At 49.1% G+C, this 288,358-nt stretch overlaps 1 protein-coding gene across 1 annotated transcript; it reads left to right on the forward strand.

Annotated features, from left to right (window-relative positions):
• The first annotated feature begins 95,949 nt into the window (after positions 1 to 95,949).
• Positions 95,950 to 193,937, forward strand: LOC141264830 (uncharacterized). The gene is made up of 2 exons (XM_073677184.1): positions 95,950 to 96,050; positions 191,684 to 193,937. Exons 1-2 carry the CDS (start codon positions 95,987 to 95,989, stop codon positions 193,273 to 193,275), a joined length of 1,656 nt encoding a protein of 551 aa, XP_073533285.1. The 5' UTR covers positions 95,950 to 95,986; the 3' UTR covers positions 193,276 to 193,937.
• Positions 193,938 to 288,358: the final 94,421 nt, after the last annotated feature.

Genomic DNA, 288,358 nt, shown 5'->3' on the forward strand with positions numbered 1-288,358 from the left:
TAGGTGGTGTCTGCAGTATTATATATATATGTGGTGTCTGCAGTATTATATATAGGTGGTGTCTGCAGTATTATATATAGGTGATGTCTGCAGTATTATATATATGTGTTGTCTGCAGTATTATATATATGTGGTGTCTGCAGTATTATATATATGTGGTGTCTGCAGTATTATATATATATGGTGTCTGCAGTATTATATATATATTTGATGTCTGCAGTATTATTTATATGTGGTGTCTGCAGTATTATATATATGTGATGTCTGCAGTATTATATATATGTGGTGTCTGCAGTATTATATATATGTGTTGTCTGCAGTATTATATATATGTGGTGTCTGCAGTATTATATATATGTGGTGTCTGCAGTATTATATATATGGTGTCTGCAGTATTATATATATATATGTGATGTCTGCAGTATTATATATATGTGGTGTCTGCAGTATTATATATATGTGATGTCTGCAGTATTATATATATGTGGTGTCTGCATTATTATATATATGTGGTGTCTGCAGTATTATATATATGTGATGTCTGCAGTATTATATATATGTGGTGTCTGCAGTATTATATATATATGTGTTGTCTGCAGTATTATATATATGTGGTTTCTGCAGTATTATATATATGTGGTGTCTGCAGTATTATATATATATGGTGTCTGCAGTATTATATATATATATGTGATGTCTGCAGTATTATATATATGTGGTGTCTGCATTATTATATATATGTGGTGTCTGCAGTATTATATAAATGTGGTGTCTGCAGTATTATATATATATGATGTCTGCAGTATTATATATATTTGGTTTCTGCAGTATTATATATTGGTGGTGTCTGCACTATTATATATATATGTGGTGCCTGCAGTATTATATATAGGTGGTGTCTGCAGTATTATATATAGGTGATGTCTGCAGTATTATATATATGTGGTGTCTGCAGTATTATATATATGTGTTGTCTGCAGTATTATATATATGTGGTGTCTGCAGTATTATATATATGTGGTGTCTGGAGTATTATATATATGTGATGTCTGCAGTATTATATATATGTGGTGTCTGCAGTATTATATATATGTGATGTCTGCAGTATTATATATATGTGATGTCTGCAGTATTATATATATGTGGTATCTGCAGTATTATATATATGTGGTGTCTTCAGTATTATATATGTGGTGTCTGCAGTATTATATATATGTGGTGTCTGCAGTATTATATATATATATATATGTGATGTCTGCAGTATTATATATGTGGTGTCTGCAGTATTATATATATGTTGTGTGTGCAGTATTATATATATGTGGTGTCTGCAGTATTATATGTATGTGGTGTCTGCAGTATTATATATATGTGATGTCTGCATTATTATATATATGTGGTGTCTGCAGTATTATATATATGTGGTGTCTGCAGTATTATATATATGTGGTGCCTGCAGTATTATATATATATATGTGGTGTCTGCATTATTATATATATGTGGTGTCTGCAGTATTATATGTATGTGGTGTCTGCAGTATTATATATATGTGATGTCTGCAGTATTATATATATGTAGTGTCTGCAGTATTATATATATGTGTTGTCTGCAGTATTATATATATATGTGGTGTCTGCAGTATTATATATATGTGGTGTCTGCAGTATTATATATATGTGGTGTCTGCAATATTATATATATATATGTGGTGTCTGCATTATTATATATATGTGGTGTCTGCAGTATTATATATATGTGATGTCTGCAGTATTATATGTATGTGGTGTCTGCAGTATTATATATATGTGATGTCTGCAGTATTATATATATGTGATGTCTGCAGTATTATATATATTTGGTTTCTGCAGTATTATATATAGGTGGTGTCTGCACTATTATATATATATGTGGTGTCTGCAGTATTATATATAGGTGGTGTCTGCAGTATTATATATAGGTGATGTCTGCAGTATTATATATATGTGGTGTCTGCAGTATTATATATATGTGTTGTCTGCAGTATTATATATATGTGGTGCCTGCAGTATTATATATATGTGGTGTCTGCAGTATTATATATATGTGATGGCTGCAGTATTATATATATGTGGTGTCTGCAGTATTATATATATATGTGATGTCTGCAGTATTATATATATGTGATGTCTGCAGTGTTATATATATGTGATATCTGCAGTATCATATATATGCGATGTCTGCAGTATTATATATATGTGGTGTCTGCAGTATTATATATATGTGATGTCTGCAGTATTATATATATGTGATGTCTGCAGTGTTATATATATGTGATGTCTGCAGTATTATATATATGTGATGTCTGCAGTATTATATATATGTGATATCTGCAGTATTATATATATGCGATGTCTGCAGTATTATATATATGTGTTGTCTGCAGTGTTATATATATGTGATGTCTGCAGTATTATATATATGTGATGTCTGCAGTGTTATATATATGTGATATCTGCAGTATTATATATATGCGATGTCTGCAGTATTATATATATGTGGTGTCTGCAGTGTTCTATATATGTGATGTCTGCAGTATTATATATATATGTGGTATCTGCAGTATTATATATATGTGATGTCTGCAGTATTATACATATATGTGATGTCTGCAGTAATATATATATGTGGTGTCTGCAGTATTATATATATGTGATGTCTGCAGTATTATATATATGTGATGTCTGCAGTATTATATATATGTGATATCTGCAGTATTATATATATGTGTTGTCTGCAGTGTTATATATATGTGATGTCTGCAGTATTATATATATGTGATGTCTGCAGTGTTATATATATGTGATATCTGCAGTATTATATATATGCGATGTCTGCAGTATTATATATATGTGGTGTCTGCAGTATTATATATATGTGATGTCTGCAGTGTTCTATATATGTGATGTCTGCAGTATTATATATATATGTGGTATCTGCATTATTATATATATGTGGTGTCTGCAGTATTATATATACGTGATGTCTGCAGTATTATATATATGTGGTGTCTGCAGTATTATATATATGTGATGTCTGCAGTATTATATATATGTGATGTCTGCAGTATTATATATATGTGATATCTGCAGTATTATATATATGCGATGTCTGCAGTATTATATATATGTGGTGTCTGCAGTGTTATATATATGTGATGTCTGTAGTATTATATATATGTGATGTCTGCAGTATTATATATATGCGATGTCTGCAGTATTATATATATATGTGATATCTGCAGTATTATATATATGCGATGTCTGCAGTATTATATATATGTGATGTCTGCAGTATTATATATATGTGATGTCTGCATTATTATATATATGTGATATCTGCAGTATTATATATATGCGATGTCTGCAGTATTATATATATGTGGTGTCTGCAGTATTATATATATGTGATGTCTGCAGTGTTCTATATATGTGATGTCTGCAGTATTATATATATATGTGATATCTGCAGTATTATATATATGTGATGTCTGCAGTATTATATATATATGTGATGTCTGCAGTATTATATATATGTGGTGTCTGCATTATTATATATATGTGGTGTCTGCAGTATTATATATATGTGATGTCTGCAGTATTATATATATGTGGTGTCTGCAGTATTATATATATGTGATGTCTGCAGTATTATATATATGTGATGTCTGCAGTATTATATATATGTGATGTCTGCAGTATTATATATATGTGATATCTGCAGTATTATATATATGCGATGTCTGCAGTATTATATATATGCGGTGTCTGCAGTGTTATATATATGTGATGTCTGCAGTATTATATATATGTGATGTCTGCAGTATTATATATATGCGATGTCTGCAGTATTATATATATATGTGATATCTGCAGTATTATATATATGCGATGTCTGCAGTATTATATATATGTGATGTCTGCAGTATTATATATATGTGATGTCTGCAGTATTATATATATGTGATGTCTGCATTATTATATATATGTGATATCTGCAGTATTATATATATGCGATGTCTGCAGTATTATATATATGTGGTGTCTGCAGTGTTATATATATGTGATGTCTGCAGTATTATATATGTGATGTCTGCAGTATTATATATATGTGGTGTCTGCAGTATTATATATATGTGGTGTCTGCAGTATTATATATATGTGATGTCTGCAGTATTATATATATGTGGTGTCTGCAGTATTATATATATGTGGTGTCTGCAGTATTATATATATGTGGTGTCTGCAGTATTATATATATGTGATATCTGCAGTATTATATATATGCGATGTCTGCAGTATTTTATATATGTGGTGTCTGCAGTGTTATATATATGTGATATCTGCAGTATTATATATATGCGATGTCTGCAGTATTATATATATGTGGTGTCTGCAGTATTATATATATGTGATGTCTGCAGTGTTCTATATATGTGATGTCTGCAGTATTATATATATATGTGGTAACTGCAGTATTATATATATGTGATGTCTGCAGTATTATATATATGTGGTGTCTGCATTATTGTATATATGTGGTGTCTGCAGTATTATATATATGTGATGTCTGCAATATTATATATATGTTGTGTCTGCAGTATTATATATATGTGGTATCTGCATTATTATTATATATATGTGGTGTCTGCAGTATTATATATATGTGGTGTCTGCAGTATTATATATATGTGATGTCTGCAGTATTATATATATGTGGTGTCTGCAGTATTATATATATGTGGTGTCTGCAGTATTATATGTATGTGATGTCTGCAGTATTATATATATGTGATGTCTGCAGTATTATATATATGTGATGTCTGCAGTATTATATATATTTGGTGTCTGCAGTATTATATATAGGTGGTGTCTGCAGTATTATATATATATGTGGTGTCTGCAGTATTATATATAGGTGGTGTCTGCAGTATTATATATAGGTGATGTCTGCAGTATTATATATATGTGTTGTCTGCAGTATTATATATATGTGGTGTCTGCAGTATTATATATATATGGTGTCTGCAGTATTATATATATATTTGATGTCTGCAGTATTATATATATGTGGTGTCTGCAGTATTATATATATGTGGTGTCTGCAGTATTATATATATGTGATGTCTGCAGTATTATATATATGTGGTGTCTGCAGTATTATATATATGTGTTGTCTGCAGTATTATATATATGTGGTGTCTGCAGTATTATATATATGTGGTGTCTGCAGTATTATATATATATGGTGTCTGCAGTATTATATATATATATGTGATGTCTGCAGTATTATATATATGTGGTGTCTGCAGTATTATATATATATGTGATGTCTGCAGTATTATATATATGTGGTGTCTGCATTATTATATATATGTGGTGTCTGCAGTATTATATATATGTGATGTCTGCAGTATTATATATATGTGGTGTCTGCAGTATTATATATATATGTGTTGTCTGCATTATTATATATATGTGGTTTCTGCAGTATTATATATATGTGGTGTCTGCAGTATTATATATATGTGGTGTCTGCAGTATTATATATATATGGTGTCTGCAGTATTATATATATATATGTGATGTCTGCAGTATTATATATATGTGATGTCTGCAGTATTATATATATGTGCTGTCTGCAGTATTATATATATGTGGTGTCTGCATTATTATATATATGTGGTGTCTGCAGTATTATATATGTGGTATCTGCAGTATTATATATATGTGGTGTCTGCAGTATTATATATATGTGATGTCTGCAGTGTTATATATATGTGATATCTGCAGTATTATATATATGCGATGTCTGCAGTATTATATATATGTGATGTCTGCAGTATTATATATATATGTGGTATCTGCAGTATTATATATATGTGATGTCTGCAGTATTATATATATATGTGATGTCTGCAGTATTATATATATGTGGTGTCTGCATTATTATATATATGTGGTGTCTGCAGTATTATATATATGTGGTGTCTGCAGTATTATATATATGTGATGTCTGCAGTATTATATATATGTGGTATCTGCAGTATTATATATATGTGGTGTCTGCAGTATTATATATGTGGTGTCTGCAGTATTATATATATGTGGTGTCTGCAGTATTATATATATATATATATGTGATGTCTGCAGTATTATATATGTGGTGTCTGCAGTATTATATATATGTTGTGTGTGCAGTATTATATATATGTGGTGTCTGCAGTATTATATGTATGTGGTGTCTGCAGTATTATATATATGTGATGTCTGCATTATTATATATATGTGGTGTCTGCAGTATTATATATATGTGGTGTCTGCAGTATTATATATATGTGGTGCCTGCAGTATTATATATATATATGTGGTGTCTGCATTATTATATATATGTGGTGTCTGCAGTATTATATGTATGTGGTGTCTGCAGTATTATATATATGTGATGTCTGCAGTATTATATATATGTAGTGTCTGCAGTATTATATATATGTGTTGTCTGCAGTATTATATATATATGTGGTGTCTGCAGTATTATATATATGTGGTGTCTGCAGTATTATATATATGTGGTGTCTGCAATATTATATATATATATGTGGTGTCTGCATTATTATATATATGTGGTGTCTGCAGTATTATATATATGTGATGTCTGCAGTATTATATGTATGTGGTGTCTGCAGTATTATATATATGTGATGTCTGCAGTATTATATATATGTGATGTCTGCAGTATTATATATATTTGGTTTCTGCAGTATTATATATAGGTGGTGTCTGCACTATTATATATATATGTGGTGTCTGCAGTATTATATATAGGTGGTGTCTGCAGTATTATATATAGGTGATGTCTGCAGTATTATATATATGTGGTGTCTGCAGTATTATATATATGTGTTGTCTGCAGTATTATATATATGTGGTGCCTGCAGTATTATATATATGTGGTGTCTGCAGTATTATATATATGTGATGGCTGCAGTATTATATATATGTGGTGTCTGCAGTATTATATATATATGTGATGTCTGCAGTATTATATATATGTGATGTCTGCAGTGTTATATATATGTGATATCTGCAGTATTATATATATGCGATGTCTGCAGTATTATATATATGTGGTGTCTGCAGTATTATATATATGTGATGTCTGCAGTATTATATATATGTGATGTCTGCAGTGTTATATATATGTGATGTCTGCAGTATTATATATATGTGATGTCTGCAGTATTATATATATGTGATATCTGCAGTATTATATATATGCGATGTCTGCAGTATTATATATATGTGTTGTCTGCAGTGTTATATATATGTGATGTCTGCAGTATTATATATATGTGATGTCTGCAGTGTTATATATATGTGATATCTGCAGTATTATATATATGCGATGTCTGCAGTATTATATATATGTGGTGTCTGCAGTGTTCTATATATGTGATGTCTGCAGTATTATATATATATGTGGTATCTGCAGTATTATATATATGTGATGTCTGCAGTATTATACATATATGTGATGTCTGCAGTAATATATATATGTGGTGTCTGCAGTATTATATATATGTGATGTCTGCAGTATTATATATATGTGATGTCTGCAGTATTATATATATGTGATATCTGCAGTATTATATATATGTGTTGTCTGCAGTGTTATATATATGTGATGTCTGCAGTATTATATATATGTGATGTCTGCAGTGTTATATATATGTGATATCTGCAGTATTATATATATGCGATGTCTGCAGTATTATATATATGTGGTGTCTGCAGTATTATATATATGTGATGTCTGCAGTGTTCTATATATGTGATGTCTGCAGTATTATATATATATGTGGTATCTGCATTATTATATATATGTGGTGTCTGCAGTATTATATATACGTGATGTCTGCAGTATTATATATATGTGGTGTCTGCAGTATTATATATATGTGATGTCTGCAGTATTATATATATGTGATGTCTGCAGTATTATATATATGTGATATCTGCAGTATTATATATATGCGATGTCTGCAGTATTATATATATGTGGTGTCTGCAGTGTTATATATATGTGATGTCTGTAGTATTATATATATGTGATGTCTGCAGTATTATATATATGCGATGTCTGCAGTATTATATATATATGTGATATCTGCAGTATTATATATATGCGATGTCTGCAGTATTATATATATGTGATGTCTGCAGTATTATATATATGTGATGTCTGCATTATTATATATATGTGATATCTGCAGTATTATATATATGCGATGTCTGCAGTATTATATATATGTGGTGTCTGCAGTATTATATATATGTGATGTCTGCAGTGTTCTATATATGTGATGTCTGCAGTATTATATATATATGTGATATCTGCAGTATTATATATATGTGATGTCTGCAGTATTATATATATATGTGATGTCTGCAGTATTATATATATGTGGTGTCTGCATTATTATATATATGTGGTGTCTGCAGTATTATATATATGTGATGTCTGCAGTATTATATATATGTGGTGTCTGCAGTATTATATATATGTGATGTCTGCAGTATTATATATATGTGATGTCTGCAGTATTATATATATGTGATGTCTGCAGTATTATATATATGTGATATCTGCAGTATTATATATATGCGATGTCTGCAGTATTATATATATGCGGTGTCTGCAGTGTTATATATATGTGATGTCTGCAGTATTATATATATGTGATGTCTGCAGTATTATATATATGCGATGTCTGCAGTATTATATATATATGTGATATCTGCAGTATTATATATATGCGATGTCTGCAGTATTATATATATGTGATGTCTGCAGTATTATATATATGTGATGTCTGCAGTATTATATATATGTGATGTCTGCATTATTATATATATGTGATATCTGCAGTATTATATATATGCGATGTCTGCAGTATTATATATATGTGGTGTCTGCAGTGTTATATATATGTGATGTCTGCAGTATTATATATGTGATGTCTGCAGTATTATATATATGTGGTGTCTGCAGTATTATATATATGTGGTGTCTGCAGTATTATATATATGTGATGTCTGCAGTATTATATATATGTGGTGTCTGCAGTATTATATATATGTGGTGTCTGCAGTATTATATATATGTGGTGTCTGCAGTATTATATATATGTGATATCTGCAGTATTATATATATGCGATGTCTGCAGTATTTTATATATGTGGTGTCTGCAGTGTTATATATATGTGATATCTGCAGTATTATATATATGCGATGTCTGCAGTATTATATATATGTGGTGTCTGCAGTATTATATATATGTGATGTCTGCAGTGTTCTATATATGTGATGTCTGCAGTATTATATATATATGTGGTAACTGCAGTATTATATATATGTGATGTCTGCAGTATTATATATATGTGGTGTCTGCATTATTGTATATATGTGGTGTCTGCAGTATTATATATATGTGATGTCTGCAATATTATATATATGTTGTGTCTGCAGTATTATATATATGTGGTATCTGCATTATTATTATATATATGTGGTGTCTGCAGTATTATATATATGTGGTGTCTGCAGTATTATATATATGTGATGTCTGCAGTATTATATATATGTGGTGTCTGCAGTATTATATATATGTGGTGTCTGCAGTATTATATGTATGTGATGTCTGCAGTATTATATATATGTGATGTCTGCAGTATTATATATATGTGATGTCTGCAGTATTATATATATTTGGTGTCTGCAGTATTATATATAGGTGGTGTCTGCAGTATTATATATATATGTGGTGTCTGCAGTATTATATATAGGTGGTGTCTGCAGTATTATATATAGGTGATGTCTGCAGTATTATATATATGTGTTGTCTGCAGTATTATATATATGTGGTGTCTGCAGTATTATATATATATGGTGTCTGCAGTATTATATATATATTTGATGTCTGCAGTATTATATATATGTGGTGTCTGCAGTATTATATATATGTGGTGTCTGCAGTATTATATATATGTGATGTCTGCAGTATTATATATATGTGGTGTCTGCAGTATTATATATATGTGTTGTCTGCAGTATTATATATATGTGGTGTCTGCAGTATTATATATATGTGGTGTCTGCAGTATTATATATATATGGTGTCTGCAGTATTATATATATATATGTGATGTCTGCAGTATTATATATATGTGGTGTCTGCAGTATTATATATATATGTGATGTCTGCAGTATTATATATATGTGGTGTCTGCATTATTATATATATGTGGTGTCTGCAGTATTATATATATGTGATGTCTGCAGTATTATATATATGTGGTGTCTGCAGTATTATATATATATGTGTTGTCTGCATTATTATATATATGTGGTTTCTGCAGTATTATATATATGTGGTGTCTGCAGTATTATATATATGTGGTGTCTGCAGTATTATATATATATGGTGTCTGCAGTATTATATATATATATGTGATGTCTGCAGTATTATATATATGTGATGTCTGCAGTATTATATATATGTGCTGTCTGCAGTATTATATATATGTGGTGTCTGCATTATTATATATATGTGGTGTCTGCAGTATTATATATGTGGTATCTGCAGTATTATATATATGTGGTGTCTGCAGTATTATATATATGTGATGTCTGCAGTGTTATATATATGTGATATCTGCAGTATTATATATATGCGATGTCTGCAGTATTATATATATGTGATGTCTGCAGTATTATATATATATGTGGTATCTGCAGTATTATATATATGTGATGTCTGCAGTATTATATATATATGTGATGTCTGCAGTATTATATATATGTGGTGTCTGCATTATTATATATATGTGGTGTCTGCAGTATTATATATATGTGGTGTCTGCAGTATTATATATATGTGATGTCTGCAGTATTATATATATGTGGTATCTGCAGTATTATATATATGTGGTGTCTGCAGTATTATATATGTGGTGTCTGCAGTATTATATATATGTGGTGTCTGCAGTATTATATATATATATATGTGATGTCTGCAGTATTATATATGTGGTGTCTGCAGTATTATATATATGTGGTGTGTGCAGTATTATATATATGTGGTGTCTGCAGTATTATATGTATGTGGTGTCTGCAGTATTATATATATGTGATGTCTGCATTATTATATATATGTGGTGTCTGCAGTATTATATATATGTGGTGTCTGCAGTATTATATATATGTGGTGCCTGCAGTATTATATATATATATGTGGTGTCTGCATTATTATATATATGTGGTGTCTGCAGTATTATATGTATGTGGTGTCTGCAGTATTATATATATGTGATGTCTGCAGTATTATATATATGTAGTGTCTGCAGTATTATATATATGTGTTGTCTGCAGTATTATATATATATGTGGTGTCTGCAGTATTATATATATGTGGTGTCTGCAGTATTATATATATGTGGTGTCTGCAATATTATATATATATATATATGTGGTGTCTGCATTATTATATATATGTGGTGTCTGCAGTATTATATATATGTGGTGTCTGCAGTATTATATATATGTGATGGCTGCAGTATTATATATATGTGGTGTCTGCAGTATTATATATATATGTGATGTCTGCAGTATTATATATATGTGATGTCTGCAGTGTTATATATATATGATATCTGCAGTATTATATATATGCGATGTCTGCAGTATTATATATATGTGGTGTCTGCAGTATTATATATATGTGATGTCTGCAGTATTATATATATGTGATGTCTGCAGTGTTATATATATGTGATGTCTGCAGTATTATATATATGTGATGTCTGCAGTATTATATATATGTGATATCTGCAGTATTATATATATGCGATGTCTGCAGTATTATATATATGTGTTGTCTGCAGTGTTATATATATGTGATGTCTGCAGTATTATATATATGTGATGTCTGCAGTGTTATATATATGTGATATCTGCAGTATTATATATATGCGATGTCTGCAGTATTATATATATGTGATGTCTGCAGTATTATATATATGTGATGTCTGCATTATTATATATATGTGATATCTGCAGTATTATATATATGCGATGTCTGCAGTATTATATATATGTGGTGTCTGCAGTATTATATATATGTGATGTCTGCAGTGTTCTATATATGTGATGTCTGCAGTATTATATATATATGTGGTATCTGCAGTATTATATATATGTGATGTCTGCAGTATTATATATATATGTGATGTCTGCAGTATTATATATATGTGGTGTCTGCATTATTATATATATGTGGTGTCTGCAGTATTATATATATGTGATGTCTGCAGTATTATATATATGTGGTGTCTGCAGTATTATATATATGTGATGTCTGCAGTATTATATATATGTGATGTCTGCAGTATTATATATATGTGATATCTGCAGTATTATATATATGCGATGTCTGCAGTATTATATATATGTGGTGTCTGCAGTGTTATATATATGTGATGTCTGCAGTATTATATATATGTGATGTCTGCAGTATTATATATATGCGATGTCTGCAGTATTATATATATATGTGATATCTGCAGTATTATATATATGCGATGTCTGCAGTATTATATATATGTGATGTCTGCAGTATTATATATATGTGATGTCTGCAGTATTATATATATGTGATGTCTGCATTATTATATATATGTGATATCTGCAGTATTATATATATGCGATGTCTGCAGTATTATATATATGTGGTGTCTGCAGTGTTATATATATGTGATGTCTGCAGTATTATATATATGTGGTGTCTGCAGTATTATATATATGTGGTGTCTGCAGTATTATATATATGTGATGTCTGCAGTATTATATATATGTGGTGTCTGCAGTATTATATATATGTGGTGTCTGCAGTATTATATATATGTGGTGTCTGCAGTATTATATATATGTGATATCTGCAGTATTATATATATGCGATGTCTGCAGTATTTTATATATGTGGTGTCTGCAGTGTTATATATATGTGATATCTGCAGTATTATATATATGCGATGTCTGCAGTATTATATATATGTGGTGTCTGCAGTATTATATATATGTGATGTCTGCAGTGTTCTATATATGTGATGTCTGCAGTATTATATATATATGTGGTAACTGCAGTATTATATATATGTGATGTCTGCAGTATTATATATATGTGGTGTCTGCATTATTGTATATATGTGGTGTCTGCAGTATTATATATATGTGATGTCTGCAATATTATATATATGTTGTGTCTGCAGTATTATATATATATGTGATGTCTGCAGTATTATATATATGTGGTATCTGCATTATTATTATATATATGTGGTGTCTGCAGTATTATATATATGTGATGTCTGCAGTATTATATGTATGTGGTGTCTGCAGTATTATATGTATGTGATGTCTGCAGTATTATATATATGTGATGTCTGCAGTATTATATATATGTGATGTCTGCAGTATTATATATATTTGGTGTCTGCAGTATTATATATAGGTGGTGTCTGCAGTATTATATATATATGTGGTGTCTGCAGTATTATATATAGGTGGTGTCTGCAGTATTATATATAGGTGATGTCTGCAGTATTATATATATGTGTTGTCTGCAGTATTATATATATGTGGTGTCTGCAGTATTATATATATATATGGTGTCTGCAGTATTATATATATATTTGATGTCTGCAGTATTATATATATGTGGTGTCTGCAGTATTATATATATGTGATGTCTGCAGTGTTCTATATATGTGATGTCTGCAGTATTATATATATATGTGGTATCTGCATTATTATATATATGTGGTGTCTGCAGTATTATATATACGTGATGTCTGCAGTATTATATATATGTGGTGTCTGCAGTATTATATATATGTGATGTCTGCAGTATTATATATATGTGATGTCTGCAGTATTATATATATGTGATATCTGCAGTATTATATATATGCGATGTCTGCAGTATTATATATATGTGGTGTCTGCAGTGTTATATATATGTGATGTCTGTAGTATTATATATATGTGATGTCTGCAGTATTATATATATGCGATGTCTGCAGTATTATATATATATGTGATATCTGCAGTATTATATATATGCGATGTCTGCAGTATTATATATATGTGATGTCTGCAGTATTATATATATGTGATGTCTGCATTATTATATATATGTGATATCTGCAGTATTATATATATGCGATGTCTGCAGTATTATATATATGTGGTGTCTGCAGTATTATATATATGTGATGTCTGCAGTGTTCTATATATGTGATGTCTGCAGTATTATATATATATGTGATATCTGCAGTATTATATATATGTGATGTCTGCAGTATTATATATATATGTGATGTCTGCAGTATTATATATATGTGGTGTCTGCATTATTATATATATGTGGTGTCTGCAGTATTATATATATGTGATGTCTGCAGTATTATATATATGTGGTGTCTGCAGTATTATATATATGTGATGTCTGCAGTATTATATATATGTGATGTCTGCAGTATTATATATATGTGATGTCTGCAGTATTATATATATGTGATATCTGCAGTATTATATATATGCGATGTCTGCAGTATTATATATATGCGGTGTCTGCAGTGTTATATATATGTGATGTCTGCAGTATTATATATATGTGATGTCTGCAGTATTATATATATGCGATGTCTGCAGTATTATATATATATGTGATATCTGCAGTATTATATATATGCGATGTCTGCAGTATTATATATATGTGATGTCTGCAGTATTATATATATGTGATGTCTGCAGTATTATATATATGTGATGTCTGCATTATTATATATATGTGATATCTGCAGTATTATATATATGCGATGTCTGCAGTATTATATATATGTGGTGTCTGCAGTGTTATATATATGTGATGTCTGCAGTATTATATATGTGATGTCTGCAGTATTATATATATGTGGTGTCTGCAGTATTATATATATGTGGTGTCTGCAGTATTATATATATGTGATGTCTGCAGTATTATATATATGTGGTGTCTGCAGTATTATATATATGTGGTGTCTGCAGTATTATATATATGTGGTGTCTGCAGTATTATATATATGTGATATCTGCAGTATTATATATATGCGATGTCTGCAGTATTTTATATATGTGGTGTCTGCAGTGTTATATATATGTGATATCTGCAGTATTATATATATGCGATGTCTGCAGTATTATATATATGTGGTGTCTGCAGTATTATATATATGTGATGTCTGCAGTGTTCTATATATGTGATGTCTGCAGTATTATATATATATGTGGTAACTGCAGTATTATATATATGTGATGTCTGCAGTATTATATATATGTGGTGTCTGCATTATTGTATATATGTGGTGTCTGCAGTATTATATATATGTGATGTCTGCAATATTATATATATGTTGTGTCTGCAGTATTATATATATGTGGTATCTGCATTATTATTATATATATGTGGTGTCTGCAGTATTATATATATGTGGTGTCTGCAGTATTATATATATGTGATGTCTGCAGTATTATATATATGTGGTGTCTGCAGTATTATATATATGTGGTGTCTGCAGTATTATATGTATGTGATGTCTGCAGTATTATATATATGTGATGTCTGCAGTATTATATATATGTGATGTCTGCAGTATTATATATATTTGGTGTCTGCAGTATTATATATAGGTGGTGTCTGCAGTATTATATATATATGTGGTGTCTGCAGTATTATATATAGGTGGTGTCTGCAGTATTATATATAGGTGATGTCTGCAGTATTATATATATGTGTTGTCTGCAGTATTATATATATGTGGTGTCTGCAGTATTATATATATATGGTGTCTGCAGTATTATATATATATTTGATGTCTGCAGTATTATATATATGTGGTGTCTGCAGTATTATATATATGTGGTGTCTGCAGTATTATATATATGTGATGTCTGCAGTATTATATATATGTGGTGTCTGCAGTATTATATATATGTGTTGTCTGCAGTATTATATATATGTGGTGTCTGCAGTATTATATATATGTGGTGTCTGCAGTATTATATATATATGGTGTCTGCAGTATTATATATATATATGTGATGTCTGCAGTATTATATATATGTGGTGTCTGCAGTATTATATATATATGTGATGTCTGCAGTATTATATATATGTGGTGTCTGCATTATTATATATATGTGGTGTCTGCAGTATTATATATATGTGATGTCTGCAGTATTATATATATGTGGTGTCTGCAGTATTATATATATATGTGTTGTCTGCATTATTATATATATGTGGTTTCTGCAGTATTATATATATGTGGTGTCTGCAGTATTATATATATGTGGTGTCTGCAGTATTATATATATATGGTGTCTGCAGTATTATATATATATATGTGATGTCTGCAGTATTATATATATGTGATGTCTGCAGTATTATATATATGTGCTGTCTGCAGTATTATATATATGTGGTGTCTGCATTATTATATATATGTGGTGTCTGCAGTATTATATATGTGGTATCTGCAGTATTATATATATGTGGTGTCTGCAGTATTATATATATGTGATGTCTGCAGTGTTATATATATGTGATATCTGCAGTATTATATATATGCGATGTCTGCAGTATTATATATATGTGATGTCTGCAGTATTATATATATATGTGGTATCTGCAGTATTATATATATGTGATGTCTGCAGTATTATATATATATGTGATGTCTGCAGTATTATATATATGTGGTGTCTGCATTATTATATATATGTGGTGTCTGCAGTATTATATATATGTGGTGTCTGCAGTATTATATATATGTGATGTCTGCAGTATTATATATATGTGGTATCTGCAGTATTATATATATGTGGTGTCTGCAGTATTATATATGTGGTGTCTGCAGTATTATATATATGTGGTGTCTGCAGTATTATATATATATATATGTGATGTCTGCAGTATTATATATGTGGTGTCTGCAGTATTATATATATGTGGTGTGTGCAGTATTATATATATGTGGTGTCTGCAGTATTATATGTATGTGGTGTCTGCAGTATTATATATATGTGATGTCTGCATTATTATATATATGTGGTGTCTGCAGTATTATATATATGTGGTGTCTGCAGTATTATATATATGTGGTGCCTGCAGTATTATATATATATATGTGGTGTCTGCATTATTATATATATGTGGTGTCTGCAGTATTATATGTATGTGGTGTCTGCAGTATTATATATATGTGATGTCTGCAGTATTATATATATGTAGTGTCTGCAGTATTATATATATGTGTTGTCTGCAGTATTATATATATATGTGGTGTCTGCAGTATTATATATATGTGGTGTCTGCAGTATTATATATATGTGGTGTCTGCAATATTATATATATATATATATGTGGTGTCTGCATTATTATATATATGTGGTGTCTGCAGTATTATATATATGTGGTGTCTGCAGTATTATATATATGTGATGGCTGCAGTATTATATATATGTGGTGTCTGCAGTATTATATATATATGTGATGTCTGCAGTATTATATATATGTGATGTCTGCAGTGTTATATATATATGATATCTGCAGTATTATATATATGCGATGTCTGCAGTATTATATATATGTGGTGTCTGCAGTATTATATATATGTGATGTCTGCAGTATTATATATATGTGATGTCTGCAGTGTTATATATATGTGATGTCTGCAGTATTATATATATGTGATGTCTGCAGTATTATATATATGTGATATCTGCAGTATTATATATATGCGATGTCTGCAGTATTATATATATGTGTTGTCTGCAGTGTTATATATATGTGATGTCTGCAGTATTATATATATGTGATGTCTGCAGTGTTATATATATGTGATATCTGCAGTATTATATATATGCGATGTCTGCAGTATTATATATATGTGATGTCTGCAGTATTATATATATGTGATGTCTGCATTATTATATATATGTGATATCTGCAGTATTATATATATGCGATGTCTGCAGTATTATATATATGTGGTGTCTGCAGTATTATATATATGTGATGTCTGCAGTGTTCTATATATGTGATGTCTGCAGTATTATATATATATGTGGTATCTGCAGTATTATATATATGTGATGTCTGCAGTATTATATATATATGTGATGTCTGCAGTATTATATATATGTGGTGTCTGCATTATTATATATATGTGGTGTCTGCAGTATTATATATATGTGATGTCTGCAGTATTATATATATGTGGTGTCTGCAGTATTATATATATGTGATGTCTGCAGTATTATATATATGTGATGTCTGCAGTATTATATATATGTGATATCTGCAGTATTATATATATGCGATGTCTGCAGTATTATATATATGTGGTGTCTGCAGTGTTATATATATGTGATGTCTGCAGTATTATATATATGTGATGTCTGCAGTATTATATATATGCGATGTCTGCAGTATTATATATATATGTGATATCTGCAGTATTATATATATGCGATGTCTGCAGTATTATATATATGTGATGTCTGCAGTATTATATATATGTGATGTCTGCAGTATTATATATATGTGATGTCTGCATTATTATATATATGTGATATCTGCAGTATTATATATATGCGATGTCTGCAGTATTATATATATGTGGTGTCTGCAGTGTTATATATATGTGATGTCTGCAGTATTATATATATGTGGTGTCTGCAGTATTATATATATGTGGTGTCTGCAGTATTATATATATGTGATGTCTGCAGTATTATATATATGTGGTGTCTGCAGTATTATATATATGTGGTGTCTGCAGTATTATATATATGTGGTGTCTGCAGTATTATATATATGTGATATCTGCAGTATTATATATATGCGATGTCTGCAGTATTTTATATATGTGGTGTCTGCAGTGTTATATATATGTGATATCTGCAGTATTATATATATGCGATGTCTGCAGTATTATATATATGTGGTGTCTGCAGTATTATATATATGTGATGTCTGCAGTGTTCTATATATGTGATGTCTGCAGTATTATATATATATGTGGTAACTGCAGTATTATATATATGTGATGTCTGCAGTATTATATATATGTGGTGTCTGCATTATTGTATATATGTGGTGTCTGCAGTATTATATATATGTGATGTCTGCAATATTATATATATGTTGTGTCTGCAGTATTATATATATATGTGATGTCTGCAGTATTATATATATGTGGTATCTGCATTATTATTATATATATGTGGTGTCTGCAGTATTATATATATGTGATGTCTGCAGTATTATATGTATGTGGTGTCTGCAGTATTATATGTATGTGATGTCTGCAGTATTATATATATGTGATGTCTGCAGTATTATATATATGTGATGTCTGCAGTATTATATATATTTGGTGTCTGCAGTATTATATATAGGTGGTGTCTGCAGTATTATATATATATGTGGTGTCTGCAGTATTATATATAGGTGGTGTCTGCAGTATTATATATAGGTGATGTCTGCAGTATTATATATATGTGTTGTCTGCAGTATTATATATATGTGGTGTCTGCAGTATTATATATATATATGGTGTCTGCAGTATTATATATATATTTGATGTCTGCAGTATTATATATATGTGGTGTCTGCAGTATTATATATATGTGGTGTCTGCAGTATTATATATATGTGATGTCTGCAGTATTATATATATGTGGTGTCTGCAGTATTATATATATGTGTTGTCTGCAGTATTATATATATGTGGTGTCTGCAGTATTATATATATGTGGTGTCTGCAGTATTATATATATATGGTGTCTGCAGTATTATATATATATATATGTGATGTCTGCAGTATTATATATATGTGGTGTCTGCAGTATTATATATATATGTGATGTCTGCAGTATTATATATATGTGGTGTCTGCATTATTATATATATGTGGTGTCTGCAGTGTTATATATATGTGATGTCTGCAGTATTATATATATGTGGTGTCTGCAGTATTATATATATATGTGTTGTCTGCATTATTATATATATGTGGTTTCTGCAGTATTATATATATGTGGTGTCTGCAGTATTATATATATGTGGTGTCTGCAGTATTATATATATATGGTGTCTGCAGTATTATATATATATATGTGATGTCTGCAGTATTATATATATGTGATGTCTGCAGTATTATATATATGTGCTGTCTGCAGTATTATATATATGTGGTGTCTGCATTATTATATATATGTGGTGTCTGCAGTATTATATATGTGGTATCTGCAGTATTATATATATGTGGTGTCTGCAGTATTATATATATGTGATGTCTGCAGTGTTATATATATGTGATATCTGCAGTATTATATATATGCGATGTCTGCAGTATTATATATATGTGATGTCTGCAGTATTATATATATATGTGGTATCTGCAGTATTATATATATGTGATGTCTGCAGTATTATATATATATGTGATGTCTGCAGTATTATATATATGTGGTGTCTGCATTATTATATATATGTGGTGTCTGCAGTATTATATATATGTGGTGTCTGCAGTATTATATATATGTGATGTCTGCAGTATTATATATATGTGGTATCTGCAGTATTATATATATGTGGTGTCTGCAGTATTATATATGTGGTGTCTGCAGTATTATATATATGTGGTGTCTGCAGTATTATATATATATATATGTGATGTCTGCAGTATTATATATGTGGTGTCTGCAGTATTATATATATGTGGTGTGTGCAGTATTATATATATGTGGTGTCTGCAGTATTATATGTATGTGGTGTCTGCAGTATTATATATATGTGATGTCTGCATTATTATATATATGTGGTGTCTGCAGTATTATATATATGTGGTGTCTGCAGTATTATATATATGTGGTGCCTGCAGTATTATATATATATATGTGGTGTCTGCATTATTATATATATGTGGTGTCTGCAGTATTATATGTATGTGGTGTCTGCAGTATTATATATATGTGATGTCTGCAGTATTAGATATATGTAGTGTCTGCAGTATTATATATATGTGTTGTCTGCAGTATTATATATATATGTGGTGTCTGCAGTATTATATATATGTGGTGTCTGCAGTATTATATATATGTGGTGTCTGCAATATTATATATATATATATGTGGTGTCTGCATTATTATATATATGTGGTGTCTGCAGTATTATATATATGTGGTGTCTGCAGTATTGTATATATGTGATGGCTGCAGTATTATATATATGTGGTGTCTGCAGTATTATATATATATGTGATGTCTGCAGTATTATATATATGTGATGTCTGCAGTGTTATATATATATGATATCTGCAGTATTATATATATGCGATGTCTGCAGTATTATATATATGTGGTGTCTGCAGTATTATATATATGTGATGTCTGCAGTATTATATATATGTGATGTCTGCAGTGTTATATATATGTGATGTCTGCAGTATTATATATATGTGATGTCTGCAGTATTATATATATGTGATATCTGCAGTATTATATATATGCGATGTCTGCAGTATTATATATATGTGTTGTCTGCAGTGTTATATATATGTGATGTCTGCAGTATTATATATATGTGATGTCTGCAGTGTTATATATATGTGATATCTGCAGTATTATATATATGCGATGTCTGCAGTACTATATATATGTGGTGTCTGCAGTATTATATATATGTGATGTCTGCAGTGTTCTATATATGTGATGTCTGCAGTATTATATATATATGTGGGATCTGCAGTATTATATATATGTGATGTCTGCAGTATTATATATATATGTGATGTCTGCAGTATTATATATATGTGGTGTCTGCATTATTATATATATGTGGTGTCTGCAGTATTATATATATGTGATGTCTGCAGTATTATATATATGTGGTGTCTGCAGTATTATATATATGTGATGTCTGCAGTATTATATATATGTGATGTCTGCAGTATTATATATATGTGATGTCTGCAGTATTATATATATGTGATATCTGCAGTATTATATATATGCGATGTCTGCAGTATTATATATATGTGGTGTCTGCAGTGTTATATATATGTGATGTCTGCAGTATTATATATATGTGATGTCTGCAGTATTATATATATGCGATGTCTGCAGTATTATATATATATGTGATATCTGCAGTATTATATATATGCGATGTCTGCAGTATTATATATATGTGATGTCTGCAGTATTATATATATGTGATGTCTGCAGTATTATATATATGTGATGTCTGCAGTATTATATATATGTGATATCTGCAGTATTATATATATGCGATGTCTGCAGTATTATATATATGTGATGTCTGCAGTATTATATATATGTGATGTCTGCAGTATTATATATATGTGATATCTGCAGTATTATATATATGCGATGTCTGCAGTATTATATATACGTGGTGTCTGCAGTGTTATATATATGTGATGTCTGCAGTATTATATATGTGATGTCTGCAGTATTATATATATGTGGTGTCTGCAGTATTATATATATGTGGTGTCTGCAGTATTATATATATGTGATGTCTGCAGTATTATATATATGTGGTGTCTGCAGTATTATATATATGTGGTGTCTGCAGTATTATATATATGTGATATCTGCAGTATTATATATATGCGATGTCTGCAGTATTATATATATGTGGTGTCTGCAGTGTTATATATATGTGATATCTGCAGTATTATATATATGCGATGTCTGCAGTATTATATATATGTGGTGTCTGCAGTATTATATATATGTGATGTCTGCAGTGTTCTATATATGTGATGTCTGCAGTATTATATATATATGTGGTATCTGCAGTATTATATATATGTGATGTCTGCAGTATTATATATATATGTGATGTCTGCAGTATTATATATATGTGGTGTCTGCATTATTGTATATATGTGGTGTCTGCAGTATTATATATATGTGATGTCTGCAATATTATATATATGTGGTGTCTGCAGTATTATATATATGTGATGTCTGCAGTATTATATATATGTGGTGTCTGCAGTATTATATATATATGTGATGTCTGCAGTATTATATATATGTGATGTCTGCAGTATTATATATATGTGATGTCTGCAGTATTATATATATGTGATGTCTGCAGTATTATATATATGTGGTATCTGCATTATTATTATATATATGTGGTGTCTGCAGTATTATATATATGTGATGTCTGCAGTATTATATGTATGTGGTGTCTGCAGTATTATATGTATGTGATGTCTGCAGTATTATATATATGTGATGTCTTTAGTATTATATATATGTGATGTCTGCAGTATTATATATATTTGGTGTCTGCAGTATTATATATAGGTGGTGTCTGCAGTATTATATATATATGTGGTGTCTGCAGTATTATATATAGGTGGTGTCTGCAGTATTATATATAGGTGATGTCTGCAGTATTATATATATGTGTTGTCTGCAGTATTATATATATGTGGTGTCTGCAGTATTATATATATGTGTTGTCTGCAGTATTATATATATGTGGTGTCTGCTGTATTATATACATGTGGTGTCTGCAGTATTATATATATATGGTGTCTGCAGTATTATATATATATTTGATGTCTGCAGTATTATATATATGTGGTGTCTGCAGTATTATATATATGTGGTGTCTGCAGTATTATATATATGTGATGTCTGCAGTATTATATATATGTGGTGTCTGCAGTATTATATATATGTGTTGTCTGCAGTATTATATATATGTGGTGTCTGCAGTATTATATATATGTGGTGTCTGCAGTATTATATATATATGGTGTCTGCAGTATTATATATATATGTGATGTCTGCAGTATTATATATATGTGGTGTCTGCAGTATTATATATATATGTGATGTCTGCAGTATTATATATATGTGGTGTCTGCATTATTATATATATGTGGTGTCTGCAGTATTATATATATGTGATGTCTGCAGTATTATATATATGTGGTGTCTGCAGTATTATATATATATGTGTTGTCTGCATTATTATATATATGTGGTTTCTGCATTATTATATATATGTGGTGTCTGCAGTATTATATATATGTGGTGTCTGCAGTATTATATATATATGGTGTCTGCAGTATTATATATATATATATGTGATGTCTGCAGTATTATATATATGTGATGTCTGCAGTATTATATATACGTGATGTCTGCAGTATTATATATATGTGGTGTCTGCATTATTATATATATGTGGTGTCTGCAGTATTATATATATGTGGTATCTGCAGTATTATATATATGTGGTGTCTGCAGTATTATATATATGTGATGTCTGCAGTGTTATATATATGTGATATCTGCAGTATTATATATATGCGATGTCTGCAGTATTATATATATGTGATGTCTGCAGTATTATATATATATGTGGTATCTGCAGTATTATATATATGTGATGTCTGCAGTTTTATATATATGTGATGTCTGCAGTATTATATATATGTGGTGTCTGCAGTATTATATATATGTGATGTCTGCAGTATTATATATATGTGGTGTCTGCAGTATTATATATATATGTGATGTCTGCAGTATTATATATATGTGGTATCTGCATTATTATTATATATATGTGGTGTCTGCAGTATTATATATATATGTGGTGTCTGCAGTATTATATATAGGTGGTGTCTGCAGTATTATATATAGGTGATGTCTGCAGTATTATATATATGTGTTGTCTGCAGTATTATATATATGTGGTGTCTGCAGTATTATATATATGTGGTGTCTGCAGTATTATATATATATGGTGTCTGCAGTATTATATATATATTTGATGTCTGCAGTATTATATATGTGTGGTGTCTGCAGTATTATATATATGTGGTGTCTGCAGTATTATATATATGTGATGTCTGCAGTATTATATATATGTGGTGTCTGCAGTATTATATATATATATGTGATGTCTGCAGTATTATATATATGTGTTGTCTGCAGTATTATATATATGTGGTGTCTGCAGTATTATATATATGTGGTGTCTGCAGTATTATATATATATGGTGTCTGCAGTATTATATATATATATGTGATGTCTGCAGTATTATATATATGTGGTGTCTGCAGTATTATATATATGTGATGTCTGCAGTATTATATATATGTGGTGTCTGCATTATTATATATATGTGGTGTCTGCAGTATTATATATATGTGATGTCTGCAGTATTATATATATGTGGTGTCTGCAGTATTATATATATATGTGTTGTCTGCAGTATTATATATATGTGGTTTCTGCAGTATTATATATATGTGGTGTCTGCAGTATTATATATATGTGGTGTCTGCAGTATTATATATATATTGTGTCTGCAGTATTATATATATATATATGTGATGTCTGCAGTATTATATATATGTGGTGTCTGCAGTATTATATATATGTGATGTCTGCAGTATTATATATATGTGGTGTCTGCATTATTATATATATGTGGTGTCTGTAGTATTATATATATGTGGTATCTGCAGTATTATATATATGTGGTGTCTGCAGTATTATATATGTGGTGTCTGCAGTATTATATATATGTAGTGTCTGCAGTATTATATATATATATGTGATGTCTGCAGTATTATATATGTGGTGTCTGCAGTATTATATATATGTGGTGTGTGCAGTATTATATATATGTGGTGTCTGCAGTATTATATATATGTGGTGTCTGCAGTATTATATATATGTGATGTCTGCATTATTATATATATGTGGTGTCTGCAGTATTATATATATGTGATGTCTGCAGTATTATATGTATGTGGTGTCTGCAGTATTATATATATGTGGTGTCTGCAGTATTATATATATGTGTTGTCTGCAGTATTATATATATATGTGGTGTCTGCAGTATTATATATATGTGGTGTCTGCAGTATTATATATATATATATGTGGTGTCTGCATTATTATATATATGTGTTGTCTGCAGTATTATATATATGTGATGTCTGCAGTATTATATGTATGTGGCGTCTGCAGTATTATATATATGTGATGTCTGCAGTATTATATATATGTGATGTCTGCAGTATTATATATATTTGGTTTCTGCAGTATTATATATAGGTGGTGTCTGCACTATTATATATATATGTGGTGTCTACAGTATTATATATAGGTGGTGTCTGCAGTATTATATATAGGTGATGTCTTCAGTATTATATATATGTGGTGTCTGCAGTATTATATATATGTGTTGTCTGCAGTATTATATATATGTGGTGTCTGCAGTATTATATATATGTGGTGTCTGCAGTATTATATATATATGTGATGCCTGCAGTATTATATATATGTGGTATCTGCATTATTATTATATATATGTGGTGTCTGCAGTATTATATATATGTGATGTCTGCAGTATTATATGTATGTGGTGTCTGCAGTATTATATGTATGTGATGTCTGCAGTATTATATATATGTGATGTCTTTAGTATTATATATATGTGATGTCTGCAGTATTATATATATTTGGTGTCTGCAGTATTATATATAGGTGGTGTCTGCAGTATTATATATATATGTGGTGTCTGCAGTATTATATATAGGTGGTGTCTGCAGTATTATATATAGGTGATGTCTGCAGTATTATATATATGTGTTGTCTGCAGTATTATATATATGTGGTGTCTGCAGTATTATTGTCACGGGTGTGTCGCCACGAAGATCGTCACGATTACACAGCCTGACTTCTCGCAGCTGACTTTTTGGTGCTTTGTGTTTTCGGCAGTGAGGGAGTTAATTCTCTCTCTCTCTGTGCTAGAGAGGTCCAGCCTCGCCCAGCTGCAATCAATGCTGCTGTAGTGAGTCTCCTTCAAATGCCTGCTGGTCTGTTTGGGAAGTGTCGGTGAAAGCATTTCATACAGACTTACAGAGCGGATCGTGGTATTTGGAGTTTCTGAGATAAGTGTTTTTGGAGTGTTTTTTCCCTTCCTCGCTTTATTATTTATCTCCTTTCCCGTTGGTGTTCCCTCTGTTGTAGTTGTGTAGTTTTTGTATGCAAGATGGTTTTGGTTTTTCCCTTGTACTGTCTCGTTCGTCTAAGTACTGTGTGTGGGCATATTATTACTTGTCCTCTTTTGTTGTGATCGGGGTCCTTCTCAGGACTAGATTACTTAGGTGCAGGGATCCTCAGGAGGTAGGGGTTACGCTGGCGGCCTGGACCTCTGTACCTTTAACAGTACCTCCAGGTTGAGGGATTAGTCAGGGCCCCAGCTTAGGGTCAGCTTAGGCCCCCTACCTCCAGTATACTGAGACAGCGTGACATTTTCACCGACCCACTTAGTTTTTCTCCAGCTACCATGGATCCAATAGCCGGTCTAGCTCGGCAGTTGCAGAGTTTGTCCATGGAGCTGGCGGACGTTAGGTCCAAGGTTTTGCATCCTCAGGAGCAAGCCGGACCAGAACCTAAAGTAGCTCTCCCTGACAGGTTCACTGGGGGGCGGGACAAGTTTTTTGTTTTCCGGGAGGCATGCAAATTGTACTTTCGGCTGCGGCCTCGGTCATCGGGGAGTGAAGAACAAAGGGTGGGAATTGTCATCTCGCTCCTACAAGGGGACCCACAATCTTGGGCGTTCTCTCTTTCCCCGGCTCTCCAGTCAGTGGATAGGTTTTTCGCTGCTCTGGGACTCGTATATGATGACCCAGATCGGATCTCCCTTGCTGAGTCTAAGTTACGTAGGATCCAGCAGGGAGATCGTCCGGCGGAGGAATTCTGTTCGGAGTTCCGTAGGTGGGCCACGGACACCCAGTGGAATGACCCGGCTCTTAGGAGCCAGTTTTGTCAAGGTTTATCCGACAAATTACAGGATGTGTTGGCACAGTATGACTCTCCCGCGTCACTGGAAGCCGCTATGGCCCTGGCTATTCGCGTTGACAGACGGCTTCGGGAGAGGTGCGGGATAACTCGACCCCCTGTGATGACTCCACCTCCTACAAGGTCCCCTCATATGGTGGTTCCCCTGGTCAGTCCAGAGGAGCCTATGCAATTAGGAGGGACATCATTTCGGGGGAGGGGACCGGTGGTGCGCCATAAGACAGGAAGGTGTTTCTTCTGCGGGAGAAAGGGACATTTTATTGGGGGGTGTCCATCCCGTCCCTTGCAGAGTGAAGAGTCGTCGGAAAACTGTTGATCCCAGGTTGTGTGGTGGACGGCAATCTGGGAGTAGGTATTTCGTCCCTAGGTTCGTCTCAGTTTCTCGTACCGGCGGAGGTGGTGGTGGGTACGAGAACTGAGAGGATATCTGTTCTTCTGGATAGTGGGGCCGGGGCTAATCTGGTTGATGCTCGGTTTGCCCGGGTTCAAGGTATGCGATTGAGTGAGTTGGCTAAACCCATCCCCATATTCTCGATCGATGCCAGGCCTCTCGGTCAGGGAAGTTTTTTGCAAGCTGTGCATGACGTAAAACTTCAAGTGGGGGCGATACATAAAGAACTGTTGTCTTGCTACGTGTTGGAGGGTCTTCCCACTCCTATAGTGTTGGGCCTTCCTTGGTTAACTAAGCATAACCCGGTTATTAATTGGCAAACCAGAGAGATAAGCCAATGGAGTAAATTCTGTAATAAAAACTGCATGAACACGGTCATCGGTGCGGTTACTCCTTGGGTCTTACCTCCATTTCTGGCGGACTTTGAGGATGTATTCTCGGAGAAAGGGTGTCAGGAACTACCTCCTCATCGCGAGTATGATTGTTCTGTAAAACTGCTCCCTGAGGCCAAGTTACCTAAAGCTAGGTTGTATAACCTTTCTGGTCCTGAGAGGCAGGCCATGAAGGATTATATTTCAGAAAGTCTGGCTAAGGGGCATATTAGACCTTCATCTTCACCGGTGGCTGCGGGGTTCTTCTTTGTTAAGAAGAAAGATGGAGGCCTACGCCCTTGCCTGGATTTCCGTGAACTTAATCGGATTACGGTCCGAGATCCGTATCCACTCCCACTTATTCCCGATCTCTTTAATCAGATCGTGGGCGCCAAATGGTTCTCTAAGTTGGATCTCAGGGGGGCGTACAATCTGGTTAGGATGAAGGAGGGGGATGAGTGGAAGACGGCGTTTAACACTCCGGAGGGGCATTATGAGAACCTTGTCATGCCATTCGGTCTGACTAATGCCCCGGCGGTGTTCCAACACTTTGTTAATGACATTTTTCGCCGCCTGGTGGGACAGTTTGTTGTCATATATCTGGATGATATCTTAATTTACTCGCCGGATCTGGTGTCTCATCAGGAGCACGTTAGGCAGGTGTTACAGATCTTGCGGGATAATAAACTGTATGCCAAATGGGAAAAGTGTGTGTTCGCCACACAGGAACTCCAGTTTTTAGGCTTCCTGGTTTCAGCGTCCGGTTTTCGTATGGACCCTGGGAAAGTGCGGGCAGTTCTTGAGTGGGATCGGCCAGAGAATCTTAAGGCACTACAACGTTTCCTGGGGTTTGCTAATTATTACCGGAAGTTCATTCGTAATTTCTCGTCCATGGTTAAGCCTCTCACAGACATGACTAAAAAGGGGACGGATTTTTCTAGGTGGTCTGACAAGGCTTGTCAAGCATTCTCCTGCTTGAAAAAATGTTTTGCCTCGGCACCCATACTCATTCAACCTGATGCGTCACAGCCATTCATTGTAGAGGTAGACGCTTCCGAGGTAGGGGTGGGAGCAGTATTGTCACAAGGTTCGTCCCCTGGTAAGTGGCATCCGTGCGCCTTTTTCTCTAAAAAATTGTCGTCCGCTGAGAGGAATTACGATGTCGGCAATAGGGAACTCTTGGCCATTAAGTTAGCTTTTGAGGAGTGGCGCCATTTTTTGGAGGGGACAGTCCATCCGGTCACCGTCATCACCGATTACAAGAACCTGCTATATCTGGAGTCCGCGAAACGTCTGAATCCCAGACAAGCTAGGTGGTCATTGTTTTTTACCAGGTTTAATTTTGTCGTTACATATTGTCCTGGGTCAAAAAATGTAAAGGCGGATGCCTTATCTCGCAGTTTCCCTGGGGCCGGGAATACGGACGACCCGATTCCTATCCTTCAGGAGGGGGTGGTGGTTTCGGCAGTATGCTCTGAGCTGGAGGAGGAGGTATTGGAGGCTCAGGGGGACGCCCCTGTTGGACCTCCGGGGAGACTGTTTGTTCCAGATCAGTTGCGACAAAAGGTGATCGAGGCACACCATAACTCAGTTTTGGCAGGACACCCGGGGAGTAAAGCAACTGTGGATCTCCTCTCGCGTCGGTTTTGGTGGCCTAACTTACATAAGGAGGTGGTAACTTTTGTCGCGTCCTGTGGGGTTTGTGCGCGCTCTAAGACCTCACATACCCGTCCGTCTGGGGCCCTCTTACCTTTGAAGATCCCGGAGCGTCCTTGGACTCATCTGTCTATGGACTTTATTACGGACCTCCCTCCGTCTTCGGGTAAAACGGTCATACTCGTTGTAGTGGACAGGTTCAGCAAGATGGCACATTTTATCGCTCTTCCGGCTCTCCCTAATGCTAAAACTCTTGCGCAGGTGTTCATTGGGGAGATTGTGAGGCTTCACGGGGTACCCTCCGATGTAGTGTCTGATCGGGGGTCTCAGTTTGTGTCCAAGTTCTGGAAGGCATTTTGTGCACGGCGGGGGATGCATTTGTCATTCTCATCGGCTTTTCACCCTCAGACCAATGGTGAGACGGAACGTATGAACCAGAGCTTGGAGACATATCTCCGGTGTTTTGTGTCAGAGAACCAGGAGGACTGGGCTTCTTTCTTACCTCTGGCAGAGTTTGCTCTTAATAATAGGCGGAGCGAGTCCACTGGTAAGTCCCCGTTTTTTGGGGCATATGGTTTTCACCCCCAGTTTTGTACTTTCAGTAGGGGGGGCTCTTCGGGGGTTCCTGAGGAGGAACGATTTTCCTCATCACTCGCTTCAGTATGGAGAGGGGTGCTGAAGAATCTGAATACTATGGGGAACCGATACAAACGTATGGCTGATAGGAGGAGAGTGTCTGGTCCGGACCTAAGTGTGAACGATCGGGTATGGTTGTCTACCAGGAATATTAAACTTAAGGTTCCCTCCTGGAAACTGGGTCCCAGGTTCATCGGGCCGTACAGAATCAGTTCTATTATTAATCCGGTGGCATTCCGTCTTGACCTCCCCCCTACGTTTAAAATTCACAACGTGTTCCACAGATCGTTGCTTAAGAGGTATGTGGCGCCGGTGGTACCGTCACCTTTACCTCCCCCTCCAGTGGTGGTCAATGGTAACTTGGAGTTCCAGGTATCAAGGGTCATCGATTCACGTTTTAATCGCCGGTCCCTTCAGTACCTGGTTCATTGGAAAGGGTATGGTCCTGAGGAGAGGATGTGGGTTCCTGCGTCGGATATTAACGCAGACCGATTAGTTCGGGCCTTCCACACGACTCACCCGGATAAACCTGGCCCTGAGGGTCCGGAGGCCCCTCGTAGAAGGGGGGGGTACTGTCACGGGTGTGTCGCCACGAAGATCGTCACGATTACACAGCCTGACTTCTCGCAGCTGACTTTTTGGTGCTTTGTGTTTTCGGCAGTGAGGGAGTTAATTCTCTCACTCTCTGTGCTAGACGAGGTCCAGCCTCGCCCAGCTGCAATCAATGCTGCTGTAGTGAGTCTCCTTCAAATGCCTGCTGGTCTGTTTGGGAAGTGTCGGTGAAAGCATTTCATACAGACTTACAGAGCGGATCGTGGTATTTGGAGTTTCTGAGATAAGTGTTTTTGGAGTGTTTTTTCCCTTCCTCGCTTTATTATTTATCTCCTTTCCCGTTGGTGTTCCCTCTGTTGTAGTTGTGTAGTTTTTGTATGCAAGGTGGTTTTGGTTTTTCCCTTGTACTGTCTCGTTCGTCTAAGTACTGTGTGTGGGCATATTATTACTTGTCCTCTTTTGTTGTGATCGGGGTCCTTCTCAGGACTAGATTACTTAGGTGCAGGGATCCTCAGGAGGTAGGGGTTACGCTGGCGGCCTGGACCTCTGTACCTTTAACAGTACCTCCAGGTTGAGGGATTAGTCAGGGACCCAGCTTAGGGTCAGCTTAGGCCCCCTACCTCCAGTATACTGAGACAGCGTGACAATTATATATATGTGGTGTCTGCAGTATTATATATATATATATATGGTGTCTGCAGTATTATATATATATTTGATGTCTGCAGTATTATATATATGTGGTGTCTGCATTATTATATATATGTGGTGTCTGCAGTATTATATATATGTGGTGTCTGCAGTATTATATATATGTGGTGTCTGCAGTATTATATATACGTGGCGTCTGCAGTATTATATATATGTGGTGTCTGCAGTATTATATATATGTGGTGTCTGCAGTATTATATATATATGTGATGTCTGCAGTATTATATATATGTGGTGTCTGCAGTATTATGTATATGTGATGTCTGCAGTATTATATATATGTGGTGTCTGCAGTATTATATATATGTGGTGTCTGCAGTATTATATATAGGTGGTGTCTGCAGTATTATATATATATATGTGGTGTCTGCAGTATTATATATAGGTGGTGTCTGCAGTATTATATACAGGTGATGTCTGCAGTATTATATATAGGTGGTGTCTGCAGTATTATATATATGTGTTGTCTGCAGTATTATATATATGTGGTGTCTGCAGTATTATATATATGTGGTGTCTGCAGTATTATATATATGTGGTGTGTGCAGTATTATATATATATGGTGTCTGCAGTATTATATATATATATATATATGTGATGTCTGCAGTATTATATATATGTGATGTCTGCAGTATTATATATATGTGGTGTCTGCAGTATTATATATATATATGTGATGTCTGCAGTATTATATATATGTGGTGTCTGCAGTATTATGTATATGTGATGTCTGCAGTATTATATATATGTGGTGTCTGCAGTATTATATATATATATATGTGATGTCTGCAGTATTATATATATGTGGTGTCTGCGGTATTATATATATGTGGTGTCTGCAGTATTATATATATGTTATGTCTGCAGTATTATATATATGTGGTGTCTGCAGTATTATATATATGTGGTGTCTGCAGTATTATATATATGTGGTGTCTGCAGTATTATATATATGTGGTGTCTGCAGTATTATATATATGTGATGTCTGCAGTATTATATATATATGTGGTGTCTGCAGTATTATATATATGTGGTGTCTGCAGTATTTTATATATATGTGATGTCTGCAGTATTATATATATGTGATGTCTGCATTATTATATATATGTGGTGTCTGCAGTATTATATATATGTGATGTCTGCAGTATTATATATATGTGATGTCTGCAGTATTATATATATGTGGTGTCTGCAATATTATATATATATGTGGTGTCTGCAGTATTATATAAAGGTGGTGTCTGCAGTATTATATATATGTGGTGTCTGCAGTATTATATATATATATATGTGATGTCTGCAGTATTATATATATGTGGTGTCTGCAGTATTTTATATATATGTGATGTCTGCAGTATTATATATATGTGATGTCTGCATTATTATATATATGTGGTGTCTGCAGTATTATATATATGTGATGTCTGCAGTATTATATATATGTGATGTCTGCAGTATTATATATATGTGATGTCTGCAGTATTATATATATGTGGTGTCTGCAATATTATATATATATGTGGTGTCTGCAGTATTATATATAGGTGGTGTCTGCAGTATTATATATATGTGGTGTCTGCAGTATTATATATATATATATGTGATGTCTGCAATATTATATATATGTGGTGTCTGCAGTATTATATATATGTGGTGTCTGCAGTATTATGTATATGTGATGTCTGCAGTATTATATATATGTGGTGTCTGCAGTATTATATATATGTGGTGTCTGCAGTATTATATATGTGGTGTCTGCAGTATTATATATATGTGGTGTCTGCAGTATTATATATATATATATGTCATGTCTGCAGTATTATATATGTGGTGTCTGCAGTATTATATATATGTGGTGTGTGCAGTATTATATATATATGGTGTCTGCAATATTATATATATATATATATGTGATGTCTGCAGTATTATATATATGTGATGTCTGCAGTATTATATATATGTGGTGTCTGCAGTATTATATATATATATATGTGATGTCTGCCGTATTATATATATGTGATGTCTGCAGTATTATATTTATGTGATGTCTGCAGTATTATATATATATGGTGTCTGCAGTATTATATATATATGTGATGTCTGCAGTATTATATATATGTGGTGTCTGCAGTATTATATATATGTGATGTCTGCAGTATTATATATATGTGATGTCCGCAGTATTATATGTTTGCGGTGTCTGCAGTATTATATGTATGTGATGTCTGCAGTATTATATATATGTGATGTCTGCAGTATTATATATATGTGATGTCTGCGGTATTATATATATGTGATGTCTGCAGTATTATATATATTTGGTGTCTGCAGTATTATAAATAGGTGGTGTCTGCAGTATTATATATATATGTGGTGTCTGCAGTATTATATATAGGTGGTGTCTGCAGTATTATATATATTTGGTGTCTGCAGTATTATATATAGGTGGTGTCTGCAGTATTATATATAGGTGGTGTCTGCAGTATTATATATATATGTGGTGTCTGCAGTATTATATATAGGTGGTGTCTGCAGTATTATATATATGTGATGTCTGCAGTATTATATATATGTGGTGTCTGCAGTATTATATATATGTGTTGTCTGCAGTATTATATATATGTGGTGTCTGCAGTATTATATATATGTGATGTCTGCAGTATTATATATATATATATGTGGTGTCTGCAGTATTATATATATGTGATGTCTGCAGTATTATATGTATGTGGTGTCTGCATTATTATATATATGTGATGTCTGCAGTATTATATATATTTGGTGTCTGCAGTATTATATATAGGTGTGTCTGCAGTATTATATATAGGTGTGTCTGCAGTATTATATATATATGTGGTGTCTGCAGTATTATATATAGGTGGTGTCTGCAGTATTATATATAGGTGGTGTCTGCAGTATTATATATATGTGGTGTCTGCAGTATTATATATATATGTGGTGTCTGCAGTATTATATATATGTGGTGTCTGCAGTATTATATATATGTGGTGTCTGCAGTATTATATATATGTGGTGTCTGCAGTATTATATATATATGGTGTCTGCAGTATTATATATATATGTGATGTCTGCAGTATTATATATATGTGGTGTCTGCATTATTATATATATGTGGTGTCTGCAATATTATATATATGTGATGTCTGCAGTATTATATGTATGTGGTGTCTGCAGTATTATATGTAAGTGATGTCTGCAGTATTATATATATATGTGGTGTCTGCAGTATTATATATATGTGTTGTCTGCAGTATTATATATATGTGGTGTCTGCAGTATTATATATATGTGGTGTCTGCAGTATTATATATATATATGGTGTCTGCAGTATTATATATATATGTGATGTCTGCAGTATTATATATATGTGGTGTCTGCATTATTATATATATGTGGTGTCTGCAGTATTATATATATGTGGTGTCTGCAGTATTATATGTATGTGGTGTCTGCAGTATTATATTTATGTGATGTCTGCAGTATTATATATATGTGATGACTTTAGTATTATATATATGTGATGTCTGCAGTATTATATATATTTGGTGTCTGCAGTATTATATATAGGTGATGTCTGCAGTATTATATATATTTGGTGTCTGCAGTATTATATATAGGTGGTGTCTGCAGTATTATATATATGTGATGTCTGCAGTATTATATATATGTGGTGTCTGCAGTATTATATATATGTGTTGTCTGCAGTATTATATATATGTGGTGTCTGCAGTATTATATATATATATGGTGTCTGCAGTATTATATATATATTTGATGTCTGCAGTATTATATATATGTGTTGTCTGCAGTATTATATATATGTGGTGTCTGCAGTATTATATATATATATGGTGTCTGCAGTATTATATATATATTTGATGTCTGCAGTATTATATATATGTGGTGTCTGCAGTATTATATATATGTGGTGTCTGCAGTATTATATATATGTGGTGTCTGCAGTATTATTTATGTGGTGTCTGCAGAATTATATATATATATGTGATGTCTGCAGTGTTATATATATATGTGATGTCTTCAGTGTTATATATATGTGATGTCTGCAGTATTATATATATGTGGTGCCTGCAGTATTATATACATGTGGTGTCTGCAGTATTATATATATGTGTTGTCTGCAGTATTATATATATATGTGATGTCTGCAGTATTATATATATGTGGTGTCTGCAGTATTATATATATGTGGTTTCTGCAGTATTATATATATATATGTGATGTCTGCAGTATTATATATGTGGTGTCTGCAGTATTATATATATGTGGTGTGTGCAGTATTATATATATATATGGTGTCTGCAGTATTATATATATATATGTGATGTCTGCAGTATTATATATATGTGATGTCTGCAGTATTATATATATGTGGTGTCTGCAGTATTATATATATGTGGTGTCTGCAGTATTATATATATGTGATGTCTGCAGTATTATATATATGTGGTGTCTGCAGTATTATATATATGTGATGTCTGCAGTATTATATATATGTGGTGTCTGCAGTATTATATATATGTGATGTCTGCAGTATTATATATATGTGATGTCTGCAGTATTATATATATGTGGTGTCTGCAGTATTATATATATGTGATGTCTGCAGTATTATATATATGTGGTGTCTGCAGTATTATATATATGTGATGTCTGCAGTATTATATATATGTGGTGTCTGCAGTATTATATATATGTGATGTCTGCAGTATTATATATATGTGATGTCTGCAGTATTATATATATGTGGTGTCTGCAGTGTTATATATATGTGATGTCTGCAGTATTATATATTTGTGGTGTCTGCAGTATTATATATATGTGATGTCTGCAGTATTATATATATGTGATGTCTGTAGTATTATATATATGTGGTGTCTGCAGTATTATATATATATATGGTGTCTGCAGTATTATATATATATGTGATGTCTGCAGTATTAAATATATGTGGTGTCTGCAGTATTATATATATGTGATGTCTGCAGTATTATATATATGTGATGTCTGCAGTATTATATATATGTGGTGTCTGCAGTATTATATATATATGGTGTCTGCAGTATTATATATATATGTGATGTCTGCAGTATTAAATATATGTGGTGTCTGCAGTATTATATATATGTGGTGTCTGCAGTATTATATATATGTGATGTCTGCAGTATTATATATATGTGGTGTCTGCAGTATTATATATATGTGATGTCTGCAGTATTATATATATGTGATGTCTGTAGTATTATATATATGTGGTGTGTGCAGTATTATATATATGGTGTCTGCAGTATTATATATATATATGTGATGTCTGCAGTATTATATATATGTGATGTCTGCAGTATTATATATATGTGGTGTCTGCAGTATTATATATATGTGATGTCTGCAGTATTATATATATGTGGTGTGTGCAGTATTATATATATATGGTGTCTGCAGTATTATATATATATATGTGATGTCTGCAGTATTATATATATGTGATGTCTGCAGTATTATATATATGTGGTGTCTGCAGTATTATATATATGTGATGTCTGCAGTATTATATATATGTGGTGTCTGCAGTATTATATATATGTGATGTCTGCAGTATTATATATATGTGATGTCTGCAGTATTATATATATGTGGTGTCTGCAGTATTATATATATGTGGTGTCTGCAGTATTATATATATGTGGTGTCTGCAGTATTATATATATGTGATGTCTGCAGTATTATATATATGTGGTGTCTGCAGTATTATATATATGTGATGTCTGCAGTATTATATATATGTGATGTCTGCAGTATTATATATATGTGATGTCTGCAGTATTATATATATGTGATGTCTGCAGTATTATATATATGTGATGTCTGTAGTATTATATATATGTGGTGTCTGCAGTATTATATATATATGTGATGTCTGCAGTATTAAATATATGTGGTGTCTGCAGTATTATATATCTGTGATGTCTGCGGTATTATATATATGTGATGTCTGCAGTATTATATATATGTGGTGTCTGCAGTATTATATATATGTGATGTCTGCAGTATTATATATATGTGGTGTCTGCAGTATTATATATATGTGGTGTCTGCAGTATTATATATATGTGATGTCTGCAGTATTATATATATGTGGTGTCTGCAGTATTATGTATATTTGATGTCTGCAGTATTATATATATGTGATGTCTGCAGTATTATATATATGTTGTGTCTGCAGTATTATATATATGTGATGTCTGCAGTATTATGTATATTTGATGTCTGCAGTATTATATATATGTGGTGTCTCCAGTATTATATATATGTGATGTCTGCAGTATTATATATGTGGTGTCTGCGGTATTATATATATGTGGTGTCTCCAGTATTATATATATGTGATGTCTGCAGTATTATATATATGTGGTGTCTGCAGTATTATATATATATTTGATGTCTGCAGTATTATATACATGTGATGTCTGCAGTATTATATATATGTGGTGTCTGCAGTATTATATATATGTGATGTCTGCAGTATTATATATATGTGGTGTCTGCAGTATTATATATATGTGATGTCTGCAGTATTATATATGTGGTGTCTGCAGTATTATATATATGTGATGTCTGCAGTATTATATATATGTGGTGTCTGCAGTATTATGTATATGTGATGTCTGCAGTATTATATATATGTGATGTCTGCAGTATTATACAGTACAGACCAAAAGTTTGGACACACCTTCTCATTTAAACATTTTTCTGTATTTTCATGACTATGAAAATTGTACATTCACACTGAAGGCATCAAAACTATGAATTACCACATGTGGAATTATATACTTAACAAAAAAGTGTGAAACAAGTGAAAATATGTCTTATATTCTAGGGTCTTCACAGTAGCCACCTTTTTCTTTGATGACTGCTTCGCACACTCTTGGCATTCTCTTGATGAGCTTCAAGAGGTAGTCACCGGAAATGGTCTTCCAACAATCTTGAAGGAGTTCCCAGAGATGCTTAGCACTTGTTGGCCCTTTTGCCTTCACTCTGCGGTCCAGTTCACCCCAAACCATCTCGATTGGGTTCAGGTCTGGTGACTGTGGAGGCCAGGTTATCTGGCGTAGCCCCCCATCACTCTCCTTCTTGGTCAAATAGCCCTTACACAGCCTGGAGGTGTTTGGGGTCATTGTCCTGTTGAAAAATAAATGATGGTCCAACTAAACGCAAACCGGATGGAATAGCATGCCGCTGCAAGATGCTGTGGTAGTCACGCTGGTTCAGTATGCCTTCAATTCTGAATAAATCCCCAACAGTGTCACCAGCAAAGCCCCCCCACACCATCACACCTCCTCCTCCATGCTTCACGGTGGGAACCAGGCATGTCGAGTCCATCCGTTCACCTTTTCTGCGTCACACAAAGACACGGTGGTTGGAACCAAAGATCTCAAATTTGGACTCATCAGACCAAAGCACAGATTTCCACTGGTCTAATGTCCATTCCTTGTGTTCTTTAGCCCAAACAAGTCTCTTCTGCTTGTTGCCTGTCCTTAGCAGTGGTTTCCTAGCAGCTATTTTACCATGAAGGCCTGCTGCACAAAGTCTCCTCTTAACAGTTGTTGTAGAGATGTGTCTGCTGCTAGAACTCTGTGTGCCATTGACCTGGTCTCTAATCTGAGCTGCTGTTAACCTGCGATTTCTGAGGCTGGTGACTCGGATAAACTTATCCTCAGAAGCAGAGGTGACTCTTGGTCTTCCTTTCCTGGGGCGGTCCTCATGTGAGCCAGTTTCTTTGTAACGCTTGATGGTTTTTGCAACTGCACTTGGGGACACTCTCAAAGTTTTCACAATTTTTCCGACTGACTGACCTTCATTTCTTAAAGTAATGATGGCCACTCGTTTTTCTTTACTTAGCTGCTTTTTTCTTGCCATAATACAAATTCTAACAGTCTATTCAGTAGGACTATCAGCTGTGTATCCACCTGACTTCTGCACAACACAACTGATGGTCCCAACCCCATTTATAAGGCAAGAAATCCCACTTATTAAACCTGACAGGGCACACCTGTGAAGTGAAGACCATTTCCGGTGACTACCTCTTGAAGCTCATCAAGAGAATGCCAAGAGTGTGCAAAGCAGTCATCAAAGCAAAAGGTGGCTACTGTGAAGAACCTAGAATATAAGACATATTTTCACTTGTTTCACACTTTTTTGTTAAGTATATAATTCCACATGTGGTAATTCATAGTTTTGATGCTTTCAGTGTGAATGTACAATTTTCATAGTCATGAAAATACAGAAAAATCTTCAAATGAGAAGGTGTGTCCAAACTTTTGATCTGTACTGTATATATGTGATGTGATGTCTGCATTATTATATATATGTGGTGTCTGCAGTATTATATATATGTGGTGTCTGCAGTATTATATATATGTGGTGTCTGCAGTATTATATATATGTGATGTCTGCAGTATTATATGTATGTGATGTCTGCAGTATTATATATATGTTATGTCTGCAGTATTATATATATGTGATGTCTGCAGTATTATATATATGTGATGTCTGCAGTGTTATATATATATATGTGGTGTCTGCAGTATTATATATATGTGATGTCTGCAGTATTATATATATGTGATGTCTGCAGTGTTATATATATATATGTGGTGTCTGCAGTATTATATATACATGTGATGTCTGCAGTATTATATATATGTGGTGTCTGCAGTATTATATATATGTGATGTCTGCAGTATTATATATATATGTGATGTCTGCAGTATTATATACATGTGATGTCTGCAGTATTATATATATGTGATGTCTGCAGTATTATATATATGTGGTGTCTCCAGTATTATATATATGTGGTGTCTGCAGTATTATATATATGTGGTGTCTGCGGTATTATATATATATGTGATGTCTGCAGTGTTATATATATGTGGTGTCTGCAGTATTATATATATGTGGTGTCTGTAGTATTATATATATGTGATGGCTGCAGTATTATATATATGTGGTGTCTCCAGTATTATATATATGTGATGTCTGCAGTATTATATATATGTGGTGTCTGCAGTATTATATATATGTGATGTCTGCAGTGTTATATATATGTGGTGTCTGCAGTATTATATATATGTGGTGTCTGTAGTATTATATATATGTGATGGCTGCAGTAGTATATATATATGGTGTCTCCAGTATTATATATATGTGATGTCTGCAGTATTATATATGTGGTGTCTGCGGTATTATATATATGTGGTGTCTGCAGTATTATATATATGTGATGTCTGCAGTATTATATATGTGGTGTCTGCAGTATTATATATATGTGGTGTCTGCAGTATTATATATATGTGGTGTCTGCAGTATTATATATATGTGGTGTCTCCAGTATTATATATATGTGGTGTCTGTAGTATTATATATATGTGATGTCTGCAGTATTATATATATATGTGATGTCTGCAGTATTATATATATGTGGTGTCTGCAGTATTATATATATGTGGTGTCTGCAGTATTATATATATGTGGTGTCTGCAGTATTATATATATGTGGTATCTGCAGTATTATATATGTGGTGTCTGCAGTATTATATATATATATGTGATGTCTGCAGTGTTATATATATATATATGTGATGTCTTCAGTGTTATATATATGTGATGTCTTCAGTGTTATATATATGTGATGTCTGCAGTATTATATATATGTGGTGCCTGCAGTATTATATACATGTGGTGTCTGCAGTATTATATATATGTGTTGTCTGCAGTATTATATATATATGTGATGTCTGCAGTATTATATATATGTGGTGTCTGCAGTATTATATATATATATATATGTGATGTCTGCAGTATTATATATGTGGTGTCTGCAGTATTATATATATGTGGTGTGTGCAGTATTATATATATATATATGTGATGTCTGCAGTATTATATATATGTGATGTCTGCAGTATTATATATATGTGGTGTCTGCAGTATTATATATATATATGTGATGTCTGCAGTATTATATATATGTGATGTCTGTAGTATTATATATATGTGGTGTCTGCAGTATTATATATATATGGTGTCTGCAGTATTATATATATATGTGATGTCTGCAGTATTATATATATGTGGTGTCTGCAGTATTATATATATGTGGTGTCTGCAGTATTATATATATGTGATGTCTGCAGTATTATATGTATGTGGTGTCTGCAGTATTATATGTATGTGATGTCTGCAGTATTATATATATGTGATGTCTGCAGTATTATATATACAGTCATATGAAAAAGTTTGGGCACCCCTATTAATCTTAAGCTTAATGTTTTATAAAAATTGGTGTTTTTGCAGCAGCTATTTCAGTTTGATCTATGTAATAACTGTTGGACACAGTAATGTTTCTGCCTTGAAATGAGGTTTATTGTACTATCAGAAAATGTGCAATCTGCATTCAAACAAAATTTGACAGGTGCATAAGTATGGGCACCTCACCAGAAAAGTGACATTAATATTTAGTAGATCCTCCTTTTGCCTCTAGTCGCTTCCTGTAGCTTTTAATGAGTTCCTGGATCCTGGATGAAGGTATTTTTGACCATTCCTCTTTACAAAACAATTCCAGTTCAGTTAAGTTTGATGGTCGTCCCCGAGCATGGACAGCCCTCTTCAAATGATCCCACAGATGTTCAATGATATTCAGGTCTGGGGACTGGGATGGCCATTCCAGAACATTGTAATTGTTCCTCTGCATGAATGCCTGAGTAGATTTGGAGCGGTGTTTTGGATCATTGTCTTGCTGAAAGATCCATCCCCTGCGTAACTTCAACTTTATCACTGATTCTTGAACATTATTGTCAAGAATCTGCTGATACTGAGTGGAATCCATGCGTCCCTCAACTTTAACAAGATTCCCAGTGCCGGCATTGGCCACACTGCCCCAAAGCATGATGGAACCTCCACCAAATTTTGCTGTGGGTAGCAAGTGTTTTTCTTTGAATGCTGTGTTTTTTTGCCGCCATGCGTAATGCCTTTTTGTATGACCAAACAACTCAATCTTGGTTTCATCAGTCCACAGGACCTTCTTCCAAAAAGAAATTGGCTTCTCCAAATGTGCTTTTGCATACCTCAGTCGACTCTGTTTGTGGCGTGCTTGCAGAAACGGCTTCTTTCGCATCACTCTGCCATACAGCTTCTCCTTGTGCAAAGTGCGTTGTATAGTTGACCGATGCACAGTGACACCATCTGCAGCAAGTTGATGCTGCAGCTCTCTGGAGGTGGTCTGAGGATTGTCCTTGACTGGTCTCACCATTCTTCTTCTCTGCCTTTCTGATGTTTTTCTTGGCCTGCCACTTCTAGACTTAACAAGAACTGTCCATGTGTTCTTCCATTTCCTTACTATGTTCCTCACAGTGGAAACTGACAGGTTAAATCTCTGAGACAGCTTTTTGTATCCTTCCCCTGAACAACTATGTTGAATAATCTTTGTTTTCAGATCATTTGACAGTTGTTTTGAGGAGCCCATGATGCCACTCTTCAGAGGAGATTAAAACAGGAGAACAACTTGCAAGTGGCCACTTTAAGTAGCTTTTCTCATGATTGCATACACCTGGCTATGAAGTTCAAAGCTCAATGAGGATACAAAACCAAAAAAAGTGCTTTAGTAAGTCAATAAAAAGTAGATAGGAGTATTTAAAACAAGAAAATGATAAGGGTGCCCATACTTATGCACCTGTCAAATTTTGTTTGAATGCAGATTGCACATTTTCTGTTAGTACAATAAACCTCATTTCAAGGCAGAAACATTACTGTGTCCAACAGTTATTACATAGATCAAACTGAAATAGCTGATGCAAAAACACCAATTTTTATAAAACATTAAGCTTAAGATTAATAGGGGTGCCCAAACTTTTTCATATGACTGTATGTGATGTCTGTAGTATTATATATATGTGATGTCTGCGGTATTATATATATGTGATGTCTGCAGTATTATATATATTTGGTGTCTGCAGTATTATATATATATGTGGTGTCTGCAGTATTATATATAGGTGGTGTCTGCAGTATTATATATATTTGGTGTCTGCAGTATTATATATATGTGGTGTCTGCAGTGTTATATATATGTGGTGTCTGCAGTATTATATATAGGTGGTGTCTGCAGTATTATATATATTTGGTGTCTGCAGTATTATATATAGGTGGTGTCTGCAGTATTATATATATATGTGGTGTCTGCAGTATTATATATAGGTGGTGTCTGCAGTATTATATATATGTGATGTCTGCAGTATTATATATATGTGGTGTCTGCAGTATTATATATATGTGGTGTCTGCAGTATTATATATATGTGGTGTCTGCAGTATTATATATATATATATATGTGATGTCTGCATTATTATATATATGTGGTGTCTGCAGTATTATATATATGTGGTGTCTGCAGTATTATATATATGTGATGTCTGCAGTATTATATGTATGTGGTGTCTGCATTATTATATATATGTGATGTCTGCAGTATTATATATATTTGCTGTCTGCAGTATTATATATAGGTGGTGTCTGCAGTATTATATATATATGTGGTGTCTGCAGTATTAAATATAGGTGGTGTCTGCAGTATTATATATATGTGATGTCTGCAGTGTTATATATATATGTGGTGTCTGCAGTATTATATATATGTGTTGTCTGCAGTATTATATATATGTGGTGTCTGCAGTATTATATATATGTGGTGTCTGCAGTATTATATATATGTGGTGTCTGCAGTATTATATATATATGGTGTCTGCAGTATTATATATATATGTGATGTCTGCAGTATTATATATATGTGGTGTCTGCATTATTATATATATGTGGTGTCTGCAGTATTATATGTATGTGATGTCTGCAGTATTATATGTATGTGGTGTCTGCAGTATTATATGTATGTGATGTCTGCAGTATTATATATATTTGGTGTCTGCAGTATTATATATAGGTGATGCCTGCAGTATTATATATATGTAGTGTCTGCAGTATTATATATAGGTGGTGTCTGCAGTATTATATATATGTGATGTCTGCAGTATTATATATATGTGATGTCTGCAGTATTATATATATGTGTTGTCTGCAGTATTATATATATGTGGTGTCTGCAGTATTATATATATATATGGTGTCTGCAGTATTATATATATATATGTGATGTCTGCAGTATTATATATATGTGGTGTCTGCAGTATTATATATATGTGATGTCTGCAGTATTATATATATGTGGTGTCTGCAGTATTATATATATGTGGTGTCTGCAGTATTATATATATGTGATGTCTGCAGTATTATATATATGTGGTGTCTGCAGTATTATATATATATGTGGTGTCTGCAGTATTATATATATGTGGTGTCTGCAGTATTATATATATGTGATGTCTGCAGTGTTATATATATGTGATGTCTGCAGTATTATATATATGTGATGTCTGCAGTGTTATATATATGTGATGTCTGCAGTATTATATATATGTGGTGTCTGCAGTATTATATATATATATATGTGATGTCTGCAGTATTATATATATGTGGTGTCTGCAGTATTATATATATATTTGATGTCTGCAGTATTATATACATGTGATGTCTGCAGTATTATATATATGTGGTGTCTGCAGTATTATATATATGTGATGTCTGCAGTATTATATATATGTGGTGTCTGCAGTATTATACAGTACAGACCAAAAGTTTGGACACACCTTCTCATTTAAAGATTTTTCTGTATTTTCATGACTATGAAAATTGTACATTCACACTGAAGGCATCAAAACTATGAATTACCACATGTGGAATTATATACTTAACAAAAAAGTGTGAAACAAGTGAAAATATGTCTTATATTCTAGGGTCTTCACAGTAGCCACCTTTTGCTTTGATGACTGTTTTGCACACTCTTGGCATTCTCTTGATGAGCTTCAAGAGGTCGTCACCAGAAATGGTCTTCCAACAATCTTGAAGGAGTTCCCAGAGATGCTTAGCACTTGTTGGCCCTTTTGCCTTCACTCTGCGGTCCAGCTCACCCCAAACCATCTCGATTGGGTTCAGGTCTGGTGACTGTGGAGGCCAGGTCATCTGGCGTAGCCCCCCATCACTCTCCTTCTTGGTCAAATAGCCCTTACACAGCCTGGAGGTGTTTGGGGTCATTGTCCTGTTGAAAAATAAATGATGGTCCAACTAAACGCAAACCGGATGGAATAGCATGCCGCTGCAAGATGCTGTGGTAGTCACGCTGGTTCAGTATGCCTTCAATTCTGAATAAATCCCCAACAGTGTCACCAGCAAAGCCCCCCCACACCATCACACCTCCTCCTCCATGCTTCACGGTGGGAACCAGGCATGTAGAGTCCATCCGTTCACCTTTTCTGCGTCACACAAAGACACGGTGGTTGGAACCAAAGATCTCAAATTTGGACTCATCAGACCAAAGCACAGATTTCCACTGGTCTAATGTCCATTCCTTGTGTTCTTTAGCCCAAACAAGTCTCTTCTGCTTGTTGCCTGTCCTTAGCAGTGGTTTCCTAGCAGCTATTTTACCATGAAGGCCTGCTGCACAAAGTCTCCTCTTAACAGTTGTTGAAGAGATGTGTCTGCTGCTAGAACTCTGCGTGGCATTGACCTGGTCTCTAATCTGAGCTGCTGTTAACCTGCGATTTCTGAGGCTGGTGACTCGGATAAACTTATCCTCAGAAGCAGAGGTGACTCTTGGTCTTCCTTTCCTGGGGCGGTCCTCATGTGAGCCAGTTTCTTTGTAGCGCTTGATGGTTTTTGCAACTGCACTTGGGGACACTCTCAAAGTTTTCACAATTTTTCCGACTGACTGACCTTCATTTCTTAAAGTAATGATGGCCACTCGTTTTTCTTTACTTAGCTGCTTTTTTCTTGCCATAATACAAATTCTAACAGTCTATTCAGTAGGACTATCAGCTGTGTATCCACCTGACTTCTGCACAACACAACTGATGGTCCCAACCCCATTTGTAAGGCAAGAAATCCCACTTATTAAACCTGACAGGGCACACCTGTGAAGTGAAGACCATTTCCGGTGACTACCTCTTGAAGCTCATCAAGAGAATGCCAAGAGTGTGCAAAGCAGTCATCAATGCAAAAGGTGGCTACTGTGAAGACCCTAGAATATAAGACATATTTTCACTTGTTTCACACTTTTTTGTTAAGTATATAATTCCACATGTGGTAATTCATAGTTTTGATGCTTTCAGTGTGAATGTACAATTTTCATAGTCATGAAAATACAGAAAAATCTTCAAATGAGAAGGTGTGTCCAAACTTTTGATCTGTACTGTATATATGTGATGTGATGTCTGCATTATTATATATATGTGGTGTCTGCAGTATTATATATATGTGGTGTCTGCAGTATTATATATATGTGGTGTCTGCAGTATTATATATATGTGATGTCTGCAGTATTATATGTATGTGATGTCTGCAGTATTATATATATGTGATGTCTGCAGTATTATATATATGTGATGTCTGCAGTATTATATATATGTGATGTCTGCAGTGTTATATATATATATATGTGGTGTCTTCAGTATTATATATATGTGATGTCTGCAGTATTATATATATGTGATGTCTGCAGTGTTATATATATATATGTGGTGTCTGCAGTATTATATATACATGTGATGTCTGCAGTATTATATATATGTGGTGTCTGCAGTATTATATATATGTGATGTCTGCAGTATTATATATATGTGATGTCTGCAGTGTTATATATATGTGATGTCTGCAGTATTATATATATGTGATATCTGCAGTATTATATACATGTGATGTCTGCAGTATTATATATATGTGATGTCTCCAGTATTATATATATGTGGTGTCTCCAGTATTATATATATGTGGTGTCTGCAGTATTATATATATGTGGTGTCTGCAGTATTATTTATATGTGATGTCTGCAGCATTATATACATGTGGTGTCTGTAGTATTATATATATGTGATGTCTGCAGTATTATATATATGTGGTGTCTGCAGTATTATATATATGTGATGTCTGCAGTATTATATATATGTGGTGTCTGCAGTGTTATATATATGTGGTGTCTGCAGTATTATATATATGTGGTGTCTGTAGTATTATATATATGTGGTGTCTGCAGTATTATATATATGTTTATATGTATTTTTGTGTTTCAAATGTGTTTATGCGTGTATGTATGTACAGTACAAACCAAAAGTTTGGACACACCTTCTCATTTAAAGATTTTTCTGTATTTTCATGACTATGAAAATTGTACATTCACACTGAAGGCATCAAAACTATGAATTACCACATGTGGAATTATATACTTAACAAAAAAGTGTGAAACATCTGAAAATATGTCTTATATTCTAGGTTCTTCACAGTAGCCTCCTTTTGCTTTGATGACTGTTTTGCACACTCTTGGCATTCTCTTGATGAGCTTCAAGAGGTCGTCACCGGAAATGGTCTTCCAACAATCTTGAAGGAGTTCCCAGAGATGCTTAGCACTTGTTGGCCCTTTTGCCTTCACTCTGCGGTCCAGCTCACCCCAAACCATCTCGATTGGGTTCAGGTCTGGTGACTGTGGAGGCCAGGTCATCTGGCGTAGCCCCCCATCACTCTCCCTCTTGGTCAAATAGCCCTTACACAGCCTGGAGGTGTTTGGGGTCATTGTCCTGTTGAAAAATAAATGATGGTCCAACTAAACGCAAACCGGATGGAATAGCATGCCGCTGCAAGATGCTGTGGTAGCCATGCTGGTTCAGTATGCCTTCAATTTTGAATAAATCCCCAATAGTGTCACCAGCAAAGCCCCCCCACACCATCACACCTCCTCCTCCATGCTTCACGGTGGGAACCAGGCATGTAGAGTCCATCCGTTCACCTTTTCTGCGTTGCACAAAGACACGGTGGTTGGAACCAAAGATCTCAAATTTGGACTCATCAGACCAAAGCACAGATTTCCACTGGTCTAATGTCCATTCCTTGTGTTCTTTAGCCCAAACAAGTCTCTTCTGCTTGTTGCCTGTCCTTAGCAGTGGTTTCCTAGCAGCTATTTTACCATGAAGGCCTGCTGCACAAAGTCTCCTCTTAACAGTTGTTGTAGAGATGTGTCTGCTGCTAGAACTCTGTGTGGCATTGACCTGGTCTCTAATCTGAGCTGCTGTCAACCTGCGATTTCTGAGGCTGGTGACTCTGATAAACTTATCCTCAGAAGCAGAGGTGACTCTTGGTCTTCTTTTCCTGGGGCGGTCCTCATGTGAGCCAGTTTCTTTGTAGCGCTTGATGGTTTTTGCAACTGCACTTGGGGACACTTTCAAAGTTTTCTCAATTTTTCGGACTGACTGACCTTCATTTCTTAAAGTAATGATGGCCACTTGTTTTTCTTTACTTAGCTGCTTTTTTCTTGCCATAATACAAATTCTAACAGTCTATTCAGTAGGACTATCAGCTGTGTATCCACTAGACTTCTGCACAACACAACTGATGGTCCCAACCCCATTTATAAGGCAAGAAATCCCACTTATTAAACCTGACAGGGCACACCTGTGAAGTGAAGACCATTTCCGGTGACTACCTCTTGAAGCTCATCAAGAGAATGCCAAGAGTGTGCAAAGCAGTCATCAAAGAAAAAGGTGGCTACTGTGAAGAACCTAGAATATAAGACATATTTTCAGTTGTTTCACACTTTTTTGTTAAGTATATAATTCCACATGTGGTAATTCATAGTTTTGATGCCTTCAGTGTGAATGTACAATTTTCATAGTCAGAAAAATACAGAAAAATCTTTAAATGAGAAGTTGTGTCCAAACTTTTGGTCTGTACTGTATATGTGATGTCTGCAGTGTTATATATATGTGGTGTCTGCAGTATTATATATATGTGATGTCTGCGGTATTATATATATGTGATGTCTGCAGTATTATATATGTGATGTCTGCAGTGTTATATACATGTGGTGTCTGCAGTATTATATATATATGTGGTGTCTGCAGTATTATATCTATATGTGATGCCCGCAGTATTATATATATATGTGATGTCTGCAGTATTTTATATATGTGATGTCTGCGGTATTATATATATGTGATGCCCGCAGTATTATATATATGTGATGTCTGCAGTATTTTATATATGTGGTGTCTGCAGTATTACCTCCTGCGTCTTTCAGAGACAAGATGCTTGCTTCCTAACTAAGTTATAACCCTCCTTGCCTGGCATCGTTTGCATAATCTATTTCCCAGGCGTGTGCTAATTGGGGCTTTTGTGCTGAGGAAAATGGGACAGCTCGGTGCTGACAAGTGGTGATAATTTGCAATAAGACACTGTATCATTGTCATCTCTGGACAAACACTACAGCAGAGGGCATGGGAGAAGGGGCTAATATTCTGTTAATATGTCCCTGACATTAATATGTTCCTGACATCTCCCCCTCTTGGAGGTGGCGTAAGGGATGTTTTACAGATTGCCCCTTTAAGCCCACCTCTTGGCCCACCCTTCCTGCTGATCCGACAAGCCGCAGATTCACTTGCCCACCAATCTGAGGGTCCAGCTTTCCGATCACCCTGATCGGTTTGGGATACATTTTCTCCACACGTCTGATAGGCTATGGGTACCTTCCTCCTATACTCCTGACAGACAGGGGGGCACACCTTCCTCCTACCCTGCCTGGTTATGCGGCCTACCTTTTTACCTGTCATCACTTTTACCTTGGGAGCTATGACCGGCCATGTCACAGTCCGTCGTGATACTGTTTGTCGGCACTAGACCACTTTTCCTATGATCCCCGTTTTTCTCCTCATCCTTCCACATCACCTCTGGAGCTGTGCTAGTCATGGGACAGCTACCACCGACCATGTTACCATCTGGCGTGACACTGATCACCTGCACGGGATGACCCTGCTTCCTGGTGTCCGTGCCTGCTCCCATTTCCCCTAGCACTTATGCTGGCTCACTTTAGGGGATCCTCAGCAGCATCACCCCAAGGGGTGAAGTGGCTGAGTTCCCCTTTACCACAACACACACTTTTATTAGACATCACCTTGACATTTTTGACAGCGGCATTACATTACATATCAGATCTGGGAGGGTTGTCAGGAATGTATCGGGCAACCAACCATCCCAGATCAGTTCCCAATAGCACATTAGTGGGGATTTTCTCAGACACCTCCACTTCACTTAACCCCCTCCCACACCCCAGTCCAGGAAAACTCGGGCCATCGGTATGGGATTCTGAACACCCCCAAACCCGGTGACAGTCAGGGTCTTCCTCTGGTAACACAAACTCAGGGCAGATCAGGGTGCGTTCTGCGCCAGTGTCCTTAAGGCCGACAGTGACTCTGTTTCCCACGTTAACGGGTTGTAAGTTCTCCCGGGCCTGGCCAAACGCCCCACCCACAAAAAGAATGGCTGCAGTAGTTCATCTTCTGCCTCTCCAGGCAGACAAGGCTGATGTGACCCGTTTGGTCACAAGTATAGCACTTACGGGAGTCAAATGCAGTTCAAGTGCTGGAAGATGGGGCAGAACCCGCTGAGGGCCGGCTGGCTGGGACACTGGGGGTGGTTGTAGGCTTTCCAGCTGGCGGCAGCTGACTTCCGCACCTCTGGTGTGCGGTTGGCCTCATAGGCATCTGCGATCTGGGCTGCTTTGGCAGCTTCCTTTGGCACAAACTCTCTCACTTCCACTGGGCAAAAACACTGGTCCTTCACCATCAAATCCTTCAGGTCGTCGAAGGTGGTGACTGACAGTCCTCGGATCCACTGCTCAAAGTTGGTTCTGAGCCCATCCACCAAATCATTGTAGGTGTCATGTGGTCCACGTTAGAGGGCTCTGAACTTTTCCGGTAAACCTCCAGAGTCAGCTGGTACTTTTTTATCAGGGCCTGCTTGACGGCCTTGTAGTCTCCATCTTGTTCTCGAGGGAGAGAAGCAAACACCTCCAAGGCTTTTCCTCGGAGCCCTGGAGTTAAGTACCTGGCCCACTGGTCCGTGGGCAGCTGATACTGCCTGCAGGCCTTTTCAAAGCCTCGCAGAAATGTGTCCAAGTCCCCATCCTTTTCCATCACAGGGAAGTGCTCAGGACGGGGTTTAAAGCAGTTGGCACTGTTGGACTCACGGGTCTGTATGGAGGATGACTCCTTCTGAATCCAGGCTAGCTCCAGCTGGTGATGTCGGTCAGCTTGGGCCTGGCACTCCTCTCGGTCAGCTTGGGCCTGGCGTGCAGCTCTCTCAGCCTCTCGCTCCTGGAATTCCAGGATCAGCTGCAGTCGTCCGTTACGATCGTCTGCACCAAGCTGCTACAAGGCTATCTGCAGGTGGGGTTCCACACTACCCTGGCTGCGGGCATGGCTGTCAATCACAGGTGGGACCCCTGCAGCAGCGCCATCCGGGCCTTGGCTGGCTGCCCCATTATCAGGACTCTGCTGTCGGACAGGCTCTGCATCACCTTGCAACGGTTCAATCATTTGGGCCTCGGTTTTGCCCGTTGGGTCAATCTGCCTCAGCTCGCAGAGGGCAGTGATAGTGGTCTTCGCCTGCTGGTGATACCAGGGCTCTCCACGTGTAGCCATTATTGCCAAATAAAAGATAGGACAGAAAAACAAGAGAAGGGAGGGGATGCAACTGCTACACATACAGTAATGTCCCAGATAAAAAAATATTACAACACTGAGTCTTATTTCTTAAAACTCTGCACAGAATTCTCACAAGAACCGTGCAAGTTTTCAGTGACAGGAATGATTGCTCAATCCAGCCACTGGTGTTCTGTAATATCCCACCGCTTGCCACCAATTTGTCAGGGATCCCAACACACATGACGAGACGACACAGGGGAGATCACGCAATATCTCGCTGTTGCCGTCACGCCGTCCATCTTTCATCCGGAGTCACAAGCACACGATCCAGACTGCTCGCTACACGGATAACGGCAAGCGACCAGTGAGCGTATGGTGCCACACCTCGGGAATTCCAAAGCCCGGAATCCGTCCGTGTTTAACGCCCTCCATACGGTCACTGTCAGCTTCATGATAGCCCAATTATTATTAATATTCGCTGCCACCACCGGCCGAGTTTGAAATATAATACAGGCCTGGCCGGACGCCTGCGTTTTGGTAGCGTATATGGCTTCTGGGGAGGGAACGATTACAGAACAAAAGAAACAGAACTATTAAATTTTATATTTAATCCAAAAGGGAGGCAGTGTTTAGGAAAAATATATACAAGGATGTTACAAAGGAGACATTAAAATACATACGCTGTTACATAAAATAAACAGGATGAAAGAAGATAACTTACACTATACGATCGTGGATTCAATATAGGTGGAGCAGGGGCTACCCAGATGGATTATGCTGTTATTGAACAGGACCCGTTGCTTACAATTCTTATTCCCCTGGCAATGAGTGCTTCTCTACTGTCCATGAGTTCTCTTATACCTAAGGAGAGATCTGGCCCCTGGTGGTGACATCATGTGGGCCGGTTTCCAGTCTGTACATTTTTATTAAAGACGCTAACTTCTGTAATAACTCATCGCTCGTTGATCGCAGAAGCTTTCAAACTACGCCATTTTTTCCCTTATGATTTTAGCGTTGTTTAGAGACCACACATCACATAGCTGCAGTTTGCTATTCTGGTGTTCTTGTGCTACAGCTCCCTGATTTTGCCTACACCCTTGGAAAACTACCTATACATTCCTAGGCTGATTTGGTCACTAAACATATGAGTCCCGTTACTGTCGGACATATGGAACTCATAATATATCATAGTTCATATTGGAGTCAGCGTGTCTGCAAATTTCCCTTTGAGGCTTTGAGGTAGTGAGCGTGGAAGATACTGTCCTCCATTTAAAATGGGCAAGGCACGTGGCAAGGGACGGGGAACTGGACGTGATGGTAATGGTGCATGCCGAGGCCGAGGACAAGGCCGTGGGCAAGCCGAAATTGTGCCACAACAAACACCCACATATTCTCACCTGACCTTCCTGTCCCAATTTCTAGGGGACCGCAGCACACTACTATTGAACCCGGAGCAGTGTCAAAAGGTTGTTGGCTGAATAGCGGATAATGCTTCCAGTCACTTAGCCACCACCACCACCACCACCACCCTGTCATCCACACGGTCAAGTCTCAGGAGCCGTGAGTCTGGACCGCATATTCCTCACCCTGATCCTCCTTCCTCCCACCATGCCGAGTACCCATAGACAACTGATCCCACACTTGGACACTCTGAAGAGCTGTTCACTTTTCCATTTATAGATCCGGGCTTCTCGCCTGGTCCACTTGGAGCGGGGTAAGAAGAGATGACGCGTGTAGCGATGCCCAAATGTTTGAGCAGCCACGGTCACACGAAGGCGATGGTGGGAAAGTGTCACAAGAGGTGGACGATGATGAGACACAATTGCCAGAAAGTCAGGAGGAGGACCAGGGTGCGGAAGTGAAAGACGAGGTGGTGGATTATATAGTAACTGACCCAACCTGGCAGGACATGCAGAGCGAAGACAGCAGCACAAAGGGGGAGGGAGGCAAAGCACCCCAACAGGCAGGAAGAAGCAGTGTGGTGGCTGCAGACAGAAGGCAGGCAACCGTTCCCCGTAACACCAACACAAAGGAAGTTGCCAGTACAACTGTTAGGTCTTCCCGAGTCTGGTTGTTTTTTAAAGACTCTGCCGATAACCCCAAAAAGGCCATTTGCACCATCTGCCAGGCCAGCATCAGCAGGGGTGGCAAAACGACCAGCCTGACCTCCACCAGCATGATCAGTCACATGGCAGCAAAGCACCCGACTTTGTGGGCTCGAACCCCAGGGTCCAGAAACAGTGTCTGCGGGTGGCACCATTGCTTCTTCCGCTGTTGTGCATGCAATCCAATCCCCTGTCCATGGTGCATGCGAAGACGCCTCCTGCCCTGCACCTGTCGTTGTACACTCTCAAGTAGCAGCATCAGCAAGCACGTCAATGTTTTTGTCCCAGCTCAGCATACAGTTGTCCATACCCCAGGCCTTGGAACGCAAGCGCAAATATGCAGCCAACGCCCCACAGGCCACACTGCTAAATTCTCACATTTCACGACTGCTTGCGCTCGAAATGTTGCCTTTTAGGCTCGTGGAGACGGAAGCATTCCGCAACCTGATGGCGGTGGCCATCCCTCGTTACTCGGTCCCCAGCCGCCACTATTTCTCATGGTGTGTCGTCCCCGCATTACTCAAGCACGTGTCCCAAAACATTAGCCATGCTCTCAACAACGCAGCTACCGGTAAAGTTCACCTAGCCACGAACACGTAGACAAGTGCTTGTGGGCAGGGACGGTACATCTCGCTGACGGCACTCTGGGTTAACATAGTGGAAGCCGGGACCCAGTCGGACCTTGGGATGGAACACGTCCTCCCGACGTCAAGGATTGCGGGCCCTAGTTTAATCAGGGTTGCCCCCACAGTCTACAGCTCCTGCACCTCATCCTCCTCAGCTTCCTCCTCCTCTTCAGCCTCCATCTCCGAAATGACCACATCAGTCACAACCTGGAAGCACTGCAGCGCTGCCTCGGCCAAGCGGCAACAAGCTGTGCTGAAGCTAATATGCTTAGGTGAAAAAACGCAAAATGCTAATGAGTTGTGGACAGCTCTGAAAGAGCCGGTAGATCTGTGGCTCACACCGCTGAACCTACGGCCAGGCAAGGTCGTGTGTGACAATGGCAAAAACCTGGTGGCGGCTCTGAGGTGAGGCGAGCTCACACACGTACCATGCCTGGCCCATGTGCTTAACCTCATGGTTCAGCGGTTTCTTAAATCCTACCCGGAGCTGCCGGATCAGCTTGTTAAAGTACGCCGCTTGTGTGCCCATTTTACAAAGTCAGCTACAGCTTCTGCCGCCCTTGCCATGCTTCAGCAGCGTTTGCAACTTCCGGCTCACAGACTGGTGTGTGATGTCCCCATGCATTGGAACTCTACACTGCAGATGTTAGGAAGGATTTGTGAGCAGAAGAGGGGAGTTGTTGAGTACCAGCATCAACAAGCCGTCGGTATTCAGTTCAGACTCCACACATAAGACCTCAGGAGTGGACATGGATGTCAGACATATGTACCATCCTCCAAAACTTTGAGGACTCCACCAAGATGGTGAGCGGCGATGACACCATAATTAGCGTCACCATCCCTCTTCTCTGTCTTCTGAAACTCTCTCTGCTCACAATCAAAGAGGATGCATTCCAGGTGGAGCACGATGAGATGGAGCAAGGAACCATACAGGGTGATTACACACAGCCAAGCCTCATCTCATCCCAACGTGGATTGGGTGACAATGAGGAAGAGAAGGAGGAGGAAGGACAGGAGCTAGTTTCATGCACTATAGACGGTACTACCTGCACAGCTGTCATACCGTCTGTTCAGCGTGGATGGACAGAGGACAGAGAGGAGGAGGAGAGCATGGTCAGTCATCCTCTTGGTGAGGGCACGGAAGTCGTGCCTGTTAGCAGTCTGGCACACATGGCTGAGTTTATGTTACGCTGCCTTTCCCGTGACCCTCGCATTCTCAAAATTTTGGGTGACAGTCATTACTGGTTGGTGACACTTGTAGACCCACGCTACAAGAAGAACTTTATATCTCTTATTCCTGAGGCGGACAGGTCTACAAAAATGGGGCAATACCCGAAGGCCCTTGTTGCAGAACTATTAAAAAAATTCCCATCTAAAAACGCTGGCGGCAGAGGGCATACTTCGTTGGAGAACCAAGGAGTACAGGCGAGAGAGACACAACTTCAATCCATCAGAGGCAGGGGAACACTGTCAAAGTTCTGGGAGAGTTTTCTCAGACCTTCACATCGGACAGGCCCTGAGGCGCGGGGTACTCTCACAAGGAGTGCAAAGTTTGGGAAGATGCTGAGGGAGTACCTTGCCGACCGTACCAACGTCCTCCGTGATTCCGCTGTGCCTTATAATTATTGGGTATCCAAGCTGGATACGTGGAATGAACTGGCTCTCTATGCCTTGGAGGTCCTGGCCTGCCCTGCCGCCAGCGTTTTATCAGAGCGGGTTTTTAGTGCCGCTGGTGGAATTATAACTGATAAGCGCATCCGCCTGTCAACTGAAAATGCTGACAGGCTGACTCTTATAAAAATGAACAAGGTGCTGGATTGGGCCAGACTTCTCAACACCACCGAATGATAGCAGCGTAACATAAACTCCAATCCAGTGTCTTTTCTTGGGAGGTGTATTCCCATGCACCTCTTCACACCCACACATGGGTATACGCTTCCTGATTTTGGCTATTTGCTCTTGTCCTCCTCCTTCTCCTCATCCTCCACCACCATATCACCAGGGTGACCATGGTCCGTGATGCAACACCCACATAATTTTTTTAAAGGGTGTTTATGATGCCTGTGAAAAAATTTTTTATACAGTATATTCGTGTATAGCCCCCCAGGGGTAAATGTTTGTCAGCCCATATACTTAGTGCATGGGCATTACAAGTATAGGAGACCCGCTCCTTTTTAATGGGAACATTTTTTTTTGAGGCCCTCCTCCATGTCTCTTCCAAGGGGCATTGAAGTGCCTCCAAATTTTTGGCAGTCCTTGCATTCACTGCATAGGCCAACACTATGGGAGACTCTCTCCTTTCTAAAGGGAATTTGTCATTACTGTGGCCCTCCTTTATGTGTCTTTAAATTGTTAGTGGGGTTTTTCCTAAAATTGGTCAGCCGTTGTACTCACTGCATACCCTATAACTGTATAGCAGACCCTCTCCTCTCTAATGGGAACATGTCGTACTTGTTACTGTGGCCCTGCTTTGTGTGTCTTTAAATTCTCAGTGGGGTTTTTCCTAAAATTGGTCAGCGGTTGGACTCACTGCATACCCTATAACTGTATAGCAGACTCTCTCCTTTCTAATGGGAACATGTCGTTACTGTGGCCCTGCTTTGTGTGTCTGTAAATTCTTAGTGGGGTTTTTCCTAAAATTGGTCAGCGGTTGGACTCACTGCATACCCTATAACTATGTAGCAGACTCTCTCCTTTCTAATGGGAATTTGTCGTTACTGTGGCCCTGCTCTAAGTGTCTTTAAATTCTTAGTGGGTTTTTCCCAAATTTTGGCAGCCCTTGCAGTCACAGCATGGGCATTACCACTATAGGAGACCCGCTCCTTTATAATGGGAACATTTTTTTTATTGAGACCCTCCTCTATGTCTCTTCAAAGGGGAGTTGCGTCCAAATTTTTGGCAGCCCTTGCAGTCACTGAATACGCAATAACAGTATAGGAGACCCACTTGTTAATAATGGGAACAACAAAGCATAGCCGGCTGATGTCTCTCTAACAATAGCCAGGGCCGACTGCTGGCCTTTTAAGAATAGTAAGGGCCGTCTGATGTCCCTGTAAAAATAGGCTTTATGCCTTTCAGAGTCCCTCCATCATAAATAAAACAGGATGTGTCTGATGATGTCACACACCACATTGTCAGATAAGGTTGTAAAATGTTAAAATGACATTTCCCGGTGAATGCATTTGTCTTAAAAAAAATAACGTAAGAAAAACAAAACAATAGGATCTTTCTTTAGTATAAAAAACAGCGTCATGAATTTAACCTCAATGTAATCACATTGTTCAGCTCCTGCACCTCCTCCTCCATCTCCGAAATGACCACATCAGTCACAAGTAGTGTTGAGCATTCCGATACTGAAATATCGGGTATCGGCCGATATTCGCGGTATCGGAATTCCGATACTTAATTCCGATACTTTTGCAATATCGTATACCGGAATCGGAAGTTCCCATAATGCAATGAGCCAGTTTCATTTTATTCAGCCAATGAGGATCCTAAGAAGTGTGGGCACATCCTGTTAGGCATGTAGGCATCTTAACTAATGGCATGGCTGTGATTGGCTGCTGAAATGATGTCATGATGCACTATAAAAGCCGTCGCCGCCATTTTGAGCTCACTCTGCTGTGAATTCAGTTAGGGATAGGACGCTGTTGTTCTGAGGGACAGTTTTAGCTACCTATTTGCTCTATTCTGCTTTACCCAAGCTACTTTATAAATCGCTGTGCCTTGCAGTGCTAGTGCACAGTTCTCTGTGCTGTTCACCGCTTTCTGCAAGGTCTCTGTGTGTGAGTGCTGCTCACCCTGTAGTGTGTGCTTCAGCCACGTCTGGTTGTAGTGCACTCAGTGTGTGTCACTGCCTCATACATTGTCCTTTTTTGCCAATTCATAATTTTTCCTGATATCTCCTATTAGTGTGGTGGTTCCATCCGTATTCAGCTAAATTGGTTCCAAACACACTATATAGGAGTAGTTAGAGGAGCCTTTCTGCAGCATTGGGCCCTGCAGCCCCAGCCAGATTAGTACTAGCCTATTTTTTGTAGCCTCATCTATTGCATTGTAGGTTACCTTCCTACACCGTAATAGCTACAAAAAGTTTGTGATACTATCGGTATTACATCTTTAGGCACATCGAGTGTCTTTTTGTGACAAAAAAAACCTAAATAAAGTTCACCAAACACTCCATTTTACAGTTATGTAGGCCACATTAGCTCATATTAAAGTCTAGTCCACACTTTATAAAATTAGTGTTTCTTACACCTGTTAGCAGCTGTTCAGGAATAAGCACATTAAGCCCTTAGTACTTTTCTGCCTATCTTTATCAGTCTACCAAGATGAAGAAGGCAGGGAGTAAGGCATGTGGTCGTGGGCATGGAGTTTCTGCAGGGAGAGGACATGAGGATTCTGTGCCTGCAGGGAGAGGACGTGGGGATTCTGTGCCTACTGCGGGCACCAGTGACTCAGCATCCCCCAGTTTTACCAGGGAACAGTCCTTTATGCGCAGCTTTGTAGGAGCTAGCCGTACCCCACTGCTGCGGGAGGACCAAATTGAAGCCATTGTCGGATGGATGGCAGCTAACGCATCGACTTCAATTAGTTCCAGATCCTCTCAGGTCCTGAGCACTGAAGAGCACCCATCTGTCTCTTCACCACCTGCCAAATTGCCCAGGCAGTCAGAGAGCCCTGGACAGGAGCCATCTCTACTTCTGTTCTCTGAATCTCTTGGCTTGGAAAGAGGGGGCCAGCCAAGCAGAATTTGAGAATTTGAAGAAGAGGTAGTATGCAGTGATGCGCAACCGTTTTGTCTCTCTGAATCTGAAGAGGCGGGTGGACCAGTGCCTATGGTCAGCAGCACACCTCAGTACGCATCTGATGATGAGACTCAGGTGCCACTTTCTGGTGCGTACTGTGCTGTCGAGACTACCCAGGAGAAGCAGTTGTTTGAAGAGGGTGGTGTAGATGATGAGATCCTTGACCCATCATGGCGTGAGGGACAGGAAGGTGGCGGGAGCAGCTCTGAGGAAGAGATTCCCCGAACAGCCCAAAAAGGAGGGAGAGGGAGGGGGAAGACTTGGTTGCTTGTAGCCTCCACTTCGGCACCCATTAGGAGCATGGCTCTTCCAAAATCCAAAGCGGGCGCTCCCAAGACTTGCAGTGCCTGGTCCTTTTTTGACACAGTTGCACATGACATTTGCTTTGTCAAATGCAAGCTGTGTAATCAGAAGGTAAAAAGAGGGAAAAGTGTCAGCAACCTCAATACCACAAATATGTGGAAACATGTGCGGACCAAGCACGTGGTGGAGTTACAAAAACACACTGAAGACCTAGGCCAACCTACAGCGCCACCTACCACCTCTTTGTTTTGCATGCCTTCGATTATTCCACGCGGATGGCGAGTGCAGATGATGCACTAGTCAGCATGACTATTCCCCTTATCTGCCTGCTTGAAAAAACACTGCAAGCACTAAGGGATGAGGTTTTGGAAGAGGTGGAGGATGAGGAGTCACAAATGCCATCTGCTTCTCTACAGTCTGCGCAATGTGGTTCCTCACAAAGGCCTAGGCAGGGGACACTTTGTGAGGAGGATGAGGAGGAGTCAATGGATGAGGAAGACATCTGTCCAGAGGAGGGAGGTACACAATGCTCTAGTAGTCAATATCTAGAGCGAGGGTGGGGTGATGCAGAGCAGGCAGAGATCACGCCTCAAGCAGGGGACAGCGTTTCTTGGCCAGTTGGCAGTCTGCAGCACATGGTTGATTTCATGCTGCAGTGCCTGAGAAATGACCGCCGCATCGCCCACATTCTCAACACGGCTGATTATTGGGTGTCCACCCTCATAGATCCTCGCTACCGGGACAACTTACAAAGCCTCATAACACCGTTGAATCGGGAGCGTAAAATGCGGGAGTACCAAGACGCACTGGTGCATTCCATCATGTTCTCCATTCCAACCGAGAGCAGTGCTGCTAGTGCTTTCAAAGCAGCTCAGTGCGTCGAGGCAGTGGAGGAAGCTCTGCACAAAGAGGGAGCAGAAGCAGCGCCTCAGCACAGGGCAAGACCAGTATGGCCGAAATGTGGCAAAGTTTTGTGTCCCCGCCGCCACAAATGTCTACACCATCACAGATGGCTCCAGTCAGCAGGAGGCAACGTTTCCGTCAGATGGTGACAGACTACATGTCTTGCCCTCTTAGTGTACTCCCGGACGGCTCTTCTCCCTTCAAGTTTTGGGTCTGTAAGCTGGATACATGGCCAGAGCTTAGTCAGTATGCATTGGAGGTGCTAGCTTGCCCTGCTGCTAGTGTATTATCGGAACGCGTCTTTAGTACCGCAGGTGGTGTACTAACAGACCGTCGCATGCGACTATCCTCCGATAACGTTGACCGGCTTACTTTTCTCAAAATGAACAAGGCCTGGATCTCTCATGAATTTGCGAGTCCTCTTCCAGAATAAATAATTGGTTGGCAACAGTATCCAGGTCTCCTGTTGTGTTCATGTTTCTACCACCTGAACTGTAATCCCTGAGCTTCAACACCGCCAGTTGGCGCTCGGAAGTGCCGTCTGCACAGTCAACACTTGCTGCCGTGTTATTGGGGTTCAGTAATGTGAGCTGTTCCCCTGCTGTGCGGACGGCAATTTCTCCTGCTCTGTCCACATTCTCACTACTACAGATTTTAAAGTTGCTCCAATTACACCTCTGGCTCCTCTGTTTTCAGTATTATCCCTGAGCTCCAACACCGCCAGTTGGCGCTCGGAAGTGCCGTCTGCACAGTCAACACTTGCTGCCGTGTTATTGGGGTTCAGTAATGTCAGCTGTTCCCCAGCTGTGCGGACGGCAATTTCTCCTGCTTTGTCCACATCCACTGTACTACTGATTTAAAACTTGCTCCAATTACACCTCTGGCTCCTCTGTTTTTAGTATTTACCCTGGGCTCCAATACCGCTAGTTGCTGCTCAGAAGTGCCGTCTGCACAGTCAACGCTTGCTCCAGTGTTATTGGGGTTCAGTAACGTCAGCTGATCCCCAGCTGTGTGTCCGGCAAATTCTCCTGCTTTGTCCACATCCACTGTACTACTGATTTAAAACCTCCTCCAAATACACCTCTGGCTCCTCTGTTTTTAGTATTTATCCTGTGCTCCAATACCGCTAGTTGCTGCTCAGAAGTGCCGTCTGCACAGTCAACGCTTGCTCCAGTGTTATTGGGGTTCAGTAACGTCAGCTGATCCCCAGCTGTGTGTCCGGCAAATTCTCCTGCTTTGTCCACATCCACTGTACTACTGATTTAAAACCTCCTCCAAATACACCTCTGGCTCCTCTGCTTTTAGTATTTACCCTGGGCTCCAATACCGCTAGTTGCTGCTCAGAAGTGCCATCTGCACAGTCAACGCTTGCTCCAGTGTTATTGGGGTTCAGTAACGTCAGCTGTTCCCCTGCTGTGTGTCCGGCAAATTCTCCTGCTTTGTCCACATCCACTGTACTACTGATTTAAAACTAGCTCCAAATACACCTCTGGCTCCTCTGTTTTTAGCATTTACCCTGGGCTCCAATACCGCTAGTTGCTGCTCAGAAGTGCCGTCTGCACAGTCAACGCTTGCTCCAGTGTTATTGGGGTTCAGTAACGTCAGCTGTTCCCCTGCTGTGTGTCCGGCAAATTCTCCTGCTCTGTCCACATTCACACTACTACAGATTTTAAAGTTGCTCCAATTACGCCTCTGGCTCCACTCTGTTTTTAGTATTTACCCTGGGTTCCAGCACCTCCAGCTGTTTCCCCGCAGTGTCTTTGGCACGGGTACTCCCTCCTGCCCAGCCTGGTTCCAGCACGCCAGCTGTTTCCGGGTAGTGTCAACGTCACTTTGCCTCCAATGCGTTGTCCTGTCGTGTTGCGGTCGGGTTAGCCGACTCTATGGTGCCTGCAGTTTAGGTGACTCCTATGTGGGCTGCGGGATCTGGCAATGAAGGCTGGTTCCATAGTGCCAATAGGACAAGCACCCCCTGTAGGACTGTGGGTTTTGGTAACTGCGGCCGGCTCGCGGCCTTGAAACTTTTTTTTTACATGGGTACCTTCTGCTACCCATCCGGGTTCCAGTACCGTCAGCTGGTTCTCGGCAGTGCCTTTGGATTAGGTGCCTCCTTCTCGGTATCCAAGTTCCACCAACGTCTGCTGGTCCTTGGTAGTGCTTTCTGGCACAGGTACCTGATGCTTCGTAACCGAGTTCCAGTACCGTCAGCTGGTCTTCGGCAGTTCCATTGGCTCTTGTACCTTCTGCTACCCATCCGCGTTCCAGTACCGTCAGCTGGTCCTCGGAAGTTCCATTTGCTCTTGTACCTTCTACTACCCATCCGGGTTCCAGTACCGTCAGCTGGTTCTCGGCAGTGCCTTTGGATTAGGTGCCTCCTTCTCGGTATCCAAGTTCCACCAACGTCTGCTGGTCCTTGGTAGTGCTTTCTGGCACAGGTACCTCCTGCTTAGTAACCGAGTTCCAGTACCGTCAGCTGGTCCTCGGTAGTTCCATTGGCTCTTGTACCTTCTGCTACCCATCCGGGTTCCAGTACCGTCAGCTGGTTCTCAGCAGTGCCTTTGGATTAGGTGCCTCCTTCTCGGTATCCAAGTTCCACCAACGTCTGCTGGTCCTTGGTAGTGCTTTCTGGCACAGGTACCTCCTGCTTAGTAACCGAGTTCCAGTACCATCACCTGGTCCTCGGTAGTTCCTCAGCCTTCTTGTACCTTCTGCTACATTTCCAAGTTCAAGCTTTTTGAAATGGTTCTTGGTAATCACTCTGGATCTCCCTGACGAGGACCCTGAAGACCAACCCGAAGAAGATGAGGACCCCGAAGACGACGACCCTGAAGACGAGGACCCTGAAGACCACCCCGAAGAAGACGAGGACCCTGAAGACCACCCCGAAGAAGACGAGGACCCCGAAGACGAGGACCCTGAAGACCAACCCGAAGAAGATGAGGACCCCGAAGACGAGGACCACCGAAGACGACTACCCTGAAGACCACCCCGAAGAAGACCAAGAAGATGACCCTGAAGAAGTTGACCAAGAGGACAAAGAAGAGAAGACAACAACCAAGATACAGAAGAACAAGAGACAGAAAACCAAGAAGCAGAAGTACAAGAAGCTGCAGAACAAAAAGCGGAAGAACATTAAGCATAAGACTAAAAATCAGAGCAAAAGATAATATCTAAATTATAAGCAGAAGATGACTAAGCAGTGTATGGGGGTGAGTCCGTTCCTCCTCGTGGTGCCCCTGGAAAAGACCTGCTGCTGCAGGCCAAACTGAACGCGGACAAATCCTGTTGTAAATCTTTTGTGACGGGCAGAACGAAAGGTGTAATGTCCAAACTTTTATAGATAACAACTACAGGAATGCCTGTCACAAATAAGAATATGATGAAGAAGAAGAATATGAAGAAGATGAAGAAGTAGAATATGAAGAATGTAAAAAAAAAAAGAATAATACGAAGAAGGTGAAGAAGAAGAAGATGAAGAAGAAGTGGATGAAAAAGATGCTGAGGATGATGAAGGAGAAAGTGTGGGAGAAGTAAAAAAGAAGGTGAAGAGCATGGAAGTAGTGAAACATAAATATCTGACAAAATATAAAAATACTTAACATAGTCAATATTTCCGTAACTCAGAACATCTTAAAAAAAATATTAATTCCTGCTATTCCATTTGATTGGGCTAAACCTCTATGCCTTTATTGTCTCCCCCACCTCCCCCAATACATTCTAAATTATTCTTAGTTGTTTTCCTTCATGTAGAAATAACCTACAAGGAAAGAAAGGGTTTATTTTCATTCCGATATTTCTGTCCCATTGACTTGCATTGGTTTCCGGTATCGGAATCGGCGGTATCCGATACTTTTTCGGTATCGGTCCGATCCAATCCGATCCGATATTTCCCGATATCGGAAGGTATCACTCAACACTAGTCACAAGCTGACAGCACTGCAGCACTGCCTTGGCCAAGCGGCAACAGACTGTGCTGAAGATAACATGCTTAATGCTTAATTGACAAACCGCCCAGCGCTGCAGAGTTGTTGAAAGCTGTAACACAGCAGCCTGATCTGTGGCTCTCACCACTGAACATACAGCCAGGCATGGTCATGTGTGACAATGGGCGGAACTTGGTGACGGAGAAATGACAGCCGGCGTAGATACGGTTTCCCTCTATGCCAGTCCTTTCACCGAGCTAAAGAATATGGCTGTGGTGAAATACAACTCCCACTGAGAAGCTGTTTCAGATTGAAAAACATTGTGCCCACCAGAGGATTTGATTCTGAGGCCTAACCTTTCTCACCCGCTCAAGAGCCCCATAGCAGCTGCAAAGTTAGCGCTATTATGAACTCTCCTGAGGTAGAAGCCAAGGCACACTAGAGGATTCACTGGTGGGATCGTCCAACCCTGCCGAGAAGCAGTCCTGGCTAAGAAAAGTGTGTGGGAAGGTTCCCGGACACTCTATGGCTGCTTTTTTACTGAGGAGGAAACACACGCAAACACGGGGAGAACATACAAAGTCCTTGCAGATGTTGTCCTTGCTGGGATTTGAACCCAGGATCCCAGCGCTGCAAAGCTTCAGTGCTAACCACTGATCCAATGTGCTGCCGTTCACCCTCTAATATCTAACAGGCTGGAGAACCTTGCACCTACTGCCACTCTATCTTCAGCTCCTTTGTGAGAAAATGTATTTGGGCAGCCACTCAGTCTACCAAATAAAATTCCTGAGAAGGAAATTGGGGATGGCTTCGCTACTGGTACTGGGGGCAGTGCTAATAACATGGCGTCGTACATAGTTTGCTGGAAATATTCCAGGCTGGTAGGAGGCAAGCAGATTCCCACAGAAAAGTACCAGCAGTAATGTTCAGGCCACATTTCAAGTGCAAGCAGCTTTAGAGTACTTCCTGGGAGAAATGACACGCAAGGTAGATACTGTTTCCCTCTATGCCAATCCTTTCACCGAGCTAAATACAACTTTCAGCCAAAAAAGTTGTGGACTGGCTCCGTACCGTCCCTGGCCACATTCACCTGTCCACGTGTTTGTGGTTAGGTGGTCCTTCCTAGTAAGTGCACTGGGGAGAAGCCAAGGACCGCCGGAGGAGTCTCTGGTTCACTGGTGAGCCCGTCCAACCCTGCCGAAAAGCATCCCTGGCTAAGAAAAGTGTGGGGGAAGGTTCCCGAACACTCTATGGCTGTTTTTTAATGTGGATCGGCCATGCTTATGCATGTTATTTCTCAAACCACATTGCAGATCAGGCCATTGTCCAACTCTGTATTCATGAAATTAAATGCGCAAAGAAAGATGTTTGTGTGTCAAAGCAACATCGACAAGGGCGAGTTGATGTTGGACGGGCTGCCATGGCTTCTGGAACAAGCTGCATTAGAGCACTTCCTGGGAGAAATGACACGCAGGGTAGATACGGTTTCCCTCTGTGCCAGTCCTTTCACCGAGCTAAATACAACTCTTAGCAAAAAAAGTTGTGGACTGGCTCCTTACCGTCCCTGGCCACATTCACCTGTCCACGTGTTTATGGTTAGGCGGTCCTTCCCAGTAAGTGCACTGGGGAGGGCACGGGTAATGTTGTGGGACCCATGCTTGTGGAAGGCGGAGGCGATACCGGGAAATATAGTGGCGGCTGGGGACCGAGTATGGACACCAGGCCGCCGCCGGCATGAGGTTGTGCAAAAAGCTTCTGCCTCCACGAGCCTAAACGGCCACATTTCAAGTGCAAAGAGCTGCCCAGAAATTTGGCAGTATAGTATTGCAGCCTGTGGGTGTGTGGGTTGGCTGGCTGCATACTTGCGCTTGCATTCCAAGGAATGGGGTAGGGACAACTGAACGCTGCAGTGGTACAAGGATGTGGAGGGTGATTGTTGCAAGTCTACAATGACAGGTGCATGGCGGGAGGCATCTTCGCATGCGCCAAGGATCACTTATGATGGGCTCACTTATAGGCAGTGACCTGGGAGTCAGAGATGCTTCCCCATGCTGTTCCCATGTCTTTTCAGCACTGTATGCATGTGTCTGATGATGTGTCACACACCACATGGCCAGATAAGGTTGTAAAATGTTAATATGACATTCCCCAGTGAATGCATTTGTCTTGGTTGAAAGCAATGCAAAAGTGCAAAAACGCATCAAAAACGCTACGTGTGAACATAGCCCAAGGTGTGGAGGAGTATTTTTGGTTTTGGTTATTTATTTTGCCTTATATACAAGTCATTACCTGGAAAGGATGTTCCTTAACATATTTCCCAGGAAAATCCATTTTGGTTTTGTTTTTGTATGTTTTATTGTGAGTCCGTAAAAGTGGCGTAATACTCTGACAATGTTGTTAACAGCAAATCTCCCATAGATGATGGATATAGACGCCCCTTGTGCTCCCAACGTGTTTCATCATTCACTCATCAGGGGAGATGGGGTAAATATGATAATAGCCACCAAAACTGGGGCTTCAGAATTGCCGCTCCAAATTATTGGGAGCAGACGGCAATAATTGTGGCTAAATATATATGGAGCCTGATAACGCGGCAACACATAAGAACCGCGAAGAAATACATTATAGCCGTAGACGACATCCATCACAACATACGAAATATACATATATACAGTAGATCACACCGTGATAGGATGATTCAGAAAAGGTCACATGATGGAGGAACGAGGACGTCACCACCAGAGGAGGCGAAGAATCACTGATCCCGGGAATATAACAAATGGCGGAATATAAAGTGTGTAACATTACTGAGCACCATGTACAAAGTGCTGAGATAAAAGATGGAAAACAGATCTAAAAAGTGCACGGTGCTTATCACATGACACAAATATCAATATATATTCATAAAGTTATATGTAAATATGAATATATAATAGTAATGATAAGAGCTATCATTACACTGCTTAATCTGAGTGCACTACCTATAAATGTCCACACGAGGGCAGCATACTCCAATATATTGCAAAGTACTCAGGAAAGGAGCTGCCTAAAGCGCATTGCTGAGTCAGGGCTGATCTGGCCACCAAAGTTATCATCAACCAGATATTCACTGACCAATCATATGAACACAACACTGATGTTTTCTCCCATTTTTCATGAGCTGAACTCAAAGATCTCAGACTTTTTCTATGGACACAAAAGGTATGTCTCTCTCCCTATTGATCACACATGTGTCTAGATCTGTGTTAGTGAGCTCTTCTCCTCTGCCGAGATCATCCGTCAACCTCATCGGTGTGACATATCCAGATAATGTGTCTAGATCTGTGTCAGTGAGCTGTTCTCCTCTGCCGAGATCATCCGTCCTCCTCACCGGTGTGACATATCCAGATAATATGTCTATATCTGTATAAGTGAGCTCTTCTCCTCTGCCGAGATCATCCGTCCTCCTCACCGGTGTGACATATCCAGATAATGTGTCTAGATCTGTGTTAGTGAGCTCTTCTCCTCTGCCGAGATCATCCGTCCTCCTCACCGGTGTGACATATCCAGATAATGTGTCTAGATCTGTGTTGGTGAGCACTTCTTCTCTGCCAAGAACATCCATCCTCCTCACCAGTGTGACATATCCAGATAATGTGTCTAATTCTGTGTTAGTGAGCTCTTCTCCACTGCCGAGATCATCCTTCCTCAACACCGGTGTGACATATCCAGATAATGTGTCTAGATCTGTGTTAGTGAGCTCTTCTCCTCTGCCGAGATCATCCGTCCTCCTCACCGGAGTGACATATCCAGATAATGTGTCTAGATCTGTGTTAGTGAGCTCTTCTCCTCTGCCAAGATCGTCCGTCCTCCTCACTGGTGTGACATATCCAGATAATGTGTCTAGATCTGTGTTAGTGAGCTCTTCTCCTCTGCCGAGATCATCCGTCAACCTCATCGGTGTGACATATCCAGATAATGTGTCTAGATCGGTGTTAGTGAGCTCTTCTCCTCTGCCGAGATCATCCGTCCTCCTCACCGGTGTGACATATCCAGATAATATGTCTATATCTGTATAAGTGAGCTCTTCTCCTCTGCCGAGATCATCCATCCTCCTCACCGGTGTGACATATCCAGATAATGTGTCTAGATCTGTGTTAGTGAGCTCTTCTCCTCTGCCGAGATCATCCGTCAACCTCACCAGTGTGACATATCCAGATAATGTGTCTAGATCTGTGTTAGTGAGCTCTTCTCCTCTGCCGAGATCATCCGTCTTCCTCACCGGTGTGACATATCCAGATAATGTGTCTAGATCTGTGTTAGTGAGCTCTTCTCCTCTGCCAAGATCATCCATCCTCCTCACCAGTGTGACATATCCAGATAATGTGTCTAGATGTGTGTTAGTGAGCTCTTCTCCACTGCCGAGATCATCCGTCCTCCTCACCGGTGTGACATATCTACATAATGTGTCTAGATCTGTGTTAGTGAGCTCTTCTCCTCTGCCGAGATCATCCGTCCTCCTCACCGGTGTGACATATCCAGATAATGTGTCTAGATCTGTGTTAGTGAGCTCTTCTCCTCTGCCAAGATCATCCGTCCTCCTCACTGGTGTGACATATCCAGATAATGTGTCTAGATCTGTGTTAGTGAGCTCTTCTCCTCTGCCGAGATCATCCGTCAACCTCATCGGTGTGACATATCCAGATAATGTGTCTAGATCTGTGTTAGTGAGCTCTTCTCCTCTGCCGAGATCATCCATCCTCCTCACCGGTGTGACATATCCAGATAATATGTCTATATCTGTATAAGTGAGCTCTTCTCCTCTGCCGAGATCATCCGTCCTCCTCACCGGTGTGACATATCCAGATAATGTGTCTAGATCTGTGTTAGTGAGCTCTTCTCCTCTGCCGAGATCATCCGTCAACCTCACCAGTGTGACATATCCAGATAATGTGTCTAGATCTGTGTTAGTGAGCTCTTCTCCTCTGCCGAGATCATCCGTCTTCCTCACCGGTGTGACATATCCAGATAATGTGTCTAGATCTGTGTTAGTGAGCTCTTCTCCTCTGCCACGATCATCCATCTTCCTCACCGGTGTGACATATCCAGATAATGTGTCTAGATCTGTGTTAGTGAGCTCTTCTCCTCTGCCAAGATCATCCATCCATCTCACCAGTGTGACATATCCAGATAATGTGTCTAGATCTGTGTTAGTGAGCTCTTCTCCTCTGCCGAGATCATCCGTCAACCTCATCGGTGTGACATATCCAGATAATGTGTCTAGATCTGTGTTAGTGAGCTCTTCTCCTCTGCCGAGATCATCCATCCTCCTCACCGGTGTGACATATCCAGATAATATGTCTATATCTGTATAAGTGAGCTCTTCTCCTCTGCCGAGATCATCCGTCCTCCTCACCGGTGTGACATATCCAGATAATGTGTCTAGATCTGTGTTAGTGAGCTCTTCTCCTCTGCCGAGATCATCCGTCAACCTCACCAGTGTGACATATCCAGATAATGTGTCTAGATCTGTGTTAGTGAGCTCTTCTCCTCTGCCGAGATCATCCGTCTTCCTCACCGGTGTGACATATCCAGATAATGTGTCTAGATCTGTGTTAGTGAGCTCTTCTCCTCTGCCACGATCATCCATCTTCCTCACCGGTGTGACATATCCAGATAATGTGTCTAGATCTGTGTTAGTGAGCTCTTCTCCTCTGCCAAGATCATCCATCCATCTCACCAGTGTGACATATCCAGATAATGTGTCTAGATCTGTGTTAGTGAGCTCTTCTCCACTGCCGAGATCATCCGTCCTCCTCACCGGTGTGACATATCTAGATAATGTGTCTAGATCTGTGTTAGTGAGCTCTTCTCCTCTGCCGAGATCATCCGTCCTCCTCACCGGTGTGACATATCCAGATAATGTGTCTAGATCTGTGTTAGTGAGCTCTTCTCCTCTGCCAAGATCATCCGTCCTCCTCACCGGTGTGACATATCCAGATAATGTGTCTAGATCTGTGTTAGTGAACTCTTCTCCTCTGCCGAGATCATCCGTCCACCTCACTAGTGTGACATATCCAGATAATGTGTCTAGATCTGTGTTAGTGAGCTCTTCTCTTCTGCCGAGATCATCCGTCCTCCTCACCGGTGTGACATATCCAAATAATGTGTCTAGATCTGTGTTAGTGAGCTCTTCTCCTCTGCCGAGATCATCCGTCCACCTCACCGGTGTGACATATCCAGATAATGTGTCTAGATCTGTGTTAGTGAGCTCTTCTCCTCTGCCGAGATCATCCATCAACCTCACCGGTGTGACATATCCAGATAATGTGTTTAGATCTGTGTTAGTGAGCTCTTCTCCTCTGCCGAGATCATCCGTCCTCCTCACCAGTGTGACATATCCAGATAATGTGTCTAGATCTGTGTTAGTGAGCTCTTCTCCTCTGCCGAGATCATCCGTCCTCCTCACCGGTGTGACATATCCAGGTAATGTGTCTAGATCTGTGTTAGTGAGCTTTTCTCCTCTGCCGAGATCATCCATCCTCCTCACCGGTGTGACATACCCAGAAAATGTGTGTAGATCTGTGCTAGTGAGCTCTTCGCCTCTGCCGAGATCATCCGTCCTCCTCACCGGTGTGACATATCCAGATGATGATCAGACACACGATTATTGCACAGGTGCCGTAGACGGCCACAACAGAAGTCCACTCTAAAATGTACAGTTTTACGGTATTCTGAGGCCCGGGGGTCAGAAAACCAGTCTGTATCTGGGGTGACCACCATTTGCCTCACGCAGTGCGACTCATCTCCTTCGCATAGAGTTGATCCGGTTGCTGACTGTGGCCGGCGGATTGTTGCTCTGCTCCTCTTCGATGTGTGAAGTTGCTAGATATTGGCAGGAACTTGAGCACGCTGTCATGTACGCCGATCCAGAGCATCCTGAACATGCTCAATGGGTGACGTGTCCGGTGAGCGTGCTGCCATGCAAGAACTGGGATGTTCCCAGCTTCCAGGAATTGTGTACAGATCCTTACAACATGGGACCGTGAGTTATCCTGGTACAAGATGGGGCCGTGCGTTATCCTGCTGCAACATGGGGCCGTGCGTTATCCTGCTGCAACATGGGGCCGTGTGTTATCCAGCTGCAACATGGGGCCGTGCGTTATCGTGCTGCAACATGGGGCCGTGCGTTATCGTGCTGCAACATGGGGCCGTGCGTTATCCTGTTGCAACATGGGGCCGTGCGTTATCCTGTTGCAACATGGGGCCGTGCGTTATCCTGGTACAACATGGGGCCGTGCGTTTTCATGCTGTAACATGGGGCCGTGCGTTATCCTGCTGCAACATGGGGCCATGCGTTATCATGCTGCAACATGTGGCCGTGCGTTATCATGCTACAACATGGGGCCATGCGTTTTCATGCTGTAACATGGGGCCGTGCGTTATCCTGCTGCAACATGGGGCCGTGCGTTATCATGCTACAACATGGGGCCGTGCGTTATCCTGCTGCAACATGGGGCCGTACGTTATCATGCTGCAACATGGGGCCGTGCATTATCATGCTGCAACATGGGGCCGTGCGTTATCATGCTGCAACATGGGGCCATGCGTTATCATGCTGCAACATGGGGCCGTGCGTTATCATGCTGCAACATGGGGCCGTGCGTTTTCCTGCTGTAACATGGGGCCGTGCGTTATCCTGCTGCAACATGTGGCTGTGCGTTATCATGCTGCAACATGGGGCCGTGTGTTATCATGCTACAACATGGGGCCGTGCGTTTTCATGCTGTAACATGGGGCCGTGCGTTATCATGCTGTAACATGAGGCCGTGCGTTATCATGCTGTAACATGGGGCCGTGCGTTATCATGCTGTAACATGGGGCCTTGCGTTATCATGCTGCAATATGGGGCTGTGCGTTATCATGCTGTAACATGGGGCCGTGCGTTATCTTGCTATAACATGAGTGATGGTGGTGGATGAATAGCACAACCAAGGCCTCAGTATCTCGTCACGGTATCTCTGTGCATTCACAATGGCATCAATAAAATGCACTATGGTCCATAGCATATGCCTGCCCGTACCATAACCCCACCGCCACCATGGGCCACTCGATTCACAACCTTGACATCAGCAACCCGCTCACCCACACAACGCCATACATGCAGTCTGCCATCTGCTCTGTACAGTGAAAAAAGGGACTCATCCGTGAAGAGAACACCTCTCCAGACGCCATCCAATGTCAGCATTTGCCCACTCAAGTCGATTATGACATCAAGCTGCAGTCAGGTGGAGACCCCAATGAGGAAAACGAGCTGCAGTCAAGTGGAGACCCCGATGAGGGCGACAAGCTCCAGTCAGATGGAGACCTCATCGAGGAGGACGATTAGCTTCAGTCAGGTAGAGACCCCGATGAGGACAATTAGCTCCAGTCAGGTGGAGACCCCGATGAGGATGATTAGCTCCAGTCAGGTGGAGACCCCAATGAGGAGGACGGGATGCAGTCAGGTGGAGACCCTGAGGAGGACGAGATCCAGTCAAATAGAGACCCAGATAAGGACGATTAGCTCCAGTCAGGTGGAGACCCCGATGAGGACGATTAGCTCCAGTCAGGTGGAGACCCCGATGAGGACGATTAGCTCCAGTCAGGTGGAGACCCCAATGAGGAGGACGGGATGCAGTCAGGTGGAGACCCCGAGGAGGACGAGATCCAGTCAAATAGAGACCCAGATAAGGACGATTAGCTCCAGTCAGGTGGAGACCCCCAATGAGGAGGATGGGATGCAGTTAGGTGGAGAACCTGATGAGGAGGACAAGGTGCAGTCAGGTGGAGACCCTGATGAGGAGGACAAGGTGCAGTCAGGTGGAGACCCCGATGAGGACGGGATGCAGTCAGGTGGAGACCCTGATGAGGAGGACAAGGTGCAGTCAGGTGGAGAACCCGATAAGAAGGACAAGGTGCAGTCAGGTGGAGACCCCGACAAGGAGGACGAGCTGCAATTAGGTGGAGACCCCAATGAGGAGGACAAGCTGCAATCAGGTGGAGACCCCGATGAGGAGGACGAGCTGCAGTCAGGTGGAGACCCCGATGAGAGCGATGAGCTTCCCTGAAACGCTTTCTGACAGTTTGTGCAGAAATTCTTTGGTTATACAAAGCGATTGTAGCAGCAGCTGTCCGGGCGGCCGGTCTCAGACCATCTTGGAGGTGAAGATGTTGAGGTCCTGAGCTGGGGTGGTTACACATGATCTGCAGTTGAGAGTGACCTCTCTATAGTACTGGGGGGCCGGTGACCTCTCTATAGTACTGGGGGGCCGGTGACCTCTCTATAATACTGGGGGGCCGGTGACCTCTCTATAACACTAGGGAGCCGGTGACCTCTCTATAATACTGGGGGGCCGGTGACCTCTCTATAACACTGGGGGGCCGGTGACCTCTCTATAACACTGGGGAGCCGGTGACCTCTCTATAATACTGGGGGGCCGGTGACCTCTCTATAACACTAGGGAGCCGGTGACCTCTCTATAATACTGGGGGGCTGGTGACCTCTCTATAATACTGGGGGGCTTATGACCTCTCTATAACACTGGGGGGACGGTGACCTCTATAATACTGGGGGGCTGGTGACCTCTCTCTATAACACTGGGGGCTGGTGACCTCTCTATAATACGGGGGGGCTGGTGACCTCTCTATAATACGGGGGGGCCGGTGACCTCTCTATAATACGAGGGGGCCGGTGACCTCTCTATAATATTGGGGGGGTTGGTGACCTCTCTCTATAGCACGGGGGGGCTGGTGACCTCTGTATAATATAGGGGGGGGCTGGTGACCTCTCTATAATACTGGGGGGCTGGTGACTTCTCTCTATAGTACTGGGGGCTGGTGACCTCCCTCTATAGTACTGGGGGGCCGGTAACCTCTCTATAATACTGAGGGGGCTGGTGACCCCTGGTCTGCGATGGTCTCCGTATCACAGAGGCTCCTTCTCTCCTAATTTCGGCACAGAGCTGACAATATCCCCCCGGCCCCCACCTGACGGCTCCAGACAGCTGCACCATCACCCTCATCATCCTCAATGGCCGGCAGGAAACTCCATATGTTCCCAGTCCTGTGCAGCTGCCAGGAGTCAATCAAGAAGAGAAGGAGGAGGAGGAGGAGGAGGAGGGTCCCTGCAATCTTCAGGAGGTTTCTCTGGACTCCGAAGCCGTCAGTGTCTGCACGTCCTCCAGCACTAATCAGCCTCTCCAGGACCCCGCTGTCTGCAGTCCTCCAGCACTAATCAGCCTCTCCAGGACCCCGCTGTCTGCCGTCCTCCAGCACTAATCAGCCTCTCCAGGACCCCGCTGTCTGCCGTCCTCCATCACTAATCAGCCTCTCCAGGACCCCGCTGTCTGCCGTCCTCCAGCACTAAGCAGCCTCTCCAGGACCCCGCTGTCTGCCGTCCTCCATCACTAATCAGCCTCTCCAGGACCCCGCTGTCTGCCGTCCTCCAGCACTAAGCAGCCTCTCCAGGACCCCGCTGTCTGCCGTCCTCCAGCACTAATCAGGCTCTCCAGGACCCCGCTGTCTGCCGTCCTCCATCACTAATCAGCCTCTCCAGGACCCCGCTGTCTGCCGTCCTCCAGCACTAATCAGCCTCTCCAGGACCCCCGCTGTCTGCCGTCCTCCAGCACTAATCAGCCTCTCCAGGACCCCCGCTGTCTGCCGTCCTCCAGCACTAATCAGCCTCTCCAGGACCCCGCTGTCTGCCGTCCTCCAGTACTAATCAGCCTCTCCAGGACCCCGCTGTCTGCCGTCCTCCAGCACTAAGCAGCCTCTCCAGGACCCCGCTGTCTGCCGTCCTCCAGCACTAATCAGCCTCTCCAGGACCCCGCTGTCTGCCGTCCTCCAGCACTAATCAGCCTCTCCAGGACCCCGCTGTCTGCCGTCCTCCAGCACTAAGCAGCCTCTCCAGGACCCCGCTGTCTGCCGTCCTCCAGCACTAAGCAGCCCCTCCAGGACCCCGCTGTCGCCGTCCTCCAGCACTAAGCAGCCTCTCCAGGACCCCCGCTGTCTGCCGTCCTCCAGCACTAAGCAGCCTCTCCAGGACCCCGCTGTCTGCCGTCCTCCAGCACTAAGCAGCCCCTCCAGGACCCCGCTGTCTGCCGTCCTCCAGCACTAATCAGCCTCTCCAGGACCCCGCTGTCGCCGTCCTCCAGCACTAAGCAGCCTCTCCAGGACCCCGCTGTCTGCCGTCCTCCAGCACTAATCAGCCTCTCCAGGACCCCGCTGTCGCCGTCCTCCAGCACTAAGCAGCCTCTCCAGGACCCCGCTGTCTGCCGTCCTCCAGCACTAAGCAGCCCCTCCAGGACCCCGCTGTCTGCCATCCTCCAGCACTAATCAGCCTCTCCAGGACCCCGCTGTCTGCCGTCCTCCAGCACTAATCAGCCTCTCCAGGACCCCGCTGTCTGCCATCCTCCAGCACTAATCAGCCTCTCCAGGACCCCCGCTGTCTGCCGTCCTCCAGCACTAAGCAGCCTCTCCAGGACCCCGCTGTCTGCCGTCCTCCAGCAGTAATCAGCCTCTCCAGGACCCCGCTGTCTGCCGTCCTCCAGCACTAATCAGCCTCTCCAGGACCCCGCTGTCTGCCGTCCTCCAGCACTAATCAGCCTCTCCAGGACCCCCGCTGTCTGCCGTCCTCCAGCACTAAGCAGCCTCTCCGGGACCCCGCTGTCAGCCGTCCTCCAGCACTAATCAGCCTCTCCAGGACCCCCGCTGTCTGCCGTTCTCCAGCACTAAGCAGCCTCTCCAGGACCCCGCTGTCTGCCGTCCTCCAGCACTAAGCAGCCTCTCCAGGACCCCGCTGTCTGCCGTCCTCCAGCACTAATCAGCCTCTCCAGGACCCCCGCTGTCTGCCGTTCTCCAGCACTAAGCAGCCTCTCCAGGACCCCGCTGTCTGCCGTCCTCCAGCACTAATCAGCCTCTCCAGGACCCCCGCTGTCTGCCGTCCTCCAGCACTAAGCAGCCTCTCCAGGACCCCGCTGTCTGCCGTCCTCCAGCACTAATCAGCCTCTCCAGGACTCTGCTGTCTGCCGTCCTCCAGCACTAAGCAGCCTCTCCAGGACCCCGCTGTCTGCCGTCCTCCTGCACTAAGCAGCCTCTCCAGGACCCCGCTGTCTGCCGTCCTCCAGCACTAATCAGCCTCTCCAGGACCCCGCTGTCTGCCATCCTCCAGCACTAATCAGCCTCTCCAGGACCCCCGCTGTCTGCCGTCCTCCAGCACTAATCAGCCTCTCCAGGACCCCGCTGTCTGCCGTCCTCCAGCACTAATCAGCCTCTCCAGGACCCCGCTGTCTGCCGTCCTCCAGCAGTAAGCAGCCTCTCCAGGACCCCGCTGTCTGCCGTCCTCCAGCACTAAGCAGCCTCTCCAGGACCCCGCTGTCTGCCGTCCTCCAGCACTAATCAGCCTCTCCAGGACCCCGCTGTCTGCCGTCCTCCAGCAGTAAGCAGCCTCTCCAGGACCCCGCTGTCTGCCGTCCTCCAGCACTAAGCAGCCTCTCCAGGACCCCGCTGTCTGCCGTCCTCCAGCACTAATCAGCCTCTCCAGGACCCCGCTGTCTGCCATCCTCCAGCACTAAGCAGCCTCTCCAGGACCCCGCTGTCTGCCATCCTCCAGCACTAAGCAGCCTCTCCAGGACCCCGCTGTCTGCCATCCTCCAGCACTAAGCAGCCTCTCCAGGACCCCGCTGTCTGCCATCCTCCAGCACTAATCAGCCTCTCTAGGACCCCCGCTGTCTGCCGTCCTCCAGGTAACTCTCCGTTCTTCGCCTCCAGATTTGTCGGTTCCTGGGATTGTGAGTAATATGTGATTTGGGGGTGAGGACTGATTCATTTTGTAGTCGCGGAGCCCCTCTTTATTATGGGGCGGTGCCCTCCTGTATGTGGGGGGACTCTAGACCTTACATGGCGGGTTGGGAGTTTATGGTGTTTGAGGAGATTTATTGGGTCCTGGTGGAATAACATCACAGGAGGACACAGACCGGCGGGAGGGGGTGAGAAGGATCCAGCAGTTCTAGGGTTAATGTGGTGGGATTTCTCCAGACCCTCATACACATGGGCACATGTTCTGTACGGGAGAGAGGATAAGTGGTGGAAAGACGTCCCTAGTGCCGCTTATCTCAGGGAGAGTGGAGTATTTTCCTCTCCGGTATATGGGGGCGCCACACAGAGGTGTGGTGGGCTTCCTGGCCCCCCAGCACACATGTGATTTGCACACTTAGTCATGGGCCGACGAGCTGCTCTCCCTAATCCTGTCAATGTTCAGTGAAAACTGAGAGAAGCAGAAGAGAAGCTCGATGTCAGGGGGCCGCAAGTATGAAGACCGCATCTGAGTGAGGTGGGCATGTGACGAGGGCTGGAGCGAGGACATTACACTATTAGGATCGGCTGCAGGGCTTCACCTTATAATTACAGGCTCCTCCATGGTTCAGATGAAGTCTGCAGTCTCTCTATGTCTTCAGGCTTCTGAATTCTCACAGCGCCCGCACTGCTCACTTCTAGGATTCTCCCCCGCCGGTGGCAAGAGTGGACGGTCATGTCAGCGCAAGTATGGATCTGTATACTTCTGGCCACATTCCGACTAGACGTGTCCGGCCTTGCTCAATTCATTGTCATTGAGTGAGACCACGCATGTCTAGTCAGCATGTGACCGCATGTATACAAATCGCCAGCACGAGAGAATCCTGACAGCGTGCGGTGCGCACCTTGAGAAGTCAGAAGTCTGCAGTCACAAATAATGACTGCAGACTCATCACAAACATGGACGACATCTTTAATGCTATCAACATAAATGAAAATATGATAATTAGTCAGTATCACAAATAACATTTACATCCCGGTATCTGATAGATGACGTTGTCTCTGGAGTCGTCTCTTTCTTCTCTTCTTCATCTTGTCCAGACGCCATGATGACTTTTCTCATCCACAGCCGTCTCTGCAGACTTCCATCTTCTCCGGTCTTCTGCAGTGTCATTATAATGCTCCTGAATAATAATATCTACTGTACACTGAGCCCCTGAATAAATAATTGCCCCTCACTATATTCCCTGCACAAAATATCACCCCGCACTGTCCTCTTATGTACATGCTCTCCACACTGCCCTATCCTCTCCATACTGGGCCCCCTCTTCACACTGTCCTCTCCATACTGGGCCCCCTCTTAACACTGTCCTCCCCATACTGGGCCCCCTCTTAACACTGTTCTCCCCATACTGGGCCCCCTCTTGACACTGTCCTCATGCTGTGTCCCCCCTATAGAGCCCAGTCTCTGTACTGTGCCCCCCACACCACACTCTTCCTCCTTGGCTTACTGTGCCCTCCTGGCTGTGCCCTTACACTGTCCCCCCATACTACACCCCCAACTCAGTCTCTATTCTGTGCCCACTCACACTTTTCTCCCCCCATTATTTCCCCCTCCTCCTCATACTGTCTCCTCATATATTTGCCTCCTCACACTTCCCCCCCCAATTCCCCATACTGTGTCTGCACCAATCACCCTCGCTCCCCATACTGTGTCCGTATACATAACACTCTTTCACTCCCCATATTACATACGCACCCATCCTTCCCATTCTGTGTCCACACCAATCACCAGACACAAAATATCCCCCACCTCACCCCCTACACTAAATGTCTCCCACTCATACAATAAATCTCTCCCCATAGCAACTCTCCCCCCAGCCATATCATAAATCACCCCCCAGCCGTATCATAAATTACCCCCCCATACGTATCATAAATTACCCCCCCAGCCGTATCATAAATCACCCCCCCAGCCGTATCATAAATCACCCCCCAGCCGTATCATAAATCACCCCCCAGCCGTATCATAAATCACCCCTCAGCCGTATAATAAATCACCCCCCCAGCCGTATCATAAATCACCCCCAGCCGTATCATAAATCACCCCCCCAGCCGTATCATAAATCACCCCCCCAGCCGTATCATCAATCACCCCCCAGCCGTATCATAAATCACCCCCCCAGCCGTATCATCAATCACCCCCCCAGCCGTATCATAAATCACCCCCTAGCCGTATTATAAATCACCCCCACAGCCGTATCATAAATCACCCCCCAGCCGTATCATAAATCACCCCAAGCCGTATCATCAATCACCCCCCAGCCGTATCATAAATCACCCCCCAGCCGTATCATAAATCACCCCCCCAGCCGTATCATAAATCACCCCCCAGCCGTATCATAAATCACCCCTCAGCCGTATAATAAATCACCCCCCAGCCGTATCATAAATCACCCCCCAGCCGTATCATAAATCACCCCTCAGCCGTATCATAAATCACACCCCAGCCGTATCATAAATCACCCCCCAGCCGTATCATAAATCACCCCCCAGCCGTATCATAAATCACCCCCCAGCCGTATCATAAATCACCCCCCCAGCCGTATCATAAATCACCCCCCAGCCGTATCATAAATCACCCCTCAGCCGTATAATAAATCACCCCCCAGCTGTATCATAAATCACCCCCCCAGCCGTATCATAAATCACCCCTCAGCCGTATAATAAATCACCCCCCCAGCCGCATCATAAATCACCCCCCAGCTGTATCATAAATCACCCCCCAGCCGTATCATAAATCACTCCCCAGCCATATCATAAATCAACCCCCAGCCGTATCATAAATCACCCCCAGCAGTATAATAAATCACCCCCCAGCCGTATCATCAATCACCTCCCAGCCGTATCATAAATCACCTCCCAGCCGTATCATAAATCACCCCCCCAGCCATATCATAAATCACCTCCCAGCCGTATCATAAATCACCCCCCCAGCCATATCATAAATCACCCCCCAGCCGTATCATAAATCACCCCTCAGCCGTATAATAAATCACCCCCCAGCCGTATCATAAATCACCCCCCAGCCGTATCATAAATCACCCCCCAGCCGTATCATAAATCACCCCCCCAGCCGTATCATAAATCACCCCCCAGCCGTATCATAAATCACCCCTCAGCCGTATAATAAATCACCCCCAGCCGTATCATAAATCACCCCCCCAGCCGTATCATAAATCACCCCTCAGCCGTATCATAAATCACCCCTCAGCCGTATCATAAATCACCCCCCAGCCGTATCATAAATCACCCCCAGCCGTATCATAAATCACCCCCCCAGCCGTATCATAAATCACCTCCCAGCCGTATCATAAATCACCCCCCAGCCGTATCATAAATCACCCCTCAGCCGTATAATAAATCACCCCCAGCCGTATCATAAATCACCCCCCCAGCCGTATCATAAATCACCCCCCAGCCGTATCATAAATCACCTCCCAGCCGTATCATAAATCACCCCCCAGCCGTATCATAAATCACCCCCCAGCCGTATCATAAATCACCCCTCAGCCGTATCATAAATCACCCCCCAGCCGTATCATAAATCACCCCCCAGCCGTATCATAAATCACCCCTCAGCCGTATAATAAATCACCCCCCAGCCATATCATAAATCACCCCCCAGCCGTATCATAAATCACCCCCCAGCCGTATCATAAATCACCCCTCAGCCGTATCATAAATCACCCCTCAGCCGTATCATAAATCACCCCTCAGCCGTATCATAAATCACCCCCCCAGCCGTATCATAAATCACCCCCCCAGCCGTATCATAAATCACCCCCCCAGCCGTATCATCAATCACCCCCCCAGCCGTATCATCAATCACCCCCCCAGCCGTATCATAAATCACCCCCTAGCCGTATTATAAATCACCCCCACAGCCGTATCATAAATCACCCCCACAGCCGTATCATAAATCACCCCCCAGCCGTATCATCAATCACCCCCCAGCCGTATCATAAATCACACCCCAGCCGTATCATAAATCACCCCCCAGCCGTATCATAAATCACCCCCCAGCCGTATCATAAATCACCCCCCAGCCGTATCATAAATCACCCCCCAGCCGTATCATAAATCACCCCCCCAGCCGTATCATAAATCACCCCCCAGCCGTATCATAAATCACCCCCCAGCTGTATCATAAATCACCCCCCCAGCCGTATCATAAATCACCCCTCAGCCGTATAATAAATCACCCCCCCAGCCGCATCATAAATCACCTCCCAGCCGTATCATAAATCACCCCCCCAGCTGTATCATAAATCACCCCCCAGCCGTATCATAAATCACTCCCCAGCCATATCATAAATCAACCCCCAGCCGTATCATAAATCACCCCCAGCAGTATAATAAATCACCCCCCAGCCGTATCATCAATCACCTCCCAGCCGTATCATAAATCACCTCCCAGCCGTATCATAAATCACCCCCCAGCCGTATCATAAATCACCCCCCCAGCCATATCATAAATCACCTCCCAGCCGTATCATAAATCACCCCCCCAGCCATATCATAAATCACCCCCCAGCCGTATCATAAATCACCCCTCAGCCGTATAATAAATCACCCCCCAGCCGTATCATAAATCACCCCCCAGCCGTATCATAAATCACCCCCCAGCCGTATCATAAATCACCCCCCCAGCCATATCATAAATCACCTCCCAGCCGTATCATAAATCACCCCCTCAGCCATATCATAAATCACCCCCCAGCCGTATCATAAATCACCCCTCAGCCGTATAATAAATCACCCCCCAGCCGTATCATAAATCACCCCCCAGCCGTATCATAAATCACCCCCCAGCCGTATCATAAATCACCCCCCAGGAGCATTTTCCACCAATAGCTGCCTCTGTAGGTGCAGCGCCGGAGAGTAACGTCGGTAGAGTGGTCACATGACCGGATCACATGACCGGATCACGCTGCTGGCGTCGCTCTGATCCTGAGACCACAGCTTCTCTGAGCTGGCTGTCAACTCAACACTCTGCTCAGAGAACTGCCGACTCCCAGTCCGGGGGGCAGCAGAACGCAGTCGCTGGGGGGACACATCGGACCGCCGCATTAGGCGGCCTGACTGCACCCCCCTGCCGGTTGCGCCCGGGGCACGTGCCCGGCCTGCCTCCCTAGATACTCCCCTGGCGCCAATATACACACACACACATGTGATATATGCAGGGAGGAGGGGGTGGAAGATCAGCTCACAGGGACAGCGCTGCAGGGATCCGCTGGGAATGCCGGGACCAGGCTGGACAGCACATGGAAAACTAGACGTTCCAGCCGAGATCCACAAGTAATAGAAGATTAAGTTTATTCACAAAGTAGTTAAAATACACGATAGTAACAAGAGCAGCAGTGTGAGCCCAGTGGTCTCCACTATCTGAGGGGTCTAAAGCCCCCGTCTCACATAGCGATATCGCTAGCGAGATCGCTGCTGAGTCACGGTTTTGGTGACTCAGCGATGTCGCTATGTGTGACACTTTGCAGCGATCAGGCCCCTGCTGTGAGGTCGCTGATCGCTGCAAAGTGTCCTGGACCATTTTTTGGTCGTTGGCCTCCCGCTGGCCAGCACACATCGCTGTGTGTGACCAGCGGGACCAACGATCTGGCTGGTAACCATGGTAAATATCGGGTTACTAGGGGCACACGCGCACTTAGTAACCCGATGTTTACCATAGTTACCAGCCTGCTCCTGCTTAAGCAGCAGACTGGTAACGGGAGCAGGACATCGTGGAACGATTCTTTCCACGATATCGCTGCTCCCCTCATCGCTGGTGAGCCTGCCTGTTTGACAGCTCACCAGCGATGTATTAGCGATACAGCAACGATCCCTGACAGGTCGTATCGTTGTCGGGATCGCTGCTGCATCGCTTAGTGTGACGGGGCCTTTACTCACGGCTGTTACTGAACACACAATGGAGCTATTTAAAAGAAAAAACACACAAGTCCCATGTAAATGGCGACCAATGAATGTGACAGATTAATTCTGTAATTACATCACACCTGCTCTTAGCTGAGGAGCAATGCAGCTGTTCCCATCATCAGGGTGTGCGGACAAGTCTCAGGAATAGAGTCCTGCAGAAAAGAGCGAAATGGCCCCAGGGTGTAATATCTGAGGGAAGGAAAACACCACTTATAGTATCCCATATTCCAACATAACATAATGCAGCGTCTAATAGTTATAAAGCCGATGACAGCAGAGACAGAACAAGTATGGAGGCCTGTATGACTGCAATGTATCATGAGATCTCTCCCCGCAATAGACCAGGTGCAGACCAACATCAGGGATCCACCATCAATAATTCTTCAGATTGTAATCATGGCTTATTTGTACCTTATAATGTCTGCTCAGATGATGTTGAAAAGGTGTTTTGCTTCCGCGCCGATTCTTATACAGCTTGACGTCTCTCAGCCTTTTATCGCTGAGTTCGATGTGTCGGAGGTGGAGCGGGGGCTGTATTGTCACAGGGTGCGTCTCCTGGTAAATGGCAACCATGTGCTAAAAAATTGTCACCTGCGGAGAAAAATTATGACATTGGTAACAGGGAACTCTTTGCAATCAAATGGGCTTTTGAAGAGTGGCGTCATTTTTTGGAGAGAGCGGCCCACCCTGTTATGGTAATCACGGACCATAAGAATATGGTGTACTTGGAGTCAGCGAAACATCTAACACCTCGTCAGGCAAGATGGGCATTGTTCTTTACCAGGTTTAACATTTTTGTCACATATAGGCCGGGGAACAAAAATATGAAGGCAGATGCCTTATCCTATTATTTTCCTGGAGAAGGAGATAAGTGTGAACTGGTACCTAGTGTTCAAAAGGGGGTGGTTATGGCGTCTATATGCTCCGATCTGGAAAGAGAGGTTGTCGACGCTCGGGGGGACGACCCTGCTGCCTGTCCACTTGGTAAACTGTTTGTTCCTGTAAATCTCCATCTTAGAGTCCTCAGCGAACATCACGATTCGGTGTTGGCCGGACATCCTGGTAATAAAGCCACCACGGATCTGCTTACTCTGCGTTTTTGGTGGCCAGGTGCTCATAAGGATGTCTGAGAGTATGTAGCAGCCTGCAGTGTCTGTGCGCGTTCTAAGACCCCTCATACTCGTCCGTCGGGGGCTCTACAACCATTGGAGATTCCCAGTACAGTAGACCCCGGACTCACTTATCGGTCGATTTTATCATGGATCTACCCGTGTCGGTGGGGATTACTGTAATCCTTGTGGTGGTTGATAGGACCAGTAAAATGTCTCATTTTGTCGTGTTACCAGCTTTACCAAATGCCAAATCCTTGGCGCAAGTTTTCGTCAGGGAAGTAATTACAGTGAAGGAAATAAGTATTTGATCTCTTGCTGTTTTTGTAAATTTGCCCACTGACAAAGACATGAACAGTCTATAATTTTAAGGGTAGGTTAATTTTAACATTGTATAAATCAGATACATTTTTTTTGCATTTTGCAGTGAGAAATAAGTATTTGTTCCCTCTGGCAAACAACACTTAATACTTGGTGGCAAAACCCTTGTTGGCAAGCACAGCAGTCAGACGTTGTTTGTAGTTAATGATGAGGGTTGCGCACATGTCAGGAGGAGTTTTGGTCCACTCCTCTTTGTAGATCATCTCTAAATCATTACGATTTTGAGTCTGTCACTTGGCAACTCGGAGCTTCAACTCCCTCCATAATTTTTTGATGGTATTAAGGTCTGCAGACCGGCTAGGCCACTCCATGACCTTACTGTGCTTCTTTTTGAGCCATTCCTTTGTTGCCTTGGCTGTATGTTTTCGGTCCTTGTCTTGCTGGAAGACCCAGCCATGACCCATCTTCAATGCTCTTACTGAGGGAAGGAGGTTGTTGGCCAAAATCTCGCAAAACATGACCCCATCCATCTTCCCTTCAGTATGGTGCAGTCATCTTGTCCCCTTTGCAGAAAAGCACCCCCAAAGTTTAATGTTTCCCCTACCATGCTTCACGGTTGGGACGATGTTCTTAGGGTTGTACTCATCCTTCTTCTTCTTCCAAACACGGCGAGTTGAGTTAAAGCCAGAGAGCTCAATTTTTGTCTCATCTGAGCACAGCACCTTCTCCCAATAACTCACAGAATCATCCAGGTGTTCATTGGCAAACTTCAGACGGGCCTGCACATGTGTCTTCTTGACAGGGGGACCTTGCGGGCACTGCAGGGTTTTAAACCTTTAAGGTGTAATGTGTTACCAATGGTTTTCTTGGTGTCTGTGGTCCCAGCTGCCTTGAGACCATTAACAGGTTCCCCCCGTGTAGTTTTACATAAAAGGTTGGGGGGTCTTTTATGCCTCTGGTGTGTATTTGCTCACGGTCACCTATGGCTTACCCTGTTATTTATATGGGGAAATGATTGCAATCATTAGTTTTCTGATGTCCTCCTCTGACGGACATTAGCACAGGTCATTTTCCAGTGGACGGAGCATAGATACTAATGGGATCAATGGTGAGTAGGATTCTGTCTTGCACTGTTACACTTTGACTTGGATAAAATGGACCATGTTCTATCTCTTTTAATGTTTAAGCCATTTTGCACTTTTCTTCTGGTGGTGACATTTTCGGAGGCTCGGCCAATACAAATCTATGTTGCGGCTGGTTATGTGGTTTCAGCATTCTGCTTTTTAAATGTTTTTAACTCTGTTTGTCGAGTTCAGTGTTTAATACAAATGTATTCTGAATTGATCTGGTTTGGTGATCCCCGTCTATGCATACTGCTTTTTATGTCTATATATGTGGATCATGGGTTTCGGTATGTGACGGGTCGAGCATCATAGTATATCGGTTTAGGTGGTGCCCTCCGCTTTCTTCTCAGCTTCTTGGTATCACTTACTAATTTCATATATTTATATACACTGCTCAAAAAATACAGGGAAGACTTAATCACCAGAATATAACTCCAAGTAAATGAAACTTCTGTGAAATCAAACACTGATTGACAATCAATGTCACCTGCTGCTGTGCAAATGGAATAGACAATAGATGGAAATTATTGGCAATTATCAAGACACCCTCAATAAAGGAGTGGTTCTGCAGGTGGGGACCACAGACCACATCTCAGTACCAATGCTTTCTGGCTGATGTTTTGGTCACTTTTGAATGTTGGTTGTGCTTTCACACTCGTGGTAGCATGAGACAGACTCTACAACCCACAGAAGTTGCTCAGGTAGTGCAGCTCATCCAGGATGGCATATCAATGCGAGCTGTGGCAAGAAGGTTTGTTGTGTCTGTCATAGTAGTGTCCGGAGGCTGGAGGCGCTACCAGGAGACAGGCCAGTACACCAGGAGACGTGAAGGGGACCGTAGGAGGGCAAAAACCCAGCAGCAGGACCGCTACCTCTGCCTTTGTGCAAGGAGGAACAGGAGGAGCACTGCCAGAGCCCTGCAAAATGACCTCCAGCAGGCCACAAATGTGCATGTGTCTGCACAAACTGTTAGGAACCGACTCCATGAGGGTGGTATGAGGGCCCGACGTCCACAGATGGGGGTTGTGCTCACAGCCCAACACTGTGCAGGACGCTTTGCATTTGCCACAGAACACCAGGATTGGCAAAGTGGCCGCTGGCGCCCTGTGCTCTTCACAGATGAAAGCAGGTTCACACTGAGCACATGTGACAGACGTGACAGAGTCTGGAGACGCCGTGGAGAGCGATCTGCTGCCTGCAACATCCATCAGCATGACCGGTTTGGCAGTGGGTCAGTAATGGTGTGGGGTGGCATTTCTTTGGAGGGCCGCACAGCCCTCCATGTGCTCGCCAGTGGTAGCCTGACTGCCATTAGGTACCGAGATGAGATCCTCAGACCCCTTGTGAGGCCATATGCTGGTGCGGTTGGCCCTGGGTTCCTCCTAATGCAGGACAATGCCAGACCTCATGTGGCTGGAGTGTGTCAGCAGTTCCTGCAAGATGAAGGCATTGAAGCTATGGACTGGCCCGCCCGTTCCCCAGACCTGAATCCGATTGAGCACATCTGGAACATCATGTCTCGCTCCATCCACCAATGTCACGTTGCACCACAGACTGTCCAGGAGTTGGCGGATGCTTTAGTCAGGGTCTGGGAGGAGATCCCACAGGAGACCATCCGCAACCTCATCAGGAGCATGCCCAGGCGTTGTAGGGAGGTCATACAGGCACGTGGAGGCCACACACAATACTGAGCCTCATCAGAAGCATGCCCAGGGGTTGTAGGGGGGTCATACAGGCACGTGGAGGCCACACACAATACTCAGCCTCATCAGGAGCATGCCCAGGCGTTGTAGGGAGGTCATACAGGCACATGGAGGCCACACACAATACTCAGCCTCATCAGGAGCATGCCCAGGCGTTGTAGGGAGGTTATACAGGCACGTGGAGGCCACACACAATACTCAGCCTCATCAGGAGCATGCCCAGGCGTTGTAGGGAGGTCATACAGGCACGTGGAGGCCACACACAATACTCAGCCTCATCAGGAGCATGCCCAGGCATTGTAGGGAGGTCATACAGGCACGTGGAGGCCACACACAATACTCAGCCTCATCAGGAGCATGCCCAGGCATTGTAGGGAGGTCATACAGGCACGTGGAGGCCACACACAATACTCAGCCTCATCAGGAGCATGCCCAGGCGTTGTAGGGAGGTCATACAGGCACGTGGAGGCCACACACAATACTCAGCTTCATCAGGAGCATGCCCAGGCGTTGTAGGGAGGTCATACAGGCACGTGGAGGCCACACACAATACTCAGCCTCATCAGGAGCATGCCCAGGCATTGTAGGGAGGTCATACAGGCACGTGGAGGCCACACACAATACTCAGCCTCATCAGGAGCATGCCCAGGCATTGTAGGGAGGTCATACAGACACGTGGAGGCCACACACAATACTCAGCCTCATCAGGAGCATGCCCAGGCGTTGTAGAGAGGTCATACAGGCACGTGGAGGCCACACACAATACTCAGCCTCATCAGGAGCATGTCCAGGTGTTGTAGGGAGGTCATACAGGCACGTGGAGGCCACACACAATACTCAGCCTCATCAGGAGCATGCCCAGGCGTTGTAGGGAGGTCATACAAGCACGTGGAGGCCACACACAATACTCAGCCTCATCAGGAGCATGCCCAGGCGTTGTAGGGAGGTCACACAGGCACGTGGAGGCCACACACAATACTCAGCTTCATCAGGAGCATGCCCAGGCTTTGTAGGGAGGTCATACAGGCACGTGGAGGCCACACACAATACTCAGCCTCATCAGGAGCATGCCCAGGCGTTGTAGGGAGGTCATACAGGCACGTGGAGGCCACACACAATACTCAGCCTCATCAGGAGCATGCCCAGGCGTTGTAGGGAGGTCATACAGGCACGTGGAGGCCACACACAATACTCAGCTTCATCAGGAGCATGCCCAGGCGTTGTAGGGAGGTCATACAGGCACGTGGAGGCCACACACAATACTCAGCTTCATCAGGAGCATGCCCAGGCGTTGTAGGGAGGTCATACAGGCACGTGGAGGCCACACACAATACTCAGCCTCATCAGGAGCATGCCCAGGCGTTGTAGGGAGGTCATACAGGCATGTGGAGGCCACACACAATACTCAGCCTCATCAGGAGCATGCCCAGGCGTTGTAGGGAGGTCATACAGGCACGTGGAGGCCACACACAATACTCAGCTTCATCAGGAGCATGCCCAGGCGTTGTAGGGAGGTCATACAGGCACGTGGAGGCCACACACAATACTCAGCCTCATCAGGAGCATGCCCAGGCGTTGTAGGGAGGTCATACAGGCACGTGGAGGCCACACACAATACTCAGCCTCATCAGGAGCATGCCCAGGCATTGTAGGGAGGCCATACAGGCACGTGGAGGCCACACACAATACTCAGCCTCATCAGGAGCATGCCCAGGCGTTGTAGGGAGGTCATACAGGCACGTGGAGGCCACACACAATACTGAGACTCATCAGGAGCATGCCCAGGCATTGTAGGGAGGTCATACAGGCACGTGGAGGCCACACACAATACTCAGCCTCATCAGGAGCATGCCCAGCCGTTGTAGGGAGGTCATACAGGCACGTGGAGGCCACACACAATACTCAGCCTCATCAGGAGCATGCCCAGGCGCTGTAGGGAGGTCATACAGGCACGTGGAGGCCACACACAATACTCAGCCTCATCAGGAGCATGCCCAGGCGCTGTAGGGAGGTCATACAGGCACGTGGAGGCCACACACAATACTGAGCCTCATCAGGAGCATGCCCAGGCGTTGTAGGGAGGTCATACAGGCACGTGGAGGCCACACACAATACTCAGCCTCATCAGGAGCATGCCCAGGCGTTGTAGGGAGGTCATACAGGCACGTGGAGGCCACACACAATACTCAGCCTCATCAGGAGCATGCCCAGGCGTTGTAGGGAGGTCATACAGACACGTGGAGGCCACACACAATACTCAGCCTAATCAGGAGCGTGCCCAGGCATTGTAGGGAGGTCATACAGGCACGTGGAGGCCACACACAATGCTCAGCCTCATCAGGAGCATGCCCAGGCGTTGTAGGGAGGTCATACAGGCACGTGGAGGCCACACACAATACTCAGCCTCATCAGGAGCATGCCCAGGCGTTGTAGGGAGGTCATACAGACACGTGGAGGCCACACACAATACTCAGCCTCATCAGGAGCATGCCCAGGCGTTGTAGGGGGGTCGCACAGGCACGTGGAGGCCACACACAATACTCAGCCTCATCAGGAGCATACCCAGGCATTGTAGGGAGGTCATACAGGCACGTGGAGGCCACACACAATACTCAGCCTCATCAGGAGCATGCCCAGGCATTGTAGGGAGGTCATACAGACACGTGGAGGCCACACACAATACTCAGCCTCATCAGGAGCATGCCCAGGCGTTGTAGAGAGGTCATACAGGCACGTGGAGGCCACACACAATACTCAGCCTCATCAGGAGCATGTCCAGGTGTTGTAGGGAGGTCATACAGGCACGTGGAGGCCACACACAATACTCAGCCTCATCAGGAGCATGCCCAGGCGTTGTAGGGAGGTCATACAAGCACGTGGAGGCCACACACAATACTCAGCCTCATCAGGAGCATGCCCAGGCGTTGTAGGGAGGTCACACAGGCACGTGGAGGCCACACACAATACTCAGCTTCATCAGGAGCATGCCCAGGCTTTGTAGGGAGGTCATACAGGCACGTGGAGGCCACACACAATACTCAGCCTCATCAGGAGCATGCCCAGGCGTTGTAGGGAGGTCATACAGGCACGTGGAGGCCACACACAATACTCAGCCTCATCAGGAGCATGCCCAGGCGTTGTAGGGAGGTCATACAGGCACGTGGAGGCCACACACAATACTCAGCTTCATCAGGAGCATGCCCAGGCGTTGTAGGGAGGTCATACAGGCACGTGGAGGCCACACACAATACTCAGCTTCATCAGGAGCATGCCCAGGCGTTGTAGGGAGGTCATACAGGCACGTGGAGGCCACACACAATACTCAGCCTCATCAGGAGCATGCCCAGGCGTTGTAGGGAGGTCATACAGGCATGTGGAGGCCACACACAATACTCAGCCTCATCAGGAGCATGCCCAGGCGTTGTAGGGAGGTCATACAGGCACGTGGAGGCCACACACAATACTCAGCTTCATCAGGAGCATGCCCAGGCGTTGTAGGGAGGTCATACAGGCACGTGGAGGCCACACACAATACTCAGCCTCATCAGGAGCATGCCCAGGCGTTGTAGGGAGGTCATACAGGCACGTGGAGGCCACACACAATACTCAGCCTCATCAGGAGCATGCCCAGGCATTGTAGGGAGGCCATACAGGCACGTGGAGGCCACACACAATACTCAGCCTCATCAGGAGCATGCCCAGGCGTTGTAGGGAGGTCATACAGGCACGTGGAGGCCACACACAATACTGAGACTCATCAGGAGCATGCCCAGGCATTGTAGGGAGGTCATACAGGCACGTGGAGGCCACACACAATACTCAGCCTCATCAGGAGCATGCCCAGCCGTTGTAGGGAGGTCATACAGGCACGTGGAGGCCACACACAATACTCAGCCTCATCAGGAGCATGCCCAGGCGCTGTAGGGAGGTCATACAGGCACGTGGAGGCCACACACAATACTCAGCCTCATCAGGAGCATGCCCAGGCGCTGTAGGGAGGTCATACAGGCACGTGGAGGCCACACACAATACTGAGCCTCATCAGGAGCATGCCCAGGCGTTGTAGGGAGGTCATACAGGCACGTGGAGGCCACACACAATACTCAGCCTCATCAGGAGCATGCCCAGGCGTTGTAGGGAGGTCATACAGGCACGTGGAGGCCACACACAATACTCAGCCTCATCAGGAGCATGCCCAGGCGTTGTAGGGAGGTCATACAGACACGTGGAGGCCAAACACAATACTCAGCCTAATCAGGAGCGTGCCCAGGCGTTGTAGGGAGGTCATACAGGCACGTGGAGGCCACACACAATGCTCAGCCTCATCAGGAGCATGCCCAGGCATTGTAGGGAGGTCATACAGGCACGTGGAGGCCACACACAATGCTCAGCCTCATCAGGAGCATGCCCAGGCGTTGTAGGGAGGTCATACAGACACGTGGAGGCCACACACAATACTCAGCCTCATCAGGAGCATGCCCAGGCGTTGTAGGGGGGTCGCACAGGCACGTGGAGGCCACACACAATACTGAGCCTCATCAGGAGCATGCCCAGGCATTGTAGGGAGGTCATACAGGCACGTTTTGGCCACACACAATACTCAGCCTCATCAGGAGCATGCCCAGGCGTTGTAGGGAGGTCATACAGGCACGTGGAGGCCACACACAATACTCAGCCTCATTGTGACTTGTTTTAAGGACATTACATCACAGTTGGATCAGCCTGTAGTGAGTTTTTCCACTGTAATTTTGGGGGTGACTCCACATCCAGGCCTCCATTGGTTAATAAATGTGATTTCCATTGATGATTTTTGGGTGATTTTGTTGTCAGCACATTTAGCTTCTACAGAACAAAGTATTCAATGAGAAGATTTCATTCATTCACATCTAGGAGGGGGGATTTCAGGGGTCCCTTTATGTTTTTGAGCAGTGTGTATATATATATAGGACTGTTTACCAGATACGATTGTTCCAAGAATACAGTGGGTACGGAAAGTATTCAGATCCCTTTACATTTTTCACTCTTTGTTTCATTGCAGCCATTTGGTAAATTCTATAAAGTTCCTTGTTTTTCTCAGTAAAGTCCACTCTGTCCCCATCTGGACTGAAAAAAAACAGAAATGTAGAAATTTTTGCAAATTTATTAAAAAAGAAAAACTGAAATATCACATGGTCATAAGTCTTCAGCCCCTTTGCTCAGTATTGAGTAGAAGCCCCCTTTTGAGCTAGTACAGCCATGAGTCTTCTTGGGAATGATGCAACAAGTTTTTCACCCCTGGATTTGGGGATCCCCGGCCATTCTTCCTTGCAGATCCTCTCCAGTTCCGGCAGATTGGATGGTGAACGTTGGTGGACGGCCATTTTCAGGTCTCTCCAGAGATGCTCATTTGGGTTTCGGTCAGGGCTCTGGCTGGGCCAGTCAAGAATGGTCACAGAGTTGTTCTGAAGCCTCTCCTTTGTTATTTTAGCTGTGTGCTTAGGGCCATTGTCTTGTTGGAAGGTGAACCTTCGGCCAAGTCTGAGGTCCAGAGCACTCTGGAAGAGGTTTTCATCCAGGATATCTCTGTACTTGGCCACATTCATGTTTCCTTCAATTGCAACCAGTCGTCCTGTCCCTGCAGCTGAAAAACACCCCCATAGCATGATGCTGCCACCACCATGTTTCACTGTTGGGATTGTATTGGGCAGGTGATGAGTAGTGCCTGGTTTTCTCCACACATACCGCTTAGAATTACCACTAAAAAGTTCTCTCTTCGTCTCATCAGACCAGAGAATCTTATTTCTCATAGTCTGGGAGTCCTTCATGTGTTTTTGAGCAAACTCTATGCGGGCTTTCATATGTCTTGCACTGAGGAGAGGCTTCCGTCGGGCCACTCTGCCATAAAGGCCTGACTGGTGGAGGGCTGCAGTGATAGTTGGTGGAAGTTTGTCCCATCTCCCTACTGCATCTCTGGAGCTCAGCCGCAGTGATCTTGGGGTTCTTCTTTACCTCTCTCACCAAGGCTCCTCTCCCACGATTGCTCAGTTTAGCAGGACAGCAAGGTCTAGGAAGACTTCTGGTGGTCCCAGACTTCTTCCATTTAAGGATTATGGAGGCCACTGTGCTTTAGGAACCTTGAGTGATGCAGAAATTCTTTGGTAACCTTGGCCAGATCTGTGCCTTGCCACAATTCTGTCTCTGAGCTCCTTGGGCAGTTCCTTTGAGCTCATGATTCTCATTTGGTCTGACATGCACTGTGAGCTGTGAGGTCTTATATAGACAGGTGTGCGCCTTTCCAAATCAAGTCCTATCACTTTCATTAAACACAGCTGGACTCCAATGAAGGAGTAGAACCATCTCAAGGAGGATCACAAGGAAATGGACAGCATGAGACTTAAATATGAGTGTCTGAGCAAAGGGTCTGAATACTTATGACCATGTGATATTTCAGTTTTTCTAAATTGGCAAGAATTTCTACATTTCTGTATTTTTCAGTGAAGACGGGGTGCAGAGTGGACTTTAATGAGAAAAAAATGAACATTTTAGAATTTACCAAATGGCTGCAATGAAACCAAGAGTGAAAAATTAAAAGGGGTCTGAATACTTTTCGTACCCACTGTCATGATATTCTTATAAAAAAATGTAGAGGTTTATTCTCGGATTGTCCAATAAAAAGAATAATTTCAGCAGTTACATAAAATAGGTGAAATAGTTACATAGAGATTCATTCATGAGTGTCCATCTTTCCCTGGCTATAGTATGAAGGAGAGCCCACCCTTCACACCATCAGGGCCACCAACTAAGGGGGGATTTCTCTGGTTTTGTGGTAATAGTTCCACCTTCGAATCCTTCAGAATAAAGGCTTCAGAGTTCATGTATGAGATATTGGAAAGTAACTAGTAAGGAAGTATGATGAAGAACACCTACATTATCGGTAAGAATAATGGAGGAGCGGAGCAATGTAGAGATATAAGGAGCGACGCTCCAGAATAATATTATGGGAAATGTAGGAAAGCCGTCGTGTCAGAAGAGCTGATGGCTCCTCTTTACTGATCTTCTCTGCTCATCTAGAACTTTCCATCTGACTTTTCCTTCATTCTGTGACTTTTCCTTTTGTGACTTTTCTTCCTTTCTCTGATGTTTTCTTCCAGCTGTAAGTTTTCCATTATTTCTTTTACAGCTCTGAAATCCGGGTAAAGATCTGAAGAATCTTAATGCTGAAAGCCATAATGAAGAATGAAGAAAGTGATGTGCGATGCAGAGAGGACGATCCTACAGGTAACCGCCCCGGTGAGGAGTCACCACGAAATAAAGCCGAGCCACATTCTCATTCACCGGACCGGACACGTCTGAATTTACCAAACTCCACAGATTTCCTGGGAAATTCCATTCACTGAGAAGTTATTGTCTGCAAACTGAAAGTCCCTTATTATGTTCTGGGGTCTCTCCGGACCCTACAGCTTAATAAACTTATATTTACCCCACTGCTCAGCTCTCCGGCCCCTCCGCTCCTCACCGTAACCGTCCGGTTCTCTGCGCATCTTCTTATCGCCGGTGAGCTCTGGATCCTTGGGCCGGGACTTCTGGTCCTGATGAGGCCGGGTATGTTTCTGGTCAAGTGTGAATACGGTCACAATGTCATGCCTGGAAACTGCTTTCACCAAAGCCTAATTTCTGACTTAGCGTGAAGAAGCCGAGGTTCCAGTCCTCAACGGCGATAAGAAGACGCGCAGAGGACCAGACGGTGACGGTGAGGAGCGGAGGGGCCGGAAAGGTGAAAAGGGATTATACATAGTGATCTTATTTTTAACCTTTTGATGGACGGTTACAGAGCAGCAAAATAACGACCAAATGCTGATTTTTGTAATATTTGATTAGAATTCAGGTCGGCTAGAATCTATCGGCTCATCTGCAGCAGTGATGGTAGTAAGGACACAATTATACACCAGTCTGTGGAACGCTGTCTCTCCCAACTTCCCTATAGACAAGCGGTCACCTGTTCTCTGTGGGGAGAGAGGAGAAATGTGTTGGAAAGGGGCTCAATAGATGCGGTGGATCCAGGTGGGCACACGGGCCACAGGCGTCGGTGCAGCTAACGGGGGAGGTGCACAGGACATGGATAGCAGACAGGAGACTGTTAGCAGAGGTACTAAAAGCCGCACACCTGCAAATCAGGGACTGGAAGCCTCAGACACCCATGAGATGTCCAGAAGACTGTAGACAGTTAACAGTGGTACTGAAAGCTGCAGACAGACAGGTAGCAGAGTTTCTAGAAGCCGCAAGCAGACAGTAGGTATCAAGGAGACCGCAGACATGTAGCAGAGTTACTGAAAACCGCAGGCTGACTGGTGACTTAAAGACTGGAAGCCGCAGGCAGACATGAGGCGTCATGGAGACCTCAGACATGTAGCAGAATTACTGAAGACTGCAGGCTGACTGGTGACTTAAAGACTGGAAGCCGCAGGCAGACATGAGGCATCATGGAGACCTCAGACAGGTAACAGAATTACTGAAGACCGCAGGCTGACTGGTGACTTAAAGACTGGAAGCCGCAGACAGACATGAGGCGTCATGGAGACCTCAGACAGGTAACAGAATTACTGAAGACCGCAGGCTGACTTGTGACTCAAGAACTGGAAGCCGCAGACAGAAGGTGTCATGGAGTCTACAGACCCCTGTTAACATTCCAAGTTTTTGTCATGTAGAAACATTTCACTATAACTTCAGAACTTTTTCCACCTTTCAACAAATCTGTCACCAGAAAAAAGGCCTGGGGTTAATCAGCTGGTTAATAGTGTCATTATGCTGCCCGGCGCCTGCACGTAACCGAAAACTGCCGGGAGAAAATGAACTTTATTCTCCCCACCAGTATTCGGTTTCAGTCATGGGGGCGGCACTGGCACCGGGTCAGTCATTGCTTGGAGAATACAGGGAAGCAACTATAACTGCGCCCCTGACCCTGACTGACAGCCGGCCCCACTGCAGAGGGAGTGTCAGTCAGTCATTGCTTGGAGAATACAGGGAAGCAGCTATAACTGCGCCCCTGACCCTGACTGACAGCCGGCCCCACTGCAGAGGGAGTGTCAGTCAGTCATTGCTTGGAGAATACAGGGAAGCAGCTATAACTGCACCCCTGACCCTGACTGACAGCCGGCCCCACTGCAGAGGGAGAGTCAGTCAGTCATTGCTTGGAGAATACAGGGAAGCAGCTATAACTGCGCCCCTGACCCTGACTGACTGCCGGCCCCACTGCAGAGGGAGTGTCAGTCATTGCTTGGAGAATACAGGGAAGCAGCTATAACTGCGCCCCTGACCCTGACTGACAGCCGGCCCCACTGCAGAGGGAGTGTCAGTCTGTCATTGCTTGGAGAATACAGAGAAGCAGCTATAACTGCGCCCCTGACCCTGACTGACAGCCGGCCCCACTGCAGAGGGAGTGTCAGTCAGTCATTGCTTGGAGAATACAGGGAAGCAGCTATAACCGCACCCCTGACCCTGACTGACAGCCGGCCCAACTGCAAAGGAAGTGTCAGTCAGTCATTGCTTGGAGAATACAGGGAAGCAGCTATAAGTGCACCCCTGACCCTGACTGACAGCCGGCCCCACTGCAGAGGGAGTGTCAGTCAGTCATTGCTTGGAGAATACAGAGAAGCAGCTATAACTGCGCCCCTGACCCTGACTGACAGCCGGCCCCACTGCAGAGGGAGTGTCAGTCAGTCATTGCTTGGAGAATACAGGGAAGCTGCTATAACCGCACCCCTGACCCTGACTGACAGCCGGCCCCACTGCAGAGGGAGTGTCAGTCAGTCATTGCTTGGAGAATACAGGGAAGCAGCTATAACTGCGCCCCTGACCCTGACTGACAGCCGACCCCACTGCAGAGGGAGTGTCAGTCAGTCATTGCTTGGAGAATACAGGGAAGCAGCTATAACTGCACCCCTGACCCTGACTGACAGCCAGCCCCACTGCAGAGGGACTGTCAGTCAGTCATTGCTTGGAGAATACAGGGAAACAGCTACAACTGCGCCCCTGACCCTGACTGACAGCCGGCCCAACTGCAAAGGAAGTGTCAGTCAGTCATTGCTTGGAGAATACAGGGAAGTAGCTATAACTGCGCCCCTGACCCTGACTGACAGCCGGCTCCACTGCAGAGGGAGTGTCAGTCAGTCATTGCTTGGAGAATACAGGGAAACAGCTACAACTGCGCCCCTGACCCTGACTGACAGCCGGCCCCACTGCAGAGGGAGTGTCAGTCAGTCATTGCTTGGAGAATACAGGGAAGTAGCTATAACTGCGCCCCTGACCCTGACTGACAGCCGACCCCACTGCAGAGGGAGTGTCAGTCAGTCATTGCTTGGAGAATACAGGGAAGCAGCTATAACTGCTCCCCTGACCCTGACTGACAGCCGGCCCCACTGCAGAGGGAGTGTCAGTCAGTCATTGCTTGGAGAATACAGGGAAACAGCTATAACTGCACCCCTGACCCTGACTGACAGCCGGCCCCACTGCAGAGGGAGTGTCAGTCAGTCATTGCTTGGAGAATACAGGGAAACAGCTATAACTGCTCCCCTGACCCTGACTGACAGCCGGCCCCACTGCAGAGGGAATGTCAGTCAGTCATTGCTTGGAGAATACAGGGAAGCAACTATAACTGCGCCCCTGACCCTGACTGAAAGCCGGCCCCACTGCAGAGGGAGTGTCAGTCAGTCATTGCTTGGAGAATACAGGGAAGCAGCTATAACTGCGCCTCTGACCCTGACTGACAGCCGACCCCACTGCAGAGGGAGTGTCAGTCAGTCATTGCTTGAAGAATACAGGGAAGCAGCTATAACTGCGCCCCTGACCCTGACTGACAGCCGGCCCCACTGCAGAGGGAGTGTCAGTCAGTCATTGCTTGGAGAATACAGGGAAGCAGCTATAACTGCGCCCCTGACCCTGACTGACAGCCGGCCCCACTGCAGAGGGAATGTCAGTCAGTCATTGCTTGGAGAATACAGGGAAGCAGCTATAACTGCGCCCCTGACCCTGACTGACAGCCGGCCCCACTGCAGATGGAGTGTCAGTCAGTCATTGCTTGGAGAATACAGAGAAGCAGCTATAACTGCGCCCCTGACCCTGACTGACAGCCGGCCCCACTGCAGAGGGAGTGTCAGTCAGTCATTGCTTGGAGAATACAGAGAAGCAGCTATAACTGCGCCCCTGACCCTGACTGACAGCCGACCCCACTGCAGAGGGAGTGTCAGTCAGTCATTGCTTGGAGAATACAGGGAAGCAGCTATAACTGCGCCCCTGACCCTGACTGACAGCCGGCCCCACTGCAGAGGGAATGTCAGTCAGTCATTGCTTGGAGAATACAGGGAAGCAGCTATAACTGCGCCTCTGACCCTGACTGACAGCCGGTCCCACTGCAGAGGGAGTGTCAGTCAGTCATTGCTTGGAGAATACAGGGAAGCAGCTATAACTGCGCCCCTGACCCTGACTGACAGCCGGCCCCACTGCAGAGGGAGTGTCAGTCAGTCATTGCTTGGAGAATACAGAGAAGCAGCTATAACTGCGCCCCTGACCCTGACTGACAGCCGGCCCCACTGCAGAGGGAATGTCAGTCAGTCATTGCTTGGAGAATACAGGGAAGCAGCTATAACTGCGCCCCTGACCCTGACTGACAGCCGGCCCCACTGCAGAGGGAGTGTCAGTCAGTCATTGCTTGGAGAATACAGAGAAGCAGCTATAACTGCGCCCCTGACCCTGACTGACAGCCGGCCCCACTGCAGAGGGAGTGTCAGTCAGTCATTGCTTGGAGAATACAGAGAAGCAGCTATAACTGCGCCTCTGACCCTGACTGACAGCCGACCCCACTGCAGAGGGAGTGTCAGTCAGTCATTGCTTGGAGAATACAGGGAAGCAGCTATAACTGCGCCTCTGACCCTGACTGACAGCCGACCCCACTGCAGAGGGAGTGTCAGTCAGTCATTGCTTGGAGAATACTGGGAAGCAGCTATAACTGCACCCCTGACCCTGACTGACAGCCGGCCCCACTGCAGAGGGAGTGTCAGTCAGTCATTGCTTGGAGAGTACAGGGAAGCAGCTATAACTGCGCCCCTGACCCTGACTGACAGCCGGCCCCACTGCAGAGGGAGTGTCAGTCAGTCATTGCTTGGAGAATACAGGGAAGCAGCTATAACTGCGCCCCTGACCCTGACTGACAGCCGGCCCCACTGCAGAGGGAATGTCAGTCAGTCATTGCTTGGAGAATACAGGGAAGCAGCTATAACTGCGCCCCTGACCCTGACTGACAGCCGGCCCCACTGCAGAGGGAGTGTCAGTCAGTCATTGCTTGGAGAATACAGGGAAGCAGCTATAACTGCGCCCCTGACCCTGACTGACAGCCGGCCCCACTGCAGAGGGAGTGTCAGTCAGTCATTGCTTGGAGAATACAGGGAAGCAGCTATAACTGCGCCCCTGACCCTGACTGACAGCCGGCCCCACTGCAGAGGGAGTGTCAGTCAGTCATTGCTTGGAGAATACAGGGAAGCAGCTATAACTGCGCCCCTGACCCTGACTGACAGCCGGCCCCACTGCAGAGGGAGAGTCAGTCAGTCATTGCTTGGAGAATACAGGGAAGCAGCTATAACCGCACCCCTGACCCTGACTGACAGCCGGCCCCACTGCAGAGGGAGTGTCAGTCAGTCATTGCTTGGAGAATACAGGGAAGCAGCTATAACTGCGCCCCTGACCCTGACTGACAGCCGGCCCCACTGCAGAGGGAGTGTCAGTCAGTCATTGCTTGGAGAATACAGGGAAGCAGCTATAACTGCGCCTCTGACCCTGACTGACAGCCGGCCCCACTGCAGAGGGAGTGTCAGTCAGTCATTGCTTGGAGAATACAGGGAAGCAGCTATAACTGCGCCCCTGACCCTGACTGACAGCCGGCCCCACTGCAGAGGGAGTGTCAGTCAGTCATTGCTTGGAGAATACAGGGAAGCAGCTATAACCGCCCCCCTGACCCTGACTGACAGCCGGCCCCACTGCAGAGGGAGTGTCAGTCAGTCATTGCTTGGAGAATACAGGGAAGCAGCTATAACTGCGCCTCTGACCCTGACTGACAGCCGGCCCCACTGCAGAGGGAGTGTCAGTCAGTCATTGCTTGGAGAATACAGGGAAGCAGCTATAACTGCGCCCCTGACCCTGACTGACAGCCGGCCCCACTGCAGAGGGAGTGTCAGTCAGTCATTGCTTGGAGAATACAGGGAAGCAGCTATAACTGCGCCCCTGACCCTGACTGACAGCCGGCCCCACTGCAGAGGGAGTGTCAGTCAGTCATTGCTTGCAGAATACAGGGAAGCAGCTATAACTGCGCCCCTGACCCTGACTGACAGCCGGCCCCACTGCAGAGGGAGTGTCAGTCAGTCATTGCTTGGAGAATACAGGGAAGCAGCTATAACTGTGCCCCTGACCCTGACTGACAGCCGGCGCCACTGCAGAGGGAGTGTCAGTCAGTCATTGCTTGGAGAATACAGGGAAGCAGCTATAACTGCGCCCCTGACCCTGACTGACAGCCGGCGCCACTGCAGAGGGAGTGTCAGTCAGTCATTGCTTGGAGAATACAGGGAAGCAGCTATAACTGCGCCCCTGACCCTGACTGACAGCTGGCCCCACTGCAGAGGGAGTGTCAGTCAGTCATTGCTTGGAGAATACAGGGAAGCAGCTATAACTGCGCCCCTGACCCTGACTGACAGCCGGCCCCACTGCAGAGGGAGTGTCAGTCAGTCATTGCTTGGAGAATACAGGGAAGCAGCTATAACTGCTCCCCTGACCCTGACTGACAGCTGGCCCCACTGCAGAGGGAGTGTCAGTCAGTCATTGCTTGGAGAATACAGGGAAGCAGCTATAACTGCGCCCCTGACCCTGACTGACAGCCGGCCCCACTGCAGAGGGAGTGTCAGTCAGTCATTGCTTGGAGAATACAGGGAAGCAGCTATAACTGCACCCCTGACCCTGACTGACAGCCGGCCCCACTGCAGAGGGAGTGTCAGTCAGTCATTGCTTGGAGAATACAGGGAAGCAGCTATAACTGCGCCCCTGACCCTGACTGACAGCCGGCCCCACTGCAGATGGAGTGTCAGTCAGTCATTGCTTGGAGAATACAGGGAAGCAGCTATAACTGCACCCCTGACCCTGACTGACAGCCGGCCCCACTGCAGAGGGAGTGTCAGTCAGTCATTGCTTGGAGAATACAGGGAAGCAGCTATAACTGCGCCCCTGACCCTGACTGACAGCCGGCCCCACTGCAGAGGGAGTGTCAGTCAGTCATTGCTTGGAGAATACAGGGAAGCAGCTATAACTGCGCCCCTGACCCTGACTGACAGCTGGCCCCACTGCAGAGGGAGTGTCAGTCAGTCATTGCTTGGAGAATACAGGGAAGCAGCTATAACTGCGCCCCTGACCCTGACTGACAGCCGGCCCCACTGCAGAGGGAGTGTCAGTCAGTCATTGCTTGGAGAATACAGGGAAGCAGCTATAACTGCTCCCCTGACCCTGACTGACAGCTGGCCCCACTGCAGAGGGAGTGTCAGTCAGTCATTGCTTGGAGAATACAGGGAAGCAGCTATAACTGCGCCCCTGACCCTGACTGACAGCCGGCCCCACTGCAGAGGGAGTGTCAGTCAGTCATTGCTTGGAGAATACAGGGAAGCAGCTATAACTGCACCCCTGACCCTGACTGACAGCCGGCCCCACTGCAGAGGGAGTGTCAGTCAGTCATTGCTTGGAGAATACAGGGAAGCAGCTATAACTGCGCCCCTGACCCTGACTGACAGCCGGCCCCACTGCAGATGGAGTGTCAGTCAGTCATTGCTTGGAGAATACAGGGAAGCAGCTATAACTGCGGCCCTGAGCCTGACTGACAGCCGGCCCCACTGCAGAGGGAGTGTCAGTCAGTCATTGCTTGGAGAATACAGGGAAGCAGCTATAACTGCGCCCCTGACCCTGACTGACAGCCGGCCCCACTGCAGAGGGAGTGTCAGTCAGTCATTGCTTGGAGAATACAGGGAAGCAGCTATATCTGCGCCTCTGACCCTGACTGACAGCCGGCCCCACTGTAGAGGGAGTGTCAGTCAGTCATTGCTTGGAGAATACAGGGAAGCAGCTATAACTGCGCCCCTGACCCTGACTGACAGCCGGCCCCACTGCAGAGGGAGTGTCAGTCAGTCATTGCTTGGAGAATACAGGGAAGCCGATATAACTGCGCCCCTCACCCTGACTGACAGCCGACCCCACTGCAGAGGGAGTGTCAGTCAGTCATTGCTTGGAGAATACAGGGAAGCAGCTATAACTGCGCCCCTGACCCTGACTGACAGCCGGCACCACTGCAGAGGGAGTGTCAGTCAGTCATTGCTTGGAGAATACAGGGAAGCAGCTATAACTGCGCCCCTCACCCTGACTGACAGCCGACCCCACTGCAGAGGGAGAGTCAGTCAGTCATTGCTTGGAGAATACAGGGAAGCAGCTATAACTGCGCCCCTGACCCTGACTGACAGCCGGCCCCACAGCAGAGGGAGTGTCAGTCAGTCATTGCTTGGAGAATACAGGCAAGCAGCTATAACTGCGCCCCTGACCCTGACTGACAGCCGGCCCCACTGCAGAGGGAGTGTCAGTCAGTCATTGCTTGGAGAATACAGGGAAGCAGCTATAACTGCGCCCCTGACCCTGACTGACAGCCGGCCCCAGTGCAGAGGGAGTGTCAGTCTGTCATTGCTTGGAGAATACAGGGAAGCAGCTATAACTGGGCCCCTGACCCTGACTGACAGCCGGCCCCACTGCAGAGGGAGTGTCAGTCAGTCATTGCTTGGAGAATACAGGGAAGCAGCTATAACTGCACCCCTGACCCTGACTGACAGCCGGCCCCACTGCAGAGGGTGTGTCAGTCAGTCATTGCTTGGAGAATACAGGGAAGCAGCTATAATCGCGTCCCTGACCCTGACTGACAGCCGGCCCCACTGCAGAGGGAGTGTCAGTCAGTCATTGCTTGGAGAATACAGGGAAGCAGCTATAACTGCGCCTCTGAACCTGACTGACAGCCGGCCCCACTGCAGAGGGAGTGTCAGTCAGTCATTGCTTGGAGAATACAGGGAAGCAGCTATAACTGCGCCCCTGACCCTGACTGACAGCCGGTCCCACTGCAGAGGGTGTGTCAGTCAGTCATTGCTTGGAGAATACAGGGAAGCAGCTATAACTGCGCCCCTGACCCTGACTGACAGCCGGCCCCACTGCAGAGGGAGTGTCAGCCAGTCATTGCTTGGAGAATACATGGAAGCAGCTATAACTACACCCCTGACCCTGACTGACAGCCGGCCTCACTGCAGAGGGAGTGTCAGTCAGTCATTGCTTGGAGAATACAGGGAAGCAGCTATAACTGCACCCCTGACCCTGACTGACAGCCGGCCCCACTGCAGAGGGAGTGTCAGTCAGTCATTGCTTGGAGAATACAGGGAAGCAGCTATAACTGCACCCCTGACCCTGACTGACAGCCGGCCCCACTGCAGAGGGAGTGTCAGTCAGTCATTGCTTGGAGAATACAGGGAAGCAGCTATAACTGCGCCCATGACCCTGAATGACAGCCAGCCCCACTGCAGAGGGTGTGTCAGTCAGTCATTGCTTGGAGAATACAGGGAAGCAGCTATAACTGCACCCCTGACCCTGACTGACAGCCGGCCCCACTGCAGAGGGAGTGTCAGTCAGTCATTGCTTGGAGAATACAGAGAAGCAGCTATAACTGCGCCCCTGACCCTGACTGACAGCCGACCCCACTTCAGAGGGAGTGTCAGTCAGTCATTGCTTGGAGAATACAGGGAAGCAGCTATAACTGCACCCCTGACCCTGACTGACAGCCGGCCCCACTGCAGAGGGAGTGTCAGTCACTCATTGCTTGGAGAATACAGGGAAGCAGCTATAACTGCGCCCCTGACCCTGACTGACAGCCGGCCCCACTGCAGAGGGAGTGTCAGTCAGTCATTGCTTGAAGAATACAGGGAAGCAACTATATCTGCGCCCCTGACCCTGACTGACAGCCGGCCCCACTGCAGAGGGAGTGTCAGTCAGTCATTGCTTGGAGAATACAGGGAAGCAACTATAACTGCACCCCTGACCCTGACTGATAGCCGGCCCCACTGCAGAGGGAGAGTCAGTCAGTCATTGCTTGGAGAATACAGGGAAGCAACTATAACTGCACCCCTGACCCTGACTGACAGCCGGCCCCACTGCAGAGGGAGTGTCAGTCAGTCGTTGCTTGGAGAATAAAGGGAAGCAGCTATAACCGCGCCCCTGACCCTGACTGACAGCCGGACCCACTGCAGAGGGAGTGTCAGTCAGTCATTGCTTGGAGAATACAGGGAAGCAGCTATAACTGCGCCCCTGACCCTGACTGACAGCCGGCCCCACTGCAGAGGGAGTGTCAGTCAGTCATTGCTTGGAGAACACAGGGAAGCAGCTATAACTGCGCTCCTGACCCGGACTGACAGCCGGCCCCACTGCAGAGGGAGTGTCAGTCAGTCATTGCTTGGAGAATACAGGGAAGCAACTATAACTGCGCCCCTGATCCTGACTGACAGCCGGCCCCACTGCAGAGGGAGTGTCAGTCAGTCATTGCTTGGAGAATACAGGGAAGCCGCTATAACTGCGCCCCTGACCCTGACTGACAGCCGGCCCCACTGCAGAGGGAGTGTCAGTCAGTCATTGCTTGGAGAATACAGGGAAGCAGCTATAACTGCACCCCTGACCCTGACTGACAGCCGGCCCCACTGCAGAGGGAATGTCAGTCAGTCATTGCTTGGAGAATACAGGGAAGCAGCTATAACTGCACCCCTGACCCTGACTGACAGCCGGCCCCACTGCAGAGGGAGTGTCAGTCAGTCATTGCTTGGAGAATACAGGGAAGCAGCTATAACTGCGCCCCTGACCCTGACTGACAGCCGGCCCCACTGCAGAGGGAGTGTCAGTCAGTCATTGCTTGGAGAATACAGGGAAGCAGCTATAACTGCACCCCTGACCCTGACTGACAGCCGGCCCCACTGCAGAGGGAGTGTCAGTCAGTCATTGCTTGGAGAATACAGGGAAGCAGCTATAACTGCACCCCTGACCCTGACTGACAACCGGCCCCACTGCAGAGGGAGTGTCAGTCAGTCATTGCTTGGAGAATACAGGGAAGCAGCTATAACTGCACCCCTGACCCTGACTGACAGCCGGCCCCACTGCAGAGAGAGTGTCAGTCAGTCATTGCTTGGAGAATACAGGGAAGCAGCTATAACTGCACCCCTGACCCTGACTGACAGCCGGCCCCACTGCAGAGGGAGTGTCAGTCAGTCATTGCTTGGAGAATGCAGGGAAGCAGCTATAACTACGCCCCTGACCCTGACTGACAGCCGACCCCACTGCAGAGGGAGTGTCATTCAGTCATTGCTTGGAGAATACAGGGAAGCAGCTATAACTGCGCCCCTGACCCTGACTGACAGCCGGCCCCACTGCAGAGGGAGTGTCAGTCAGTCATTGCTTGGAGAATACAGGGAAGCAGCAATAACCGCGCCCCTGACCCTGACTGACAGCCGACCCCACTGCAGAGGGAGTGTCAGTCAGTCATTGCTTGGAGAATACAGGGAAGCAGCAATAACCGCGCCCCTGACCCTGACTGACAGCCGACCCCACTGCAGAGGGAGTGTCAGTCAGTCATTGCTTGGAGAATACAGGGAAGCAGTTATAATTGCGCCCCTGACCCTGACTGACAGCCGGCCCCACTGCAGAGGGAGTGTCAGTCAGTCATTGCTTGGAGAATACAGGGAAGCAGCTATAACTGCGCCCCTGACCCTGACTGACAGCCGGCCCCACTGCAGAGGGAGTGTCAGTCAGTCATTGCTTGGAGAATACAGGGAAGCAGCTATAACTGCGCCCCTGACCCTGACTGACAGCCGGCCCCACTGCAGAGGGAGTGTCAGTCAGTCATTGCTTGGAGAATACAGGGAAGCAGCTATAACTGCGCCCCTGACCCTGACTGACAGCCGGCCCCACTGCAGAGGGAGTGTCAGTCAGTCATTGCTTGGAGAATACAGGGAAGCAGCTATAATTGCGCCCCTGACCCTGACTGACAGCCGGCCCCACAGCAGAGGGAGTGTCAGTCAGTCATTGCTTGGAGAATACAGGGAAGCAGCTATAACTGCGCCCCTGACCCTGACTGACAGCCGGCCCCACTGCAGAGGGAGTGTCAGTCAGTCATTGCTTGGAGAATACAGGGAAGCAGCTATAACTGCGCCCCTGACCCTGACTGACAGCCGGCCCCACTGCAGAGGGAGTGTCAGTCAGTCATTGCTTGGAGAATACAGGGAAGCAGCTATAACTGCGCCCCTGACCCTGACTGACAGCCGGCCAGACTGCAGAGGGAGTGTCAGTCAGTCATTGTTTGGAGAATACAGGGAAGCAGCTATAACTGTACCCCTGACCCTGACTGACAGCCGGCCCCACTGCAGAGGGAGTGTCAGTCAGTCAGTCATTGCTTGGAGAATACAGGGAAGCAGCTATAACTGCACCCCTGACCCTGACTGACAGCCGGCCCCACTGCAGAGGGAGTGTCAGTCAGTCATTGCTTGGAGAATACAGGGAAGCAGTTATAATTGCGCCCCTGACCCTGACTGACAGCCGGCCCCACTGCAGAGGGAGTGTCAGTCAGTAATTGCTTGGAGAATACAGGGAAGCAACTATAACTGCGCCCCTGACCCTGACTGACAGCCGGCCCCACTGCAGAGGGAGTGTCAGTCAGTCATTGCTTGGAGAATACAGGGAAGCAGCTATAACTGTACCCCTGACCCTGACTGACAGCCGGCCCCACTGCAGAGGGAGTGTCAGTCAGTCATTGCTTGGAGAATACAGGGAAGCAGCTATAACTGCTCCCCTGACCCTGACTGACAGCCGGCCCCACTGCAGAGGGAGTGTCAGTCAGTCATTGCTTGGAGAATACAGGGAAGCAGCTATAATTGCGCCCCTGACCCTGACTGACAGCCGGCCCCACTGCAGAGGGAGTGTCAGTCAGTCATTGCTTGGAGAATACAGGGAAGCAGCTATAACTGTACCCCTGACCCTGACTGATAGCCGGCCACACTGCAGAGGGAGTGTCAGTCAGTCATTGCTTGGAGAATACAGGGAAGCAGCTATAACTGCGCCCCTGACCCTGACTGACAGCTGGCCCCACTGCAGAGGGAGTGTCAGTCAGTCATTGCTTGGAGAATACAGGGAAGCAGCTATAACTGCACCCCTGACCCTGACTGACAGCCGGCCCCACTGCAGAGGGAGTGTCAGTCAGTCATTGCTTGGAGAATACAGGGAAGCAGCTATAACTGCGCCCCTGACCCTGACTGACAGCCGGCCCCACTGCAGAGGGAGAGTCAGTCAGTCATTGCTTGGAGAATACAGGGAAGCAGCTATAACTGCGCCCCTGACCCTGACTGACAGCCGGCCCCACTGCAGAGGGAGTGTCAGTCAGTCATTGCTTGGAGAATACAGGGAAGCAGCTATAACTGCGCTCCTGACCCTGACTGACAGCCGGCCCCACTGCAGAGGGAGTGTCAGTCAGTCATTGCTTGGAGAATACAGGGAAGCAGCTATAACTGCCCCCCTGACCCTGACTGACAGCCGGCCCCACTGCAGAGGGACTGTCAGTCAGTCATTGCTTGGAGAATACAGGGAAGCAGCTATAACTGCGCCCCTGACCCTGACTGACAGCCGGCCCCACTGCAGAGGGAGTGTCAGTCAGTCATTGCTTGGAGAATACAGGGAAGCAGCTATAACTGCCCCCCTGACCCTGACTGACAGCCGGCCCCACTGCAGAGGGAGTGTCAGTCAGTCATTGCTTGGAGAATACAGGGAAGCAGCTATAACTGTACCCCTGACCCTGACTGACAGCCGGCCACACTGCAGAGGGAGTGTCAGTCAGTCATTGCATGGAGAATACAGGGAAGCAGCTATAACTGCGCCCCTGACCCTGACTGACAGCCGGCCCCACTGCAGAGGGAGTGTCAGTCAGTCATTGCTTGGAGAATACAGGGAAGCAGCTATAACTGCGCTCCTGACCCTGACTGACAGCCGGCCCCACTGCAGAGGGAGTGTCAGTCAGTCATTGCTTGGAGAATACAGGGAAGCAGCTATAACTGCCCCCCTGACCCTGACTGACAGCCGGCCCCACTGCAGAGGGACTGTCAGTCAGTCATTGCTTGGAGAATACAGGGAAGCAGCTATAACTGCGCCCCTGACCCTGACTGACAGCTGGCCCCACTGCAGAGGGAATGTCAGTCAGTCATTGCTTGGAGAATACAGGGAAGCAGCTATAACTGCCCCCCTGACCCTGACTGACAGCCGGCCCCACTGCAGAGGGAGTGTCAGTCAGTCATTGCTTGGAGAATACAGGGAAGCAGCTATAACTGTACCCCTGACCCTGACTGACAGCCGGCCCCACTGCAGAGGGAGTGTCAGTCAGTCATTGCTTGGAGAATACAGGGAAGCAGCTATAACTGTACCCCTGACCCTGACTGACAGCCGGCCACACTGCAGAGGGAGTGTCAGTCAGTCAGTCATTGCTTGGAGAATACAGGGAAGCAGCTATAACTGCACCCCTGACCCTGACTGACAGCCGGCCCAACTGCAGAGGAAGTGTCAGTCAGTCATTGCTTGGAGAATACAGGGAAGCAGCTTTAACCGCACCCCTGACCCTGACTGACAGCCGGCCCAACTGCAGAGGAAGTGTCAGTCAGTCATTGCTTGGAGAATACAGGGAAGCAGCTATAACTGCGCCACTGACCCTGACTGACAGCCGGCCCCACTGCAGAGGGAGTGTCAGTCATTCATTGCTTGGAGAATACAGGGAAGCAGCTATAACTGCGCCCCTGAACCTGACTGACAGCCGGCCCCACTGCAGAGGGAGTGTCAGTCAGTCATTGCTTGGAGAATACAGGGAAGCAGCTATAACTGTGCCCCTGACCCTGACTGACAGCCGGCCCCACTGCAGAGGGAGTGTCAGTCATTCATTGCTTGGAGAATACAGGGAAGCAGCTATAACTGCACCCTTGACCCTGACTGACAGCCGGCCCCAATGCAGAGGGAGTGTCAGTCAGTCATTGCTTGGAGAATACAGGGAAGCAGCTATAACTGTGCCCCTGACCCTGACTGACAGCCGGCCCCACTGCAGAGGGAGTGTCAGTCATTCATTGCTTGGAGAATACAGGGAAGCAGCTATAACTGCGCCCCTGACCCTGACTGACAGCCGTCCCCACTGCAGAGGGAGTGTCAGTCAGTCATTGCTTGGAGAATACAGGGAAGCAGCTATAACTGCGCCACTGACCCTCACTGACAGCCGGCCCCACTGCAGAGGGAGTGTCAGTCAGTCATTGCTTGGAGAATACAGGGAAGCAACTATAACTGCACCCCTGACCCTGACTGACAGCCAACCCCACTGCAGAGGGAGTGTCAGTCAGTCATTGCTTGGAGAATACAGGGAAGCAGCTATAACTGCGCCACTGACCCTCACTGACAGCCGGCCCCACTGCAGAGGGAGTGTCAGTCAGTCATTGCTTGGAGAATACAGGGAAGCAGCTATAACTGCGCCCCTGACCCTGACTGACAGCCGGCCCCACTGCAGAAGGAGTGTCAGTCAGTCATTGCTTGGAGAATACAGGGAAGCAGCTATAACTGCGCCACTGACGCTGACTGACAGCCGACCCCACTGCAGAGGGAGTGTTAGTCAGTCATTGCTTGGAGAATACAGGGAAGCAGCTATAACTGCGCCACTGACCCTGACTGACAGCCGGCCCCACTGCAGAAGGAGTGTCAGTCAGTCATTGCTTGGAGAATACAGGGAAGCAGCTATAACTGCGCCCCTGACCCTGACTGACAGCCGGCCCCACTGCAGAGGGAGTGTCAGTCAGTCATTGCTTGGAGAATACAGGGAAGCCGCTATAACTGCGCCACTGACCCTGACTGACAGCCGACCCACTGCAGAGAGAGTGTCAGTCAGTCATTGCTTGGAGAATACAGGGAAGCAGCTATAACTGCGCCCCTGACCCTGACTGACAGCCGGCCCCACTGCAAAGGGAGTGTCAGTCAGTCATAGCTTGGAGAATACAGAGAAGCAGCTATTACCGCGCCCCTGACCCTGACTGACAGCCGGCCCCACTGCAGAGGGACTGTCAGTCAGTCATTGCTTGGAGAATACAGGGAAGCAGCTATAACTGCGCCCCTGACCCTGACTGACAGCTGGCCCCACTGCAGAGGGAATGTCAGTCAGTCATTGCTTGGAGAATACAGGGAAGCAGCTATAACTGCCCCCCTGACCCTGACTGACAGCCGGCCCCACTGCAGAGGGAGTGTCAGTCAGTCATTGCTTGGAGAATACAGGGAAGCAGCTATAACTGTACCCCTGACCCTGACTGACAGCCGGCCCCACTGCAGAGGGAGTGTCAGTCAGTCATTGCTTGGAGAATACAGGGAAGCAGCTATAACTGTACCCCTGACCCTGACTGACAGCCGGCCACACTGCAGAGGGAGTGTCAGTCAGTCAGTCATTGCTTGGAGAATACAGGGAAGCAGCTATAACTGCACCCCTGACCCTGACTGACAGCCGGCCCAACTGCAGAGGAAGTGTCAGTCAGTCATTGCTTGGAGAATACAGGGAAGCAGCTTTAACCGCACCCCTGACCCTGACTGACAGCCGGCCCAACTGCAGAGGAAGTGTCAGTCAGTCATTGCTTGGAGAATACAGGGAAGCAGCTATAACTGCGCCACTGACCCTGACTGACAGCCGGCCCCACTGCAGAGGGAGTGTCAGTCATTCATTGCTTGGAGAATACAGGGAAGCAGCTATAACTGCGCCCCTGAACCTGACTGACAGCCGGCCCCACTGCAGAGGGAGTGTCAGTCAGTCATTGCTTGGAGAATACAGGGAAGCAGCTATAACTGTGCCCCTGACCCTGACTGACAGCCGGCCCCACTGCAGAGGGAGTGTCAGTCATTCATTGCTTGGAGAATACAGGGAAGCAGCTATAACTGCACCCTTGACCCTGACTGACAGCCGGCCCCAATGCAGAGGGAGTGTCAGTCAGTCATTGCTTGGAGAATACAGGGAAGCAGCTATAACTGTGCCCCTGACCCTGACTGACAGCCGGCCCCACTGCAGAGGGAGTGTCAGTCATTCATTGCTTGGAGAATACAGGGAAGCAGCTATAACTGCGCCCCTGACCCTGACTGACAGCCGTCCCCACTGCAGAGGGAGTGTCAGTCAGTCATTGCTTGGAGAATACAGGGAAGCAGCTATAACTGCGCCACTGACCCTCACTGACAGCCGGCCCCACTGCAGAGGGAGTGTCAGTCAGTCATTGCTTGGAGAATACAGGGAAGCAACTATAACTGCACCCCTGACCCTGACTGACAGCCAACCCCACTGCAGAGGGAGTGTCAGTCAGTCATTGCTTGGAGAATACAGGGAAGCAGCTATAACTGCGCCACTGACCCTCACTGACAGCCGGCCCCACTGCAGAGGGAGTGTCAGTCAGTCATTGCTTGGAGAATACAGGGAAGCAGCTATAACTGCGCCCCTGACCCTGACTGACAGCCGGCCCCACTGCAGAAGGAGTGTCAGTCAGTCATTGCTTGGAGAATACAGGGAAGCAGCTATAACTGCGCCACTGACGCTGACTGACAGCCGACCCCACTGCAGAGGGAGTGTTAGTCAGTCATTGCTTGGAGAATACAGGGAAGCAGCTATAACTGCGCCACTGACCCTGACTGACAGCCGGCCCCACTGCAGAAGGAGTGTCAGTCAGTCATTGCTTGGAGAATACAGGGAAGCAGCTATAACTGCGCCACTGACGCTGACTGACAGCCGACCCCACTGCAGAGGGAGTGTTAGTCAGTCATTGCTTGGAGAATACAGGGAAGCAGCTATAACTGCGCCCCTGACCCTGACTGACAGCCGGCCCCACTGCAGAGGGAGTGTCAGTCAGTCATTGCTTGGAGAATACAGGGAAGCCGCTATAACTGCGCCACTGACCCTGACTGACAGCCGACCCACTGCAGAGAGAGTGTCAGTCAGTCATTGCTTGGAGAATACAGGGAAGCAGCTATAACTGCGCCCCTGACCCTGACTGACAGCCGGCCCCACTGCAAAGGGAGTGTCAGTCAGTCATAGCTTGGAGAATACAGAGAAGCAGCTATTACCGCGCCCCTGACCCTGACTGACAGCCGGCCCCACTGCAGAGGGAGTGTCAGTCAGTCATAGCTTGGAGAATACAGGGAAGCAGCTATAACTGCGCCACTGACCCTGACTGACAGCCGGCCCCACTGCAGAAGGAGTGTCAGTCAGTCATTGCTTGGAGAATACAGGGAAGCAGCTATACCTGCGCCTCTGACCCTGACTGACAGCCGGCCTCACTGCAGAGGGAGTGTCAATCAGTCATTGCTTGGAGAATACAGGGAAACAGCTATAACTGCACCCCTGACCCTGACTGACAGCCGGCCAAACTGCAAAGGGAGTGTCAGTCAGTCATTGCTTGGAGAATACAGGGAAGCAGCTATTACCGTGCCCCTGACCCTGACTGACAGCCAGCCCCACTGCAGAGGGAGTGTGAGTCAGTCATTGCTTGGAGAATACAGGGAAGCAGCTATAACTGCGCCCCTGACCCTGACTGACAGCCGGCCCTACTGCAGAGGGAGTGTCAGTCAGTCATTGCTTGGAGAATACAGGGAAGCAGCTATAACTGCGCCCCTGACCCTGACTGACAGCCGGCCCCACTGCAGAGGGAGTGTCAGTCAGTCATTGCTTGGAGAATACAGGGAAGCAGCTATAACTGCGCCCCTGACCCTGACTGACAGCCGGCTCCACTGCAGAGGGAGTGTCAGTCAGTCATTGCTTGGAGAATACAGGGAAGCAGCTATAACTGCGCCCCTGACCCTGACTGACATCCGGCCCCACTGCAGAGGGAGTGTCAGTCAGTCATTGCTTGGAGAATACAGGGAAGCAGCTATAACTGCACCCCTGACCCTGACTGACAGCCGGCCCCACTGCAGAGGGAGAGTCAGTCAGTCATTGCTTGGAGAATACAGGGAAGCAGCTATAACTGCACCCCTGACCCTGACTGACAGCCGGCCCCACTGCAGAGGGAGTGTCAGTCAGTCATTGCTTGGAGAATACAAGGAACCAGCTATAACTGCGCCCCTGACCCTGACTGACAGCCAGCCCCACTGCAGAGGGAATGTCAGTCAGTCATTGCTTGGAGAATACAGGGAAGCAGCTATAATCGCGCCCCTGACCCTGACTGACAGCTGGTCCCACTGCAGAGGGAGTGTCAGTCAGTCATTGCTTGGAGAATACAGGGAAGCCGCTATAACCGCACCCCTGACCATGACTGACAGCCGGCCCCACTGCAGAGGGAGTGTCAGTCAGTCATTGCTTGGAGAATACAGGGAAGCAGCTATAACCGCGCCCCTGACCCTGACTGACAGCTGGTCCCACTGCAGAGGGAGTGTCAGTCAGTCATTGCTTGGAGAATACAGGGAAGCCGCTATAACCGCACCCCTGACCATGACTGACAGCCGGCCCCACTGCAGAGGGAGTGTCAGTCAGTCATTGCTTGGAGAATACAGGGAAGCCACTATAACCGCACCCCTGACCATGACTGACAGCCGGCCCCACTGTAGAGGGAGTGTCAGTCAGTCATTGCTTGGAGAATACAGGGAAGCAGCTATAACTGCGCCCCTGACCCTGACTGACAGCCGGCCCCACTGCAGAGGGAGAGTCAGTCAGTCATTGCTTGGAGAATACAGGGAAGCAGCTATAACTGCACCCCTGACCCTGACTGACAGCCGGCCCCACTGCAGAGGGAGTGTCAGTCAGTCATTGCTTGGAGAATACAGGGAAGCAGCTATAACTGCGCCCCTGACCCTGACTGACAGCCAGCCCCACTGCAGAGGGAGTGTCAGTCAGTCATTGCTTGGAGAATACAGGGAAGCCGCTATAACCGCACCCCTGACCATGACTGACAGCCGGCCCCACTGTAGAGGGAGTGTCAGTCAGTCATTGCTTGGAGAATACAGGGAAGCAGCTATAACTGCGCCCCTGACCCTGACTGACAGCCGGTCCCACTGCAGAGGGAGTGTCAGTCAGACATTGCTTGGAGAATACAGGGAAGCCGCTATAACTGCACCCCTGACCCTGACTGACAGCCGGCTCCACTGCAGAGGGAGTGTCAGTCAGACATTGCTTGGAGAATACAGGGAAGCCGCTATAACCGCACCCCTGACCATGACTGACAGCCGGCCCCACTGTAGAGGGAGTGTCAGTCAGTCATTGCTTGGAGAATACAGGGAAGCCGCTATAACCGCACCCCTGACCATGACTGACAGCCGGCCCCACTGCAGAGGGAGTGTCAGTCAGTCATTGCTTGCAGAATACAGGGAAGCCGCTATAACCGCACCCCTGACCCTGACTGACAGCCGGCCCCACTGTAGAGGGAGAGTCAGTCAGTCATTGCTTGGAGAATACAGGGAAGCCGCTATAACTGCGACCCTGACCCTGACTGACAGCCAGCCCCACTGCAGAAGGAGTGTCAGTCAGTCATTGCTTCGAGAATCCAGGGAAACAGCTATAACTGCACCCCTGACCCTGACTGACAGCCGGCCCCACTACAGAGGGAGTGTCAGTCAGTCATTGCTTGGAGAATACAGGGAAACAGCTATAACTGCACCCCTGACCCTGACTGACAGCCGGCCCCACTGCAGAGGGAGTGTCAGTCAGTCATTGCTTGGAGAATACAGGGAACCAGCTACAAGTGCGCCCCTGACCCAGACTGACAGCCGGCCCCACTGCAGAGGGAGTGTCAGTCAGTCATTGCTTGGAGAATACAGGGAAGCAACTATAACCGCGCCCCTGACCCTGACTGACAGCCGGTCCCACTGCAGAGGGAGTGTCAGTCAGTCATTGCTTGGAGAATACAGGGAAGCAGCTATAACTGCGCCCCTGACCCTGACTGACAGCCAGCCCCACTACAGAGGGAGTGTCTGTCAGTCATTGCTTGGAGAATGCAGGGAAGCAGCTATAACTGCGCCCCTGACCCTGACTGACAGCTGGCTCCAGTGCAGAAGGAGTGTCAATCAGTCATTGCTTGGAGAACACAGGGAAGCAGCTATAACTGCATCCCTGACCCTGACTGACAGCCGGCCCCACTGCAGAGGGAGTGTCAGTCAGTCATTGCTTGCAGAATACAGGGAAGCCGCTATAACCGCACCCCTGACCATGACTGACATCCGGCACCACTGCAGAGGGAGAGTCAGTCAGTCATTGCTTGGAGAATACAGGGAAGCAGCTATAACTGCGCCCCTGACCCTGACTGACAGCCGGCCCCACTGCAGAGGGAGAGTCAGTCATTGCTTGGAGAATACAGAGAAGCAGCTATTACCGCGCCCCTGACCCTGACTGACAGCCGGCCCCACTGCAGAGGGAGTGTTAGTCAGTCATTGCTTGGAGAATACAGGGAAGCAGCTATACCTGCGCCTCTGACCCTGACTGACAGCCGGCCTCACTGCAGAGGGAGTGTCAATCAGTCATTGCTTGGAGAATACAGGGAAACAGCTATAACTGCACCCCTGACCCTGACTGACAGCCGGCCAAACTGCAAAGGGAGTGTCAGTCAGTCATTGCTTGGAGAATACAGGGAAGCAGCTATTACCGTGCCCCTGACCCTGACTGACAGCCAGCCCCACTGCAGAGGGAGTGTGAGTCAGTCATTGCTTGGAGAATACAGGGAAGCAGCTATAACTGCGCCCCTGACCCTGACTGACAGCCGGCCCTACTGCAGAGGGAGTGTCAGTCAGTCATTGCTTGGAGAATACAGGGAAGCAGCTATTACCGTGCCCCTGACCCTGACTGACAGCCAGCCCCACTGCAGAGGGAGTGTGAGTCAGTCATTGCTTGGAGAATACAGGGAAGCAGCTATAACTGCGCCCCTGACCCTGACTGACAGCCGGCCCCACTGCAGAGGGAGTGTCAGTCAGTCATTGCTTGGAGAATACAGGGAAACAGCTATAACTGCACCCCTGACCCTGACTGACAGCCGGCCAAACTGCAAAGGGAGTGTCAGTCAGTCATTGCTTGGAGAATACAGGGAAGCAACTATAACTGCACCCTTGACCCTGACTGATAGCCGGCCCCACTGCAGAGGGAGTGTGAGTCAGTCATTGCTTGGAGAATACAGGGAAGCAGCTATTACCGCGCCCCTGACCCTGACTGACAGCCGGCCCCACTGCATAGGGAGTGTCAGTCAGTCATTGCTTGGAGAATACAGGGAAGTCGCTATAACCGCGTCCCTGACCCTGACTGACAGCCGGCCCCACTGCAGAGGGAGTGTCAGTCAGTCATTGCTTGGAGAATACAAGGAACCAGCTATAACTGCGCCCCTGACCCTGACTGACAGCCAGCCCCACTGCAGAGGGAGTGTCAGTCAGTCATTGCTTGGAGAATACAGGGAAGCAGCTATAACCGCGCCCCTGACCCTGACTGACAGCTGGTCCCACTGCAGAGGGAGTGTCAGTCAGTCATTGCTTGGAGAATACAGGGAAGCCGCTATAACCGCACCCCTGACCCTGACTGACAGCCGGTCCCACTGCAGAGGGAGTGTCAGTCAGTCATTGCTTGGAGAATACAGGGAAGCAGCTATAACTGCGCCCCTGACCCTGACTGACAGCCAGCCCCACTACAGAGGGAGTGTCAGTCAGTCATTGCTTGGAGAATGCAGGGAAGCAGCTATAACTGCGCCCCTGACCCTGACTGACAGCTGGCTCCAGTGCAGAAGGAGCGTCTATCAGTCATTGCTTGGAGAACACAGGGAAGCAGCTATAACCGCGCCCCTGACCCTGACTGACAGCCGGCCCCACTGTAGAGGGAGTGTCAGTCAGTCATTGCTTGGAGAATACAGGGAAGAAGCTATAACTGCACCCCTGACCCTGACTGACATCCGGCACCACTGCAGAGGGAGAGTCAGTCATTGCTTGGAGAATACAGGGAAGCAACTATAACTGCGTCCCTGACCCTGACTGACAGCCGGCCCCACTGCAGAGGGAGTGTCAGGCAGTCATTGCTTGGAGAATACAGAGAAGCAGCTATAACTGCGCCCCTGACCCTGACTGACAGCCGGCCCCACTGCAGAGGGAGTGTCAGTCAGTCATTGCTTGGAGAATACAGGGAAGCAACTATAACTGCGTCCCTGACCCTGACTGACAGCCGGCCCCACTGCAGAGGGAGTGTCAGTCAGTCATTGCTTGGAGAATACAGGGAAGCAGCTATAACTGCGCCCCTGACCCTGACTGACAGCCGGCCCCACTGCAGAGGGAGTGTCAGTCAGACATTGCTTGGAGAATACAGGGAAGCCGCTATAACCGCACCCCTGACCATGACTGACAGCCGGCCCCACTGTAGAGGGAGTGTCAGTCAGTCATTGCTTGGAGAATACAGGGAAGCCGCTATAACCGCACCCCTGACCATGACTGACAGCCGGCCCCACTGCAGAGGGAGTGTCAGTCAGTCATTGCTTGCAGAATACAGGGAAGCCGCTATAACCGCACCCCTGACCCTGACTGACAGCCGGCCCCACTGTAGAGGGAGAGTCAGTCAGTCATTGCTTGGAGAATACAGGGAAGCCGCTATAACTGCGACCCTGACCCTGACTGACAGCCAGCCCCACTGCAGAAGGAGTGTCAGTCAGTCATTGCTTCGAGAATCCAGGGAAACAGCTATAACTGCACCCCTGACCCTGACTGACAGCCGGCCCCACTACAGAGGGAGTGTCAGTCAGTCATTGCTTGGAGAATACAGGGAAACAGCTATAACTGCACCCCTGACCCTGACTGACAGCCGGCCCCACTGCAGAGGGAGTGTCAGTCAGTCATTGCTTGGAGAATACAGGGAAGCAGCTACAAGTGCGCCCCTGACCCAGACTGACAGCCGGCCCCACTGCAGAGGGAGTGTCAGTCAGTCATTGCTTGGAGAATACAGGGAAGCAGCTATAACTGCACCCCTGACCCTGACTGACAGCCGGCCCCACTGCAGAGGGAGTGTCAGTCAGTCATTGCTTGGAGAATACAGGGAAGCAGCTATAACTGCACCCCTGACCCTGACTGACAGCCAGCCCCACTACAGAGGGAGTGTCAGTCAGTCATTGCTTGGAGAATACAGGGAAGCAGCTATATCCGCGCCCCTGACCCTGACTGACAGCCGGTCCCACTGCAGAGGGAGTGTCAGTCAGTCATTGCTTGGAGAATACAGGGAAGCAGCTATAACTGCACCCCTGACCCTGACTGACAGCCAGCCCCACTACAGAGGGAGTGTCAGTCAGTCATTGCTTGGAGAATGCAGGGAAGCAGCTATAACTGCGCCCCTGACCCTGACTGACAGCTGGCTCCAGTGCAGAAGGAGTGTCAATCAGTCATTGCTTGGAGAACACAGGGATGCAGCTATAACTGCATCCCTGACCCTGACTGACAGCCGGCCCCACTGCAGAGGGAGTGTCAGTCAGTCATTGCTTGCAGAATACAGGGAAGCCGCTATAACCGCACCCCTGACCATGACTGACATCCGGCACCACTGCAGAGGGAGAGTCAGTCAGTCATTGCTTGGAGAATACAGGGAAGCAGCTATAACTGCGCCCCTGACCCTGACTGACAGCCGGCCCCACTGCAGAGGGAGAGTCAGTCATTGCTTGGAGAACACAGGGAAGCAGCTATAACCGCGCCCCTGACCCTGACTGACAGCCGGCCCCACTGTAGAGGGAGTGTCAGTCAGTCATTGCTTGGAGAATACAGGGAAACATCTATAACTGCACCCCTGACCCTGACTGACAGCCGGCCCCACTGCAGATGGAGTGTCAGTCAGTCATTGCTTGGAGAATACAGGGAAGCAGCTATAACTGCCCCCCTGACCCTGACTGACAGCCGGCTCCACTGCAGAAGGAGTGTCAGTCAGTCATTGCTTGGAGAATACAGGGAAGCTGCTATAACTGCGCCCCTAACCCTGACTGACAGCCGGCCCCACTGCAGAGGGAGTGTCAGTCAGTCATTGCTAGGAGAATACAGGGAAGCTGCTATAACTGCGTCCCTGACCCTGACTGACAGCCGGCCCCACTGCAGAGGGAGTATCAGTCAGTCATTGCTTGGAGAATACAGGGAAGCAGCTATAACTGCGCCCCTGACCCTGACTGACAGCCAGCCCCACTGCAGAGGGAGTGTCAGTCAGTCATTGCTTGGAGAATACAGGGAAGCAGCTATAACTGCGCCCCTGACCCTGACTGACAGCCGGCCCCACTGCAGAGGGAGTGTCAGTCAGTCATTGCTTGGAGAATACAGGGAAGCAGCTATAACTGCACCCCTGACCCTGACTGACAGCCGGTCCCACTGCAGAGGGAGTGTCAGTCAGTCATTGCTTGGAGAATACAGGGAAGCAGCTATAACTGCGCCCCTGACCCTGACTGACAGCCAGCCCCACTGCAGAGGGAGTGTCAGTCAGTCATTGCTTGGAGAATACAGGGAAGCAGCTATAACTGCGCCCCTGACCCTGACTGACAGCCGGCCCCACTGCAGAGGGAGTGTCAGTCAGTCATTGCTTGGAGAATACAGGGAAGCAGCTATAACTGCACCCCTGACCCTGACTGACAGCCGGCCCCACTGCAGAGGGAGTGTCAGTCAGTCATTGCTTGGAGAATACAGGGAAGCAGCTATAACTGCACCCCTGACCCTGACTGACAGCCGGCTCCACTGCAGAGGGAGTGTCAGTCAGTCATTGCTTTGAGAATCCAGGGAAACAGCTATAACTGCACCCCTGACCCTGACTGACAGCCGGCCCCACTACAGAGGGAGTGTCAGTCAGTCATTGCTTGGAGAATACAGGGAAACAGCTATAACTGCACCCCTGACCCTGACTGACAGCCGGCCCCACTACAGAGGGAGTGTCAGTCAGTCATTGCTTGGAGAATACAGGGAAACAGCTATAACTGCACCCCTGACCCTGACTGACAGCCGGCCCCACTGCAGAGGGAGTGTCAGTCAGTCATTGCTTGGAGAATACAGGGAAACATCTATAAATGCACCCCTGACCCTGACTGACAGCCGGCCCCACTGCAGAGGGAGTGTCAGTCAGTCATTGCTTGGAGAATACAGGGAAGCAGCTATAACTGCGCCCCTGACCCTGACTGACAGCCGGCCCCACTGCAGATGGAGTGTCAGTCAGTCATTGCTTGGAGAATACAGGGAAGCAGCTATAACTGCTCCCCTGACCCTGACAGACAGCCGGCCCCACTGCAGAGGGAGTGTCAGTCAGTCATTGCTTGGAGAATACAGGGAAGCAGCTATAACTGCGTCCCTGACCCTGACTGACAGCCGGCCCCCCTGCAGAGGGAGTGTCAGGCAGTCATTGCTTGGAGAATACAGGGAAGCAGCTATAACTGCTCCCCTGACCCTGACAGACAGCCGGCCCCACTGCAGAGGGAGTGTCAGTCAGTCATTGCTTGGAGAATACAGGGAAGCAGCTATAACTGCCCCCTGACCCTGACTGACAGCCGGCCCCACTGCAGAGGGAATGTCAGTCAGTCATTGCTTGGAGAATACAGGGAAGCAACTATAACTGCGCCCCTGACCCTGACTGAAAGCCGGCCCCACTGCAGAGGGAGTGTCAGTCAGTCATTGCTTGGAGAATACAGGGAAGCAGCTATAACTGCGTCCCTGACCCTGACTGACAGCCGGCCCCCCTGCAGAGGGAGTGTCAGGCAGTCATTGCTTGGAGAATACAGGGAAGCAGCTATAACTGCGCCCCTGACCCTGACTGACAGCCGGCCCCACTGCAGAGGGAGTGTCAGTCAGTCATTGCTTGGGGAATACAGGGAAGCTGCTATAACTGCGCCCCTAACCCTGACTGACAGCCGGCCCCACTGCAGAGGGTGTGTCAGTCAGTCATTGCTAGGAGAATACAGGGAAGCAGCTATAACCGCACCCCTGACCATGACTGACATTAGGCACCACTGCAGAGGGAGAGTCAGTCAGTCATTGCTTGGAGAATACAGGGAAGCAACTATAACTGCGACCCCTGACCCTGACTGACAGTCGGCCCCACTGTAGAGGGAGTGTCAGTCAGTCATTGCTTGGAGAATACAGGGAAGAAGCTATAACTGCACCCCTGACCCTGACTGACAGCCGGCCCCACTGCAGAGGGAGTGTCAGTCAGTCATTACTTGGAGAATACAGGGAAGCAGCTATAACTGCTCCCCTGACCCTGACTGACAGCCGGCCCCACTGCAGAGGGAGTGTCAGTCAGTCATTGCTTGGAGAATACAGGGAAGCAGCTATAACTGCTCCCCTGACCCTGACTGACATCCGGCACCACTGCAGAGGGAGAGTCAGTCAGTCATTGCTTGGAGAATACAGGGAAGCAACTATAACTGCGCCCCTGACCCTGACTGACAGCCGGCCCCACTGCAGAGGGAGTGTCAGTCAGTCATTGCTTGGAGAATACAGGGAAGCAGCTATAACTGCGCCCCTGACCCTGACTGACAGCCGGCCCCACTGCAGAGGGAGTGTCAGTCAGTCATTGCTTGGAGAATACAGGGAAGTCGCTATAACCGCGACCCTGACCCTGACTGATAGCCGACCCCACTGCAGAGGGAGTGTCAGTCAGTCATTGCTTGGAGAATACAGGGAAGCAGATATAACTGCGCCCCTGACCCTGACTGACCGTCGGCCCCACTGCAGAGGGAGTGTCAGTCAGTCATTGCTTGGAGAATACAGGGAAGCAGCTATAACTGCGTCCCTGACCCTGACTGACATCCGGCCCCACTGCAGAGGGAGTGTCAGTCAGTCATTGCTTGGAGAATACAGGGAAGCAGCTATAACTGCGCCCCTGACCCTGACGGACAGCCGGTCCCCCTGCAGAGGGAGTGTCAGTCAGTCATTGCTTGGAGAATACAGGGAAGTCACTATCACCGCGACCCTGACCCTGACTGATAGCCGACCCCACTGCAGAGGGAGTGTCAGTCAGTCATTGCTTGGAGAATACAGGGAAGCAGATATAACTGCGCCCCTGACCCTGACTGACCGTCGGCCCCACTGCAGAGGGAGTGTCAGTCAGTCATTGCTTGGAGAATACAGGGAAGCAGCTATAACTGCGTCCCTGACCCTGACTGACATCCGGCCCCACTGCAGAGGGAGTGTCAGTCAGTCATTGCTTGGAGAATACAGGGAAGCAGCTATAACTGCGCCCCTGACCCTGACGGACAGCCGGTCCCCCTGCAGAGGGAGTGTCAGTCAGTCATTGCTTGGAGAATACAGGGAAGTCACTATCACCGCGTCCCTGACCCTGACTGATAGCCGTCCCCCCTGCAGAGGAAGTGTCAGTCAGTCATTGCTTGGAGAATACAGGGAAACAGCTATAACTGCACCCCTGACCCTGACTGACAGCCGGCCCCACTGCAGAGGTAGTGTCAGTCAGTCATTGCTTGGAGAATACAGGGAAGCAGCTATAACTGCACCCCTGACCCTGACTGACAGCCGGTCCCACTGCAGAGGGAGTGTCAGTCAGTCATTGTGACGCGCCCCCTGGGACATACTCCTTTTCAGAGGAATACCCGGAGCCGGATCAGATGGGGGTTGTAGTCTCCAAGCGGCTGTGACCCGGTCCGTGCCCAGGGCGTCAAGCTCCGTGTGTGGCAGTCCTACAGATGTTACAAAGTTCGTTATGTCGACTACGCCACCCGTTGGATTGCGGTCACTACGGCCGCCGCTGCAGCAGGGTCCGCTGAGGCTGATGGTGTTGGTGCAGCTTTGATAGTATAACCCCCAACGGGAGGGGTATGGCCTCAGGGGGTCAGGTGCAGAGGATGGGGGTTGTGGTGGTGCAGCGTAGATGATAATCAGAGACAGAGTCGGGTTGTGCAGTTCAGGGTGTTTACTTACTGCAGATGTTCCGGTCACTCCGGCCTCAAGTGACCACCCGAGCCGTGCTGCGTCCACCAGGTCCTGGATTCGGCCAACCCCCAAGCAAGTCCGGAGCGTGGCCCTGAGCCCTCCTTTCTGTCCTGTCTTCTGGCCGTCCCCACCAGGGATCCACCTAGGTCCAGCTCCCTCGGGCCTTCTGTTGGGAGACCCTTGGCCTTGGGTTCCCTGACCCTACACGTGGTTTGCCTTCGGGGTGGATGTGGTGGGTGGCCGTGGCAGACGCTGCCCACGGCCTCCGGTCTCTGGCTAGGGTGTGCTTTAGCCCCCACCAGTTTGGGATCCGGTACCCTGTTGCCGACTCTTCACCCGGAGATTGAATTTGGGTTCTCAGAGTCCTTTTCTCTCACCCCCTCTGGGTCTTTCTTTCTTTCTCCTCTCTCACTCTGGCTCAGGTCTCCACTTCTGACTCCTCTTCTTCAGCAGACTGACTGACTGTGGCTGACTGACTAACTGACAGACTGACCCTGATCTTAGATGGTTCCCACCTTTTATACTCCCTCTATGTGTGAGCTCAGGTGACCAGCACCCAATGAGCTCCTATCTTTACCCAGACTGCTCCCCCTATCTGCCCCTACACTACTGGGATGGTCCACCCCCCTCCCACTCCAGCCAAGGACAGACTCGGTCGTACCTGCACATTTCTAAGTGGGAGTACCGTTGGTCTGCCCTCCGGAAATGGGATGTGTGTAGTGCATGCAGCTTTCTGGGCTCAGTCCCACACTCCATCCTTACCCGGGAGTGGAATACCACACCTCTGGCTGAGGTGCAATACTCCTGTAGCAGCCGAATCCTCAGGGTGCTACATTCCCCCCTGGTAAATCACAGCACGTCCTCGGGCTGCAAGACAAAACACCACAAAACATACAATTTTTTTTTCTTTGCATAAACATAATAAAAACATATAAAACATTATCATAAAACATTATATATATATCAATAAAACTTCTTCAGATAGATAACATTCTCGTCGTCTTCTAACTCCTCCTCCGGTCACTGTGCAACTGCTGACCGGGCAAAGTGCGACAGTCCTTTCTTGAAGGTGGTTTTCCTGTGAAACCAGTAGGAGGCGCTTTAGGACGCGCAACTATATACATGGGGGTAGTGGCCGCTCTCAGTCCTCAGCCAGGTAGTGGGAAGGGATGACCGCTCTCAGTCCTCGGTCAGTGGGATTTAAGGGATAAACGGGTAAACAGTTCACACATGCTGGTCCCAACGGGGACTATATTATCAGCAACAGTTCTTGGTACCCCGACGGGTAACTATGTACAGCTTCTTCACTACCGTACTTCAACGACGGCGTCCTCCTGCTCTTTCTCTGTGGTTACCTTTAGCTTCAGACCCGTCCGGGTCCTCTTGCTCTTCCTCCTCACACCGCAGCTCCTCCTCCGTCAGGCGATGCACATGGAGGGCATAGGGTCCTTTGGCACACTTGTGCCGGGTAAAGGTGACCTCGTCCCCTAAATAAAGGTCACGGCCTCTGTGTCCCTCCGGTAGGTGGGACTCAACGTCTCTTCTGGTGACAAAGACGTCGCCCGGGGTGCGGTGATCCCTGATGAACCCCCACCCATGCTGCAGATTGAACTTGATCACAGTCCCGGTGGTGCGGGGACTATGCGCTGCACGGGGGTCTCTCCTGGTCCGGCTCTTCTGCTCCGCGCTCCTTATTTGGGCTTGTTGTTCCCGGACCCGCCTCTCTCTCCGCTCCCTCTCAAAGACCTCGAGCTGCTGCCGGCAGCACTCTGCACGCTCCGCTGCAGCTGCCCGGGTCTCCTGAGTGAACCCCATGAGATCTTCTCCGGTGGGGTCCCACTCAAACTGTGCCTCCTCCAGCGGGGGCGAGGTCCTTTTCACGGGTTTCGGAGCCGGGATCAGGGGCTCGCACATGGCCCTTGCTTTCTTTTGGAGCTCTAATTCGCAGTACTCCCGGGGCCAGATGAAGGGCTGCCCATCCGGGCACGTGTGTTGGGCGAACAGGTCTTCTCCCAGATGCGGCACTCTTGGTCTTATGGGCGCGGTGGTGGTGGCGCCCGGGTTGCCCAGGCCTTGCGGCCAGGCCTGGGGCACCTGGAAAGTGAAGGGCACCGTAAGGACGGCGGCGCCCTGGGCTACTTGGCCCTGCGACCAGGCCGGTGGCTCCGTGGAGGTAGGGGGCGCTGTTGGTAATGCCGCGCCCGGGGGTACTAGGCCTTGCGACCAGGCTGGTGGTATTTCCTGCTTGGCCACGCTCGGGGTCGAGGCGTGTGACGTCACAGGGGTCGCGGCTTCCGGTTGGGGCCTAGTCTGCGGCGGTGACGTTGCGGTTGCGGGCACGGCAGGGGGTACTTCGGGCTCTGCGACGGGGAGCTGGGGCAGGTAAGCGGTTTCCCGGTTTGGGGTAAAGACGTCCCCTTTACCTGCCTCCGTCAGTTCGGCTCCCTTTTCGGCGCCGTCTCCGGCCTTCAGTCCTCCGGCGCCATCCTCAGAGGCGGTCTGTCTCCTCGTCTTGGGTGGTGTGCTCCGCTGACGGGTCTCGGTCTGCTGGGCCATCTCACGGCTCCACTCCGCCAACGTCTCTCGCTGCACCCGGGCCATCCTCCGTGCGAGGCCCTCCAGCGCGGTCTGCGCACACTCCCGGTCTCGGGGGAGCTGTGCGAGGACCTCCACTAGGCCTAGTGGGGTCGTTGCTTCCAGCAGGCTCCTGACCAACGGGTCGGTGCTGCTCTGCTCTCCTTCCGTTGTCTCCAGCAGGCTCCTGGCCAGCGGGCCGGTGCTGCTCTGCTCTCCTTCCATCTCCGGGTAAGCTTTCTCTGGACTCAGCTCTAGGCTTCTTGTCTCCGGGTGCGCTCTCTCCAGACTGCTCCAGGCGGCACCCATCTTCGTTCTTTTCTTTAGTCTCCTCCCACTTCGAGGGCGGTCCCGGGGCAACTTGGTGACTGTCAGCTCCAGGGGCAGTTCTTTCACGCTGACCGACACCTCTAGCATCACAGTCTCTGTTGGTGGGGGCGGTTTCCACTTTTGGCGCCATCTTCGGTCCTGGCCCACGATGGGAGGCGGCCTCTTGCCATCCTCTGGCACGCCCATAATGGCGTCCGCTCTGCCAAGGCGGGAAACCTTTGGAAATGGCGGGAATCGTCTCCCAGTGGCGGGAAACTCTGCAGATGGCGGGAAAAAGCTGTTAATGGCGGACAACCGGCGGGAATCGACTGGTGATGGGGTCCGATGGCGGGGACCCTCCGGAACCGGCGGGAGACTTCTTTTTGAGGTAAACTTGTTCTTTTCTTCAGGCACGCAGTACCCGGGTGTTGCGGGCACGTAATCCTGCCGACTACGCCAAAGTTGACGCGCCCCCTGGGACATACTCCTTTTCAGGGGAATACCCGGAGCCGGATCAGATGGGGGTTGTAGTCTCCGAGCGGCTGTGACCCGGTCCGTGCCCAGGGCGTCAAGCTCCGTGTGTGGCAGTCCTACAGATGTTACAAAGTTCGTTATGTCGACTACGCCACCCGTTGGATTGCGGTCACTACGGCCGCCGCTGCAGCAGGGTCCGCTGAGGCTGATGGTGTTGGTGCAGCTTTGATAGTATAACCCCCAACGGGAGGGGTATGGCCTCAGGGGGTCAGGTGCAGAGGATGGGGGTTGTGGTGGTGCAGCGTAGATGATAATCAGAGACAGAGTCGGGTTGTGCAGTTCAGGGTGTTTACTTACTGCAGATGTTCCGGTCACTCCGGCCTCAAGTGACCACCCGAGCCGTGCTGCGTCCACCAGGTCCTGGATTCGGCCAACCCCCAAGCAAGTCCGGAGCGTGGCCCTGAGCCCTCCTTTCTGTCCTGTCTTCTGGCCGTCCCCACCAGGGATCCACCTAGGTCCAGCTCCCTCGGGCCTTCTGTTGGGAGACCCTTGGCCTTGGGTTCCCTGACCCTACACGTGGTTTGCCTTCGGGGTGGATGTGGTGGGTGGCCGTGGCAGACGCTGCCCACGGCCTCCGGTCTCTGGCTAGGGTGTGCTTTAGCCCCCACCAGTTTGGGATCCGGTACCCTGTTGCCGACTCTTCACCCGGAGATTGAATTTGGGTTCTCAGAGTCCTTTTCTCTCACCCCCTCTGGGTCTTTCTTTCTTTCTCCTCTCTCACTCTGGCTCAGGTCTCCACTTCTGACTCCTCTTCTTCAGCAGACTGACTGACTGTGGCTGACTGACTAACTGACAGACTGACCCTGATCTTAGATGGTTCCCACCTTTTATACTCCCTCTATGTGTGAGCTCAGGTGACCAGCACCCAATGAGCTCCTATCTTTACCCAGACTGCTCCCCCTATCTGCCCCTACACTACTGGGATGGTCCACCCCCCTCCCACTCCAGCCAAGGACAGACTCGGTCATACCTGCACATTTCTAAGTGGGAGTACCGTTGGTCTGCCCTCCGGAAATGGGATGTGTGTAGTGCATGCAGCTTTCTGGGCTCAGTCCCACACTCCATCCTTACCCGGGAGTGGAATACCACACCTCTGGCTGAGGTGCAATACTCCTGTAGCAGCCGAATCCTCAGGGTGCTACAATTGCTTGGAGAATACAGGGAAGCAGGTATAACTGCGCCCCTGACCCTGACTGACAGCCGGCCCCACTGCAGAGGGAGAGTCAGTCAGTCATTGCTTAGAGAATACAGGGAAGTCGCTATAACCGCGTCCCTGACCCTGACTGATCGCCGGCCCCACTGCAGAGGGAATGTCAGTCAGTCATTGCTTGGAGAATACAGGGAAGCAGCTATAACTGCGCCCCTGACCCTGACTGACAGCCGGCCCCACTGCAGAGGGAGTGTCAGTCAGTCATTGATTGGAGAATACAGGGAAGCAGCTATAACTGCGCCCCTGACCCTGACTGACAGCCGGCCCCACTGCAGAGGGAGTGTCAGTCAGTCATTGCTTGGAGAATACAGGGAAGAAGCTATAACCGCGCCCCTGACCCTGACTGACAGCCGGCCCCACTGCAGAGGGAGTGTCAGTCAGTCATTGCTTGGAGAATACAGGGAAGCAGCTATAACTGCCCCCCTGACCCTGACTGACAGCCGGCCCCACTGCAGAGGGAGTGTCAGTCAGTCATTGCTTGGAGAATACAGGGAAGCAGCTATAACTGCGCCCCTGACCCTGACTGACAGCCGGCCCCACTGCAGAGGGAGTGTCAGTCAGTCATTGCTTGGAGAATACAGGGAAGCAGCTATAACTGCACCCCTGACCCTGACTGACAGCCGGCCCCACTGCAGAGGGAGTGTCAGTCAGTCATTGCTTGGAGAATACAGGGAAGCAGCTATAACTGCACCCCTGACCCTGAATGACAGCCGGACCCACTGCAGAGGGAGTGTCAGTCAGTCATTGCTTGGAGAATACAGGGAAGCAGCTATAACCGCGCCCCTGACCCTGACTGACAGCCGGCCCCACTGCAGAGGGAGTATCAGTCAGTCATTGCTTGGAGAATACAGGGAAACAGCTATAACTGCACCCCTGACCCTGACTGACAGCCGGCCCCACTGCAGAGGGAGTGTCAGTCAGTCATTGCATGGAGAATACAGGGAAACAGCTATAACTGCGCCCCTGACCCTGACTGACAGCCGGCCCCACTGCAGAGGGAGTGTCAGTCAGTCATTGCTTGGAGAATACAGGGAAACAGCTATAACTGCACCCCTGACCCTGACTGACAGCCGGCCCCACTGCAGAGGGAGTGTCAGTCAGTCATTGCTTGGAGAATACAGGGAAACAGCTATAACTGCAACCCTGACGCTGACTGACAGCCGGCCCCATTGCAGAGGGCGTTTCAGTCAGTCATTGCTTGGAGAATACAGGGAAACAGCTATAACTGCACCCCTGACCCTGACTGACAGCCGGCCCCACTGCAGAGGGAGTGTCAGTCAGTCATTGCTTGGAGAATACAGGGAAGCAGCTATAACTGCGCCCCTGACCCTGACTGACAGCCGGCCCCACTGCAGAGGGAGTGTCAGTCAGTCATTGCTTGGAGAATAAAGGGAAGCAGCTATAACTGCGCCCCTGACCCTGACTGACAGCCGGCCCCACTGCAGAGGGAGTGTCAGTCAGTCATTGCTTGTGGAGAATACAGGGAAGCAGCTATAACTGCGCCCCTGACCCTGACTGACATCCGGCCCCACTGCAGAGGGAGTGTCAGTCAGTCATTGCTTGGAGAATACAGGGAAGCAGCTATAACTGCGCCCCTGACCCTGACTGACAGCCGGCCCCACTGCAGAGGGAGTGTCAGTCAGTCATTGCTTGGAGAATACAGGGAAGCAGCTATAACTGCGCCCCTGACCCTGACTGACAGCCGGCCCCACTGTAGAGGGAGTGTCAGTCAGTCATTGCTTGTGGAGAATACAGGGAAGCAGCTATAACTGCGCCCCTGACCCTGACTGACATCCGGCCCCACTGCAGAGGGAGTGTCAGTCAGTCATTGCTTGGAGAATACAGGGAAGCAGCTATAACTGCGCCCCTGACCCTCACTGACAGCTGGCCCCACTGCAGAGGGAGTGTCAGTCAGTCATTGCTTGGAGAATACAGGGAAGCAGCTATAACTGCGCCCCTGACCCTGACTGACAGCCGGCCCCACTGCAGAGGGAGTGTCAGTCAGTCATTGCTTGGAGAATACAGGGAAGCAGCTATAACTGCGCCCCTGACCCTGACTGACCGTCGGCCCCACTGCAGAGGGAGTGTCAGTCAGTCATTGCTTGGAGAATATAGGGAAGCAGCTATAACTGCGTCCCTGACCCTGACTGACATCCGGCCCCACTGCAGAGGGAGTGTCAGTCAGTCATTGCTTGGAGAATACAGGGAAGCAGCTATAACTGCGCCCCTGACCCTGACGGACAGCCGGTCCCCCTGCAGAGGGAGTGTCAGTCAGTCATTGCTTGGAGAATACAGGGAAGTCGCTATAACCACCTCCCTGATCCTGACTGATAGCCGGCCCCACTGCAGAGGGAGTGTCAGTCAGTCATTGCTTGGAGAATACAGGGAAGCAGCTATAACTGTGCCCCTGACCCTGACTGACAGCCGGCCCCACTGCAGAGGGAGTGTCAGTCAGTCATTGCTTGGAGAATACAGGGAAGCAGATATAACTGCGCCCCTGAACCTGACTGACAGCCGGCCCCACTACAGAGGGAGAGTCAGTCAGTCATTGCTTGGAGAATACAGGGAAGTCGCTATAACCGCGTCACTGACCCTGACTGACATCCAGCCCCACTGCAGAGGGAGTGTCAGTCAGTCATTGCTTGGAGAATACAGGGAAGTCGCTATAACCGCGTCCCTGACCCTGACTGACATCCGGCTCCACTGCAGAGGGAGTGTCAGTCAGTCATTGCTTGGAGAATACAGGGAAGCAGCTATAACTGTGCCCCTGACCCTGACTGACAGCCGGCCCCACTGCAGAGGGAGTGTCAGTCAGTCATTGCTTGGAGAATACAGGGAAGCAGCTATAACTGCGCCCCTGACCCTGACTGACCGTCGGCCCCACTGCAGAGGGAGTGTCAGTCAGTCATTGCTTGGAGAATATAGGGAAGCAGCTATAACTGCGTCCCTGACCCTGACTGACATCCGACCCCACTGCAGAGGGAGTGTCAGTCAGTCATTGATTGGAGAATACAGGGAAGCAGCTATAACTGCGCCCCTGACCCTGACGGACAGCCGGTCCCCCTGCAGAGGGAGAGTCAGTCAGTCATTGCTTGGAGAATACAGGGAAGTCGCTATAACCGCCTCCCTGACCCTGACTGATAGCCGGCCCCACTGCAGAGGGAGTGTCAGTCAGTCATTGCTTGGAGAATACAGGGAAGCAGCTATAACTGTGCCCCTGACCCTGACTGACAGCCGGCCCCACTGCAGAGGGAGTGTCAGTCAGTCATTGCTTGGAGAATACAGGGAAGCAGATATAACTGCGCCCCTGAACCTGACTGACAGCCGGCCCCACTACAGAGGGAGAGTCAGTCAGTCATTGCTTGGAGAATACAGGGAAGTCGCTATAACCGCATCCCTGACCCTGACTGACATCCAGCCCCACTGCAGAGGGAGTGTCAGTCAGTCATTGCTTGGAGAATACAGGGAAGCAGCTATAACTGTGCCCCTGACCCTGACTGACAGCCGGCCCCACTGCAGAGGGAGTGTCAGTCAGTCATTGCTTGGAGAATACAGGGAAGTCGCTATAACCGCGTCCCCGACCCTGACTGACAGCCGGCCCCACTGCAGAGGGAGTGTCAGTCAGTCATTGCTTGGAGAATACAGGAAAGCAGCTATAACTACGCCCCTGACCCTGACTGACAGCCGGCCCCACTGCAGAGGGAGTGTCAGTCAGTCATTGCTTGGAGAATACAGGGAAGTCGCTATAACCGCGTCACTGACCCTGACTGACATCCAGCCCCACTGCAGAGGGAGTGTCAGTCAGTCATTGCTTGGAGAATACAGGGAAGTCGCTATAACCGCGTCCCTGACCCTGACTGACATCCGGCTCCACTGCAGAGGGAGTGTCAGTCAGTCATTGCTTGGAGAATACAGGGAAGCAGCTATAACTGTGCCCCTGACCCTGACTGACAGCCGGCCCCACTGCAGAGGGAGTGTCAGTCAGTCATTGCTTGGAGAATACAGGGAAGCAGCTATAACTGCGCCCCTGACCCTGACTGACCGTCGGCCCCACTGCAGAGGGAGTGTCAGTCAGTCATTGCTTGGAGAATATAGGGAAGCAGCTATAACTGCGTCCCTGACCCTGACTGACATCCGGCCCCACTGCAGAGGGAGTGTCAGTCAGTCATTGCTTGGAGAATACAGGGAAGCAGCTATAACTGCGCCCCTGACCCTGACGGACAGCCGGTCCCCCTGCAGAGGGAGAGTCAGTCAGTCATTGCTTGGAGAATACAGGGAAGTCGCTATAACCGCCTCCCTGACCCTGACTGATAGCCGGCCCCACTGCAGAGGGAGTGTCAGTCAGTCATTGCTTGGAGAATACAGGGAAGCAGCTATAACTGTGCCCCTGACCCTGACTGACAGCCGGCCCCACTGCAGAGGGAGTGTCAGTCAGTCATTGCTTGGAGAATACAGGGAAGCAGATATAACTGCGCCCCTGAACCTGACTGACAGCCGGCCCCACTACAGAGGGAGAGTCAGTCAGTCATTGCTTGGAGAATACAGGGAAGTCGCTATAACTGCACCCCTGACCCTGACTGACAACCGGCCCCACTGCAGAGGGAGTGTCAGTCAGTCATTGCTTGGAGAATACAGGGAAGCAGCTATAACTGCACCCCTGACCCTGACTGACAGCCGGCCCCACTGCAGAGGGAGTGTCAGTCAGTCATTGCTTGGAGAATACAGGGAAGCAGCTATAACTGTGCCCCTGACCCTGACTGACAGCCGGCCCCACTGCAGAGGGAGTGTCAGTCAGTCATTGCTTGGAGAATACAGGGAAGCAGCTATAACTGCCCCCCTGACCCTGACTGACAGCCGGCCCCACTGCAGAGGGAGTGTCAGTCAGTCATTGCTTGGAGAATACAGGGAAGCAGCTATAACTGCGCCCCTGACCCTGACTGACAGCCGGCCCCACTGCAGAGGGAGTGTCAGTCAGTCATTGCTTGGAGAATACAGGGAAGCAGCTATAACTGCACCCCTGACCCTGACTGACAGCCGGCCCCACTGCAGAGGGAGTGTCAGTCAGTCATTGCTTGGAGAATACAGGGAAGCAGCTATAACTGCACCCCTGACCCTGAATGACAGCCGGACCCACTGCAGAGGGAGTGTCAGTCAGTCATTGCTTGGAGAATACAGGGAAGCAGCTATAACCGCGCCCCTGACCCTGACTGACAGCCGGCCCCACTGCAGAGGGAGTATCAGTCAGTCATTGCTTGGAGAATACAGGGAAACAGCTATAACTGCACCCCTGACCCTGACTGACAGCCGGCCCCACTGCAGAGGGAGTGTCAGTCAGTCATTGCATGGAGAATACAGGGAAACAGCTATAACTGCGCCCCTGACCCTGACTGACAGCCGGCCCCACTGCAGAGGGAGTGTCAGTCAGTCATTGCTTGGAGAATACAGGGAAACAGCTATAACTGCACCCCTGACCCTGACTGACAGCCGGCCCCACTGCAGAGGGAGTGTCAGTCAGTCATTGCTTGGAGAATACAGGGAAACAGCTATAACTGCAACCCTGACGCTGACTGACAGCCGGCCCCATTGCAGAGGGCGTTTCAGTCAGTCATTGCTTGGAGAATACAGGGAAACAGCTATAACTGCACCCCTGACCCTGACTGACAGCCGGCCCCACTGCAGAGGGAGTGTCAGTCAGTCATTGCTTGGAGAATACAGGGAAGCAGCTATAACTGCGCCCCTGACCCTGACTGACAGCCGGCCCCACTGCAGAGGGAGTGTCAGTCAGTCATTGCTTGGAGAATAAAGGGAAGCAGCTATAACTGCGCCCCTGACCCTGACTGACAGCCGGCCCCACTGTAGAGGGAGTGTCAGTCAGTCATTGCTTGTGGAGAATACAGGGAAGCAGCTATAACTGCGCCCCTGACCCTGACTGACATCCGGCCCCACTGCAGAGGGAGTGTCAGTCAGTCATTGCTTGGAGAATACAGGGAAGCAGCTATAACTGCGCCCCTGACCCTGACTGACAGCCGGCCCCACTGCAGAGGGAGTGTCAGTCAGTCATTGCTTGGAGAATACAGGGAAGCAGCTATAACTGCGCCCCTGACCCTGACTGACAGCCGGCCCCACTGTAGAGGGAGTGTCAGTCAGTCATTGCTTGTGGAGAATACAGGGAAGCAGCTATAACTGCGCCCCTGACCCTGACTGACATCCGGCCCCACTGCAGAGGGAGTGTCAGTCATTCATTGCTTGGAGAATACAGGGAAGCAGCTATAACTGCGCCCCTGACCCTCACTGACAGCTGGCCCCACTGCAGAGGGAGTGTCAGTCAGTCATTGCTTGGAGAATACAGGGAAGCAGCTATAACTGCGCCCCTGACCCTGACTGACAGCCGGCCCCACTGCAGAGGGAGTGTCAGTCAGTCATTGCTTGGAGAATACAGGGAAGCAGCTATAACTGCGCCCCTGACCCTGACTGACCGTCGGCCCCACTGCAGAGGGAGTGTCAGTCAGTCATTGCTTGGAGAATATAGGGAAGCAGCTATAACTGCGTCCCTGACCCTGACTGACATCCGGCCCCACTGCAGAGGGAGTGTCAGTCAGTCATTGCTTGGAGAATACAGGGAAGCAGCTATAACTGCGCCCCTGACCCTGACGGACAGCCGGTCCCCCTGCAGAGGGAGTGTCAGTCAGTCATTGCTTGGAGAATACAGGGAAGTCGCTATAACCACCTCCCTGACCCTGACTGATAGCCGGCCCCACTGCAGAGGGAGTGTCAGTCAGTCATTGCTTGGAGAATACAGGGAAGCAGCTATAACTGTGCCCCTGACCCTGACTGACAGCCGGCCCCACTGCAGAGGGAGTGTCAGTCAGTCATTGCTTGGAGAATACAGGGAAGCAGATATAACTGCGCCCCTGAACCTGACTGACAGCCGGCCCCACTACAGAGGGAGAGTCAGTCAGTCATTGCTTGGAGAATACAGGGAAGTCGCTATAACCGCGTCACTGACCCTGACTGACATCCAGCCCCACTGCAGAGGGAGTGTCAGTCAGTCATTGCTTGGAGAATACAGGGAAGTCGCTATAACCGCGTCCCTGACCCTGACTGACATCCGGCTCCACTGCAGAGGGAGTGTCAGTCAGTCATTGCTTGGAGAATACAGGGAAGCAGCTATAACTGTGCCCCTGACCCTGACTGACAGCCGGCCCCACTGCAGAGGGAGTATCAGTCAGTCATTGCTTGGAGAATACAGGGAAGCAGCTATAACTGCGCCCCTGACCCTGACTGACCGTCGGCCCCACTGCAGAGGGAGTGTCAGTCAGTCATTGCTTGGAGAATATAGGGAAGCAGCTATAACTGCGTCCCTGACCCTGACTGACATCCGACCCCACTGCAGAGGGAGTGTCAGTCAGTCATTGATTGGAGAATACAGGGAAGCAGCTATAACTGCGCCCCTGACCCTGACGGACAGCCGGTCCCCCTGCAGAGGGAGAGTCAGTCAGTCATTGCTTGGAGAATACAGGGAAGTCGCTATAACCGCCTCCCTGACCCTGACTGATAGCCGGCCCCACTGCAGAGGGAGTGTCAGTCAGTCATTGCTTGGAGAATACAGGGAAGCAGCTATAACTGTGCCCCTGACCCTGACTGACAGCCGGCCCCACTACAGAGGGAGAGTCAGTCAGTCATTGCTTGGAGAATACAGGGAAGTCGCTATAACCGCATCCCTGACCCTGACTGATAGCCGGCCCCACTGCAGAGGGAGTGTCAGTCAGTCATTGCTTGGAGAATACAGGGAAGCAGCTATAACTGTGCCCCTGACCCTGACTGACAGCCGGCCCCACTGCAGAGGGAGTGTCAGTCAGTCATTGCTTGGAGAATACAGGGAAGCAGATATAACTGCGCCCCTGAACCTGACTGACAGCCGGCCCCACTACAGAGGGAGAGTCAGTCAGTCATTGCTTGGAGAATACAGGGAAGTCGCTATAACCGCATCCCTGACCCTGACTGACATCCAGCCCCACTGCAGAGGGAGTGTCAGTCAGTCATTGCTTGGAGAATACAGGGAAGCAGCTATAACTGTGCCCCTGACCCTGACTGACAGCCGGCCCCACTGCAGAGGGAGTGTCAGTCAGTCATTGCTTGGAGAATACAGGGAAGCAGCTATAACTGTGCCCCTGACCCTGACTGACAGCCGGCCCCACTGCAGAGGGAGTGTCAGTCAGTCATTGCTTGGAGAATACAGGGAAGTCGCTATAACCGCGTCCCTGACCCTGACTGACAGCCGGCCCCACTGCAGAGGGAGTGTCAGTCAGTCATTGCTTGGAGAATACAGGAAAGCAGCTATAACTACGCCCCTGACCCTGACTGACAGCCGGCCCCACTGCAGAGGGAGTGTCAGTCAGTCATTGCTTGGAGAATACAGGGAAGTCGCTATAACCGCGTCACTGACCCTGACTGACATCCAGCCCCACTGCAGAGGGAGTGTCAGTCAGTCATTGCTTGGAGAATACAGGGAAGTCGCTATAACCGCGTCCCTGACCCTGACTGACATCCGGCTCCACTGCAGAGGGAGTGTCAGTCAGTCATTGCTTGGAGAATATAGGGAAGCAGCTATAACTGCGTCCCTGACCCTGACTGACATCCGGCCCCACTGCAGAGGGAGTGTCAGTCAGTCATTGCTTGGAGAATACAGGGAAGCAGCTATAACTGCGCCCCTGACCCTGACGGACAGCCGGTCCCCCTGCAGAGGGAGAGTCAGTCAGTCATTGCTTGGAGAATACAGGGAAGTCGCTATAACCGCCTCCCTGACCCTGACTGATAGCCGGCCCCACTGCAGAGGGAGTGTCAGTCAGTCATTGCTTGGAGAATACAGGGAAGCAGCTATAACTGTGCCCCTGACCCTGACTGACAGCCGGCCCCACTGCAGAGGGAGTGTCAGTCAGTCATTGCTTGGAGAATACAGGGAAGCAGATATAACTGCGCCCCTGAACCTGACTGACAGCCGGCCCCACTACAGAGGGAGAGTCAGTCAGTCATTGCTTGGAGAATACAGGGAAGTCGCTATAACCGCATCCCTGACCCTGACTGACATCCAGCCCCACTGCAGAGGGAGTGTCAGTCAGTCATTGCTTGGAGAATACAGGGAAGCAGCTATAACTGTGCCCCTGACCCTGACTGACAGCCGGCCCCACTGCAGAGGGAGTGTCAGTCAGTCATTGCTTGGAGAATACAGGGAAGTCGCTATAACCGCGTCCCTGACCCTGACTGACAGCCGGCCCCACTGCAGAGGGAGTGTCAGTCAGTCATTGCTTGGAGAATACAGGAAAGCAGCTATAACTACGCCCCTGACCCTGACTGACAGCCGGCCCCACTGCAGAGGGAGTGTCAGTCAGTCATTGCTTGGAGAATACAGGGAAGCAGCTATAACTGCGCCCCTGACCCTGACTGACAGCCGGCCCCACTGCAGAGGGAGTGTCAGTCAGTCATTGCTTGGAGAATACAGGGAAGCCGCTATAACTGCGCCCCGACCCTGACTGACAGCCGGCCCCACTGCAGAGGGAGTGTCAGTCAGTCATTGCTTGGAGAATACAGGGAAGCAGCTGTAACTGCACCCCTGACCGACAGCCGGCAACACTGCAGAGGGAGTGCCAGTCAGTCATTTCTTGGAGAATACAGGGAAGCATCTATAACCGCGCCCCTGACCCTGACTGACAGCCGGCCCCACTGCAGAGGGAGTGTCAGTCAGTCATTGCTTGGAGAATACAGGGAAGCAGCTATAACCGCGCCCCTGACCCTGACTGACAGCCGGCCCCACTGCAGAGGGAGTGTCAGTCAGTCATTGCTTGGAGAATACAGGGAAGCAGCTATAACTGCGCCCCTGACCTTGACTGACAGCCGGCCCCACTGCAGAGGGAGTATCAGTCAGTCATTGCTTGGAGAACACAGAGAAGCAGCTATAACTGCGCCCCTGACACTGACTGACAGCCGGCCCCACTGCAGAGAGAGTGTCAGTCAGTCATTGCTTGGAGAATACAGGGAAGCAGCTATAACCGCGCCCCTGACCCTGACTGACAGCCGGCCCCACTGCAGAGGGAGTTTCAGTCAGTCATTTCTTGGAGAATACAGGGAAGCATCTATAACCGCGCCCCTTACCCTGACTGACAGCCGGCCCCACTGCAGAGAGAGTGTCAGTCAGTCATTGCTTGGAGAATACAGGGAAGCAGCTATAACCGCGCCCCTGACCCTGACTGACAGCCGGCCCCACTGCAGAGAGAGTGTCAGTCAGTCATTGCTTGGAGAATACAGAGAAGCAGCTATAACTGCGCCCCTGACCCTGACTGACAGCCGGCCCCACTACAGAGGGAGAGTCAGTCAGTCATTGCTTGGAGAATACAGGGAGGCCGCTATAACTGCGCCCCTGACCCTGACTGACAGCTGGCCCCACTGCAGAGGGAGTGTCAGTCAGTCATTGCTTGGAGAATACAGGGAAGCAGCTATAACTGCGCCCCTGACACTGACTGACAGCCGGCCCCACTGCAGAGGGAGTTTCAGTCAGTCATTGCTTGGAGAATACAGGGAAGCAGCTATAACCGCGCCCCTGACCCTGACTGACAGCCGGCCCCACTGCAGAGGGAGTATCAGTCAGTCATTGCTTGGAGAATACAGGGAAGCCGCTATAACTGCACCCCTGACCCTGACTGACAGCGGGCCCCACTGCAGAGGGAGTGTCAGTCAGAGAATACAGGGAAACAGCTATAACTGCGCCCCTGACCCTGACTGACAGCCGGCCCCACTGCAGAGGGAGTGTCAGTCAGTCATTGCTTGGAGAATACAGGGAAGCAGCTGTAACTGCACCCATGACCCTGACTGACAGCCGGCCCCACTGCAGAGGAAGTGCCAGTCAGTCATTGCTTGGAGAATACAAGGAAGCAGCAGTAACTGCGCCCCTGACCCTGACTGACAGCCGGCCCCACTGCAGAGGGAGTGTCAGTCAGTCATTTCTTGGAGAATACAGGGAAGCAGTTATAAATGCGCCCCTGACCCTGACCGACAGCCGGCACCACTGCAGAGGGAGTGTCAGTCAGTTATTGCTTGGAGAATACAGGGAAGCAACTATAACTGCACCCCTGACCCTGACTGACAGCCGGCCCCACTGCAAAGGGAGTGTCAGTCAGTCATTGCTTGGAGAATACAGGGAAGCAGCTATAACTGCGCCCCTGACCCTGACTGACAGCCGGCCCCATTGCTGAGGGTGTGTCAGTCAGTCATTGCTTGGAGAATACAGGGAAGCAGCTATAACCGCGTCCCTGATCCTGACTGACAGCCGGCCCCACTGCAGAGGGAGTGTCAGTCAGTCATTGCTTGAAGAATACAGGGAAGCAGGTGTAACTGCACCCCTGACCCTGACTGACAGCCGGCCCCACTGCAGAGGGAATGTCAGTCAGTCATTGCTTGGAGAATACAGGGAAGCAGCTATAACTACGTCGCTTACCCTGACTGACAGCCGGCCCCACTGCAGAGGGATTGTCAGTCAGTCATTGCTTGGAGAATACAGGGAAGCAGCTATAACCGTGCCCCTGACTCTGACTGACAGCCAGCCCCACTGCAGAGGGAGTGTCAGTCAGTCATTGCTTGGAGAATACAGGGAAGCAACTATAACTGCGCCCCTGACCCTGACTGACAGCCGGACCCACTGCAGAGGGAATGTCAGTCAGTCATTGCTTGGAGAATACAGGGAAGCAGCTATAACTGCGCCCCTGACCCTGACTGACAGCCGGACCCACTGCAGAGGGAATGTCAGTCAGTCATTGCTTGAAGAATACAGGGAAGCAGCTATAACTGCGCCCCTGACCCTGACTGACAGCCGGACCCACTGCAGAGGGAATGTCAGTCAGTCATTGCTTGAAGAATACAGGGAAGCAGGTGTAACTGCGCCCCTGACCCTGACTGACAGCCGACCCCACTGCAGAGGGAATGTCAGTCAGTCATTGCTTGGAGAATACAGGGAAGCAGCTATAACTACGTCGCTTACCCTGACTGACAGCCGGCCCCACTGCAGAGGGAGTGTCAGTCAGTCATTGCTTGGAGAATACAGGGAAGCAGCTATAACTGGGCCCCTGACCCTGACTGACAGCCGACCTCACTGCAGAGGGAGTGTCAGTCAGTCATTGCTTGGAGAATACTGGGAAGCAGCTATAACCGCGCCCCTGACCCTGACTGACAGCCGGCCCCACTGCAGAGGGAGTGTCAGTCAGTCATTGCTTGGAGCATACAGGGAAGCAGCTATAACCGTGCCCCTGACCCCGACTGACAGCCAGCCCCACTGCAGAGGGAGTGTCAGTCAGTCATTGCTTGGAGAATACAGGGAAGCCGCTATAACTGCACCACTGACCCTGACTGACAGCCGGCCCCACTGCAGAGGGAGTGTCAGTCAGTCATTGCTTGGAGAATACAGGGAAGCAGCTATAACTGCACCCCTGACCCTGACTGACAGCCGGCCCCACTGCATAGGGAGTGTCAGTCAGTCATTGCTTGGAGAACACAGGGAAGCCGCTATAACTGCACCACTGACCCTGACTGACAGCCGGCCCCACTGCAGAGGAAGTGTCAGTCAGTCATTGCTTGGAGAATACAGGGAAGCAGCTATAACTGCACCACTGACCCTGACTGACAGCCGGTCTCACTGCAGAGGGAGTGTCAGTCAGTCATTGTTTGGAGAATGCTGGGAGGCAGCTATAACTGCGCCCCTGACCCTGACTGACAGCCGGCCCCACTGCAGAGGGAGAGTCAGTCAGTCATTGCTTGGAGAATACAGGGAACCAGCTATAACTGCCGCCCTGACCTTGACTGACAGCCGGCCTCACTGCAGAGGGAGTGTCAGTCAGTCACTCCTTGGAGAATACAGGGAAGCAGCTATAACCGCGCCCCTGACCCTGACTGACAGCTGGTCCCACTGCAGAGGGAGTGTCAGTCAGTCATTGCTTGGAGCATACAGGGAAGCAGCTATAACCGTGCCCCTGACCCTGACTGACAGCCAGCCCCACTGCAGAGGGAGTGTCAGTCAGTCATTGCTTGGAGAATACAGGGAAGCAACTATAACTGCACCCCTGACCCTGACTGACAGCCGGCCCCACTGCAGAGGGAGTGTCAATCAGTCATTGCTTGGAGAATAAAGGGAAGCAGCTATAACTGCGCCCCTGACCCTGACTGACAGCCGGCCCCACTGCAGAGGGAGTGTCAGTCAGTCATTGCTTGAAGAATACAGGGAAACAGCAATAACTGCACCCCTGACCCTGACTGACAGCCGGCCCCACTGCAGAGGGAGTGTCAGTCAGTCATTGTTTGGAGAATACAGGGAAGCAGCTGTAACCGCACCCCTGACCCTGACTGACAGCCGGCCCCACTACAGAGGGAGTGTCAGTCAGTCATTGGTTGGAGAATACAGGGAAGCTGCTATAACTGCGCCCCTAAGCCTGACTGACAGCCAGACCCACTGCAGAGGGAGTGTCAGTCAGTAATTGCTTAGAGAATACAGGGAAGCAGCTATAACCGCACCCCTGACCCTGACTGACAGCCGGCCCCACTGCAAAGGGAGTGTCAGTCAGTCATTGCTTGGAGAACACAGGGAAGCCGCTATAATTGCACCCCTGACCCTGACTGACAGTCGGTCTCACTGCAGAGGGAGTGTCAGTCAGTCATTGCTTGGAGAATACAGGGAAGCAGCTATAACTGCGCCCCTGACCCTGACTGACAGCCGGCCCCACTGCAGAGGGAATGTCAGTCAGTCATTGCTTGGAGAATACAGGGAAGCAGCTATTACCGCGCCCCTGACCCTGACTGACAGCCGGCCCCACTGCAGAGGGAGTGTCAGTCAGTCATTGCTTGGAGAATACAGGGAAGCAGCTATAACTGCGCCCCAGACCCTGACTGACAGCCGGCCCCACTGCAGGGGGAGTGTCAGTCAGTCATTGCTTGGAGAATACAGGGAAGCAGCTATAACCGCACCCCTGACCCTGACTGACAGCCGGCCCCACTGCAGAGGGAGTGTCAGTCAGTCATTGGTTGGAGAATACAGGGAAGCAGCTATAACTGCGCCCCTGACCCTGACTGACAGCCGACCCCACTGCAGAGGGAGTGTCAGTCAGTAATTGCTTAGAGAATACAGGGAAGCCGCTATAACGGCGCCCCTGACCCTGACTGACAGCCGGGCTCACTGCAGAGGGAGTGTCAGTCAGTCATTGCTTGGGGAATACAGGGAAGCAGCTATAACCTCGCCCCTGACCCTGACTGACAGCCGGCCCCACTGCAGAGGGAGTGTCAGTCAGTCATTGCTTGGAGAATACAGGGAAAAAGCTATAACTGCATCCCTGACCCAGACTGACAGCCGGCCCCACTGCAAAGGGAGTGTCAGTCAGTCATTGCTTGGAGAATACAGAGAAGCAGCTATTACCGCGCCCCTGACCCTGACTGACAGCCGGCCCCACTGCAGAGGGAGTGTCAGTCAGTCATTGCTTGGAGAATACAGAGAAGCAGCTATTACCGCGCCCCTGACCCTGACTGACAGCCGGCCCCACTGCAGAGGGAGTGTCAGTCAGTCATTGCTTGGAGAATACAGGGAAGCAGCTATTACCGCACCCCTGACCCTGACTGACAGCCGGCCCCACTGCAGAGGGAGTGTTAGTCAGTCATTGCTTGGAGAATACAGGAAAGCAGCTATAATTGCGCCCCTGACCCTGACTGACAGCTGGCCCCACTGCAGAGGTGTTGTCAGTCAGTCATTGCTTTGAGAATACAGGGAAGCAGCTATAACTGCGCCCCTGACCCTGACTGACAGCCGGCCCCACTGCAGAGGGAGTGTCAGTCAGTCATTGCTTGTAGAATCCAGGAAAGCAGCAATACCTGCGCCTCTGACTCTGACTGACAGCCGGCCCCACTGCAGAGGGAGTGTCAGTCAGTCATTGCTTGGAGAATACAATGAAACATCTATAACTGCACCCCTGACCCTGACTGACAGCCGGCCCCACTGCAGAGAGAGTTTCAGTCAGTCATTGCTTGGAGAATCCATGGAAGCAGCTATAACTGCGCCCCTGACCCTGACTGACAGCCGGCCCTACTGCAGAGGGAGTGTCAGTCAGTCATTGCTTGGAGAATACAGGGAAACAGCTATAACTGCACCCCTGACCCTGACTGACAGCCGGCCCCACTGCAAAGGGAGTGTCAGTCAGTCATTGCTTGGAGAATACAGGGAAGCAGCTATAACTGCGCCCCTGACCCTGACTGACAGCCGGCCCCACTGCAGAGGGAGTGTCAGTCAGTCATTGCTTGGAGAATACAGGGAAACATCTATAACTGCGCCCCTGACCCTGACTGACAGCCGGCCCCACTGCAGAGGGAGTGTCAGTCAGTCATTGCTTGGAGAATACAGGGAAACATCTATAACTGCACCCCTGACCCTGACTGACAGCCGGCCCTACTGCAGAGGGAGTGTCAGTCAGTCATTGCTGGGAGAACACAGGGAAGCAGCTATAACTGCGCCCCTGACCCTGACTGACAGCCGGCCCCACTGCAGAGGGAGTGTCAGTCAGTCATTGCTTGGAGAATACAGGGAAACAGCTATAACTGCACCCCTGACCCTGACTGACAGCCAACCCCACTGCAGAGGGAGTGTCAGTCAGTCATTGCTTGGAGAATACAGGGAAGCAGCTATTACCGCGCCCCTGACCCCGACTGACAGCCGGCCCCACTGTAGAGGGAGTGTCAGTCAGTCATTGCTTGGAGAATACAGGGAACCAGCTATTACCGCGCCCCTGACCCCGACTGACAGCCGGCCCCACTGCAGAGGGAGTGTCAGTCAGTCATTGCTTGGAGAATACAGGGAAGCAGCTATAACTGCGCCCCTGACCCTGACTGACAGCCGGCCCCACTGCAGAGGGAGTGTCAGTCAGTCATTGCTTGGAGAATACAGGGAAGCAACTATAACCGCGCCCCTGACCCTGACTGACAGCCGGCCCCACTGCAGAGGGAGTGTCAGTCAGTCATTGCTTGTAGAATACAGGGAAGCAGCTATACCTGCGCCTCTGACCCTGACTGACAGCCGGCCCCACTGCAGAGGGAGTGTCAGTCAGTCATTGCTTGGAGAATACAGGGATGCAGCTATTACCGCGCCCCTGACCCTGACTGACAGCCAGCCCCACTGCAGAGGGAGTGTCAGTCAGTCATTGCTTGGAGAATACAGGGAAGCAGCTATAATTGCTCCCCTGACTCTGACTGACAGCCTGCCCCACTGCAGAGGGAGTGTCAGTCAGTCATTGCTTGGAGAATACAGGGAAGCAGCTATAACTGCACCACTGACCCTGACTGACAGCCGGCCCCACTGCAGAGGGAGTGTCAGTCAGTCATTGCTTGGACAATGCAGGGAAGCTGCTATAACCGCGCTCCTGACCCTGACTGACAGCCGACCCCACTGCAGAGGGAGTGTCAGTCAGTCATTGCTTGGAGAATCCAGGGAAGCAGCTATAATTGCGCCCCTGACCCTGACTGACAGCCGGCCTCACTGCAGAGGGAGTGTCAGTCAGTCATTGCTTGGAGAATACATGGAAGCAACTATAACTGCGCCCCTGACCTTGACTGACAGCCGGCCCCACTGCAGAGGGCGTGTCAGTCAGTCATTGCTTGGAGAATACAGGGAAGCAGCTATAACTGCACCCCTGACCCTGACTGACAGCCGGCCCCACTGCAGAGGGAGTGTCAGTCAGTCATTGCTTGGAGAATACAGGGAAGCAGCTATAACTGCACCCCTGACCCTGACTGACAGCCGGCCCCACTGCAGAGGGAGTGTCAGTCAGTCATTGCTTGGAGAATACAGGGAAGCAGCTATAACTGCGCCCCTGACCCTGACTGACAGCCGGCCTCACTGCAGAGGGAGTGTCAGTCAGTCATTGCTTGGAGAATACATGGAAGCAACTATAACTGCGCCCCTGACCTTGACTGACAGCCGGCCCCACTGCAGAGGGAGTGTCAGTCAGTCATTGCTTGGAGAATACAGGGAAGCAGCTATAACTGCGCCCCTGACCCTGACTGACAGCCGGCCCCACTGCAGAGAGAGTGTCAGTCAGTCATTGCTTGGAGAATACAGGGAAGCAACTATAACTGCGCCCCTGACCTTGACTGACAGCCGGCCCCACTGCAGAGGGAGTGTCAGTCAGTCATTGCTTGGAGAATACAGGGAAGCAGCTATAACTGCGCCCCTGACCCTGACTGACAGCCGACCCCACTGCAGAGGGAGTGTCAGTCAGTCATTGCTTGGAGAATACAGGGAAGCAGCTATAACTGCACCCCTGACCCTGACTGACAGCCGACCACACTGCAGAGGGAGTGTCAGTCAGTCATTGCTTGGAGAATACAGGGAAGCAGCTATAACTGCTCCCCTGACCCTGACTGACAGCCAGCCCCACTGCAGAGGGAGTGTCAGTCAGTCATTGCTTGGAGAATACAGGGAAGCAGCTATAACTGCGCCCCTGACCCTGACTGACAGCCGACCCCACTGCAGAGGGAGTGTCAGTCAGTCATTGCTTGGAGAATACAGGGAAGCAGCTATAACTGCCCCCTGACCCTGACTGACAGCCGGCCCCACTGCAGAGGGAGTGTCAGTCAGTCATTGCTTGGAGAATACAGGGAAGCAACTATAACTGAGCCCCTGACCCTGACTGACAGCCGGCCCCACTGCAGAGGGAGTGTCAGTCAGTCATTGCTTGGAGAATAAAGGGAAGCAGCTATAACTGCCCCCTGACCCTGACTGACAGCCGGCCCCACTGCAGAGGGAGTGTCAGTCAGTCATTGCTTGGAGAATACATGGAAGCAACTATAACTGCGCCCCTGACCTTGACTGACAGCCGGCCCCACTGCAGAGGGAGTGTCAGTCAGTCATTGCTTGGAGAATACAGGGAAGCAACTATAACTGCGCCCCTGACCTTGACTGACAGCCGGCCCCACTGCAGAGGGAGTGTCAGTCAGTCATTGCTTGGAGAATACAGGGAAGCAGCTATAACTGCGCCCCTGACCCTGACTGACAGCCGACCCCACTGCAGAGGGAGTGTCAGTCAGTCATTGCTTGGAGAATACAGGGAAGCAGCTATAACTGCACCCCTGACCCTGACTGACAGCCGACCACACTGCAGAGGGAGTGTCAGTCAGTCATTGCTTGGAGAATACAGGGAAGCAGCTATAACTGCTCCCCTGACCCTGACTGACAGCCAGCCCCACTGCAGAGGGAGTGTCAGTCAGTCATTGCTTGGAGAATACAGGGAAGCAGCTATAACTGCGCCCCTGACCCTGACTGACAGCCGACCCCACTGCAGAGGGAGTGTCAGTCAGTCATTGCTTGGAGAATACAGGGAAGCAGCTATAACTGCCCCCTGACCCTGACTGACAGCCGGCCCCACTGCAGAGGGAGTGTCAGTCAGTCATTGCTTGGAGAATACAGGGAAGCAGCTATAACTGCACCCCTGACCCTGACTGACAGCCGGCCCGACTGCAGAGGGAGTGTCAGTTAGTCATTGCTTGGAGAATACAGGGAAGCAACTATAACTGAGCCCCTGACCCTGACTGACAGCCGGCCCGACTGCAGAGGGAGTGTCAGTCAGTCATTGCTTGGAGAATAAAGGGAAGCAGCTATAACTGCCCCCTGACCCTGACTGACAGCCGGCCCCACTGCAGAGGGAGTGTCAGTCAGTCATTGCTTGGAGAATACAGGGAAGCATCTATAACTGCGCCCCTGAAACTGACTGACAGCCGGCCCCACTACAGAGGGAGTGTCAGTCAGTCATTGCTTAGAGAATACAGGGAAGCAGCTATAACTGCGCCCCTGACCCTGACTGACAGCCGGCCCCACTGCAGAGGGAGTGTCAGTCAGTCATTGCTTGGAGAATACAGGGAAGCAGGTATAACTGCACCCCTGACCCTGACTGACAGCCGGCCCCACTGCAGAGGGAGTGTCAGTCAGTCATTGCTTGGAGAATACAGGGAAGCAGGTATAACTGCACCCCTGACCCTGACTGACAGCCGGCCCCACTGCAGAGGGAGTGTCAGTCAGTCATTGCTTAGAGAATACAGGGAAGCAGCTATAACTGCGTCCCTGATACTGACTGACAGCCGGCCCCACTGCAGAGGGAGTGTCAGTCAGTCATTGCTTAGAGAATACAGGGAAGCAGCTATAACTGCGCCCCTGACCCTGACTGACAGCCGGCCCCACTGCAGAGGGAGTGTCAGTCAGTCATTGCTTGGAGAATACAGGGAAGCAGCTATAACTGCGCCCCTGACCCTGACTGACAGCCGACCTCACTGCAGAGGGAGTGTCAGTCAGTCATTGCTTGGAGAATACAGGGAAGCAGCTATAACTGCGCCCCTGACCCTGACTGACAGCCGGCCCCACTGCAGAGGGAGTGTCAGTCAGTCATTGCTGGAGAATACTGGGAAGCATCTATAACTGCGCCCCTGTCCCTGACTGACAGCCAGCCCCATTGCAGAGGGAGTGTCAGTCAGTCATTGCTTAGAGAATACAGGGAAGCAGCTATAACTGCGCCCCTGACCCTGACTGACAGCCGGCCCCACTGCAGAGGGAGTGTCAGTCAGTCATTGCTTGGAGAATACAGGAAAGCATCTATAACTGCGCCTCTGATACTGACTGACAGCCGGCCCCACTACAGAGGGAGTGTCAGTCAGTCATTGCTTGGAGAATACAGGGAAGCAGCTATAACTGCGCCCCTGACCCTGACTGACAGCCGGCCCCACTGCAGAGGGAGTGTCAGTCAGTCATTGCTTGGAGAATACAGGGAAGCATCTATAACTGCGCCTCTGATACTGACTGACAGCCGGCCCCACTACAGAGGGAGTGTCAGTCAGTCATTGCTTAGAGAATACAGGGAAGCTGCTATAACTGCGCCCCTGACCCTGACTGACAGCGGGCCCCACTGCAGAGGGAGTGTCAGTCAGTCATTGCTTGGAGAATACAGGGAAGCATCTATAACTGCGCCTCTGATACTGACTGACAGCCGGCCCCACTACAGAGGGAGTGTCAGTCAGTCATTGCTTAGAGAATACAGGGAAGCTGCTATAACTGCGCCCCTGACCCTGACTGACAGCCGGCCCCACTACAGAGGGAGTGTCAGTCAGTCATTGCTTGGAGAATACAGGGAAGCATCTATAACTGCGCCTCTGATACTGACTGACAGCCGGCCCCACTACAGAGGGAGTGTCAGTCAGTCATTGCTTAGAGAATACAGGGAAGCAGCTATAACTGCCCCCCTGACCCTGACTGAAAGACGGCCCCACTGCATAGGGAGTGTCAGTCAGTCATTGCTTGGGGAATACAGCGAAGCATCTATAACTGCGCCCCTGACCCTGACTGACAGCCGGCGCCACTGCAGAGGGAGTGTCAGTCAGTCATTGCTTGGAGAATACAGGGAAGCAACTATAACTGAGCCCCTGACCCTGACTGACAGCCGGCCCCACTGCAGAGGGAGTGTCAGTCAGTCATTGCTTGGAGAATACAGGGAAGCAACTATAACTGAGCCCCTGACCCTGACTGACAGCCGGCCCCACTGCAGAAGGAGTGTCAGTCAGTCATTGCTTGGAGAATACAGGGAAGCAGCTGTAACTGCGCCCCTGACCCTGACTGACATCCGGCCCCACAGCAGAGGGAGTGTCAGTCAGTCATTGCTTGGAGAATACAGGGAAGCAGCTATAACTGCGCCCCTGACCCTGACTGACAGCCGGCCCCACTGCAGAGGGAGTGTCAGTCAGTCATTGCTTGGAGAATACAGGGAAGCAGCTATAACTGCTCCCCTGACCCTGACTGACAGCCGGCCCCACTGCAGATGGAGAGTCAGTCAGTCATTGCTTGGAGAATACAGGGAAGCAGCTATAACTGCGCCCCAGACCCTGACTGACAGCCGGCCCCACTGCAGAGGGAGTGTCCGTCAGTCATTGCTTGGAGAATACAGGGAATCAGCTCTAACCGCACCCCTGACCCTGACTGACAGCTGGCCCCACTGCAGAGGGAGTGTCAGTCAGTCATTGCTTGGAGAATACAGGGAAACAGCTCTAACCGCGCCCCTGACCCTGACTGACAGCCGGCCCCACTGCAGAGGGAGTGTCAGTCAGTCATTGCTTAGAGAATACAGGGAAGCAGCTATAACTGCGCCCCTGACCCTGACTGACAGCCGGCCCCACTGCAGAGGGAGTGTCAGTCAGTCATTGCTTGGAGAATACAGGGAAGCAGCTATAACTGCCCCCTGACCCTGACTGACAGCCGGCCCCACTGCAGAGGGAGTGTCAGTCAGTCATTGCTTGGAGAATACAGGGAAACAGCTGTAACTGCGCCCCTGACCCTGACTGACAGCCGGCCCCACTGCAGAGGGAGTGTCAGCCAGTCATTGCTTGGAGAATACAGGGAAGCAGCTATAACTGCGCCCCTGACCCTGACTGACAGCCTGCCCCACTGCAGAGGGAGTGTCAGTCAGTCATTGCTTGGAGAATACAGGGAAGCAGCTCTAACCGCGCCCCTGACCCTGACTGACAGCCAGTCCCTCTGCAGAGGGAGTGTCAGTCAGTCATTGCTTAGAGAATACAGGGAAGCAGCTATAACCGCGCCCCTGACCCTGACTGACAGCCGGCCCCACTGCAGAGGGAGTGTCAGTCAGTCATTGCTTGGAAAATACAGGGAAGCATCTATAACTGCGCCCCTGATACTGACTGACAGCCTGCCCCACTGCAGAGGGAGTGTCAGTCAGTCATTGCTTGGAGAATACAGGGAAGCAGCTCTAACCGCGCCCCTGACCCTGACTGACAGCCAGTCCCTCTGCAGAGGGAGTGTCAGTCAGTCATTGCTTAGAGAATACAGGGAAGCAGCTATAACCGCGCCCCTGACCCTGACTGACAGCCGGCCCCACTGCAGAGGGAGTGTCAGTCAGTCATTGCTTGGAGAATACAGGGAAGCATCTATAACTGCGCCCCTGATACTGACTGACAGCCGGCCCCACTACAGAGGGAGTGTCAGTCAGTCATTGCCTGGAGAATACAGGGAAGCAGCTATAACTGCACCCCTGACCCTGACTGACAGCCGGCCCCACTGCAGAGGGAGTGTCAGTCAGTCATTGCTTGGAGAATACAGGGAAGCAACTATAACTGAGCCCCTGACCCTGACTGACAGCCGGCCCCACTGCAGAGGGTGTGTCAGTCAGTCATTGCTTGGAGAATAAAGGGAAGCAGCTATAACTGCACCCCTGACCCTGACTGACAGCCGGCCCGACTGCAGAGGGAGTGTCAGTCAGTCATTGCTTGGAGAATACAGGGAAGCAGCTGTAACTGCGCCCTGACCCTGACTGACAGCCGGCCCCACTGCAGAGGGAGTGTCAGTCAGTCATTGCTTGGAGAATACAGGGAAGCAGCTCTAATCGCGACCCTGACCCTGACTGACAGCCAGTCCCTCTGCAGAGGGAGTGTCAGTCAGTCATTGCTTAGAGAATACAGGGAAGCAGCTATAACTGCACCCCTGACCCTGACTGACAGCCGGCCCCACTGCAGAGGGAGTGTCAGTCAGTCATTGCTTGGAGAATACAGGGAAGCATCTATAACTGCGCCCCTGATACTGACTGACAGCCGGCCCCACTGCAGAGGGAGTGTCAGTCAGTCATTGCTTGGAGAATACAGGGAAGCATCTATAACTGCGCCCCTGATACTGACTGACAGCCGGACCCACTGCAGAGGGAGTGTCAGTCAGTCATTGCTTGGAGAATACAGGGAAGCAACTATAACTGCGCCCCTGACCCTGACTGACAGCCGGCCCCACTGCAGAGGGAGTGTCAGTCAGTCATTGCTTGTGGAGAATACAGGGAAGCAGCTATAACTGCGCCCCTGACCCTGACTAACAGCCGGCCCCACTGCAGAGGGAGTGTCAGTCAGTCATTGCTTGGAGAATACAGGGAAGCAGCTATAACTGCCCCCTGACCCTGACTGACAGCCGGCCCCACTGCAGAGGGAGTGTCAGTCAGTCATTGCTTGGAGAATACAGGGAAGCAACTATAACTGAGCCCCTGACCCTGACTGACAGCCGGCCCCACTGCAGAGGGAGTGTCAGTCAGTCATTGCTTGGAGAATACAGGGAAGCATCTATAACTGCGCCCCTGATACTGACTGACAGCCGGCCCCACTACAGAGGGAGTGTCAGTCAGTCATTGCTTGGAGAATACAGGGAATCAGCTATAACTGCGCCCCTGACCCTGACTGACAGCCGGCCCCACTGCAGAGGGAGTGTCAGTCAGTCATTGCTTGGAGAATCCAGGGAAGCAGCTATAACTGCGCCCCTGACCCTGACTGACAGCCGGCCCCACTGCATAGGGAGTGTCAGTCAGTCATTGCTTGGAGAATACAGGGAAGCAGCTATAACTGCGCCCCTGACCCTGACTGACAGCCGGCCCCACTGCAGAGGGAGTGTCAGTCAGTCATTGCTTGGAGAATACAGGGAAGCATCTATAACTGCGCCCCTGATACTGACTGACAGCCGGCCCCACTACAGAGGGAGTGTCAGTCAGTCATTGCTTGGAGAATACAGGGAAGCAGCTATAACTGCGCCCCTGACCCTGACTGACAGCCGGCCCCACTGCAGAGGGAGTGTCAGTCAGTCATTGCTTGGAGAATACAGGGAAGCATCTATAACTGCGCCCCTGATACTGACTGACAGCCGGCCCCACTGCAGAGGGAGTGTCAGTCAGTCATTGCTTGGAGAATACAGGGAAGCAACTATAACTGAGCCCCTGACCCTGACTGACAGCCGGCCCCACTGCAGAGGGAGTGTCAGTCAGTCATTGCTTGGAGAATACAGGGAAGCAACTATAACTGAGCCCCTGACCCTGACTGACAGCCGGCCCCACTGCAGAAGGAGTGTCAGTCAGTCATTGCTTGGAGAATACAGGGAAGCAGCTGTAACTGCGCCCCTGACCCTGACTGACATCCGGCCCCACAGCAGAGGGAGTGTCAGTCAGTCATTGCTTGGAGAATACAGGGAAGCAGCTATAACTGCGCCCCTGACCCTGACTGACAGCCGGCCCCACTGCAGAGGGAGAGTCAGTCAGTCATTGCTTGGAGAATACAGGGAAGCAGCTATAACTGCGCCCCAGACCCTGACTGACAGCCGGCCCCACTGCAGAGGGAGTGTCAGTCAGTCATTGCTTGGAGAATACAGGGAATCAGCTCTAACCGCACCCCTGACCCTGACTGACAGCTGGCCCCACTGCAGAGGGAGTGTCAGTCAGTCATTGCTTAGAGAATACAGGGAAGCAGCTATAACTGCGCCCCTGACCCTGACTGACAGCCGGCCCCACTGCAGAGGGAGTGTCCGTCAGTCATTGCTTGGAGAATACAGGGAAACAGCTCTAACCGCGCCCCTGACCCTGACTGACAGCCGGCCCCACTGCAGAGGGAGTGTCAGTCAGTCATTGCTTAGAGAATACAGGGAAGCAGCTATAACTGCGCCCCTGACCCTGACTGACAGCCGGCCCCACTGCAGAGGGAGTGTCAGTCAGTCATTGCTTGGAGAATACAGGGAAGCAGCTATAACTGCCCCCTGACCCTGACTGACAGCCGGCCCCACTGCAGAGGGAGTGTCAGTCAGTCATTGCTTGGAGAATACAGGGAAACAGCTGTAACTGCGCCCCTGACCCTGACTGACAGCCGGCCCCACTGCAGAGGGAGTGTCAGCCAGTCATTGCTTGGAGAATACAGGGAAGCAGCTATAACTGCGCCCCTGACCCTGACTGACAGCCTGCCCCACTGCAGAGGGAGTGTCAGTCAGTCATTGCTTGGAGAATACAGGGAAGCAGCTCTAACCGCGCCCCTGACCCTGACTGACAGCCAGTCCCTCTGCAGAGGGAGTGTCAGTCAGTCATTGCTTAGAGAATACAGGGAAGCAGCTATAACTGCACCCCTGACCCTGACTGACAGCCGGCCCCACTGCAGAGGGAGTGTCAGTCAGTCATTGCTTGGAAAATACAGGGAAGCATCTATAACTGCGCCCCTGATACTGACTGACAGCCGGCCCCACTGCAGAGGGAGTGTCAGTCAGTCATTGCTTGGAGAATACAGGGAAGCATCTATAACTGCGCCCCTGATACTGACTGACAGCCGGCCCCACTACAGAGGGAGTGTCAGTCAGTCATTGCTTGGAGAATACAGGGAAGCAGCTATAACTGCGCCCCTGACCCTGACTGATAGCCGGCCCCACTGCAGAGGGAGTGTCAGTCAGTCATTGCTTGGAGAATACAGGGAAGCAACTATAACTGCGCCCCTGACCCTGACTGACAGCCGGCCCCACTGCAGAGGGAGTGTCAGTCAGTCATTGCCTGGAGAATACAGGGAAGCAGCTATAACTGCACCCCTGACCCTGACTGACAGCCGGCCCCACTGCAGAGGGAGTGTCAGTCAGTCATTGCTTGGAGAATACAGGGAAGCAACTATAACTGAGCCCCTGACCCTGACTGACAGCCGGCCCCACTGCAGAGGGTGTGTCAGTCAGTCATTGCTTGGAGAATAAAGGGAAGCAGCTATAACTGCACCCCTGACCCTGACTGATAGCCGGCCCGACTGCAGAGGGAGTGTCAGTCAGTCATTGCTTGGAGAATACAGGGAAGCAGCTGTAACTGCGCCCTGACCCTGACTGACAGCCAGTCCCTCTGCAGAGGGAGTGTCAGTCAGTCATTGCTTAGAGAATACAGGGAAGCAGCTATAACTGCACCCCTGACCCTGACTGACAGCCGGCCCCACTGCAGAGGGAGTGTCAGTCAGTCATTGCTTGGAGAATACAGGGAAGCAGCTCTAATCGCGACCCTGACCCTGACTGACAGCCAGTCCCTCTGCAGAGGGAGTGTCAGTCAGTCATTGCTTAGAGAATACAGGGAAGCAGCTATAACTGCACCCCTGACCCTGACTGACAGCCGGCCCCACTGCAGAGGGAGTGTCAGTCAGTCATTGCTTGGAGAATACAGGGAAGCATCTATAACTGCGCCCCTGATACTGACTGACAGCCGGCCCCACTGCAGAGGGAGTGTCAGTCAGTCATTGCTTGGAGAATACAGGGAAGCATCTATAACTGCGCCCCTGATACTGACTGACAGCCGGACCCACTGCAGAGGGAGTGTCAGTCAGTCATTGCTTGGAGAATACAGGGAAGCAACTATAACTGCGCCCCTGACCCTGACTGACAGCCGGCCCCACTGCAGAGGGAGTGTCAGTCAGTCATTGCTTGTGGAGAATACAGGGAAGCAGCTATAACTGCCCCCTGACCCTGACTGACAGCCGGCCCCACTGCAGAGGGAGTGTCAGTCAGTCATTGCTTGGAGAATACAGGGAAGCAACTATAACTGAGCACCTGACCCTGACTGACAGCCGGCCCTACTGCAGAGGGAGTGTCAGTCAGTCATTGCTTGGAGAATACAGGGAAGCATCTATAACTGCGCCCCTGATACTGACTGACAGCCGGCCCCACTACAGAGGGAGTGTCAGTCAGTCATTGCTTGGAGAATACAGGGAATCAGCTATAACTGCGCCCCTGACCCTGACTGACAGCCGGCCCCACTGCAGAGGGAGTGTCAGTCAGTCATTGCTTGGAGAATCCAGGGAAGCAGCTATAACTGCGCCCCTGACCCTGACTGACAGCCGGCCCCACTGCATAGGGAGTGTCAGTCAGTCATTGCTTGGAGAATACAGGGAAGCAGCTATAACTGCGCCCCTGACCCTGACTGACAGCCGGCCCCACTGCAGAGGGAGTGTCAGTCAGTCATTGCTTGGAGAATACAGGGAAGCATCTATAACTGCGCCCCTGATACTGACTGACAGCCGGCCCCACTACAGAGGGAGTGTCAGTCAGTCATTGCTTGGAGAATACAGGGAAGCAGCTATAACTGCGCCCCTGACCCTGACTGACAGCCGGCCCCACTGCAGAGGGAGTGTCAGTCAGTCATTGCTTGGAGAATACAGGGAAGCATCTATAACTGCGCCCCTGATACTGACTGACAGCCGGCCCCACTGCAGAGGGAGTGTCAGTCAGTCATTGCCTGGAGAACACAGGGAAGCAGCTATAACTGCACCCCTGACCCTGACTGACAGCCGGCCCCACTGCAGAGGGATTGTCAGTCAGTCATTGCTTGGAGAATACAGGGAAGCAACTATAACTGAGCCCCTGACCCTGACTGACAGCCGGCCCCACTGCAGAGGGATTGTCAGTCAGTCATTGGTTGGAGAATACAGGGAAGCAGCTATAACTGCGCCCCTGACCCTGACTGACAGCCGGCCCCACTGCAGAGGGAGTGTCAGTCAGTCATTGCTTGGAGAATACAGGGAAGCAGCTATAACTGCGCCCCTGACCCTGACTGACAGCCGGCCCCACTGCAGAGGGAGTGTCAGTCAGTCATTGCTTGGAGAATACAGGGAAGCAGCTATAACTGCGCCCCTGACCCTGACTGACAGCCGGCCCCACTGCAGAGGGAGTGTCAGTCAGTCATTGCCTGGAGAATACAGGGAAGCAGCTATAACTGCACCCCTGACCCTGACTGACAGCTGGCCCCACTGCAGAGGGAGTGTCAGTCAGTCATTGCTTGGAGAATACAGGGAAGCAGCTATAACTGCACCCCTGACCCTGACTGACAGCCGGCCCCACTGCAGAGGGAGTGTCAGTCAGTCATTGCTTGGATATTACAGGTAAGCAACTATAACTGAGCCCCTGACCCTGACTGACAGCTGGCCCCACTGCAGAGGGAGTGTCAGTCAGTCATTGCTTGGAGAATACAGGGAAGCAGCTCTAACCGCGCCCCTGACCCTGACTGACAGCCGGCCCCACTGCAGAGGGAGTGTCAGTCAGTCATTGCTTGGAGAATACAGGGAAGCATCTATAACTGCGCCCCTGATACTGACTGACAGCCGGCCCCACTACAGAGGGAGTGTCAGTCAGTCATTGCTTGGAGAATACAGGGAAGCAGCTATAACTGCACCCCTGACCCTGACTGACAGCCGGCCCCCCTGCAGAGGGAGTGTCAGTGAGTCATTGCTTGGAGAATACAGGGAAGCAGCTATAACTGCGCCCCTGACCCTGACTGACAGCCAACCCCACTGCAGAGGGAGTGTCAGTCAGTCATTGCTTGGGGAATACAGCGAAGCACCTATAACTGCGCCTTTGACCCTGACTGACAGCCGGCGCGACTGCAGAGGGAGTGTCAGTCGGTCATTGCTTGGAGAATACAGGGAAGCAGCTATGACTGCACTCCTGACCCTGACTGACAGCCGGCCCCACTGCAGAGGGAGTGTCCGTCAGTCATTGCTTGGAGAATACAGGGAAGCTGCTATAACTGCTCCCCTGACCCTGACTGACAGCCGGCCCCACTGCAGAGGATGTGTCAGTCAGTCATTGCTTGGAGAATACAGGGAAGCAGCTATAACTGCGCCCCTGACCCTGACTGACAGCCGGCCCCACTGCAGAGGGAGTGTCAGTCAGTCATTGCTGGAGAATACAGGGAAGCAGCTATAACTGCGCCCCTGACCCTGACTGACAGCCGGCCCCACTACAGAGGGAGAGTCAGTCAGTCATTGCTTGGAGAATACAGGGAAGCTGCTATAACTGTAACCCTGACCCTGACTGACAGCCGGCCCCACTACAGAGGGAGTGTCAGTCAGTCATTGCTTGGAGAATACAGGGAAGCTGCTATAACTGTAACCCTGACCCTGACTGACAGCCGGCCCCACTGCAGAGGGAGTGTCAGTCAGTCATTGCTGGAGAATACAGGGAAGCTGCTATAACTGCTCCCCTGACCCTGACTGACAGCCGGCCCCACTGCAGAGGGAGTGTCAGTCAGTCATTGCTTGGAGAATACAGGGAAGCAGCTATAACTGCGCCCCTGACCCTGACTGACAGCCGGCCCCACTGCAGAGGGAGAGTCAGTCAGTCATTGCTTGGAGAATACAGCGAAGCATCTATAACTTCGCCCCTGACCCTGACTGACAGCCGGTCCCACTGCAGAGGGAGTGTCAGTCAGTCATTGCTTGGAGAATACAGGGAAGCAGCTATAACTGCGCCCCTGACCCTGACTGACAGCCGGCCCCACTGCAGAGGGAGTGTCAGTCAGTCATTGCTTGGAGAATACAGGGAAGCACCTATAACTGCGCCTTTGACCCTGACTGAAAGCCGGCGCCACTGCAGAGGGAGTTTCAGTCAGTCATTGCTTGGAGAATACAGGGAAGCACCTATAACTGCACCCCTGACCCTGACTGACAGCCGGCCCCACTGCAGAGGGAGTGTCAGTCAGTCATTGCTGGAGAATACAGGGAAGCATCTATAACTGCGCCCCTGTCCCTGACTGACAGACGGCCCCACTGCAGAGGGAGTGTCAGTCAGTCATTGCTTGGAGAATACAGGGAAGCAGCTGTAACTGCGCCCCTGACCCTGACTGACAGCCGGCCCCACTGCAGAGGGAGTGTCAGTCAGTCATTGCTTGGAGAATACAGGGAAGCAACTATAACTGCGCCCCTGACCCTGACTGACAGCCGGCCCCACTGCAGAGGGAGTGTCAGTCAGTCATTGCTTGGAGAATACAGGGAAGCAGCTATAACTGCCCCCTGACCCTGACTGACAGCCGGCCCCACTGCAGAGGGAGTGTCAGTCAGTCATTGCTTGGAGAATACAGGGAAGCAGCTATAACTGCCCCCTGACCCTGACTGACAGCCGGCCCCACTGCAGAGGGAGTGTCAGTCAGTCATTGCCTGGAGAATACAGGGAAGCAGCTATAACTGCACCCCTGACCCTGACTGACAGCCGGCCCCACTGCAGAGGGAGTGTCAGTCAGTCATTGCTTGGAGAATACAGGGAAGCAACTATAACTGAGCCCCTGACTCTGACTGACAGCCGGTCCCACTGCAGAGGGAGTGTCAGTCAGTCATTTCTTGGAGAATACAGGGAAGCAGCTATAACTGCACCCCTGACCCTGACTGACAGCCGGCCCCACTGCAGAGGGAGTGTCAGTCAGTCATTGCCTGGAGAATACAGGAAAGCAGCTATAACTGCACCCCTGACCCTGACTGACAGCCGGCCCCACTGCAGAGGGAGTGTCAGTCATTCATTGCTTGGAGAATACAGGGAAGCAGCTATAACTGCCCCCTGACCCTGACTGACAGCCGGCCCCACTGCAGAGGGAGTGTCAGTCAGTCATTGCCTGGAGAATACAGGGAAGCAGCTATAACTGCACCCCTGACCCTGACTGACAGCCGGCCCCACTGCAGAGGGAGTGTCAGTCAGTCATTGCTTGGAGAATACAGGGAAGCAACTATAACTGAGCCCCTGACCCTGACTGACAGCCGGCCCCACTGCAGAGGGAGAGTCAGTCAGTCATTTCTTGGAGAATACAGGGAAGCAGCTATAACTGCACCCCTGACCCTGACTGACAGCCGGCCCCACTGCAGAGGGAGTGTCAGTCATTCATTGCTTGGAGAATACAGGGAAGCAGCTATAACTGCCCCCTGACCCTGACTGACAGCCGGCCCCACTGCAGAGGGAGTGTCAGTCAGTCATTGCCTGGAGAATACAGGGAAGCAGCTATAACTGCACCCCTGACCTTGACTGACAGCCGGCCCCACTGCAGAGGGAGTGTCAGTCAGTCATTGCTTGGAGAATACAGGGAAGCAACTATAACTGAGCCCCTGACCCTGACTGACAGCCGGCCCCACTGCAGAGGGAGTGTCAGTCAGTCATTGCTTGGAGAATACAGGGAAGCAACTATAACTGAGCCCCTGACCTTGACTGACAGCCGGCCCCACTGCAGAGGGAGTGTCAGTCAGTCATTGCTTGGAGAATACAGGGAAGCAACTATAACTGAGCCCCTGACCCTGACTGACAGCCGGCCCCACTGCAGAGGGAGTGTCAGTCAGTCATTGCCTGGAGAATACAGGAAAGCAGCTATAACTGCACCCCTGACCCTGACTGACAGCCGGCCCCACTGCAGAGGGAGTGTCAGTCATTCATTGCTTGGAGAATACAGGGAAGCAGCTATAACTGCCCCCTGACCCTGACTGACAGCCGGCCCCACTGCAGAGGGAGTGTCAGTCAGTCATTGCCTGGAGAATACAGGGAAGCAGCTATAACTGCGCCCCTGACCTTGACTGACAGCCGGCCCCACTGCAGAGGGAGTGTCAGTCAGTCATTGCTTGGAGAATACAGGGAAGCAACTATAACTGAGCCCCTGACCCTGACTGACAGCCGGCCCCACTGCAGAGGGAGAGTCAGTCAGTCATTGCTTGGAGAATACAGGGAAGCAGCTATAACTGCGCCCCTGACCCTGACTGACAGCCAGCCCCACTGCAGAGGGCGTGTCAGTCAGTCATGGCTTGGAGAATACAGGGAAGCAACTATAACTGAGCCCCTGACCCTGACTGACAGCCGGCCCCACTGCAGAGGGAGTGTCAGTCAGTCATTGCTTGGAGAATACAGGGAAGCATCTATAACTGCGCCCCTGATACTGACTGACAGCCGGCCCCACTACAGAGGGAGTGTCAGTCAGTCATTGCTTAGAGAATACAGGGAAGCATCTATAACTGCGCCCTGACCCTGACTGACAGCCGACCCCACTGCAGAGGGAGTGTCAGTCAGTCATTGCTTGGAGAATACAGGGAAGCATCTATAACTGCGCCCTGACCCTGACTGACAGCCGACCCCACTGCAGAGGGAGTGTCAGTCAGTCATTGCTTGGAGAATACAGGGAAGCAGCTATAACTGCGCCCCTGACCCTGACTGACAGCCGGCCCCACTGCAGAGGGCGTGTCAGTCAGTCATGGCTTGGAGAATACAGGGAAGCAACTATAACTGAGCCCCTGACCCTGACTGACAGCCGGCCCCACTGCAGAGGGAGTGTCAGTCAGTCATTGCTTGGAGAATACAGGGAAGCAGCTATAACTGCGCCCCTGACCCTGACTGACAGCCGGCCCCACTGCAGAGGGAGTGTCAGTCAGTCATTGCTTGGGGAATACAGCGAAGCATCTATAACTGCGCCCCTGACCCTGACTGACAGCCGGCGCCACTGCAGAGGGAGTGTCAGTCAGTCATTGCAGGAGAATACAGGGAAGCACCTATAACTGCGCCTTTGACCCTGACTGACAGCCGGCCCCACTGCAGAGGGAGTTTCAGTCAGTCATTGCTTGGAGAATACAGGGAAGCACCTATAACTGCACCCCTGACCCTGACTGACAGCCGGCCCCACTGCAGAGGGAGTGTCAGTCAGTCATTGCTGGAGAATACAGGGAAGCATCTATAACTGCGCCCCTGTCCCTGACTGACAGCCGGCCCCACTGCAGAGGGAGTGTCAGTCAGTCATTGCTTGGAGAATGCAGGGAAGCAGCTGTAACTGCACCCCTGACCCTGACTGACAGCCGGCCCCACTGCAGAGGGAGTGTCAGTCAGTCATTGCTTGGAGAATACAGGGAAGCAGCTATAACTGCACCCCTGACCCTGACTGACAGCCGCCCCACTGCAGAGGGAGTGTCAGTCAGTCATTGCTTGGAGAATACAGGGAAGCAACTATAACTGCGCCCCTGACCCTGACTGACAGCCGGCCCCACTGCAGAGGGAGAGTCAGTCAGTCATTGCTTGGAGAATACAGGGAAGCAGCTGTAACTGCGCCCCTGACCCTGACTGACAGCCGGCCCCACTGCAGAGGGAGTGTCAGTCAGTCATTGCTTGGAGATTACAGGGAAGCAGCTCTAACCGCGCCCCTGACCCTGACTGACAGCCAGCCCCTCTGCAGAGGGAGTGTCAGTCAGTCATTGCTTAGAGAATACAGGGAAGCAGCTATAGCTGCGCCCCTGATACTGACTGACAGCCGGCCCCACTACAGAGGGAATGTCAGTCAGTCATTGCTTGGAGAATACAGGGAAGCATCTATAACTGCGCCCCTGACCCTGACTGACAGCCGGCTCCACTGCAGAGGGAGAGTCAGTCAGTCATTGCTTGGAGAATACAGGGAAGCAGATATAACTGCGCCCCTGACCCTGACTGACAGCCGGCTCCACTGCAGAGGGAGAGTCAGTCAGTCATTGCTTGGGGAATACAGCGAAGCAGCTATAACTGCGCCCCTGACCCTGACTGACAGCCGGCCCCACTGCAGAGGGAGTGTCAGTCAGTCATTGCTGGAGAATACAGGGAAGCACCTATAACTGCGCCTTTGACCCTGACTGACAGCCGGCGCCACTGCAGAGGGAGTGTCAGTCAGTCATTGCTTGGAGAATACAGGGAAGCAGCTATGACTGCACCCCTGACCCTGACTGACAGCCGGCCCCACTGCAGAGGGAGTGTCAGTCAGTCATTGCTGGAGAATACAGGGAAGCATCTATAACTGCGCCCCTGTCCCTGACTGACAGCCGGCCCCACTGCAGAGGGAGTGTCAGTCAGTCATTGCTTGGAGAATACAGGGAAGCAACTATAACTGCGCCCCTGACCCTGACTGACAGCCGGCCCCACTGCAGAAGGAGTGTCAGTCAGTCATTGCTTGGAGAATACAGGGAAGCAGCTATAACTGCGCCCATGACCCTGACTGACAGCCGACCCCACTACAGAGGGAGTGTCAGTCAGTCATTGCTGGAGAATACAGGGAAGCATCTATAACTGCGCCCCTGACCCTGACTGACAGCCGGCCCCACTGCAGAGGGAGTGTCAGTCAGTCATTGCTTGGAGAATACAGGGAAGCAGCTATAACTGCGCCCATGACCCTGACTGACAGCCGGCCCCACTACAGAGGGAGTGTCAGTCAGTCATTGCTGGAGAATACAGGGAAGCATCTATAACTGCGCCCCTGACCCTGACTGACAGCCGGCTCCACTGCAGAGGGAGAGTCAGTCAGTCATTGCTTGGAGAATACAGGGAAGCATCTATAACTGCGCCCCTGACCCTGACTGACAGCCGGCTCCACTGCAGAGGGAGTGTCAGTCAGTCATTGCTGGAGAATACAGGGAAGCATCTATAACTGCGCCCCTGACCCTGACTGACAGCCGGCTCCACTGCAGAGGGAGTGTCAGTCAGTCATTGCTGGAGAATACAGGGAAGCATCTATAACTGCGCCCCTGACCCTGACTGACAGCCGGCCCCACTACAGAGGGAGTGTCAGTCAGTCATTGCTGGAGAATACAGGGAAGCATCTATAACTGCGCCCCTGACCCTGACTGACAGCCGGCCCCACTGCAGAGGGAGTGTCAGTCAGTCATTGCTTGGAGAATACAGGGAAGCATCTATAACTGCGCCTTTGACCCTGACTGACAGCCGGCCCCACTGCAGAAGGAGTGTCAGTCAGTCATTGCTTGGTGAATACAGGGAAGCATCTATAACTGCGCCTTTGACCCTGACTGACAGCCGGCGCCACTGCAGAGGGAGTGTCAGTCAGTCATTGCTTGGAGAATACAGGGAAGCAGCTATGACTGCACCCCTGACCCTGACTGACAGCCGGCTCCACTGCAGAGGGAGTGTCAGTCAGTCATTGCTTGGAGAATACAGGGAAGCAGCTATAACTGCGCCCCTGACCCTGACTGACAGCCGGCCCCACTGCAGAGGGAGTGTCAGTCAGTCATTGCTTGGGGAATACAGCGAAGCAGCTATAACTGCGCCCCTGACCCTGACTGACAGCCGGCGCCACTGCAGAGGGAGTGTCAGTCAGTCATTGCTGGAGAATACAGGGAAGTACCTATAACTGCGCCTTTGACCCTGACTGACAGCCGGCACCACTGCAGAGGGAGTGTCAGTCAGTCATTGCTTGGAGAATACAGGGAAGCAGCTATGACTGCACTCCTGACCCTGACTGACAGCCGGCCCCACTGCAGAGGGAGTGTCCGTCAGTCATTGCTTGGAGAATACAGGGAAGCTGCTATAACTGCTCCCCTGACCCTGACTGACAGCCGGCCCCACTGCAGAGGGAGTGTCCGTCAGTCATTGCTTGGAGAATACAGGGAAGCTGCTATAACTGCTCCCCTGACCCTGACTGACAGCCGGCCCCACTGCAGAGGGAGTGTCCGTCAGTCATTGCTTGGAGAATACAGGGAAGCATATATCTGCGCCCCTGACCCTGACTGACAGCCGGCCCCACTGCAGAGGGAGTGTCAGTCAGTCATTGCTGGAGAATACAGGGAGGCAGCTATAACTGCGCCCCTGACGCTGACTGACAGCCGGCCCCACTGCAGAGGGAGAGTCAGTCAGTCATTGCTTGGAGAATACAGGGAAGCTGCTATAACTGTAACCCTGACCCTGACTGACAGCCGGCCCCACTGCAGAGGGAGTGTCAGTCAGTCATTGCTTGGAGAATACAGGGAAGCAGGTATAACTGCGCCCCTGACCCAGACTGACAGCCGGCCCCACTGCAGAGGGAGAGTCAGTCAGTCATTGCTTGGAGAATACAGCGAAGCATCTATAACTGCGCCACTGACCCTGACTGACAGCCGGCGCCACTGCAGAGGGAGTGTCAGTCAGTCATTGCAGGAGAATACAGGGAAGCACCTATAACTGCGCCCTTGACCCTGACTGACAGCCGGCGCCACTGCAGAGGGAGTGTCAGTCAGTCATTGCTTGGAGAATACAGGGAAGAAGCTATGACTGCACCCCTGACCCTGACTGACAGCCGGCCCCATTGCAGAGGGAGTGTCAGTCAGTCATTGCTGGAGAATACTGGGAAGCATCTATAACTGCGCCCCTGTCCCTGACTGACAGCCGGCCCCACTGCAGAGGGAGTGTCAGTCAGTCATTGCTTGGAGAATACAGGGAAGCAGCTGTAACTGCGCCCCTGACCCTGACTGACAGCCGGCCCCACTGCAGAGGGAGTGTCAGTCAGTCATTGCTTGGAGAATACAGGGAAGCAGCTATAACTGCACCCCTGACCCTGACTGACAGCCGGCCCCACTGCAGAGGGAGTGTCAGTCAGTCATTGCTTGGAGAATACAGGGAAGCAGCTATAACTGCGCCCCTGACCCTGACTGACAGCCGGCCCCACTGCAGAGGGAGTGTCAGTCAGTCATTGCTTGGAGAATACAGGGAAGCATCTATAACTGCGCCCCTGATACTGACTGACAGCCGGCCCCACTGCAGAGGGAGTGTCAGTCAGTCATTGCTTGGAGAATACAGGGAAGCATCTATAACTGCGCCCCTGATACTGACTGACAGCCGACCCCACTACAGAGGGAGTGTCAGTCAGTCATTGCTTGGAGAATACAGGGAAGCAGCTATAACTGCGCCCCTGACCCTGACTGACAGCCGGTCCCACTGCAGAGGGAGTGTCAGTCAGTCATTGCTTGGAGAATACAGGGAAGCAACTATAACTGCGCCCCTGACCCTGACTGACAGCCGGACCCACTGCAGAGGGAGTGTCAGTCAGTCATTGCTTGAAGAATACAGGGAAGCAGCTATAACTGCCCCCTGACCCTGACTGACAGCCGGCCCCACTGCAGAGGGAGTGTCAGTCAGTCATTGCCTGGAGAATACAGGAAAGCAGCTATAACTGCACCCCTGACCCTGACTGACAGCCGGCCCCACTGCAGAGGGAGTGTCAGTCAGTCATTGCTTGGAGAATACAGGGAAGCAACTATAACTGAGCCCCTGACCCTGACTGACAGCCGGCCCCACTGCAGAGGGAGTGTCAGTCAGTCATTGCTTGGAGAATACAGGGAAGCATCTATAACTGCGCCCCTGATACTGACTGACAGCCGGCCCCACTACAGAGGGAGTGTCAGTCAGTCATTGCTTAGAGAATACAGGGAAGCAGCTATAACTGCGCCCCTGACCCTGACTGACAGCCGGCCTCACTGCAGAGGGAGTGTCAGTCAGTCATTGCTTGGAGAATCCAGGGAAGCAGCTATAACTGCGCCCCTGACCCTGACTGACTGCCTGCCCCACTGCAGAGGGAGTGTCAGTCAGTCATTGCTTGGAGAATACAGGGAAGCAGCTATAACTGCCCCCTGACCCTGACTGACAGCCGGCCCCACTGCAGAGGGAGTGTCAGTCAGTCATTGCTTGGAGAATACAGGGAAGCAGCTATAACTGCGCCCCTGACCCTGACTGACAGCCAGCCCCACTGCAGAGGGAGTGTCAGTCAGTCATTGCTTGGGGAATACAGGGAAGCAGCTATAACTGCGCCCCTGACCCTGACTGACAGCCGGCCCCACTGCAGAGGGAGTGTCAGTCAGTCATTGCTTGGAGAATACAGGGAAGCAGCTATAACTGCGCCCCTGACCCTGACTGACAGCCGGCCCCATTGCAGAGGGAGTGTCAGTCAGTCATTGCTTGGAGAATACAGGGAAGCCTCTATAACTGCGCCCCTGACCCTGACTGACAGCCGGCCCCACTGCAGAGGGAGTGTCAGTCAGTCATTGCTTGGAGAATACAGGGAAGCAGCTATAACTGCGCCCCTGACCCTGACTGACAGCCAGCCCCACTGCAGAGGGAGTGTCAGTCAGTCATTGCTTGGGGAATACAGCGAAGCATCTATAACTGCGCCCCTCACCCTGACTGACAGCCGGCCCCACTGCAGAGGGAGTGTCAGTCAGTCATTGCTTGGAGAATACAGGGAAGCACCTATAACTGCGCCTTTGACCCTGACTGACAGCCGGCGCCACTGCAGAGGGAGTGTCAGTCAGTCATTGCTTGGAGAATACAGGGAAGCACCTACAACTGCACCCCTGACCCTGACTGACAGCCGGCCCCACTGCAGAGGGAGTGTCAGTCAGTCATTACTTGTAGAATACAGGGAAGCAGCTATAACTGCGCCCCTGTCCCTGACTGACAGCCGGCCCCACTGCAGAGGGAGTGTCAGTCAGTCATTGCTTGGAGAATACAGGGAAGCATCTATAACTGCGCCCCTGATACTGACTGACAGCCGGCCCCACTGCAGAGGGAGTGTCAGTCAGTCATTGCTTGGAGAATACAGGGAAGCAGCTATAACTGCGCCCCTGACCCTGACTGACAGCCGGCCCCACTGCAGAGGGAGTGTCAGTCAGTCATTGCTTGGAGAATACAGGGAAGCAGCTATAACTGCACCCCTGACCCTGACTGACAGCCGTCCCCCCTGCAGAGGAAGTGTCAGTCAGTCATTGCTTGGAGAATACAGGGAAGCAGCTATAACTGCGCCCCTGACCATGACTGACAGCCGGCTCCACTGCAGAGGGAGTGTCAGTCACTCATTGCTTGGAGAATACAGGGAAGCAGCTATAACTGCACCCCTGACCCTGACTGACAGCCGTCCCCCCTGCAGAGGAAGTGTCAGTCAGTCATTGCTTGGAGAATACAGGGAAGCAGCTCTAACTGCGCCCCTGACCATGACTGACAGCCGGCTCCACTGCAGAGGGAGTGTCAGTCAGTCATTGCTTGGAGAATACAGGGAAGCAGCTATAACTGCCCCCTGACCCTGACTGACAGCCGGTCCCACTGCAGAGGGAGTGTCAGTCAGTCATTGCTTGGAGAATACAGGGAAGCAGCTATAACTGCGCCCCTGACCCTGACTGACAGCCGGCCCCATTGCAGAGGGAGTGTCAGTCAGTCATTGCTTGGGGAATACAGGGAAGCAGCTATAACTGCGCCCCTGACCCTGACTGACAGCCGGCCCCACTGCAGAGGGAGTGTCAGTCAGTCATTGCTTGGAGAATACAGGGAAGCAGCTATAACTGCGCCCCTGACCCTGACTGACAGCCGGCCCCACTGCAGAGGGAGTGTCAGTCAGTCATTGCTTGGAGAATACAGGGAAGCAGCTATAACTGCCCCCTGACCCTGACTGACAGGCGGCCCCACTGCAGAGGGAGTGTCAGTCAGTCATTGCTTGGAGAATACAGGGAAGCAGCTATAACTGCCCCCTGACCCTGACTGACAGCCGGCCCCACTGCAGAGGGAGTGTCAGTCAGTCATTGCCTGGAGAATACAGGGAAGCAGCTATAACTGCACCCCTGACCCTGACTGACAGCCGGCCCCAATGCATAGGGAGTGTCAGTCAGTCATTGCCTGGAGAATACAGGGAAGCAGCTATAACTGCGCCCCTCTCCCTGACTGACAGCCGGCCCCACTGCAGAGGAAGTGTCAGTCAGTCATTGCTTGGAGAATACAGGGAAGCCAGTATAACTGCACCCCTGACCCTGACTGACAGCCGGCCTAACTGCAGAGGGAGTGTCAGTCAGTCATTGCTTGGAGAATACATGGAAGCAGCTATAACTGCGCCCCTGACCCTGACTGACAGCCGGCCCCACTGCAGAGGAAGTGTCAGTCAGTCATTGCTTGGAGAATACATGGAAGCAGCTATAACTGCGCCCCTGACCCTGACTGACAGCCGCCCCACTGCAGAGGAAGTGTCAGTCAGTCATTGCTTGGAGAATACATGGAAGCAGCTATAACTGCGCCCCTGACCCTGACTGACAGCCGGCCCCACTGCAGAGGAAGTGTCAGTCAGTCATTGCTTGGAGAATACAGGGAAGCCAGTATAACTGCACCCCTGACCCTGACTGACAGCCGGCCTAACTGCAGAGGGAGTGTCAGTCAGTCATTGCTTGGAGAATACAGGGAAGCAGCTGTAACTGCGCCCCTGACCCTGACTGACAGCCATCCCCACTGAAGAGGGAGTGTCAGTCAGTCATTGCTTGGAGAATACAGGGAAGCAGCTATAACTGCACCCCTGACCCTGACTGACAGCCGGCCCCACTGCAGAGGGAGTGTCAGTCAGTCATTGCTTGGAGAATACAGGGATGCAGCTATAACTTCTCCCCTGACACTGACTGACAGCCGGCCACACTGCAGAGGGAGTGTCCGTCAGTTATTGCTTGGAGAATACAGGGAAGCAGCTATAACTGCTCCCCTGACACTGACTGACAGCCGGCCTCACTGCAGAGGGAGTGTCAGTCAGTCATTGCTTGGAGAATACAGTGATGCAGCTATAACTGCTCCCCTGACACTGACTGACAGCCGGCCCCACTGCAGAGGGAGTGTCCGTCAGTTATTGCTTGGAGAATACAGGGAAGCAGCTATAACTGCTCCTCTGACACTGACTGACAGCCGGCCTCACTGCAGAGGGTGAGTCAGTCAGTCATTGCTTGGAGAATACAGGGATGCAGCTATAACTGCTCCCCTGACACTGACTGACAGCCGGCCCCACTGCAGAGGGAGTGTCCGTCAGTTATTGCTTGGAGAATACAGGGAAGCAGTTATAACTGCGCCCCTGACCCTAACTGACAGCCGTCCGCACTGCAGAGGGAGTGTCAGTCAGTTATTGCTTGGAGAATACAGGGAAGCAGTTATAACTGCGCCCCTGACCCTAACTGACAGCCGTCCGCACTGCAGAGGGAGTGTCAGTCAGTCATTGCTTGGAGAATACAGGGAAGCAGCTATGAATGCACCCCTGACCCTGACTGACAGCCGGCCCCACTGCAGAGGGAGTGTCAGTCAGTCATTGCTGGAGAATACAGGGAAGCATCTATAACTGCGCCCCTGTCCCTGACTGACAGCCGGCCCCACTGCAGAGGTTGTGTCAGTCAGTCATTGCTTGGAGAATACAGGGAAGCATCTATAACTGCGCCTTTGACCCTGACTGACAGCCGGCGCCACTGCAGAGGGAGTGTCAGTCAGTCATTGCTTGGAGAATACAGGGAAGCAGCTATGACTGCACCCCTGACCCTGACTGACAGCCGGCTCCACTGCAGAGGGAGTGTCAGTCAGTCATTGCTTGGAGAATACAGGGAAGCATCTATAACTGCGCCTTTGACCCTGACTGACAGCCAGCCCCACTGCAGAGGGACTGTCAGTCAGTCATTGCTGGAGAATACAGGGAAGCAGTTATAACTGCGCCCCTGACCCTAACTGACAGCCGTCCGCACTGCAGAGAGAGTGTCAGTCAGATATTGCTTGGAGAATACAGAGAAGCAGTTATAACTGCACCCCTGACCCTGACTGACAGCCGGCCCCACTGCAGAGGGAGTGTCAGTCAGTCATTGCTTGGAGAATTCAGGGAAGCAGCTATAACTTCACCCCTGACCCTGACTGACAGCCGGCCCCACTGCAGAGGGAGTGTCAGTCAGTCATTGCTTGGAGAATACAGGGAAGCAGCTATAACTGCGCTCCTGACCCTGACTGACAGCCGGCTCCACTGCAGAGGGAGTGTCCGTCAGTTATTGCTTGGAGAATACAGGGAAGCAGCTATAACTGCGCCCCTGACACTGACTGACAGCCTGCTCCACTGCAGAGGGAGTGTCCGTCAGTTATTGCTTGGAGAATACAGGGAAGCAGCTATAACTGCGCCCCTGACCCTGACTGACAACCGGCCCCACTGCAGAGGGAGTGTCAGTCAGTCATTGCTTGGAGAATACAGGGAAGCAGCTATAACTGCGCCCCTGACCCTGAGTGACAGCCGGCCCCACTGCAGAGGGAGTGTCAGTCAGTCATTGCTTGGAGAATACAGGGAAGCAGCTATAACTGCGCCCCTGACCCTGACTGACAACCGGCCCCACTGCAGAGGGAGTGTCAGTCAGTCATTGCTTGGAGAATACAGGGAAGCAGCTATAACTGCGCCCCTGACCCTGAGTGACAGCCGGCCCCACTGCAGAGGGAGTGTCAGTCAGTCATTGCTTGTGGAGAATACACGGAAGCAGCTATAACTGCACCCCTGACCCTGACTGACAGCCGGCCCCACTGCAGAGGGAGTGTCAGTCAGCAATTGCTTGGAGAATACAGGGAAGCAGCTATAACTGCTCCCATGACACTGACTGACAGCCGGCCCCACTGCAGAGGGAGTGTCCGTCAGTTATTGCTTGGAGAATACAGGGAATCAGCTATAACTGCTCCCCTGACACTGACTGACAGCCGGCCTCACTGCAGAGGGAGTGTCAGTCAGTCATTGCTTGGAGAATACAGGGATGCAGCTATAACTGCTCCCCTGACACTGACTGACAGCCGGCCCCACTGCAGAGGGAGTGTCCGTCAGTTATTGCTTGGAGAATACAGGGAAGCAGCTATAACTGCTCCTCTGACACTGACTGACCGCCGGCCTCACTGCAGAGGGTGAGTCAGTCAGTCATTGCTTGGAGAATACAGGGATGCAGCTATAACTGCTCCCCTGACACTGACTGACAGCCGGCCCCACTGCAGAGGGAGTGTCAGTCAGTCATTGCTTGGAGAATACAGGGAAGCAGCTATAACGGCGCCCCTGACCCTGACTGACAGCCGGCCCCACTGCAGAGGGAGTGTCCGTCAGTTTCTGCTTGGACAATACAGGGAAGCAGTTATAACTGCGCCCCTGACCCTAACTGACAGCCGTCCGCACTGCAGAGGGAGTGTCAGTCAGATATTGCTTGGAGAATACAGAGAAGCAGTTATAACTGCGCCCCTGACCCTGACTGACAGCCGGCCCCACTGCAGAGGGAGTGTCAGTCAGTCATTGCTTGGAGAATACAGGGAAGCAGCTATAACTGCGCCCCTGACCCTGACTGACAGCCGGCCCCACTGCAGAGGGAGTGTCAGTCAGTCATTGCTTGGAGAATACAGGGAAGCAGCTATAACTGCACCCCTGACCCTGACTGACAGCCGGCCCCACTGCAGAGGGAGTGTCAGTCAGTCATTGCTTGGAGAATACAGGGAAGCAGCTATAACTGCGCTCCTGACCCTGACTGACAGCCGGCTCCACTGCAGAGGGAGTGTCCGTCAGTTATTGCTTGGAGAATACAGGGAAGCAGCTATAACTGCGCCCCTGACCCTGACTGACAGCCTGCTCCACTGCAGAGGGAGTGTCCGTCAGTTATTGCTTGGAGAATACAGGGAAGCAGCTATAACTGCACCCCTGACCCTGACTGACAGCCGGCCCCACTGCAGAGGGAGTGTCAGTCAGTCATTGCTTGGAGAATACAGGGAAGCAGCTATAACTGCGCCCCTGACCCTGACTGACAGCCGGCCCCACTGCAGAGGGAGTGTCAGTCAGTCATTGCTTGGAGAATCCAGGGAAGCAGCTATAACTGCGCCCCTGACCCTGACTGACAACCGGCCCCACTGCAGAGGGAGTGTCAGTCAGTCATTGCTTGGAGAATACAGGGAAGCAGCTATAACTGCGCCCCTGACCCTGACTGACAGCCGGCCCCACTGCAGAGGGAGTGTCAGTCAGTCATTGCTTGGAGAATACAGGGAAGCAGCTATAACTGCACCCCTGACCCTGACTGACAGCCGGCCCCACTGCAGAGGGAGTGTCAGTCAGTCATTGCTTGGAGAATACAGGGAAGCAGCTATAACTGCTCCCCTGACACTGACTGACAGCCGGCCTCACTGCAGAGGGAGTGTCAGTCAGTCATTGCTTGGAGAATACAGGGATGCAGCTATAACTGCTCCCCTGACACTGACTGACAGCCGGCCCCACTGCAGAGGGAGTGTCCGTCAGTTATTGCTTGGAGAATACAGGGAAGCAGCTATAACTGCTCCTCTGACACTGACTGACAGCCGGCCTCACTGCAGAGGGTGAGTCAGTCAGTCATTGCTTGGAGAATACAGTGATGCAGCTATAACTGCTCCCCTGACACTGACTGACAGCCGGCCCCACTGCAGAGGGAGTGTCAGTCAGTCATTGCTTGGAGAATACAGGGAAGCAGCTATAACGGCGCCCCTGACCCTGACTGACAGCCGGCCCCACTGCAGAGGGAGTGTCCGTCAGTTATTGCTTGGAGAATACAGGGAAGCAGTTATAACTGCGCCCCTGACCCTAAATGAAAGCCGTCCGCACTGCAGAGGGAGTGTCAGTCAGATATTGCTTGGAGAATACAGAGAAGCAGTTATAACTGCGCCCCTGACCCTGACTGACAGCCGGCCCCACTGCAGAGGGATTGTCAGTCAGTCATTGCTTGGAGAATACAGGGAAGCAGCTATAACTGCACCCCTGACCCTGACTGACAGCCGGCCCCACTGCAGAGGGAGTGTCCGTCAGTTATTGCTTGGAGAATACAGGGAAGCAGCTATAACTGCGCCCCTGACCCTGACTGACAGCCTGCTCCACTGCAGAGGGAGTGTCCGTCAGTTATTGCTTGGAGAATACAGGGAAGCAGCTATAACTGCGCCCCTGACCCTGACTGACAGCCGGCCCCACTGCAGAGGGAGTGTCAGTCAGTCATTGCTTGGAGAATCCAGGGAAGCAGCTATAACTGCGCCCCTGACCCTGACTGACAACCGGCCCCACTGCAGAGGGAGTGTCAGTCAGTCATTGCTTGGAGAATACAGGGAAGCAGCTATAACTGCGCCCCTGACCCTGACTGACAGCCGGCCCCACTGCAGAGGGAGTGTCAGTCAGTCATTGCTTGTGGAGAATACACGGAAGCAGCTATAACTGCACCCCTGACCCTGACTGACAGCCGGCCCCACTGCAGAGGGAGTGTCAGTCAGTCATTGCTTGGAGAATACAGTGATGCAGCTATAACTGCTCCCCTGACACTGACTGACAGCCGGCCCCACTGCAGAGGGAGTGTCAGTCAGTCATTGCTTGGAGAATACAGGGAAGCAGCTATAACGGCGCCCCTGACCCTGACTGACAGCCGGCCCCACTGCAGAGGGAGTGTCCGTCAGTTATTGCTTGGAGAATACAGGGAAGCAGCTATAACTGCACCACTGACCCTGACTGACAGCCGGCCCCACTGCAGAGGGAGTGTCAGTCAGTCATTGCTTGGAGAATACAGGGAAGCAGCTATAACTGCACCCCTGACCCTGACTGACAGCCGGCCCCACTGCAGAGGGAGTGTCCGTCAGTTATTGCTTGGAGAATACAGGGAAGCAGTTAGAACTGCGCCCCTGACCCTAACTGACAGCCGTCCGCACTGCAGAGGGAGTGTCAGTCAGATATTGCTTGGAGAATACAGAGAAGCATCTATAACTGCGCCCCTGACCCTGACTGACAGCCGGCCCCACTGCAGAGGGAGTGTCAGTCAGTCATTTCTGGAGAATACAGGGAAGCAGCTATAACTGCGCCCCTGACCCTGACTGACAGCCGGCCCCACTGCAGAGGGAGTGTCAGTCAGTCATTGCTGGAGAATACAGGGAAGCAGCTATAACTGCGCCCCTGACCCTGAATGACAGCCGGCCCCACTGCAGAGGGAGTGTCAGTCAGTCATTGCTTGGAGAATACAGGGAAGCTGCTATAACTGTGCCCCTGACCCTGACTGACAGCCGGCCCCACTGCAGAGGGAGTGTCAGTCAGTCATTGCTTGCAGAATACAGGGAAGCAGCTATAACTGTGCCCCTGACCCTGACTGACAGCCGGCCCCACTGCAGAGGGAGTGTCAGTCAGTCATTGCTTGGAGAATACAGGGAAGCAGCTATAACTGCGCCCCTGACCCTGACTGACAGCCGGCCCCACTGCAGAGGGAGTGCCAGTCAGTCATTGCTTGGGGAATACAGCGAAGCAGCTATAACTGCGCCCCTGACCCTGACTGACAGCCGGCGCCACTGCAGAGGGAGTGTCAGTCAGTCATTGCTTGGAGAATACAGGGAAGCAGCTATAACTGCGCCTTTGACCCTGACTGACAGCCAGCCCCACTGCAGAGGAAATGTCAGTCAGTCATTGCTTGGAGAATACAGGGAAGCCAGTATAACTGTACCTCTGACCCTGACTGACAGCCGGCCTCACTGCAGAGGGAGTGTCAGTCAGTCATTGCTTGGAGAATACAGGGAAGCAGCTATAACCGCGCCCCTGACCCTGACTGACAGCCGGCCCCACTGCAGAGGAAGTGTCAGTCAGTCATTGCTTGGAAAATACAGGGAAGCAGCTGTAACTGCGCCCCTGACCCTGACTGACAGCCATCCCCACTGCAGAGGGAGTGTCAATCAGTCATTGCTTGGAGAATACAGGGATGCAGCTATAACTGCTCCCCTGACACTGACTGACAGCCGGCCCCACTGCAGAGGGAGTGTCCGTCAGTTATTGCTTGGAGAATACAGGGAAGCAGCTATAACTGCTCCCCTGACACTGACTGACAGCCGGCCTCACTGCAGAGGGAGTGTCAGTCAGTCATTGCTTGGAGAATACAGGGATGCCGCTATAACTGCTCCCCTGACACTGACTGACAGCCGGCCCCACTGCAGAGGGAGTGTCCGTCAGTTATTGCTTGGAGAATACAGGGAAGCAGCTATAACTGCTCCCCTGACACTGACTGACAGCCGGCCTCACTGCAGAGGGTGAGTCAGTCAGTCATTGATTGGAGAATACAGGGATGCAGCTATAACTGCTCCCCTGACACTGACTGACAGCCGGCCCCACTGCAGAGGGAGTGTCAGTCAGTCATTGCTTGGAGAATACAGGGAAGCAGCTATAACTGCGCCCCTGACCCTGACTGACAGCCGGCCCCACTGCAGAGGGAGTGTCAGTCAGTCATTGCTTGGAGAATACAGGGAAGCAGCTATAACTGCTCCCCTGACCCTGACTGACAGCCGGCCCCACTGCAGAGGGAGTGTCAGTCAGTCATTGCTTGGAGAATACAGGGAAGCAGCTATAACCGTGCCCCTGACCCTGACTGACAGCCGGCTCCACTGCAGAGGGAGTGTCCGTCAGTTATTGCTTGGAGAATACAGGGAAGCAGTTATAACTGCTCCCCTGACCCTGACTTACAGCCGTCCGCACTGCAGAGGGAGTGTCAGTCAGTTATTGCTTGGAGAATACAGGGAAGCAGTTATAACTGCGCCCCTGACCCTGACTGACAGCCGGCCCCACTGCAGAGGGAGTGTCAGTCAGTCATTGCTTGGAGAATACAGGGAAGCAGCTATAACTGCGCCCCTGACCCTGACTGACAGCCGGCCCCCCTGCAGAGGGAGTGTCAGTCAGTCATTGCTTGGAGAATACAGGGAAGCAGCTATAAGTGCACCCCTGACCCTGACTGACAGCCGAACCCACTGCAGAGGGAGTGTCAGTCAGTCACTGCTTGGAGAATACAGGGAAGCAGCTATAACTGCCCCCCTGACCCTGACTGACAGCCGGCCCCACTGCAGAGGGAGTGTCCGTCAGTTATTGCTTGGAGAATACAGGGAAGCAGCTATAACTGCTCCCCTGACACTGACTGACAGCCGGCCTCACTGCAGAGGGAGTGTCAGTCAGTCATTACATGGAGAATACAGGGATGCAGCTATAACTGCTCCCCTGACACTGACTGACAGCCGGCCCCACTGCAGAGGGAGTGTCCGTCAGTTATTGCTTGGAGAATACAGGGAAGCAGCTATAACTGCGCTCCTGACCCTGACTGACAGCCGGCCCCACTGCAGAGGGAGTGTCCGTCAGTTATTGCTTGGAGAATACAGGGAAGCAGCTATAACTGCGCTCCTGACCCTGACTGACAACCGGCCCCACTGCAGAGGGAGTGTCAGTCAGTCATTGCTTGGAGAATACAGGGAAGCAGCTATAACTGCGCCCCTGACCCTGACTGACAGCCGGCCCCACTGCAGAGGGAGTGTCAGTCAGTCATTGCTTGGAGAATACAGGGAAGCAGCTAAAACTGCACCCATGACCCTGACTGACAGCTGGCCCCACTGCAGAGGAAGTGTCAGTCAGTCATTGCTTGCAGAATACAGGGAAGCAGCTATAACTGTGCCCCTGACCCTGACTGACAGCCGGCCCCACTGCAGAGGGAGTGTCAGTCAGACATTACTCGTGGAGAATACACGGAAGCAGCTATAACTGCACCCCTGACCCTGACTGACAGCCAGCCCCACTGCAGAGGGAGTGTCAGTCAGTCATTGCTTGGAGAATACAGGGAAGCAGCTATAACTGCGCCCCTGACCCTGACTGACAGCCGGCCCCACTGCAGAGGCAGTGTCAGTCAGTCATTGCTTGGAGAATACAGGGAAGCAGCTATAACTGCGACCCTGACCCTGACTGACAGCCGGCCCCACTGCAGAGGGAGTGTCAGTCAGTCGTTGCTTGGAGAATACAGGGAAGCAGCTATAACTGCGCCCCTGACCCTGACTGACAGCCGGCCCCACTGCAGAGGGAGTGTCAGTCAGTCATTGCTTGGAGAATACAGGGAAGCAGCTATAACTGTGCCCCTGATCCTGACTGACAGCCGGCCCCACTGCAGAGGGAGTGTCTGTCAGTCATTGCTTGGAGAATACAGGGAAGCAGCTATAACTGCGCCCCTGACCCTGACTGACAGCCGGCCCCACTGCAGAGGGAGTGTCAGTCAGTCATTGCTTGGAGAATACAGGGAAGCAGCTATAACTGCGCCCCTGACCCTGACTGACAGCCGGCCCCACTGCAGAGGGAGTGTCTGTCAGTCATTGCTTGGAGAATACAGGGAAGCAGCTATAACTGCGCCCCTGACCCTGACTGACAGCCGGCCCCACTGCAGAGGGAGTGTCAGTCAGTCATTGCTTGGAGAATACAAGGAAGCAGCTATAACTGCACCCCTGACCCTGACTGACAGCCGGCCCCACTGCAGAGGAAGTGTCAGTCAGTCATTGCTTGGAGAATACAGGGAAGCATCTATAACTGCGCACCTGACCCTGACTGACAGCCGGCCCCACTGCAGAGGGAGTGTCAGTCAGTCATTGCTTGGAGAATACAGGGAAGCATCTATAACTGCGCCCCTGACCCTGACTGACAGCCGGCGCCACTGCAGAGGGAGTGTCAGTCAGTCATTGCTTGGAGAATACAGGGAAGCAGCTATAACTGCACCCCTGACCCTGACTGACAGCCGGCCCCACTGCAGAGGGAGTGTCAGTCAGTCATTTCTGGAGAATACAGGGAAGCATCTATAACTGCGCCCCTGCCCTGACTGACAGCCGGCCCCACTGCAGAGGAAGTGTCAGTCAGTCATTTCTGGAGAATACAGGGAAGAAGCTATAACTGCGCCCCTGACCCTGACTGACAGCCGGCCCCACTGCAGAGGGAGTGTCAGTCAGTCATTGCTTGGAGAATACAGGGAAGCAGCTATAACTGTGCCCCTGACCCTGACTGACAGCCGGCCCCACTGCAGAGGGAGTGTCAGTCAGTCATTGCTTGCAGAATACAGGGAAGCAGCTATAACTGTGCCCCTGACCCTGACTGACAGCCGGCCCCACTGCAGAGGGAGTGTCAGTCAGTCATTGCTTGCAGAATACAGGGAAGCAGCTATATCTGCGCCCCTGACCCTGACTGACAGCCGGCCCCACTGCAGAGGGAGTGTCAGTCAGTCATTGCTTGCAGAATACAGGGAAGCAGCTATAACTGTGCCCCTGACCCTGACTGACAGCCGGCCCCACTGCAGAGGGAGTGTCAGTCAGTCATTGCTTGCAGAATACAGGGAAGCAGCTATATCTGCGCCCCTGACCCTGACTGACAGCCGGCCCCACTGCAGAGGGAGTGTCAGTCAGTCATTGCTTGGAGAATACAGGGAAGCAGCTATAACTGCTCCCTTGACCCTGACTGACAGCCGGCCCCACTGCAGAGGGAGTGTCAGTCAGTCATTGCTTGGAGAATACAGGGAAGCAGCTATAACTGCACCCCTGACCCTGACTGACAGCCGGCCCCACTGCAGAGGGAGTGTCAGTCAGTCATTGCTTGGAGAATACAGCGAAGCAGCTATAACCGCACCCCTGACCCTGACTGACAGCCGGCCCCACTGCAGAGGGAGAGTCAGTCAGTCATTGCTTGGAGAATACAGGGAAGCAGCTATAACTGCACCTCTGACCCTGACTGACAGCCGGCCCCACTGCAGAGGGAGTGTCAGTCAGTCATTGCTTGGAGAATACAGAGAAGCAGCTATAACCGCGCCCCTGACCCTGACTGACAGCCGGCCCCACTGCAGAGGGTGTGACAGTCAGTCATTGCTTGGAGAATACAGGGAAGCAGCTATAACTGCACCCCTGACCCTGACTGACAGCCGGCCCCACTGCAGAGGGTGTGTCAATCAGTCATTGCTTGGAGAATACAGGGAAGCAGCTATAACTGCGCCCCTGACCCTGACTGACAGCCGACCCCACTGCAGAGGGAGTGTCAGTCAGTCATTGCTTGGAGAATACAGGGAAGCAGCTATAGCTGTGCCCCTGACCCTGACTGACAGCCGGCCCCACTGCAGAGGGAGTGTCAGTCAGTCATTGCTTGGAGAATACAGGGAAGCAGCTATAGCTGTGCCCCTGACCCTGACTGACAGCCGGCCCCACTGCAGAGGGAGTGTCAGTCAGTCATTGCTTGGAGAATACAGGGAAGCAGCTATAGCTGTGCCCCTGACCCTGACTGACAGCCGACCCCACTGCAGAGGGAGTGTCAGTCAGTCATTGCTTGGAGAATACAGGGAAGCTGCTATAACTGCGCCCCTGACCCTGACTGACAGCTGACCCCACTGCAGAGGGAGTGTCAGTCAGTCATTGCTTGTAGAATACAGGGAAGCATCTATAACTGCGCCCCTGACCCTGACTGACAGCCGGCCCCACTACAGAGGGAGTGTCAGTCAGTCATTGCTTGCAGAATACAGGGAAGCAGCTATATCTGCGCCCCTGACCCTGACTGACAGCCGGCCCCACTGCAGAGGGAGTGTCAGTCAGTCATTGCTTGCAGAATACAGGGAAGCAGCTATAACTGTGCCCCTGACCCTGACTGACAGCCGGTCCCACTGCAGAGGGAGTGTCAGTCAGTCATTGCTTGGAGAATACAGGGAAGCAGCTATAACTGCACCCCTGACCCTGACTGACAGCCGGCCCCACTGCAGAGGGTGTGTCAGTCAGTCATTGCTTGGAGAATACAGGGAAGCAGCTATAACTGCGCCCCTGACCCTGACTGACAGCCGACCCCACTGCAGAGGGAGTGTCAGTCAGTCATTGCTTGGAGAATACAGGGAAGCAGCTATAACTGCGCCTCTGACCCTGACTGACAGCCGGCGCCACTGCAGAGGGAGTGTCAGTCAGTCATTGCTTGGAGAATACAGGGAAGCATCTATAACTGCGCCCCTGACCCTGACTGACAGCCGGCCCCACTGCAGAGGGAGTGTCTGTCAGTCATTGCTTGGAGAATACAGGGAAGCAGCTATAACTGCGCCCCTGATCCTGACTGACAGCCGGCCCCACTGCAGAGGGAGTGTCAGTCAGTCATTGCTTGGAGAATACAGGGAAGCAGCTATAACTGCGCCCCTGACCCTGACTGACAGCCGGCCCCAGTGCAGAGAGAGTGTCAGTCAGTCATTGCTTGGAGAATACAGGGAAGCAGCTATAACCGTGCCCCTGACCCTGACTGACAGCCGGCCCCACTGCAGAGGGAGTGTCAGTCAGTCATTGCTTGGAGAATACAGGGAAGCAGCTATAACTGCGCCCCTGACCCTGACTTACAGCCGACCCCACTGCAGAGGGAGTGTCAGTCAGTCATTGCTTGGAGAATACAGGTGACTCGCCCCCTGGGCCGTGGGGCACGCGGATCCGGGCGATAGGGGAACGATGGGGGTAGTAGTAGTGGCAGCCCGGTCCCGCGGCTCAGGGTGGTCAGACCAATGGTAGTCTGCTATGCGCTTCAAATAATGTCCGACTACGCCACCCGTGGATTGCGGTTATTAGGAACCGCCGCTGCAAGGCAGTCCGCTAGGGCTGATGATGGGTGCAGCTGAGGTGATGTGACTCCCCACGGGAAGAGTGCAGCCCCAGGGCAGTGTAGTGGATGCTGGGGGTGATGGTAGTGAGAGTCCCAGTGCCGGTAGTGCCGGAGGAGCGAAAAAGCACACAGACAACGTACTGCAGTCCAGCGTCTTTACTCACGGTTAATATCCAAGTCACTTCAGCTGGCAATGACTGCCCGAGCCGTGCTGCGTCCACCAGGTGTGGGGCTTGGTCAACTCCCAGGCAGTTCAGGAGCATGGCACAGGACCCCCTTTTATCCTTTCTCTGGCCTGCCTCACCAGTGACCCACTTTTGTCCAGCTGCCGCGGATATGTGCGGTTAAACGTGGGCCCCGTCCTCCGCTGTCCTATATGGTGCCTTCCTAGCAGGTTTGTTGAGGTGTCGCACCAATAGATGATCACGACGACCGGTCTTTGGCTGAGGGTTGTTTCTCCTCCACCAACTTGGGATCCGGTACCCTTAATCTGCCTGACCCTGCACCCTGGATTTTCGTGGGTTCTTAGGGTCCCTTCCACCTTCTTGTTCCTGAGCCCCTCTGTTTCTCTGTCTCTCCTTCTTTGCAGTTCCTTTCTGCTCCTGTTCCTTTCTCTTGGAGCTGAGATGAGCTAGAATCTCAGCTCCCCTTCACCTCCTCCTCGGCCTCTTCCCTAGGCCTGCCTCTGGAGCAGCACTCAGCCTGAGCTGCTGCTCCCTGTCTTCTCCTCTCCACAGAACGAACCTAGATCTAAGATGGTGCCCACCTTTTATACCTCCTTCTAGCCATGAGCCCAGGTGACCAGCAACCAATGGGCTCCTTCCTACACTCAGGAACCGCCCCCTATCTGCCCCTACAGCACTGGGTGTTCCACCCCTCCCTCCCCATTCCAGCAGGGACATGGTCGGTGGTGCCTGCACTTCTGTCTAGTGGGAGCACTGTTGAGCTGTCCCTGGGAAATGGGGTGTGTGTGCTGTATGCAGCTAACTGAGCCCTGGTCCATTCTCCATCCTTACCCGGGAGTGGAATATCACACCTCTGGTCTGAGGTGCAATACCCCTGTAGCGGCCGAGCCCTCGGGGCGCTACACAGGGAAGTAACTATAACTGCACCCCTGACCCTGACTGACAGCCGGCCCCACTGCAGAGGGAGTGTCAGTCAGTCATTGCTTGGAGAATACAGGGAAGCAACTATAACTGCGCCCCTGACCCTGACTTACAGCCGGCCCCACTGCAGAGGGAGTGTCAGTCAGTTATTGCTTGGAGAATACAGTGTAGCAGCTATAACTGCGCCCCTGACCCTGACTGACAGCCGGCCCCACTCCAGAGGGAGTGTCAGTCAGTCATTGCTTGGAGAATACAGGGAAGCAACTATAACTGCGCCCCTGACCCTGACTTACAGCCGGCCCCACTGCAGAGGGAGTGTCAGTCAGTTATTGCTTGGAGAATACAGTGTAGCAGCTATAACTGCGCCCCTGACCCTGACTGACAGCCGGCCCCACTGCAGAGGAAGTGTCAGTCAGTCATTGCTTGGAGAATACAGGGAAGCAGCTATAACCGCACCCCTGACACTGACTGACAGCCGGCCCCACTGCAGAGGGAGTGTCAGTCAGTCATTGCTTGGAGAATACAGTGTAGCAGCTATAACTGCGCCCCTGACCCTGACTGACAGCCGACCCCACTGCAGAGGAAGTGTCAGTCAGTCATTGCTTGGAGAATACAGGGAAGCAGCTATATCCGCACCCCTGACACTGACTGACAGCCGGCCTCACTGCAGAGGGAGTGTCAGTCAGTCATTGCTTGGAGAATACAGGGAAGCAACTATAACTGCGCCCCTGACCCTGACTGACAGCCGGCCCCACTGCAGAGGGAGTGTCAGTCAGTCATTGCTTGGAGAATACAGTGTAGCTGCTATAACTGCGCCCCTGACCCTGACTGACAGCCGGTCCCCACTGCAGAGGGAGTGTCAGTCAGTCATTGCTTGGAGAATACAGGGAAGCAGCTATAACTGCACCCCTGACCCTGACTGACAGCCTGCCCCACTGCAGAGGGAGTGTCAGTCAGTCATTGCTTCGAGAATACAGGGAAGTAACTATAACTGCACACCTGACCCTGACTGACAGCCGGACCCACTGCAGAGGGAGTGTCAGTCAGTCATTGCTTGGAGAATACAGGGAAGTAACTATAACTGCGCCCCTGACCCTGACTGACAGCCGGCGCCACTGCAGAGGGAGTGTCAGTCAGTCATTGCTTGGAGAATACAGGGAGGTAACTATAACTGCGCCCCTGACCCTGACTGACAGCCGGCCCCACTGCAGAGGGAGTGTCAGTCAGTCATTGCTTGGAGTATACAGGGAAGCAGCTATAACTGCACCCCTGACCCTGACTGACAGCCAGCCCCACTGCAGAGGGAGTGTCAGTCAGTCATTTCTGGAGAATACAGGGAAGCATCTATAACTGCGCCCCTGACCCTGACTGACAGCCGGCCCCACTGCAGAGGGAGTGTCAGTCAGTCATTGCTTGGAGAATACAGGGAAGCAGCTATAACTGCGCCTCTGACCCTGACTGACAGCCGGCCCCACTGCAGAGGGAGTGTCAGTCAGTCATTGCTTGGAGAATACAGGGAAGCAGCTATAACTGCACCCCTCACCCTGAGTGACAGCCGGCCCCACTGCAGAGGGAGAGTCAGTCAGTCATTGCTTGGAGAATACAGGGAAGCAGCTATAACTGCGCCCCTGACCCTGACTGACAGCCAGCCCCACTGCAGAGGGAGTGTCAGTCAGTCATTGCTTGGAGAATACAGAGAAGCAGCTATAACTGCGCCCCTGACCCTGACTGACAGCCGGCCCCACTGCAGAGGGAGTGTCAGTCAGTCATTGCTTGGAGAATACAGGGAAGCAGCTATAACCATGCCCCTGACCCTGACTTACAGCCGACCCCACTGCAGAGGGAGTGTCAGTCAGTCATTGCTTGGAGAATACAGGGAAGCAGCTATAACCGTGCCCCTGACCCTGACTGACAGCCGGCCCCACTGCAGAGGGAGTGTCAGCCAGTCATTGCTTGGAGAATACAGGGAAGCAGCTATAACTGCGCCCCTGACCCTGACTTACAGCCGACCCCACTGCAGAGGGAGTGTCAGTCAGTCATTGCTTGGAGAATACAGGGAAGCAGCTATAACTGTGCCCCTGACCCTGACTGACAGCCGGCCCCACTGCAGAGGGAGTGTCAGTCAGTCATTGCTTGGAGAATACAGGGAAGCAGCTATAACCGTGCCCCTGACCCTGACTGACAGCCGGCCCCACTGCAGAGGGAGTGTCAGTCAGTCATTGCTTAGAGAATACAGGGAAGCATCTATAACTGCGCCCCTGACCCTGACTGACAGCCGGCCCCACTACAGAGGGAGTGTCAGTCAGTCATTGCTTGTAGAATACAGGGAAGCATCTATAACTGCGCCCCTGACCCTGACTGACAGCCGGCCCCACTACAGAGGGAGTGTCAGTCAGTCATTGCTTGGAGAATACAGGGAAGCTGCTATAACTGCGCCTCTGACCCTGACTGACAGCCGGCGCCACTGCAGAGGGAGTGTCAGTCAGTCATTGCTTGGAGAATACAGGGAAGCAGCTATAACTGCGCCTCTGACCCTGACTGACAGCCGGCGCCACTGCAGAGGGAGTGTCAGTCAGTCATTGCTTGGAGAATACAGGGAAGCATCTATAACTGCGCCCCTGACCCTGACTGACAACCGGCCCCACTGCAGAGGGAGTGTCAGTCAGTCATTGCTTGGAGAATACAGGGAAGCAACTATAACTGCACCCCTGACCCTGACTTACAGCCGGCCCCACTGCAGAGGGAGTGTCAGTCAGTCATTGCTTGGAGAATACAGTGTAGCAGCTATAACTGCGCCCCTGACCCTGACTGACAGCCGGCCCCACTGCAGAGGAAGTGTCAGTCAGTCATTGCTTGGAGAATACAGGGAAGCAGCTATAACCGCACCCCTGACACTGACTGACAGCCGGCCCCACTGCAGAGGGAGTGTCAGTCAGTCATTGCTTGGAGAATACAGTGTAGCAGCTATAACTGCGCCCCTGACCCTGACTGACAGCCGACCCCACTGCAGAGGAAGTGTCAGTCAGTCATTGCTTGGAGAATACAGGGAAGCAGCTATATCCGCACCCCTGACACTGACTGACAGCCGGCCTCACTGCAGAGGGAGTGTCAGTCAGTCATTGCTTGGAGAATACAGGGAAGCAACTATAACTGCGCCCCTGACCCTGACTGACAGCCGGCCCCACTGCAGAGGGAGTGTCAGTCAGTCATTGCTTGGAGAATACAGTGTAGCTGCTATAACTGCGCCCCTGACCCTGACTGACAGCCGGTCCCCACTGCAGAGGGAGTGTCAGTCAGTCATTGCTTGGAGAATACAGGGAAGCAGCTATAACTGCACCCCTGACCCTGACTGACAGCCTGCCCCACTGCAGAGGGAGTGTCAGTCAGTCATTGCTTGGAGAATACAGGGAAGTAACTATAACTGCACCCCTGACCCTGACTGACAGCCGGACCCACTGCAGAGGGAGTGTCAGTCAGTCATTGCTTGGAGAATACAGGGAAGTAACTATAACTGCGCCCCTGACCCTGACTGACAGCCGGCGCCACTGCAGAGGGAGTGTCAGTCAGTCATTGCTTGGAGAATACAGGGAAGTAACTATAACTGCGCCCCTGACCCTGACTGACAGCCGGCCCCACTGCAGAGGGAGTGTCAGTCAGTCATTGCTTGGAGTATACAGGGAAGCAGCTATAACTGCACCCCTGAGCCTGACTGACAGCCGGCCCCACTGCAGAGGGAGTGTCAGTCAGTCATTTCTTGAGAATACAGGGAAGCATCTATAACTGCGCCCCTGACCCTGACTGACAGCCGGCCCCACTGCAGAGGGAGTGTCAGTCAGTCATTGCTTGGAGAATACAGGGAAGCAGCTATAACTGCGCCTCTGACCCTGACTGACAGCCGGCCCCACTGCAGAGGGAGTGTCAGTCAGTCATTGCTTGGAGAATACAGGGAAGCAGCTATAACTGCGCCCCTGACCCTGACTGACAGCCGACCCCACTGCAGAGGGAGAGTCAGTCAGTCATTGCTTGGAGAATACAGGGAAGCAGCTATAACTGCGCCCCTGACCCTGACTTACAGCCGACCCCACTGCAGAGGGAGTGTCAGTCAGTCATTGCTTGGAGAATACAGGGAAGCATCTATAACTGCACCCCTCACCCTGAGTGACAGCCGGCCCCACTGCAGAGGGAGAGTCAGTCAGTCATTGCTTGGAGAATACAGGGAAGCAGCTATAACTGCGCCCCTGACCCTGACTGACAGCCAGCCCCACTGCAGAGGGAGTGTCAGTCAGTCATTGCTTGGAGAATACAGAGAAGCAGCTATAACTGCGCCCCTGACCCTGACTGACAGCCGGCCCCACTGCAGAGGGAGTGTCAGTCAGTCATTGCTTGGAGAATACAGGGAAGCAGCTATAACTGCGCCTCTGACCCTGACTGACAGCCGGCCCCACTGCAGAGGGAGTGTCAGTCAGTCATTGCTTGGAGAATACAGGGAAGCAGCTATAACTGCGCCCCTGACCCTGACTGACAGCCGGCCCCACTGCAGAGGGAGTGTCAGTCAGTCATTGCTTGGAGAATACAGGGAAGCAGCTATAACTGCACCCCTGACCCTGACTGACAGCCGGCCCCACTGCAGAGGGAGTGTCAGTCAGTCATTGCTTGGAGAATACAGGGAAGCAGCTATAACTGCGCCCCTGACCCTGACTGACAGCCGGCCCCACTGCAGAGGGAGTGTCAGTCAGTCATTGCTTGGAGAATACAGGGAAGCAGCTATAACTGCGCCTCTGACCCTGACTGACAGCCGGCCCCACTGCAGAGGGAGTGTCAGTCAGTCATTGCTTGGAGAATACAGGGAAACAGCTATAACTTCGCCCCTGACCCTGACTGACAGCCGGCTCCACTGCAGAGGGAGTGTCAGTCAGTCATTGCTTGGAGAATACAGGGAAGCAGCTATAACCGTGCCCCTGACCCTGACTTACAGCCGACCCCACTGCAGAGGGAGTGTCAGTCAGTCATTGCTTGGAGAATACAGGGAAGCAGCTATAACTGTGCCCCTGACCCTGACTGACAGCCGGCCCCACTGCAGAGGGAGTGTCAGTCAGTCATTGCTTGGAGAATACAGGGAAGCAGCTATAACCGTGCCCCTGACCCTGACTGACAGCCGACCCCACTGCAGAGGGAGTGTCAGCCAGTCATTGCTTGGAGAATACAGGGAAGCAGCTATAACTGCGCCCCTGATCCTGACTGACAGCCGGCCCCAGTGCAGAGAGAGTGTCAGTCAGTCATTGCTTGGAGAATACAGGGAAGCAGCTATAACCGTGCCCCTGACCCTGACTTACAGCCGACCCCACTGCAGAGGGAGTGTCAGTCAGTCATTGCTTGGAGAATACAGGGAAGCAGCTATAACTGTGCCCCTGACCCTGACTGACAGCCGGCCCCACTGCAGAGGGAGTGTCAGTCAGTCATTGCTTAGAGAATACAGGGAAGCATCTATAACTGCGCCCCTGACCCTGACTGACAGCCGGCCCCACTACAGAGGGAGTGTCAGTCAGTCATTGCTTGTAGAATACAGGGAAGCAGCTATAACTGCGCCCCTGACCCTGACTGACAGCCGGCCCCACTGCAGAGGAAGTGTCAGTCAGTCATTGCTTGGAGAATACAGGGAAGCAGCTATAACCGCACCCCTGACACTGACTGACAGCCGGCCCCACTGCAGAGGGAGTGTCAGTCAGTCATTGCTTGGAGAATACAGGGAAGCAACTATAACTGCGCCCCTGACCCTGACTGACAGCCGGCCCCACTGCAGAGGGAGTGTCAGTCAGTCAATGCTTGGAGAATACAGGGAAGCAGCTATAACTGCGCCTCTGACCCTGACTGACAGCCGGCCCCATTGCAGAGGAAGTGTCAGTCAGTCATTGCTTGGAGAATACAGGGAAGCAACTATAACTGCACCCCTGACCCTGACTTACAGCCGGCTCCACTGCAGAGGGAGTGTCGGTCAGTCATTGCTTGGAGAATACAGTGTAGCAGCTATAACTGCGCCCCTGACCCTGACTGACAGCCGGCCCCACTGCAGAGGGAGTGTCAGTCAGTCATTGCTTGGAGAATACAGGGAAGCAGCTATAACCGCACCCCTGACACTGACTGACAGCCGGCCCCACTGCAGAGGGAGTGTCAGTCAGTCATTGCTTGGAGAATACAGTGTAGCAGCTATAACTGCGCCCCTGACCCTGACTGACAGCCGACCCCACTGCAGAGGAAGTGTCAGTCAGTCATTGCTTGGAGAATACAGGGAAGCAACTATAACTGCGCCCCTGACCCTGACTGACAGCCGGCCCCACTGCAGAGGGAGTGTCAGTCAGTCATTGCTTGGAGAATACAGTGTAGCTGCTATAACTGCGCCCCTGACCCTGACTGACAGCCGACCCCACTGCAGAGGAAGTGTCAGTCAGTCATTGCTTGGAGAATACAGGGAAGCAACTATAACTGCGCCCCTGACCCTGACTGACAGCCGGCCCCACTGCAGAGGGAGTGTCAGCCAGTCATTGCTTGGAGAATACAGGGAAGCAGCTATAACTGCGCCCCTGATCCTGACTGACAGCCGGCCCCAGTGCAGAGAGAGTGTCAGTCAGTCATTGCTTGGAGAATACAGGGAAGCAGCTATAACCGTGCCCCTGACCCTGACTTACAGCCGACCCCACTGCAGAGGGAGTGTCAGTCAGTCATTGCTTGGAGAATACAGGGAAGCAGCTATAACTGTGCCCCTGACCCTGACTGACAGCCGGCCCCACTGCAGAGGGAGTGTCAGTCAGTCATTGCTTAGAGAATACAGGGAAGCATCTATAACTGCGCCCCTGACCCTGACTGACAGCCGGCCCCACTACAGAGGGAGTGTCAGTCAGTCATTGCTTGTAGAATACAGGGAAGCAGCTATAACTGCGCCCCTGACCCTGACTGACAGCCGGCCCCACTGCAGAGGAAGTGTCAGTCAGTCATTGCTTGGAGAATACAGGGAAGCAGCTATAACCGCACCCCTGACACTGACTGACAGCCGGCCCCACTGCAGAGGGAGTGTCAGTCAGTCATTGCTTGGAGAATACAGGGAAGCAACTATAACTGCGCCCCTGACCCTGACTGACAGCCGGCCCCACTGCAGAGGGAGTGTCAGTCAGTCAATGCTTGGAGAATACAGGGAAGCAGCTATAACTGCGCCTCTGACCCTGACTGACAGCCGGCCCCATTGCAGAGGAAGTGTCAGTCAGTCATTGCTTGGAGAATACAGGGAAGCAACTATAACTGCACCCCTGACCCTGACTTACAGCCGGCTCCACTGCAGAGGGAGTGTCGGTCAGTCATTGCTTGGAGAATACAGTGTAGCAGCTATAACTGCGCCCCTGACCCTGACTGACAGCCGGCCCCACTGCAGAGGGAGTGTCAGTCAGTCATTGCTTGGAGAATACAGGGAAGCAGCTATAACCGCACCCCTGACACTGACTGACAGCCGGCCCCACTGCAGAGGGAGTGTCAGTCAGTCATTGCTTGGAGAATACAGTGTAGCAGCTATAACTGCGCCCCTGACCCTGACTGACAGCCGACCCCACTGCAGAGGAAGTGTCAGTCAGTCATTGCTTGGAGAATACAGGGAAGCAACTATAACTGCGCCCCTGACCCTGACTGACAGCCGGCCCCACTGCAGAGGGAGTGTCAGTCAGTCATTGCTTGGAGAATACAGTGTAGCTGCTATAACTGCGCCCCTGACCCTGACTGACAGCCGGTCCCCACTGCAGAGGGAGTGTCAGTCAGTCATTGCTTGGAGAATACAGGGAAGCAGCTATAACTGCACCCCTGACCCTGACTGACAGCCTGCCCCACTGCAGAGGGAGTGTCAGTCAGTCATTGCTTGGAGAATACAGGGAAGTAACTATAACTGCACCCCTGACCCTGACTGACAGCCGGACCCACTGCAGAGGGAGTGTCAGTCAGTCATTGCTTGGAGAATACAGGGAAGTAACTATAACTGCGCCCCTGACCCTGACTGACAGCCGGCGCCACTGCAGAGGGAGTGTCAGTCAGTCATTGCTTGGAGAATACAGGGAAGTAACTATAACTGCGCCCCTGACCCTGACTGACAGCCGGCCCCACTGCAGAGGGAGTGTCAGTCAGTCATTGCTTGGAGTATACAGGGAAGCAGCTATAACTGCACCCCTGACCCTGACTGACAGCCGGACCCACTGCAGAGGGAGTGTCAGTCAGTCATTGCTTGGAGAATACAGGGAAGCAGCTATAACTGCGCCCCTGACCCTGACTGACAGCCGGCCCCACTGCAGAGGGAGTGTCAGTCAGTCATTTCTGGAGAATACAGGGAAGCATCTATAACTGCGCCCCTGACCCTGACTGACAGCCGGCCCCACTGCAGAGGGAGTGTCAGTCAGTCATTGCTTGGAGAATACAGGGAAGCAGCTATAACTGCGCCTCTGACCCTGACTGACAGCCGGCCCCACTCCAGAGGGAGTGTCAGTCAGTCATTGCTTGGAGAATACAGGGAAGCAGCTATAACTGCACCCCTGACCCTGACTGACAGCCGGCCCCACTGCAGAGGGAGTGTCAGTCAGTCATTGCTTGGAGAATACAGGGAAACAGCTATAACTGCGCCCCTGACCCTGACTGACAGCCGGCCCCACTGCAGAGGGAGTGTCAGTCAGTCATTGCTTGGAGAATACAGGGAAACAGCTATAACTGCGCCCCTGACCCTGACTGACAGCCGGCCCCACTGCAGAGGGAGTGTCAGTCAGTCATTGCTTGGAGAATACAGGGAAACAGCTATAACTGCACCCCTGACCCTGACTGAGTGTGCAAAGCAGTCATCAAAGCAAAAGGTGGCTACTTTGAAGAACCTAGAATATAAGACATATTTTCAGTTGTTTCACACTTTTTGTTAAGTATATAATTCCACATGTGTTAATTCATAGTTTTGATGCCTTCAGTGTGAATGTACAATTTTCATAGTAATGAAAATACAGAAAAATATTTAAATGAGAAGGTGTGTCCAAACTTTTGGTCTGTACTGTAAATAACACTGGGTACTTAGTAAACGCAGTTTTTGATTAATAAACAACAACATGTGAACATGCTCCTATTTTGCATGCATAAAACGGAACTTTACCTCCAGTTCATTTTTTTGGCACTTAGCGCCGGTAAGGGGTGCGGCCGCCCTTTCTGTGACCTGGACATTACGTTTATATAGCTTCCCATTTTGCTGGGTACTCATATTGCTCGGCCCTTATTCACATTGACATCACTTTGACACATGATAAGGTTTTAATACTAAATTATCGGACAATCCTGATTTGGCTTCACCTTGACGCTGGTGGGATGAATTTTACACTCTTTAAAATCAAAAACAGAGTTTATTCAGTGTGTTATTTCTATGCACTGCTGCTGTTACTTATTTACTTGCTGCAGGGGAGATGGTTAGTTTCTTATACCTTGCAATTTGTATGGGAATTTTTTTTTTAATGTTCAGATAAATTTAATATTTAAGGTTTTATGATTTAATTATATCAGTTTTATTCTTGGCAGATGACTGTACCAGGAGCTCTGAGAGACATCTGATATCTCTAGAACTGAATGCAGAAGATTATAGTATCACACAAGATACATGTACTCAGCATGCCGACATGTCAGCTATACCCCCATCCGTCAACAGCAGACACCGATCATCTGATGATTTTAATGTATTATTACCTCCTAATTCATCACAGACTGTTAAGCAAAATAAAAGTCACAGAAGAAATGCTGAAGATCAAACAGCTACCACAACGGAGAAACCATATTCATGTTCAGAATGTGGGAAATGTTTTACATGGAAATCAAACCTTGTTTCACATGAGAGAATTCACACAGGAGAGAAGCCATTTTCATGTTCCGAATGTGGGAAATGTTTTATACGGAAATCACAACTTAGTATTCATGAGAGAATTCACACAGGAGAGAAGCCATATTCATGTTCAGAATGTGGGAAATGTTTTAGAAATAAATCAAGTCTTATTACACATGAAAGAACTCACACAGGAGAGAAGCCATATTCATGTTCAGAATGTGGGAAATGTTTTACATATAAATCAGTTCTTGTTTTACATGAGAGAAGTCACACAGGACAGAAGCCATATTCATGTTCAGAATGTGAGAAATGTTTTATTAAGAAATCATATCTTATAAGTCATGAGAGAACTCACACAGGAGAAAAGCCATTTTCATGTTCAGAATGTGGGAAATGTTTTGCTTGTAAATCACACCTTAGTATTCATGAGAAAATTCACACAGGACAGAAGCCATATTCATGTTCAGAATGTGGGAAATGTTTTATTCAGAAATCATATCTTATAAGTCATGAGAGAATTCACACAGGAGAGAAGTCATATTCATGTTCAGAATGTGGGAAATGTTTTTTTCAGAAATCATATCTTATAAGTCATGAGAGAATTCACACAGGAGAGAAGCCATATTCATGTTCAGAATGTGAGAAATGTTTTATTCAGAAATCAGAGCTTGTTACACATAAGAGAATTCACACAGGAGAGAAGCCATATTCATGTTCAGAATGTGGGAAATGTTTTACATATAAATTAGTTCTTGTTAGACATGAGAGAATTCACACAGGAGAGAAGCCATATTCATGTTCAGAATGTGGGGAATGTTTTACACGGAAATCACAACTTAGTATTCATGAGAGAATTCACACAGGAGAGAAGCCATATTCATGTTCAGAATGTGGGAAATGTTTTGCTTGTAAATCATACCTTAGTATTCATGAGAAAATTCACACAGGACAGAAGCCATATTCATGTTCAGAATGTGGGAAATGTTTTATTTTAAAATCATATCTTCTTATACATGAGAGAAATCACACTGGAGAGAAGCCATATTCATGTTCAGAATGTGGGAAATGTTTTGCTCATAAATCACATCTTAGTATTCATGAGAGACGTCACACAGGACAGAAGCCATATTCATGTTCAGAATGTGGGAAATGTTTTAAAGATAAATCAGTTCTTGTTACACATGAGAGAACTCACACAGGAGAGAAGCCATATTCATGTTCAGAATGTGGGAAATGTTTTACTTGTAAATCATCTCTTAACAAGCATAAGAAAATTCATACAGAGAAGTAATCATTTTATAGTCACATTCTAACAAAAGTACATGGCGTCTTGAGAGCTTAGATTTCTATGGTCCATTACCTTCCTGGAGCGACACTTTTGCTCTTAAAGCCTTTGGCTACAAGCTGACCATCATAGTTACACCACCTGTGGTCACTATAACATACAATATGGGGAACGTGCCTCCATTTCCATTATTCTATTTCCTCTCGTAGGTTGAATATCTCTTTGGTGGCGGCTCCACACTGGTAGTAATCTACCACCAGCAGGAGGGTGATGGCGCCTCTTCTCACGTACAGAAGCCCCCTCCATCTCATGTAGCCCCCCAGACACCACACAGCAGATCCATTACTCACATATTACTTACTCACAATTGATAACTGTTCTTCTTGTGAAATCTCCTTCCTGTGACGGAGAACTTATCATCTCTGTTTGCTTTCCTGGGTTCTGCTCTTCTGTCTTCATCATTATGGATTATCTGCTCATTACATTAGACGTTTTCTCATCCTGGTGTCTTTTTCCTGATTTGTTTGTTACGCTGTATGGCAGGATACCTATATGGGGACGTACGAAGAAGAATTTACATAGAAATATATGGAGAGGTGTAATATGGCTGCATCCTAGACATGGAATATATGCAGGTTACAGGGGAATTAACAGATATCACATTCAGGACTGTCAGAATTTTGCACATACCAATTTATGTAAGTTTTCTTTATTCTTATTGGAATGTGCACATTGTAGATTTAGACTCAAGGCAGCAAAACCACAAAATAAGTATTTGATACACTGCCGAGTTTGCTAGTTTTCCCACCTACAAAGAATGGATACAGAGGCGTATCTAGGAAGGGGGTAGCCAGGGCATGCGCCCCGGGTGCAGCCGGCAGGGGGCGCAGTTGGGCGCCTAATGCGGAGGCCCGAGGTGTCTGCCCTGGTGGCTGCATTCTGCCTGCCTTCTGACTGGGAGTCCGTCTTTCTCTGAGCCGGCTGACTGCCATTCCGGGGGCCGGACTGGGAGTCGTGTGGGGTTGTGTTGCAGGAGACCGTAGAAGATGGAAGTCTCCAGAGACGGAGCTGTGGCTGAGAAAAGTCATCATGGCGTCTGAACAAGATGAAGAAGAAAAGAAAGAGACGACTCCAGAGACAACGTCATCAATCAGGTACCTGGATGGAAATGTTTTTTTGTGATACTGACTAATTCTCATATTTTTATTTCTGTTAGGAGCATTAAAGGGGTTGTCCAAGTTAGTGATGACTCTGCAGGAGTGATGAGCGAGCACTAAAATGCTCGGGTACTCGCTGCTTGAGTCGAGCAAATTGGAATACTCAGGTGCTTGAACCAAGCAACAAGCTCAATGTAAGTCTATGGGAAACTCAAGCTTTTTTTCTGGCGGCCCCCCTCCCCGGCGGACTGCAGAGGGCCTAAAAACTGCCCAATGGGAACAGTGCTCAAATGAGATGGGAACAGCATGGGGAAGACCCCTGGAAGCATCTCTGATATCCCAGGTCACTGCTGTCATCAACGTTGTCAGAGTATTACGCCACTTTTACGGACTCAAAATAAAACAATCAAAAACAAAACCAAAATGGATTTTCCTGGGAAAAATGTTAAGGAACATCCTTTCCAGGGTCATGACTTGTATATAAGGCAAAATAAATAACCAAAGCTAAAAATACTCCTCCACACCTTGGGCTATGTTCACACGTAGCGTTTGTGATGCGTTTTTGCACATTTGCATTGCTTTCAATGGTGAAAAATACATTCACCAGTAAATGTCATTTTAACATTTTACAACCTTATCTGGCCATGTGGTGTGAAAGACATGATCAGACAAACCCTGTTTCATTTATGAAGAAGGGACTCTGAAAGTCACAAAGCCTATTTTAAAAGAGCCATCAGGTGGCCCTTACTATTCTTAAAGGGCCAGCAGTCTGCCCTCACTATTGTTAGAGGGCCATCAGCTGTCTGTGCTTTGTTGTTCCCATTATTAAAGAGTAGGTCTCTTATACTGTTATTGCGTATGCAGGGGCTGCCAAAAATTTGGACTCACCCCAATTTCCCTTTGAAGAGACATAGAGGAGGGTCTCAGTAAAAAAATGGTCCCATTGTAAAGGAGTGGGTCTCCTATAGTGGTAATGCCCATGCATTGACTGCAAGAGCTGCCTAAATTTGGGAATTACCCCCAAACCAATTTAAAAACACATAGAGGAGGGCCTACGTAACAACATGTTCCCATTAGAAAGGAGCAGTTCTGCTATATGTAATGACCCAAAAGGGGCCATTATAAACATTTCTACATTGATAGGAATCTGTGGAATCAGGTGGTATAAGGGTCGGCAATGGACTGTATTGTAGGATGTCTGATCAGCATCCTCTATAGCAGGGGTCTCAAAAACGTGGGCCGCAGGCTGCTTCATGCGGCCCGCAGGCACCATAGCCCCCTTGACGATCGCGACCCGGTCCAGGAGCTGCCGCATCAGCGCTTTAGTTCAGTGTATTGCCGTGCACAGACCGGCTCTCTGCACAGCAATACCAATGCCAGCCGCCGGCCTATCAGAGTCCAGCAGCTGACATCTGCGTCCCAGCGCAGTGGCGTATGACGTCACTGCCATGCGCAGATGTCAGCTGCTGGCCTCTGATATGCCGGCGGCTGGCATTGGTATTGCTGTGCAGAGAGCCGGTCTCTGCCCGGCAACACACTAAACTAAAGCGCAGCTGTCGGCGGCTCCTGGACCGGGCTGCGATAGTCAAGAGGGCCATGGTGCCTGTGGGCCACAGGTGCAGAAAGGACGCCAAGGGAACGGAGGACAGGTGAGAAGAATCAAGATGGGGACGAGGATGGAGACATTCCTCCAACATGGGGACCAGGATGGACACATTACTTCAAGAGGGGGACCTGGATGAGGACCTTTCTACAATATGGGGAACAGGATGGGGACATTCCTATAATATGGGGACCAGGATGGGGAACATTACTACAAGATGGGGACCAGGATGGGCACATTACTACAAGAGGGGGACCATGATGGGGTCAGTCCTACAAGATGGGGACATTAGAACAAGATGGGGACCAGGATGGGGCATTACTACAAGATGAGGACATATCTACAATATGGGGACCAGTATGTGACATTACAATAATATGAGGCCCAGGATGGGAGACATTACAACAAGATGGGGACCAGTATGGAATATTACGACAAGATGGGGACATTACAAGATGCAGACCGGGGTGGGGCACATTACTGCAAGATTTTTGCCAGAAAAACTTCAAAATAAAGCATGAAAAAATATTTTGCCACTACAAATGCTGCTTCATATATACACTGTGTTCCAAATTATTATGCAAATAATATTTTCTTAGATTTTCCCAAATTCCCTTTATGAATTGCAGTCATTGTAATTTTCCAGTCAAATAACTATTCGAGTACAATTGAAAGGTTTTTCTACAATCTGCTGATGATAACAGGATATTTTTAAAAAAATAAAACACTCAAACTGCCCTCAAAATGCATGTTCCAAATTATTCTGCACAGCAGAGTTTTCAACCTTTTCATTTTAATAAAGAACAAAAAAATGGTCATTTGTGAAATTATAAGCATTAGCAGGTTATTACACACTGAAATCAAACAGTTTTCACCTCAAAACTTTATTCTAGGTGATGTTACATTTTCACATAGGATCCCTTGTTGGAAAGGAGCTTCTGAACTCTCTCGCCCATTGAATTTGTCAGGTTTTGGATGGTTTCTGCTTCAATTGTTTTGCATGAGGACAGAATACCCTCCCAGAGCTGTTGCTTAGATGTGAACTGCCTCCCGCCATCATAGACACTCCTTTTGATGATGCTCCAGAGGTTCTCAATGGGGTTGAGGTCAGGGGAGCATGGGGGCCACACCATAAGTTTGTCCCCTTTTATGCCCATAGCAGCCAGAGATGCAGATGTGTTATGTGCAGCATGAGACGGGGCATTATCATGCATGAAATGATCTTGCTGCGGAATACACGGTTCTTCTTCTTGAACCATGGAAGGAAGTGCTGTATGAGAAACTCAACATACATTATGGAGTTCATCTTTACCCCTTCAGGGATCCTAAAAGGGCCGACAATCTCTCTCCCCATGATTCCACCCCAAAACATTACTCCATCTCCTCCTTGTTAGCGCTGTAGCCGTGTTTGCATGGGGTGTCCATCAACCAGCCATCCTCCACTCCATCCATCTGGACCATCGAGCGTTGCACGGCACTCATCGGTGAACAAAACAGTTCGATGGTCCAGATGGATGGAGTGGGCATAAAAGGGGACAAACTTATGGTGTGGCCCCCATGCTCCCCTGACCTCAACCCCATTAAGAACCTCTGGAGCATCATCAAAAGGAGTGTCTATGATGGCGGGAGGCAGTTCACATCTAAGCAACAGCTCTGGGAGGGTATTCTGGCCTCATGCAAAACAATTGAAGCAGAAACCATCCAAAACCTGACAAATTCAATGGACGAGAGAGTTCAGAAGCTCCTTTCCAACAAGCGGTCCTATGTGCAAATGTAACATCACCTAGAATAAAGTTTTGAGTTGAAAACTGTTTGATTTCAGTGTGTAATAACCTGCTAATGCTTATAATTGCAAAAATGACCATTTTTTTGTTCTTTATTAAAATGAAAAGGTTGAAAACTCTGCTATGCATAATAATTTGGAACATGCATTTTGAGTGCAGTTTGAGTTTTTATTTTTTTAAAAATATCCTGTTATCATCGGCAGTTTGTACAAAAACCTTTCAATTGTACTCGAATAGTTATTGGACTGGAAAATTACAATGACTGCAATTCATATAGGTAATTTGGGGAAATCTGAGAAAATATTATTTGCATAATAATTTGGAACACAGTGTAAACTAAAGTAAACAAAAAAAGTGCAGGTTTATTATCGCCACATCCGTAACGACCCAAACTATAAAAAATAAAATAAAACAACAAAAATGTTCAAAAGGTGTATAGAAAAAAAAAAATGGTACCACTAAAAATGTCATTTTGTCCTGCAAAGAATGCGGACACCCAAATTAAAAAATTTTTCCGTGTGCAGCCCATATACCCAGCCGAGTTTGAGACCCCTGCTCTATAGTCTGGTCACTAGGGTGATCAGGGGGAGTTGGCGGTTGGGGGATAGAGAGTGTCCAGCCTGTCTAGAGGGGAGGCGTAGGGTACAAGGGCTGCTAGGATTAAGTATCTTGCCAATCTCTTTAGAGTCCACCGCAGCAAGGCCAAATTATATCCATATCAGAGTATCAGTCTCGTTAACATTCAGCCGGCACCTGTATGGAAAACCAGTATTGCAGCTAATTGCTGAAGAACCTGCAGTGGAGAATTGCATTGCTGAAGCAGAAGAACCTGCAGTGTGTAGCATCGGCATCTCTGCCTCCTGCTGGGCAGAGATGCCGTTCCCCTCACCGCCGCGGTCCCGGTCTGGCATCCTCCTGCTGTGGCGTGCACCGCGCACAGCTTCCTGGGCACTGTGCTTACGGCACGCGCGCGCTCCGTCCTTCTTAAAGGGGCCGCGCATGCCGTCCTAAAGAGTCCCCGACCAATGGCCGGAGGACCTCCCCTATTTACAGCACCTCCTCCAATATGGAGGTGCCGGTGCAAGGTTGTATTTTCTGTGCTAACACTCTCCTCAGCCCTCAGGTCCCTTTGCCTGCCAGCCTGCCTGTCAGCCGTGACCGCCAGCCTGCCTGTCAGCCGTGACCGCCAGACTGCCTGTCAGTCGTGCCCGCCGACATGCCTACCCAGAGCACCCGTCTGGCCATCTGCCATACCTGCCTGCTTGCCAACCCAGAGCACCCGCCTGGCTATCTGCCATACCCTCCTGCTTGCCAACCCGGCGCCCCCGTCTGGCCATCTGCCATACCCGCCTGCTTGCCAACCCGGAGCACCCATCTGGCTATCTGCCATACCCGCCTGCTTGTCTACCCGGATCACCCACCCGCCTGCCTAACCTGCCATGCTCATCCGCTGTACCTATCAGCCTCCGTCATCTGACCCGTGGGAGTCGCCTGCTCTCACACAAGTTCAGTCCCAGAGTGGCATCTGGTCCACATGCCCGGACCCTCCTTGGTTCACGGAGTCGACTAAGCCGCACAGGCCATGGAATCCGGTGGCTCCCATGCTCCTTCGCTCTCTGACCTGTACCAGGAGGTCTCTCGTCAGAGATCCCAACAGGAGACTATCCTGTCCTATCTACAGACAGTCAACTCCTGCCTGGACATGCTGTCCAACTCGACTGTCTCCGTCTCTAACCGAGCGACACCCGCTCTGGCTACACCTCAACCCAGTGGCGCTGTAGCACCCGGCTTTAGACCCCGGCTTTCTGTACCTCCACGTTTCGATGGTGATCCTGTCCTATGTCGAGGCTTTATAAATCAGTGCACGCTGCACTTTGAACTTCTGGCACACCTGTACATCTCTGACCAGTCCAAGGTGGCATTCATCATGTCCCACCTCACCGGAGAGGCTTTGGCGTGGCTTAACCCCCTGTGGGAGAGAGGGGATCCCCTAGTGTCCGATTTCCAGGCTTTCCTCGCGGCTTTCCGAAAGGTGTTCGACGAGCCTGGACGAAAATCTTGTACTGCCTCCTTGCTACTCCGACTCCGCCAAGGGAGTCTCTCTGTGGGCCAGTATACCGTGAGTTTCCGAACCCTCGCATTTGAACTTGCCTGGAACAATGAGGTCCTGGTGTCCACCTTTTGGGAGGGCCTTTCCGGACGGATCAAGGATGAGCTACCCGGTCATGACATACCTCCCTCCCTGGACGACCTGGTGTCATTAGCTACCTGGATTGACATCCATTTTCTGGAACGCGCTAAGAAAATGACCCGTGATAAAAAAAACTCTGAGCCTCGCTCCCATCTTCCAAAGTCCAGTCTCGCAACCTGCACTCCCCCGGGTGTCTTCTCCAGAGCCAATGCAAGTTGATCAAGTTCAGATGGTCAAGTCTCGCCAGGAGACCAGTCGTGCCGAGGGGAGTTGCTTCTCTTGTGGCAAGATAGAGCATCAGATCCGCTCTTGCCCGGTGAGACCGGGAAACTCCAGAGTCTAGGACCGCTCGGAGAGGTCGTCCTAGGCAAGAGTTCTTCCTTTCCACCCTTGACTCTGTCCGTTTCCGTTACCAGTGGTGTCATCCGCTTCTTCGAGACTGCCCATCTGGATTTCGGAGCCACTGGAAATCTCATCCAACAGGCCGTTGTGGAGCGTTATCAGTAGTGTTGAGCCACCCCCGTAGTGTTCGAGTTCGGTTCGGTTCGTCGAACACCCGTGTGTTCGCCGAACTGTTCGTCGAACACCTTCGAACACCGTTAAAACCAATGGCAGGCAAACAAAAACACATAGAAACACATAGAAAACACCTTCAAAGGTGTCCAAAAGCTGACAAACTGCTCAGAAGACACAACTAACACATGGAAAAGTGACAAGTACATATAGTCATGCGAAAAGAAAAGAGGTGGAGGAGTAAAAGGAGGGGGAGACACAGATATAGGCATGTCATGCCCTTCTAAAATCCAAAAAGTGAGAAGCCGACACGGCCAGTCCGCTCCTGCCCGTGCCACCTCCGTGTCGCCGGGTTTGTGCCAGAGCCGCGGTGAACCCTGACGGCCAGCCCCCCTCTCCCAATACTGGTGCCTGTCCGCTGGTGGGTCGAGAGAGCCCCCCTGTGGTGGAGGCAGCTCTAAGCTTTTTAATTTAAATTGTCCCTCTAATTTGAATGAATACACTTTAAATCCATTTACAAGGATCTATTGGAGGGCAAGTCTCATGCCAGCAGCCGCGTAATTCCAGCTCCAGTAGCGTCCACTAAAGCTGCTGCAGTTAAAAAGCTTTTATAAGGATCGAGCTCGGCTGTCCACCGCAAGGCATCCTAGTGCCAGTCCCAGCCCCTATGCCTTGGGGTGCCTCCTGATGCTCTTCACTGAGTATCCCGTGGTCCCGAAGCATTTCCTTTGAAAAAATTAAGTGTCCAAACTACAGGTGGTGTAGCTTGCTTAACAGCCGGGATAATCCGCTGACTAGCAGACACTGCTACTAGGCACAAAGTATTTCCTGGGCTAGATGCAGTTAAAAATTTGTAAGTAGATACTCTCGTTGGATGCTGAGAAAGCATTCCATAGAGTCTCCTGGCACGCCATATATGATTCTCTTAAAAAGCTTGGGGTAGGGGTCTAGGGGACCCTTTGATAGCCAAAATCACGGCCCTGTATCACAATACGTCACCTAGGCTGAAGATAAATGGAACTGTAGCACCGAGGGCTCGGTTGCTACAGACGTATTGCACCTCACCCAGAGGTGTGATATCTCACTCTCAGATAAGGATGGAGTGTGGATCAGGACCCGACACCTGCATGCATTACACCACATTGCCGTGGGGCAGGGCGACCAATATGCCCCTGAGATGGGCACGACAGTCCCTGTCCCTGGCTGGAGTGGGGGGAGGGAACACTGAGGAAGGGGAACCCTGCAGTGCAGGAGCAGGGAGGAAGCAGTTCCTGGGTGCATTGAGAAGGGAGTATAAAAGGTGGGCACCATCTTAGTTCAGTGCAGAGAAGTCTGAGCAGAAGTGGCAGGGAGCAGGGGCTCTGCATGAGCTCTGCTCCGGAGGCGGGCCTAGTAACAGAGGCCCAGGCCTGCAAGAGGGAGAAGGAAGGAAGAGGAGCGGAGAAGGCTCCAGGAACGAGGAATGAAGGGATCCCAGGGGTGCGGACGGGCGAGTCGCCACCGCACGCCCGAATCCACCTGCGTGGAGGGGTCAGGCCAAAGGGGAAGACCGGTCCCCGAACTAGTGGAGGCAGGAAACGACCCTCAGCTAGAAACCGGAGGCTCTGACATTTTATGTGGCGCAGCCCCTTGCTACACCCGCTAGGAAGGCACCACATAGGGTCAGGGAAACTGGCGCCAAGTTTACCAAGAGGAGGCCCGAGGCAGCCGGACAGAAGTGTTGGTAAGAAAGGCCAGACAAAGGACACACAAAGGGGGTCCTGTGAAGCGCTCCAAAGTTATCTGGGAGTTGTCTGAGCCCCTCACCTGGTGAGCACAGTACGACGTGGGCAGCCGTTACCTGCAGACGTGGTCTGGATAATAAGAACTGTGAGTAAAGGCCCTGAACTGCATCACTGACTCCGTGTCGTTACTGCTGCTGCCCTGCACCATCACCCCCATCCTCCGCATACACTGCCCTGAGGCTATACTCCTCCCGTGGGGAGTTATGCTACGCTCTGCTGCACCCACAACACCAGCCTTAGCGGTCTGCCCTGTAGCGGCGGTTCACCCTGACCGCAATCCACGGGGGGCGGAGTCGGACATTTAAACATCAAAACCACATAAATAGTTCCGCCACTGGTTTGACCGCCCTGAGCCACGGAACCGGATCGCCGCCACGAAGACTACAACCACCAGCATCCACCAAAAAGGGTCCGGCTCCGGGTGTCCCAAGGCCCAGGGGGTGCGTCAGAACATTTTCATCACCTTTCACAATCACCAATGGGACAAGGCAGGGATGTCCTCTGTCCCCTCTCTTATACATCCTAGTGACGGAGCACCTGCTCTCATCAATTCGCCATAACCCCAATATTAGGTGGATTGAGGTGGGAGGCACCGAGTACAAGTGCTCTCTATTTGCTGATGATGTCCTAGTATATATCACTCAATCACATATATCCATCCCTGCTGTTATGGCTGAAATAGATCACTTTGTTACATGGTCAAATTTTAAAATCAATGCAGCGAAGTCTGAGGCCCTCGATGTCTCCCTCCCCAAATCCATATAGGATTCCATCCAGTCCAACTTTCCCTTTGCCTGGCCCTCACAGGGTATCAAATACTTAGGAATTCCTATTCATAGAGACCTCTCCCATCTATGTTATCTTAATTTTGGGCCCTTTATTGAACAATTCCATACAGACCACGGTTGGCAAGTTAGAACTGTGAGATTCACTACGTGAACCACTGGTGTTTTGTGGAAAAGCACATGTACACTGCGTTCCAAATTATTATGCAAAAAGTGTTTAGGAGTGATAAGGGAAGAATTTGTTTGTCAGTTAAACTCATTGATGGTGATGTGTGTCAGGGCTCTTTATATCACTGTAAGCAATTGCAGACACCTGTGCTAATTAGTTTGGCAGGTGTGTCCAATGAAAGGCAAGACTACTTAAGAAGGCTCTCTCACATTATTAAGCAGCCTACATTTTCTGCCAAAATGGGAAAGAAAAAGGATGTGTCGGCTGCTGAGAAGCAACAAATTGTGGAGTGTTTAGGTCAAGGCATGACTACAATCAACATTGTGCGATGATCAGGATGAAGTGTCTTGGCAATCAAGAAGTATGTAGCTGATTCACAGTACACACGTGTGCGTGCTGATAAGGGCAAATTGAGGACTCTTTCCTACAGGCAATTACGTCAGGTTGAAAGAGCAGCGGCAAAAAAGCCTTGTCATAGCAGCAGACAAGTTTTTGAAGCTGCTTGTGCCTCCAACGTCCCCCGAACAACAAGATGCAGGGTCCTTCAGAGGTTTGCAGCTGTGCATACGCCATCCTGTCGACCTCCTCTATCCACTTCACACAAGCAGAAACGGCTCCAGTGGGCCAAACATTACATGAAGACTGATTTCAAAACTGTTTTGTTCACGGATGAGTGCCGTGCAGCGCTCGATGGTCCAGATGAATGGAGTGGAGAATGGCTGGTTGATGGACACCCCACGCAAACACGGCTACAGCGCCAACAAGGAGGAGGTGGAGTAATGTTTTGGGCTGGAATCATGGGGAGAGAGATTGTCGGCCCCTTTAGGATCCCTGAAGGCGCTAAAGATGAACTCCATAATGTATGTGGATTTTCTCAAACAGCACTTCCTGCCATGGTTCAAGAAGAAGAACCGTGTATTTCACAGCAAGATCATTTTTCTGCATGATAATGCACCATCTCATGCTGCACATAAAACATCTGCATCTCTGGCTGATATGGGCATAAAAGGGGACAAACTTATGGTGTGACCCCCATGCTCCCCTGACCTCTACCCCATTCAGAACCTTTGGAGCATCATTAAAAGGAGTGTCTATGATGGCGGGAGGCAGTTCACATCTAAGCAACAGCTCTGGGAGGGTATTCTGTCCTCATGCAAAACAATTGAAGCAGAAACCATCCAAAACCTGACAAATTCAATGGACAAGAGAGTTCAGAAGCTCCTTTCGAACAAGGGGTCCTATGTGAAAATGTAACATCACCTAGAATAAAGTTTTGAGTTGAAAAATGTTTGATTTCAGTTTCTAACAACCTGCTAATGCTTATAATTTCAAAAATGACCATTTTTTTGGTCTTTATTAAAATGAAAAGGTTGATCGAAAAGTTTGGGGGATCTAAGAGTGTGGCAACCCAGTAGTCATGATTACTTCGAATTCTGACAATATGAGGGTCATGCTGCAGGTAGTGCAGCAAGAAGGCACTTATGTGTCTTGCGCATCTCGGAGCCCCAAAATTATTTTCCGGGCTAGATGCAGCTAAAAATTATTTTTAATTTTAAATCTGGTGAAGCTTATTATAGATGGCCTAATAGGATCAGTGCTGCACACTGCTACAAAGCCCAAATTATTTTCCAGTCAAGATACAGATAAACATGATTAGTAATTTGAAAGCTTAAAACGGTTGGTAGGGTGATTTTAACCAATCATCAAGCTTTTACTCTCCCCAGGATGACACAGGGGTAGAAAAGTCGTTTCGGATCCATGATTTGTTCATCTTTATGAACGTGAGTCTGTCTACATTATCAGTGGAGAGCCGCGTGCGCTTATCTGTCAGCACACCACCAGCAGCGCTGAACACACGTTCAGACAGAACGCTGGCTGCGGGGCATGACAAGATCTCCAAGGCGTAAGTGGCTAGCTCCGGCCATTTATCCAGATTGGAAGCCCAAAAAGAGCAAGGGTCCAGTGACACAGTCGTGGCTTCAATGTTTACTTGGAGATACTCCTGTACCATCGTCTCTAGGCGTTGACTATGTGTCAGACTTCTTGTCTCCTGTGGCCTTGCAAAGGATGGGCTAAAAAAGTGGTGAAATGATTCCGCAAAATTGATGTTACCAGCAGATACTGTGGTTCTGTTACGGTTTGAGTGCTGAACACTTGACGGTCCCACGGTTGGCAAGTTGGAACTGTGAGATTCACTACGTGCACCACTGGTATTTTGTGGAAAAGCACATGTAAGATTCTGCAACAGTCTCTGCTGATACTCCTGCATGCGTGCATCCCTTTCTATGGCAGGAATAATTTCTGCAAATTTACTTTTGTACCGGGGATCTAACAGTGTGGCAACCCAGTAGTCAGGATTATTTCTAATTCTCACAATTCGAGGGTCATGTTGCAGGTAGTGCAGCAAGAAGGCACTCATGTGTGTTGCGCATCCAGGAGCACCAAGTCCCTGTTGTGTTGGTGGCGAGGTAACAATCATGCTTCCTTCCTCTGTCCTCTCCCCCCAACATCGCACAACAGAAATGTGATCAAGGTCTCCCTCATCTGATGAGTCTTCCATCAGTTCGTCCTCCACTTCTTCCTGGGCTCCTGCACCTTCCTCACTAGTTTGGCTGCTACCATGCGCCCTGGTAAAATCATCTCCCCCACCCTCACATGCCTGCCGCCTTGGTGCTGCCGACCGTCTGGACCTTGCAGATGTTAGCCCTTCCGCATACAACTCCTCCTCCTCTACTTCCTCCACCTCCTCTTGTGCCACCACCTGACTCCGAATTCTGTTTAACATGTGCTCCAGCATGTAAATCACCGGAATAGTCATGCTGATAATGGCATCGTCAGCACTAAACATCTTCGTCGCCATTTCAAAACTGTGCAGAAGGGTGCATAGGTCCCTGATCTGAGACCACTCCTCCAGCGTGATTTGCCCCACCTCTGAATCTCGTTGGCCCAGGCTATACGTCAGAACGTATTGCACCAGGGCTTGTCGGTGCTGCCACAGTCGCTGCAACATGTGCAGAGTTGAATTCCACCGGGTAGGCACATCGCATTTTAGCCGGTGAAGTGGCAGGCCCAACGACTTCTGTAGAGATGTAAGTCGCTGAGCTGCGGGATGCGAACGGCGGAAGTGAGCACACAGCGACCGTGCCCTCTGCAGAAGGCCATCTAGTCTGGGATAGTGGGCTAAAAATTGCTGGACAACCAGGTTCAACACGTGAGCCATACAAGGCACGTGTGTGACATTGCCCCGGCGAAGGGCCGCACCCAGGTTTGCAGCATTGTCGCACACGGCCTTCCCTGGTTTCAGGTCCAGTGGAGACAACCATTCATGAAATTGGTTCTCCAGAGCTGACCACAACTCCTCAGCTGTGTGACTCACATTTCCCAGACATTTCAATGTAAAAACCGCCTGATGACGTTGAGCCCTACTGCCAGCATAGTAAGGAGGTGTGCAGGATCCCTTCTGCGCAGTTAGAAAGCTTGTGGCATGACCAGACAGGCTTTGGGTGCAGGTGGAAGACCGAGAGGAGGTTGAGGAGGCAGAAGCAGTGGAGGAACTTTGACATAAAGAGGATTGACGCACAACTCGTGGGGACGGCAAGACTTGGACAGCAGCCCCTTGTCCTGCTGTCACCATAGTTACCCAGTGCCCAGTCAGCGACATGTAACGCCCCTGTCCATGCCTTCTCGTCCAAGTGTCTGTGGTGAAATGCACCCTGTCACACACAGAGTTTCTCAAAGAAGCGGTGATGTTGTGTGCGACATGCTGGTGGAGCGCAGGCACACCTTTCTTTGAGAAGTAGTGCCGACTGGGCATCTGGTACTGGGGCACTGCGACGGACATAAGGTCTCGAAAATCCTCTGTGTCCACCAGGCGGAAAGGCAGCATTTCTGTAGCCAAGAGCTTGCAGATGGTGAAATTCAACCTCTTAGCTTTCTCATGGCTAGGAGGAAATGGTCTTTTACTTGTCCACATCTGAGGGACCGAGGGCTGGCTATTGTGCTTAGACGGGGTTGATAAGGGTGTCCCCGGCAAACTGCCGGTCTGTGAGGAAGATGCAGGCGGACATGTTAGGTTGCCTTGATCCAAAGGTGGTGCTATCGATGTCGGACAGCGCTCAACACCAGCTGGTGTTACCACCTCCAAAGAAAATGATGACCTGCCAATCACGCTGGCTGTTGCGGGTAAAGAGGTGGCAGGTCTGCGCCCCAAAACAGGTGTGACTGCTGTCCCCCCAGTCACAGAGGATGAAGAGGCCGCGGATGCACAAGATATGGCAGACGGTGGTTGGCCCGGCCGGCTAGGCCGCATTGTAGCACACTGAGCTTCCCACTGCAACTTATGCTTCATGTCCATGTGCCGGTTCATGCATGAAGTACTCAAACTATGTATTTTTTGGCCTCTACTTAGCTTTTGCTGACAAATGTTACAGATAACACGAGTTGGGTCATCTTTATCGATCTGAAAAAATGCCCAAGCTTTGCAAGGCTTAGCACCCATGCGACCTGAAGAGCCACCACGACTTGTGGTGAGAGGCAGAGTTGTGTTTGAGGATGCAGTTGTTGACATGCTTCCAGTACTACGTCTCTGTCCAGGAAGGCGCAACCTGACCTCGTCGTCACTAGCATCTTCCTCCACCTCCTCTGCTGACCTCATCTCTTGGCTGACTGTGGGTTGACAGTAAGTGGGATCTCCGACCTCATCATCATCACCCTGTGCGTTATCACACCCGTCGTCCTCAGAGCCAACCTGTTCCTGCCCTGACAAAAAACTAAAGTTGTCGCTCCAATCAGGTATTTGAGTCTTATCATCGTCTTCCTCATTGTCTCCACCAACAGGAGTTACAGTTTGGGAATGAGGGTCTACATTATGGTCAGAACCTTCTGCGTCTGGTCCTGGATCCGACTCATAAAGATTCTGGGCATCAGTGCAGATCATTTCCTCGTCTGGATTCACAGAAGCGCTGGAGTCGACCTCTGATTCCCAGGCTATAGTATGAGTAAACAGCTCTGCAGACTCAACCATCTGTTCTACCTCACACTCAGACGGGCAGCTGGAGATTTGGGAGCTGTGAGGAAGCAAGTGCGATTTGGGTGACACCTTTGAGGACTGGAGTATTTGTGATGTTGAAGTTGATGTGGAGGAGAGCCCACTTAAAGGAGCACTTGATATCCGTTGAAGCACCTGCTGTTTTTGTGCCTCATCTGAAATTTGTAGCGATTGGCGTGGCCGTAAGAAAGGGATCTTATCACATTGTCCGCTAAAAGAAGTAGACATTTTAGTTTGGCTGGAAGATGGTCTTTCTTCTGCACCTACCCCACGGACACAACCTCTTTTCCCCTTCCCAACACGCCTATTCCCCTTTCCACCAGCAGCAGGCCTTTTTCCACTCATTTTGGTGGTTAACTAATTCACAACTCTGGAGTTGTTTGCACAAAAAAACAATGGATGGTAACCGAGCAGAGCTGAGTGGCCAAACTGTGGTATTAGGCCAAAACTATTGGCTGGGTTAGATGCAGAAAAAAATTATTTTTAATTTGCTACCTGATGGAGGTCAGTATAGATGGACTAATAGACCAAGTCCCACACACTGCTAGAAGCCCAAATATTTTTTCAGAGCTAGATGCAGAAAAAAATTATATTCAATTTGCAACCTGCTGGAGGTCAGTATAGATGGACTAATAGAATGATGCTATGCCCAAAAGATTTTACTTCACTAGGTGCAGTAAAAAAATTGGTATTCTATACACAGGTGGTATATCTTGCAGCACAGATAGGCTACTCCACTGACTAACACACTCTGCAATAGGCCAAAAAGGATTAGCTTTGCTAGATTCAGCCAAATGCTGTGAAAAAAACTTGCACAGCACTGGCACAGACCTGCCTGGCAAAAACTGATAGGAACTGATGTAACCTAGTCCTGAAAAGGACTCCAATTACAATTAGTCTTTACTCCCACAATCTATCTATTTAAGAGCACAGACCTGCCTGATAAAAGTCGTAGGAAATGCTGTAACCTAGTCCTTAAAAGGACTGCAATCACAACTATTCCCTACTCCCAAGCAATCTGTAGATTTGTGCGAAAATTGGCTTGAAATTAACAAGGTATAGCGCACACAGCAACAGCGGTGCCGTCTAACACGCAGCTGCAGCAGTGAGAAAATGGTGGCGACGGGGAAAATGGCTTGGTCTTATAGGGCAAGGACATGTGACATACACTGCCAATCACACATGCCCTTGCTTGTGTGAAAAAAAGCACTTCGCTCCGTGTGTGCGCTGCTGATAGGCTGACAGATTGCACCTCCCCACTGCAAATGCGGGAAAGAGAAAAAAAAATGGAGATCTTCATTGTTCCTGCAGAGATCCATCCCCTGCCCCTCCCCCCGCCCCGCTGTACACTCAAACTGCGTATTAACATTAATTTTCATCATTACTGAGAAAAAATCCAGTTATGATTTTGGTGCACGAACAGTTATCGAACATAACCTCGAACAGCCGAATTTTTCTCAAATTGTTCGTGTTCGCCGACCGGCTCGAACACCGCCCAAAACAGCTCGAATTTGAGATTGGCGAACAATTCGAGTAGAACAACGCTCATCTCTAGTTATCAGATTCCTACTATACGTCTGGCCGATCCTTTAGCGGTTACCTCTGTGGATGGACAGCTACTTCCCAAAGCCATCTTGTTGGTTACTGAGCCAGCAACTCTTCAGGTGGAAATGCTGAACTCAGAGAAGATCTCCTTTTATGTACTGTCTGGTCTCTCTCATCCTCTCTTGCTTGGCCTGCCTTGGTTACAGAGACATGAGCCCGTCCTGAATTGGAGCTTGGGGGAGGTGCTCCGTTTAGGTCAGGGCTGCCAAAAGACCTGTCTGGCTCCAGTTCGTTCCGCTCGACCCCAGTCTACTCCCGCTAACCTACCGGGCTTGCCTGCACCCTACTGGTCCTATGCGGATGTCTTCGATAAGAAAGAAGCAGAGACACTACCACCTCATAGGCCATATGATTGCCCCATCGACCTAGTACCTGGTGCTTCACCTCCCCATGGGCAAATCTACCCCTTGTCACTGGCCGAAACCCATGCTATGTCTGAGTATATAGAAGAGAATCTTGCTAGGGGATTTATCCAGAAATCCACCTCTCCGACTGGAGCTGGATTCTTCTTCGTCAAGAAGAAAGATGGCTCTCTGCGGCCTTGTATCGACTACAGGGGTCTAAACCAGATTACCATCAAAAATAAGTACCCCCTGCCTCTCATCTCTGCCTAAAAGGCGCAAAGATCTTCACCAAGCTTGATCTTCGGGGGCATACAATCTGGTCCGGATTCGCCAGGGAGACGAGTGGAAGACGGCATTCAAGACCCGGGACGGTCACTACGAATACCGCGTGATGCCCTTTGGTCTCTGTAATGCTCCTGCCGTCTTCCAGGATCTAGTCAACGACATCTTCCGAGATCTCCTGTATTCCTGCGTGGTGGTGTACCTGGACGACATCTTGGTGTTCTCCCCGGATCTGCCCTCACACCGGAGGGATGTTTGTCAGGTTCCTCTTTGAGCAGACCTCTTTGCTGTATCTGGGCTATATCATTTCCGAGACAGGACTGCGGATGGATCCCGAGAAGGTGTCTGCCGTCTTAAAGTGGCCCCGACCGGAGGGGCTAAAGGCGATTCAACGGTTCCTGGGTTTCGCAAACTATTACCACCTCTTCATTCCTCATTTCTCCTCCCGGACTGCTCCCATCTCTGCGCTCACCTGTAAAGGAGCAAATCCCAGGGAATGGACTTCCGAGGCGGAGAAGGCCTTCGTCTCCCTTAAACAAGCCTTCTCCTTCGCTCCAGTGCTACACCGTCCGGATTGCAACAAGCAGTTCTTCCTGGAGGTTGATGCCTCCTCTTCCTCCTCCTGAGAAGTGCTCACCCAGAAATCTTTGTCCGGGCGAATGGTGACCTGCGGCTTCTTCTACAAGCTCTTCTCCTCATCTGAACGCAACTTTTCCATAGGAGATCGAGAACTGCTGGCCATCAAATTAGCACTGGAGGAATGGCGCTATTTGCTTGAGGGGGCTCATCTACACTGACCACAAAAACCTCGCTTATTTGCAGAACGCCCAAAGACTAAACCCACGTCAGGCCAGGTGGTCTCTATTCTTTGCCCGATTCTGCTTCACTCTACTCTACCGCCCGGCAAACAGAACATTAAAGCCGACGCTTTATCCTGTTCATTCCTGTCTATCGACCAAGAGGAGGAGCCTCTACATATCATTGATCCCTCCAAAATAATGACTGTTGCTCCCTTTGTCACATTTACCACCCGGTAAGACCTTTGTAGAGCTTCAGGATCGGAAGAAGGTTTTACTTTGGGGTCATTCGTCCAAGCTAGCTGGTCATGCTGGCCAGAGGAAGACATTTCTGCTCATTGCTAGTGATGAGCGAGTACTAAAATGCTCGGGTACTCGTTGCTCGGGTCGAGCAAATTGGAATACTCGGGTGCTTGATCCGAGCAACGAGCCCAATGTAAGTCTATGGGAAACCCGAGCATTTTTCAGGCGGCTCCCCCCAGCGGTCTGCAGAGGCCTAAAAATTGCTCAAATCAATGGGAACAGTGCTCAAATATCATGGGAACAGCATGGGGAAGACCCCTGGAAGCATCACTGACTCCCAGGTCACTGCTGTCAACAACGTTGTCAGAGTATTACACCACTTTTACGAACTCACAATAAAACATACAAAAACAAAACCAAAATTGATTTTCCTGGGAAATATATTAAGGAACATCCTTTCCAGGGCAATGACTTGTATATAAGGCAAAATAAATAACCAAAGCCAAAAATACTCCTCCACACCTTGGGTTAGGTTCACACGTAGCGTTTTTGATGCGTTTTTGCACTTTTGCATTGCTTTCAACCAAGACAAATGCATTCACTGGGAAATGTCATTTTAACATTTTACAACCTTATCTGGCCATGTGGTGAGTGACACATCATCAGACACATGCATACAGTGCTGAAAAGACATGGGAACAGCATGGGGAAGACCTCTGGAAGCATTTCTGACTTCCAGGTCACTGCTTAAAAGTGGGCCCATCATAAGTGATCCTTGGCGTATGCAAAGATGCCTCCCGCCATGCACCTGTCATTGCAGACTTGCAGCCCTCCCCAGTGCACTTACTGGGAAGGACTGCCTAACCACAAACACTTGGTCAGGTGAATGTGGCCAGGGACGGTACGGAGACAGTCCACAGCTTTTTTTGCTGAGTTGTATTTCACCACAGCAATATTCTTTAGTTGGTGAAAGGACTTGGGAAACCATATCTACCCCGCTGTCATTTCTCCCAGGAAGTCCTTTAAAGCTGCTTTCACTTGAAATGTGGCCTTTTAGGCTCATGGAGGCGGAAGTTTTCATAACCTCATGCCGGCGGCGGAAGGGTGTCCATACTCGGTCCCCAGGCGCCACTATTTCTCCCGGTATCGTCTCTGCCTTCCACAAGCACTTGTCCCACAACATTACCCGTGCCCTCCCCAGTGCACTTACTGGGAAGGACCGCCTAACCACAAACACGTGGACAGGTGAATGTGGCCAGGGACGGTGCGGAGTCAGTCCACAGCTTTTTTTGCTGAGAGTTGTATTTGCTCGGTGAAAGGACTGGCATAGAGGGAAACCGTATCTACCCTGGGTGTCATTTCTCCCAGGAAGTCCTCTAATGCAGCTTGTTGCAGAAGCAATGGCAGCCCGTCCAACATCAACTCGCACTTGTCGGTGGTGCTTTGACACACAAACATCTTTCTTTGCGCATTTAATTTCATGAATACAGAGTTGGACAATGGCCTGATCTGCAATGCGGTGGTCTGAGGAGGTACGTGGGAGGTGGCCCAGGTGCTACTCCAGGTCAGACCCTGGTCACAGCTGTTGACCCATACCGGGGAATGCAGGAACGGGCAGGCATGGCTGGCATGCAGACAAGTGGATACTAACAGGCACGGCTGGTATGCAGACAGGCGGGTACTGGCAGGCACGGCTGGTATGCAGACAGGCGGGTGCTGGCAGGCACGGCTAGTATGCAGACAGGCGGGTACTGGCAGTTAGGAACGCAGGCTGGATAGGGACCAGTACAGACTGGAATACAGGAACAGAGCCGCAGGTGCGGTGGACAAGCAGAGCAGAGCGAAACCGCAGGTGCGGTGGACAAGCAGAGCAGAGCGAAACCGCAGGTGCTGTGGACAAGCAGAGCAGAGCGAAACCGCAGGTGCCCGAAACTTCCGGTTAATCCACTTGCCACGGAGACAGTCATGGTCATCTGTGGAGAGGAAACACTAACGACAAGGGCAGCCTCTCCTACAGGCCTAATGTCTTGGGATTCTCCAACCTTCTCTGGACAAAGACTGTCAAGGTGTCCCAAACAACTGCAGCGGGACCGCAATCTGATTTTGTGACTGAGTTCCGGCCTCTGCTTTGCCTGACGAACATGGTCAACCTTCATGGAGTCTGAGCGGATAGCTGTCTCTACAGGCTGGGGAACAGGAAGTCTTTGGGAGGACAGAACCTGGCGTGACGGTTTACCTCTATGCCTTGCACGTCTGGACTGCATCTTGAGGTTGGGAAGAGAAGTATTCTGCGGAGCATTGTCATCCTGTGTGGATTCTGTGTGCGCAGCAGCCTCTTCAGGCTGGGGAACTCTTGGGCTACCTACACTCATCACCCATCGGGACTGCTTCAGCATATTGGGAAGGGAAGCTTTAGCAGAAGCTTCAGGGTTAGGGTCATCGAAGACCATTAGAAAGGCCACCAGGAAGGCCTGCAGGTCAGAGATGATAGAATCCCATGCTTCCCATAGGGGGGTGATCCAATTCAAGGCATCACCCGCTAGGTAGGACATCAGAAATTCTACTTTAACCCGATCAGTGGGAAAATAGTGAGCATAGAATTTGAAATGCAGCATGCATTGCTCCACAAACGCACGGCTTTGTTTTGGATCCCCATAGTACCGTGGTGGATCCACAGGAACGAGTGCTGATAGCTCCATTTTGGCTGGTGCGGAAATCGCCTGGACCTCAGCTTGAGAAATTTTTTTTCCTTGGTGCACGTATTTGCCAGACAAGGATTCAAATGTCTCCGAGAACGAAGGGCCGTGGGGCTCAACGGGGAGCATGGCCTGAGCAAACTGTTACGCTCATGCCTGGACTGACTGGCGTGAGCGTGGTTAGTGTTCCCACTGGACCACGAACACACGGCAGCTTAATCGACTCCATGGTCTGAGGAGGGACGTGGGAGGTGGCCCAGGTGCTACTCCAGGTCAGACCCCAGTCTCAGCTGTTGACCCACACCAGGGAATGCAGGAACGGGCAGGCATGGCTGGTATGCAGACAGTTGGGTACTGGCAGGCACGGCTGGTATGCAGACAGGGGGGTACTGGCAGGCACGGCTGGTATGCAGACAGGTGGGTACTGGCAGGTAGGAACGCAGGCTGGATAGGGACCAGTACAGACTGGGATCCTTGAACAGAGCCACAGGTGCAGTGGACAAGCAGAGCAGAGCGAAACCGCAGGTGCGGTGGACATACAGAGCAGAGCGAAACCGCAGGTGCGGTGGACAAGCAGAGCAGAGCAAAACTGCTGGTGCGGTGGACAAGCAGAACAGAGCGAAACCGCAGGTGTGGTGGACAAGCAGAGCAGAGAGAAACCACAGGTGCGGTGGACAAGCAGAGCAGAGCGAAACCGCAGATGCGGTGGACAAGCAGAGCAGAGCTAAACCGCAGTTGCGGTGGACAAGCAGGGCAGAGCAAAATTGCAGGTGCAGTGGACAAGCAGAGCAGAGCGAAACCGCAGGTGCGGTGAACAAGCAGAGCAGAGCAAAACCGCAGGTGCAGTGGACAAGCAGAGCAGAGCGAAACCGCAGGTTGCGGTGGACAAGCAGAGCAGAACGAAACCACAGGTGTGGTGGACAAGCAGAGCAGAGCGAAACTGCAGGTGCGGTGGACAAGCAGAGCAGAGCGAAACCGCAGGTGCGGTGGACAAGCAGAGCAGAGCGAAACCGCAGGTGCAGTGGACAAGCAGAGCAGAGCGAAACCGCAGGTGCGGTGGACAAGCAGAGCAGAGTGAAGCAGAGCGTAACCGCAGAGCAGAAGGAGCAGGCAGACAGGACAGGGCTCTGTTCACATGGAACAGACTGGGAAACACAGGAAGATAGCTAGAACACAGGAGGTAGAAACGGAGGCAGGGAAACGGGACAAGCAGAACCAGATACACACAAGGTACTTGCAATGAAGTAGCGAGTGGACACAAAACTCACAAACAGAAGTACAGAGACAACAAGTTGGAGTTAGGTGCAGGTTCAGACACTGCAGGAAAAGGGAAGGTACGGACATAGAGACAAACAGGTAACGGGCTAGGATACAGCTCAGACAGGAACTGAACCAGGAACAAGATACAGGAACGAGCCTGGGAACTCAGCCCCCACGGTGGCGGAGACAGATTAGAAGTCACAGATACAGGTAACGGGAAACAGACAAGATAAAGGACAGGACCTGGCAACTCAGTTGCACAGAACACACTGAAAGAAAACGTTGCTCAGGCACCTCCTACTGGGTGGAGGGGGTTTAAGTATCCAGAGACAGCAATAGACTGGGGATGCATTAGGAGTGCACACACTGTAACTTTAAGAATCAGGCACTAACTGCGCCACCGCCCTAAACAATCAAACAAGAGACTTGCACAAAGCAAGTACTGGAGCAAAGTGTGCAGCCTGGACTGATAGGTAAGTTGGCGGTCTTGCATGGTGGGAGATGGTAAGCCATGCCAGCATGCCGCCAGGGATGTTACACACAGATTTTTTTGCTGAAAGTTGTATTTAGCTTGGTGAAAGCACTGGCATAGAGGGAAACCGTGTTTACTCTGGGTGTCATTTCTCCCAGGAAGTCCTCTAATGCAGCTTGTTGCAGAAGCAATTGGAGCCCATCCAACATCAACTCGCACTTGTCGGTGTTGCTTTGACACACACACATCTTTCATTGAGCATTTAATTTCATGACTACAGAGTTGGGCAATGGCCTGATCTCCAATGCGGTTTGGGAAATAACATGCATAAGCATGTCTGATCCGCATTAAAAAAGCAGCCATAGAGTGTCCGGGAACCTTCCCCCACACTTTTCTTAACCAGGACTGCTTCTCGGCAGGGTTGGATGGGCCCACCAGTGAATCCTCTAGTGTGCCTTGGCTTCTACCAGAGGAGAGTTCATGACAGTGCTAACTTTGCAGCTGCTATCATGAAAAACATTGTGCCCACCAGAGGATTTGATTCTGAGGGCTCTTGAGCGGGGGAGAAAGGTGAGCCCTCAGAATCAAATCCTCTGGTGGGCACAATTTTTTCAATCTGAAACAGCTTCTCAGTGGGAGTTGTATTTCACCACAGCCATATTCTTTAGCTCGGTGAAAGGACTGGCATAGAAGGAAACCGTATCTACTCCGGCTGTCATTTGTCCGTCACCAGGTTCTGGACATTGTCACACATGACCATGCCTGGCTGTATGTTCAGCAGTGAGAGCCACAGTTCAGGCTGCTGTGTTACAGCTTTCAACAACTCTGCAGCGCTGGGCGGTTTGTCAATTAAGCATGTTATCTTCCCCACAGCCTGTTGTCACTTGGCCAAGGCAGTGCTGCAGTGCTGTCAGCTTGTGACTGATGTGGTCATTTCGGAGATGGAGGAGGAGGTGCATGTGTGGCACCCCAGGGGTCCGGTTGCCACAGTGGCATTGCCTCCCTCACAAGAGGTGATGCCATGCCTGGAAGCAACCAGGGGTGCCCTAATCAGGTTTTACTAAGCATGTGACTCGCCCCCTGGGCCGTGGGGCACACGGAACCGGGCAATAGTGAGACGCTGGGAGTAGTAGTGGCAGCCCGGTCCCGCGGCTCAGGGTGGTCAGACCAGTGGCAGTCTTTTAGATGTTTTAAGAGATGTCCGACTACGCCACCCGTGGATTGCGGTTATTAGGAACCGCCGCTGCAGGACAGACCGCTGGGGCCGATGATGTATGCAGCTGGGATGGTGTGACTCCCCACGGGAAGAGTGCGGCCCCAGGGCAGTGTAGTGAATGGTGGGAGTGATGGTGGTGAGAGTCCCAGTACCGGTAGTGCCGGAGGAGCGAAAAAGCACACAGACAACGTACTGCAGTCCAGGGTCTTTACTCACAGTTAATATCCAAGTCACTTCTGCAGGGAATGACTGCCCGAGCCGTGCTGCGTCCACCAGGTGTGGGGCTCGGTCAACTCCCAGGCAGTTCAGGAGTATGGCTCAGGACCCCCTTTTGTCCTTTCTCTGGCCTGCCTCACCAGTGACCCACTTTTGTCCAGCTGCCGCGGACCTGTGCGGTTAAACGTGGGCCCCGTACTCCGCTGTCCTATATGGTGCCTTCCTAGCAGGTTTGATGAGGTGTCGCACCAATAGATGATCACGACGACCGGTCTTTGGCTGAGGGTAGTTTCTCCTCCACCAACTTGGGATCCGGTACCCTTAATCTGCCTGACCCTTCACCCTGGATTCTCGTGGGTTCTTAGGGTCCCTTCCACCTTCTTGTTCCTGAGCCGTTCTGTTTCTCTGTCTCTTCTCCCTTTCCGTTCCTTCCTGTTCCTTTCTTTTCCTTTCTCTTGGAGCTGAGATGAGCCAAAATCTCAGCTCCCCTTCACATCCTCCTCGGCCTCTCACTAGGCCCTTCTGGAGTAGAGCTCCTACAGAGCCTCTACTCCCTGTCTTCTCCTCTCTGGACAGACCCTAGATCTAAGATGGTGCCCACCTTTTATACCTCCCTCTGACCATGAGCCCAGGTGACCAGCAACCAATGGGCTCCTATCTACGCTCAGGAACCAACCCCTATCTGCCCCTACAGCACTGGGTGTTCCACCCCCCTCCCCACTCCAGGCAGGGACATAGTCGGTCGTGCCTGCACTTCTGTCTAGTGGGAGCACCGTTGAGCTGTCCCTCGGAAATGGGGTGTGTGCTGTATGTGATGCGCCCCTGGGCCTGTGTCGCGCTGCGCTGTCAAGCCGGATCTGTTGAGGGTTGTAGTCTCGTGGCGGTGACCCGGTCCGTGCCCAGGGAGTCAGACTAAGTGGCGCTGTATTAGCGGTAGATGTTGGACGACTACGCCACCCGTTGAGTACAGCTAAGGAGCTGCTGCTGCAGGGCAGACCGCTGAGGCCGGTGGTAGGATTGTGCAGCGTGATAGTATAACCCCCAACGGGAGGGGTATGGCCTCAGGGCAGCCGACGTGGATGATGGGGGTAGCAGGAACCACTCGGAGACGGTACGGTGTAGTTTAGGGTCTTTACTGGTGACAAAGATAGACCCTCCCGGAGTACTGGCTAGCGATTGGGGCCTGGTCAGTCCTTGAGCAGATGGGATCTCCCCTGGCCAGGCGGAGTTGTAGGCCTCCCAAACTAACGATACTCTTCTGGCTACCTTGCTAGAGGCGGGTATAAGTAGCCCACGTCCCTGAGTGTACCGTGTGGTGCTCACCCGTATGGCCGGTGACTCGGGGCCTTCTAATGGCTTCCGCTCCACGATGGCAGAGCTGGTCCCACGCGTGTGACCGTGCCTTCGGGTTTCTGGGCCAGAGGACCTGCAATCCCCTGCCGGTCGGTTTCTGCTGCTGGGTAAAGATTAGTCCCCACAGCCTCGGACTCCGGGTCCGGTGATAACTTCTCAGTCAGGGCGAGCTCTGCAGCTGCCAGCCCCTGACTCCTTGTAGTACTGCTCCCACAGAGCTCCTGATGTTCTTTTCCTATATCTGCTTCTCTGTCTCTTCTTCTTCTCTACTCACTCACCCTGCCTCAGCCCCAGGTTTATATAGGGGAAGTTCTTCCCCTCCCAGGACTGGGCAGGAGGTGTGGCATGCATAAGATCCCTGACCAAGAGACCTCCCACCTGCTCTCAGACATAACATTGCTGTTACTGTGGAAACCAGACCCCTGGGGTGCCACATTCCCCCCTAGTGAAATTTAGTACTCCGGGACTAAACATATTTTTAGAAAAACATAACAAGGTATAAACATTAATAATACAACAAGAAAAACACATAAAGATGGTCACGGCGTGTCCGCAACCGGGTGCAGTCTTTGAAGAAAAGCAAGGTGTCCATTTCACCAAAACAGGGAGACGTAACCAGGTAGGGGTCTGTCCTGCCCCGAGTCCTTAACAGTCTTTAGTCCGTCCCTAGGTTACGCTCCAACCATGTACAAAGGATTCCCGGTAAATCCACCAAGGACTCCTATAAATAACTAGAAACACATAATTATACACAAGCAACAAGAAAAACAGGTAACCATAAATAAAACAATTTATACACTTCAAATCCTCCAACGTGCGGGTAAATGGCCTCTAGTGGCCCTAGTGGACCTACGGAGCTGACTGTCTGGCCCTGAACTACAGGGTGTAGGAGCTGTCAAGGGTAAACTGGGCAGCTGTCCACGGGCCCTTTGGCTCACTAGAGGTATGGCAGGTTCACTATAAGCAGAGGGTTGATCTTCCTGGTCTGCTGGTGTGGGGTCTTCTGCCTCCTGGACCGGCTGTTCTTCCAGCTCTACCTGTTGCTCCGTAGGTGCTTGGGATGATGGTTGGAGGAAGGTGAGTACGGGTACCACAACTGCACCATTGACTTGAGTCCAAGACCGAGGGAAGTCTCCGAGCACAGTACTAACCATATCTTCCCTTTCCTCTACGGGTCGATGGTTTTCTTGTTCCTCTTCAGGGTTCCATAGCTGTTCAGGACACTTTTTCAGGTGATCCCGGGATACAATGGCTATGGTCTCCCCTCCGTCTTTACTGATGGTACAGACCTTCGGGTTCTCGTGGCTTGAGGGCAGTACGGTGTACGGGTCCTTCTCCCACTGGTCGTCCAACTTGTGGAGCCGTCTTTTCCTCTTCAAGACCTGCTCTCCGGGTACCAGGGGAACAGCGGGAGCATACTGGTTGTAAGTTTTCTCTTGTCTCCCTAGCTTGACAGAGACTTCGCTCCACACTCTCCTGTACTTTCCGGTACTGCTGCTGCCTCTCTGTGTCCCAGTCTGCTTCTGGTGAAGTGTCCTCGGGTGTCAGGACTCCCATTTCCAGGTCAACAGGTAACTTACCAGGTCTCGCCCTCATTAGGTAAGCCGGGGTACAGTTGGTGGAACCTACCGGGATGTGGTTGTATAGGTCCACCAGATCGGGCAGCTTCTCAGGCCACAGACTGCGTTCTTCCAGGGGCAACGTTTTCAGAAGATCCATTACCACCTGGTTCATTTTCTCACAAAGTCCATTAGTTTGCGGATGATAGGGTGTCGTCCTTATCTTCCGGCAGCCATACAGATTGCAGAATTCCTGGAAGACCTCCGCTTCAAAGGCAGGTCCCTGGTCCGTCAGCACTTGGTCCGGGTACCCGTGCGGACGGCAGAAGTGCTGCTGGAAGGCTCTAGCTGCTGTTTGAGCCGTTAAGTCCTTGACGGGGACGACAACCAAGAACCGGGAGTAATGATCCACGATGGTTAACGCGTAGACGTAGCCACTTCTGCTTGGGGTCAGTTTTACATGATCCAAGGCTACCAGTTCCAACGGCTGCCGGGTGACGATGGACTGCAGGGGAGTCTTCTGGCTGGCACGGTCCTTCCTTCTTAGGTTGCACGGGCCACAGTCTCTGCACCACCTCTCGATGGTTCCCCTCATGCCTACCCAGTGGAACCGCCCGCGCAGCAGGAACTCCAGCTTCTTCCATCCGAAGTGTCCAGCCCCGTCGTGGTATGCCTCCATCACCACGGCTGCGTCTCTTCGTGGCACCACTACTTGCCAGATTAGTTCATGCGTCCGGGAGTTAACCATTTGGCGGCACAACTTCCCCTTATAAAGGAACAGTCGACTCTTCTCAGCCCACAGTTGCTTGGCTTTCTCCGGAGCGTCTGGGTCAAGGCGAGCCTCTGGCCGAGTCAGCATCTCCTTCACCAGTCGGACGGCAGGGTCACTGTCTTGCGTTTCCGCCCAGTTGTAGTGAGGCAAGGGGTTAAACGTAGCGGCTTGCTTACTCCTTACCCGGTGGAAATACTGGATAGTCCCATGACGGTGGAACGCGGGGAGTTCGACTTCTTCCAGTCCCTCTGGATCTTCTCCTACGTCCGGTAGGTTTGGCATCCTGGACAGGGCGTCCGCGTTGGTATTGGAGCGTCCTGCCCGGTATTTGATTGTGAACTTGTAGTTGGACAGACGGGCCATCCATCTCTGCTCTAGGGCACCGAGTCTTGCTGTGTCCAGGTGTGTCAATGGGTTGTTATCCGTGTACACGGTGAACCGGGAAGAAGCGAGGTAGTGCTTAAAGCGTTCGGTGACTGCCCACACCACTGCCAGGAACTCTAGCTTAAATGAGCTGTAATTCTCAGGGTTTCTCTCGGTGGGTCGCAGTTTTCGGCTGGCGTAAGCGATTACTCGTTCTTTCCCCTGCTGGATCTGGGACAGCACGGCTCCTAGCCCGATGTTACTTGCGTCGCTGTAGAGGATAAAGGGCTGGCTGTAATCAGGGTACGCCAGGATTTCATCCCCCGTGAGGGCCATCTTCAGCTGGCAGAAGGACTCTTCTTCTAACTTCTCCCATCTGAAGGGCGGCTTCTGGCTCTTGGCCTTCCGGGACTGGCCTATCAGGAGGTCCTGCATAGGAGCTGCCTTTTTAGTGAAACCGGGGATGAATCTGTGGTAATAGCCTACCAACCCGAGGAACTGCCGCACTTCCTTTACACTGGAGGGACTTGGCCATTCCTTAATTGCGGTGATCTTATCAGGGTCGGGGGCCACTCCATCAGCGCTCACCACGTGTCCCAGGTACTGCACCTTTGGTTTCAGGAGGTGACACTTGGAGGGTTTCACCTTTAGGCCGTAGCTTGCCAGAGCTTCGAACACTTCCGCCAGGTGTTTCAGGTGGTCCTCATACGTCTTGGAATATACGATGACATCGTCCAGGTACAACAGGACCGTCTCGAAGTTTCTGTGGCCCAGACAGCACTCCATTAATCGTTGGAAGGTTCCTGGTGCGTTGCAGAGTCCGAACGGCATGCAGGTAAACTCGCTGAGTCCCATCGGGGTGGTGAATGCGGTCTTCTCCCGGTCCGCCTCTGCTACAGGAACCTGCCAGTACCCGCTAGTGAGATCCAAGGTAGATAAGAAGTTAGCAGATCTTAAAGCAGCCAAAGACTCCTCTATCCTTGGTAAGGGGTACGCATCCTTGTGTGTGATACGGTTGATTTTCCGGTAATCTACACACATCCTCATGGTGTTGTCTTTCTTTTTGACTAAGACTAGTGGAGCTGCCCAGGGGCTACAGCTATCCCGGATCACCCCAGCCTCCTTCATGTCTCTAAGCATCCCCTTGGCATGTTGGTAGTGTGCAGGGGGTACGGGTCGATACCTCTCTTTTATGGGAGGATGGTCTCCCGTGGGGATGTGGTGTTCTACCCCCTTGACTCGCCCGAAGTCTAACGGGTGTTTACTAAACACTCTCTCGTACTCTTGAACCACCCGATAGACTCCCTGTTTCTGGTGTGAGGGAGTGGAGTCAGTACCCAAATGTAGTTGCTGACACCAGTCCTCCATTGTTTTCTTAGAGCCGTTACCTTCCTCCGGGGAAGATGGAGGCAAGGGTTCTACGGACTGTATGGAATCTTGATTGATGGTATACAATTTGGCTAGCGTGGCATACCGGGGCAGGTACACTTCCCTCTTCCCGATGTTTATTATGCGAACGGGCACCCTCCCATGGCGTACATTGACCACCCCCCGTGCTGTCAAAATGGTGGGCCTACTGTCTGAGTAAACTGGTTCTACCATTGCCTGGTAATCTCTACCTCTCAGACCAATAGCCGCCCGGCACCAAATCATCATTTCACTTTTTCGGGGCATGGCAATAGGGAAAGGGTCACACATTCTTACGCTACCAATCTCACCACCGGAGAGTTCTAGCTGTTGCCGTCGCATCAGTGCCCGGATCTCTTTCTGGAGCACTCGCTGCTGGCCGGAGCTGGCGTTCTTGGCAACCTGTTGTAAAAGGAAAATCACCTCTGCAAGACAATTTTCAATTACATTAGTTCCTAGAGTTATCTTTGGGTGACTCTCGTGTTTGTCAATGTCTACAATGATCAGTCCCTGTGCTGCCAGTTCGACTCTACCGATTTTAATGGTCACCTCTTTAAATCCAATCTGTGGCACGGGCTGACCATTGCTGGCGATGATACTCAAGTCGTCGTCAGGGTAGCGGGTGATATCCGAGTCATTCCAGTACTGCTTGAAGAGCACGTACGGGATGGTGGTGACCTGTGACCCGGTGTCCAGTAGGGCACTCATAGGGATGCCATCCAGTACCACAGGCAAGACTGGACGTCCTCCCACATATTTGTCGCGCCAGTTCGATGGGCCTGGTGATCTTTTTCCTGGGGGTTGGCCCTCTACCCCAGGTTGTGCCAGTTTAAAGGACAGTACCTTGCCATATGTCCGGGTTGATTGCAGCGGCGGCAGATGGGTCGTCCGTCCTCGTTGTATCGGTCGCTGGGTCTTCCTCTGGCCGGTGGGGTCCTCCTTGGTCGACGCCACGGGATGTCCTCCGGTCCGGATGCCAGCTGGATCTTCCCTGGAGTAGAAACCTATAAAGACTGCACAGTTCGGGTTAGCGCAGCAACGCTTTTAGCTAGCTCTTGGACCTGATGGTGCAGGTCTAGAGCCGGGTCATTGTTCAAAGCCTGCGCATCAGCTCCCACAGGCCCTGCCGACAAGGGCGCCGCCTCCTGGTGGTAAGTGCTAGTGGGGCGTCTGTGGGCCACAACACCACCTGGTGCCGGTTCTCGGAGTACCCGGATGGCTCTGTCCTTGAACTGTGCAAATCCCAGATGAGGGTCCTGTAAGGCCATTGCCCGCAACTGGGTTCGGTGGGCATTGCATTATAAACCCTCTATAAATTGTTCAGTCAACAACCGGTCCTCGTCTCCCACGCCGTCAGGGTCAGTCTGCTTAATGGCTCTCAGGGCCTCTTGTAGGTTTAGTGCATAGTCCCTTATACTCTCTTGTGCTCGCTGCTTGCACCCGTAGAATCTAAGCTTGATCTCGGCTGAGGTGCGGGTATCAAAGGTGTCCCTCAGCCGGGTTAGTATCCCTGCGACAGTCCTCCCCCCAGGTGGCCAGGACTTTACCTCCCTTTGGGCTGCCCCGGTTAATTGGGCCACCAGGATGCTCACTTTTTGCTCTTCTGTGAGGGGGTACACCTGGAAGAGGCTATCCAGCTTTTCTCTAAAGTCCTGCAGGGTATGTGACTCCCCTGAGTACTGGGGTAGCCAGGCTGCCCCCGGGATATAGGGCATGGTGAAAGGCATGACCGCAACAGCGGTGGCGCTGGCGGGGGTTGGAGCGGTGAAGCTCTCCTCCGTATCCGACATCCTTCTCCCCCCTAGTGGACCGTGGCCTACCTTGCGATGATCCTCTTCCGTAGGCCGCGGCTCCGCAGTGGATCGTCAGGGTTGAGGACCTTCCGTCGCGCTCCTGTGACGTCGGCGTCTGCTGGGCTCCTTCCAGGACCTTACGCAACGTCCGGACGTGAGGCGGGGCTTCAGTTCTCGCGCGCTTTCGGAGTCCACGCCCCTCTTCTTCCCGCGCGGCGTCTTCAAGATGGCGTCCAACGGCGGGAAAACTCCACGGATGGCGGGAAGAAGGCAGAAGATGGCGCCGGATGGCGGGAAAACTTCGCGGATGGCGGGAAGAAGGCTGAAGATGGCGCCGGATGGCGGGAATCTTCACCACAGGTGAGTTTTAAAAGTCTCTTTTTCAGGCACGCAGTACCCGGTGGTTGCGGGCACGAAATCCTGCCGACTACGCCAAAAGTTGACGCGCCCCTGGGCCTGTGTCGCGCTGCGTTGCGCACGCGGGAGCTTACCCGGAGCCGGATCTGTTGAGGGTTGTAGTCTCGTGGCGGTGACCCGGTCCGTGCCCAGGGAGTCAGACTAAGTGGCGCTGTATTAGCGGTAGATGTTGGACGACTACGCCACCCGTTGAGTACAGCTAAGGAGCTGCTGCTGCAGGGCAGACCGCTGAGGCCGGTGGTAGGATTGTGCAGCGTGATAGTATAACCCCCAACGGGAGGGGTATGGCCTCAGGGCAGCCGACGTGGATGATGGGGGTAGCAGGAACCACTCGGAGACGGTACGGTGTAGTTTAGGGTCTTTACTGGTGACAAAGATAGACCCTCCCGGAGTACTGGCTAGCGATTGGGGCCTGGTCAGTCCTTGAGCAGATGGGATCTCCCCTGGCCAGGCGGAGTTGTAGGCCTCCCAAACTAACGATACTCTTCTGGCTACCTTGCTAGAGGCGGGTATAAGTAGCCCACGTCCCTGAGTGTACCGTGTGGTGCTCACCCGTATGGCCGGTGACTCGGGGCCTTCTAATGGCTTCCGCTCCACGATGGCGGAGCTGGTCCCACGCGTGTGACCGTGCCTTCGGGTTTCTGGGCCAGAGGACCTGCAATCCCCTGCCGGTCGGTTTCTGCTGCTGGGTAAAGATTAGTCCCCACAGCCTCGGACTCCGGGTCCGGTGACAACTTCTCAGTCAGGGCGAGCTCTGCAGCTGCCAGCCCCTGACTCCTTGCAGTACTGCTCCCACAGAGCTCCTGATGTTCTTTTCCTATATCTGCTTCTCTGTCTCTTCTTCTTCTCTACTCACTCACCCTGCCTCAGCCCCAGGTTTATATAGGGGAAGTTCTTCCCCTCTCAGGACTGGGCAGGAGGTGTGGCATGCATAAGATCCCTGACCAAGAGACCTCCCACCTGCTCTCAGACATAACATTGCTGTTACTGTGGAAACCAGACCCCTGGGGTGCCACATATGCAGCTAACTGAGCCCTGGTCCATACTCCATCCTTACCCGGGAGTGGAATATCACACCTCTGGACTGAGGTGCAATACCCCTGTAGCGGCCGAACCCTCGGGGCGCTACACATGCAACACTTTCCTGGCTCCAGACCAGCAAGGGGAGTTCCTCCCCTTAGCAACTGGGATCTGGGGGCGGGGTTAGTGAGACTTAGTGTGAGGAGTTGAAGTCAGGACGTCGAGGAGAGAGGAGCTGAGGACTGGAGCTGCGCGGCAGCTCACCCCAGCAGAACCTGCACAGAAGAATCGGACACGGGAGTCCGAGGCTGTGGGGCACCGAAGGCCCAGCAGTAGAAACGGAAGGGCAGGAGACTGCAGGTCTCCTGGCCCCATCAGACGCCCGGTGGCTCAGCAGCACAGCAGGGTCCAGCACCGCCACGTGGGAGCGACGCACCAGCAAGGCCCGAGCTGCCTGCCATACGAGTGAGCACAGAAACGTTGCACTCAGGGACGAGGGCCACCGCACCGCTACAAGCAGCAGGGCCAAAGAGTTTAGTGGAAAGGGAAGGCCTCCAACTTCATCTGGCAAGCAGGATTCTTTACTTGCTTCCAGGCTGCCTGGACTTCCACTTCTAGCCAGTACCCTAGTCCCAGCTTGTCTAATCACCACCAGTAAAGATAAGAGGAAACCGCCATTAAGTTGTGGACTGATTATTGCTGCGCCATCAACCCCTGCACTACAACGCCCAGCATAACCCATAACATCTACACTGCCCTGGAGCTAAGCTCTACCTGTGGAGAGCCACACCATCCCTGCTGCAGTAACATCAGCTCCAGATGACCTGCTCCGCAGCAGCGGCTCCCTTAGCCGTAAACCACAGGTGGCGTCACGAACTTTATACAATCACTATAAATCCCCTATCAATGACCCCTTTTTTATTGACCGCCCTGGGTCACAGACTGGGTCACCGCCACTGTGACATCCCCCAGCATCTACCGGCCCGGCACCAGGTAACCCACGGCCCAGGGGGGCGCGTCATACTTGGCGTCACAAACAGGATTCACGAAGCCCGGTATAACCGGGTCCTGTGTGCCATAGACTTTATTGAACTGTGTTATCACGTGGTTTGCCGCCCGCCGAGGGGGAAGAAAGAAGCCCTGATCCAGAACCGCCGGGTAAGAGATCCTTCTGCCTGCAGAGCAGCATACTGGTACGTCAGCAGACACCCAGGACCTGGCTGAGGTTCACTAGGTGGGGAGGAAGATGCCCAACATGGAGGAGGGTTCAGCCGCAGGTGTGGCCGCTGCCACTGTAATGCCGTTATCAATGCCATATATACCGGGGGCGGCGTGGTTGCCCCAGTACTCAGGGGAGTCGCAATCCCTGAGCGACTTTGAGGAGAGACTGCGCAGTTTGTTTAAAGTGTACCCCCTGTCTGAGGAGCAAAAAGTCAGCATCCTCATAGGCCAGCTAATCGGTGCAGCCCAGAGAGAGGTGAAGTCCTGGCCGGGCAGAGACAAAGGCACTGTAAAAGAGATACTGGCCCGATTGAAGGATACCTTTGACACCAGCACCGCAGCAGAAATAAAGATGAAGTTCTACGGGTGCAAACAAAGGAAACAGGACAGTGTACGGGACTATGCTCTAAACCTGCAGGAGGCGCTGCAGGCCATCAAACAGGTAGACCCCGACAGTGTGCGGGATGAGGACAGATTGCTAACTGAGCAGTTTATTGAGGGGCTCCTGTCCAGCGCTCACAGGACACAGCTGCGCATTATGGCTCTGCAAAACCCTGATCTGGACTTTGCGCAATTTAAAGACAGAGCCATCCGGGTGCTGCGAGAATCAACACCAGGAGGTGTTGCATCCCACCGGCGCCCAGCTATCACCTACCTCCAGGAGGTGGCATCCTTTTCCCCAGAACCTGTGGAGGCTGATGCGCAGACTCTGGACAATGACCCGTCTGCAGACCTGCGCCTTCAGGTCCAGGAGCTGACCAAAAGTGTGGCTGCGTTAACCAAAACCGTGCAGGCCATTCAAGCGGCTTGCCTGTTGTGCTTGATGGCATCCCGATGAACGCACTGCTGGACACTGGTTCCCAGGTGACCACAATGCCATATATCCTTTATAAACAATACTGGACTGATTCAGACATTACCCGCCGTCCAGATGAACATCTTAGTATCTATGCCAGCAATGGTCAGCCCTTGCCTCAGGTGGGGTATAAAGAGGTGACCATAAAAGTTGGCCGAGTAGGATTGCCATCACAAGGAATGATTATTGTTGATATTGATCGCCGAGAAAGTCATCCTATGATAACCTTAGGCACTAATGTGATAGTAAATTGTCTTGGGGAAATTATTCTTTTGTTGCAGCAGGTCGCAGAGACCGCCAGTTCCAGTCAGCAGCGAGTTCTGCAGAAGGAGATCAGAGCCCTGATGAAAAGACAACAGGTAGAGCTGTCTGGTGGAGAAGTCGGCAGTGTCAGGATGAGCGATCTGTTCCCCATTGCAATGCCCCCTAGGAGTGAAATGTTAATATGGTGTCGGGCAGCAATCGGTCTCAGGGGTCAAGATTATCAGAACCCGTGTGCTCTGATAGTAGGCCCACTATCTTGACAGCCGGGGGGGTAGTCGATGTCCGCAAGGGGAGAGTACCGATACGCATCCTGAATTGTGGGGAGAAAGAGGTCCATTTACCCCGGTATTCCACCCTTGCTAAGCTGTTCACTGTCAGTAACAATGCAATAAAGGCAGTGGAACCATTGCCTCCATCCAAACCGGCGGAGGATAATGGCTCCAAGAGGCAGATGGAGGATTGGTGTCAGAAGCTACAAGAGGTCACTGACTCCACCCCTTTGCACCAAAAGCATGAAGTATACCGGGTGGTCCAAGAATATGAGCGAGTCTTCAGCAAACACCCACTAGACTTTGGGCAGGTAAAAGGGGTCCAACATAATATCCCCATAGGAGATCATCCGCCCATTAAAGAGAGGTACCGGCCTGTACCCCCAGCTCACTATCAATGTGCCAAAGGAATGTTACGGGAGATGAAGGAGGCTGGGGTGATCAGAGATAGTTGTAGCCCCTGGGCAGTTCCATTAGTTCTCGTTAAAAAGAAGGATGGTACAATGAGGATGTGTGTTGATTACAGGCAGATTAACTGCATTACACATAAGGACGCCTACCCATTACCCAAAATTGAGGAATCATTAGCAGCATTGAGATCAGCTAACTATTTCTCCACTTTGGATCTCACCAGTGGGTACTGGCAGGTTCCTGTGGCAGAGGCGGACAAAGAAAAGACCGCGTTTACAACACGAATGGGCCTCAGCGATTTCAACTACATGCCATTTGGGCTCTGCAACGCCCCAGGAACCTTCCAGCGGTTAATGGAGTGTTGCCTAGGACACAAAAACTTCGAAAACCGTCCTGCTGTACGTAGACGACGTAATCGTCTACTCAAAGACTTATGAAGACCACCTGGAGCACCTGGCCGAGGTGTTCAAAGCCCTATCTGGTTATGGCCTGAAAGTAAAGCCGTCCAAGTGCCACCTGTTGAAGCCCAAGGTGCGGTACCTAGGTCATGTGGTAAGCGCCGAAGGTGTAGAACCAGACCCTGAAAAAGTCACCATGATCAAGGACTGGCCAAGACCCTCCACTATCAAGGAAGTGCGGCAGTTCCTCGGGCTGGTGGACTACTACAGGAGATTCATCAAGGGTTTCACCAAGATAGCGGCAACCATGCAGGACCTCTTAGTGGGCCAGTCCAAGAAGGCCAAGAACCCGAAACCTCCGTTCAAATGGGGTAAACCGGAAGATGAATCTTTCACGTGACTGAAAATGGCTCTTACTGGAGACGAAGTCCTGGCTTACCCTGACTATGGCCAACCATTTGTACTCCATACGGATGCCAGCAACATGGGATTGGGAGCGGTGCTGTCCCAGGTACAGCAGGGCAGAGAGAGAGTAATTGCCTACACCAGCAGGAAGCTCCGTCCTACAGAAAGGAACCCCAACAACTACAGTTCCTTCAAGTTGGAGTTGTTAGCCATAGTCTGGGCTGTAACAGAGCGCTTCAAGCACTATCTCGCCTCCTCCAGATTTACAGTCTTCACGGACAACAACCCGCTGATGCACCTGGAGACTGCGAAGCTTGGTGCCCTAGAGCAACGATGGATGGCCCGACTATCTAACTATGAGTTTACCATCAAGTATCGGGTGGGGCATAAGAACACCAATGCTGATGCGCTGTCCAGGATGCCCAACTTGCCAGATGGGGGAGAAGACCCGGAAGATCTGGAGGAGATAGAGTTACCCGCTTTCCATCACCACGGGGTGACCCAGTGCTCCCACTGTGTGAGGGACAAGTGCTCCGCCAACAGAGAGGCCACGTTCAACCCATTACCCCACCATGGATGGGTAGAGACGCAGGATAGCGACCCGGCTGTCCACCTGGCAAAGGAGTTGCTGACACAAGCTGACTCGCACCCTGATCCAGATGCTCCACAGGAGACCCAACAGTTGTGGAAGGAGAAGGGCAAACTATTCATCTACGAGGGAAAGCTGTGTCGAAGAAGTATCAACTCCCGGACACACGAACTGGTCTGGCAGGTGGTAGTCCCCAGGCGGGATGTGCCAATGGTCTTAGAAGCATACCACGATGGAGCAGGACACTTCGGGTGGAAGAAGTTGGAAGTCCTGCTGCATGAGCGATTCTACTGGGTTGCATGAGGAAAGCAATCGAGAGATGGTGTCGAGAATGTGGTCCATGCAACCTGAGACGGAAAGACCGTGATAGCCAGAGGGCTCCTCTGCAGCCCATAATCACCAAACAACCGCTTGAACTGGTAGTGTTGTGAACTGCTACAAGCACTAAGGAAAGATAGGATAACTGTCCCTACAATAGGACTAAGCAGATTCCCTACGATGCAGCAGGGGAACTGTTCCTTGTGAACAGACCCGCCTAAGTTCTCGGCTAGTCTGAACGCAGACCTATAGATATAAGGGAGGAGTCCCTACAAGAACTAAGGACTGGGATAAAGTTGGACACCTCCTAGCAGAAGTTGTAGCAGAGAAAGACAAACAAACAAATAGTACTTAGTGGTCCAAGGACCAAGCAAACTGCAGAGTTAGGTACAAGGCACCTGGCTAGCTTAAGAGTAATTACAACACTGAAGTCATAGAATCATAGAATGGTAGAGTTGGAAGGGACCTCCTGGGTCATCTGGTCCAACCCCCTGCTCAAAGCAGGATTCACTAGATCATCTCAGACAGATGTCTGTCCAGCCTCTGTTTGAAGACGTCCATTGAAGGGGAACTCACCACCTCTCGTGGCAGCCTGTTCCACTCATTAATCACCCTAACTGTCAAAAAGTTTTTTCTAATATCTAATCTGTGTCTCCTCACATTTAGTTTCATCCCATTGCTTCTAGTCTTTCCTTGTGCAAATGAGAATAAAGATGATCCTTCTACAATGTGACAGCCCTTGACATATTTGTAGACAGCTATTAAGTCTCCTCTCAGTCTTCTTTTTTGCAAGCTAAACATTCCCAAATCCTGCAACCGTTCCTCATAGGACATGGTTTGCAGACCAGTCACCATTCTGGTCGCTCTTCTCTGAACTTGCTCCAGTTTGTCTATGTCTTTTTTAAAATGTGGTGCCCAAAACTGTACACAGTATTCCAGATGAGGTCTGACCAAAGAGGAGTAAAGACCGATAATGACTTCACGTGATCTAGACTGTATGCTTCTGTTAATACATCCCAGAATTGTATTTGCCTTTTTTGCTGCTGCATCACACTGTTGACTCATGTTCAGTCTATGATCTATTAGTATACCTAAGTCTTTTTCACATGTACTGTTGCTTAGCTCTATTCCTCCCATTCTGTATATGCTTTTTTCATTTTTATTGCCCAGATGTAGTACTTTGCATTTTTCCCTGTTAAAAACCATTCTGTTGGTTGCTGCCCACTGCTCCAGTTTATTTAGGTCTTTTTGAATCCTCTCTCTCTCTTCTCTAGTATTAGCTATCCCTCCTAGCTTTGTGTCATCAGCAAATTTAATCAGTTTACCCTCAATTCCTTCATCTAAATCATTGATAAAGATGTTGAACAATACAGGTCCCAGGACGGAGCCCTGTGGTACCCCACTTGAGACATTCATCCAGCTGGATGTGAAGCCATTTACAACCACCCTTTGAGTCCGATCACTAAGCCAGTTATGAATCCACCTAACAGTTGCCTGGTCCATTGCATACTTGGTCATTTTTTCAATAAGGATGGTGTGAGATACTTTGTCAAATGCTTTGCTGAAGTCAAGATATACTATATCTACAGCATTTCCCTGATCCACCCAGTCAGTGATTCTGTCATAGAAGGAAATTAAGTTAGTCTGACATGACTTGTTAGTTACAAAACCATGCTGACTCTGGTTAATCACTTCATTCTTATCCAGGTACTTACATACATGTTGTTTAATAATTTGTTCAAAGATCTTTCCTGGTATAGAAGTCAGACTCACCGGCCTATAGTTCCCTGGGTCCACCTTCTTCCCCTTTTTGAAGATAGGAACAACATTTGCTCTTCTCCAGTCTTCTGGGACTTCTCCTGTTCTCCAAGAATTTTCAAAGATTATGGAGAGTGGTTCTAAAATTTCTTCTACGATCTCCTTCAGTACTCTGGGGTGTAATTCATCTGGACCTGGAGACTTGAACTCATTTATGTTAGCTAAATATTCCCTCACAATCTTTCTGTTTACAGATAACTTGGATTCCTCTATTCCTTTAAAAGGACAGTGAAGATCAGTTGATGTTACATTTTGTTTCTGAGAGAAAACAGATGCAAAATAGGAATTAAAAAGTTCGGCCTTCTTAACATCCTCTCTTACCATTTCTCCATTTTCATCCTGTAAAAATCCTATAGCATCTTTGACTTTTCTTTTACTTTTGACATATCCCCAAAATCCTTTTTTATTGCTTTTGACATCTCTTGCAAGCCTTAATTCATTGTCAGCTTTAGCTAACCTGATACGTGCCCTACAGGATCTGCAGACTGCATTATAATCTTCTTTAGATATGCCTCCCTCTTTCCATTTAATAAACATTTCTTTCTTTCTTTTTAGCATGTGTTTAAGTTCTGTGTTCATCCATCCTGGTTTCCTTAAATGCTTCCCATTCTTCCTACTTTTCGGGATTGTTAACGATTGTGCTTTGAGAATCTCGTTTTTAAAAATTTCCCATCCTTCCTGGACATTTTTGTCCTTAAGGACATCCAGCCATTGGATCCCTCCTATTCTCTTTCTGAGTCTCTTAAAATCTGCCTTTCTAAAATCTAACCTTGAAGTTTGAGTCTTCACATGTCTTCCTCCTCTAGTTGTCCAAAATTCTATAAAAGCATGATCGCTGCCTCCTAGGGTCCCAGCCACCTTTACCTCCTCAACCATTTCTTCCCTGTTTATAAGGATTAGATCCAAAGTAGCAGATCCCCTTGTTTTCTCCCCTACCTTTTGGAAGATAAAGTTGTCAGCAAGAGAGGATAAGAATTTGCTTGACCTGTTAGTTTTACTTGAGAGAGATTCCCAACAAATGTCTGGATAGTTGAAATCTCCCATGACTACTACGTCATATTTTTTGGAGAACTTGGTCATTTGATACATAAAGAGTTCATCCATATCTTCAGCTTGCCCAGGTGGCCTGTAGTAAATGCCTACAATGGTGTCCTTTCCGTTGTTCTCTCCTTGTATTCTTACCCAAACAGTTTCCACAGAACTCCCAGTCTCTGAAGCTTCAATCTCTGTGCAGATATATGCTTTTCTAACATACAATGCGACACCTCCTCCTCGTTTATCAAGTCTGTTTCTTGCAAATAAGTTGTATCCTTTTAGCCTTTTATTCCAATCATGTGTATCGTCCCACCAAGTTTCAGTGATTCCAATGACATCATATTCCTTTTCCTGCATTAGTAGTTCCAATTCTCCTTGTTTGTTGCCCATGCTTTGTGCATTTGTATAAAAACATTTTAGTTTGTGATTGGTTTCTCTTCCTCCCATATTTTTATTATTTAAATTGTTTTGTCTTTGTTCTTCCTTTCCACTTCCAGTAACAGAGATCTCAATAGTATTTGTCAGCTGTATGGCTTTTTCTGGCCTTTTGCTTCCAAGGCCAGGAAGGCGGAGCTGGATTATATAGGCAGAAAGTCACATGACCAACAAAATAGAAAAAAAAACTAACAGGAGGGTTCTAACAGTACCCCCTCTTCTATGAGGATCCTCCGGATCCTCCAGGCCCAGGTCTATCAGGAAACCTCCTGTGATACGCTCCGACAAGTCTAGGAGCAGAAACATCATCCGCCCTTACCCAGGAGTTATCCTCGGGACCGAAACCTTTCCAAGCGACGAGATACTGCAATCTCCCTCTATGCCATCTAGAATTAAGAATGCGAGAAATTTCATATTCATCGTCTTCCACCACCAGAGGAGCAGAGACAGTGGCGTCCCTATCCGGAACATAAGCTTTTTTCAGTAAGGAAACATGAAACACCGGATTAATCTTCCAGGAGGTGGGAACCTCCAACCTAACAGCGGATTGGTTAACTACCTGAAGCACCTTAAACGGCCCTACAAACTTCGGGCCCAATTTCTTAGAAGGAATCCTCAACCGCAGATTCTTAGAGGACAACCAAACCATGTCACCAATCGTAAACAAAACCTCTTGACGTTTCCTGTCAAAGTACCTCTTGGATTTTTTGTTAGCCTCTTGAAGGTTACAACGTACATCAGTTCAAACTCTCTCCAAATCACCGGAAAAATTCTCCTCCTCTGGCACAGCTGATACCAATTTGGAGACTGACCCAAACGACGGATGTCTCCCAGTACAACAAAAAAAAGGAGAACACCCAGCAGAAGAGGATGTATGGTTGTTAAGAGCAGATTCAGCAAGTGGCAGAAACTCAGACCACCCCTCTTGATTGTCTGCCACAAAACAACGCAAAAACTGTTCAACATCCTGGTTCTTTCTTTCTGTCTGTCCATTAGACTCAGGATGATAACCAGACGAAAATGACAAATGAACTCCCAACCTGTCACAAAAGGCACGCCAAAAACGAGCCACGAACTGAGGTCCCCTATCAGAAACAATGTCGGTAGGAACGCCATGGAGTCTGTTCCTTGTGAACAGACCCGCCTAAGTTCTCGGCTAGTCTGAACGCAGACCTATAGATATAAGGGAGGAGTCCCTACAAGAACTAAGGACTGGGATAAAGTTGGACACCTCCTAGCAGAAGTTGTAGCAGAGAAAGACAAACAAACAAATAGTACTTAGTGGTCCAAGGACCAAGCAAACTGCAGAGTTAGGTACAAGGCACCTGGCTAGCTTAAGAGTAATTACAACACTGAAGTCCAGCAAGGCCAGGAAGGCGGAGCTGGATTATATAGGCAGAAAGTCACGTGACCAACAAAATAGAAAAAAAAACTAACAGGAGGGTTCTAACAGTACCCCCTCTTCTATGAGGATCCTCCGGATCCTCCAGGCCCAGGTCTATCAGGAAACCTCCTGTGAAACGCTCCGAAAAGTCTAGGAGCAGAAACATCATCCGCCCTTACCCAGGAGTTATCCTCGGGACCGAAACCTTTCCAAGCGACGAGATACTGCAATCTCCCACTATGCCATCTAGAATTAAGAATGCGAGAAATTTCATATTCATCGTCTTCCACCACCGGAGGAACAGAGACAGTGGCGTCCCTATCCGGAACATCAGCTTTTTTCAGTAAGGAAACATGAAACACCGGATTAATCTTCCAGGAGGTGGGAACCTCCAACCTAACAGCGGATTGGTTAACTACCTGAAGCACCTTAAACGGCCCTACAAACTTCGGGCCCAATTTCTTAGAAGGAATCCTCAACCGCAGATTCTTAGAGGACAACCAAACCATGTCACCAATCGTAAACAAAACCTCTTGACGTTTCCTGTCAAAGTACCTCTTGGATTTTTTGTTAGCCTCTTGAAGGTTACAACGTACATCAGTTCAAACTCTCTCCAAATCACCGGAAAAATTCTCCTCCTCTGGCACAGCTGATACCAATTTGGAGAATGACCCAAACGACGGATGTCTCCCAGTACAACAAAAAAAAGGAGAACACCCAGCAGAAGAGGATGTATGGTTGTTAAGAGCAGATTCAGCAAGTGGCAGAAACTCAGACCACCCCTCTTGATTGTCTGCCACAAAACAACGCAAAAACTGTTCAACATCCTGGTTCTTTCTTTCTGTCTGTCCATTAGACTCAGGATGATAACCAGACGAAAATGACAAATGAACTCCCAACCTGTCACAAAAGGCACGCCAAAAACGAGCCACGAACTGAGGTCCCCTATCAGAAACAATGTCGGTAGGAACGCCATGGAGTCTGACAATTTCCTTAACAAAAGCCTTAGCGAGTGTCTTAGCGCAGGGCAGTTTGATGAAAGGAACCAAGTGACACATCTTGCTAAAACGGTCCACGACCACCCAGATGACAGTGAAACCCTCAGAGGCAGGAAGGTCAGTAATAAAATCCATAGCAAAATGTGTCCAAGTTGCACTAGGAACCTCCAGAGGGCAAAGCAACCCTGCAGCAGGAGTATGTGAAGACTTAGATCTAGCACACACAGTACATTGATGCACCCACTTAATGACTTCCTTCTGCCACCCAGGCCATCAAAAACTGCGCCCCACAAGTCTCTTAGTCTCAGAAATTCCTGGATGACCTGCCAACCGAGACTCATGACTAGTGTTGAGCCACCCCCGTAGTGTTCGAGTTCGGTTCGGTTCGTCGAACACCCGTGTGTTCGCCGAACTGTTCGTCGAACTGTTCGTCGAACACCTTCGAACACCGTTAAAACCAATGGCAGGCAAACAAAAACACATAGAAACACATAGAAAACACCTTCAAAGGTGTCCAAAAGCTGACAAACTGCTCAGAAGACACAACTAACACATGGAAAAGTGACAAGTACATATAGTCATGCGAAAAGAAAAGAGGTGGAGGAGTAAAAGGAGGGGGAGACACAGATATAGGCATGTCATGCCCTTCTAAAATCCAAAAAGTGAGAAGCCGACACGGCCAGTCCGCTCCTGCCCGTGCCACCTCCGTGTCACCGGGTTTGTGCCAGAGCCGCGGTGAACCCTGACGGCCAGCCCCCCTCTCCCAATACTGGTGCCTGTCCGCTGGTGGGTCGAGAGAGCCCCCCTGTGGTGGAGGCAGCTCTAAGCTTTTTAATTTAAATTGTCTCTCTAATTTGAATGAATACACTTTAAATCCATTTACAAGGATCTATTGGAGGGCAAGTCTCATGCCAGCAGCCGCGTAATTCCAGCTCCAGTAGCGTCCACTAAAGCTGCTGCAGTTAAAAAGCTTTTATAAGGATCGAGCTCGGCTGTCCACCGCAAGGCATCCTACTGCCAGTCCCAGCCCCTATGCCTTGGGGTGCCTCCTGATGCTCTTCACTGAGTATCCCGTGGTCCCGAAGCATTTCCTTTGAAAAAATTAAGTGTCCAAACTACAGGTGGTGTAGCTTGCTTAACAGCCGGGATAATCCGCTGACTAGCAGACACTGCTACTAGGCACAAAGTATTTCCTGGGCTAGATGCAGTTAAAAATTTGTAAGTAGATACTCTCGTTGGATGCTGAGAAAGCATTCCATAGAGTCTCCTGGCACGCCATATATGATTCTCTTAAAAAGCTTGGGGTAGGGGTCTAGGGGACCCTTTTATAGCCAAAATCACGGCCCTGTATCACAATACGTCACCTAGGCTGAAGATAAATGGAACTGTAGCACCGAGGGCTCGGTTGCTACAGACGTATTGCACCTCACCCAGAGGTGTGATATCTCACTCTCAGATAAGGATGGAGTGTGGATCAGGACCCGACACCTGCATGCATTACACCACATTGCCGTGGGGCAGGGCGACCAATATGCCCCTGAGATGGGCACGACAGTCCCTGTCCCTGGCTGGAGTGGGGGGAGGGAACACTGAGGAAGGGGAACCCTGCAGTGCAGGAGCAGGGAGGAAGCAGTTCCTGGGTGCATTGAGAAGGGAGTATAAAAGGTGGGCACCATCTTAGTTCAGTGCAGAGAAGTCTGAGCAGAAGTGGCAGGGAGCAGGGGCTCTGCATGAGCTCTGCTCCGGAGGCGGGCCTAGTAACAGAGGCCCAGGCCTGCAAGAGGGAGAAGGAAGGAAGAGGAGCGGAGAAGGCTCCAGGAACGAGGAATGAAGGGATCCCAGGGGTGCGGACGGGCGAGTCGCCACCGCACGCCCGAATCCACCTGCGTGGAGGGGTCAGGCCAAAGGGGGAGACCGGTCCCCGAACTAGTGGAGGCAGGAAACGACCCTCAGCTAGAAACCGGAGGCTCTGACATTTTATGTGGCGCAGCCCCTTGCTACACCCGCTAGGAAGGCACCACATAGGGTCAGGGAAACTGGCGCCAAGTTTACCAAGAGGAGGCCCGAGGCAGCCGGACAGAAGTGTTGGTAAGAAAGGCCAGACAAAGGACACACAAAGGGGGTCCTGTGAAGCGCTCCAAAGTTATCTGGGAGTTGTCTGAGCCCCTCACCTGGTGAGCACAGTACGACGTGGGCAGCCGTTACCTGCAGACGTGGTCTGGATAATAAGAACTGTGAGTAAAGGCCCTGAACTGCATCACTGACTCCGTGTCGTTACTGCTGCTGCCCTGCACCATCACCCCCATCCTCCGCATACACTGCCCTGAGGCTATACTCCTCCCGTGGGGAGTTATGCTACGCTCTGCTGCACCCACAACACCAGCCTTAGCGGTCTGCCCTGTAGCGGCGGTTCACCCTGACCGCAATCCACGGGTGGCGGAGTCGGACATTTAAACATCAAAACCACATAAATAGTTCCGCCACTGGTTTGACCGCCCTGAGCCACGGAACCGGATCGCCGCCACGAAGACTACAACCACCAGCATCCACCAAAAAGGGTCCGGCTCCGGGTGTCCCAAGGCCCAGGGGGTGCGTCAGAACATTTTCATCACCTTTCACAATCACCAATGGGACAAGGCAGGGATGTCCTCTGTCCCCTCTCTTATACATCCTAGTGACGGAGCACCTGCTCTCATCAATTCGCCATAACCCCAATATTAGGTGGATTGAGGTGCGAGGCACCAAGTACAAGTGCTCTCTATTTGCTGATGATGTCCTAGTATATATCACTCAATCACATATATCCATCCCTGCTGTTATGGCTGAAATAGATCACTTTGTTACATGGTCAAATTTTAAAATCAATGCAGCGAAGTCTGAGGCCCTCGATGTCTCCCTCCCCAAATCCATATAGGATTCCATCCAGTCCAACTTTCCCTTTGCCTGGCCCTCACAGGGTATCAAATACTTAGGAATTCCTATTCATAGAGACCTCTCCCATCTATGTTATCTTAATTTTGGGCCCTTTATTGAACAATTCCATACAGACCACGGTTGGCAAGTTAGAACTGTAAGATTCACTACGTGAACCGCTGGTGTTTTGTGGAAAAGCACATGTACACTGCGTTCCAAATTATTATGCAAAAAGTGTTTAGGAGTGATAAGGGAAGAATTTGTTTGTTTGTCAGTTAAACTCATTGATGGTGATGTGTGTCAGGGCTCTTTATATCACTGTAAGCAATTGCAGACACCTGTGCTAATTAGTTTGGCAGGTGTGTCCAATGAAAGGCAAGACTACTTAAGAAGGCTCTCTCACATTATTAAGCAGCCTACATTTTCTGCCAAAATGGGAAAGAAAAAGGATGTGTCGGCTGCTGAGAAGCAACAAATTGTGGAGTGTTTAGGTCAAGGCATGACTACAATCAACATTGTGCGATGATCAGGATGAAGTGTCTTGGCAATCAAGAAGTATGTAGCTGATTCACAGTACACACGTGTGCGTGCTGATAAGGGCAAATTGAGGACTCTTTCCTACAGGCAATTACGTCAGGTTGAAAGAGCAGCGGCAAAAAAGCCTTGTCATAGCAGCAGACAAGTTTTTGAAGCTGCTTGTGCCTCCAACGTCCCCCGAACAACAAGATGCAGGGTCCTTCAGAGGTTTGCAGCTGTGCATACGCCATCCTGTCGACCTCCTCTATCCACTTCACACAAGCAGAAACGGCTCCAGTGGGCCAAACATTACATGAAGACTGATTTCAAAACTGTTTTGTTCACGGATGAGTGCCGTGCAGCGCTCGATGGTCCAGATGGATGGAGTGGAGGATGGCTGGTTGATGGACACCCCACGCAAACACGGCTACAGCGCCAACAAGGAGGAGGTGGAGTAATGTTTTGGGCTGGAATCATGGGGAGAGAGATTGTCGGCCCCTTTAGGATCCCTGAAGGCGCTAAAGATGAACTCCATAATGTATGTGGATTTTCTCAAACAGCACTTCCTGCCATGGTTCAAGAAGAAGAACCGTGTATTTCACAGCAAGATCATTTTTCTGCATGATAATGCACCATCTCATGCTGCACATAAAACATCTGCATCTCTGGCTGATATGGGCATAAAAGGGGACAAACTTATGGTGTGACCCCCATGCTCCCCTGACCTCTACCCCATTCAGAACCTTTGGAGCATCATTAAAAGGAGTGTCTATGATGGCGGGAGGCAGTTCACATCTAAGCAACAGCTCTGGGAGGGTATTCTGTCCTCATGCAAAACAATTGAAGCAGAAACCATCCAAAACCTGACAAATTCAATGGACGAGAGAGTTCAGAAGCTCCTTTCGAACAAGGGGTCCTATGTGAAAATGTAACATCACCTAGAATAAAGTTTTGAGTTGAAAACTGTTTGATTTCAGTTTCTAACAACCTGCTAATGCTTATAATTTCAAAAATGACCATTTTTTTGGTCTTTATTAAAATGAAAAGGTTGATCGAAAAGTTTGGGGGATCTAAGAGTGTGGCAACCCAGTAGTCATGATTACTTCGAATTCTGACAATATGAGGGTCATGCTGCAGGTAGTGCAGCAAGAAGGCACTTATGTGTCTTGCGCATCTCGGAGCCCCAAAATCATTTTCCGGGCTAGATGCAGCTAAAAATTATTTTTAATTTTAAATCTGGTGAAGCTTATTATAGATGGCCTAATAGGATCAGTGCTGCACACTGCTACAAAGCCCAAATTATTTTCCAGTCAAGATACAGATAAACATGATTAGTAATTTGAAAGCTTAAAACGTTTGGTAGGGTGATTTTAACCAATCATCAAGCTTTTACTCTCCCCAGGATGACACAGGGGTAGAAAAGTCGTTTCAGATCCATGATTTGTTCATCTTTCTGAACGTGAGTCTGTCTACATTATCAGTGGAGAGCCGCGTGCGCTTATCTGTCAGCACACCACCAGCAGCGCTGAACACACGTTCAGACAGAACGCTGGCTGCGGGGCATGACAAGATCTCCAAGGCGTAAGTGGCTAGCTCCGGCCATTTATCCAGATTGGAAGCCCAAAAAGAGCAAGGGTCCAGTGACACAGTCGTGGCTTCAATGTTTACTTGGAGATACTCCTGTACCATCGTCTCTAGGCGTTGACTATGTGTCAGACTTCTTGTCTCCTGTGGCCTTGCAAAGGATGGGCTAAAAAAGTGGTGAAATGATTCCGCAAAATTGATGTTACCAGCAGATACTGTGGTTCTGTTACGGTTTGAGTGCTGAACACTTGACGGTCCCACGGTTGGCAAGTTGGAACTGTGAGATTCACTACGTGCACCACTGGTATTTTGTGGAAAAGCACATGTAAGATTCTGCAACAGTCTCTGCTGATACTCCTGCATGCGTGCATCCCTTTCTATGGCAGGAATAATTTCTGCAAATTTACTTTTGTACCGGGGATCTAACAGTGTGGCAACCCAGTAGTCAGGATTATTTCTAATTCTCACAATTCGAGGGTCATGTTGCAGGTAGTGCAGCAAGAAGGCACTCATGTGTGTTGCGCATCCAGGAGCACCAAGTCCCTGTTGTGTTGGTGGCGAGGTAACAATCATGCTTCCTTCCTCTGTCCTCTCCCCCCAACCTCGCACAACAGAAATGTGATCAAGGTCTCCCTCATCTGATGAGTCTTCCATCAGTTCGTCCTCCACTTCTTCCTGGGCTCCTGCACCTTCCTCACTAGTTTGGCTGCTACCATGCGCCCTGGTAAAATCATCTCCCCCACCCTCACATGCCTGCCGCCTTGGTGCTGCCGACCGTCTGGACCTTGCAGATGTTAGCCCTTCCGCATACAACTCCTCCTCCTCTACTTCCTCCACCTCCTCTTGTGCCACCACCTGACTCCGAATTCTGTTTAACATGTGCTCCAGCATGTAAATCACCGGAATAGTCATGCTGATAATGGCATCGTCAGCACTAAACATCTTCGTCGCCATTTCAAAACTGTGCAGAAGGGTGCATAGGTCCCTGATCTGAGACCACTCCTCCAGCGTGATTTGCCCCACCTCTGAATCTCGTTGGCCCAGGCTATACATCAGAACGTATTGCACCAGGGCTTGTCGGTGCTGCCACAGTCGCTGCAACATGTGCAGAGTTGAATTCCACCGGGTAGGCACATCGCATTTTAGCCGGTGAAGTGGCAGGTCCAACGACTTCTGTAGAGATGTAAGTCGCTGAGCTGCGGGATGCGAACGGCGGAAGTGAGCACACAGCGACCGTGCCCTCTGCAGAAGGCCATCTAGTCTGGGATAGTGGGCTAAAAATTGCTGGACAACCAGGTTCAACACGTGAGCCATACAAGGCACGTGTGTGACATTGCCCCGGCGAAGGGCCGCACCCAGGTTTGCAGCATTGTCGCACATGGCCTTCCCTGGTTTCAGGTCCAGTGGAGACAACCATTCATGAAATTGGTTCTCCAGAGCTGACCACAACTCCTCAGCTGTGTGACTCACATTTCCCAGACATTTCAATGTAAAAACCGCCTGATGACGTTGAGCCCTACTGCCAGCATAGTAAGGAGGTGTGCAGGATCCCTTCTGCGCAGTTAGAAAGCTTGTGGCATGACCAGACAGGCTTTGGGTGCAGGTGGAAGACCGAGAGGAGGTTGAGGAGGCAGAAGCAGTGGAGGAACTTTGACATAAAGAGGATTGACGCACAACTCGTGGGGACGGCAAGACTTGGACAGCAGCCCCTTGGTCCTGCTGTCACCATAGTTACCCAGTGCCCAGTCAGCGACATGTAACGCCCCTCTCCATGCCTACTCGTCCAAGTGTCTGTGGTGAAATGCACCCTGTCACACACAGAGTTTCTCAAAGAAGCAGTGATGTTGTGTGCGACATGCTGGTGGAGCGCAGGCACACCTTTCTTTGAGAAGTAGTGCCGACTGGGCATCTGGTACTGGGGCACTGCGACGGACATAAGGTCTCGAAAATCCTCTGTGTCCACCAGGCGGAAAGGCAGCATTTCTGTAGCCAAGAGCTTGCAGATGGTGAAATTCAACCTCTTAGCTTTCTCATGGCTAGGAGGAAATGGTCTTTTACTTGTCCACATCTGAGGGACCGAGGGCTGGCTATTGTGCTTAGACGGGGTTGATAAGGGTGTCCCCGGCAAACTGCCGGTCTGTGAGGAAGATGCAGGCGGACATGTTAGGTTGCCTTGATCCAAAGGTGGTGCTATCGATGTCGGACAGCGCTCAACACCAGCTGGTGTTACCACCTCCAAAGAAAATGATGACCTGCCAATCACGCTGGCTGTTGCGGGTAAAGAGGTGGCAGGTCTGCGCCCCAAAACAGGTGTGACTGCTGTCCCCCCAGTCACAGAGGATGAAGAGGCCGCGGATGCACAAGATATGGCAGACGGTGGTTGGCCCGGCCGGCTAGGCCGCATTGTAGCACACTGAGCTTCCCACTGCAACTTATGCTTCATGTCCATGTGCCGGTTCATGCATGAAGTACTCAAACTATGTATTTTTTGGCCTCTACTTAGCTTTTGCTGACAAATGTTACAGATAACACGAGTTGGGTCATCTTTATCGATCTGAAAAAATGCCCAGGCTATGCAAGGCTTAGCACCCATGCGACCTGAAGAGCCACCACGACTTGTGGTGAGAGGCAGAGTTGTGTTTGAGGATGCAGTTGTTGACGTGCTTCCAGTACTACGTCTCTGTCCAGGAAGGCGCAACCTGACCTCGTCGTCACTAGCATCTTCCTCCACCTCTTCTGCTGACCTCATCTCTTGGCTGACTGTGGGTTGACAGTAAGTGGGATCTCCGACCTCATCATCATCACCCTGTGTGTTATTGACGCGCCCCTGGGCCTGTGTCGCGCTGCGTTGCGCACGCGGGAGCTTACCCGGAGCCGGATCTGTTTAGGGTTGTAGTCTCGTGGCGGTGACCCGGTCCGTGCCCAGGGAGTCAAACTGGACGGCAGTCTGTTAGCGGTAGAAAATGGTTGATGACTACGCCACCCGTTGAATGCAGCCAGGGGGGCTGCTGCTGCAGGGCAGACCGCTGAGGCCGGTGGAAGGATGGTGCAGCGTGATAGTATAACCCCCAACGGGAGGGGTATGGCCTCAGGGCAGCCGACGTGGATGATGGGGGTAGCAGGAACCACTCAGAGACGGTATGGTAGCGTTCAGGGTCTTTACTGGTAACAACGATAGACCCTCCCGGAGTACTTGCTAGCGAACGGGGCCTGGTCAGTCCTTGAGCAGATGGGATCTCCCCTGGCCAGGCGTAGTTGTAGGCCTCCCAAGCTGACTGTACTCTTCTGGCTACCTTGCTAGAAGCTGATGTAAGTAGCCCACGTCCCTGAGTGTACCGTGTGGTGCTCACCCGTATGGCCGGTGACTCGGGGCCTTCTAATGGCTTCCGCTCCACGATGGCGGTGCTGGTCCCACGCGTGTGACCGGGCCTTCGGGCTTCTGGGCCAGGGGACCTGAAATCCCCTGCCTGACGGATTCTGCTGCTGGGTAGAAGTTAGTCCCCACAGCCTCGGACTCCGGGTCCGGTAAAGAATCTTCTTAGTCAGGGCGAGCTCTTTAGCTGCCAGCCCCTGACTCCTTGTGACTCTGCTGCTTCCTATGCTGCTCTTGTCTCTACTCTTCCTGGACTCACTCACCCTGCCTCAGCCCCGGGTTTATACAGGGGAAGTTCTTCCCCTCCCAAGGCTGGGCAGGAGGTGTGGCATGCACAGGATCCCTGACCAAAGGACCTCCCACCTGCTCTCAGACGTAATATCTCTATCACTGTGACAACCAGACCCCTGGGGTGTCACACTCCCCCCTAGTGAAATTTAGTACTCCGGGACTAAACACTTTTTAGAAAAATATAACAAGGTATATCAAAGAACAATAAAATACAATAAGGAAACACAATAAGATGGTCACGGATGTCCGCAACCGGGTGCAGTCTTTGAAGAAAAGCAAAGGTGTCCATTTCACCAACACAGGGAGACGTAACCAGGTAGGGGTCTGTCCTACCCCAAGTCCTTAACAGTCTCTAGTCCATCCTGGGTTACGCTCCAACTATATACAAAGGATTCCCGGTAAATCCACCGAAGACTCCTAAAAACAACTAGAAACACAAAATTACACACAAGCAACAATAAACAGGTAAACATTGTAAAACAACTTAAACATTTAGATCCTCCAACGTGCGGGTAACTGGCCTCTAGTGGCCCTAGTGGACCTACGGAGCTGACTGTCTGGCCCTGAACTACAGGGTGTAGGAGCTGTCAAGGGTAAACTGGGCAGCTGTCTACCGGCTCTTTGTCTCACTAGGGGTACGGCAGGCTCACTATAAGCAGAGGGTGGATTCTCCTGTTCCGCTTGGGTGGAGTCTTCTGCCTCCTGGACCGGCTGCTCTTCCAGCTCTACCCGTTGCTCCGTAGGTTCTTGGGATGATGGTTGGAGGAAGGTGAGTACGGGTACCACAACTGCACCATTGACTTGAGTCCAAGACCGAGGGAAGTCCCCGAGCACGGTACTAACCATATCTTCCCTTTCTTCCACGGGTCGATGGTCTTCCTGTTCCTCCTCAGGGTTCCTCAGTTGTTCGGGGCACTTCTTCAGGTGGTCCCGGGATACAATGGCTGTGGTTTCCCCTCCGTCTTTACTGATGGTACAGACCTTCGGGTTCTCGTGGCTTGAGGGCAGTACGGTGTACGGGTCCTTCTCCCACTGGTCGTCCAACTTGTGGAGCCGTCTCTTCCTCTTCAAGACCTGCTCTCCGGGTACCAGGGGAACAGCGGGAGCATACTGGTTGTAAGTCTTCTCTTGTCTTTCCCTAGCCTGACAGAGACTTCGCTCCACGCTCTCCTGTACTTTCCGGTACTGCTGCTGCCTCTCTGTGTCCCAGTCTGTTTCTGGTGAAGTGTCCTCGGGCGTCAGGACTCCCATTTCCAGGTCAACAGGTAACTTACCAGGTCTTGCCCTCATTAGGTAAGCCGGGGTACAGTTGGTGGAACCTACCGGGATGTGGTTGTATAGGTCCACCAGATCGGGCAACTTCTCAGGCCACAGACTGCGTTCTTCCAGGGGCAACGTTTTTAGAAGATCCATTACCACCTGGTTCATTTTCTCACAAAGTCCATTAGTTTGCGGATGGTAGGGTGTCGTCCTTATCTTCCGGCAGCCATACAGATTGCAGAATTCCTGGAAGACCTCCGCTTCAAAGGCAGGTCCCTGGTCCGTCAGCACTTGGTCCGGGTACCCGTGTGGACGGCAAAAGTGCTGCTGGAAGGCTCTAGCTGCTGTTCGAGCCGTTAAGTCCTTGACGGGGACGACAACCAGAAACCGGGAGTAATGATCCACGATGGTTAACGCGTAGACGTAGCCACTTCTGCTGGGGGTCAGTTTTACATGATCCAAGGCTACCAGTTCCAACGGTTGCCGGGTGACGATGGACTGCAGGGGAGTCTTCTGGCTGGCCCGGTCCTTCCTTCTCAGATTGCACGGGCCACAGTCTCTGCACCACTTCTCGATGGTTCCCCTCATGCCTACCCAGTGGAACCGCTCGCGCAGCAGGAACTCCAGCTTTTTCCACCCGAAGTGTCCAGCTCCGTCGTGGTATGCCTCCATCACCATGGCTGCGTCTCTTCGTGGCACCACTACTTGCCAGAGTAGTTCATGCGTCCTGGAGTTAACCATTCTGCGGCACAACTTCCCCTTGTAAAGGAACAGTCGACTCTTCTCTGCCCATAGTTGTTTGGCTTCCTCTGGAGCGTCTGATTCCAGGCTAGCCTCCGGGCGAGTCAGCATCTCCTTCACCAGTCGGACGGCAGGGTCGCTGTCTTGCGTTTCCGCCCAGTTGTAGTGAGGTAAGGGGTTCAACGTAGCAGCCTGCTTACTCCTTACCCGGTGGGAATACTGGATAGTCCCATGACGGTGGAACGCAGGGAGTTCAACTTCTTCCAGTCCCTCCGGATCTTCTCCTCCGTCCGGCAGGTTGGGCATCCTGGACAGGGCGTCCGCGTTGGTATTGGAGCGCCCTGCCCGGTATTTAATTGTGAACTCGTAGTTGGACAGACGGGCCATCCACCTCTGCTCCAGGGCACCGAGTCTTGCCGTGTCCAGGTGTGTCAACGGGTTGTTATCCGTGTATACGGTGAACCGGGAAGAAGCGAGGTAATGCCTAAAGCGCTCGGTGACTGCCCATACCACGGCCAGGAACTCTAGCTTAAATGAGCTGTAATTTTCGGGGTTCCTTTCGGTGGGTCGCAGTTTTCGGCTGGCATAGGAGATTACTCGTTCTCTCCCCTGCTGAATCTGGGACAGTACGGCTCCTAGCCCGATGTTACTGGCGTCGGTGTAGAGGATGAAGGGCTGGCTATAGTCCGGGTACGCCAAGATTTCATCCCCCGTGAGGGCCATCTTCAGCTGGCGGAAGGACTCTTCTTCTAGCTTTTCCCATTTGAAGGGCGGCTTCTGGTTCTTGGCCTTCCGGGACTGGCCTATCAGGAGGTCCTGCATAGGTGCTGCCTTTTTGGTGAAACCGGGAATAAACCTTCGGTAGTAGCCTACCAACCCTAGGAACTGCCGCACTTCTTTTACGCTGGAGGGGCTTGGCCATCCCTTAATTGCGGTGATCTTATCGGGGTCGGGAGCCACTCCGTCAGCGCTCACCACGTGTCCCAGGTATTGCACCTTTGGTTTCAGGAGGTGACACTTGGAGGGTTTCACCTTTAGGCCGTAACTCACCAGAGCTTCGAACACCTCCGCCAGGTGTTTCAGGTGGTCCTCATAAGTTTTGGAGTATACGATGACATCGTCCAGGTACAACAGGACCGTCTCGAAGTTTCTGTGGCCCAGACAGCACTCCATTAATCGTTGGAAGGTTCCTGGGGCGTTGCAGAGTCCGAACGGCATGCAGGTGAACTCGCTAAGTCCCATCGGGGTGGTGAATGCGGTCTTCTCCCGGTCCGCCTCTGCTACAGGAACCTGCCAGTACCCGCTAGTGAGATCCAAGGTAGAGAAGAAGTTAGCAGATCTTAAAGCAGCCAATGACTCCTCTATCCTTGGTAAGGGGTACGCATCCTTGTGTGTGATACGGTTGATTTTCCGGTAATCTACACACATCCTCATGGTGTTGTCTTTCTTTTTGACTAAAACTAGTGGGGCTGCCCAGGGGCTACAGCTATCCCGGATTACCCCAGCCTCCTTCATGTCTCTAAGCATCCCCTTGGCGTGTTGGTAATGTGCAGGGGGTACGGGTCGATACCTCTCTTTTATGGGAGGATGATCTCCCGTGGGGATGCGGTGTTCTACCCCCTTGACTCGCCCGAAGTCTAACGGGTGTTTACTAAACACTCTCTCATACTCTTGAACCACCCGATAGACTCCTTGTTTCTGGTGTGAGGGAGTGGAGTCAGTACCCAGATGTAGTTGCTGACACCAGTCCTCCATGTCTTTCTTAGAGCCGTTACCTTCCTCCGGGTGAGATGGAGGCAAGGGTTCCACAGATTGTATAGAATTTTGATTAGTGGTATATAATTTGGCTAGCGTGGCATACCGGGGCAGGTACACTTCCCTCTCCCCGATATTTATTATGCGAACGGGCACCCTCCCATGGCGTACATTGACCACCCCCCGTGCTGTCAAAATGGTGGGCCTACTGTCTGAGTAAACTGGTTCTACCATTGCCTGGTAATCTCTACCTCTCAGACCAATAGCTGCCCGGCACCAAATCATCATTTCACTTTTTGGGGGCATGGCAATAGGAAAAGGGTCACACATTCTTACGCTACCAATCTCACCGCCGGAGAGTTCCACTTGTTGCCGTTGCATCAGTGCCCGGATCTCTTTCTGGAGCACCCGCTGCTCGCCGGAGCTGGCATTCTTGGCAACCTGCTGTAAAAGGAAAATCACCTCTGCAAGACAATTTTCAATTACATTAGTTCCTAGAGTTATTTTTGGGTGACTCTCATGTTTGTCAATATCTACAATGATCAGTCCCTGTGCGGCCAGTTCGACTCTACCAATTTTGATGGTCACCTCTTTAAATCCGATCTGTGGCACGGGCTGACCATTGCTGGCGATGATACTCAAGTCGTCGTCAGGGTAGCGGGTAATATCCGAGTCATTCCAGTACTGCTTGAAGAGCACGTACGGGATGGTGGTGACCTGTGACCCGGTGTCCAGTAGGGCACTCATGGGAATGCCATCCAGTACCACAGGCAAGACTGGACGTCCTCCCACATATCTGTCGCGCCAGTTCGATGGGCCTGGTGATCTTTTTCCTGGGGGTTGGCCCTCTACCCCAGGTTGTGCCCGTTTAAAGAACAGTACCTTTCCATATGTCCGGGTTGATTGCAGCGGCGGCAGATGGGTCGTCCGTCCTCGCTGTATCGGTCACTGGGTCTTCCTCTGGCCGGTGGGGTCCTCCTTGGTCGACGCCACGGGATGTCCTCCGGTCCGGATGCCAGCTGGATCTTCCCTGGAGTGGAAACCTGTAAAGACTGCACAGTTCGGGTTAGCGCAGCAACGCTTTTAGCTAGCTCTTGGACCTGATGGTGTAGGTCTGGAGCCGGGTCATTGTCCAAAGCCTGCGCATCAGCTCCCACAGGCCCTGCTGACAAGGGCGCCGCCTCCTGGTAGTAAGTGGTAGTGGGGCGTCTGTGGGTCACAACGCCACCTGGTGCCGGTTCTCGGAGCACCCGGATGGCTCTGTCCTTGAACTGTGCAAATTCTAGATGAGGGTCCTGTAAGGCCATTGCCCGCAACTGGGTGCGGTGGGCATTGCAATATAAACCCTCTATAAATTGTTCGGTCAACAGCCTGTCCTCGTTTCCCACTCCATTAGGGTCGGTCTGCTTAATGGCCCTCAGGGCCTCTTGTAGGTTGAGTGCATAGTCCCTTATACTCTCATGCGCTCGCTGCTTGCACCCGTAGAATCTAAGTTTAATCTCGGCTGAGGTGCGGGTATCAAAGGTGTCCTTCAGCCGGGTTAGTATCCCTGCGACAGTCTTCCTCCCAGGTGGCCAGGATTTTACTTCCCTTTTGGCTGCCCCAGTTAGTTGGGCCACCAGGATGCTCACTTTTTGCTCTTCTGTGAGGGGGTACACCTGGAAGAGGCTATCCAGCTTTTCTCTAAAGTCATGCAGGGTATGTGACTCCCCTGAGTACTGGGGTAGCCAAGCTGCTCCCGGGATATAGGGCATGGTGAAGGGCATAACTGCAACAGCGGTAGCGCTGGCGGGGGTTGAGGCAGTGGAGCTCTCCTCCGTATCCGACATCTTCCTCCCCCCTAGTGGACCGTGGCCTACCTTGCGATGATCCTGTTCCGTAGGCCGCGGCTCCGCAGTGGATCGTCAGGGTTGAGGACCTTCCGTCGCGCTCCTGTGACGTCGGCGTCTGCTGGGCTCCTTCCAGGACCTTACGCAACGTCCAGACGTGAGGCGGGGCTTCAGTTCTCGCGCGCTTTCGGAGTCCACGCCCCTCTTCTTCCCGCGCGGCGTCCTCAAGATGGCGTCCAATGGCGGGAAAACTCCACGGATGGCGGGAAGAAGGCTGAAGATGGCGCCGGATGGCGGGAAACTTCACCGATGGCGGGAAGAAGGCTGAAGATGGCGCCGGATGGCGGGAATCTTCACCGACGGCGGGAATCTTCACCACTGGTAAGTTTGAACAGTCTTTGCTTTTCAGGCACGCAGTACCCGGTGGTTGCGGGCACGTGATCCTGCCGACTACGCCAAAGTTGACGCGCCCCTGGGCCTGTGTCGCGCTGCGTTGCGCACGCGGGAGCTTACCCGGAGCCGGATCTGTTTAGGGTTGTAGTCTCGTGGCGGTGACCCGGTCCGTGCCCAGGGAGTCAAACTGGACGGCAGTCTGTTAGCGGTAGAAAATGGTTGATGACTACGCCACCCGTTGAATGCAGCCAGGGGGGCTGCTGCTGCAGGGCAGACCGCTGAGGCCGGTGGAAGGATGGTGCAGCGTGATAGTATAACCCCCAACGGGAGGGGTATGGCCTCAGGGCAGCCGACGTGGATGATGGGGGTAGCAGGAACCACTCAGAGACGGTATGGTAGCGTTCAGGGTCTTTACTGGTAACAACGATAGACCCTCCCGGAGTACTTGCTAGCGAACGGGGCCTGGTCAGTCCTTGAGCAGATGGGATCTCCCCTGGCCAGGCGTAGTTGTAGGCCTCCCAAGCTGACTGTACTCTTCTGGCTACCTTGCTAGAAGCTGATGTAAGTAGCCCACGTCCCTGAGTGTACCGTGTGGTGCTCACCCGTATGGCCGGTGACTCGGGGCCTTCTAATGGCTTCCGCTCCACGATGGCGGTGCTGGTCCCACGCGTGTGACCGGGCCTTCGGGCTTCTGGGCCAGGGGACCTGAAATCCCCTGCCTGACGGATTCTGCTGCTGGGTAGAAGTTAGTCCCCACAGCCTCGGACTCCGGGTCCGGTAAAGAATCTTCTTAGTCAGGGCGAGCTCTTTAGCTGCCAGCCCCTGACTCCTTGTGACTCTGCTGCTTCCTATGCTGCTCTTGTCTCTACTCTTCCTGGACTCACTCACCCTGCCTCAGCCCCGGGTTTATACAGGGGAAGTTCTTCCCCTCCCAAGGCTGGGCAGGAGGTGTGGCATGCACAGGATCCCTGACCAAAGGACCTCCCACCTGCTCTCAGACGTAATATCTCTATCACTGTGACAACCAGACCCCTGGGGTGTCACATTATCACACCCGTCGTCCTCAGAGCCAACCTGTTCCTGCCCTGACAAAAAACTAAAGTTGTCGCTCCAATCAGGTATTTGAGTCTTATCATCATCTTCCTCATTGTCTCCACCAACAGGAGTTACAGTTTGGGAATGAGGGTCTACATTATGGTCAGAACCTTCTGCGTCTGGTCCTGGATCCGACTCATAAAGATTCTGGGCATCAGTGCAGATCATTTCCTCGTCTGGATTCACAGAAGCGCTGGAGTCGACCTCTGATTCCCAGGCTATAGTATGAGTAAACAGCTCTGCAGACTCAACCATCTGTTCTACCTCATACTCAGACGGGCAGCTGGAGATTTGGGAGCTGTGAGGAAGCAAGTGCGATTTGGGTGACACCTTTGAGGACTGGAGTATTTGTGATGTTGAAGTTGATGTGGAGGAGAGCCCACTTAAAGGAGCACTTGATATCCGTTGAAGCACCTGCTGTTTTTGTGCCTCATCTGGAATTTGTAGCGATTGGCGTGGCCGTAAGAAAGGGATCTTATCACATTGTCCGCTAAAAGAAGTAGACATTTTAGTTTGGCTGGAAGATGGTCTTTCTTCTGCACCTACCCCACGGACACAACCTTTTTTCCCCTTCCCAACACGCCTATTCCCCTTTCCACCAGCAGCAGGCCTTTTTCCACTCATTTTGGTGGTTAACTAATTCACAACTCTGGAGTTGTTTGCACAAAAAAACAATGGATGGTAACCGAGCAGAGCTGAGTGGCCAAACTGTGGTATTAGGCCAAAACTATTGGCTGGGTTAGATGCAGAAAAAAATTATTTTTAATTTGCAACCTGATGGAGGTCAGTATAGATGGACTAATAGAACAAGTCCCACACACTGCTAGAAGCCCAAATATTTTTTCAGAGCTAGATGCAGAAAAAAATTATATTCAGTTTGCAACCTGATGGAGGTCAGTATAGATGGACTAATAGAATGATGCTATGCCCAAAAGATTTTACTTCACTAGGTGCAGTAAAAAAATTGGTATTCTATACACAGGTGGTATATCTTGCAACACAGATAGGCTACTCCACTGACTAACACACTCTGCAATAGGCCAAAAAGGATTAGCTTTGCTAGATTCAGCCAAATGCTGTGAAAAAAACTTGCACAGCACTGGCACAGACCTGCCTGGCAAAAACTGATAGGAACTGATGTAACCTAGTCCTGAAAAGGACTCCAATTACAATTAGTCTTTACTCCCACAATCTATCTATTTAAGAGCACAGACCTGCCTGATAAAAGTCGTAGGAAATGCTGTAACCTAGTCCTTAAAAGGACTGCAATCACAACTATTCCCTACTCCCAAGCAATCTGTAGATTTGTGCGAAAATTGGCTTGAAATTAACAAGGTATAGCGCACACAGCAACAGCGGTGCCGTCTAACACGCAGCTGCAGCAGTGAGAAAATGGTGGCGACGGGGAAAATGGCTTGGTCTTATAGGGCAAGGACATGTGACATACACTGCCAATCACACATGCCCTTGCTTGTGTGAAAAAAAGCACTTCGCTCCGTGTGTGCGCTGCTGATAGGCTGACAGATTGTACCTCCCCACTGCAAATGCGGGAAAGAGAAAAAAAAATGGAGATCTTCATTGTTCCTGCAGAGATCCATCCCCTGCCCCTCCCCCCGCCCCGCTGTACACTCAAACTGCGGATTAACATTAATTTTCATCATTACTGAGAAAAAATCCAGTTATGATTTTGGTGCACGAACAGTTATCGAACATAACCTCGAACAGCCGAATTTTTCTCAAATTGTTCGTGTTCGCCGAACGGCTCGAACACCGCCCAAAACAGCTCGAATTTGAGATTGGCGAACAGTTCGAGTAGAACAACGCTCATCTCTACTCATGACACTCCACAAACAAATCTCTCCTAAAGGTCCCAGGCACAAACAACCTCCCATGGGGAGTGTTAGATGGGGCATTCTCCTGAGCTTTAAGAATCTCATCCTCCAAAACGGAGTAAAAAAGCAGCAATCACAACACCTTCTTGTAAAATGGTCTCCTCTTCCTCCTCAACACCGACCATGGGAGAAAAGCTGCGAGACAAAGCATCCGCTTTAACATTCTTGGTACCCGGGATGTAAGTAACGGAAAAATTAAACCGCGAGAAAAAAAGTGCCCACCTAGCCTGACGGGCATTCAAGCGCTTGGCAGCATCAAGATAGATCAGATTTTTATGATCAGTGAAAACCTGAATGGGAAATTTAGCACCTTCCAAGAGATGACACCAATGTTCAAATGCGAGTTTAATAGCCAGCAATTCTCAATTAACCAACATCGTAATTAATTTCGGTTTCAGAAATTTTTTTTGAAAAAAAGGCACAGGGATGTACTCGATCCTTGTTCTCCTGAGACAAAACCGTACCGACCCCCACCGAAGAAGCATCGACCTCGACCAAAAAAGGCTTGGTCTCATCAGGCTGCATAAGGATGGGGGCAGAACTGAACCTCTCCTTGAGATACACAAAAGCTTCAATGGCCTCAGTAGTCCACTGAACCGTATTCGCACCTTTCCTGGTGACATCGGTCAGCAGCTTAACAATTATAGAAAAATTCTTAATGAATTTTCTGTAATAATTGGCGAAACCCAAAAATCTCTGTATCGATTTCAACCCAATAGGCCTAGGCCATTCCTGCACTGCCTGAACCTTCACCGGGTCCATCTCAAAGCCCTCGCTGGAGATAATGTAGCCCAAAAAACTAATTCTCTGTACAGCGAACTCATATTTCTCTAGCTTAGCAAAAAGTGAATTATCACTTAACAACTGCAACACCTCACGTACGCTCCGCCAATGAGACTCCAGGTCAGGCGAATAAATCAAAATGTCATCCAAATACACAACCACATTCTTACCGATCAACGGCCTTAGGATGTCATTAATAAGGTTCTGAAAAAATGCAGGTGCATTGGTAAGACCAAAAGGCATAACCAGATTCTCAAAATGACCCACAGGAGTGTTAAAAGCAGTCTTCCATTCATCACCTTCCTTCATTCGCAACAAATTGTATGCCCCCCGGAGATCAATTTTAGAAAACCACTTGGCCCCCACTAACTGGTTAAACAAGTCAGGAATTAACGGCAGTGGGTAGGAATTGCGTACGGTAATTTTATTAATTTCGCGAAAGTCCAGACATGGACGTAAACCGCCATCCTTTTTTTTTACAAAAAAAAATCCAGCAGCCACAGGTGACTTAGAAGGTCTAATGTGACCGGCGGCCAAGCTCGTCTGTATGTATTCCTCCAAGGCCTTTCTCTCAGGGATAGTCAGATTAAATAAGCGGCTCTTGGGAAGAGTAGCTCCAGGGACAAACTCAATGGTGTAATCATAGTCCCTATGAGGAGGCAAAATTTGCGACTCCTGCTCAGAAAAAACCTTCCAAAAATCCTGAATAGGTACAGGTAATTCCCCTTTTTCCACAGCAGAAATGCGACCGTTACAACATTTATCATAACACTTAGGACTCCAAGACTTAATTTCATTGGTAGACCAGTCCAGTACAGGATTGTGCAATTTTGACCAAGGTAACCCCAAAACCAGTGGAGAAGGCAAATTATTTAATACCGCCAAATCCAAATTCTCTTGGTGAATACCATTAATAGTGAGGGGAAATTCAAAAACCTTGTGAGTAATACATTTCAAGGGAGAGCCATAAACAGCAACCACAGAAATAGGAGATGACAAAAGTTTGGATTCTAATTTAAGTTTTTCCAAAAATCTCTTATCAATCACATTAAGTGTTGAACCACAATCCACAAATACCCGAAATTCAATCAACTCCTCCTAGAATGAAGTGCTCCCTGAAAGAAATACCCCTTTGGAGTTTAAACAGGCTATACGGACGTAACTGACCTTTTTTTTTTCTTTGTTCAAACGAAACACACAGTTCTTAATAAAATGGTCAGATTTACCGCAATAAAAACACAATCCCTTAGAAAACCTGCGGTCTTTTTCCTGAGAGCGGCGTGACATCGCCCCAATCTCCATCGGTTCTCCACCGTCCGAACAGACCCTCTGAAAACTAGGAGCTGCAATAGCAGTAGATTTCTCTTCATTAACCCTAGCACGCAGTCTCCTGTCCACACGTATAGCTAATTGCATTGCCTCCTGCAAGGTTCCAGGTGTTGGGAAGGCAATCAGCAGATCCTTAACCCTTTCACCTAGACCAGCAAGAAATAGACATTTCAATGCCGAATCATTCCATTCTACTTCAGCAGACCACCTACGGAGGTATGTACAATAATTTTCCGCATCACCTGATCCCTGCTTCAAATGTCTCAATTCAATTTCAGCTGATGAGACTCGATCAGGATCATCATACAACAACCCCATAGCAGAAAAAAAATCTTCCACTGATCTAAAGCACGGATCATTAGGTTGGAGAGAAAAAGCCCATCCCTGTGGTTCTTTGCGCAAAAGTGACGTTATAAACCCAATGCGCTGTGATTCATTCCCAGAGGATCTGGGTCTTAAACAAAAATATAATAAACAAGCGTTTTTAAAGGAAAAAAAATCTTGCTGTTTAGCAAAAAAAAAATCCGTCAGTCCTACCTTCGGTTCCACAAAATGCGCTCCTGGACAGCTACTCACGTGTTGCTGGAGCTCAGCCACCTCCAAAGAGAGTCCCTGCAGGCGGTGAGCCAACTCCTGAACCGACACCATGCTGAAATCTGGATTTCTTTCCTTAGAGGGTTTTTTTGTTTTGGGCTGGACTTACTGTTGTGAACTGCTACAAGCACTAAGGAAAGATAGGATAACTGTCCCTACAATAGGACTAAGCAGATTCCCTACGATGCAGCAGGGGACCTGTTCCTTGTGAACAGACCCGCCTAAGTTCTCGGCTAGTCTGAACGCAGACCTATAGATATAAGGGAGGAGTCCCTACAAGAACTAAGGACTGGGATAAAGTTGGACACCTCCTAGCAGAAGTTGTAGCAGAGAAAGACAAACAAACAAATAGTACTTAGTGGTCCAAGGACCAAGCAAACTGCAGAGTTAGGTACAAGGCACCTGGCTAGCTTAAGAGTAATTACAACACTGAAGTCCAGCAAGGTCAGGAAGGCGGAGCTGGATCATATAGGCAGAAAGTCACGTGACCAACAAAATAGGAAAAAAAACTAACAGGAGGGTTCTAACAGGTAGCCTTGGACCACGTGAAGCTAGCCCTAAGCCGGTCAGGCTATGTCTACACTCTCACCATAGTAGACCACTACTCCCGATTCCTTGCAGTAGTGCCAGTGAAAGACCAGATGGTAGCCAAAGGGTTTCAACAGCACTTTTGTCACCCGCACGGTTACCCTGAACGAGTGCTGACCAACCAAGGCCCAGCCTTTGAAGCAGAAGTGTTTCAAGAATTCTGTAACTTTTATGGCTGCAAGAAAATTAGGACGACGCCGTATCATTCCCGGACCAACGGGTTGTGCGAGAAAATTAACCAGGTGGTAATAGACCTGTTGAAGATGTTGCCCCTTGAAGAATGTAGCCTGTGGCCAGAGAAGTTACCGGATTTGGTGGACTTATATAACCATATCCCAGTGAACTCCACCAACTGTACACCCGCTTACCCGATGAGAGCAAGACCTGGTAAGCTACCATCGACTTAGACATGGGAGTTCTAACACCGGAGACAACATCACCAGATGCAGATTGGGATACAGAGCGGCAGCAACAATACCGCAAGTTGCAAGAATGTGTGGAGAGAAGTTTGTCCCAGGCAAGACAGAAGCATTTGAAAACTTACACTCAGCACGCACCTGCAGTTCCCTTATCACCTGGAGAACAGGTACTTAAGAGGAAGAGACGAGTCCATAAATTAGATGACCAGTGGAAGGTTGAGCCATGCACCGTCCTACCCTCTAATTACGATAACACAAAAGTGTGCCTCATCAGTAAAGATGGAGGGGAAACTTCAGCGGCAGTCTCAAGAGACCACTTGAAGATATGTCCTGAAGAGTTGAAACACAAAGAAGAAGACCAAGACAGCCCTCAGCCCACAGAAGAGGTGGAAGAAACGGTCCAGTCCTTGGAGCATTTGCCCGGTCTTGGACGCAGGTGAACAGAGCAATTGTAGTACCTGTCCTGACCTTTCTCCAAGCGGCCTCACCGGAAGCTGCAGAGGCTCCAGAACAACTGGAAGACCAGTCGGCCCTAGAGACAGATGCTTCATCAGCAGCAGATCAGGAGAATCTACCCTCTGCTAGCAGTGAACCTGTCGTACCCAGGGTGAGTCAAAGAATTCTGTTACACTCGCACCCGGACTGACTGGCGTGAGCTTGATTAGTGATCCCACTGGACCATGAACCGAGGAGTGCCTGGAGGGGCGTAACTAAGTATCAACCCGGTCCGACCAAGGTCACACGGCGGTTCAGTCGACTCCGTGAACCAGGGAGGAACCGAGCAGAGGGACCAGGTGCTACTCCAGGTCAGACCCCGGTCACAGTTGTTGACTCACACCGGGGAATGCAGGTACAGGCAGGTTAGACTGGCATATAGACAGGTGGGTACTGGCAAGCATGGCTGGTATGCAGACAGGTGGATATTGACAGGCACAGCCTCTGTACGCTGTCAGGCAAAATGTATTTTTGTCCTAGTTTTAAAAATGAGAGATGTCTTAAAATCTCCACCCCCTGCTCATTTGGAAGAGGCTACATAGAACTTCTCTACTTCCCCCAAAGCCAGGAATTTTTATGATCGCCATAAAGCCTCAGCCCAGAGCAAGCATTCTGGTTTAAACTGGAAATTCCCTCCAAGATCCTATTGTCTAACTGTACAAAGTTTTAATGTCGATTTTAATAACGCACATGACTGTCACAAACACAGGGACCACATTTTTGAGATGTTCACCTTTTTCCATTTGAGATGGTGTGGTTTTCGTGGCTGGGAGACCACCAGGAACCTGGGAAATGGATTCTGAGCTTCTGAGCGTCATAGAGATATCAGATTTGATATCCATCTTCATGAATAGTGGTGACGGCAAACATGATGTCTCCATCTTGGATGTGGGACCCCCCCATACCAAGATATGAAATCTGAAGGATTTTTATGTCTTATGCAGCTGGGTGGGTTCACAAAACCGAGCCCCAGTGTGAGGTAAACAACATGGGTGTCTACTAATGTTTTGGCCCCTTACTAAAAACCAGAACGGCCATTTTAAGTCATTTTTGCGCGGGACGTCAGACGCATGCACCCCTCGCTGCGTGGAAGAATCACATCTAATTTCCGGGGAGCCGTCCCCCCCACAGAATCTGAGACCATCACCTCGTGGCGCAGGTTTTGCTATTCTTTATCCCTTTTATTTTAGTAACTGTTTATGCATATATGTACATTGTCTCTTTTATAATATCGTGTATATCTTTTGTAAACACTGCCCACTTTCGGGAGTAAATCATTATTATTTACCAGCTTCGTTCTTCTTGTCCTAGGTCGAGCAAACACGTTCCTCACCCGCTAATTCACGTTACCTAACAGGTACCCGATCCACCTGTTAAGCAATCGGTGGTGGCAGTATACCAGTATTTATGTGATATTGTGGTTTGAGGGTGGCTGGTCGGAGGTATATATACGTTCCTGGAAGGAACTGGTGGTATATATACGTCCTGTCACATCACGTGCCACAATAGTCAACATAAATTATAGCAGCTGCGCCCGTGCTTATCCTCGGTCAATACCGTGTTTGACCAGCAGGATAAGGGGGCGCCAGAGGGCTGCAAGGTCTGACCAAGTGGGTTTTCCTGACAATTGTTGGCAAGCGGTGGGATCATAGGACATTAGTGATCTGGTTTGAGCAATCATTCCTCTCACTAAAAACTTGCACGGTTCTTACCTGGACCCTGCACAAAAGTTTTGAAGATCGAACTCAGTGTTTATTAGATCTGAGACAATACTGTATGTGTAGCAGTTACCCCTACCCTTCTTCGTTTTTTCTTTTCTATTTTTATTTTGGTGATCATGGTCATAATTGGGGAGTTCTGGTACAGCCAGCAGAAAAAGGACACTCTTATTGGAATATGTATAACCAAAGGCATTGACCCCCTCAGAAAAAACAAAGAACAAATGGCTGCTGCACTGGTGCAACTGGAGACCGAGCAAGCCCTTCTCCAGACCTCAGCAGGGCCAGGGGTCAGCCGAGATATGGACAGTACTGCTGCAGGGGTCCCACCTGTAGACGCACGCCGCGTCAGCGACCAGGGCAGCGTGGACCCCTATCTACAGATGGCTCTACAGCAACTTCCTGCAGAGGATCATGAAGGACGGCTGAAAGTAATTCAGCAGCACCAGGAGGCTGCCGAACGGCGAGCGGAGGCCGAGAGGGCCGAGAGAGCCGAGCGAGCCAAGCGAGAGGCCGAGAGAGCCCAGCGAGAGGCTGCTGAGTGGCGAGCGGAGGCCCAAGCTCACAGGGCCCATGAACTGCAGATGGCCCAACTCGGGATCCCAGCATCCACCTCACGGAACGGTGAGACCAACAATGTGACCCTGTTTAAGCCCTGTCCAGAGCATTTTCCTGTGATGGAAAAGGACGGTGACCTCGACACCTTTCTGAGGGGTTTTGAAAAGACTTGCAGACAGTACCAGCTGCCTGAGGAACAGTGAGCGTGACACTTAACTGCAGGGCTGCGAGGCAAAGCTCTGGATGTGTTTGTGGCTCTTCCTCAGAGCCTCGATGGGAACTATGATGCCATTAAGCAGGCCCTAATCCAGAGGTTCCAACTGACTCCTGAGGTGTACCGTAAAAAGCTCCAGAACCTCCAACGTGGACCGCACGACAGTTACAGCGATGTGGTGCATGGGCTCCGAACCAACTTTGAGCAGTGGATCCAAGGACTGTCAGTGACCACCTTTGAGCAGCTAAAGGATCTGATGGTGAAAGACCAGTTCCTGCATCTGTGTCCGACTGAGGTACGGCAGTTCGTACCAGCTGGAAAGGGGGTAAGCCATCAACCACCATCCCTGCCCCTGCCAGCCGACCTTCCGGAGGCCTTTTTCCCATTACCAATGCCCGGCCTGCATCTGATGCCCGCAGGTGTTATTTCTGCAACCAGACTGGTCATCTCAGCGCCACTTGCCCAGAGAAGCAGAGGAAGAACCCCCCATCCAAGGCCCCAGGGCCTAATGTATCAGTTCTTTTGGTGGGTGGGCCAGGTGGGAGGGCCTGTGAAAACTTGCAGTCTGTCAGGGTGGGGGACACTGTCACTGTAGGCCTCAAGGATACTGGGGCCGAACGAACCCTCATCCGACCCGAACTGGTGTCCGCTGAAGCGCTTATTCCGGGAAAGACCCTGACTGTCACCGGGATTGGGGGCATCCGATGCCCCTTGCCCATGGCGGGTTTTTATTGATTGGGGTGCGGGGAGTGGGGTGAAGGAAGTGGGAGTATCTGAAAATCTACCTGCAAATGTTTTGTTGGGAACTGATTTGGGGAAGATGTTTGCTTATTATGTCTCTGACCCCCTCCTCGATCTGATACGGTTGGTAAGGTTAATGCTGATACTGTGAATGTCAATGCTTCCAGCTTCATGAATAGTTGTGACGGCAAACATGATGTCTCCATCTTGGATGTGGGACCACCCCATACCAAGATATGAAATCTGTGAAATCTGAAGGATTTTTATGTCTTATGCAGCTGGGTGGGTTCACAAAACCGAGCCCCCGTGTGAGGTAAACAACATGGGTGTCTCCTAATGTTTTGGCCCCTTACTAAAAACCAGAACGGCCATTTTAAGTCATTCTTGCCCGGGACGTCAGACGCATGCACCCCTCGCTGCGTGGAAGAATCACATCTAATTTCCGGGGAGCCGTCCCCCCCACAGAATCTGAGACCATCACCTCGTGGCGCAGGTTTTGCTATTCTTTATCCCTTTTATTTTAGTAACTGTTTATGCGTATATGTACATTGTCTCTTTTATAATATCTTGTATATCTTTTGTAAACACTGCCCACTTTCGGGAGTAAATCATTATTATTTACCAGCTTCGTTCTTCTTGTCCTATGTCGAGCAAACAAGTTCCTCACCCACTAATTCACGTTACCTAACGGGTACCCGATCCACCTGTTAAGCGATCAGTGGTGGCAGTATACCAGTATTTATGTGATATTGTGGTTTCAGGGTGGCTGGTCGGAGGTATATATGCGTTCCTGGAAGGAACTGGTGGTATATATACGTCCTGTCACATCACGTGCCACAATAGTCGACATAAATTAGAGCAGCTGCGCCCATGCTTATCCTCGGTCAATACCGTGTTTGACCAGCAGGATAGGGGGGCGCCAGAGGGCTGCAAGGTCTGACCAAGTGGGTTTTCCTGACATACGCTTTTATTTGCACCATGGTCTCATGGTTTTAATTTTTTCAAAATAAAGGCTATTTTTTAAGTCACTTTCACAAGTTGCTGGATAACCACCTCTTCATCATTGACAGGCACAGCTGGTATGCAGAAAGGTGGGCACTGACAGGCATGGCTGGCGTGCAGACAGGTGGGCACGGGCAGGCACGGCTGACATGCAGAGAGGCGGGTACTGGCAAGTAGGAACGTAGGCAGGATAGGGACCAGTACAGACTGGGATACAGAAACGGAGTCACAGGTGCAGTAGACAAGCAGAGCGGAGCAAAATCTGCAGGTGCGGTAAACAAGCACAGCAAAGCAAAACCCGCAAGTGCGGTAGACAAGTGGAGCAGAGCAAAACTCGCAAGTGCGGTAGACAAGCGGAGCAGAGCAAAACCCGCAGATGCGGTGAACAAGCAGAGCAGAGCAAAACCGCAGGTGCGGTAAACAAGCAAAGCAGAGCAAAACCCGCAGATGCGGTGAACAAGCAAAGCAGAGCAAAACCCGCAGATGCGGTGATCAAGCAGAGCAGAGCAAAACCGCAGGTGTGGTAATCAAGCATAGCAAAGCAAAACCCGCAGATGCGGTGATCAAGCAGAGCAGAGCAAAACGGCAGGTGCGGTAAAAAAGCAGAGCAGAGCAAAACCCGTAGATGCGGTGAACAAGCAGAGCAGAGCAAAACCGCAGATGCGGTAAACAAGCAGAGCAAAGCAAAACCCGCAGATGCGGTGAACAAGCAGAGCAAAACCGCAGGTGCGGTAAACAAGCAGAGCAAAGCAAAACCTGCAGATGCGGTGAACAAGCAGAGCAGAGTAAAGCCGCAGGTGTGGTAAACAAGCAGAGCAGTGCAAAACCCGCAGATGCGGTGAACAAGCAGAGCAGAGCAAAACCGCAGATGCGGTGAACAAGCAAAGCAAGGCAAAACCCGCAGACGCGGTGAACAAGTAGAGCAGAGCAAAACCGCAAGTGCGGTGAACAAGCAGAGCAAAGCAAAAGCCCGCAGATGCGGTAGACAGGACAGGGCTCTGTTCACATGGAACAGACTGGAAAACACAAGAAGATAGCTGGAACACAGGAGTTAGATATGGAGGCAGGGAAACAGAACGAGCAGATCCAGATACAGACAAGGTAATTGCAATGAAGTAGCGAGTGGACACAAAGCTCACAAACAGAAGTACAGAGACAACGAGTTGGAGTTATGGGGCATGTTCAGATATTGCAGGAAAAGGGGAAGGTACAGACATAGAGACAAACAAGTAACGGACTAGGATACTGTTCAGACAGGATCTGAACCAGGAACAAGATACAGGAACAAGCCTGGTAACTCAGCCCCCAGGGTGGCGGAAACTGACTAGAAGTCACAGGTGCAGGTAACAAGCCTAGGTATACAGCCCCCAGGGTGGCAGAAACAGACTAGATACAGGACAGGACCTGGCAACTCAGTTGCAAGAAACACACAGATGGAAAGTGTTGCTCAGGCACCTCCTACTGGTTGGAGGGGGTTTAAGTATCCAGTGACTCACAGCAATAGGCTGGGGACGCATTAGGACTGCGCACACTGTAGTCTTAAGAATCAGAAAGCAACAGCGCCGCCACCCCAAGCCAGCAGACAAGAGACATACAAACAACAGGTACTGGAGCAAAGTGTGCAGCCTGGCCTGATAGGTAAGATTGCGGTCTTGCATGGTGGGAGGTGGTAAGCCATGCAAGCATACCGCCAGAGATGTTACAGTACCACCACCCCCCCTTTACGCCCCCTCTTCTTCAAGCCTGTAAGGATTTCCTGCAGAGAATTTGGAGGCCGATCCTTCTCTTCAAGAAGATTACCTCTTCTGTCCACAAGAGGGAACGAAACTGGTCTCACCATCTTGGTGACTAGGATGCTTCCTCCCATCGAGCCATCCTCAGCAACAGATGAAGTGGGTGAATTACCAGGAACAGGACACAGGAAAGTCTCTCTCCATTTGTTAACATTGGGTAGTACCCCAAAGGATTCATGGGACAATTGGAGGTCCTCCACCAGGTTGGAGGGGTGCAGAGACTGGGGATTAACCACCGCTTTGACGTATACTTTGCCAAGCTTACTGGATGAAGTGGGTGAAGTACCAGGTACAGGGTGCAAAAAAGTCTCTCTCCATTTGTTATCAGGTAGCACCCCGGAGGATTCAGGAGACAACTGGAAGTTCTCCTCCTGGTTGGTGGGGTGCAGAGACTCGGGGGTAACCACCGCCTTGAAGTACACTTTGCCAAGCCTATTTGATGAAGTTGGCGAAGTACCAGGCACAGGGTGCAGAAAAGTCTCTCTCCATTTGTTATCAGATAGCACCCCGGACGATTCAGGAGGCAACTGGAGGTCCTCCCCCTGGTTGGAGGGGTGCAGAGACTTGGAGGTAGCCACCGTCTTGATGGACTTATTGCCAGATTTGTTAGAGATGGAGGATCCTTGCTTAGGGACCAACTTCAATCTGGTTTCTGAGATGACACGTCTGCGAGGCGGGGCGGTGCCTAAAGCCAGATCATTGGTACAATCGTCGAGACTGTGTGGGGACAATGCCTCCGCTTCCCTTAATTCGGAGACTTCAGCACACAGCGAGTCAGCGACTAGCAGATCTGGTGAAGAAGTAGAAGAAACTGCTGACTGTCCTGAAGATACGGGGACTTGACACCCCTTGCACCTCAGCAGTCCCCCAGGAAACACCATGCAGGATCTCCAGACCTGAGCGGGCACTAGATCTCTCGGCTCTGGACGACCTGTGGGTAAACCAGACAGCACCTGGAATGTGAATTTCTTCATGTGTAATGCTCCAATCTGGAGCTTAAATTGTACAGACATATTTTGACTGTTTCTGAGCAGGGCTCGTCCTTCCGCTGACAATGCCCAAACCGGCTTCTGGAATTGTCGGACGGGAATCAGACACCGACTCTTCAAGGCTTTAAGCCCGAAACTTCTGGTTAATCCGAGGCCTTCACTTGCCACGGAGACAGTCATGGTCATCTGTGGAGAGGAAACACTAACGCCAAGGGCAGCCTCTCCTACAGGCCTAATGTCTTGGGATTCTCCAACCTTCGCTGGACAAAGACAGTCAGGGGGTCCCAAAGAACTGCAGCGGAACCGCAATCCGATCTTGTGACTGAGTTCTGGCCTCTGCTTTGCCTGACGAACATAGTCATCCTTCATGGATTCAGTGCGGATAGCTGCCTCTACAGGCTGGGGAACAGGAAGTCTTTGGGAGGACAGAACCTGGCGTGACGGTTTACCTCTACGCATTGCACGTCTGGACTGCCTCTTGAGGTTGGGAAGAGAAGTTTTCTGTGGAGCATTGCCATCCTGTGTGGATTCTGTGTGGGCAGCAGTCTCTTCAGGCTGGAGAACTGGTAGGCTACCTACACACATTACCCATCGGGGCTGCTCCAAGATATTGGGAAGGGAAGCTTTAGCAGAAACTTCAGGATTAGGGTCATCGAAGACCATTAGAAAGGCCACCAGGAAGGTTTGCAGGTCCAAGACGATAGGATCCCATGCTTCCCATAGGGAGGTGATCCATTTCAAGGCATCACCCTCTAGGTAGGACATCAGAAATGCCACTTTAACCCGATCAGTGGGAAAATAGTGAGCATAAAATTTGAAATGTAGCATGCATTGCTCCAGAAATGCACGGCTTTGTTTTGGGTCCCCATAATACCGTGGTGGATCCGCAGGAACGAGTGCTGATAGCTCCATTTGGGCTGGTACGTAAATCGCCTGGACCTCAGCTTGATAAAAAAATTTTCCCTGGTGCACGTATTTGCCAGACAAGGATTCAAATGTTTCTGAGAGCGAAGGGCCGTGGGGCTCAACGGGAACCATGGCCTGAGCAAACTGTTACGCTCGCGCCCGGACTGACTAGCGTGAGCTTGATTAGTGATCCCACTGGACCATGAACCGAGGAGTGCCTTGAGGGGCGTAACTAAGTATCAACCTGGTCCGACCAAGGTCACACGGCTGCTCAGTTGACTCCATGAACCAGGGAGGAACCGAGCAGAGGGACCAGGTGCTACTCCAGGTCAGACCCCGGTCACAGTTGTTGACCCACACCGGGGAATGCAGGAACAGGCAGGTTAGACTGGAATATAGACAGGTGGGTACTGCCAAGCATGGCTGGTATGCAGACAGGTGGATATTGACAGGCACAGCTGGTATGCAGACAGGTGGGCACTGGCAGGCACGGCTGGCGTGCAAACAGGTGGGCACGGGCAGGCACGGCTGACATGCAGAGAGGCGGGTACTGGAAGGTAGGAACGTAGGCAGGATAGGGACCAGTACAGACTGGGATACAGAAACGGAGCCGCAGGTGCGGTAGACAAGCAGAGAGGAGCAAAACCCGCAGGTGATGTAGACAGGCAGAGCAAAGCAAAACCCGCAAGTGCGGTAGACAAGTGGAGCAGAGCAAAACCCGCAAGTGCAGTAGACAAGCGGAACAGAGCAAAACCCGCAGATGCGGTGAACAAGCAGAGCAGAGCAAAACCGCAGGTGCGGTAAACAAGCAAAGCAGAGCAAAACCCGCAGATTCGGTGAACAAGCAAAGCAGAGCAAAACCCGCAGATGCAATGAACAAGCAGAGCAGAGCAAAACCGCAGGTGCGGTAAACAAGCAGAGCAGAGCAAAACCCGCAGATGCGGTGAACAAGCAGAGCAGAGCAAAACCGCAGGTGCGGTAAACAAGCAAAGCAGAGCAAAACCCGCAGATTCGGTGAACAAGCAAAGCAGAGCAAAACCCGCAGATGCAATGAACAAGCAGAGCAGAGCAAAACCGCAGATGCGGTAAACAAGCAGAGCAGAGCAAAACCCGCAGATGCGGTGAACAAGCAGAGCAGAGCAAAACCGCAGATGGGGTAAACATGCAGAGTAAAGCAAAACCCGCAGATGCGGTGAACAAGCAGAGCAGAACAAAACCGCAGGTGCGGTAAACAAGCAGAGCAAACCAAAACCCGCAGATGCGGTGAACAAGCAGAGCAGAGCAAAACTGCAGATGCGGTAAACAAGCAGAGCAAAGCAAAACCCGCAGATGCGGTGAACAAGCAGAGCAGAGCAAAACCGCAGATGCGGTGAACAAGCAAAGCAGGGCAAAACCCACAGATGCGGTGAAGAAGCACAGCAGAGCAAAACCGCAGGTGCGGTGAACAAGCAGAGCAAAGCAAAAACCCGCAGATGCGGTAGACAGGACAGGGCTCTGTTCACATGGAACAGACTGGAAAACACAAGAAGATAGCTGGAACACAGGAGTTAGATACGGAGGCAGGGAAACAGAACGAGCAGAACCAGATACACACAAGGTACTTGCAATGAAGTAGCGAGTGGACACAAAACTCACAAATAGAAGTACAGAGACAACGAGTTGGAGTTAGGTGCAGGTTCAGATACTGCAGGAAAAGCGAAAGGTACAGACATAGAGACAAACAAGTAATGGACTAGGACACTGTTCAGACAGGATCTGAACCAGGAACAAGATACAGGAACGAGCCTGGGAACTCAGCCCCCAGGGTGGCGGAAACTAACTAGATGTCACAGGTACAGGTAACAGTCCTAGGTATACAGCCCCCAGGGTGGCAGAAACAGACTAGATACAGGACAGGACCTGGCAACTCAGTTGCAAGAAACACACAGATGGAAAGTGTTGCTCAGCCACCTCATACTGGGTGGAGGGGGTTTAAGTATCCAGTGACTTGCAGCAATAGGCTGGGGATGCATTAGGACTGCGCACACTGTAGCCTTAAGAATCAGAAAGCAACAGCGCCGCCACCCCAAGCCAGCAGACAAGAGAAATACAAACAACAGGTACTGGAGAAAAGTGTGCAGCCTGGCCTGATAGGTAAGATTGCGGTCTTGCATGGTGGGAGGTGGTAAGCCATGCAAGCACGCCGCCAGGGATGTTACAAATTCGTAGGAGGTTATCCAGCCTACCGGTGTTACCTCAGACTACCCGTAGTGTAGTTCACACTGAACTCACCACACCAGGGGTAGACACTAGGGACCCGGGTAGGTCAGTGACAACAAAAGTACTACGTAGATCGACCCGGAATACTAAAGGTCAGCTCGCTGCCCGCTGGAGGAACTAAAGTGTAGGAGAACTAAAGAGTAGTGTTGAGCCACCCCCGTAGTGTTCGAGTTCGGTTCGGTTCGTCGAACACCCGTGTGTTCGCCGAACTGTTCGTCGAACTGTTCGTCGAACACCTTCGAACACCGTTAAAACCAATGGCAGGCAAACAAAAACACATAGAAACACATAGAAAACACCTTCAAAGGTGTCCAAAAGCTGACAAACTGCTCAGAAGACACAACTAACACATGGAAAAGTGACAAGTACATATAGTCATGCGAAAAGAAAAGAGGTGGAGGAGTAAAAGGAGGGGGAGACACAGATATAGGCATGTCATGCCCTTCTAAAATCCAAAAAGTGAGAAGCCGACACGGCCAGTCCGCTCCTGCCCGTGCCACCTCCGTGTCGCCGGGTTTGTGCCAGAGCCGCGGTGAACCCTGACGGCCAGCCCCCCTCTCCCAATACTGGTGCCTGTCCGCTGGTGGGTCGAGAGAGCCCCCCTGTGGTGGAGGCAGCTCTAAGCTTTTTAATTTAAATTGTCCCTCTAATTTGAATGAATACACTTTAAATCCATTTACAAGGATCTATTGGAGGGCAAGTCTCATGCCAGCAGCCGCGTAATTCCAGCTCCAGTAGCGTCCACTAAAGCTGCTGCAGTTAAAAAGCTTTTATAAGGATCGAGCTCGGCTGTCCACCGCAAGGCATCCTAGTGCCAGTCCGAGCCCCTATGCCTTGGGGTGCCTCCTGATGCTCTTCACTGAGTATCCCGTGGTCCCGAAGCATTTCCTTTGAAAAAATTAAGTGTCCAAACTACAGGTGGTGTAGCTTGCTTAACAGCCGGGATAATCCGCTGACTAGCAGACACTGCTACTAGGCACAAAGTATTTCCTGGGCTAGATGCAGTTAAAAATTTGTAAGTAGATACTCTCGTTGGATGCTGAGAAAGCATTCCATAGAGTCTCCTGGCACGCCATATATGATTCTCTTAAAAAGCTTGGGGTAGGGGTCTAGGGGACCCTTTTATAGCCAAAATCACGGCCCTGTATCACAATACGTCACCTAGGCTGAAGATAAATGGAACTGTAGCACCGAGGGCTCGGTTGCTACAGACGTATTGCACCTCACCCAGAGGTGTGATATCTCACTCTCAGATAAGGATGGAGTGTGGATCAGGACCCGACACCTGCATGCATTACACCACATTGCCGTGGGGCAGGGCGACCAATATGCCCCTGAGATGGGCACGACAGTCCCTGTCCCTGGCTGGAGTGGGGGGAGGGAACACTGAGGAAGGGGAACCCTGCAGTGCAGGAGCAGGGAGGAAGCAGTTCCTGGGTGCATTGAGAAGGGAGTATAAAAGGTGGGCACCATCTTAGTTCAGTGCAGAGAAGTCTGAGCAGAAGTGGCAGGGAGCAGGGGCTCTGCATGAGCTCTGCTCCAGAGGCGGGCCTAGTAACAGAGGCCCAGGCCTGCAAGAGGGAGAAGGAAGGAAGAGGAGCGGAGAAGGCTCCAGGAACGAGGAATGAAGGGATCCCAGGGGTGCGGACGGGCGAGTCGCCACCGCACGCCCGAATCCACCTGCGTGGAGGGGTCAGGCCAAAGGGGGAGACCGGTCCCCGAACTAGTGGAGGCAGGAAACGACCCTCAGCTAGAAACCGGAGGCTCTGACATTTTATGTGGCGCAGCCCCTTGCTCCACCCGCTAGGAAGGCACCACATAGGGTCAGGGAAACTGGCGCCAAGTTTACCAAGAGGAGGCCCGAGGCAGCCGGACAGAAGTGTTGGTAAGAAAGGCCAGACAAAGGACACACAAAGGGGGTCCTGTGAAGCGCTCCAAAGTTATTTGGGAGTTGTCTGAGCCCCTCACCTGGTGAGCACAGTACGACGTGGGCAGCCGTTACCTGCAGACGTGGTCTGGATAATAAGAACTGTGAGTAAAGGCCCTGAACTGCATCACTGACTCCGTGTCGTTACTGCTGCTGCCCTGCACCATCACCCCCATCCTCCGCATACACTGCCCTGAGGCTATACTCCTCCCGTGGGGAGTTATGCTACGCTCTGCTGCACCCACAACACCAGCCTTAGCGGTCTGCCCTGTAGCGGCGGTTCACTCTGACCGCAATCCATGGGTGGCGTAGTCGGACATTTAAACATCAAAACCACATAAATAGTTCCGCCACTGGTTTGACCGCCCTGAGCCACGGAACCGGATCGCCGCCACGAAGACTACAACCACCAGCATCCACCAAAAAGGGTCCGGCTCCGGGTGTCCCAAGGCCCAGGGGGTGCGTCAGAACATTTTCATCACCTTTCACAATCACCAATGGGACAAGGCAGGGATGTCCTCTGTCCCCTCTCTTATACATCCTAGTGACGGAGCACCTGCTCTCATCAATTCGCCATAACCCCAATATTAGGTGGATTGAGGTGGGAGGCACCGAGTACAAGTGCTCTCTATTTGCTGATGATGTCCTAGTATATATCACTCAATCACATATATCCATCCCTGCTGTTATGGCTGAAATAGATCACTTTGTTACATGGTAAAATTTTAAAATCAATGCAGCGAAGTCTGAGGCCCTCGATGTCTCCCTCCCTAAATCCATATAGGATTCCATCCAGTCCAACTTTCCCTTTGCCTGGCCCTCACAGGGTATCAAATACTTAGGAATTCCTATTCATAGAGACCTCTCCCATCTATGTTATCTTAATTTTGGGCCCTTTATTGAACAATTCCATACAGACCACGGTTGGCAAGTTAGAACTGTAAGATTCACTACGTGAACCCCTGGTGTTTTGTGGAAAAGCACATGTACACCGCGTTCCAAATTATTATGCAAAAAGTGTTTAGGAGTGATAAGGGAAGAATTTGTTTGTTTGTCAGTTAAACTCATTGATGGTGATGTGTGTCAGGGCTCTTTATATCACTGTAAGCAATTGCAGACACCTGTGCTAATTAGTTTGGCAGGTGTGTCCAATGAAAGGCAAGACTACTTAAGAAGGCTCTCTCACATTATTAAGCAGCCTACATTTTCTGCCAAAATGGGAAAGAAAAAGGATGTGTCGGCTGCTGAGAAGCAACAAATTGTGGAGTGTTTAGGTCAAGGCATGACTACAATCAACATTGTGCGATGATCAGGATGAAGTGTCTTGGCAATCAAGAAGTATGTAGCTGATTCACAGTACACACGTGTGCGTGCTGATAAGGGCAAATTGAGGACTCTTTCCTACAGGCAATTACGTCAGGTTGAAAGAGCAGCGGCAAAAAAGCCTTGTCATAGCAGCAGACAAGTTTTTGAAGCTGCTTGTGCCTCCAACGTCCCCCGAACAACAAGATGCAGGGTCCTTCAGAGGTTTGCAGCTGTGCATACGCCATCCTGTCGACCTCCTCTATCCACTTCACACAAGCAGAAACGTCTCCAGTGGGCCAAACATTACATGAAGACTGATTTCAAAACTGTTTTGTTCACGGATGAGTGCCGTGCAGCGCTCGATGGTCCAGATGAATGGAGTGGAGGATGGCTGGTTGATGGACACCCCACGCAAACACGGCTACAGCGCCAACAAGGAGGAGGTGGAGTAATGTTTTGGGCTGGAATCATGGGGAGAGAGATTGTCGGCCCCTTTAGGATCCCTGAAGGCGCTAAAGATGAACTCCATAATGTATGTGGATTTTCTCAAACAGCACTTCCTGCCATGGTTCAAGAAGAAGAACCGTGTATTTCACAGCAAGATCATTTTTCTGCATGATAATGCACCATCTCATGCTGCACATAAAACATCTGCATCTCTGGCTGATATGGGCATAAAAGGGGACAAACTTATGGTGTGACCCCCATGCTCCCCTGACCTCTACCCCATTCAGAACCTTTGGAGCATCATTAAAAGGAGTGTCTATGATGGCGGGAGGCAGTTCACATCTAAGCAACAGCTCTGGGAGGGTATTCTGTCCTCATGCAAAACAATTGAAGCAGAAACCATCCAAAACCTGACAAATTCAATGGACGAGAGAGTTCAGAAGCTCCTTTCGAACAAGGGGTCCTATGTGAAAATGTAACATCACCTAGAATAAAGTTTTGAGTTGAAAACTGTTTGATTTCAGTTTCTAACAACCTGCTAATGCTTATAATTTCAAAAATGACCATTTTTTTGGTCTTTATTAAAATGAAAAGTTTGATCGAAAAGTTTGGGGGATCTAAGAGTGTGGCAACCCAGTAGTCATGATTACTTCGAATTCTGACAATATGAGGGTCATGCTGCAGGTAGTGCAGCAAGAAGGCACTTATGTGTCTTGCGCATCTCGGAGCCCCAAAATTATTTTCCGGGCTAGATGCAGCTAAAAATTATTTTTAATTTTAAATCTGGTGAAGCTTATTATAGATGGCCTAATAGGATCAGTGCTGCACACTGCTACAAAGCCCAAATTATTTTCCAGTCAAGATACAGATAAACATGATTAGTAATTTGAAAGCTTAAAACGGTTGGTAGGGTGATTTTAACCAATCATCAAGCTTTTACTCTCCCCAGGATGACACAGGGGTAGAAAAGTCGTTTCGGATCCATGATTTGTTCATCTTTATGAACGTGAGTCTGTCTACATTATCAGTGGAGAGCGCGTGCGCTTATCTGTCAGCACACCACCAGCAGCGCTGAACACACGTTCAGACAGAACGCTGGCTGCGGGGCATGACAAGATCTCCAAGGCGTAAGTGGCTAGCTCCGGCCATTTATCCAGATTGGAAGCCCAAAAAGAGCAAGGGTCCAGTGACACAGTCGTGGCTTCAATGTTTACTTGGAGATACTCCTGTACCATCGTCTCTAGGCGTTGACTATGTGTCAGACTTCTTGTCTCCTGTGGCCTTGCAAAGGATGGGCTAAAAAAGTGGTGAAATGATTCCGCAAAATTGATGTTACCAGCAGATACTGTGGTTCTGTTACGGTTTGAGTGCTGAACACTTGACGGTCCCACGGTTGGCAAGTTGGAACTGTGAGATTCACTACGTGCACCACTGGTATTTTGTGGAAAAGCACATGTAAGATTCTGCAACAGTCTCTGCTGATACTCCTGCATGCGTGCATCCCTTTCTATGGCAGGAATAATTTCTGCAAATTTACTTTTGTACCGGGGATCTAACAGTGTGGCAACCCAGTAGTCAGGATTATTTCTAATTCTCACAATTCGAGGGTCATGTTGCAGGTAGTGCAGCAAGAAGGCACTCATGTGTGTTGCGCATCCAGGAGCACCAAGTCCCTGTTGTGTTGGTGGCGAGGTAACAATCATGCTTCCTTCCTCTGTCCTCTCCCCCCAACCTCGCACAACAGAAATGTGATCAAGGTCTCCCTCATCTGATGAGTCTTCCATCAGTTCGTCCTCCACTTCTTCCTGGGCTCCTGCACCTTCCTCACTAGTTTGGCTGCTACCATGCGCCCTGGTAAAATCATCTCCCCCACCCTCACATGCCTGCCGCCTTGGTGCTGCCGACCGTCTGGACCTTGCAGATGTTAGCCCTTCCGCATACAACTCCTCCTCCTCTACTTCCTCCACCTCCTCTTGTGCCACCACCTGACTCCGAATTCTGTTTAACATGTGCTCCAGCATGTAAATCACCGGAATAGTCATGCTGATAATGGCATCGTCAGCACTAAACATCTTCGTCGCCATTTCAAAACTGTGCAGAAGGGTGCATAGGTCCCTGATCTGAGACCACTCCTCCAGCGTGATTTGCCCCACCTCTGAATCTCGTTGGCCCAGGCTATACGTCAGAACGTATTGCACCAGGGCTTGTCGGTGCTGCCACAGTCGCTGCAACATGTGCAGAGTTGAATTCCACCGGGTAGGCACATCGCATTTTAGCCGGTGAAGTGGCAGGCCCAACGACTTCTGTAGAGATGTAAGTCGCTGAGCTGCGGGATGCGAACGGCGGAAGTGAGCACACAGCGACCGTGCCCTCTGCAGAAGGCCATCTAGTCTGGGATAGTGGGCTAAAAATTGCTGGACAACCAGGTTCAACACGTGAGCCATACAAGGCACGTGTGTGACATTGCCCCGGCGAAGGGCCGCACCCAGGTTTGCAGCATTGTCGCACACGGCCTTCCCTGGTTTCAGGTCCAGTGGAGACAACCATTCATGAAATTGGTTCTCCAGAGCTGACCACAACTCCTCAGCTGTGTGACTCACATTTCCCAGACATTTCAATGTAAAAGCCGCCTGATGACGTTGAGCCCTACTGCCAGCATAGTAAGGAGGTGTGCAGGATCCCTTCTGCGCAGTTAGAAAGCTTGTGGCATGACCAGACAGGCTTTGGGTGCAGGTGGAAGACCGAGAGGAGGTTGAGGAGGCAGAAGCAGTGGAGGAACTTTGACATAAAGAGGATTGACGCACAACTCGTGGGGACGGCAAGACTTGGACAGCAGCCCCTTGTCCTGCTGTCACCATAGTTACCCAGTGCCCAGTCAGCGACATGTAACGCCCCTGTCCATGCCTACTCGTCCAAGTGTCTGTGGTGAAATGCACCCTGTCACACACAGAGTTTCTCAAAGAAGCGGTGATGTTGTGTGCGACATGCTGGTGGAGCGCAGGCACACCTTTCTTTGAGAAGTAGTGCCGACTGGGCATCTGGTACTGGGGCACTGCGACGGACATAAGGTCTCGAAAATCCTCTGTGTCCACCAGGCGGAAAGGCAGCATTTCTGTAGCCAAGAGCTTGCAGGTGGTGAAATTCAACCTCTTAGCTTTCTCATGGCTAGGAGGAAATGGTCTTTTACTTGTCCACATCTGAGGGACCGAGGGCTGGCTATTGTGCTTAGACGGGGTTGATAAGGGTGTCCCCGGCAAACTGCCGGTCTGTGAGGAAGATGCAGGCGGACATGTTAGGTTGCCTTGATCCAAAGGTGGTGCTATCGATGTCGGACAGCGCTCAAGACCAGCTGGTGTTACCACCTCCAAAGAAAATGATGACCTGCCAATCACGCTGGCTGTTGCGGGTAAAGAGGTGGCAGGTCTGCGCCCCAAAACAGGTGTGACTGCTGTCCCCCCAGTCACAGAGGATGAAGAGGCCGCGGATGCACAAGATATGGCAGACGGTGGCTGGCCCGGCCGGCTAGGCCGCATTGTAGCACACTGAGCTTCCCACTGCAACTTATGCTTCATGTCCATGTGCCGGTTCATGCATGAAGTACTCAAACTATGTATTTTTTGGCCTCTACTTAGCTTTTGCTGACAAATGTTACAGATAACACGAGTTGGGTCATCTTTATCGATCTGAAAAAATGCCCAGGCTATGCAAGGCTTAGCACCCATGCGACCTGAAGAGCCACCACGACTTGTGGTGAGAGGCAGAGTTGTGTTTGAGGATGCAGTTGTTGACGTGCTTCCAGTACTACGTCTCTGTCCAGGAAGGCGCAACCTGACCTCGTCGTCACTAGCATCTTCCTCCACCTCCTCTGCTGACCTCATCTCTTGGCTGACTGTGGGTTGACAGTAAGTGGGATCTCCGACCTCATCATCATCACCCTGTGCGTTATCACACCCGTCGTCCTCAGAGCCAACCTGTTCCTGCCCTGACAAAAAACTAAAGTTGTCGCTCCAATCAGGTATTTGAGTCTTATCATCGTCTTCCTCATTGTCTCCACCAACAGGAGTTACAGTTTGGGAATGAGGTTCTACATTATGGTCAGAACCTTCTGCGTCTGGTCCTGGATCCGACTCATAAAGATTCTGGGCATCTGTGCAGATCATTTCCTCGTCTGGATTCACAGAAGCGCTGGAGTCGACCTCTGATTCCCAGGCTATAGTATGAGTAAACAGCTCTGCAGACTCAACCATCTGTTCTACCTCATACTCAGACGGGCAGCTGGAGATTTGGGAGCTGTGAGGAAGCAAGTGCGATTTGGGTGACACCTTTGAGGACTGGAGTATTTGTGATGTTGAAGTTGATGTGGAGGAGAGCCCACTTAAAGGAGCACTTGATATCCGTTGAAGCACCTGCTGTTTTTGTGCCTCATCTGGAATTTGTAGCGATTGGCGTGGCCGTAAGAAAGGGATCTTATCACATTGTCCGCTAAAAGAAGTAGACATTTTAGTTTGGCTGGAAGATGGTCTTTCTTCTGCACCTACCCCACGGACACAACCTTTTTTCCCCTTCCCAACACGCCTATTCCCCTTTCCACCAGCAGCAGGCCTTTTTCCACTCATTTTGGTGGTTAACTAATTCACAACTCTGGAGTTGTTTGCACAAAAAAACAATGGATGGTAACCGAGCAGAGCTGAGTGGCCAAACTGTGGTATTAGGCCAAAACTATTGGCTGGGTTAGATGCAGAAAAAAATTATTTTTAATTTGCAACCTGATGGAGGTCAGTATAGATGGACTAATAGACCAAGTCCCACACACTGCTAGAAGCCCAAATATTTTTTCAGAGCTAGATGCAGAAATTTTTTTTATTCAATTTGCAACCTGATGGAGGTCAGTATAGATGGACTAATAGACCAAGTCCCACACACTGCTAGAAGGCCAAATATTTTTTCAGAGCTAGATGCAGAAAAAAATTATTTTTAATTTGCAACCTGATGGAGGTCAGTATAGATGGACTAATAGACCAAGTCCCACACACTGCTAGAAGCCCAAATATTTTTTCAGAGCTAGATGCAGAAAAAAATTATTTTTAATTTGCAACCTGATGGAGGTCAGTATAGATGGACTAATAGACCAAGTCCCACACACCGCTAGAAGCCCAAATATTTTTTCAGAGCTAGATGCAGAAAAAAATTATATTCAATTTGCAACCTGCTGGAGGTCAGTATAGAAGGACTAATAGAACAAGTCCCACACACAGCTAGAAGCCCAAATATTTTTTCAGAGCTAAATGAAGAAAAAAATTATTTTTAATTTGCAACCTGATGGAGGTCAGTATAAATGGACTAATAGAATGATGCTATGCCCAAAAGATTTTACTTCACTAGGTGCAGTAAAAAAATTGGTATTCTATACACAGGTGGTATATCTTGCAACACAGATAGGCTACTCCACTGACTAACACACTCTGCAATAGGCCAAAAAGGATTAGCTTTGCTAGATTCAGCCAAATGCTGTGAAAAAAAATTGCACAGCACTGGCACAGACCTGCCTGGCAAAAACTGATAGGAACTGATGTAACCTAGTCCTGAAAAGGACTCCAATTACAATTAGTCTTTACTCCCACAATCTATCTATTTAAGAGCACAGACCTGCTTGATAAAAGTCATAGGAAATGCTGTAACCTAGTCCTTAAAAGGACTGCAATCACAACTATTCCCTACTCCCAAGCTATCTGTATATTTGTGCGAAAATTGGCTTGAAATTAACAAGGTATAGCGCACACAGCAACAGCGGTGCCGTCTAACATGCAGCTGCAGCAGTGAGAAAATGGTGGCGACGGGGAAAATGGCTTGGTCTTATAGGGCAAGGACATGTGACATACACTGCCAATCACACATGCCCTTGCTTGTGTGAAAAAAAGCACTTCGCTCCGTGTGTGCGCTGCTGATAGGCTGACAGATTGTACCTCCCCACTGCAAATGCGGGAAAGAGAAAAAAAAATGGAGATCTTCATTGTTCCTGCAGAGATCCATCCCCTGCCCCTCCCCCCGCCCCGCTGTACACTCAAACTGCGGATTAACATTAATTTTCATCATTACTGAGAAAAAATCCAGTTATGATTTTGGTGCACGAACAGTTATCGAACATAACCTCGAACAGCCGGATTTTTCTCAAATTGTTCGTGTTCGCCGACCGGCTCGAACACCGCCCAAAACAGCTCGAATTTGAGATTGGTGAACAGTTCGAGTAGAACAACGCTCATCTCTACTTAGAACACCGTCGAACACCGTTAAAACCAATGGCAGGCAAACAAAAACACATAGGAACACATAGAAAACACCTTCAAAGGTGTCCAAAAGCTCACAAACTGCTCAGAAGACACTTTCTTTAAAAAAGCCGGCCGGCAATTCAGCAGCGGCATACACCGGTACCCGACAATTTAGACATGAAGGAATAGAGCATCACACATAGATTAGATAGATAGAAACATGTCAGTCACATATATATGAAGTACTGTGACAGTGTTGCTTACTGTACTTGTCATTTACTGCAAAGGATTTATTAAAAAAAATAATAGTGTTTTCATGCACTGTCTCTTTAAAAAAGCCGGCCGGCAATTCAGCAGCGGTACCCGACAATTTATAACAGACAGAATAGAGCTTCACACATAGATTAGATAGATAGAAACATGTCAGTCACATATATATGAAGTACAGTGACAGTGTTGGTTACTGTACTTGTCATTTAGTATTAAAATAAAGGATTTATTATTAAAAAAATTGGCGTGGGGTTCCCCGTAATTTTAGGCTCTAGCGGAGGTTAAGCAGACAGCTGGGGCAGATGTTTGAAGCCTGGGAAGGGGGTAATACCCACGGAGCTTCCCAGGCTACTAATATCAGCCCCCAGCTGAATACCTAGCCTTTACTAGCTATTAAAATGGAGGACCCCCCCCCAAAAAAATGACGTGGGGTCCCCCCTATTTTAATAGCTAGCAAAGGCTAGGCAGACAGCTGGGGGCTGATATTAATAGCCCAGGAAGGGAGCCATGAATATTGGCCCCCTCCCAGGCTAGAAACACCAGCCGTCAGCCGCCCCAGAAATGGCGCATCCATAGGATGCGCCAATTCTGGCACTTAGCCTCGCTCTTCCACGCTGCCCTGGTGCGGTGGCAGGGGGTAATAGGGTTGGGGTTGATGTCAGCTTATAATGCCAGCTGACATCAAGCCCAGGTTAGTAATGGAGAGGCGTCTATAAGACACCCCCATTACTAACCCCATAGTCAAAGTTAAAAAAAAAACACAAACACCCAGAATAAAGTCCTTTAATTGAAATAAAGACACAATCCTTTATTGTTCTAAATTAAACCATACTTACCATCACGCCCATTCCAGCTGAAGCCAACGATCTCCTGCAATAAAAGAAAAATAATAAAGCAACCTCATCCTTACCTTTCCATGGCTCCCACGACAGCTTCAGCTCTGCTACATCGAGATGACAGGCTGGACCGCAGCAGAACGCTGCCATCCAGCTTGCCATGCCGCACACACTGAGAAGCGCAGGCATGCTTGCGCTCCTCAGTGTCTGACTGTGATGGCATCCAGATGAGCCGACAATGAACTCGGCTCACCTCATGTACGTCACTGACAGCGTGGGAAAATTCTCCTGCACTCAGCGCTTCAGCGTGAGAATTTTCCCACGCTGTCAGTGACGTGCATGAGGTGAGCTGAGTTCATTGGACATGACCTCGGCTCATCTGGATGCCGTCACAGCCAGACACTGAGGAGCGCAAGCATGCCTGCGCTTCTCAGTGTCTGCGGGATGACAGGCTGGATGGCAGCGTTCTGCTGCGGTCCAGCCTGTCATCTCGATGTAGCAGAGCTGAAGCTGTCGTGGGAGCCATGGAAAGGTAAGGATGATGTTGCTTTATTATTTTACTTTTATTACAGGAGATCGTTGGCTTCAGCTGGAATGGGCGTGGCGGTAAGTATGGTTTAATTTAGAACAATAAAGAATTATGTGTTTATTTCAATTAAAGGACTTTTTTCTGGGTGTTTGTGTTTTTTTAAATACTTTACTAGAAATTCATGGCGGTCATGTCTAATATTGGCGTGACCCCATGAATTTCGGGCTTAGGGCCAGCTGATAATGCCAAGCTGGCCTTAACCCCTTTATTACCCAGTGAGCCACCGCACCAGGGCCCTGGATGAGTTGGGTACAGCGCCAGAAGATGGCGCTTCTATGAACGCGCCATTTTCCGGGGCGGCTGCGGACTGCAATTTGCAGCGGGTGGGGCCCAGAAAGCTTGGGCCTCCCTGCGCTGCGGATTCCAGCCCCCAGCTGCCTAGTTGTACCTGGCTGGACACAAAAATAGGGCGAAGCTCCACGTATTTTTTTTTTAAATTCATGAAATTCATGGAATAATTAAGAAAAAAAGGGCTTCCCTATATTGTTGTGTCCGGCCAGGTACAAATAGGCAGCTGGTGGTTGGGAGCAGCCCGTTCCTGCCTGCTGTACCTGACTGGACACAAATATAGGGCGAAGCCCCACATCAATTTTTTTTTTCATTATTTCATGAATTTCCTGAAATAATTTTAAAAAAAATTGACGTGGGGCTTCGCCCTATTTTTGTGCCCAGCCAGGTACAACTAGGCAGCTGGGAGCTGGAATCCGCAGCGCAGGGAGGCCCAAGCTTTCTGGGCCCCACCCGCTGCAAATTGCAGTCCGCAGCCGCCCCAGAAAATGGCGCGTTCATAGAAGCGCCATCTTCTGGCGCTGTACCCAACTCATCCAGGGCCCTGGTGCGGTGGCTCACTGGGTAATAAAGGGGTTAAGGCCAGCTTGGCATTATCAGCTGGCCCTAAGCCCGAAATTCATGGGGTCACGCCAATATTAGACATGACCACCATGAATTTCTAGTAAAGTATTTAAAAAAACACAAACACCCAGAATAAAGTCCTTTAATTGAAATAAAGACACAATTCTTTATTGTTCTAAATTAAACCATACTTACCATCACGCCCATTCCAGCTGAAGCCAACGATCTCCTGCAATAAAAGTAAAATAATAAAGCAACCTCATCCTTACCTTTCCATGGTTCCCACGACGGCTCCAGTTCTGCTACATCGAGATGACAGGCTGGACCGCAGCAGAACGCTGCCATCCAGCCTGTCATCCCGCAGACACTGAGAAGCGCAGGCATGCTTGCGCTCCTCAGTGTCTCTCTGTGACGACATAAAGATGAGCCGAGGTCATGTCCAATGAACTCGGCTCACCTCATGCACGTCACTGACAGCGTGGGAGAATTCTCCTGCACTCAGCACTTCAGCGTGAAAATTCTCCCACGCTGTCAGTGACGTACATGAGGTCAGCTGAGTTCATTGGACATGAATGAGCTCACCTCATGCACGTCACTGACAGCGTGGGAAAATTCTCACGCTGAAGCGCTGAGTGCAGGAGAATTTTCCCACGCTGTCAGTAACGTGCATGAGGTGAGCTCATTCATGTCCAATGATCTCAGCTCACCTCATGCACGTCACTGACAGCGTGGGAAAATTCTCCTGCACTCAGCGCTACAGCGTGAGAATTCTCCCACGCTGTCAGTGACGTACATGAGGTGAGCTGAGTTCATTGGACATGACCTCGGCTCATCTGGATGACGTCACAGAGAGACACTGCAGAGCGCAAGCATGCCTGCGCTTCTCAGTGTCTGCGGGATGACAGGCTGGATGGCAGCGTTCTGCTGCGGTCCAGCCTGTTATCTCGATGTAGCAGAGCTGAAGCTGTCGTGGGAACCATGGAAAGGTAAGGATGAGGTTGCTTTATTATTTTTCTTTTATTGCAGGAGATCGTTGGCTTCAGCTGGAATGGGCGTGACGGTAAGTATGGTTTAATTTAGAACAATAAAGAATTGTGTCTTTATTTCAATTAAAGGACTTTATTCTGGGTGTTTGTGTTTTCTTTTAACTTTGACTATGGGGTTAGTAATGGGGGTGTCTTATAGACGCCTCTCCATTCCTAACCTGGGCTTGATGTCAGCTGGCATTATAAGCTGACATCAACCCCAACCCTATTACCCCACTGCCACCGCTACAGGGCAGTGGGAAGAGCGAGGCTAAGTGCCAGAATTGGCGCATCCTAAGGATGCGCCATTTCTGGGGCGGCTGACGGCTGGTGTTTCTAGCCTGGGAGGGGGCCAATATTCATGGAACCCTTCCTGGGCTATTAATATCAGCCCCCAGCTGTCTGCCTAGCCTTTGCTAGCTATTAAAATAGGGGGGACCCCACGTCATTTTTTTGGGGGGTCCCCCATTTTAATAGCTAGTAAAGGCTAGGTATTCAGCTGGGGGCTGATATTAGTAGCCTGGGAAGCTCCGTGGGTATTACCCCCTTCCCAGGCTTCAAACATCTGCCCCAGCCGTCTGCTTAACCTCCGCTAGAGCCTAAAATTATGGGGATCCCCACGCCAATTTTTTTTTAAATAAATCCTTTATTTTAACACTAAATGACAAGTACAGTAATCAACACTGTCCCTGTACTTCATATATATGTGACTGACATGTTTCTATCTATCTAATCTATGTGTGATGCTCTATTCCTTCATGTCTAAATTGTCGGGTACCGGTGTATGCCGCTGCTGAATTGCCGGCCGGCTTTTTTAAAGAAAGCGTCTTCTGAGCAGTTTGTGAGCTTTTGGACACCTTTGAAGGTGTTTTCTATGTGTTCCTATGTGTTTTTGTTTGCCTGCCATTGGTTTTAACGGTGTTCGACGGTGTTCTAAGGTGTTCGATGAACAGTTCGACGAACAGTTCCTCGAACATCCCGGTGTTCGACGAACCGAACCGAACCCGAACACTACGGGGGTGGCTCAACACTATTAACCATATCCTCCACAATATGAAGCCTTCCAACACCATTAGCTGCCATACAGCCCCAGACCATTACTTTCATTGGATGTTTCACAGAGAAGCTCAAACGCTCTGGCTTGTGCTCTTCATGTGGAAACCTTCTCACATAAGACTTGCCATCATTTCCTAAAATGCAAAAAGTGCTTTCATCACTAAATAGCACTTTTTCCCACTCCTCCTTCCTCCATTTTGAAAATTTCAATACCCACAGTTTTCGCCTTTGTCTTTGTATGGCTGTCATCAATGGCTTCTTTCGGGCCTTGCACCCTCTCAATCCTGCTTCCAAACGTCTCTTCCTAACAGTTGATGTTGATACCTCAATATTGCACTTTTCTTGCCATTCTCGCAGAAGCTGAGGAGAGGTGAGCTTTCCATTGGCAAGGGATGTTCTTATCAGTACTCTATCCTCCCTTTTAGTTGACTTTCTGGGCGAACCAGATCTGGGCCTGTCCTGGGTAATTCCAAGCTGCCTCTGTTTCTGAAAAACTCTTACAACTGTACCCCGATTACAGTCGACCTTCCTTGCGATCTGGGGGCCAGTATAACCCTCTTTATGTAGCACCACAACTCGCATACGATCCTCCGCTGACAAAAATCTGAAGGCTCCCATCATAAAGCTCTACAGTATGATTCACTAGATAGACCAACAGATAAAACAAACCAACAAAGCAGCAGATGTGATGCAATGGAATGGAATGTGATTGGCTGCCATATCTAGGTTATGATTGGTCACAAGAACGTCATCTGTGATTGGCTAATTTTGGATCTGAAGATGTACAATATTTAGTTGTGCTTTCAATTCCCATATTGTTGCAATAATTTCAGGCAAAACTGCTTCAAAAGTTAAAAATATTACAGGGAGAGAATGCAAAATTGTATTCTGAACAGAACCATATATAATATGTCATATTAGCATCGAAGATATTCGACAGAAAACGTTTAAAACTTGAAAAATCAATTTATCCTATTCCTATGCAGGACTTTTGAACACCACTGTATAATACTGCAGACATCACATATATATAATACTGCAGACATCACATATATATAATACTGCAGACACCATATATATATATAATACTGCAGACACCACATATATATAATACTGCAGACACCACATATATATAATACTGCAGACACCACATATATATATAATACTGCAGACACCACATATATATAATACTGCAGACACCTCATATATATAATACTGCAGCCATCACATATATGATACTGCAGACATCACATATATATAATACTGCAGACACCATATATATAATACTGCAGACACCACATATATATAATACTGCAGACACCACATATATATAATATTGCAGCCATCACATATATATAATACTGCAGACATCACATATATATAATTAGTGTTGAGCCACCCCCGTAGTGTTCGAGTTCGGTTCGGTTCGTCGAACACCTTCGAACACCGTTAAAACCAATGGCAGGCAAACAAAAACACATAGAAACACATAGAAAACACCTTCAAAGGTGTCCAAAAGCTGACAAACTGCTCAGAAGACACAACTAACACATGGAAAAGTGACAAGTACATATAGTCATGCGAAAATAAAAGAGGTGGAGGAGTAAAAGGAGGGGGAGACACAGATATAGGCATGTCATGCCCTTCTAAAATCCAAAAAGTGAGAAGCCGACACGGCCAGTCCGCTCCTGCCCGTGCCACCTCCGTGTCGCCGGGTTTGTGCCAGAGCCGCGGTGAACCCTGACGGCCAGCCCCCCTCTCCCAATACTGGTGCCTGTTCGCTGGTGGGTCGAGCGAGCCCCCCTGTGGTGGAGGCAGCTCTAAGCTTTTTAATTTAAATTGTCTCACTAATTTGAATGAATACACTTTAAATCCATTTACAAGGATCTATTGGAGGGCAAGTCTCATGCCAGCAGCCGCGGTAATTCCAGCTCCAGTAGCGTCCACTAAAGCTGCTGCAGTTAAAAAGCTTTTATAAGGATCGAGCTCGGCTGTCCACCGCAAGGCATCCTACTGCCAGTCCCAGCCCCTATGCCTTGGGGTGCCTCCTGATGCTCTTCACTAAGTATCCCATGGTCCCGAAGCATTTCCTTTGAAAAAATTAAGTGTCTAAACTACAGGTGGTGTAGCTTGCTTAACAGCCGGGATAATCCGCTGACTAGCAGACACTGCTACTAGGCACAAAGTATTTCCTGGGCTAGATGCAGTTAAAAATTTGTAATTAGATACTCTCGTTGGATGCTGAGAAAGCATTCCATAGAGTCTCCTGGCACGCCATATATGATTCTCTTAAAAAGCTTGGGGTAGGGGTCTAGGGGACCCTTTTGTAGCCAAAATCACGGCCCTGTATCGCAATACGTCACCTAGGCTGAAGATAAATGGAACTGTAGCACCCTGAGGGCTCGGTTGCTACAGACGTATTGCACCTCACCCAGAGGTGTGATATCTCACTCTCAGGTAAGGATGGAGTGTGGATCAGGACCCGACACTTGCATGCATTACACCACATTGCCGTGGGGCAGGGCGACCAATATGCCCCTGAGATGGGCACGACAGTCCCTGTCCCTGGCTGGAGTGGGGGGAGGGAACACTGAGGAAGGGGAACCCTGTAGTGCAGGGGCAGGGAGGAAGCAGTTCCTGGGTGCATTGAGAAGGGAGTATAAAAGGTGGGCACCATCTTAGTTCAGTGCAGAGAAGTCTGAGCAGAAGTGGCAGGGAGCAGGGGCTCTGCATGAGCTCTGCTCCGGAGGCAGGAAGGAAGGTAGAGGAGCGGAGAAGGCTCCAGGAACGAGGAATGAAGGGATCCCAGGGGTGCGGACGGGCGAGTCGCCACCGCACGCCCGAATCCACCTGCGTGGAGGGGTCAGGCCAAAAGGGGAGACCGGTCCCCAAACTAGTGGAGGCAGGAAACGACCCTCAGCTAGAAACCGGAGGCTCTGACATTTTATGTGGCGCAGCCCCTCGCTACACCCGCTAGGAAGGCACCACATAGGGTCAGGGATACTGGCGCCAAATTTACCAAGAGGAGGCCCGAGGCAGCCGGACAGAAGTGTTGGTAAGAAAGGCCAGACAAAGGACACACAAAGGGGGTCCTGTGAAGTGCTCCAAAGTTATCTGGGAGTTGTCTGAGCCCCTCACCTGGTGAGCACAGTACGACGTGGGAAGCCGTTACCTGCAGACGTGGTCTGGATAATAAGAACTGTGAGTAAAGGCCCTGGACTGCATCACTGACTCCGTGTCGTTACTGCTGCTGCCCTGCACCATCACCCCCATCCTGCGCATACACTGCCCTGAGGCTATACTCCTCCCGTGGGGAGTTATGCTACGCTCTGCTGCACCCACAACACCAGCCTCAGCGGTCTGCCCTGTAGCGGCGGTTCACTCTGGCCGCAATCCACGGGTGGCGTAGTTGGACATTTAAACATCAATACCACATAAATAGTTCCGCCACTGGTTTGACCGCCCTGAGCCACCGAACCGGGTCGCCGCCACGAAGACTACAACCACCAGCATCCACCAAAAAGGGTCCGGCTCCGGGTGTCCCAAGGCCCAGGGGGTGCGTCAGAACATTTTCATCACCTTTCACAATCACCAATGGGACAAGGCAGGGATGTCCTCTGTCCCCTCTCTTATACATCCTAGTGACGGAGCACCTGCTCTCATCAATTCGCCATAACCCCAATATTAGGTGGATTGAGGTGGGAGGCACCGAGTACAAGTGCTCTCTATTTGCTGATGATGTCCTAGTATATATCACTCAATCACATATATCCATCCCTGCTGTTATGGCTGAAATAGATCATTTTGTTACATGGTAAAATTTTAAAATCAATGCAGCGAAGTCTGAGGCCCTCGATGTCTCCCTCCCCAAATCCATATAGGATTCCATCCAGTCCAACTTTCCCTTTGCCTGGCCCTCACAGGGTATCAAATACTTAGGAATTCCTATTCATAGAGACCTCTCCCATCTATGTTATCTTAATTTTGGGCCCTTTATTGAACAATTCCATACAGACCACGGTTGGCAAGTTAGAACTGTAAGATTCACTACGTGAACCACTGGTGTTTTGTGGAAAAGCACATGTACACTGCGTTCCAAATTATTATGCAAAAAGTGTTTAGGAGTGATAAGGGAAGAATTTGTTTGTTTGTCAGTTAAACTCATTGATGGTGATGTGTGTCAGGGCTCTTTATATCACTGTAAGCAATTGCAGACACCTGTGCTAATTAGTTTGGCAGGTGTGTCCAATGAAAGGCAAGACTACTTAAGAAGGCTCTCTCACATTATTAAGCAGCCTACATTTTCTGCCAAAATGGGAAAGAAAAAGGATGTGTCGGCTGCTGAGAAGCAACAAATTGTGGAGTGTTTAGGTCAAGGCATGACTACAATCAACATTGTGCGATGATCAGGATGAAGTGTCTTGGCAATCAAGAAGTATGTAGCTGATTCACAGTACACACGTGTGCGTGCTGATAAGGGCAAATTGAGGACTCTTTCCTACAGGCAATTACGTCAGGTTGAAAGAGCAGCGGCAAAAAAGCCTTGTCATAGCAGCAGACAAGTTTTTGAAGCTGCTTGTGCCTCCAACGTCCCCCGAACAACAAGATGCAGGGTCCTTCAGAGGTTTGCAGCTGTGCATACGCCATCCTGTCGACCTCCTCTATCCACTTCACACAAGCAGAAACGGCTCCAGTGGGCCAAACATTACATGAAGACTGATTTCAAAACTGTTTTGCTCACGGATGAGTGCCGTGCAGCGCTCGATGGTCCAGATGGATGGAGTGGAGGATGGCTGGTTGATGGACACCCCACGCAAACACGGCTACAGCGCCAACAAGGAGGAGGTGGAGTAATGTTTTGGGCTGGAATCATGGGGAGAGAGATTGTCGGCCCCTTTAGGATCCCTGAAGGCGCTAAAGATGAACTCCATAATGTATGTGGATTTTCTCAAACAGCACTTCCTGCCATGGTTCAAGAAGAAGAACCGTGTATTTCACAGCAAGATCATTTTTTTGCATGATAATGCACCATCTCATGCTGCACATAAAACATCTGCATCTCTGGCTGATATGGGCATAAAAGGGGACAAACTTATGGTGTGACCCCCATGCTCCCCTGACCTCTACCCCATTCAGAACCTTTGGAGCATCATTAAAAGGAGTGTCTATGATGGCGGGAGGCAGTTCACATCTAAGCAACAGCTCTGGGAGGGTATTCTGTCCTCATGCAAAACAAT

Source organism: Phyllobates terribilis, unplaced genomic scaffold, assembly GCF_046119375.1.
Source record: "Phyllobates terribilis strain yellow unplaced genomic scaffold, ASM4611937v1 Scaffold_4__5_contigs__length_816908805, whole genome shotgun sequence".
Classification (NCBI taxonomy): Eukaryota; Metazoa; Chordata; class Amphibia; order Anura; family Dendrobatidae; genus Phyllobates; species Phyllobates terribilis.

Excerpts from the sequence above, each read along its gene's own strand:
- LOC141264830 (XM_073677184.1), top strand. The coding sequence starts at position 95,987 with ATGCTGAAAGCCATAATGAAGAATGAAGAAAGTGATGTGCGATGCAGA. Across the intron at positions 96,051-191,683 it reads CAGAGAGGACGATCCTACAG|ATGACTGTACCAGGAGCTCT; the intron begins GTAACCGCCCCG and ends TATTCTTGGCAG.